The sequence below is a fragment of the Rhipicephalus sanguineus genome, chromosome 4, assembly GCF_013339695.2.
Source record: "Rhipicephalus sanguineus isolate Rsan-2018 chromosome 4, BIME_Rsan_1.4, whole genome shotgun sequence".
In the NCBI taxonomy this organism is placed as follows: Eukaryota; Metazoa; Arthropoda; class Arachnida; order Ixodida; family Ixodidae; genus Rhipicephalus; species Rhipicephalus sanguineus.
Genome location: NC_051179.1, coordinates 77,353,096 through 77,622,208, shown reverse-complemented (window position 1 = coordinate 77,622,208; position 269,113 = coordinate 77,353,096). Strand labels below are relative to the sequence as shown.

At 48.0% G+C, this 269,113-nt stretch overlaps 1 protein-coding gene and 1 long non-coding RNA gene across 2 annotated transcripts; both read left to right on the top strand.

Moving 5' to 3' along the window:
• The first annotated feature begins 40,179 nt into the window (after window positions 1-40,179).
• Window positions 40,180-41,355, top strand: LOC119388819 (uncharacterized). The gene is made up of 3 exons (XR_005182851.2): window positions 40,180-40,253; window positions 40,761-40,925; window positions 41,108-41,355. It is a non-coding gene; the product is annotated as an uncharacterized LOC119388819 (long non-coding RNA).
• Window positions 41,356-107,602: 66,247 nt separating this feature from the next.
• On the top strand, window positions 107,603-268,880 carry LOC119390267 (optomotor-blind protein). The gene is made up of 7 exons (XM_037657845.2): window positions 107,603-108,946; window positions 188,098-188,365; window positions 206,868-207,014; window positions 243,425-243,501; window positions 244,629-244,789; window positions 253,136-254,269; window positions 266,056-268,880. Exons 1-6 carry the CDS (start codon window positions 108,402-108,404, stop codon window positions 253,954-253,956), a joined length of 2,019 nt encoding a protein of 672 aa, XP_037513773.1. The 5' UTR covers window positions 107,603-108,401; the 3' UTR covers window positions 253,957-254,269; window positions 266,056-268,880.
• The last annotated feature ends 233 nt before the right edge of the window (window positions 268,881-269,113 follow it).

Here is a 269,113-nt window from a genome sequence, read left to right as displayed (position 1 = left end):
GTGTGCGATGAAAGCCACAAGCATCAGCAGCAGCAACAGCAGGAGCTGCGGGCCGTCTCGCGTGCGTGCGCGACTCACGAGGAAGGCCTGCAGGATAAGAACAACAATACTATAACAACACGCCCGGCGGGCCCGTACATGCGCGCGCGCGACTATAATCGATTAGGCGAGCCACGTATATAACTGCTCCGGACTCGGCAGGCGTAGGTCCTGCATGCTGCGAAGCACTCCGGTGCTGTGGTGGTGGGAGGGCTAGACGCTGCTGCAGACAAGGAGGGACCATTGAGCAGAACGGACGCTTCTCCCGGCGCGGCTCCGGCCGGCAGGGGTGGAGCCACGCGAGAGGCTCCGGCGCCGAGTAGAGATACCGGGAACTGGTTTGACCGGATAACTAATGACGGGCTCTCGCGGTGGGGGCAACCGGAGCCCCCGTGTAATGCCGCCAGGAGCGGACAGGGGTCACGCCGACGAGGCCAGCGCCGTGATCCATTCTTGGCGCCGTGGACAGGTCCATTCATCCTGCTTGCTGCTGCTCCCGGGCTGCGAGGACGGAAACGGCGGCGGCGCTGGTCTTCAGCCCTCTCCTCCTCCTCATCCACGGCTTCTTCTTGTACCTTTCCTCCGGAGGAGTTGCTGTTTAAACCTGCGTGCCTGTCTGCTTCGCCCCCTCCTCGCCTCCGGGCGTCGACGTCGTCGTTGCTGCGTACACACGGTGATGATGCCGAGCAGCGAAACGAGGCGCCGATTAGCATCGACGAGTGGCGGTGGTGGTGGCGCCCTTTCTGGTTCTCGTCGTCGCCCGTATATGTAATCGGGGGGCCCCCGTTCATTCACCAAAAGCGTGGTACCGCGTTTGCTCGCGCGTTGTCGATCGTCCCACGGCTTCGTCGGGAGAACGAGCGGATGACGTGACGCCGGAACTCTAATCGGAGCCGATTAGAGCCTTGACGTAATCCCGCGACTTCGTCGAGGGGCCTGGTCAGTGAATGCGTGAGGTCATTAGTGAGACTACCACATATATTCAGGGACGATACCCACTTCTGTAACAAACTTTATTCGTTGCGTCCTGCTGTGATGAGGGAGCCTATACTTAAGCTCGCAATTACTGCATTGCCTTACTATAGAGAAGTTGCAGCCACATGGACACGCTGTTTTTTTAGCGACAACTACTTGAAATCCAGCATCTGCTGTTTCAGTAATTATTATGTTACTCTATTCCCGTTGCTCAGTTGATGAGGTCCTTAGAGTTAATTACGTATAGTATCAATATGTGATAGTCTACTATAGACCCAATAAGGTTACCGAACTGAAATGCCTTCATGTGTTCTTGCTAAGCGACTCTGTTCTGCTTACTGTGTTTCCAGTGTGGGTATTGCATCGCCATTCCCTTCTCAGGAGTCGGGGCTCAGGTAACTGAAGTTTTGGAGTACCTCCAGGGTTTACTATTATAATATCCTTGTCGAGGGCGTCACTTTGTCGCCTACATGTTGCCAATGCTCATTCCTATCTATCTATCTATCTATCTATCTATCTATCTATCTATCTATCTATCTATCTATCTATCTATCTATCTATCTATCTATCTATCTATCTATCTATCTATCTATCTATCTATCTATCTATCTATCTATCTATCTATCTATCTATCTATCTATCTATCTATCTATCTATCTATCTATCTATCTATCTATCTATCTATCTATCTATCTATCTATCTATCTATCTATCTATCTAATCCTCTCGCCACCTACTGTCTTTGTATGCTGTAGTTTCGCAATGCTCCATTAAAATGTCCGCGAAAACCGTCAAAGTTCCGTATTTCACCACGTCGAGTGCGTTGAAGTGTTTCTTAATCTGTGTCATGAACTGTACTCGGCAAATTAAGTGTCACCAACCTCCGTTTCTGCAGTCAACAGGACCATTGCAGCGGAACATGGTTCCTTCTATATTAATTATGTTCCTTTGCTGCGATCGTAAATCGCTGTCATTGCTTGAGTGGATGCTTGGGTAGAGTATTGGGCATGTTTGTAACACATGCCAAAACACAGCGAAATAGAGGACACAGCACGCAAGTGTAGAGAAATCCAAAAAACGGCAGGAAGGAGAATATGGAAGCTTGCGATGAAAAAAATCCGTAAACAGGGGGTGGATGCTCGAGCAGACGTTTCGGCAAGTGGACTTGTCTTCTTCAAGGCTGCAACTGATTTGAGTTCCAGCCTTGACGAAGACAAGTCCACTTGTCGAAACGTCTGCTCGAGCGCCCAAATCAGTTGCAGTCTTGAAGAAGACAAGTCCACTCGTCAGAACGCCGGCTCGAGCACCCACCCTCTGTTTACGAATTTTTTTCAAGTGTGTTTTTTCAATGTGGCGCAGTGCGCCACATTGAAAAAACACACTTGCGTGTCGTTCTTTGTACGCGTCTTTCGCGCTGTGCTCATTTTGTGAGGTCATTTGATGCACCTTTCCACGTGTGTCTCTCTACCTCTTTCAATAAAAATCTTTCTCTCACTCTCTTTTCTCTCTCCCTTTCTACACCGCCATGTGCCCTTTCCTCTCCAAGAATTTCTGTGAGCTTACATCGCCTTTTTTATCTATCAACCTGCACCCCGGTCTTTCGTGTAAGTGCAGGGTATAGAAAACCGAACATTTCTTTTTCTTTCTTCTCTCTCTCTCTCTCTCTCTCTCTACTGTTTCAATACAAATCTGGGCACGTGTCGTCGCAGTCTTGCTCCTTTCGCCACTCTTCATGGAAAGTGAATTTTTTGATGTGAGGACGTAGTGCATAGAGGCACCTTATTTTTTTTTTTTTTCAGTACGATATGTGCGCTGCAAACGAAGTTTTGGAGAACACGAACAACAAAAGAAGCGCCGCTATTGGCCAGCTCTGTTCACCGTCATAATCAAAAGCGAAAGTCTTTTCACACTGAGATATTATATGGCGAACCGTCGTCCTCTATGTTGCCACGGGGTCGTGACGATATTGCACGTTTAATAGGCCGGTAACATGAAGATAAAGAAAGGAGCGCGTGAGGCAATATGCGAGCAAGCACCAGCAAGTGCTGACTGCATGTTCTCACTGGAATGATAACACACGTCCCAGCAAACTTCAATTCCTTATCGCTAGAGCGCAGGAAGTGCGGAGCAAAAAAAGGCTGAGGAGTAGCTTTTTCCTTTATGAAAATATACGTAAAAAGCCAATCAGACTTTCCTGACGCACTTGTCCTTATTACTCCACGGGGTCTCATTTGCAGTGTAAGTTTGAAGAACAGCTTACGCTTCGTTGTATAGGCTTACGTATACTCCCTTAATCACACAGGCATTGCCTCACCTTGTATAAGCGTGGCGACACTCTGACGGGTTATAACGTGCACGTGCTGTAAGTGTTCGTGACCTCCAGGTTCAGTCTGCTATCCCGTACACTGCAGCCCTTGTCAGCCCAGCTGTCTTGCATTTTGCTCCTCGTTGCGCTAGCTGTCCGGCGATACTCCTCAAAACTACGTGCGCTTTGCGAAGGATCCATCTTTGCGTACACATACACGTCTACGCGCATTTATAGCGAGCGCTCATTACACGTATCAGCAAGATGCGAAGCGGAAACGACGTCAGGTTTGGGCTCAGAGATAAGGTGCGTACCATGCAAGCTCGGAACCGGCGGGCCCCACGCGTGCATTATGAATGAACAACACGAAAGACTTTCCTACACACCGTTGATGCATGCGGACGCGAAGGAGTCCACAGCCGAGGCATGTTGTTGTGGAGGCGTCCATTGAGAATCTTCACTCACGTCTCCCCGCCCCAGTTACGATGTGCACTGCTATTAGTCGCAGATACGGGGAGCCTCGTCACTACTCCTTAGAATGAGCCAGAACAGAGGGTTGGTAGTGGGGGGTTGGGAGGGGGGGGGGGGCAGGCAGTGGGGGTGAAGGGGGGAGACAGAGTAGCGTCGTAAATTTTCGGACTCTGTATGCGCTTCTCAGGCGATGAAATATACGCTATAGATAGGAATGCATGTCCGGGGCGCTGCGCCACGGTCAGATAGGCTAGGCGTGAGTATACGGCTTGCACTATACACACACACGCAGGAACGATAACACGTATACGCAGGCGAGGTGGCGTTGCCGTCGCCAGGGCATCGTGTAGGCGCCACGCTCGTATACACTTAATACGAGCGTGGCGGGCACGGCATTTACGGGAGCAACAGGTCCCTCTTCCACGGTCCTGCCCCTGCAATTTGCTCGGGCTGCTTTATTAGTGTCATTACGAGGGGGGCACGCATAGACGCATTACACGCGGGAAACTGGCAGCGCGCCCTTCCCGTCCTGATATCTTATCCGCGTACGTCGCTGTTATTGGTCGATTTATTTTGTTTTCGTATTCGTCATTCGCTTCTAATGCGTTTTATATACCCTACTTTCATTTTATACGTTCACATTTTCTTCGGCCTCGCGCGATGCATAAAACACGTTCTTGCAATCTCGCCCGTAAGGGGATAAATTGCAGCCCCGTGGCCAAAGCACTATGCTGAAAGTGTTTGCCCGTAGTAAATATCACACTATACAATAATTATTGTGGTATGAAGCCGCTAAACTTCGACGCATGCATTCCATGCAAGTTGCGTGTAGTCGCGGACGAACGTGATAAGAACGAGAAAGCTCATCTCAGAACGACGAAAATCCTCTTGTTGTGTACCTGGGCGAGAATTTTACATCGCTCGTAAGGTGCAGTAATATTTTGCCTGAATGGGGCTGATGGTATAAGGTGGGAATGAACAATCACAGTAGAGACGATTTTACATTAAACACATGGGCGCCGCCATCTTGAGTTGTTAAACGAATGTTTTCGTATGTTTGTATATCGCGACGTTATTTAATAAAGTCATGAAACGTCGAATGCAAAAACCCGACCGCTTTCATACGTATGCGTCTACCGTAGCACTGTCCGTTAAGTTTTTTAAATATACAAAACGGCGAGACTACAGCCCAATATGGCGGCACCGAAACCCCTCCGTGAAATAGTCCATAGCGTCCGGACTGTCCTTATCGCATGCTTGCCACCAGCGTTCGCTCGTCATTCGTGTGCTGTGCTGCGCTGGCGAGCGATAACTGGGGTCGAGAGTGTGTGTGCTTGTTCAAGACTCGGTCGACTCGGTTGCGAGAGTAACGCAATCTGTCATATACTTGTTCGTGGCGGAGGCGAGTGTTGGGTCTTTGATTATATTTTCATGGTGCGGTATGTCGTTGTCACGCAGGGGAACATGACATCGCGCCTCGCTAAATCGACCAACGAAAGTGTCACTACGTAAGTCGAGCGCTATAGTTTTCTTTGTGCATGCGTGCGTATACGTGTGTGTGAACGATGGCCAAAGCATCAAAGTCGCAACCAGTAAATGTAGGATTTACAACGGACTGCATCATGCTTTAGCTTCATGGATGCTGCCTGAAACCCGCATTTGGCGTGCTCGGGAACAAGGTGCCACGTCTCGCGATTTTCACGCTTCGGTCACTTTTGCCATTCTTTGTCCCCTGAAGCTGTACTATCGCTACGTTTCACTGAGATTGGTCATTCCGTGCCAAACGTACCAGCCATTGTGGCGGCCATATCAAGTGTTCTCGAAAAAAAAAATCGTGCTGATTTTTTGCAGTGAAAACAGCGAATTGCTATATATAGAATATTTCGGAGTTAAAAAAAATTTTCGGTCACGTGGGAGCCTTCCGAATATCGCAGAATGTCGTCTGAGTGTTGTTTGTCAGAAAAATTATTCTGAGAGTATCGTGTTTTGTTTAAATATCAAATTTAGTTTGAATACTAAGCATAGACGTTTGTGTGAGGCGTTCGAAGCTCAACAATATTACTGCAACGCGATAGCGTTAAAGAGCTCGTTTCGCAGAAATTTCTGTGTAAGCGTCGTTGGTTGTTAGCCGAAAATTGGTGTTGTCCGTGAGCGAAAATTCGAGATAGATGCAAATAAATAAATAATAATAAAATATCTTCGGTCCGAGGGAGAATCGAACCCAGGCCTTCTACGTGGCAAGCAGGTGGTCCACCACGGAGCCACACCAGTTTCTTACTTTCTTTACTGCAGGGATCGGAGCCATGCCAGTGCTTGAAACTGCTTCGTAAAAAAAAAAAGAAAGGAACGCTATAAGAATATCGTGTAGTGGGAGGAGTCTCCTTGACGCACGTAATATTGCGCGGAATTATCGTGGAATCGAACCTGGCGTCAAACAAAGCACGTGAATTGCGCAACGAGTGGGTGTTTTTAAAGCTGCCCACCCATTACAAAATCTGCAGCTGTGCAGGTGCGAGTGGCACCTTACGGGCAAGTGTTGGGCACTTCGCCAATTTGCAAAAGGAAGGATTATGGCGTATATAGTGGGCACTTCGCTATACCGCACTTGCATTCTAGGATAGAGTAAATTCCCAACCTTCTCCCCACTCCCTCTTGATTCCAGAGCAGAGCTCTCTCAGCTGCGTAGCCGCTGTCAGTTGCAGATGGGAGTGGAAGGTTGGCCGTAGCTGCCTTGCCTCATATCGTGGTTGTTCACTCTTCTCAAGGATGGAGACGACTCCTTTTCTTAAAGCAAAACAACTCGATATTTATATACAGGGTATATATACAAGGTTACATGGCAGCTATGTACGTTGGAACTTTCGCAATATAACTCGGCAGAGCCGACCAGTGCATAGCACCGCTCCTGCGACAAGAACCTTCGTGAGGAGCCCGGAGCCAGGTTTTAACCCCCTGATTGCTCCTCCCAATTCTCCCCACGGCAAATCAAAATTACTCAGCCCGCTTATTGGACCAACTGTAAATTGGTCTGCCGGAGGCCTCCACCCCCTCTCTCTCTCTCTGAAGCCTTTTGAGCCACCATCCTGAGAGAGAGACGTGGAATTCGTCCGGCAACCGACATTCTCAGAAGTGCACTCAAACAAACATACACGATGGTGGCGTCGTTCAAGTATACCCTGACCGTGTTCATACACTGTGCGGCCGGTTAACTAGCCGAGCCATGCCGTCCCTCCTCGGAAACATCTCGCATCCGTTGACAGGCTTTTAACAGACACTTTGCGAGATTTATCTGTGCCACGTGCACCGTCCTCGGCGACATCTCGTCTCCGTCGACAGGCGTCCACGGATCCTATGCGAGATTTACGGTGTCACAGTCTTAGCTTCCTTCGCACCGCTTCGCGGACCCCCCGCGGGGCTGCGGGCCGCTGCGTTGGTCGTTAAACCGATGGTCAATAGGGCGCGTCTTTTTGTTCGAACGGTTATGGGCAGCTGGCAAGTGTTCTTTTGTCCCCGCGCTTCCTACACTCGAACCGAGCGCCGCTGCGCTTCGACCCTTGACTCCGAGGCTGGCTTCTTGGAAGCCGCCTTCTGGGGAAAGACACAACTACCCCCCCGTTCTCGACACGCCGGACCTTACACGCCCTTCCTAAGATTCACGTACGCGCTCCAATGTAGCTACGTTAATAACAACAACAACAAAAAAAGGGACGGCGCTAAAACGTCACCCGAGCCCGCGGCCGCACCTCGCGGTTCTCTGAACGCCAGAGGCGTTTCCGCGACACGCACAGTATTTCCTCGGCTGCTGCCGCTAAGCTGTGCTGAACGGACGCCATCACAACTAAACCAACAAACCAAAAATGACCCGAGGTCACTGAATACACAAGTAAAATCAATAACAAGCGAATCACACAACAAGAAAACTTTCGAATGCTTGGAAAGTCACAGAACAAAAAAAAAATACACTTCACTGAAACACACACTTCAACACATAGTGCTGATCAAATGTCTCAGAGTTCTCGCACGTCATTCTTAATTACACGAGTGTCCACTACGTGCCTAGTCCTCTCGCGTCTTATCAGCCCCCGAAGCACCGCTGCCATATCCCCAGCGCCCCTTAGGTGCCCTTGACAGTGTGTTCGCGTCAGGGATGATAGTGGGTGGTGGCCAGAGGCCGCGGTCATCTATGCGTCGAAGAGCCAGAGACCGAACTCCCGGATCCCAGCTGACTGCAAAGGTCTCGCGGGCTTGCGTTGGAGAAAACCCGTGACGCTCAAACGCGACCGACGTCTCAGCACCGTTCTCCGCGCGTTGCGACAGGCAGGCCTCAGTGGCGGCTGTGAACACGTTTCTGAGGAGCCAATACGGCTTTTCGAGATCTGACCTTATCAATGGCGCTGTCTCACACAGTGCGGTTCCGTGCCGTCGAGACACCCCCTCAGCCCCTGCGGTACCCGGAATTCGGTTCGGAACTCGCCCTCCCGTTAGTTCAGTGGGCGGCCTAGCTACTTCCGCGCAATTTTGCTCGTAGCTTAGGTAGTGTCCACACAAACCTAGTACGTCCCGGGGCTCCGTTTCTGTGGCCGGCGAACTCAACCCCTTGCTCACCGCACGTTTCTCAGGGTCAGGTGCATGACAACTGGAACCTATAACGCGCCCCAAGTCGCGTACCGACGGACGCGTCACACTGCACTCCCCCAACTTGAGAAGCTGGTCTGCTTGTCCTGTCGTCTCCCCTTTGAAGTACCTGCTTTTTCGGGTAAAACCCGCCCGCACAACATCTTCGCGCTGTCTCCCTGAGATCACGTTGGGTTCATCGCCGAGCGGGCCCCCGTTCCTCCCAAAAACCTCGCTGGCTCGGCTGCGCTTCCGTTTTCCGACCTGAACGGACATATTATAAGATGGGGATGACGCCGTGGAATGCGCTGTTGCCGGCATCGGCGCGCATGCTACCTCGCCAGCCGCACCTCCCTCCTCGGAGAATACGCCTTTTAATTCACTTCTCGGGCAACGCGGGCGCAACTTACTCACTTGCACTAGATTTCGGGGCCCTGTTGGCACCCGCACAAAACACGAGCGCTCGCGGTGTCGCTCAACAATGCCGTCCTGTCCCGCCCCGGTTATCTGCAGCGTCGAGCCGGCCTGCTCTTTTTCGCGGCATCCCTCCGACGCGCTTGTCTCCTGCTTGCTCGCCGCTTGTGTTTCACCGGGCGACGCGCGGCTACCCTGAGGGCCCTCGTCGTCCCCGCTCCTCACGACTGCCTGGGTGATTACCCCCTCCATTGTCGCGATTTCCCCCTGAGCTTCAAAGACAGGGCTCTCGATCTCTAGCTTCTGTACTTTCGCTGTGGGCAACGGGCCACTAACGGGCGTAAGCTTTGTGTCGTCTATCTGCTCTGCGCTTTTCGATGTCCTCTCTGAAGCGCACTCCTCCTTCAGCGATTTCCACGCTTTTTCTGACAGCAGGCAATCGGCTCGTGCTGTCAGCCGGTCAGTTAGCGCGCAAAGCACGGGGACCGTTCCCTTCGCGTCAGCGCAAACGCCGCATCCGCCGGACATCGCTAACGGAACCACCGCTAGCTTTGCCTGCACGGTTTCGCCAAAAGCAGATGTTAAGCTAATTGTTCCGTGTGAGTGCACCATCTCAGGTGGGATCGCGCTCTCCCGCAACACAGTAATCTCCGCTCCCGTGTCCAGGACTGCTCCGATACGCGTATCCTTGCAGTCGAGTGACACGGGAATAAGCTCACTGTGTGCGGCCACCGGCTCTCCCACCAACACCCGTGCGGCTAAGCTTTCGCTCTTGGCACCCGAAACACCTGGCGTTTGTTGCTGTCGCATCGGGCAGTTCCACTTCTGATGCCCCGTGGCACCGCACGCGTAACAGCCCCTAAGCTTAGGCTTCGTCTCCGCGCCTGGACTTCTCGCACCGCCACGCGAACTTCGCTGTGTGTCCAGTTTGGAAATGCTCGCGCTCTGCGACTCCGACACCTTCCGCCTCGCCGCGCTGTTCATCCCCTGCGCTTCTTCGAACGTGCGCAGCGACGCGGCTAGCTCCGGCGCATTAACCCACTGCCTACCTTCTTAGAGTGTCACGTACCTCAGTGCCTCCTCTGACAGATTTCTCTTTAATTGGTCAGCGACCAATAACTCTACTAATCGTTCAAACGTCGAGACACCCCTCGCGTCAAGGTAAAAGTGCAGGTAGCTCTCAAGGCGCGTTGCAAATGGTCTCCAGCCTTCGTTTGCCCGCTTTCCTGACCCCAAGAACCTTTTGAGGTATTCACCTGCCGACAGTTTAAGTTCGTCAAGAACTGTCTCCTTGACTTTCTGATAGTTTCTGTGCTCTGCCGGGCTAAGTCGTGTGGACAAAAACTGAACTTTTTCCGCCACTAACGGGAAAACAAGTTGTCCCCAAAACTCCCTCGGCACCTCGTAAGCTTCTAGGGCGCTCTCGACCGACTCAAACCACACCGGTGCTTCAGCCTCGGTTGGAAATTTAGGAAGCACTCCAGTGAGCACTTTTGAATAGCGTCTCAGCTCACCACATCGATCCTGCCTGCCGGACGCGAGCTCGCTGTCTCGAGCGCTACCGCTGATGACTTGCGATAGTTTCTCCATCTCAGCCCGCAACTCCTCCAGCCTGCGCTCTGGCGTGAGGTCTCCGAAACGCTCATTTCCCTGGCTCTCCGGCGCGACAACCCCTTGTGGGTTTCCCTGGACACTTTCGTCCTCCGACCCCGACCCACGCCTCATCGCTGGCGAACGCCTGTCGGGGTTCAAGTGAGCGAACCTCGTGTCCATAACCCACAAAAAACCAGGCAGCGGTACCACTGAGGTGAAAAAACGCCAGAGGACTCACCACTTGTGAAGGCGCCGCTCGCTGTTGTCACGCCTTGCCCGTCGCCAGACCCTCGCCGTCGCCTGAGGTGTCGCCGGACCGCCTACTTGGGTCGATGGTTACCGGACCGCCGCCTCCTTTGGATCGGTGGCTTGCTTCCTCGTTGCTTCAGCCTGACGCTTAACGTCTTGGCCTTCTCCCTGCGTCTCCTCCGCAGCACGACGATCTCCTTGGTACGCAGAGCGTCCCTTGTCGTCGTTGTCTCGATCCTGTCTCGACTGCGCCAGTAAATTGCCACACCTTCTCCCCACTCCCTCTTGATTCCAGAGCAGAGCTCTCTCAGCTGCGTAGCCGCTGTCAGTTGCAGAAGGGAGTGGAAGGTTGGCCGTAGCTGCCTTGCCTCATATCGGGGTTGTTCACTCTTCTCAAGGATGGAGACGACTCCTTTCTTTGCAAAACAACTCGATATTTATATACAGGGTATATATACAAGGTTACATGGCAGCTATGTACATTGGAACTTTCGCAATATAACTCGGCAGAGCCGACAAGTGCATAGCACCGCTCCTGCGACAAGAACCCCCGTGCGGAGCCGGGAGCCAGGTTTTAACCCCCTGATTGCTCCTCCCAATTCTCCCCGCGGCAAATCAAAACAACTCAGCCCGCTTATTGGGCCAACCGTAATTTGGTCTGCCGGAGGCCTCCACCCCCTCTCTCTCTCTCTGAAGCCTTTTGAGCCACCATCCTGAGAGAGAGACGTGGAATTCGTCCGGCAACCGACATTCTCAGAAGTGCACTCAAACAAACATACACGATGGTGGCGTCGTTCAAGTATACCCTGACCGTGTTCATACACTGTGCGGCCGGTTAACTAGCCGAGCCATGCCATCTCTCCTCGGAAACATCTCGCATCCGTTGACAGGCTTTTAACAGACACTTTGCGAGATTTATCTGTGCCACGTGCACCGTCCTCGGCGACATCTCGTCTCCGTCGACAGGCGTCCACGGATCCTATGCGAGATTTACGGTGTCACAGTCTTAGCTTCCTTCGCACCGCTTCGCGGACCCCCCGCGGGGCTGCGGGCCGCTGCGTTGGTCGTTAAACCGATGGTCAATAGGGCGCGTCTTTTTGTTCGAACGGTTATGGGCAGCTGGCAAGTGTTCTTTTGTCCCCGCGCTTCCTACACTCGAACCGAGCGCCGCTGCGCTTCGACCCTTGACTCCGAGGCTGGCTTCTTGGAAGCCGCCTTCTGGGGAAAGACACAACTACCCCCCCGTTCTCGACACGCCGGACCTTACAGATAGCTTGAAGCGCCCAATGTTGCGCGCACAAACGTTCCTTTCGTTGCGGCACGGTTGAAGGCGATGCGCACGGGGCCCGATTACGCCAATCGCGTTCTACTCGTGAAGGCAAAGCTCAAGCGTCCTCCAAGTTTTTTTTACGTGCGTTGGAATAGATCTTGTCGTGTGTTTGCAGGCGTACGTGCGTGCGCGTAACGCAGAAAATGTAGTGGTCGCAAGGCTATCTAATGAGTTGTACTGGCGTAGCCAGTGGAGGGCGTTTGGGGGACCTCCCCTCCCCGAAAAAAATTTCTGGCTAGGCTACTGATGAGTTCAGTGATGTTTCCAACAACAACAACAACAACAACAACGAGGAGGACTACGACTCAATAACAAAAGAACGCAGTGTATAAAACTTGCCGGGCTCGTTAGGTCATTCGTAATTGACATCAAGGCGTAAGCCTTTTCACCTTCCTTGCCCCTTCATTGACCCCTTGCTTGATTGTTTTCCTTGCTTAAACCCTTCCTTCGATATTTTTTTTTTCAGAGCAGCGCAACTCACAACCCCCTGTACGACTCTCTCAGAGAGTCGTGCAGTCGTACCGCTCAACAGTGAGCGTCCGTCAAAGCTGTCTTCTCCACAGTAAGACGATCCCTTAGGAGAAGCCCACTTCGGTGATCGCTTATACATTTTTCGTGTGACGACTTTGATGATCGGAGTATGCACATGAGTGCGTGTATTCGTGCCTGTGCTTGTCTTTGATACGCCGCCCACACTCAAGCTGCGCAACTCACAAGCGAGCTTCGCATGGGAGTTTTATTTACTTAACTATATGCAAGAGATAGCACGGATCGGGCATGCAGTTTACACATGCTGGAAGCTGGAGCATACGCGATGACGGATGCGGCGAGATAGTTTGGCGATGCTTCATATTTGCAGCAGAAAGAGAGACCGACGGTTAGGACTCTTCAAGTGAGCAAGAAAGGAACGGGGTTAATTTTCTCGTCTTCCAGAGGACGTCGGCGCCTTGATCTGTCAACGTGCGCACACGCATCGGGTTCACTGGCGCAAATAAGGAAGGATAACCGCGTTCAAGGCTGCGCTGCGCCAGAATGGTTACGCTATTTAGATGAGGATGGGAAAGAAAACAACCAACGCCTTCGCCATGTCTTCCTTGACCATATTCGCTACACCTAACTATTATTGTACAGGAAGGAAGGAACGCCTATCACCGCGTACGTCCACATATATGCACACCTCTGGCAGCTCTTCAACTAGAGAGAGTCGTCGATGGTGGCGGCTTGATTGCTCACCCCCGTAGCGCGCAACGCCTTTTTTTCCTCTGCATGCACGAGTGACTGCTGAAGGGGCCGCACTTCTGGCTAACAAAAAAAGTAACAATCTTGAGGCGAGAACCAGCGGGCTGTATATGTATTCCCATTTTTCTTCCATCACCGTACACGTTTCGTGCTGACTGCTAGACAGGAGATGTCAAACATCGACGCGAAGAGGGCGTATGCGTTACTGCAGCTGCCCGCCCGTCAATGTCTTTGCGTGGATTGGCGCGTCGACCAGATATGCCTCCGTTGCTTGTAGCGTGCCGTGACCGCACGCTTGGACGAGGAAAGCTGGTCAAATGATCCCGCCGGCCGCTAACACCATGGTTTCTTTTGCATATCTGTTCGGTTTGACGCGAAATTACTCCCAGAGGTGCCCGTGCCGGTGTGAGCGTGTTCATGCGCCATGTCCAAGAGTGGAAACGGCAGACCTCAACTACTGCACGCACGTCTTGCAGCGTTCAGCCGCTGTTTTCCTTGTGCCTGCTCGTATATTGTTCGTCGGTGCCACCACTGTGCAAGACACATTATTATCTTAGACCATAACATCTATCTACACAACTTCAGCATTACTATCACCCTTATGTCGGCTCACGTTTATACTCCCGTCGACTCACACATCCTTCAAAGCACTAGCGTTCATACGCCAGCTCAATATTTATTAATAAGGGCACGAGTTACGGAGAGGTGACGTTCTTGATAAAAATATCTCGTGCGAGGCACCTCTTCCAATAAAAATGTCCTTACTGGATTGTCACCCCTGATAACCCATATTTGAAGGTACGAGATTAAAAGGCGCCAAGTAGAACACCAATTATGCGAGATATTGGTGTTAAAGAGCACTGACACCATGGTCGAAAAAGCCAATTATACGCTAACGGACTCGTGAATCGACTAACTCAGACTCACGCAGACTCAGATAGAGCTGTGAGTCTGAGTGAGTCCGAGTGAGTATTACTTTGGTGAGCTTGAGTCCGAGTGAGTCCGGTTGAGCAAAATTTTGTTGAGTCCGAGTCCAAGTCAGCTGAACGACAAAATATATTTCATGAGTGAGTCTAAGTGAGCTCCACATTTTTCGCCGACCTATGGACCAGAGTTCCTGTTTTAACCTTTAGTGAGAGAGTGATCAACCTCCGGCGCCTGGATGTTTTTAGTCTCCCCCGTCATATATGTCTTTAGTACACGGGAGCGCGAAGTGTGAAAAGAAAGATCGGCGTATTTTAATGTACTGCACATGAGTGGTAATGTACTGTGATGTACTGTAATGAGTGGCATTATTGGGCACCTTGGTATTCCACAGGGGTGGCTGAAGCAGCTCGCGCACTCACTCACTCACTCACTCACTCACTCACTCACTCACTCACTCACTCACTCACTCACTCACTCACTCACTCACTCACTCACTCACTCACTCACTCACTCACTCACTCACTCACTCACTCACCCACTCACTCACTCACTCACTCACTCACTCACTCACTCACTCACTCACTCACTCACTCACTCACTCACTCACTCACTCACTCACTCACTCTCTTTCACGCAAACACACGCACACACACACAGACACACACACACACACACACAGACTCTCTCACGCACTCACTTCCTCACACACACACGCACTCACTCTCTCTCTCTCACGCTCTCACTCACGCACGCACACCGGCACACTCACACACACGCACGCACTCACTCACTCACTCTCTCGCACACACATACACAATTTCTCTCACGCACGCACACACTCACTTTATCTCTCTTTCTCATACACACACACTTTCATACACACACACACACACACACACACACACACACACATATGTGCACGTACTCACTCACCTTACCCACTCTCTCTTTCACACACACATATTCACACACACACACACACACACACACACACACACACACACACACACACACACACACACACACACACACACACACACACACACACACACACACACACGCACACACACTCACTCACTCACCGCACTCTCTCTTTTTCACAAACACACACACACTCTCTTTCTCCCACGCACTCACTCACACACACACACACACACACATACACGCACGCACACACACACGCATGCACTCACTCACGCACAAACACAAAACACACACATACACGCACACACGCACTCGCACACACACATATACACGCACACGCACGCACTCTCTCTCACGCACTCAGTCACTCGCGCACACACACGCACTCACTCACACCCACACACGCGCGCGCAAGGGCGTTGTGTTTCCGGTAGGGTCATTTTTTTATGTCCCTCTTCAACTTTGCCTGCTTTAGTCGCCTTTTAGATAGATACGTTGCAGCCCTCGTCGACGCAGCGAGTGCGTAGAGCGCCGTGGTATTCAACTGTCTATTCTGTAATACATTTTCTCATGCCCCCAACGACGTGATAGCGCCCATGCATTCGGACACAGTCTACGTATAGAGCGTTATACGATATACGTATCCAAATCGTTTACTTGGCTAGCCAAACAGCTCTGAAAATACGTCACGGGTCCTTCACGAGACTAGTTATGTTTAGGTGCAGCAGCGTTTCCAGGCTCATAGCTTCAAGTGTTTGCGATTCAGCGCTGGAGGTCCACCTAGGAGTGGTCACGTGATACTATCCCCATCCTTTGTTTGACGGTGTCGTTAGCGCTTGCGTCCTGAGTATTCAGCGACTGGATGCCCAACAGGGGGCATTCAGTCTCGTCAAACATTTAGTCTCAGTGGGCCTTCTGTGTCGCCGGAACGTGACATTATATAAGGCTAGCCCCATTACCAGGCGAGGCTTGGATTTTTCACAAATATACTGCACCAGGAAAGCACGCGCAGACGGCAAGCGGTGGCCTCTGGAAAGAAGCTGAGATTATAACAAAGGGGGCGGTGTAAGTTATCCGGGGTAACTGGGGAGCAGTGTGGGGATCAAATGTATAAGCATGCCTGTGTTCCAGCTCTGATGTCCTTTCTGTGGTGTCCTGAAGGCCCCTCCTAGTAGGCTAAATAATCATATCTGTTTTCACTTCTTGCTAGCAGAAATCCTTGCCTCTATTCTCTGTAGGACATTCAGGCTCTGAGTCGTCATCCAAGAGGCACTAATATGAAACGACGAATCGGTTTAGATTGAGAGACTGTACTCTGAGAACTCTAATGACGTTAATTTCACCATCATAAGTTTATTAATAGAGAAGAAAATCAAGGTCAAATTTTCATTTTTAAATCTCGCGCCGAAATCTGCGCGCGTGACGTCACGGATTTCAAAGTCTATTTTTTGTGTTCGGGCGACCATGGCTCATCAAATTTTTCTTAAAATTCGCACATTAAGTCTGAGGCCCCCTAAGGAAACAATCTGTTTCATTTTTACCGATTAGGAACTACGCAGGCCCCAAGGTACACCGTCAAAGTCTATGAGGTCACGGCTTTTAGTGCGGGCATTTCAAGGTACGTTGCCACCCGCATTTTCTTTTCGCGCGTTTTCTCGCTTACCACGCATCTTCTCACGGCAAGCGTGGTGATTTTGGCATTGTGCCAGAGTAATTTACTAATTCGAGAGAGAGGGAGAGAGAGAAAGACTTTATTTTAAAATAATCAGTCAATCATGTGCAGGCATTGCCCGTCGGCCGGAATCCCTTGAGACACGGCAGCAGCAAGGGCTTGACTGATGATGTCCCGCTGGACGTTGGGGTCTGGGCTACGGAACAGGGCCTCCCAGGATTCTAGAGTGTGGGAATCATCGTTCTGACTCGGACATGTCCACACCATGTGAACCAAATTCGCTGCCTCATCACAAAATTTGCACAGGGACCGGAAAACTTCTGATACGAGAAAAATCGTTTCTCTCTTTAGTGCCCCTTTAAGTGACTCGTGGAGATAGTATACTAGTAAATATGAAAGAGTAAGAATACATGCGTGTTGTGCTGGCCTCCATGCACTCCACCAGTAAAATCACTGGGTTTCCTTGGTACAATGTTATTGTACTCGATGAGTAGCCGTGTGTATCATCGAGGTCTACATTTCATAATTTCCTGTTTCGCCCTGTATAGGTGATCTCTGTGGATGGTTCTCTTCCAGTATAGAATGTCTAGGACTCGTTCTCACGTTATTTGCATTCGTTCTTTTTTATTATTCTTAAATACTGTATCAATGAGAACTCAGCGAGATCATTAGAAATGTGCTGGACCAAGCCATTTCCTGTTCCAGCCATATTACATGGCAATCACCGCATCTCTTTCGCCATGAGTCTCTTTGGCAGGCGAGCGATCCGTCATCTCTTGCCAATCACCGACTTGAATCCAAATATGGCTTTATTGCGCGGCCCAAGTACCCCGATACGAAGTGTGGAATTTTTTATAGCAATTGCGTTTTTGCTTTCTTTTGAGTTGTACGCATTGTTTTACGCCTTGTTAACTTAGAATTCGCGTCGATTTGTCTTAATGTGTATTATTGTATTGCTTTCTGTACTATTGTTGCATTCCATGCTTTTGAATTATCTTTCCTGTTCTTTTTCTTTTGTTTTCTCTTGTTTTTTGTTTTTATTCTTGTTTTTTTTCGATTTCATGTTTCCAATATGCTTTTCTTTTGCTCGCCACTTGCCTGCCCTGTACTTAATCAATACAATATCGCTATAGGACGTCGCCCTGACAGTGTTTACTTCGGGACATCCTTCTGTAATAATTATGAAGCATGTCACTTGTATTTTCATGATGTTACAATAAACTTCAAACTTCAAACTTCAAACTTCAAACCTTGTACCGAGTATCGTAGCCATGACCAGAGCCTACTACGTGCTAGTTGAATGCAAGATATTCTTTCTTTACGACCACGGAAGGAACATCTTTTAATTTTAAGCAGAAAGAAAGCAGCATCACAGGGTTGTTCATTCTAAAAAGATAGGGCGTGCAAAGACAGACACAAGAAAGAAGTCAGGCACCACAAACGCCAGGGTTGTTCGGTCGCACGCTTGGGAAGTATATTTTCTTCGGTGAAGGGCCAGAGCAGGATCTGCAGAGGCAAAATATCTTTAGTTAAACAATCAAAACATGGGCGGGAGCTCTCTGTGGACGACTGTCAGTAGCGCGATGGCTTCCTCTTTATAGGCTTGCTGATGTATACATGCAGCTGAAAGGTGCTTGTTTTGCGGGCAAGTACTTATGCACTGCTTCCTGCACTGGACCGACTTACAAACCACATTAAATCTCTTGCGAGGACGCATATCGTGCGCCAAGACCAGCCACGAAGTCGTCGTTTTGACTGCACAATCTCCGGGATGGACTATGCTTCACTAGCCCAGACAATCGTCCATGGGAAACGGTAGGAGGTCAGGAACCTAAAAAAAAAAAAAATTCTTCACCTGTGATAATATTGGGCTTGTGTTGTATACACTCGGGGCAAATAGTGAAGCACATCTACAACGCTTGATGCGAAAGGCGCCGCATTTCGACTCATTTGGCTTGCATTTCTCTCAGCTTATTAAAAGAGACACGGCGACCTCAACGGAAGAGGTGGCGCTGCGGTTCAACGAAGCGGCGCGCCACCTACCGGCGTTCCCCTGCCTCTCACGCGGGAGTCCATCTCGACGCGCAGCTGAAGTGAATGACAGATTGCGAGAAAACGGATAGGAAGGAAGGAACAAGAATACGAAGAAGAATAAAGGAGTCACGTATATATAAACGGACGAAGAACTGCGCACGGCTTTTGCGGCCGCGAAATGTCTGTCTGGCCCCTCACCCTCACACGCACCCAACGGCGCGTACACAAAACTCGCGATACGAAAAAAGGAAAGACAAACGCCGAGATGTCAGGAGAGAAGAGCGAAGCCGAGGGATATGTAAGAAAGAGCGTGTGTCTTTGATGGAAAGAAGTCATCCGTCAGGCTTCAATTTCCTCACAACAGATCGTCTCACGGGGCCGTGAAAGATGACCCTGTCAGCGGGACAGGCGCCGAATGCGACGCCGATCGCACCTGCTTCGGCGGCGCTCGCTGCAGTTGCGATTGAAGGAAGGCACTCACGCATGCGTGGCATACATACACACATAGATAGAAAGGTGCGCGCGCGCGCGTGTTATCACCCGGCCGCCCACCTCCTGCCAGCAGGCGACCCCTCGTTTCCCACCTTGCGGTTATACACGCCGAGGGCGCCGAGCACGCGCGAAGAGATGAAGGCGTCGAGGCGTCGGTGCGGCTTTTCACAGCTGCGCAGACAGCGACGAGCGTGAGTTGGAAGTGGGGAAAAAAATATAGTGGCATCGGACGGATGGAAGCGAAGCTGCAGCATCGAAGTCGGTGGTGCGAAGAAGGAAGACATGGCTGAGAAGAGACGCCTCACCTTTTCGCGTTTGTTCTATCCGGGTCTTTATAATCTCTGTTTATTTTGTTCGTCCGTCTGGGGCATCGCGCATCATTTGTACTTGGGGCCGTAGAGTAGGACAGTGACGAGCTTCTGCAACATGCTGCACGTTGCGTCTCTGAGAGGAGCATCGGCACGCCGCCGTACTGTCTTCATCGGGATCAAACCGTTGGCTTTCGCGGCAGCGTGCGCTAACAAAGAATAATTTACTGCCTGTGTAAATTGGGGGTGAGGGGGGACGTCATGGAGGATGTCATTCTGTTGCACAGTCAGCACGGTGAAACGCTGCACATTATCCGGATCTGCTGTATCCAAAACCGCCGTGGAAGCTGCGAATCGTAGAGAACAAATAAAATTCTGGCAGATTCCACGCATTGTGGGAATCGATTTCATGCAGAGCAGTCGGCGAGTATCTGCGTACGCCGCTTTTTTTTTTTTTTACCTCGAGGCAAGTCTTACAAGGTGGATCGACATCTTTGGGTAAATTGGGTAGTTGTGTGCAGATCGTGGGCTTACTGGGGAAGCCGAATACACTGGCGCGTAAAGGGTAGTTTATGGTGCTACGTAACGAAACGAAGTGTATGCAGCGTTCTTCAGGCTATTTTTGCTGGGATGAGCAACGCTACTATAACTTGCTGAGTCATGGAAGTTGCTGATAGATAGATAGATAGATAGATAGATAGATAGATAGATAGATAGATAGATAGATAGATAGATAGATAGATAGATAGATAGATAGATAGATAGATAGATAGATAGATAGATAGATAGATAGATAGATAGATAGATAGATAGATAGATAGATAGATAGATATGGTCAAAGTGCCTTTGGTTTGCTAAGAAACGCTTCGCATTTAATATGGCGTACGATGACATCACGCGCACACCTCCTCTTCTCCCATTGCTGGAAACATGGCGCTGCAGTAGATTTCACAATGGACGCCGTCTGAGGCCTGTTGTGTGCCCTGTTTATATGCGCAGAGCAGCCAGTCACGTTGGAACTTTCTCTGGTGGCTGTTTCCTCCACTGCACGGATGGCTGTCTGACCGATTAAAGTGAGTCCATCATGGAGACACTGGAACCACAGCAGACGTTGGTCCAAAACCATGCATATATATAATCAAAGACGCTCAATGTTGGTGGTCATTCCTATACAGCGCCTTATAGTGAACGACCTGTGACGCCGCAATGGTAATACTGTTGTTTGTAACGCGAGCCTGTCCTGGTGGAATCGTAACATCGTCTAAGCGGCCCATCGGATTATCTTTATATTCTGGAGTTATAGGTTATAAAACCACGATATAATTACGATGCACGCCGTAGCGTGAGACTTCGGATCAGTTTCGAACATCTGGGGCTCCTTAACGTGCACCTAAATCTAAGTGCACTGCTCTGCCTCTGGAGCCAAGGTTTCCAGAAAAGGAGACCCGGACTGAGGCAAGTCCACTGATCTAAACGTCGACTCCAGAGGCATTCCTTGTTTGTCCACTGTTGATATGAAGCTACAGAACCATACATACACTATACGACTCGCATTCCTCTGCATGTGCCCTTTCAACGAGCAGCGATCATTTGGCGAGTGCATGTAGCCCCCCTGTCGCGAGGTCAGAACAGACGGAAAGCAGCCAATTTTTCTCTCTTTCTCAATACATTTCGTTCACTAAGAGAAAAGAGATAGATAAAACAAGAAGCGAAGAAAAATTGTGTGCACATGTATCAGGATGTATGACCGTGTGTGCGCGTATTACCACTCACACGGCGCTCTCGATTCTCGCTCCACACGCCGGGGTAATAAACATCTCTGTCTTTCTCCGTGCTTCCGCTTCCCGCCCAGTGGGAGGCGGTGGAGAGGGTGGTTAAATCGCTCGACAGGCGTGCGCGAGTTACGGGCCACCAAAGAGTCACGGAGCATTAGTGCCCGCAGAGTGAGCGCATGCGCAGTGTATGCGTGGGGCGGCACACGGCGTCTTTCTTCGATGGAAGTGGGCAATGGTGCGCGAATTCCGTAACGGCCGCCTTTACGCGCTACATCCGACTATCCGGGTGGTCCCCCTTTTCGACCCGCGTAGACAGTGGCGCCACCGTGCGAGTGTTCCAGCGCTCGGCCGGCATGCCTGCCTGCAAGTAGTGCGATGGCGAGAAAACAGGGCCCGGTGTAACAGTGAGAACACCGTCATCACAGCACTTGACATCACTTATCCATCCCAACTCAGCATTCCACCCACCTCTAAACCCTCGAGCCCTTTTCCACGAGATGTTTTCAGCACTCACCGAAGGTTACAGGTGTGATTGTGCCTGAGTGTGCCTGAGTCATCGAGACAGAGATAGACAAAGATCACGTTGCTTGAAGCTGGCTAAGCCTGTTGTGCATAGTTGAAGTTCCGTGGCTGGATTTGTTGAGAGAAGAAGACATGTTGATGGCGATGAAGAACAAGATCGCTTATGAGGCTTGTATGGCGGAGTATATATCATCAATCCACGAAGGTTTGTCGGCGAGTCTAAAATTTCGGCATATCGCATGAACTGTGTCGAACTATATAGAGATTCCCGGGAATATTGTGGCTTGAAGTGCACGAAGACAAGATGAATGTAGTTAAGGAAACTCTCATACTAGAACATCCAGCGCTTCTACAAGCACAGTTGTTTGGGTTTTATAAACAGAAGCTGGGAAAATGTAGTACAAGGCCCAGCCTTGGTGCTTTTCCCTTTACTGTCAAATGCCGTAATGCAGTCACTGGAGTGGCGTGTACTACTCTGGCGACCATCGTCGAATGCCCTATTTGACTTCCAATCCCTATCACTTGTGCGACGATTTACAGTAACTGAAGGAAATCTAACGTAGCGCAATTTAGGACTTCATTTTGTCATGCACGAGGAAGTATAATCATTAAGACGCATAATCAACAGGGCTTACAAGTGAAGCCCGATTTCTCGATTAGCGCAGTCTTAATTCCTTCTCTTGAGCTAAGCCCCTGCAGCATCAATGACGACAACATGACATCTCATGCAGTTGTTTACGATGAACAAGCGAACGACGTCGAGTCACAGCGTTGAGTCATATCGACTTCTCAGAAGCACTCACACAGTGAACTGTTAGACTGCTCCTGAGGGACAGTTTCATATTGAATGTTGTACTTATGTGTCACCTTACTGTTATGCTTTTTTTTTAATTTAATGAGTTCGATGTCACTGATACCATATTAGGGTTACACAAAATTATCCTGGTGTGAGATTGTGGCTGCCCGAAGTAGCTGGACCCATGCATCCGCTGCATGATACCCGTAATTCACTAATCGTGTGTGCATGACTTGAGTTAAGCTTTGTTTGTTGTTTGTGTTTTTGTTTTATTTCCTTGGTAATATAGGCAGCATTCAGAAAAAACGTCTCTAAAGACGCCTAGTTCCCATTGTTCGTTCCTTAGTAGCAATTAAAGAGAAACATGAATACATATAGTTGTACAAGAAGCCTTATTCTAGTATCCCTTATAGACTGGCCGACAATATTTTCCATAAGATGAACTAATGCAGACTTATTATATCTAAGAACTCACACGGGCACTTTCGTACCAGTGCATATAGTTTCCTGCTGTCGGGTGCCGCTACATGTTCTCTGCCAAATCGCTGATCAGTTAGAAACACAGCGTCGCACATTTGGCAAGCGTGAAACTTTTCCCAGATGGATGAACCCCACTTGGTTCCAGGTATAGCCGCGGGGCGGCGTTCTCCTTTAAACATACGCGGTGCCCTTTGGACCCCTCGCTAATTGGCTCTGCACCAAGACCGCGGAAGAGCTTAGGTCGGGGTCATTTGCGGCGACTCCCGTTGCAAGCGACACTGCCTTCGCAAGGGTGACAGATCATACGACCCCGGCGTTGTGACAGAGGACACGAGGCGCGGAAGAAGCGCCGTCAGGCAGGAAGTAGACTTCCGCAACCATATATACTTACGCAGCCGGCAAGCGTTCGTGTTACATCGTAAAGGTTAACAAGACCGACACAAATTTTCACAGACCGCGCCGCAGGCGCGGTATATCGTTGTGGCAGTTTCTCCGAACCCTCCGACGACTTCACGGTGGTCTTCTCGTTCAGGTTGACTATAGGGCTGCAAGCGTTTGTGAGAAATGTGAACGTTGAAGAAGTGTCCCTACAGCATGCGTAGTACATCCGTTTTAACTAACGACACTGGAGGGTACGCGTATGGACACGGTGAAGCAGATATGTTGGGCCGGGAGTTGTTAATTGTAATACCTGTGCAAACTAACGAAGGAAGATGGTTAATTGGACGAGTTGGTTGAAGTTCATTTTGATCAAACGGTGCATTACTAAGCGAAGGACGAGGAAAGCGCTTGTCCTGTGTATTCCTTCTCCCGTCCTTCGTTTAGTAACACCCTGCTTGATAAAAAAAAAAAAAAAACCTAACGAGCACGCACGAGATCAGCGCTGTCGCGTACATCGGAATGACATTTGTTCGGAAAAATGTTCGAATATACGCTACTCACTCTTGGAGGAAACAAAACAAAGCACTTGATCTCTCGGAAGTCATCTATTTAGGACGCCATGACCTCTTGGAGGTCATGTGGGCAGATACATAATATCATGGGTCAGCAGTTAATGCAATTCTTTCTGCCAAGTTTAAGTTCGAGTTCAAGTTTATTCAGTTACCGATGACAGAGGGAGCAGAGTATATCAAAACACTATTTGAAGTCCCATTGTCAAAGAACACTTGGGGAAGCCTCCTTATACTCAGCGTAAGCGGTGATAAAGATGAAGGCACAGTGAAAGGTAGGAATCTTATGTTTGACATGCTATGCGTAAGTCATGCAATCTCTACAGAAACAAGGTAAGCTGAAGCTCATAAACTAACTACAAAAGTCGTACTTGAAACACATACGGCACTAGGTTAATTGACTCTTCATGTTCTCAGGTTCATATATTGTTTGCCCAAATACACGAAGTTGAAAATGAGAGTAGTGGCACGCAACTGCCACGTCCACCACAAAAATGTTTCACGTATGCTTGTAAAGACGCAGGCAAAGTCAAACGGACGCTGACCACAGTAATGGCGGTCAAGAAAATTGTGTGCAGCCCACACACTTCATGGTCCGTTATATTTAGCCGAAAGCATAGCCGACTCTTGTGCACATGTTCCTACCGCGTGGACATTCCACATCCTTGTGCCAGCGTGTCCTCATAATCAGCCTGACTGTAACAGCGCCTTTTCTACCAAATTGGCATCACGATGTTATCATATCGCATGCGATGAAGTCGTCAGGGACAAGCGAGGAGGCAGGAGGCTGAGCTACGTGGACACACGTTTGTTCCAGATGCGTTCTAGCCTAGGTAGAGTGTACTAGAGCCTAGGAGCCCAGCCACGAGCCACGCGCACGCCGATTACATACTGTCACGAACTTCGCCTGACTTGGCCTAGATGGCAGCACTTACAACAGCACGTACCATAAATTGTACCTAAAGCACACTTATGTCCGCCGCTGTGGTACAGTGGTTACGGTGCTCGGCTATTGGCCCGAAGGTCACGGGTTCGATCCCTGCCAAGGTGGTCGCATTTCGATGGAGGCGAACTACTAAAGACCCGTGTACTGTGCGATGTCAGCGCACGTTAAAGAACACATGATGGTGGAAATTTCCGGAGCCCTCCACTACGGCGTGCCTCATAATCATATCGTGGTTTTGGCACGTAAAACCCCAGACATTAATATTGAAGCACGCTTATCGCTGCCAAAAGATCCCTTGGGAGTCGGTAGCCCGAGTGCTCTCATAACATCTTTCCCCAACTCGGCTCGGCTCCCCTCTCCTCTTCCCCTTCATCCAATGCAGTAGACAAGTGGTTTTCCCTCCAATTTCGTTTCCCATTTTATATTCCTCCTTTCAGCTTAAAAGTTTATTGTAATCTACCTCATACTGTCCCGTTCTTCGTCCATCCCCCTTACTGGGTAAATGTCATAAGTGTAGGTCATCATCATCATGCTTATCACCATCATTGTCATGATCATCATCAGTACACTTGCTGCCGTCACTCTCAAACGAGGCTGTGAATTTGCACACATCATCGAACATTCGTTCACTGCATGGTTGAAAGCATTAATTTCGTTCCGCACAAGTGTCTATAGTCACGTTGTACAGATTCAAATCTCACACGACTTTCGGACGACAAAAATATATCACGCAGAAGGGGGATTCGTAACATTTTAAATGAAAATGTCTTGTTTAAAGCAACGCATTATAAGTTTGTAAATTATTTACCCACTGTAAATAAAGGTCTCAGCTCAGAGTAAAAAATTTATCCAGTTACTGAAGAGGTCAGTGAACAATAATAAATTGGTAGAATCCTCATAGCGCCATATGTGGGTCTTACAAAAAAAGCTTCTTGGCAGGAGTTAACCATTCTATATAGGCTACATGCCTTGGCTATATATTCATTCTTTTTTTCTGGACTTATATAATTTCTTCTTAAGAAGGAAAGTTCCGGAAAACGTATGTCCTCCACCTTACCCAAAACCGAATAAAAAAGAAAGCGTCATCTTCAGACCATAGGCCGGCAAACTCACTCATGAGTCGACTCACTCGGACTCACTCAGACTCGCATCGAGCCGTGAGTCTGAGTCTGAGTGAGTCCGGGTGAGTAATATTTTGGCGAATTTGAGCCTGCGTGACTTCTCTTGAGAAAAACTTTGGTGAGACCGAGTCCGAGTGAGCCCTAAATGCAAAATATATTTCTGTAGTGAGTCTGACTGAGCTCCACATTTCTTGCTGACCTATGGTCCTATATACTCAACTTTAGCATTACTATCACGCTTATGTCGGCTCGCGTTTATACTCACGTGTACTGACGCATACTTCAATGCACTAGCGTGCATACGCCAGCTCAGTATTTATTGATTAGAGGTGTGAGTCACAGAGGGAAGGGGGGGGGGGATATGTCTTGACCTATCCGCCACAAGCTCTTTCTCGGGAAGTCCTTGATAAAAATGTTTCGTGTGAGACATTTATTTCAATAAGAAAATATCCTTACTGCATTTCAACAAGTGATAACTCGTATTTGAAGGTACTAGATCAAATGGCGCCAAGTAGAACACCGTTTATGCGAAATATTAGTGTTAAAGACCACTCACATCATGGCCGAAAAAAGCTAATTATACGCTGACGGACTCATGAGTCTACTCATTCCGACTCACTCAGAGAGAGAGAGAAATGTTTTAATGCAAAGCTGGAGATGTTAGCCAGGCTATTCGCCTGACACGCTACTCCAGGTGCTGGTGATGATTATGATATATACCCTGATAACCACATAACACATACAAAACACACACACGCACACACGTAGACTACACTGTTTACAATGTTTCGTTCAGGCTCGTAGCCCGCGTGAGACTCATGGCCTTTAGATCGAGCCGTGAGTCTGAGTCTGAGTGAGTCCGAGTGAGTAATATTTTGGTGAGTTTGAGTCCGAGTGAGCCCTAAGGGCCAAATATATTTCATGAGTGAGTCTGAATGAGCTCCACATTTTTTGCCGGCCTGCTTCAGACACCTCCAAAGTAACACAAACAACCATGGAGCGCTAATACACTGATTCTACCCGACGCTCCCCGGCTACATGTGCCCAGGGTGTCGGAACGGAACGAAAACCGAAAACGAAAAACGAAAAAACGATATTTTTGACCGGAACGAAAACGTAACCGAAACTTTATATATTATTTCGTTTCGGAGTGAAACCGAAATTTTTTCAATCGTTTTTCGGTTCGCGAGAAAACTTCGCAAACCGGAGCAGCTCAGCTCGTCCAGTGTGAGCATATCTCAGGGTACAGTATTAGCGCGTACCTCAGGCAGGAATTCCAAAGCAAAGATATGTTGAAATTGTGCGAGAAATGAAAACAGTGGCAACCGGAGATGTTTATATTAACGCATGTGGACTTTTGCGCGCCTGTCACGCAGGCCAAAGTGGAGAGGGCATTGTCGGCGCTGAAATTTGTTACAGCGAAAGCTGTTATGAGATCACAACAGCTGATTTTGGCGCCATAGTTGTCCGCCGCTTCCGGTGTCCGTGACCGCTATCGCGTGAAAAAAGAAAAAAAAATTGATGAGATACGAATTTCTAGGATCGGATGGGATTTTAACACGCGCCTTCTGCGTGGCAGTCGGGTCTTCCACCACAATGCCACGCTGGTGCTTGTAACTCTTTCGCAAAAATACTCGATACAGGCGTCATGTCGGGCAAGGAATCGTGTTAACATACGCAATATAGCGTGACAGAAGAGTAAAATAACAACCAGTCATCACACAATGGTAATAGCGCGAAGTGTGGTTTAATGCTTCCCACCAGTCTTGCGGAGTTGCCACTCCAGAATTGGAATGATTCCGAAATCATTCCACATTTTCGCGACCCCGGAATGGAATGGGGACAACGCTTGGAGAAATGGAATGAGAATGGAATTAAGCGCCTTTAGCACGGAATGGAATGGGAATGGAATTACGTCCATTTCCGAAAATTGAGCACGTTTTCGTCTACCTGCTGTTTTTCAAACTTCAAACATAAGTCAGAGCCTCGAATTTAACAATAAAGCAGTATTTTTTAAATGGCTTGGCTGATTACAAGCACGGTACATTTATAAGCAACCCGCCTACTACAAACCGAGGCATAAGTTAGTGTACAAACAAGTGCATTATCGCAGCAGATACTGAAGGGAGAAACAAACTACCCCGGCGCGTTGGTTTGCATTGATACCCCCCCCCCCCCCCCACGAAGGTGGCGAATACTCTATGCATAGCCTGATATCTTTCTAATTTTTCTCACGAGCAGTTTAGTGCCTGCCACATGTAAATAATCTTTGCGACAAGGAAGACACTGCACACCTGCGCATAGGCGAACACAGAAAGTTCTCCTCACCCCATTCATGCTTGCGAGGCGCGCTTGACAAGCGTCAGTGCTGACGAGCAGTGCGGCCCAGTGTTCCGTATTCGATGAAAAGGCACAAGGTGGCCTAGCGGTGCATTGTTCCAACTTGTACCAGCAGATCTAGAGGGTTTTAGATCTAGAAGTGCTCAGCCATAATTCTTCATCATCATCAGCCACAGCACAAAGTGCGCATGCCTTATGTATGTGTAGCGGGTACCACGATTTTCCGAAAAATGACGAAAATTTTCATAGTGGGAACTTCGCTACTTCAGAAAAATTACGATGATTTATCGCGTAATGGGTATCTTGCATGTTTACTTGTATTAGTTTCCCCAAAAGACTTTACAACGGGCTCTACGAAGGCCGCTCTTCCAGTTTTCTCTGTGACTGTGCTGCGTATTCCGCGCAGGCCTGGTGATCCTTCTATCAGAACAGCGGTCTCGGACATCAGAGAATACACTCAATGACGTGCTGCTTCTGAGATCGCGCTCACTCCTTTGACACAAAGCATTGAGCACACTAAAAGAAAGTCGTATTTGTCTTTTGCGAAAACAAATACTATGACTGAAAATAATGCTGGTTTGTGCTAGTTGGTAAGAATTCGTGGTACAGTTGCTTCCGCTCTTCAGCAGAACGTGTTTTACCCTTGTCCCGCTTTCCTAAGAGGAGGGCAAGTAACTACATCACAAATCCAATGTTTTTTATGATTACCTGAACTTCAAAATTTTGCATTAAAAAAACCGTTACGAACCGTTACGGAACATTTTTTTTTCGTTCCGGAGCAGAAACGAAACGGACCTTTTTGCGGTGGAACGAAACTAAAACCGAAACGAAAAACATTTCGTTCCGACACCCTGCATGTGCCCGCTGTGTAATCTACCAGACACTATGGCACACTTGCTCTTGGAATGCCCGTGTCAGGCAAACTGCGGTATTTCGACCGGAGATAGACGTACATCAATCACGTCAAACAGAAGAAGACACCCTAATCGAAACATGCTTGCACTCGACGACCTACAAGACCAGCGGCAGCTCGTCGCCAGGTAGGCCAAGAAGGTAGTCGAAGCCAGAGAGTTCCTGCAGAAGCCCTCTCACCTCAGAGCGATACACACATCGCTCGGAACATTGTTTCGGAAAATGAATGTTCATTTGTCTCTTTTTCCGGCGAATCGTCGAGACCGAACCATACGACCGTCATGGCCTTGGCTTATATTTTCATCTCTAAAGATTCCCATTTGTACACTCCACCACTGTTTCAGTCTTGTCAAATTCTTCGCTGCAAGAGGGCGTACACATAACTACAGTTGTGTGATCACCATCAGCGTGCCGGAACCATCACGCACGATCCTCATCAAGTCGCGGAAGCTCGCGAGCGCACGCTCCAAGCAAGATCTTCGTATAACGCTTACATATATAATTTCGGCGACAACACCAGTGATTCCCGCCTAGCGCATCACGCACATCCGAACGCACGCATGCCCAAACATCTTCGACCACGCATCATCAGTTCGTGAGCATTCCGTGCGTTGGAGGGCTTTCTCCATATTATACATCCATAGTGAGCAGATGTCCAAAGCCGCTCCAGTAGCACAAGGAACATGCTCGTTGAATATATCTTAAAGTAAAAGGGAGTGAGGGAGGAGACACGGGCGAGGTTGGAGCGAGTCGTCACGTGAGCACATTTTCTCAAAGCGCTCGTATACGCGAAGTCAGGGGCAGGCATGACCGTATAACCTCTGCAAAACGCAATTAGGAACCGCGCCTAGCCGGTACTTTTCCCAACTGCCCATGCCGGACAGTAGCCCTTATGCTTCTGCGGTGACAAGGTGTGTCGCTGCAGACAGCTGCTTGCTGTCGATGTGTGCAACACGAAGTGTGGGGGCAGTGCGATGATTAGGCGCGATCCGTGCTGCAAAGCGTCTTCTCCTTCGCTTCGTTTATCTCTTTTATTTTATTTTTTTTTTTACGAGTGCGCACAAGAGCTGTCGGGGAAGAAGGCGAAGAAGCGTGTCACGCGCGTTCGCCGGGAGGCCCCGCGTTGTGATGGGCAGTCGTGGCTTTTCCACAGGGAGCTCTCCGACTAGCGGCGTAACCACAGGCTAGACGTCGGCGTCCCGGAAGCCCCACCACGTAAATCGTAACAGATACGGCGTCGCATGCCTCATGCGCATGCGCGAACACGCACGTAGTACACGTCCGCACATACAGGATTATACAGGATTGTATAGCATAGACGGCGGACGCAGAAAACAGAAAAAAAATAATAATAAACAGGGCTGGCGCATTATAGGAAAGGTGGGGAGGAGCTTGGAAACTGAGGGGGGCCACTTTCTTACTATAATCGTATACACTTACGCACACGCGCGTTTTGTTGCGGAACATATAGACCAAAACGGGACCGACGGACGAAACGGTGGCGCCCTCCGTGTATTACGGCAGGCCGCTGCAAGCACACCTATCATCACCGTGCGCGTAATGACGGCTGCCGGTTGCCTTCGCCTACTCCGATATCTGCTGCTCAACGAGCGTGTGTGTACGCGCGCGCGCCACGCAGAACGCCTCACCGACTCGCCCGTTCACGCGACGAGCGCAGTGTCTCCTTTGTTTCTTTTCTTTCTGCTTTGTTCGAGGAAATTACGCGAGCCTATACCACCATTGACGCTGTACTGGAATCGTTAGTCTCAACCCGAACGCGCAGCGTATACCGCTGTGATGGTCTCTGCCTCGTAGCAAATACGTTCAGAAGCGAGCCTCGATAATTTTGGTGGGAAAGGAAGAACGAGTTATACAGCATTTGCAGGGCACTACCATCCAGATAAGCGTGTGCCTGCAGTAGAAAAGAGCAGGTGCCGTAAAGGTGCATTAGGGTTTATATTCTGACACTGTACGGTTTACAGCACGTAAACGCAGTGGTGGTTACGATGATGCCCGGTGCATGTGGTCATTGCTTCTGAATAGGTTGGCTAACGGCGCGCCGTCGCCGTGTACAAGTAAAGAAAAGCAGCTCAAAGAAACAAAAGAGGTATCGCTTTGCGCATCATTTACTACTAATAACCTGGATGTATAAAAGTGCTTCTGTAAGTGGCTCTTATAGTAACCGCAAAGTATACCGTCTTCCGCAGCAGCGTTGGGACGCACGTTCTGGTTGGTTAGCTGCATGGTTGGCCGGTTCTTTTACTTAGCGAATAGTCAGTCTAGAGCGGTGGTTCTCAAATGGGGGTTCCACGGAGACCCATTTAAATAAAAGCCACGTACTTCATGCTGCATGCTGTGTTGTGACCCCCCTCTCTTCTTTTTTGCTTCTCTCTCTGCAAGGGGTCCCCCGTCTATTCCACCGGTCCACAAGGGTGCCGAAAATTCATGGCTGAGGAACACTGGTCTAGATGATCGACATAAACTCCGACGCATTAGAGCAGACGTTTCTTCAGTGCTGGTTTCAAGGGTGACTTCCCTGTCTAAATGCATGTGCACCAGCATTAATTAGACGGACTAATATTCTGCAAAATGGTAACAACGCAACAAAGGGCGAAAAAACCTAGACGGGAATAACCTCAAGATTTTGGGCCCAGCGAAGCCGAGCTAATGCTGTACAGCTGTGTTACAGAGCTTGTATTGTGTATACGATGTCCTCTTACAAGCTGCAGGGCCCGTTGTGAATTCAGGTTCAATATCGTTAATCGGGGGTTCATAATACTGGCCCTTTTGCTCCAAGTAGTCATGGATCGCGCAGACGATATATATGTTTAGACGATCCAACACTGATATCTAACTGCCTGCACCTCTCGTACTAGCGCCATGGGTCACACTGTTCGATCGTGGTGTTCAGCCTGAAGCCTGTGATTTTCACCGAATACTTGCTATATGTTGATAATTTCAACGAACGCATTCATGCTAAAGAAGGTTCTGTCGCTGCTGGCCAGTGCAGAAGTGATGACTATCTTCCAGTTGATACGCTTCAAGAGGAAAAATAAAGATCATCTGTATAATGCAAGAGCATATTTAATAAACGCGAACTTTGAGCATATGGTTGGCCATTTTATCTAAATACCTTCACAGGAGTCTCGATGTTTCCATGTGACTGGTATTCTTCGGGAACAATGCGTACGTATCGGTATAATGTCCGTATTTAATCTCATTTACGCTATGGACCACTGGGCATGTTTGTGCCAGCGGATGTCATCATGGGTATGTCACCCACCGCTTGGAATGCTGCACAGTTTATTTTTCATTTGTCATATGGCCGCCTACGTATGTTAAGGGATCTTAAATGCACTCATGAGGCTGAAACGATACAGTAGCAGCGGGATTATTGAAAACCATGCAGCATTTTTGCTTTACAAGTGATGTTGACACGAACCGAGTTAAAGTGTAACGGGTGTTGCCGACGTATGCGTATCGCAACAAATGTAAGCGTTTTTTTTTTCCACGCTCTTAACATCCTCACCTCCTTGCGGACCAAAGAAATTAACACATTTGAAACGAAGCGCTTTGCCGATACATCGCATTCCGATATGCTTAAAATGATAGCGTACTATGCCCTATTCATACCACCTCTCGTTCTACAGCTTTCATCCACATTGTGCCTTTTATTTGCGTTTTTTTTTCTTCGTTTCTTAGTTGCTGGATCTTACTTTTGACAAATGGGTAGTTTGGGTAGTTCGCGGTTCATTAACTTATTTTCTCATTCATCACGCAAGGAACAGCAAACTGATAGTATTACAGCTGCAGACGAGAACGAGAAGATTAATAAAGGAACAGAAACGAAGTCCGTCGAAGCGCCTCCCAAGAAATCTGCGCGCTCTACACCGAACAGGCTTTTCCTCTCCTTGTTCTGGTCAAGGAAACAAAACACCTTCTCCGTCACTACACATACTTCCTGTTTACATCTGCCGCTGCGCGTATGCGTGCCGCAGGCAGCGCCGGCCGGGTGCCCGTCTCACGGCGGAAATGACGGCACACCTGGTTAAGAAGACAGACAGCCACGCGGGAGCGGCTAAGCAGGGGCCCACAGGGAGGGAAGACGACGCCATGTCAGCGTATACGTACTCGCGCAGGGCGTACACCCGCACGATACCTCGTACACACACAGAGGTTTCTTTCCCTTGAGCAAACACACGCCCGCCTCTGCCATTAGGGGCGAACAAAAAGACCTCTCTACACTCGGGCAGACCGAAATTTCATCAGAGCCAACACGCCCCGCAGGTATACTTGATGGAGGGGGCCCTGCTCCGAGGAAGCAAAATGGGCGCTTGCCCCTAACGACTCGCCGCTACGCCAGATGGCACTCCGTCTCTCTCTCTTCTCAGTGATGCGTTTTTCTGCGGCGCCTCGCCTCTCGCATATAGAAGTTGGCCGTACTCTTCTCTGTTCTGCCAAGTTCCCCGAATGGGGCGAATCTTGTCGCCACAGGTGTCAGAGCGGCGGCGCCTGGCGCCTCAAGTGCGAACCTTGCGCCTCGGGCGCGTCGTTGCTTTTTGCGTCTTCTCAGATAGGCGAGTGTTGAAAACGATCTTGGGTTCACTGACTAAAGAATGGCCTGGCTGGCATTGGGCGCGAGCGTTGTGTATGTTGCGTGATTCCTCGATGGGCCGACTTCCTCCAGCCTTCCTGTGTATTGTAATTGAGAAATATACGCAGGCTGACCTCAGTGTGTGCGTACGCGTAGCAGAAGAAAGATTTATGTGGTGTGGTTAAGCTAATTGCTGTTGGCACACATTAACCCAACTGCTGCATACAGCGCGCACGCTAGGCGTTTTAGGCGCCGTGCAGCAAGGCCATTGTAGAGGAGCGATTACTGCAATTGCGCGTGCGTCATGACGGGAAAGAATCGGAAGGTGATGAACACCGGACTTCGTATGAGTGAACGTTTCCCGACAGCTGGTAAAGAATAGAACAGCTGTATGGTAGCTCCACCAACCGACCCCGCATCATGCTACTGTGCACTCTTCGCATTCAGTTGGTCTATTTTACGGCTTAGCTGCAACAAGGCGATAACTCGAACCTTATCAAACTCAACCAGCTGCCTATAGGAGCGTTGAGGCAAACCTATCCATTTTCTCTAATATTGTTCAGAGCATGAACGGTCCTTCAAGACAGCATTCTCCTTTGACGGTAGGAAATTGGGTTTACGCTGTATGACGTTAAGCGTACGGTTTCGTACTTTTTTGAGGCGTCGCATCCCTTTCCCTTTGTCCCCCTGAGTATAGCGCGTCTGGGTTCACACCGTCTGATGGTGTCAGCTCTTACATATACAACCCTATACTGAAGTGGAATGCAGCCATTGCTCAACAGTTCTGCAACCATCGCGACATGACCCACCGTGGTGGCGTAGTGGTTACGGTGCTTGACTGCTGATCCAAAGGTCGCGGGATCGAATCCCAGCCTCGGCGGCCGCATTTCAGCGGAGGCAAACTGCTAGAGGCCGGTGTGCTTAGATGTAGGTGCATGCTAAAGAACCCAAAGTGGTCGAAATTTTCGGAGCCCTCCACTACGGGGTCTCTCATAATCATTTCGTGGTTTCGGGGCATAAAAGCCCAATGATTATTAATTACCGTCACCACATGGATGTTGCTCACCGCTACTACATGAGGAACTACAGTGCTAGTCGGTCTCCCTGAGATTAACAACAACGAGAGGAGCAAATCATAACGCACATCAAGTCAATTAGCGATCAGAAATGCTTCAAAAGAATATACCCGTTCATTTTTTTTCTTATTAGACCTTTGCATTAAAAAAAAATATTGCATGCGGCTGCATAGTTAGCCCTATTCTAGTACTTAAAAAGCCGGATTATTTGAAGAGCTGGACGTTTTTCCCGGAGAAATAGGATGACATATTGCACTAATGAAGAAGTTTATCATCATATTTCAACTAATTGCTTTACGGCACAGGTTTCAAATTACGAGTAGTGGTCGGCGAGTTAACTGAGCAAGGGTACATATGCATGGAAGGAATTCTCAGGCTGACACCAGTCTCTACAGAAATCGTTCCCGCATTCACTGAAATACTGATATTTAAAGCGTCAAATATCAAAGTTCATGCTCCAGTGCACAAAGGACATCTTTGTTCGCAAAGAAGTGGAGCGAAGAACAGTGCATTTTGTCCGAGGTTTGAAAGCGCGAATCTCGAAAACGGCTCCGCGATTACTCCGCAACTGACACAAGTTGCATTCTCGCCGGCTCAAATATCTAAGTTAAAAACTTGGAGGACGCTTGATCTTCGCTTTCAAGATAATCGGGATCCGTGGGCATTGCCTTCTTACTTGCTAGCCTGTGCGCGTAACATTGGCCCGTATCGAGCTACCCCAAAAAACCTACTTCAACTACACTTGCGCTGTGGCCACTACGCCATAATTCATCATCTTGCGAATCATCGAAGGGCCCACTATACGCGTCCTTAAGGACGCGTATAGTGGGCCCTTCGCGAACTACGCAGCTGCTCACTTTGTTGATGCTTTTGCTGCTGATGATGATGATTAAATATGTCTGGACGCTTTCTAGTGAACGGGCCTTTAAAACACCCACTCGTCACGCAATTCACATGTTTTGACGCCTGGCGCGATTCTACGCTTCTGCCACGCAATATTACGTGCGTTAAGGGCACTCCTCCAACTACACTCTTAACCGCGTATCCTCTATGTATACCTTTACCAAAATTTATCCTTTATCCTATAGGTTACATGGGTCGACGTTTTTGTGTTTTTTGTCTTCCCAAGGTTTAAAGGTTTACATGATGATTCACAAAGGTTACAATCTAAATTTAAAGGTATATGGCTCGTGTATACCTTTAACGGTGACCTTTAGAGCTGACAGAGTCTTCGCCGTATACGTTTAGGCGTTTACATTCAAGGGGCAAGGGTTACAGATTCGAAGAGGGCGATCGGGAAAGGAAAGTCTATTGCTCCAATCGCGCGCAAGCAGCCCTGAAATGGTTTGGTGCTTGCGTGTGCTAGAATACTGGCAAGTGCGCCGTCCACGGCGCGCGGCAATGTGGGCGAGGTGGTTGTTAGAGCGACGAAATACTTAGAGGGCCGTGGCATTCTGAGGTGTTCTACCGCAACGTTCGCGGTAAGAAGAAAAAAAGTATGGTACCTGCTTCTGTACCTCGTCTCCTGCGTCGTTTTCTGCCTAATCCCGCTACTCGGCAGTCGTGATTTGGAGCAATGTTTGCCGAAGAGAACTGCGAAAACACGACGGGTCCAGGGAGACGAGGCGTTATTTCTAACGCGCGTCAATAACGATGGTCCCTTGTGCGGATATCTGTATCCTTGTTCGCAAATCCGGTGGCAGACCATCGACAAGTCTCTCTCTCTCTCTCTCTCTCTCTCTCTCTCTCTCTCTATATATATATATATATATATATATATATATATATATATATATATATATATATATATATATATATATATACGCACACACCGAACAGAAGCACACGTTAGCGACCAACAGCCAGAGCTGCAGGAAACTACGCCCATAAAGCGCTAACAGGAACACTCTTGTGCTCTAAATTCAGCTTATAGTGGCTGAAACAAGCAATTTACTAATTTTGCCTTCTACAATCACAACGAAATTGCGCGATATGAAGTCTCACAGAAATAACTGCTACAGAGGCTGTTCACAAAGCTGTCGGCTCCGCGATTATAGCACCTCTCTTGCGCTCAGCGCCCTCTCGCGTCATCATGAGTCTCTAAGGGAGCCCATATACAGCAACTATGTTACACCATAGTCTCATCCCACTACCTGAACGTGACGCGCTTGTTGTAGACGTGTGGCGGCGTGCTCGGTATGATTTTAAAATGCCCGTCAAGCACAAAGACGTTTGTGGCGTGTTACGTGGCCGGTGCAATGAGCGCCAATGCGATTGCAAGCAATATATGGTGGTGTGCGCCTTCGACGATGCCGAGGTTCGCATTCGATGCGACTATTGTGACCACAGTCCCAGCGCCCACAACAGGATTGCTTATCTCGGTAAGCAAAGTTTTGTTTTGCAGCCGTTGTGCGTTTTCCCTTTTGTATGCCCTGACAAATGTTGTTGCCTCTCGTATACAAGAATTAGGTAATCTAGTATTAAGATATAAATTTTGTGGCAATATTTTTTTAAAATTCGTGCTCACTTGCAATTGACGGACTTATCACGCGAGCACGTATTACTTGCTTTGTCTGCACGTGTGAGCTTGGCATCTTTTCGCAACGTTGTTAGGTAAGGAGTATTACGTACCATGTTCTGGCTGATGTGGCGTTTTGCGGTATAGTGTTTGTGCTGAAAGCGTTGTCCGCCCCAGAACTTATTCAAACCTCACTCAGGCGCACGCGAATGAAAAGGCGGCTCTGTGTTCTCTCGGTGGCGCACTTGTGTGGCCCCTCGCGCTCTCCACGACCACCTTGTTCTTCTCATGTCACCGCGAGCGCAGTCGGAGAACGATGCTGAAATGAGTGGATAAGCATTTACCAGTGCGTTCCTTCATCTAACAACCTAGTCTACGGCTGCCAAGCGCAATAATCGCTTCCAATGCGGTGCACCGAAGCATATATATGGTAGGAGAATCTGCGTGCATGTGTGAGCTCCTTGTTGCCGGTGTTATATGAGCACACGTATGCCAGGCGGCATATGGGCATGAGGCCAGTCGTGGGCTCTTAATCTGCGCTGTGGTTTTTGTGCGTACCTCGCCTAGGGAACACGGCTAGGCGTGGCTACGCACCTGCGGAGTGTCATTGCATCTAATCTGCTCATGAATCAATGCTGAGTGGTGCGAGAAGAGGGATATCGATGAGGTGCTTCGTGTCCTTTTCACGAAATAAAACGGGCTCGTCCGCATTTGCGGAGCCATGTTCAACCTTGGTGTGATTTGATTGACCGTGTGCTCCGTTTGTACCGTCCTCCATGCTCATATACTGGTTGGCGTGAGCAGTGAATCCCTCCGTATTTATTATTAAAAAGGCACTGAAAAAAAAAAGAATTTTGCACCTTGTGTTTTCTGTTGCTAACGGCTCATTTATCACGGCCGGAAAGCTCGTTTACTTGAGCGTGTGATGGTTAATAATTGGAAGACTGTTCTGGTGCCCAGTGAAGTTTCGGTTTAAAAGAGCATTGAGTGAGGCGGGACCGCTTTTCGTGTAAACATGGCTGGTTACATCAGCTCTCAAAACCGCGTTCACATGAGCACCGAATTGAAAACTCTTTTCAACCAAGGCTCTCAGGGTGCTGCTATAATCCCCTCTGGTATGTTGTAAATATATGCGTCACCCCTCTCCCTTACATTTGCATTGCCGGGGCAAGGATGTCAGCATTTGTACACCCGTGCAAGTCCACTAAGGAGGCGCCCCTTCTTTCCGTTACAGAGGTGTGATAGCAAAGAGCGCTGGCTAGGATGATGACAGCTAACACGAACTCGTGAATCAGGTGGCCGTTGGTTGTTTACCGTTAGACCAAGGTGGCGTTGATGTTGTGAAGTCGGGCGTTTCTCGTGCAGTTGCGCGACATGCAGATCACAGTTCAGCTTATTCATGTCCTAGCCTATACTCACCGTCGATATTTTGTAGATGATGCATGTGTCCATAAATATCTATCCCAGAAGTTATCTAGGCTTCAAAGTTATGTGTCAGGACTCTAAAATGACATACAACTTTCAAAATGTACTCTAGATGATCAAGTAGCTCATCGTTATGCGAAAAATAAAAAAAAACGTATTGATGGTAGGTAATATAGGATGCAGGGGTATTTTTTTTGTTTCGCTACATAACTAAAAAAAAATTTTTACGCATGACAAGAACCGTCGCCTTCCTCTGAGTACGTACAGCCTGTACTTCAAGGGACAGATCTTCCCGAAAGGTTGTATAAGAGCCAGTGTCGCCAGCTTCGCTCAGAAGTCGCTATATTTCTTGAGGGAGTTATATATTTTTATATTTACCGTAGACATAATGTGGTGTGTATTTGCTTCTTAGATTTTGCTTTAGGCATGTTGTGTACCAAATACACATGCAGCTTTAGCCGTTGCTCTTGTGCTTCATATGGGCGAATGAACTCGCTATTTTCTTTTCTGAAGTGAAACGGGCCAAATAGACTGTGGGAATAAAGCGGAGAGAAGGTGGAAATACAAAGCCCTAGGGGATGCCCTTGTCAAAAAGTACCCTCACTGCAAGTGGGAGACGCCTAAGCCAGGCACCCGGATTCAGCACACGAGAAGTGCTGTTCACGTGAGCATGTCATGACGTGTTTATTCAAGCTTTTGAAAAATACGGGCATGGACTAAGCTTAAAGCAAATATTCAGAGGTCTTTAGATTAACGCAGTGTCCTTGAAGCGGCATATAAATAAAGAGATAATAGGAAATTAGAGTGGTCAGGTGAGAGAATGTGGTATAAAATGGGTTAAAATCGCAAAGCAATGCTTCAGTTAAAACTATTGTTCCGTGAGATTAGTGGCCTTGCTGAAACTGATAGATATAGCCGTTTAACATAATGAGATCTATGAATGGTGCAGTCTCTGACGAAATTTTTCAACTCTGAGTGCGATGTACTGAGCTTTATTTCCCTTTGTGCAGATTACTCTATCCTGAATAGGCTCCACCATATTTTTATGTTTTCATGCTCATTCTATTCTACTGTTTTCCACAGAGTGTTTTCATACGGGGGCTTTCCCTGCAAAGAAAAATGCAGCGGCACCGGCAGAAAAGAAGTAATACTGCTCTCTTGGAGGAATCCAGGCCAGAACTAACAAAAGAGGTGGCATTGGCAGAGTTGCAGGTAGGCTGCAATTTTTATTCAATTTTCATACGAGACAAAATGCTCCCAAAGGACGTTTATGTTCTTTATCCTTCCATTTCAATGGGGGCCTTAATTGTTTTGTCATATTTGTATTTTTGTGTATTCCAGTTATTGGCTTCGAACAGCTTAAAAGGGGCCACAATCAACTACGAAAGGGTTTTGTGCCTCTTGAGAGCCACATACCAAGACCGCTGCCAACACCATGTAGACCCCTTGCCAAATTGTTTTTGGTGGAAGAAACTGTAAGTTTATACTTCATATCAGCGTTGATTTAAAACATCGTAAAGCATCTGTTTCTGAGCAGTGGCACACAGTAGAGTTGTAAACTCACACAGGAAAATTAATCTTGTGGCGTTGTATTCAAGGCCCGATTGTTTTTTCTTTACTCTCAAGGTTTAATATAACATAGGTCTGGCCGAATGACTTGTTTCAAATTCACTTTTTTAAGGGACGTGGAGGGAAATAAGTTTGTTGCTTCTTCCATAGCTTTGTGCTGAGCTCCAACTGCGCTTTGGCTTCACTGTGGATGAAGCGGAACAACGGCTAAAAAAGGCGGCACAAGTTTTCTCAGAGAAGGAAGGAAGGGAAACTTCATTTTTAGAGCTCTCGAAGCACTTGCAAGGTTCGTCAGAGCACTCACTGATCATTGAGGTAAGTTATTTTCTTTTTTCTCTGCCTAACTGTATTCGAAAAGCGTGAAAGACGCACTGATAAGTGCTCATGTGTCAAATGACGTGCGAAAAATAGACTTGGACTAATGCTGAAATGTCTAGCAAATGGCTGCATTTAGTATATAACACTCTTTTTCGGGTCTTTGATGATTCTAATTACAGGCTGCTCTACCGACAGAAATAAAAATTGCTGTACCACATGTATACGTATACAAGGACCAAGCTTGGGTATATGGAGGCAGCAAGGAAGAAATAATTCACCTGAAGGAACTGAACATTGAGCGTGCCGTCGTCATATGCTTTCTCATATACTATCTGAAAAACCTCATGTACCCGTCTGCTTTTTCGCAGACCCTGAATATGGTTCAAAAACTTTTAAGACCTCAAGAACCTATCCCACGTGGGGTTATTTCAAACCGATTGAAGTGTTTCTTGGCGCTTTTGAAGAAAAAGAAGGTCTGATCACTATATATGCAATTGGTTGGTCAAACTTTATTGCCAAATATTATTTGGGCAGATGTTTGGAAGTCCTCATATAAATATTTTTCCAAGAAAAACTTTTCAGTTACGTATAGCTGAATCACTGTATATTTTTGAATTTTAAATAAAGTGCTTCATGCTTTTTATTCCTCTGACTAATTTGTTTAATTTGCTTTGCATCCGGACGAATGTCTGAGAGCCTATGCTCCTGCATGAACTGTTCGGCTTTGTGTATGCGAAGCAATTTCACATATTTCTCACAGAAATTACCATGCACACGCAGGCTTTATAAACATTTATTGATTAGAAAGTTTGCGTACCACTAAGCTAAAAAATGCCCCCACCTCCCCGAAGGGAATCGTGAGGAAATGCGAATGCATTTCTTGCGCCGAGAGTACACGGCGCAGTAATTTTAATGGCGTAAATTAATGACGAGACGAGGATTTGTACCGTAACCATTTATTTACACATTCATCAGCACCTGTTTGTGTTGTCATTGTACCTGACGGCCATAATCTCAGCCTTGTGGTCGCCGTTGGCGTTTCACAGCGGCGTCTCGAGTACACATTTCGAGAGGCGCCCAGCCAGCGGACGGGAGAGTGGGGCGCAGGGAGGAGAGAGAGCGAACGGCGAGAGAAGGAGCGGTGAAGCACTGCACCCAATGCCACCTAGAAGAGCGGTGCGGGGCCGGCGCGCGCCCGCGCAAACCGCGGTGAGGAGGCGGAGCGCGAGCAGTCACGTGGGGTGTGACGTCGCTGTGCCGTTGCTACAGACGCTCCTCTCCTTTCCTCGCGCCGTTGCTATGGGACGGCGGATTCAGGGTCGCTTATCAAGTGCATTCGCACTTAAAAAGCATGGTAAGCCGATACGCCTGTCTTTCTTTCAGGGTACTTTTATTTTCCAGGTGAATGAAAGGAAAATGCAGTTTGCTGAATGGAAGGAATATGAACCCACAACTTCTGCATGTCCCGTGTAATGTTCTTTCTCTAATGGAAGAGTTTTGCACGAGGCATGCAGAGGTTGTATAAGGTTAATTCCATTCAGTGGTCTGCTGCATTTGTCATAAAAGTTACATTGAAGGTTTACTGTATAACCTTTCAGTTTAGAAGTTTTTCAAATACCTATACGGACACAAACACGCTATACCTCTAATAAAAGTTACAATTTTAGAGGTTGCTAGTTACCTTTTGCTTTAAAGGTTTCTCTGTGACTTATAAAACTACCGTGACCTATATAGTAGAAGTTACCATATTAAAAGGTAATGCATAACCTTTAAATTAGACAGATACGAATCTTAAAAATGTATGCCTCTACTAAAGGTTACGCGGTTAAGAGTGTACATCACATTCATATAGTGTTATTTTCCGGAGCAGTTTCAAACAGTGGCGTGGCTCTGTGGTAGAACGCCTGCTTACCACGTGGAAGGCATGTGTTCGATTCTCACTCGAATCTCACATCTTTATTATTTTTTTATTTACGCCTTTGTCAATTTTTCGGTCACGGACAACGCTGATTTTTCGCTCAACAAACGACACCGACGCCGACACTGGAGTTTCTGCGAAACGAGCTCTTTGACGCTATCGCGTTAACATTGACCATGCGATAGCGTGTATACAGTTTAGCGCCCGTCCTAAAATTTGTGGCACGTGCAATTTCGCGAGGAGTAGGAGGTAAAACTTTATTTGACCAAGGGATTTGAGCACGTACGTCCCAGAGTCCCCACACGACCCCACTGCGCTTCGCGAGTGCATTTGCCTCATCACAACTATATCGAGGAGCAAGGTGAACATGGTGAAGGTAAAGAAATACTCATAAGAGCGCAGGATGATGACGACGATGATTAGATGGTGCAGCATAACAGTGGGAATAAGATGACAATTATGATGATTCGAAGGAACGTTTCTTGCCGAAGATGTGAGTAACGTGTGCGTCACTGTGATGATGAACTAAGATCCTGGCATTCTGAAAGCACAGTCGGTGTAGGTCAGGGCCTTGGTTCTCGATGTACCTTGAGTGGAAGCAGGTATATGACCAAAGCACGAACGGGCTCGCGGACAAGAAGACAGTGCTACGGAATACTATATAACACTTCAAAAGGCTTCCACGAGCGCATGCCCATTCCATCATGCATCATTAATCATGTTGTTCCATTTCATCAGGCAAGTATACCAACTAGCCCAACTTTTCATCCCTATGCGTATGCCCTCATCGTCCTCATGCTGCTCATATTTGCAAGAGTGTGCAATCGCACAGTGCAAGGAACAAAAACCAAGACATACGATAATATAACAAGCCGCCAATGCTATGCGTTTCAACAAGTTTCACTTGTTTTTTTTTAAGCTGTTTAAACTGCCATAATAGGTGTGCCGTATCACGATTCATAGACGGGTATGTGCCACAGAAATTGGGTAAGCCTGTCTACTCCCACAGTTGGCCCAGGAAACGGGAAAGGCAGCGGCGGCTGCTAGAAACTATGATCAGCACAAACGGCTATGTGCCACAGAAATTGGGTAAATCGCACTACTCACCACTGGTCCACTAAAAAGGAAGAAGGCAACAGCTGCAAATTAGTGGAACATGTGCATCCTATAGCAAGCGCAACGGAACAAACACAGAAGAGAGAGACGTGAACAGGACGGGCGCTAGTCCTGTTTACGTCTCTTTCTTCTGTGTTTGTTCTGTTGCGCTTGCTAAGATGCGCATGCTCTACACCCCCGAACTAGCTCAAATTTTTGCCTTGCACATTAGTGCCTTTCGAAGGGCCGGTGCGAGGTTTTCCTCCGCTTTCATTTCGTTTTGATTGTTTTGACTTTACAGGCCATAAAATTTGCTGGTGCGGCAATCGGAAAACAACTTTCGCACTTCTTTCGCACCATCGTGCATTGCGGACGTGTTACGCAAAATTGTGCAAGAAAGTACACGAAATGCCTAGATACCAAAAGAGAGAGCGAGAGAAGACCGAACAGTGCTCCTTGTTTTTGACGTTGCATGCTGCCAGGTTGCGCGCGGACGTGCGAAAGCGTCGACAGCTCCCAGCCGCGGATGTTGGGGCAAATTTTCTCGCAGAAGCTGCTGCGTACTTGTGCACCTCGAGTCCCGCCGCGGCAAAGGCGACGTTGAACGATCACGTTTACGCGTGTGTGTACCAGCTCTTCAGAAGTCAAGAAGAAGAAGAAGAAGTGTACGCGAGGAAGCCTAACCTTCATTTCCCTTGGTGAAGAGAGAACTGCGGCAGTCACACACACACACAAAAAAATATTAATGAGCACTAACTTTCCTTGGCATTATTGTCTGTTAGTGCTCATTAATATTGTGTATAACAAAGAAAACGAGCCCTTAGAATTAACACTTCTTTCCTACACACAAAAAAAGTAACATAACGAGGTGGTAGACACCACGCAGGCACGTCAGCTTCGTCGTTCCACTCTCACGTGTACCTCTACCCCCTCCTCGACGATTATCTGTCTAATTGACGGGGAGGCTTGGAAGTGGCGACGGCAGCAGCTTGGCTTGCCTCGGCTTGGCTTGGCTCCGCAGCTGTCGTCGTCGTCGTGCATGCAATCCAAGGGGCTAGTAAAATAGGCAGGGCGTGAGCGTATGTGAGTGTGTGTTTGTGTGTGCTCGCTCGTTGGCTGCTTGCGAGTCAAAACGAGGAAGTGGGGGCTGCAGGGCAGAGTTGTTTGCCCCATCGCTGAATTCGCAATTATTCTTTCAGCGACGATTATACGCTCCAGGAGCGAAGAAGAAGAACAAGCCCGCGCGCTCCGCGAGAGGGAGGGGCTCTTTTCGGAAAGCGTCACATTTGACGCCGCCAGTCGCTGCCTCGCTGCAGTGTCTTTGTTTAACGGCGCGCTGATGAGCGTCACCGCCACAGAACGCGCGTTCACTCCTCCCTGGCTGGACGACCTGCAGCCTTGAGTCACTGCCGTCGACTCGCGCGCATGCGTCACTCGCCTTCGGTGTGAGTTATATTGGCATGCGATATGTCTCTACATGGTGCCGCTTCTGAACTGTTCCAGTTGTTCTCTCATTGCAGAATATCTTATTGAAGAAACTGTATTGGTTATGTTGCGGAAGGATTGCCCTTCCTTTGTGTATCTTCAGTTAAGAACAAAACAGCGCTACTTAATACACGGACGAGCAAACAAAGCAGTAGAACTGGGCGCTGACTGCCAACAAGGCTTTTATTATGCGTGCACAGACATATAAACACTTAATTATATTTCGTTTTGTAACTATTAACAATGTTTTCGTATTATTCTATAATTCTGAGCCGCCTATGCATGTTACATTTTCTTATACTCCCCTTACGCAATGGCCTTTGTGGGACTCTAAGCCCCATAAGCCTAGCTGTAGTTTGAATAGATAAATAAATAAAAAAATAAATAAAAAATAAATAAAAAATAAATAAATAAATAAATAAATAAATAAATAAATAAATAAATAAATAAATAAATAAAAAATTCGGCAGATACAACGAACTCGCATTCAGACCCTCTTAAGTTCCTGTGTGGTTACGTCCGCGGTCCAGGGCTCGGTCGATCACACGAGAGGGTAACTCACGTCCCATGGATGGACAGCGCAAGCTCCCAGTAGTCCGGAGATACAGTGATTTGTTGGAGCTATACTGCAGCTATCGCGATTTGTTGGCAACTCGATGCAGTACGGAGAGTGCGTGCTTCACTCATCACCACAGCCATGTAGCACCTATAGAAAGGGATTTTCCGACGGAATTATAACCATACAATGCGTACGCATGCATTGAAACAATTCCGTTACAATGCGTGTTTAGGGTTATAGGAGCCCTCAAACAAAAGCGTCCTCTTCCGAATCTCCCGCGTACAAGGGTCTCTGTGCCGCGGCCACGTGAGCATCGTGAAACGTTTGGAGCGTTTCCACAATACTGACGTGCATATGCATGGTTTCCCGTCGGTCTCATCTCTGCCTCTGCGCTACGCTTGCATATGCGATGCGTGCACTATCACTGGTGGTTTCACATCAGCGTTTACACAGGAGCTGCATTGAAGGCTGCGCCTCAACCAACATGAGACATTTGGATCTACACTAACACCATACCACCCCCCCCCCCATAGAAAAAAAAACAGGAACCATTCCGCTATCGGGAAAATACGGGCAACCGATAATAATTGTTGGGGTTTATCTCCCAAAACCACAATATGATTACGAGAGACGCCGGAAGGCTCCGGAAATTTTGACCACCTGCCATGGGGCGTTCTTTAACGTACACCTAAATCTAAGTACACGGGCCTCTACCATTTTCGCCTCCATCGAAAATTCGGCCGACGCGGCCGGGAGTCGATCCCACGACCTGCGGGTCAGCAGTCGAGCACCTTAACCACTAGACCACTGTGGCGGGCAATGCGGGCAACCGAAGCTTGGCGTGTGCGTGCGTGTCGTACCACTTTCTATCTATCTATCTATCTATCTATCTATCTATCTATCTATCTATCTATCTATCTATCTATCTATCTATCTATCTATCTATCTATCTATCTATCTATCTCATTGCGCAATGCTCCCTCCTAGCTTTTTCTTTCCTCCATGCCTGGAATCGAACCTTCACCCACAAGCTTAGCAGCGCAACACTTATGTTGCTGCAGGCAACAACGACGGTCATGCGTGATACAATGAAATAGAACCATAAAATGACAAGAGAGCTCGATGAAAGGTCATATTGCCATATCATAAACGGCTGATCTTCGACAAGCCCACTGTGCATAAAAACATGTATGTGAGGAATGGTTGTATTTTACGCCGTCATTTCTGCGCACTCGCCGGCGTCCGGTTTTTCGCGAACTGTGCCGCTGTCGCCACCGAAATCTGTATTCACAGAATATTTGCTTAATAACAGTTTAAGCGCAGCGCTAAGCTTTTATATATGTATATATATATATATATATATATATATATATATATATATATTATATATATATATATATATATATATGTGTGTGTGTGTGTGTGTGTGTGTGTGTGTGTGTGTGTGTAAGCAAGCCGTGAAGGTATATTCGCTTCGTGCAAAAACCGCAGCTTTCCACGACCGTACTTCTAACGCTTTCACTTCGTATAATTTAGGCCTCGTCCAAGTAAGGAGAGCCTGTGTTTAGAAAATGTGTTTAACGATTTAGAGTACTTCGCACTCTACCACAGGAGAGCGGTAAGCCGCCTCATACGCTTGAAGCCCAAGTATTGCATATATGCAAGAAATTAGATTTACGTTTACGTGCCATGGAGCGGTCGTTACCGGACCATATCCTCTATTAATTCGCCCACCCAAGAAGCGCGAGCACTATTTCTTGCGTTGGATGGCTACACTGTGCGTAAACCTGCATTTCTATTTCTGATGTCATACCGCACGGAAGACTAATGTCGGACACGTCAAACTTTCATGCGAGTTTAGACTTGTGAGCAGAGTTACGAAAACGAAGATGATTTTTAGTTTTATTATAGCTCTCTCTCTATAAGAAGTATATATTTTGCTTAACACCCGCCAGTTAACCCTGATTGCTGATCGAGGTTCTGACTTGAAATAGCAAGCAGATCTTAGTGGCCCTCTCCTTGGTGGCCCTGCTACATTTTAGATGCGAAGCATCTTATAGCGGAGTTCAAACCGGTGGTGGTGGTGGTGGTGGTGGTGGTGCGCGGCGTGCCCACCCTTGCTGCGCATGCGCATATCCTCTCCACACACCTCCTCTCCACTCCCCCTCACCACTCCTACTGTCCACCTCCCCTCTCCCCTTTCCCCTCTCCACTCACCCTCTCCCCCATCTCTCCACATCCCCTCTCCCCTTCCCCCTCTCCACTTCCCCTGTCCCCTAGCCTTTCCACTCTTCCTCTGAAACGCGGGCTAGACACTCCGAAATTCTCTCCTGCGCAACGCCGCGATGAGCGCCAGCGCATGCGCGTCCCCTCCCCCTCTCTCTCCTACGCTGCCCCCCTCTCGCACGCCTGTCGACCGCGTTCCCCGCTCGCCCTGTGAGAATTAACGGCCAGGCTAGAGGGAAGACAAGACGCGCGTAGCGTTCCTCTTCGCGTTCCACGACGCGAGGTTGGTAGCATGCCCAACGAACGCCAACGGAACGCGATCGTGCAAGTGCTCCAGCTTCGCATCGCCTCATGGTCTCCTTTAGCGAGAAATGGTGTAATTTTTTTTCACGTCTTTATTGCCCTCTCTCCATTCCCCTACGGGCGCTGAGCCGTGCTCCCAACTAGGGCTGCAGAAGTTGCGTCTTTTCGACTCCTCACCCTCTCCTCCTCCTCCTGAGCATGGTCAGAAAACGCTGCCGATCGGTAGTCGAGGCTTCTGAGAACATGCGTACCAAGAATTATAGCGCAGCACGCGGCCGGGAATTTACAATTAATTCTCAAAGTTAGCTAGAAATCGTTCGCTCTTCTCTAGGGAAATGACGCCATGAACCCAAATGACCGTGACATAAACCCAAAGTCCACGGCCATTGGCTGATTTGAGCATTGTGAGCTGCATAATTACCGCGGCCGCCGCGGGATGCCGCCACGTGCCCGCGAGCGCGGTCGCGCTCACACCGAAAGTAAGCCGCACGTTCGAAGAAAAAAAAAAGTGCTCAAGTTCATGAAGCACACGGACGAACGGACGTAGTTTCTTGCCCCCTTGTCATCCACCCCCCCCCCCCCTCGCTGCGTATCTTTGAGCGTGCTCGCTGGTACGAAAGGAGAGAGAAAGCGCTTAAAGCGTGCAACATATCCCTCTAACTACGCTCGTACTTGACGGATTCTAAAATTTTTTGCCGCAGTCCATTCGTTAGGCAATAAACTCCGTTAATGAAACCATTCGATGATTACATGGAAGAATGTTTAAATCCTCCTCGGTTTTGTGATACATCCTGCAGAATACCTGGTTGGTATTCGTTGGGAAAATTGTATTTTCAGGAACTTGCAATCCGATGCGCGTGGTTTCTAGTAGCTTTTTTTTTTTTTTTTTTGAAGCCGTAGCTAGCGACTGAAATGCGAGAGATAAAAGTTAAAGTTATAAAACAGCTAGCTTCTTCTGGATCGTATATTTTTGTGCGCTGCAGTAGTGTAGGGGTTACGGTGCTCGGCTGCGACCCGAAGGTCATGGGTTCGATCCCGGCCGCGCGGCGGTCGCATTTCGACGAAGGCGAAATGCTAGAGGCCTGTCTACTGTGCGATGTGAGTGCGCGTTGAAGAACACCAGGTGGTCAAAATATCCGGAGCCCTCCACTACGGCGTGCCTCATAATCATATCGTGGTTTTGGCACGTAAAAACCCAGATGTTAATATTATATTGGATGGTCTGTTTTAGTGGCATAAAAAGAAGAAGAAAAAAGAAAAACAGGCGAGGAAACGAAGGGTTCGAATTTACCCAATAAAATTACCCAATTTTTTACCCAATAGAACATATAAAAATATGTTGGCGTATAAATTCGCGCGTAATAAATAAAATATAGCCGGCATATACTACATCCTGCTTACGTAGTACTTCTCTTTCTTCCATCTCTATTGTTATTTTATAACTGGGAGATGTTCGACTCTCGGTGAACACGTCAGTTATCGAGGCAAGCGCATGGACCTTTTACGGAAATAAAAATAAAGGACACAACAGATGTGGAAGAGTTGTAAAAAAGTTCTGAACAGCCTCTGTCCAACGTATGCGTAGCATTATTCGGCGGTCTACGTTGCGTTTGCATTGTTGCTGCAATAATATAATCAAAGCTCATCATCATCATCATAATTTTCAGCCTATTTTATCTCCACCGCAGGACGAAGGCCTCTCCAAACGATATCCAAGTTACCCTGTACTGCGAGAGTTGGCACCATTTTTTAATGCGAAAGCCTTAGATGCCTCATCAAACGCGAAAATTGATCGTCGGCGGCGTCAACACGAATGACGCAAAAAAATCATCACGCGATGACGTCACCATATGACGTCATCATGACGTCACAGGTACCCAAATCCGTGAAGTCACTATGACGTAATCACGATGTCGTCCTCACAGGACATCATCGCTTGGTGAAAGGTTAGGCCGACCACAAAGGCAGGGCAAAGTTAGCTGAGGTGCAGAAAGTTCGCAATGCCTCCGATCCCGGAGGCAGTGCGAAACCACGTTAGGTGCAGAAAGCTTTCAAAGGGGGGCGGGGGAGGATCAATACATCGACTGAGAAGAAGAAGAAGAAGATGGCTTTCCCCTTTGAATCGTCTTAGGCGAATGCAAGACTGACCTTGTGAGCTCTTCATGCTTGCGAACTTCCTCATTTTGGCACTCCATCTAACCCCCTCTGCCTTCCTCGGTTACGTCTCCCATCCCGTGGTGTCCATTCCGTCGATCTATGACTGACCATCGGTTACTTGTCCTTCGCATTACGTGACTTGCCCGGGTCCAACTTTTCCTTCCTAATGTCAGCTATAGAATGTCTACTGCCCTGTTTGTTCTCTATAATCCACTTTGCTCTCTTCCTGTCTATTAATGTTATGCCTGTCATTTTTCGTTCCATCGCACGTCGCGTGGTTCCTGACTTCTCGAGTTTCTTCGTCATCCTCCAGGTTTCCGTCCCATATGTTAGTACAGGTGCCCATAGAGTGGTTGTACACTTTCCGCTTTAGGGACAGCGGTAATTGCCTGTGGTCATTTGGGAACGTCTGCCGTATAAGCACTCCAGCCAATGCTTATTCTTCCGTACATTTCCTTTTTACGAGTGGGCTCCCCTGTCGGTAATTGGCCTATAGGTATACACATCCTGTACAGACTCCACAGGTCGGTTAGCAGTCATGAACTCTTTCTCCTATGCCCTGATATTCGTCATTTTGATTGATTTTTTAGATGCGAAAGCATCTTATGCTCGGGGCAATGTCCGTTCTGCGGCGTCCGCACCCATACTGCGCATGCGCCAATTCTCACCCCTCTCCTCGCGTGAGCGCGAGGAGGTGGGAGGAAGTGGAGTGAGCGCTACCTCCGCTTCGTTTCTCCTCTCCCATTTCTCTCTCTCCGCCACGGCTGTGCGCTCGTATATAATGCGGCGCGCGCTCGCTCCCGTTGCACTCTCCTTCGCAACGGCGCTATGGACGCTCGCTAAGCTGAACGTAAACGGCAACGCCGGCAAGCTAATCTCGAAGCTGCGAGGCTGCGAAAGCGCGAGTTCGATGTGCTTCCGTCATTCTCTCTCTGTGCAACGGTGTGCGAAAGGCCATGAACAACGTCAACGTCGGCGCTAGTTGCAGCGGCAGCGCCACCGTCGCGGAGCAGAGGAAGGCTCGGGAAGCCGAACATAAACGTCAGCGTCGGCAAACGGTAATTCAAACGCCTCGACGACCACCGTCTCATAAGCCACATAAGAGAAACGGAAACTCGATGCTCACCTCCCGCGATGCTTTCGCATCCCACCATGGTTACCCGTAGGGGGAGATTATGTCTATTTTTTTTTCTATCATCCGCCCACGACAGTGGACTGTCCGCGAGGCCTCCGCGATCAGCTCCGGCAGCGCGCCGTTGCAACGGCGAGCTGTCGGAGCTGATCGCGGAGGCTACGATGTCGGACACACTGCATGCTGAACGCTCATTCACTGAACTCTCCACCTCGGCAAGGTTCGGACAGTCAGAGTAATTCTCTAAAAGGTCCATACCTTCGTATATCAAGTCCTACGTGGCTTATTTGGCCTTCGAGAATGCGCCGACATGCGATCTCGGAGGCTTCGTTGACACGACAAGTTCACGCGAATGGCGACATATATGCAGCGTTGGATGCAGTAAAAGGGCGTATATACGCTGGTAAACGCTCCGAAGCATTATTCGCGCAACTTCTCCCTTCTTTTGCGAAACGTCGTATAAGTATGCGGACCACGTCGCGCCAGCCTTTCCGCTCGTTTCTTCTAAGCGTCACGTATACATGAGAAGTCTTTCGACGCCGCAGATAACAAAGGCCGAACGGTCACTCCGGTGGCGACGACGGCTGCTTGTTCGCATTCGCGAGACCACCGCGCGATGAGCTTTCTGGCGGCGTCTTAATGGCCTCCTCCACTTAAGAAACAAGCGAGAAAAACAAAGAAAGTACGAAGGAAACGAAGGCGTCCATCCGAGGTGCTGCCCCACGCTATCAGCCGTTCCGAGCGGCGCCGCGCGACGTTTTATACGCACAACGTTGCTTGTGTTGGCGCCTCCGCGGCATTTCTAATGACGGCAAGCGCGACCGTGGTCGCCGCTTTCCCGCCACGTTTCACTTCTTGCTTCGCACCTTGATTCGTTCGTTTGTTTGTGTTGTTTGTCTGAGCTTGCGAGCGTTACACCCTTACCCTCTCTTTCTCACTCTGTCGTCGCCTTCTCTGCGCATGCCTGCTTTGAAAAATTGCGCAAGGCTCACGGGTTCGTCTGTATTAGAGGACTATCTAGATAAGTGAGTTGCATGTTACGTATATGTATATACTATATATACAGAGATATAGGGGGGGATAGGCAACGGAAACAAGGCGCCGTTGCGATGGCGTCGCCGCGTCTGCGAACGATAGCCGAATCGAGAGGGCGTATAGAGCGCGGAGGAAGACAGGTGCGGGAATGAAGTCTCGATAATAGCGCGAGTTCACGAGTTGATTGTTCCCATTTGCAGCCAGACCCCCACGTGTACGGAATATCGAGCTGTTTGTCCGGTCAGTGGTACATACGAAGAGCCAAGGATGGTATCGCTGCGATAATATTCAAGTTCGTGCGTTATATATTCTAAGCTTAGAAGGAAGCGTCGACATCCATGTCATGTGTGAATATATAATATGTAGACCGGATGCTGTAGCAGGGACTGTCTCTCAGTTTATTAGAAACGCATTATTTGGTGCGCTGAAATGCTGATTTGAATTTATCAAGAAAGATACGCCGTAAAGCTTGACAAAACTCCTTGCCCAACCATCGAGCAGCGTAACTGGCTTTCTAATGATCAATATTAGATCAGCAAGGCCAATTGGAAGTTTGCAGCTGATGTCTGATGGCGAGGTAATATCAAAGAGGATTTTTTTAGTGAATCAATACCCCCTTGTTAAAATCACACTTGCACAAAGACTTCCCATTAATTTTCTACCGTTAAACGGAAACCACATGGCCCAGGGCCGTGGGTGACCTAGCCTTTGCCACGCTACTTTGCGTATGAAAAAAGACGTGAAGAAGGACAAGTAGAACAACAAAAAAGCATTTGTCAACTGTATACACAATGCATGTGGAGACAGCACCAAATACAGGGTGGCACGGAGCCAAGATTGCACATTTCAAATGTGGTTATTGCGCCGCCGCGACATAGCTGGTTGTGACTGCAGGCGGAGGGGGTGCCATTTCATATGTTTCATATGTGTAGCAGGGCTAGTTGACGAGTTTAATCTATCATTTCCTTTGTTTTGCGGTGCGTCATACATAGGCCAAACAGGAAGATGCCTAAATGATAGATTAAAAGAGCACAAATACAACGCAACGAAAGTCGTATCAGGACATCCAGGTATCTATTGTAGAGACTGCAGTTGCGCACCTCGATTTGAAAACACTGGCGTCATGTACAAATCTGCTGACAAGTTAACAAGGGAGGTTGTTGAAGCCCTAGAGATAAAAATGCTCGGGGAATCTTGTGTCAGCATGCCTTCTGTTTTGCTTTCGGAGAAGGATGTCAGATTTCTTGCAGGAACCGTTTTGCACGCTCAGTACGAGTGACCACGTGATGCACTGTCATATCTCTTGTAACCTTCTTTCTTCTGTTTATTCACGTGAAGACAGTATTTATTCTGTGGAGGTACTTAATAAGCTTTCAGTTGTTAGTGCGTCTTGTGTTCCGTGTCTTTCTCCTCGTCTGGACTGTTGTTTTCGCCGGCGCTGTTTTACTGCGTCTCTTGTGAACCTTTTTTTTTTTTGTAGCGTTAGATACACTGGCCTAGCCGGAGCGGTTTCGCGTGCGCGTACAAGAGCCGTGTTGCGCATGCGCGAGGATCAGTGATGTCACACAGCTGGCGCACCGGAGCATCGCGTCCCTGTCGCGTGTGCGGCGTCGACTGACCGAGTGCGTCCACCGCTGCCACTGCATGAAAGCGCAAACTGCGCCACGGGCGATAGCGTCCCTCTCTGTCGGGCAAGGTCTGTGACGTCACGAAGGGAGTGCGCAGGCCTCCCTGCATAGTGACTCTAGCTGGAGCCGCTTGATAGCGCCTCTGGCTGGCGTTTGGTGCGTTTGCCAGTGTGGTATAGCCATGTAGAAGGAGAGCGCAAATGCTGTTCACCGGCGCAGAAGAGCGGAGAAGCTTAAAGGGGTCATGAACCACTTTTCCAAGTAATGATCTAATGGCCTCAGTATCGGAGTGTACTGCCTCCCGAATCGATTGCCGCAAAAATTTCTCGAATCCGTCAAGAATCAGCGGAGTTACGGGGGTTTGGCGCACGCTCCCAGCGCTTTCTCTCTTTTCTCGTGCCGGCGAGCGCACTGGAAGCTAGACAGGGAGGGATGGCATGGGGGAAAGAAGTTACGCCAGCGCGCGTCATGAAACGCGATCGCTCTCCCGCTGTGATTCGCTTGCGCGAGTGCGGCGCCGGCAAGTGGCGGCATTCCGCGGCAAGAAGCGCATCTGATCCGAACGCCGCTCTCGATTTACGTCGGCTATCGGCCAATAAGCATGCTATGTCTTTGCGACGTACAGCGGACAGACGCCCCGCCCACCGACGAGAGTGAGAACCGGCCTCTGTTTGAAAAGAGGGTGCCTGGGGAAACGGCAACTTCGCGCTCCGCTTGTGGCCATTACGCAGCGCGCACGACTGTAATATTTGGCAGAGCAGTTCATAGCCGTGTCAGCTTTCCGCAGGATGTGTTTTTTCAATCAGCCCAAGGGGTGCTTCATGACCCCTTTAACTCATCGGATCCTGAAGTAGTTGCCTGGCAATTAGCGGTTGAACGTAGGAACAACGAACGGCACAAGGCTAAACGTGCTGAGGAGACACTGGAGCAAAGGGAGGAACGTCTAGCAAAGCGGCGTCGCCAGGAGGCTGAGCGACGTGCCCGACCATCTCTGCAGCAGCAACAACAAGACGCTGTCGATGACGCCAAGGCTCGCCGATCGACTGACTATACGGTGAAACGTAGCGAAAACGCCAGTGCGACTCGGACCTTCGAGACGGACTTCGTAAACAATCCGTTTGGATATGTGTGCGACGTGTGTGAAAGACTGTGGCACATGAAAGACTTGACACTGCTAAGTAGTGCCATGCGTGAAACGTTGAGTTTAGCGACGGCGCCTGAGTAGGGTGAAACCGTGGCGCGGGTTATAAAATAATCAGCTGCAACTTAGCTCACGCTACGTATATCCTGGCATAGCCGAGCTAAGCCACTACAATTTTTTTACTCACATACACACATGTTTCGAGTATAAAGCAACTATTTTCTAACCACCATGACAGCGGACAGTGAGCGTCGACGACAAAGCTAGGTCCTATAAGGTCCATAATGTCTACGTTGAAATCGCCGACTGTACAAAGGGTTTGTGCTTCTAGGTGCTTTATATTGTTCCAATTATGATTGATATTAGTTTACTGTTAAACCTTTTCTAGGGGATTTTACACGGGGCTGTGCCGTGAGCACGGACACCACGTAACGGACAAGCCTAGACCCTAAGGTGCTTCGCCCCTAAAATAGGTCTGACCTTTTAGTCACCTGTGACTGTGAGTCACCCACCAGTAACCCCAGTCACTTCCCTGTATAGACTCAACCTTCCTGTAGACAATATGTATACAGATTGTCTGCAGGCATTGTGCAGGCGGCAAGTAGACTTGTCACAGTTAAACATGCTTGACCTTTCAGTCACCCACCAGCGGCACTCGTCTGTAGATTGTCTTCAGACATTCCGCAGCCATGCTGCATCATGTGGCTACCCAGGCTCTGCAGACCTTCTGCAGAAACGTTGTACCAATTGACTCTACTGGGAGGTGACAGGGGTGACAGAAAATCTGTCACTTGTCTTCACATATGCTGTATCCCTGGTGACTCATGGTCTGTAGAATATCTGCAGCGAGACTGCAATCTTTTTCTTTCTTTTTTTTTTGTAAAGGAGGACCTAATGAGCACCCCATCGATACCAGTAGTGGCCCCATTCCTTCTCACGTTTTGGGCCCAGCGGTTCGGCCCTTCCTGCTAACAGCTGGAGCGTACACTTCTCGACTCATTTAGAGTCGCAACAGATGCGACTTGGGGCCGCGTCCAATCAGTGGTAGTATCGCCGACCGATTTCGGCTATGCTGTTTTACAGCGAAAGCTGTTATTAGATCATTTCAACGGCCGTTTTTGGCGCCGTAGTTGTCCGCCGCCGCCGCCGCCGGTGTCCGTAACCAGTATCGCACGAAATAAGAAAAAAAAGGAAATAAGAAAAAATTTCCAGGATGGAACGAGGTTCGAACCTGGGCCCTCTGCGTGGGAGCCCAGTGTCCTTCCTCAGAGCTATGCCGGTGCTTGAAACTGCGGTGCAAAAAGACTATACAGGCTTCATGTCGGGAAGGAACCACATTAACATATGTTATGTAGTGTGGTAGAAGAGTAAAATAACAACCAGGCGTCGCACAACGTGAATTCTGTAACCGGGCGTCACACAATGCGAATTGCGCGACGAGTGGGTTGTTGAATGCTTCCAACCCATTACAAAGGCCTCTGCGATAATTCTTCATCGTCATCAGCCACAGCATCAACAAAGTGCCCATAATGCCTTACAGGTGTTTAGCGAGTACCATGGTTGAGGCGTCACACAAACACGAATTCTGTAACAGGGCGTCACACAATGCAAATTGCGCAACGAGTGGGTTGTTGAATGCTTCCAACCCATTACAAAGGCCTTTGCGTTAATTCTTCATCGTCATCAGCCACAGCATCAACAAAGTGCCCATAATGCCTTACAGGTGTTTAGCGAGTACCATGGTTGAGGCGTCACACAAACACGAATTCTGTAACCGGGCGTCACACAATGCGAATTGCGCAACGAGTGGGTTGTTGAATGCTTCCAACCCATTACAAAGGCCTTTGCGTTAATTCTTCATTGTCATCAGCCCCAGCATCAACAAAGTGCACATAATGCCTTACAGGTGTTTAGTGAGTAGCACTGACAATTGGGCGAGTTGGTACAGATGCATGGCTTCAGAACGGCGCAACAAGGAAGACGAAAAGACGAAAGATCACACGAACACAAGCGCTTGTGTTCGTGTGATCTTTTGTCTTTTCGTCTTCCTTGTTGCGCCGTTCTAAAGCCATGTTTAGTGAGTACCACAGTTCTCCGCAGAATGACGAAAAATTGCATATAGGGTGCTTCCCTTCTTCACAAAAATTATGATGATTTATAGCGTTGTGGGTTCCTCGCAAGTGCACTTCTGTTGGTTGCCAAGAAAGCCCATAAGGCTCCCATGATCCATTTCCTCAGGGTCTCAATAAAGTTAATTTCCTCTCCCTCTCTCTCTCTCGCTCTACGTTTCTCCGGTTAACGTATGTTATAAAGCGTGGTGGAACAGTTAAATAACGACCGGGCGTCACACAATATGAATTACCGAACTAGTGGGTCCTTTAAAGCTTCCAATCTATTACAAATGGCTCAGTCATAATTCTTCATCGTCATCAGCCGTCGCATCAAGAAACTGCTCATAATGCCTTACAGATGGTACCTCGCTTCTCCGCAGAATGACGAATGATGTCGTAGTGGGTGCTTACAACTTCCCAAAAATTATGATTTGTGGCGTAGTGGGTACGTTGCTAATTTACCTGTATTATTAGCCACAAGAGAGTTTATAACGGGCTCTAGAAATGCCGCTCTTCCAGCTTTCGCTGTGACTGTGCTGCGCTTGCTGCGCAGGCCTGGCGTTTTTTTGTACGAGCCTGGGCCCCATCGAGAAACCAATGTGAGCTCCTTCTTCGCTTTGTCCGACACTTGTGCGCACGCGTACTGCGCTTTCCTCGCACGGGCCGATTCTGTAGCGACATCTCGTGAAAGTGGTATATACCATCGCCGAAAGTGATGTCACCAAATATAACTTCACCTCTTGCACCTCGTCGGTGGCTCACACCACGAAGCGGCCGATTGGCCAAGCAACAGGTATACTTCTAAGAAAGTTTTCCGTAAGCTCTTAATCAGGATTGAACTTATACAGAAGGGTTCCGAGAAAAAAAAAGGAATGTAGAAACTATACATTAAACGAGCAATGACATTTGATGTGTAATCTAATAGTAATAAAAGAAGGTGTGCGCAGCTTGTGCTTATCACTGGTTTAATTCCGACGGATCAGTAATATCTTTCTAAATTATTGGTTAAGTCTGTCCAGAAATCTTAACTGGTAGTTGCCGCCGGTTTGCCCCCTTCTACGTTTTTGGTGGCCCAGAGGCGAGGGGTTTGGTCAATTTCTGTGCCACATACGTTTCTTGCCCGCGGGAGACATTTTCATTTTTCGAGAAGTGGTGCTTGCCGAATGTCTGTGGCACGTATACGCGCTAAGGATTTTTTGGCACATAGGAGGGACTAACTTTGGTATCGCCTAGGGAAATACATGGTTCGCTGCAATAATCAGCGAAGTAAGGAATCAGCGTGGAATTTCAGAAGGTTAGCAGGGAAACATTCTTGTGTCTCTAATGGAATCGCCAATTCCAACTAAAGCACCCCTGTTTAAAAAATCCATTGCAGATTCCCCAAGGGAGGGGAACGCTGTTAAGCAAAACAGTATACACCAAATTAACGAAACTAATGCTCAAAAATCTAGCTTGCCTTAAAAATTGGCGGCATAACTTGGACGATCATTGTAGACGGTTTATATCTGCATTTTTCGGCGCAGTGTACATGACCGTGTTAATCTCGATGCATAACGTGCGGACACCGTGCACATTGCCCGCTGTGTCTGCTTTGTTTTATTATTATTATTATTTACGTACTGCGCGAGACAACTACTTAGCACGTTTCGGGGCCGCTAATTATGATCACGTTGCTAAACTCGCCACGCAAGCACAAGACGCAGCGGCCTCTTATAGGAGGCGGTGCCATATGATCCTTCTCTCGCTTTTCTACGCCGTTCACAGCCAATGGGAGCACGACAACGGTGACCAGTATACTGCAGTAGCGCGTTATACGAAGCGTACAGCGCATGCAGTGCATAAGCAGAGCGAATACAATGCAGGTCCGGTAAAACCATGGCGCCGTGCTTCCATTGTAAGCCAGTACCTCGCTATAAGCTCGCCCAAGACCTCCCTTCAGCGACGGTGCGTGATAAATCACAGCGGCTTCCGAGCCTTGAGGGGGGCTTCCGGAAGACGACGTATTGTGGGAAGCTTCGTGGCGACTGCCACGAACCCACAAAGCTCGATTCACGACCATACACAGTGCAGCGCTATGCGAGGGCTGTTTCACAGGATCAGCGATAGAAATCTGCGCAGCCGGACGGCCGTTTGGCGACGCGCTCAACACCAACCCTTTCGCACGTGCGGTGCATGGGCGATGATATTTTGCATATACGCGCACTCTGTCGTCTCGCGTTGTCGTGCACGTACACCGCATCGATACGGTTGTGCGGCCGCTACTATATACGTCGCTATATATATACACACACACACGCTGCAGCGCGTTAACAAACCCTTCCCCTGCCCCATCGTGCATGTTCGTAACCAGATCTGGACAAAAGCGCGTCCGCGACGCTGCCGCTGGAAGCAAAACAAAAGGATCCAGCGACTTGCTAACTAGGTGCATAGATATATGACGCGCGAGACCGTATAAAGACCCACCACGCTTCGGGGGGTGGCTTTCGTGCGTGCATGCATGCAACCGCCGAACAGGCAACGTTCATACAGCAGCATACTGAGCGCTGTGCTTGCGCCAGGGTATGTATACAGTGTCCGATGCTGTAATTATAGACGAGGAAACCGGAGACGACTACGATGTTCTTCGAGCAACCCCCCCCCCCTCTCCCCCCGCCTCTTACCCTTCATTCTTTTACACGTCGCGTCTTGAACGCGCGCTTTGAGTGCGGTGCAACGTGGTCCCGTGCACGCTGTCAGCTGCAGCATCGAATAACGAGCTCGCGCTGGTCTGGCATGCCAATGAGTGGGGTATGCAAATCGCTGCGCGCGCGCGTGTGTGGGATGGTTGTCGTCGCGTTGTTGTTGTTTTGAACGCGCTCCGAGCGATTCGCGTTCAACGTATCGCGTGCTACAATCAGGCATAGAGAACGCTACTATAATGCGCGATCGTGGGGAGTGGATCGTCGCTAGTGCTTCCGAGGAGCCCGCGCGGCGCTTTTGTTTTCTTTATATTGTGCTTTATTGCTCGAGGGTTATGTAAATAGTTTCTCCGGCGCGCCTTTCTGCTTGAGTGGCCTCACGTGTTGAAGCTTGAGGGGACTTGTACTCACAGCCGTAGTGCCGGGGGGCGTTGTTGTTTGTTTACGGGAGAAACAAAAAAGGGGTTTTGTTTGAATAGGAAGTGTGTGTCGCAGGTGAAATGCTTCATTGTTTCTGGCCCGGATGCTGAGAACGGTGGCTGTATACATTATAGAGGAGTAAACGGACGATCGCATAACACCTTGCGGGCCCTCCTGGGCCATTAAATTTGCTTTGTACCTGTGTCTTCTATACGTCTTTTTGTTTTGTATGTATGTTCTTTGAAGACAGTGTTTTCCTATAATCCGCTTTCACGCACGTTCTGTCACTCGGTACCATGAGGGGAGATGTCCGATTTGTATGGTATGATGAACTTTATTCGGGTCCTGAAGATCAACCCTAAGTTGACGCAGGTGGCTCCCACGTTGGAACAGTAAGGTTTAACCTTACCGCCGTATCGTGGGCCTTCTGGACGGCCTGTACTTGATCTGAAAGAGCTCCACTGTGAAGGACTCTTTGCCACCAGTCTCTTTCATTGTCACAGTCTGTGAAAGCCACAGGACACTGTCAAAGCATATGATCCAGAGCGCTGTCCAGAGTAATGATGCCATTGCACTTCTCGCAATTGATTTGTAACTCTCTTTCAGGATATATCTTGCTAATAAAGTTTGAATTCGGGTAAGTGCCTGTCTGTAACAATCTCAGAGTCACCGCTTGAGCTCTATTGAGCTTAGCGTGTGGCAGAAGAGAATTGCCAATGTCATATTTATGACTGAAATAGTTATCAAGAAAAACTCAAGAGCTAAACAAACCAAGCAGTAATAGATGAAACAGTACAAAAATAATGAAAAGTAATAAACTTTCAGGCTATTCGTGACGAAAAAAAATATAGTGGTTTTAATTATTCTTCTCCGTAGTGTACGCAAGCCGACACGGATTAAGCCCGTGGAATAAGATCCAATACCGGCATAGAGCAAGCGAAAAGTTAGGAGGGAACATTGCGCATTGTGAAAGAAAGAAAGAAAGAAAGAAAGAAAGAACGAAAGAAAGAAAGAAAGAAAGAAAGGAAGAAAGAAAGAAAGAAAGAAAGAAAGAAAGAAAGAAAGAAAGAAAGAAAGAAAGAAAGAAAGAAAGAAAGAAAGAAAGAAAGAAAGAAAGAAAGAAAGAAAGAAAGAAAGAAAGAAAGAAAGAAAGAAAGAAAGAAAAGTAGTAGGTCAGGCAAGCACACTCCAAGCTTATCTTGCTCCCATTTTCCCGATCAAACAAAAAGGGCTGCCGAATTTTTCTTTCTGTATATAAGTCAACATCTGTAAGGACACAGCGGTATTCTTCTATACTTATGTTTCATTGAGGATGTCACGGCAACAAAGTGACACAGTGCCAACTCTGTTTTGCTATCTGCGTCTCTAATGTCTGTCTCTGGGGGCTGACGCTGTTTGTGTGTTCGTTTCCATAATTAAAGAGGTGGCACATTCTTGGTAGGCGCATCGAAGACTCTCAAGTAACGTGGCTGTAATATATGGTCATCATCGTGATCGTCCTCTTCGTCACCACCATTTCCAGTCATTTTATTCCCACTGCATTGTAATTCCCCCAATGATTTCCAGTTTACCGTATATCCTGCGCGTGGTGGTTTCATTTTATGCCTGCGAACTCAGCCTAACCCTCAATCACTCTATCTAACCCTCCGCCGTACTCAGCTACGTTTCACAAACCATGGTATCCATTCAGTACGTCACTCTAACACTGACCAACGGTTATCTGTCTTTGGCATTACGTGATCTGCCTAAGTCCACTTTCTTTTTTCTCGGCGTCAGCTCGAATGTCGGCTACCCCTCTTGTGGTAACGGGCAGTTGCTCCACGAAAATAGAATCACCCGTAGAGGTTCCTGCAGTATTTACCAGAGGGAACTCTGGCGCTAGTGTCTATGGGAGCTACAACGCATGGCGCTTCAGCCGGCATGGGAATGATGGGTAGTACACGGATTTGTCAAAGCTTCGTTCTTTCGGCTCCGTTTGGATCCGTGTAGCCTAAACCGCTTTGTCGCAAGACGAATTCAAGTTCAGCGGACGTTCAGCAGTTCCAGTTCACCACTTTGAGCTTCTAGGCTCACCAATTCAAATCGGGTCACGAAGTTCACAACGATCCATCCTTTTAAATGCGAAGCATTTCTTAGCGAAATTCTGCGACTTTGAGCGTATCTATCTATCTATCTATCTATCTATCTATCTATCTATCTATCTATCTATCTATCTATCTATCTATCTATCTATCTATCTATCTATCTATCTATCTATCTATCTATCTATCTATCTATCTATCTATCTATCTATCTATCTATCTACCTATCTATCTATCTATCTATCTATCTATCTATCTATCTATCTATCTATCTATCTATCTATCTATCTAGCCGCCTACGACTTTGTGCTCTCCTGGTCGCTTGGTTAATCGAATGTACACCAAAATTGGTATGGCGTAACATGACTGTATGACGAACATCAATGACAAGTCATAACATGAAAATCATGACACGGATGTCGTGTACAGCATGATTTATATGTCACGCTCATGGTGCGCTGGCGGCCGTTTCGATAGCTTGATCTACCCCGAAATTGGTATTGCGTGACGTGACTGTGTGACGAACATAAATAACACACGAGTTAACATGAAAATCATGACACGCATGTCATGTACAGCATGACTTACGTGTCACGCTCATGGTGCGCTGGCGGCCGTTTCGCTAGCTTGATCTACCCCGAAATTGGTGTTGCGTGACGTGACTGTGGGACGAACATAAATAACACACGCGTTAACATGAAAATCATGACACGCATGTCATGTACAGCATGACTTACGTGCCACGCTCATGGTGCGCTGGCAGCCCTTCGCTAGCTTTATATGCACCAAAATTGGTATCTTGCGATGTGACTGTGTAACGAACATAAATAACACACGAGTTAACATGAAAATCATGACACGCATGTCATGTACAGCATGACTTACGTGCCACGCTCATGGTGCGCTGGCGCCCGTTTGGCTAGCTTTATATGCACCGAAATTGGTATCTTGCGACGTGACTGTGTAACGAACACAAATAACACGAGTTAACATGAAAATCATCACACGCATTTAATGTACAGTATGATTTACATGCCACGCTCATGGTGCGCTGGCGGCCGTTTCGCGAGCTTGATCTACCCCGAAATTAGTATTGCGTGACGTGACTGTGTGACAAACATAAATAACACACGAGTTAACATGAAAATCATGACACCCATGCCATGTACAGCATGACTTACGTGACACGCTCATGGTGCGCTGGCGCCCGTTTCGCTAGCTTTATATGCACCGAAATTGGTATCTTGCGACGTGACTCTGTAACGAACATAAATAACACGAGTTAACATGCAAATCATGATACGCATGTAATGTACAGCATGACTTACGTGCCACGCTCATGGTGCGCTGGCAGCCCTTTCGCTAGCTTTATATACACCAAAATTGGTATCTTGCGACGTGACTGTGTGACGAACATAAATATCTCGAGTTAACACGAAAGTCATGACACATGTCATGTACAGCATGACTTACGTGCCACGCTCATGATGCGCTGGCGGCCGTTTCGCTAGCTTGATATACACCGAAATTGGTATCTTGCGATGTGAGTGTGTGACAAACATGAAAGTCATGACACACATGTCATGTACACATGACTTACGTGCCACGCTTATGGTGCGCTGGCGGCCGTTTTGCTAGCTCGATCTACCCCGAAGTTGGTATTGCGCGACGTTACTGTGTGACGAACATAAATAATAGGAGTTAACATGAAAACCATGACGCGCATTTTCCTCAATGACATACAAGACGATGTATGCAGCTCTTTGCTGGCTGCTTCGGATTACATCGATTCCCACAATGCGTGGGATCTGCCGGCTTTTTTCCGAAAGAAACGCCGAAACACAACAATAAGCAAAGCCACAAGTGCGTTCGAAGCCGCAAGCACGAAGATTAGGCAAATTCGTGTCATCATCATCATCATAATCATCATCATCATCATCATCATCAGCCTGTCTACGCCCACTGCAGGGCAAAGGCCTCTCCCATGTTCCTCCGATCAACCCAGTCCTGTGTTTGCTGCTGCCACGTTATACCCGCAAACTTCCTAATCTCATCTGCCTATCTGATTTTCTACCTCCCTCTCGCACGTTTGTCTTCTCTTGGAATCCAGTCAGTTACTCTTAATGACCAACGGTTATACTGCCTACGCGCTACATGCCCGGCCCATGTCCATTTCTTCTTCTTCATTTCGACTAAGATGTCCTTAACACCCGTTTGGCCCCTGACCCACTCTGTTCTCTTCTTGTCCCTTGAGGTTACACCTATCATTTTCCTTTCCATTGCTCGCTGCGTCGTCCTCAGTTTAGGTGGAACCCTCTTTGTAAGCCTCCTGATTTCTGCTCCGTAGGTGAGTACCGTTAAGATGCAGCAAATCTGTATACACCAATTTCACAAGGAGGCTGCCATTTTTAAAGCTCGCCACCGCCGCAGCGCCGTCTAGCGTCTGTGATGTTTCGCCGCCCTTCCGGTGTGTGGGGTTCGGCGGCGGTTTATGCAGCGTGTATACGCTCAGTTCACAAGGTATTGCTGTTCTTCGCGGTACACGGGCAAAACAGAGCAACGCTTCGCGAGTTTAAAGGCGCTGGTAAATAATCGCTTAGCCGTCAGCTTCAAAATGGCTGAAACAGCAAGCAGCGGCGGCCCACGAGACGTTCCCGCAGCAGCGCCGACGATGAGAAGAATGCCAATACAGTTCTTAAGCAGCATCTGTAAATTGGCAAATGCTTTGTATGTTTTGTTACAGCTGACCTCGGTGTGGTTCTTGAAATATGCGCTATAAGAGAGCGTTAACATTTAGGTCAACTTTCGAAGTAATCGGAGAAACGTAAATGGAGACGAGCGAACACATTGTCCGGCTGCGCGCTAGGTGCGCGCATTAGTGTTTAAGATAACTCTCGGGTTTCCGTGCCGTGATTGTGCAAGTTAAACGTAACTCTAATCCCTAACAGGTCATTTGGTTCCGCTTAGCACGTCGCAATACAATGTTCATGGAACGACAGGAGCACAAACACCGATGCCTGTGTTCATTCGTGTCGCCGTCGTAGTTAAAAGCTTGTGGCCTGTGATCGTTGCACAGGATAAGAAAGAGATGTACGACGGGTGAGCTCAAAATTCGGCGTAGAAACAACACGATGATAAAATGAAAATAAGCCTGTTGCACATCTGGAAGCATGACATGGCGTAAGTTCGCTTCGGCGCGAGCCGCCGCCACTAGCGATACGCCGAAAGGGCGCCCGCTTTTGGTAACATTATTGTCAGTTTGTTTTCTGGCGAGTATTTGAGAAGCATTACGACGAGCGCACGTGTACAAGTAACGACCTGGCTTTAACGAACGTGGGCCGATTATTCACGACACCCAGGTTGTCGCGAGAAAAAAAAAATGTGCGGTTGTCATAAACGCTACCTTAGTTATCGTCACAAAATTGTCAATTCGAGAGAGAACGTGCTCTCGACGAAACGTTCAAGACGCGTACCTGCGCCAAAGCACACATGTCATGCAGGCCTTTCTGTCATGCAGATTGGAAAGTGCTAATTCGATAACCTCGAAATTGCACGCACAAAGATGGAGCATTTTCTAGCCGCAGGCATTGTAAATCATGTGCTGTAGCATAGAAATCAGAGAGGATGTTATGAGCAAACAACTCTTGGGCAAACATTTTGTGTATTAATCGTCAGCGTTGACATTGGTTTTCCTTGGTGCAGATGATAAAGTGTAGCAGCACGGAAGCACAATCACAAGCTGGTGTGATGACTTGAAAATGTGGCCATAAGTGAAGACACCACATATAATATACTATTTGCGGGAGAAGAAGGCGTGCGACCTGAGAGAAGCGAGGTCATTTAAAAGCATTGTGCACTTCGCATGCCTTGGCTGCCAGTCTTTCAGGCTTCCGTTGTTGTTGCCGCAGCCAAACACAGCGCAGTGGTAGCTTGTCGACTTGTTCTCGTCCGACATTTCGATTTGCGGCAGCACAATTGCTTCAGCGCGTCGATAAATGGAAACACGCTGACATCTCACGCACCACGCAGTGCAAAACTCGGGAATCCGCACACACCAGCGGCAGCGGTCGGCCGAGGTGGAGAGAGAGAAAGCGGTGAAAATACACCGGTTCGAGGCTACGCTCCTCCTCTCCGTGAAAACGGTCTATACTACCCATCATTTCCATGGTGCCTGAACGATCTCAGCGCCGGAGTTCCCTCTAGTAAATATTGTAGGATACTCTATGGAATCGCCAGCACTCGTTTGTCTCCCCGCAGAGTGTAGCTTTGTTCCTCTGTATATATCTGTCGGTAGAAGAATTTTCATTCAAATAATACATCGAAAACTTAAGAAAATTAAAGAATATGTTAGTAGAAGTAAACGACCTTAACGGTTGATCGCATCCCAGACACTTAAGTTCATTTCGTGTTATTGTTTTTCGTCGCTGCTTGTGCAGCTTGCCGACAAAACTTTTGACCAGCGTGAGTCCGAGCCTCACGTACACGCGGGAGGATGTGCAGAAAGTGCGCGCCAACTCTACACCCGTAGCAGAACGTGTCCCCATCGTTGTGATCGTCACCCCGGGGCGGCGAAAAACATCGTGCGCCGCTCGTAGTTGCGCGCGGGGATCCATCATTTCCGCTCGGCTTCTTTCTCTGTATGAACCGAGCGAGGAGGAGAGGAGAGGAAAGTTTCGGGCCGTGGGGTGGTAAGGAGCGCCACCACTCTCGACGTCCATCCATCCATCCATACGCGCCACCCATCCTATAACACGATACTGCTTTGTAAGGGCCGAGACAACAAGCGAAAGCCACGTCCTTAATCTCTTATCTTTTTTTTATGCTTTTGTTTCGTTTTAGTGTTGCCCCGTTGAACGAGTGCCGCAGCTATATGAGCGGCCGGTCAAGGGGGAGAGGGGGAAGGAATGCCAGAGATGTAAGTGGTATGTTGGGGGGCGAGGGGGGTAGATCTGGCTGGGCAATGCGCCGGCCCATTAGTGTTATTAGATGGGCGGACAGAACCCGTAAAAATGCATCGAATCTGACGTGTTTCTGCCGGTTGCCCCTTCCGCTACTTCCCCGATATGTAAGAATCACGCTTATAAGCCAACCCCTCCCGTCCACTCTCCTTTCGTATTTTTATGGCATCGCGCCTTTCAACCTCCCCCCTTTTCAATCTTGTATAGTCGTCCAACAGGCTTCGCTTCCTGCACAGGCAGTGGCGTAAGTTTTCGCGCACGTGTCAGTTCGCCTCTTACGCGATTTTTTTTCTTCTCGCTTGTTTCGTTCGTTTCGGAGACTTAGCAGACGATTCTGTCGTTCACTCTTGCGCCGTCTTCTTTTCGGCATGTTCGCAAGTTGGGCAAAATAGAAGGGCTATACGCACCGTTTTAACGAAGGCTCTCGGTGCCGCCATAATTACCTCTGGGCAGTTGTAAATATGCGTGACCATCCAAAAAATGCACTGCCGAGGCAGTGACGTCAGCGTTTGTAGGCCCGTGCAACAGTCCAGACTGGAGGTGCTCCCTCTCTCCGGGGAAGCGTATCGCCGTTGATAGCAGGTCCTGAAATGCGCGGAATTTTCTCGAGGTATTTGTGACGCCTTCCGTCGTCGCCGTCCGCTCTGTTGTTTCGAAACATCCGCATCTTTCTTGTCGAGTATAGAACGCCGGAAGGCTCATTCTTCTCCGTGCAAAGAACGCGAACCTGACGAGAACGGCACACAGGCTTAATCAGCAGTTAACAAAAGTTAAAGGAAAGAAAGGCATAAGGAAGCATACGCCTATGGGCGGCGTGCTAACGATGTTATGCAGCCTTGCTTAGAGAGAGGGAGAGAGCGTAGATACATCGTTGGTTAACTTGTTTTGAGCCCGTGTGCAAGATCTTCAAAACGGAATAAGCAGGGCACGCATGAAGAAGGGGAAAAAGTTTCGGAACGATACACCCACATGTATAGTTAACTATACACCAATTTTCTTTCCTGCTTTCGGTATACAGATGTAAGCGTCTAGTTGGGTGTATAGTCAGCTTGTGCCTGACTGGTCTGTCAGAGTGCCGGGACAACTGCTTTCCTTCAAAGCCCCTTATTAGTGTCAAAACGCGCGCGCATAGCTGAAGGCGCCGAGTTCTTTTTGGGGCGGGGGCGAAAAACAACTGAACTGTCATGGTGCAGACGCGCAACGTCAACGTGATGAAAAAGAGCATATGTTATACAGGGAACGTAATAAACGCCGTTTGACAGGGGCTCGCCCGCCGCCGTTCGCGTGAAAAAAAAAAAATAGAAACTGAAGAGACACCCGTGGTTTAGCCGCGGCGGGCGCATTGCCAAATGTTGAGGCGTGCAGAGTATGCACATGCGTGTATTCTCAGTGTAATGGTCTGTGCCTTCGACACCGAGGGTCTGCATAGCCCTAATTTGCTTCTGCAGAACTTATCGCTGTATGCATACCAGCTCTTGAGTTGAGTTCGGCTTCTCTGAACCTTTCGTAAAGCAGTTGCGTAATTCAGCTGTAGTTCAGTAATAATTAGCGTGTATACAGAGCAGTGGCGCAACCAGAAATATTTTCCGGGGGTTGTTATACGCCGCTGGTAAAAAAAGAAAAACGGAAACAGAGCCTGCACCAAAACAAAACCTCTGTCTTCTTTTTTCTTTCTTTTCTTTGCTTTAATAAAGCAGAAGGACTTGTTTTGTTCGCAGTGACATCTACATAAAAATACCAGCGGAAAGGAGGGGGAGGGTGGATACGCAGCGCTAAGAAAATTTTCGAGGCGAGGGGAGGGTTGTTTTGTCACCGAAACGTCCTCTTTCTCGCTTTGTCGTATACCCTCGTGCGAATGCGCTCTAAACTCGCGTTGATTCTCGCGGACTGAGTCACTGGAAAGCAGGGGCGTAGGCAGAAATTTTTTTCGGGGGGGGGGGGCACCTCCTTGATCTGTAGTGGGGACGAGCAGGCAGATGTGGTCGAGTGTCATTTTCTGCTCTGTATGCTATGGCAAAAAAAAATTTCGGGGGGGGCACGGGCCCGGTGTGCCCTAACGTGGCTACGCCCCTGCTGGAAAGTGACCGACCATTCGCCGAAGGTTTTCAGGTATAGTCTACGTTTCATTATTGTCTGTACTCCTAACCAGACAGTGCTGATCAATGAGCTAGGACGAACACAACGGCCTGCGGCTTGCTTTATGTGTTCGAAATCTAGAAAGGATGAATCAGTCACAGCAATGCTAGAATACCGGGGTTTAGCGACGCCGCGAAAAATACGTGATTTAAAAGTAGAGCTAAGTCTCTTCTTCAATTGATGGAAGGCGATTATAACATTAACAAAAACGACTGCTTTACAGTTACACCTGTAGGAGACGAAGCGAGGGTTTGGGGAAGGGAGTCATATAGACGATCCTGCCTTCCAATGCGCGAACAAATATTTATCGGTATTCATTTTTCCTGATGTAATTGAGACATGGAATAGTTTTCCGAATGATGTAGTAAATAATGATAACGTTAATAAATTTATGCGCTTACTGGATGTACATTTATGTCTCTTGTTGTAATGAACCCGAAGATTTGGTTATTCTTAATGGGATTCAAATAAGTCTTGTTATTTGGTTGTAATAAAGTGTTTATACATTTGTAAAAGAATGCGTATAACTTACGGTTGGAGGATGTTGTATAAGTGTGGACACAAGATGTCGTCCCTCCCGGCAATGATCTTCTGTGCGATGTTACCTTCCTGTAACGTCTCACAGATCGTAATTATTGTTATAGAGGTCGAAGATTTTTGCAATCATCCAGGACCGCCATCTCAAGGTCAGAACACCCCTTATCCTCTGGAAAAAAAATATATCTAAGTCCGTGCCTGAATATGTATTATATGAATATCACTGAGTGTTCTGGAGCGTGCTAGCTGTTGTGAAATTATCTTTAATTTTTTTTTCATTGTTTCCTAGTCCTTAGTGATCTCTTTTATCTTCTGTTTTCTGATAGCGTGATCTTTAGTATTCAAGCTCATAAATTTGTCGCAGTTAGTAAATAATTACAGATTTTGAAGTTGGCTTTGTTCTAGTTCGCTGTATTTTTACGAAGCAAAATAAAAAAAAGAAAGACCATCCCTGTATAATGATTATCAGAACGCTCAATATATTGTGGACTGAGCAAGTCGGAATGTGTTCTTTATCTTCATGTTGTAGGGAAACGCGAACTGTAGGCAATGTTAATGAAAAAAAGAAAAGTAGGGGGGCGCGAATAGTGAAATTTCATCTCGAATCGAATTCGAATCGAATAGTGCCGAATAGTAGCCAAAAATATCTAATATCGAATCGAATATCGAATACCATATTTACACGAAACGTATACCGCCAGTTACGGCAAGAGAAAGGAAAAATCAGGGACGCTACTGCGTATGACAGCTTTATTACGCGCTTGTTCGGGAGGGATTCTCTTTTTTTTTTCAGTTTTTATGGGCACGCAGGCATGTTGATACAAGAGTCACCATTCCTGTCAGCAGCGGCACCTCCTATCCTCTTAACGGCTAACAGAGGGGGGTACAGTAGCTATTTTTTTCCCTCATCGTTGCGCAATACGGCTCATCTGACAACGGTTATGTTGTGCTTCATCCTCATGAGTGCCCCGGGCCCAAAAATCTTCGGGCGCGAGTCCACAGCAGCGTTTTAACTGCGCGCCGGAACGATGGGAGTTTCTGAATGACTGGTGCGGTGCGCCAGTGGCGATTGCACAGCGTCAACAAATTTTCACCTGTAAAGCCAATCACAGAGGGTTTAGAGGGCCAAAGTCGGGGCGTTTTACGGCGCTTGCGGCGTACGCGACCGAACTATATGCAAGAAGTCCGTGCCTTCGTTTCGGAAGCGAAGTTGGGAAGGGCTTGACAGTTTTCTCTTGTGTATTTTTTTGCGTGCGGAAATGACATAATCTCCTTTAAAAGAAACATACGATCGCTTTTGAACCAGGATATCGGTGGAAGTTTTAACGATGGCCTACTGTACCGACGTTAGCGTTAGTTTTAGCCACCCCACCCTAACCAAATTGCACCATTGGCCTTTGTCGGTTTTAGATATTCGTCCTGTCGAATTATTCGAAACTTCGAATACTAGCTATTCGAAAGCCGAATCGAAATATTCGATTAGGTATTATTCGATTCGAATTCGAAACTCGAATATCCGCACACCCCTAAAGAAAAGCAAAACGCAAGGAGGGGTAAATATTTTGGTTTTATTAGCCTGCCAGTGGCGGTACACTGATCAATCACGCCGGAGTATTCCACGCCGCATTGCTACAATATATATCGCGCTTGCGTACTCTCTTTCACAGCCGTATCACCATACCGGCAGTTTCATTCTGCAGCTTTCACGGAGTCACAGACATAGAAACCACACGTTTGAGATGCGACACACACACACACACACACACACACACACACACACACACACACACACACACACGCACGCACACTGGAAGACACAAACAGAATCGTAGACCCCGGGAACGACAAATCCCAATGCACAAAGGACCGAGAGAAGGATCCACGTAATATTGAAAAATGGAGAGACGGGAGAGGGAAATATCTCACGCGGGAAGCGCCAGTAATGTTCTTTTCGCACCGGTATATTATTCTCGATAAAAGCATCGGGGGGATGCCACGGCATATCATCGTTGGCAGTTGGGCCAACTGTTTCTCACGTCTCCGCAGTGCCTGCGAAACGCAGCAGGCCGAATAACTGCCGCGCTGTCACGTATAATATGGGATCACGCACAGCTCTTCGCAGGGGCGCCCCTCGTCGGTGACCGGAGGCAATGTATCATGATTTTTTCCGTCGCGACGCATCCGCACGCAGAACACTTGGCCTTTTGTACCTTTCGGAGGCTCGCGTGGAAAATGTTCACATTGTGCAAGTGTCCAAAATATAACGTCTGCAGCACTCAGCAGGAGGGAGGTATATACAAAAAGAAATAAGTAAAAAATAAAGGCTTCAAACTTGCCGTCAAAGAATGGCTTCCTCGCGTGATTGTCGCCAGTATCGGGTGTCCGGGTTCGCAGCAACACGCACAATCACTTAACGGGGGCACCTTAACGGAACAAGTTGTCACTGGATATATATAATTACACACATCCGCGCTGGTGGTGGTTTTGTGCGGTGGCTTGAAGGAGATTGTCCCTCATATAATAACGAGAAATGTGTGCGCAGTTCCTTTTTACGTCTCAACTTCAGCTGAATCGAGCTTTACGTACAGCTTCAGCTGCCGGCGTCATCTGACGGTGCGTGTCGAGAACTGCTCTTAAAGCCAAGATGTGCGGTAGGGGTTGGAGATCGTGAGTTGATTGGTCCAGGCGTGCACGCTGTAAACAATGTAAGATGAATACGGGGAAGTAGATGGGCTGGTTTATTCCGTAGCACCCGTTGAGAGAGAGAGAGAGAGAATGTAAGAATAGGAAAGGCAGCGTGGTTAACCACACGAGAGTCCGGTTTGCTACTCTGCACGGGGGGTAAGGGAATGGGGACTAGAAAAGGAAGAAAGAGGGAGTAGGCGAACCCTGCACGTACACATGTAGGAATACAAGCGGTCCCCGAACGGAGTTTCTCGGACATTTACACCACCTCAGTGCTCCGGCGTTCAATAGGGAAATCGCGGCCCTTGTGACTTCAGTACGAAAAGAGGGCCATGGCGAGCCGTGGCGACTATACTTAAGAGCTGAAAACACTGGATTAAGAGCATCCCCGCAGTTGCAGAGCAGCTTGAGCTGCTCTGCTTATTGAAGAGCATGCGTATCGTGTCCATATGAGACCAAACACAACAATTTTCTGGTCTTTCGTACACATGTAGGAATACAAGCGGTCCCCGAACGGAGTTTCTCGGACATTTACACCACCTCGGTGCTCCGGCGTTCAATAGGGAAATCGCGGCCCTTGTGACTTCAGTACGAAAAGAGGGCCATGGCGAGCCGTGGCGACTATACTTAAGAGCTGAAAACACTGGATTAAGAGCATCCCCGCAGTTGCAGAGCAGCTTGAGCTGCTCTGCTTATTGAAAGGGCCAGTAAACAACCCCGATGTCCAAAAATTGTAATGAAAAGAAATATGCGCACTTTTTCTATGTGAACATGCTGCCGCAAGAATTTTGCGAGTACGTGCTATAATAAGGAAGTTACAGGGGTTAGAACATCCGTTTCAGCTGGTTTCAAATTTTCGCGCGGCCTCGCCACCCTTCTCCGCCACATGGAGGAAAAGGCGTAGCCCGTCGTCGTGACTCCGCCCACTTCGGCAACGTGACACGACGTCAACAGTTGACGTCATGGGCGAGCTCGATCAGTCGCAATGCACTTCCGCTTGCTGTGGCTCCTGGTTGTTTATTGTTTATATTGTCGCACGTGCTCCGTAACTTGACGGGCAGTTTTCGGCTCTTCACTATTTTTAAACCTTTGTGACAGTTCACAATGCAGCAGGAATGCGTGCTTGCTTTCCGAGACGTCGAAGGGGCGCGAGAGAAAAGCCTGGAGAACCCCGCTTGCCGCGCGAGCAAGCGCGACCCGTCCGAGCTACCGGAGATTCCCCTCTCCCCGCTCGATTTGCAGCCGGCAACTGAACAACGCTTCGCCGAAGTGCGTGCAGGTGCTATGCAGTGCGAGGAATATACGCGCGACAACTGCGTGGCCGAAACCGCATCACCGCAGGGTCAAAAAACAAGGAACAGGAACTGACGTTAACTTGACAATTGTTTGTTGAGACCTGGTTTAGACCAATCGACGAGCTCAGTGCTACGTCAACTCGGCGATCGCCGAGTTGACGTCACTGCGCGTACGAGGAGGACTGGTCAGGCGTAGGAAAGAAGCGCGGGAATTGTTTTTCGAAATGAAGGGTCTGCGCGGCGCGCAGCGCTGTAATATTCGGAAAACGTGATCGCCGCGGTCTACTGTACGGATTAGCGAGCTTGTTTGGCGGGTGTAAAAAAAAAGTCGCAGCCTGTTTACGGGCCCTTGAAGAGCATGCGTATCGTGTCCATATGAGACCAAACACAACAATTTTCTGGTCTTTCTCGAGCAAGACGTGGTAAACTCGTGCTATGGTTGACCGCGGCCACTGTCTCCTGCGTCCCTTGTAGCATAGCCGTGGTTTTGTCTGGCTCTGGTTGTGGCTCCGGCTGCAGCTTTGGCAACGCGGGCCAGGCTTCAGTATCCAGCTTCCCCACAATGAGAGCCCGCCGTTATCAACCATCGATCTGCTTGCTGCGTGGGTGTGCGGGCTGCGTTTGCCACGATGGTACGCAAGGCGCACATATAGCTTAACGAATGCAGAAGAACGCTGCTGCAATCGCTCTTAGAAACAGTATGGCCATTCTGGGCTCCTCAGAAGGATATGGCAGTGGCGCTCCTTGGGCGCTTCGATTTCGGTTTCGTCCGTGAAACAGATCGGATCTCATCACTCAGTAAAAATGACCAGCGGCCGCTTTTTCCAACTCTCAAAGTGGCAACGAGCTCTTCGTGGGAACTACTTCGATCCTCATGTCTGACCGGACCGTCTATGCCATCTAATTAATTACTTTTAGGGGCGAAGCACCTTAGGGTCTCGGCGTGTCGGCGGGCATCGTCGTGTCCTGTCCATTTGCTTGAGCGCAAGAGAGGGCGCCACTGCCTCAGCGCTCGCCGTGTGGCCAGAGAGAGCGAACGGCGCGCGTTGACTATGAAACGCTCTTTCTGCGATGAACGCTGAACTACCAGCTCGCAAGGAACGAGAACGCGCCCTCGCCCGCGAGAGACAACGCCGATGCAGGCAGCGTCTGCTAGCGAGTTTCTTGATTGAAAAAAACGACTGCTCGCGCTGCACAACCGTTCACCGGCCACCTCGTATATATAGGCACTGGATCTTGACCTGCAATGTAGTGCCGGTGGGAGAGAGAGAGGAATTACTTCATTGACGGCACAGCGAGGTCGTTGAACTTGGCTTGCTGGTGGTTCAAATGGTGGTGGCAAGGAGCTCTCCACGACCTTTTCGGCCCAGTTAATAGCTTCTGTCTGAATGCGTTGGTCGTTCGATGGGAGATTTCTCTTGTGCGTAGTTGTACAACAAAGATTCGCAGCGTGCACGTTAACTAAAAGCGGACGGCGGGTCTCTGTGTCTAATATTTCTGTCTCTCATTGCCTATTAGCACTGATTTTGCTGTGGGAAGCACCGGCGCCCAATGCATGCTTCGCCCATGCACAGGTTTCTCGTTAGTGGAGCTGTTTCATTATAGCGCCAGCAGTCCGGAATGATTTCTTATCATTTTAATTACTACCGTAATTACTTTATCTCTGTTGTATTAATATGTCTGCCGCCATATTAAAAAAAAAAGAAAAGTCAAGGCAGCTTTGCACTAGGGGTGCCAAGCCTGAAGGAAGAGCCGAGCTGGGCGGCCTTCTTTGTTTCTCTTTGTTTTTCTTGCTTCCTCTGTTTCTTTGTTTTTCTCTCATGTCCGTGTTATTTCGGTGTCTTTTTTTGTCTCTGTTTATTTCTAATTTCTTTCTTTGTCTCTTTTATATCTTTCTCTTTATTTCTCTTTCTATCTTTATTTCTTACCTGCATTTGTCTCACCCTCTCTCGCTCTGTTTCTTTCTCTTTTTCTGATTATCTCTCTTTCTCTTTCTGCATTTCTTTCTCTCTATTTTTCTCTTTCTTTATGTGCTATGCTTTACTCTCTCCCCTCCTCCTTTCCCTCCTTCTAACCCTCACTTCCCTTTTCTACCCCCTTGCTCTACAATACTATACAAGGCTGTGCTGTGTTCTGTCAGTGTGTCTGGATAGCCGAGGAGTTAAGACGCTCGCCTATAGGATCTTGGGTACGTGAGTTCGAATACCTCCGCCTCATGAGGAATGTTATTGCGATAGCAATTATACGGACACTCTCGGCGGAGTTTTGCCGTCGCCGTCATGTCCCGTATATGTATACGTAAATACATAAAAGCCAAAAATACAAAATAATTCAGGAGAACAAATTCCCAAGCACACGACCGGGGATTGAAACATGCTACCCATCGCTCCGCAGCGCGTAGCCTTAGACAATTACGGCATGCGTCATTCGTTCTCCAGGATGCTAACAGCAGAATACAAACGCACGCGGCGTTGGGTGAAACGCACTGGGCGCCACACGTGGCGAAATTAAAATTATGCGAGACGCGGGCATTGCTGCATCGTTGGCCTCGCTGCGTTTGCGTCGTATCGCTGACGACCCACGCTAGTTTTCCATTTTAGGGTTGTAGCGCCATGCTACTCGTGGCCAGTCACCGGGCCAGGGAAAAAGGAGAGCGTCCCGTGGCTCGTGGTGGCGCGAGCTAGTGGGAACGCTTTGGCTCTTGTAGACTTATGCGACAGGAGGGAAGAAACGAGACGGCTGAAATAGAATCACAGTATATATGTTACACCGCGACTAGAATGCTGAGGCGAAAATTACAGCGCAAACGCACAAGGCACCTACGAAGAAAAGAAACGTGCCACACAAGCGCTGACTAACAAATGCTTTATTCTTTCATACGCCAATGCATATATAAGCCCAAGGCAGCTTTACCGCACATGCGCACACAACAATAGCTCGAAACCACAATGTGTCACAAGGATGATAGTGTATTAAATACGTGAAGACAACAAGATCATATTCAGATGGGTGCAGGGACAAATAAGTAAACAACAAGTAAGAAGGACAAAGAAGTGCGTTTGCGCTGTAATTTTAGCCTCAGGAATATATACCAACTAGACCCAAACGAAGTTTTATTTTAGTGACCAGAATCGACGCCAGCAGAGAACGCGAGCCGTGGCTTCACGTACCACTGCCAAGCGCCGTCTTTATTTCCTTCCCTTGAGGTCGCGCTCTCTCCTGCTATGTTCGCCGCCCAAAGGAGGATACCGGGTCTTGGGACAACGCGAGCGCAAGAGTCCCAGAGTGGCTTGCGTTCTGCGCATACGCCCTGGCGGCTCGCAAATTTCTTGGGTCCCCAAATGTAAAACTCTATAGTGCTTCGCCGGAGTAGGGAGATGTGCGTCCGACTTGTACTTTGACACACAGGACGTGGACGACCGTGCTCGCGCGCTTTCTTGAGGGGGTTTTTTACGTCTTGTGCTTTCACCGCAGAGTTTGCGTTGAAGCTATAGATACCTGAAGGCATAGGCGTGCGCACAGGGGGGGCAGGGGGGGCGGCCGCCCCCCCTAATCACCTAAGAGGGGGGCGCAGAATCTGCCCCGTACCTTGACCCTTCTAGTCCCCTAAAATACAGGCGGGGTGCAAGATCTGCCCCGTACATTGACTTAGTAGGGTGGGGGGGGGGGCGCTGCAATGAACCTTCGCCCCCCCCCCCCTTATAGGGAAGCCTGCGCACGCCTATGCCTGAAGGTCACTTTGCTCGCTGCGGCGGCCGCGTTTGCGCAAGGAGTGAGCGACTAGCTAGAAGAGCCAAAGTAGAGGCTAGTTGAAGTAACAACTGTGGTAGTTCGCGTTCGACTTGTGTACACCTGTGCGTTCTTTTCGCGCGTCCTTCTTCGTGCTTGAGCAGCTCGCTGCAAGTGTCGTGCTGTGACTGTTGTTAGTTTGCACTCGGCTCGTGTGTTTTTGAAGAAGAAAGGCTATTTGGGCTAGTTGGTTAATATGCATATTGAAAGGGTTTGCAGCGCAAGCACGGTAGTGCTGAAGGAAAGGTTTAAAAGCGAGGAATGGAAAGCAAAGAGGGACGACACGAGCGCTGTGTCGTCTGTTTGTGGGTCGTGCTCGTGTGTTTTTGCTTCCTGCACCCTTCGTGCTTGAGCAGCGCGCAACGTGTTTCTATAGCGGTATGCCGTTCTTCCTATGACATTCCAATTTCTTGCTATCGCATTCGTTGCTCTACCTGGAGGCGAAACTCTGACTTTTTTTCAACAAGATTTTCTCTTTCTTTATATCTTTCTTACATTCTGTCTCTCTGTTCGTATCTCTCTTTCTTTCATCCTCTTTGTACTCGTTCTGTCCTCTCCCCCATCAGGGTTATTACAGGCCACGCCAGAGATATCGGCGCGCGTGTTTTGGGAGCGAAGGAGAAGATGAAGCTCAGAATAATAAGCTGAACCTTTGCTAACGCTACGTATATCCTGGCATAGCCGAGCTAAGCCACGGCAAATTTTTTTTAAATACTGCCGTGTAATTCAAACATTCTTCCGGGACTTCTCTTGCAACAAAAGAAACTTTGCTGAAAGCGTCAGGTTTCAATTTCACGAAGTTTCAATGTAACGAAGTAAGTTGCCGATTTTGCCGACTTCGTTATATCGAGGTATAGCTGTATTCATACGCGCGCAAGTTAATGCAAATCTAAGTCGCCCGCCTAACAAACAAACAAACAAACAAACAAACAAACAAACGAACGAACGAACGAACGAACAAGCGAACAAACAAACACCAACACACTTTCTCTCTCGTTACTTAGCCCCTCATCTCATTCTGATACACAATTCGCAGAATCGTCGAGAAAGGAAACCGTAATGGAGCAGTTTAGAAGGAGCGCTCGGAATGCTACGAACTAGCCCTGCCTGCCTGCCTGCCTGCCTGCTGCTTTGCTTTCCGGAGTCCGCTGTGGCTCAGCGGGAGTCCGGCGAACCTCGGCGTATACGTTGTTTAAAGGGAGGAGGAGGGAGGGGGGGGGTGCGACAGGCGCCATATCACTGCTGCTGCTGCTGCTGCTGTGTTCTCGGGGAGGCCATTGTTTCCTTATTCATGAGATGTGCTTGCGCGCGCACGGCGGGAGCTTTCTCTCCGCGTGTCGCCATCGGCGCCGGTCCTCCCCGCCCAGCTAGCTAGTGCAGCGCGCCGTTCCTCGCGAGAAGGTCGATGTGTATGCGTGTGAGTTTTGTGAGCTTGCGTATGCGTGGCCGCCGTGTGTCACTGTATGCGTACGAACGTTTAACACTCTACATATGCGGACCGTGTTCTGAGACTTGACGAATATTTATGCGGGTGATTAACTGTAACTCATGGTTCTGTTCTGTGTGAAAGCTGGTAGAGAAAGGTGGGAGGGATAAAATGCGGGAAGTTTGCATAAGATGCTCAAAGCTTGGCACAGCGAAGCTGGTTGATCATCAATCGGCTGCGACGTACACGGAGATCATGTCGACGAGCGTACGATTAAAGCGTTCGGGGAGGCCATTCGTCTGCGGGTGGTCAGTAGTTTTGCGGTGAACAACGTTGCACTCTTTGAGAATGGCTTCGACGACTTCCGAGAAGCAGACACTGCCTTGATCGCTGCTCCTGGGGTGGACCGTGACGCAGCATGAATCGGCGGAGCAGGAAGGAGGCAACATCGCGCTCTGTAGTCGCTGGGAGGGCGGCAGTCTCGGCGTATCGTGTGAGGTGGTCTACAGCGACAATGGCGAAGCGGTTAGCAGCCGACGATGAGGAAGTGGCATATACAAATTACTGCCAACGGGCCCAAACGGCCGGTCAGGGCAAGGTAAAGTTTGCATACCTGCTGGCGACAGGTGCGGTGAAGGTTTGCGGCGCTGACAATCGATGCAGGAGCGAACGAACTTCTGCGCGTATCGATACATCGCTTACCAAAAGTACCGTTGGCGAATGCTGTGGTAAGTTTTCTATACCCCAGAGTGCGCACACTGCGGATCAGAATGGAACGACTCCCATACGCCAGAACGCAGACTGTTTTAGTCACTGGCGGCCGTCGGCGTTGTAATTGCGTCGGCCAAGGAGGTCGTCGCGAATCGCGAAATTGTGGGTTTGACGACGCAACGTGCGAGCGGATGGTGTTGCCGATGGATCAGTCAGCAAGCCTATCAGCGGGGCCATCCATTTGTTGCGTGAATGACGACTCGGTAGACTAGACCGTAGACTATTTACACGATATATTTTCAGTAGCCGTTGCAGCGCTGACCGGTTCAGCTCAGAGCCCGAGCGGAGAGAGATCTTCCTTCTCCTCGTCCAGCACACACGCGCAATGGTTCAAGGGGCTGGCAATATGCATGTAGCATAATCCCCGGCGGCAGAAGCGCCGTCTCGGCGCATCAGATGTCAACGTCACTTGGAGAGTGGTAGGGCTTCAAGCGTGCGACATGTACGATATCGCTGGCCTGTATTGAAGATGAAGGCGACGAGGCGACAGGAGCGATTTCATAGGTTACAGGGGTAACCGCACGAAGGACTCTGTATGGACCTGTGTATCGAGACATTAGTTTTTCCGACATCCCAACGTGCCGGGTGGGAGACCACAGCAGGACCAAAGAACCGGGCGAGAAGTGAACGTCTCGGTGCTTGCGATCGTACAACCGCCGTTGGTTTTCTTGAGAAGTCAAGAGGCGAGTGCGGGCGGTTTCACGTGCATGAGCAGCCCTGGTGATAGCGTCAAGGGCATATTCGCTGGTCGGTTCGGCGGGAAATGGGATGATGGTGTCTAGGGGCAACGTTGGTTGTCGGCCGAACAACAGAAAGAATGGAGAGCAACCGGCAGTGTCGTGGCGCGAAGAATTGTACGCAAATGTCACGTACGGCAAAGCAAGGTCCCAGTCAGAGTGGTCGGAGGAAACATACTTCGCAAGCATGTCTGTAAGTGTTCGATTGAGACGCTCGGTTAGGCCACTTGTCTGCGGATGGTAGGACGTAGTGAGCTTGTGCCTCGTTTCACATGACTGCAGAATGTCGGCTATGACCTTCGACAGAAATGTGCGGCCACGGTCCGTAAGCAGCTGGCGTGGAGCTCCATGTTGCAAAATCACGTCGTGTAGGAGGAAGTCGGCGACATCTGTGGCGCAGCTTGTTGGAAGAGCTCTTGTGATGGCGTAGCGCGTGGCGTAGTCTGTGGCCACAGCTATCCACCTGTTGCCGGAGGAAGACAGGGGAAACGGGCCAAGTAGGTCTAAGCCAACGCGAAAGAACGGTTCTGACGAAATGTCAAGGGGTTGAAGGCACCCGGCGGGAAGCGTCGATGGTGTCTTGCGGCGCTGACATTTCTCACACGCCGCAACGTATCTTCTCACGGAGCGTGCAAGCCCTGGCCAAAAGAAGCGTCGGCGGATCCGGTCGTAAGTGCGCGATACACCAAGGTGACCGGCCGTTGGAAGGTCATGAAGTTCGTGAAGGACAGCCGAGCGGAGGTGTTTCGGAATAACAAGCAGCAGGGCTGGTCCATCTGGGTGAAAATTGTGGCGGTAGAGTGCACCATCTTGGAGGACGAACGAGCGATGGGACCGGTCGGTAGACGATGATTCTAGGCGTTCGATGATAGTACGCAAGGACGCATCTCTGCGTTGTTCGTCGCCGATGTTTGTCAGTAAAGAAACGGAAAAGACGCAAGCGTCGGCGTCGGTGTCAGGGACGCTGCTCGATTCATCGACCGGGTAGCGGGACAGGCAGTCTGCGTCCTGGTGTAGGCGGCCCGACTTGTACGTCACTGTGTAGGTATATTCTTGGAGTCGCAGAGCCCAGCGACCAAGCCGGCCCGTAGGATCCTTTAGTGAGGAAAGCCAACAGGGCGCATGATGGTCCGTTATTACAGAGAAATGCGTGCCATATAAATATGGGCGGAACTTCAAGACTGCCCAGACAAGAGCAAGGCATTCACGCTCTGTAATGGAATAGTTGCGCTCGGCAGCTGTAAGTAGGCGGCTGGCGTAGGCGATAACGCGGTTGCGTCCCTGTTGTCGTTGGGCTAGGACGGCTCCGATCCCGTGACCACTAGCATCGGTTCGGACCTCAGTCGGAGCGGATGGGTCAAAGTGGGCCAATATAGGCGGCGTTGTCAAAAGTGTGACGAGGCGAGAAAAAGCGGCGGTTTGAGCGGGACCCCACGTAAAAGGCACGTCTTTCTTCAGAAGTTCAGTGAGTGGTCGAGCGATTGTTGCAAAATCTTCCACGAACCTTCAGAAGTAGGAACAGAGTCCCACAAAACTCCGGACGTCCTTCGCTGATTGGGGTACAGGAAAACTCGTGACTGCACGAATTTTCTCTGGGTCCGGCTGCACACCTGAAGCATCGACGAGGTGGCCCAAGACGGTAATCTGCCGGCGGCCGAAGTGGCACTTCGAGGAGTTCAATTGGAGGCCAGCTCTGCGGAAGACGTCAAGAATAGCTGCCAAACGCCGAAGGTGGGTCTCAAATGTAGGCGAATATACAAGGACATCGTCGAGGTAACAAAGGCAGGTTGTCCATTTGAATCCTTGTAGCAGAGAGTCCATCATACGCTCGAACGTGGCTGGGGCGTTGCACAGACCGAACGGCATAACCTTGAAGTGGTATAGGCCATCCGGAGTTACAAACGCAGTCTTTTCTTGGTCTTTCTCATCCATAGCAATCTGCCAGTAGCCAGAGCGTAGGTCTATTGAAGAAAAGTAGCGCGCGCCGTGTAGGCAGTCAAGAGCGTCGTCAATTCGAGGTAAAGGGTAAACGTCCTTTTTCGTAATTCGATTCAGATGGCGGTAATCAACGCAGAAGCGCCACGTGTCGTCTTTCTTTTTAACGAGCACGACGGGTGACGCCCAAGGGCTCGATGAGGGTTCAATAATGCCTCTGGCTAGCATCTTGTTCACTTCTTGTTGAATGACCGTGCGTTCGGCGGCAGACACCCGATATGGTCGGCGGTGAATGGGAAGAGAATCACCGGTGTTGATGCGGTGCTTTACAAGAGAAGTCTGGCCTAGTGGTCGATTATCGCCGTCGAAGATGTCGCGGTAAGAAGCTAAAAGGCGGGTTAGAGCGGCTGACTGCTCAGGTTCGAGGTCCGGGGCGATCATGTGACGCAATGCCATGTCGAGGTCTGTGTTATCCGGCGGCCGACAAGGAACATCTGAGCACACGTCGGCAGCGAAAATGGTGACGTGGTCATCTGATAAGGATCGGAGCGTGGCGACTGAGATGCCTTGGGGTAGCACTTGCTTCGTGAAGCCGAAATTTACAACAGGGAGATGTATCCGGTTAGCGGCTAAGGTGACAACGCAGTGTGGTACAGTGATGTCGCGCGCCAAAAGGACATCAGCAATAGGCGTGACGACGTAGTCCCCGTCAAGCACCGGTGAAGACGTTGCCAATTCGACGAATGTTAGGGCTTTAGGCGGCATGCGGATAAATTCTGTGGTACAGAGGCTGTTCTGGAGTTTGGGGCTAGTATCTGGCAGAAGAGGAAGCTCCAAGCAAAGAGTACCGGCAGAACAGTCGATCAGGGCAGAATGTGTCGAGAGGAAGTCCATCCCCAAGATGAGGTCGTGAGGGCAACTGCTGAGCACGGTAAAGAGGACGGGAACGTGGCGGCCGGCAATGCTTATTCGAGCGGTACACATGCCCGTGACGGCAACAGTTCCGCCATCGGCGACGCGTACGGCTTTAGTTGTAGCAGGTGTCAGTACTTTCCTAAGTCGACGGCAGAGATGCGCGCTGATGATGGACACCTGAGCTCCAGTATCAATTAACGCCGTCATAGAAATACCGTCCACTTGAAGATCAATTAAGTTCGTGTTCGTAGTGAGCGTCAACGGAGGATTTGGTTCAGAGGACAATGATGCAGCACTACCTCCAGGAGCTGCACGACCTAGTTTTCCGTCCGGGACGAGACGTAGTTGGGCGGCGAGGTATAGCGGCGTGGTTGAGGCGACGGGGAACGACGGCGTTGGGGCGACGGGGACCGAGCAGTAGGGCGGCCGTTGGGTGCGTCAGAGGCAGCGTACGTACGGCTGGGAGAATACTGGCGAGGTGTAGCGTATGGGCGAGTAGGCGACGAAAATTGGCCCCAATAAGGCGGCGTCCAGGTGGTGCGGCAGTGACGGGAGACATGACCCACCCGGTGGCAGCGGAAGCAGATGGGTTTGTCGTCGGGAGTTCTCCATTCCGATGGGTTGCGGGATCTCGGAGGAAAATAGGAGTCACTGCGTGGTGCACTCGTGGGCGTCGGTCGGTATTCGGGTCGAGAGACGGAGCAGGCGGCAGGAAAACCGAGATTGGCAATTTCTTGCCGCACGACGGCCTGAATAACAGAGACCGTGGGGGGTGCTTGGACAGCGGCTTGGTCGAAGGGAGGTGTGTGGAAGGGCGCTGGACTTGCCGCTTCAAGCTCCCGTCGAACGATGCGGGTCACATTCTCCTCAAAGGGTGGGGTGGCGCCGAGATCGGAGCACGTTGACGTGACAGCCGTGTTCGGTAGCCGAGCGAATTGAGGCACTACGCGGCGGCTTTTGGCCCTTTCGAAGCGGCGGCATTCCTTAATGATGAGGTCGATGGTCGACACATTTGTGTAGACGAGCAAATTGAAAGCGTCGTCCGCGATGCCTTTGAGTACGTGGCCCACCTTGTCAACCTCGGACATTTGCTCGTCCACTTTTCGGCACAGCGCGAGTACATCCTGAATATACGAAACGTACGACTCGGTCGATGACTGGACACGGGTTGCAAGTTCTTTTCGTGCTGCCACTTGGCGACCGGACGGGTCTCCAAAGATGTCGCGCAGTCGCTCCTTGAAAATGTCCCAGCTGGTGAGCTCGGTCTCATGAGTCTCGAACCAGACACGCGGGGTGCCTCCCAAGTAGAAGATTACGTTGGCAAGCATCATGGTGGGGTCCCATCGGTGAGTTTGGCTAACACGCTCGTACATGCTGAGCCAGTAGTCAACGTCAAGGCCAGCTTGGGCGGAAAATGTACCGGGGTCGCGGGGGTGGGACACCGTAAGGTACGTTGTGGTTGACGCCGCAGCTGTAGACGGAGACGGGCTGTTGGTAGTGGTAGCCATGGCCGGATACTGGACGGTGAGGCCGCTGCGAAGCTTCGTGGTGAGGACGGGGTACCCAGCACCTCCACCAAATATGTTGCGTGAATGACGACTCGGTAGACTAGACCGTAGACTATTTACACGATATATTTTCAGTAGCCGTTGCAGCGCTGACCGGTTCAGCTCAGAGCCCGAGCGGAGAGAGATCTTCCTTCTCCTCGTCCAGCACACACGCGCAATGGTTCAAGGGGCTGGCAATATGCATGTAGCACATTGATCCTTGTGATGTTCGGTAGCGATGGTGTGAATGTCGATGGAAGAAACTGCTAGGTGTGACACTGAGCAGTGGCCATTGACGTCAGGCAAGGGGGAAAGGGAAAGGGCGTCGGCGTCAGCATGCTGGCGTCCGTTGCGGCAGCACGCGGATATCGTATCCTGCAGGCGAAGTGCCCTGGGCGAGACGGCCTGAGGGATCCTTCATTGACGACAACCAGCATAGTATACATGATGGTCGGTGACGACATCAAATGGGCGACCATACAAATAAGGTCGGAACTTCGTAAGGGCCCACATGATTGCCAGGCATTCTTTCTCCGTGACGGTGCAATTGGTCTCAGCCAGTGCTGGGCAGTATCAAAGATACATGTATCTTCGATACTATCTTAGATACTCTTTGGGTATCTTGTATCTGTATCGCGATACGTCTCGCAAAACAAGTATCTGTATCTGTATCTCCGATACTTTGAAGAATGTATCGTGTATCTTAAGATACAAGATACTGCGATCGCCTCACCACCGTGCGAAGTAATAAACGTTGGCTGAGCTTCGCTTCTCAAGCTGATACTGCTGCTGCTAAGTCACCAGAATAAAACTAAAGGCAGTGACATTATTTGATATTTCCGCAAGAGTTTTACAGCGAGGATAGGCGATAAGCTCTGCGCGTCCCTGTATATTGGTTGAGCCGAGTTACGAGGTGGCACTCGTGACGTCTCGACAGACGAGCGCGTGAACAGCTGCGCCCAGCCGAATTTTTGTTTAATAGTCTTTTTTTTAGTTTTGTCAGTGCCATGACCACTTGGCACTTAGCCACTCTCCTGTACCGCGTACTACAATGCGTGCGGCGCCTTTCGCACACATGCTGATGACGCTGTAAAGTCATTATCGAAGTTCCTCTTGTGTGGTGCTTCGTTACGAAGTCTGAAGAATGCAAGAATGGCGGGTTGCTTTGCGTCTCGTGGCTTTCACACATCGGCGATTTGAAGGATCTCGTGGACGGTGAGTTTGCATTACATGCGGTGAGATTGACTAATATGCAAATAGGATTCCAACAGCTATAGTACCAATGGTACCAATGCTGGATTTAACAAAACAAGCATTCACCTAACAGACGTTATCTTGGCGTACGTCTTTTTTTCTTTTATTGAAAGAGTTTTTAAAATCATAATTTGATTGTTAGCAGACGTTCTTTCTTAGCTGTCCATTCCATACATTACCTATGACTATTTTTTTTTCTGCCGGCCTGCTTACTGCAATATGGCGTGCTGCCCCAAGGTAAGCTCTCTGCTTTATTCCCAGTTTTAACTGTCTGCGTCATTTCTGCTACTGTTTACATATTTATATTACACTTGAATTTACTGCCATGTAATGGTGATGTTGAGAACAAATATATAATAATCTGGGCGCACCTTGAGTATACAGTAACGATAATTCAGCTTAATGCTAAGTAAAATAGCAAAATTGAGTTGGCGTCATAAGAACGTAAATTATTAGGCGCCATCTAAAATAGGTTCGCAAAGGTATTCGAGAAACACTGTTATACCAAATGCTTCGTTTTTCTCATGAGCGTCCCAAACAGTCGTTTTACGCCATTTTCCATAGGCACTGAATTTAATTGTCGTAGCTGTGAGCGGTTACCCGCTACGGTTGTCTAGTGGTTAGGGTGCTTGACTGCTGGCCCGAAGGTCGCTGTAGCCGGATTTCGATGGAGGGAAAATGGTAAAGGCCCGTGTGTTTATATGTAGGTTTTAGAACCCCAGGTTGTCAAAATTTGCGGAGCCCTCCATACAGCGTCTTTCATAATCATATCGCGGTTTTTCGACGTAAAACGCAACATTTATTATTAGCTCTTGGGGGTGCTTCGTGTATCGTGTTTCTGTACTTATTCGCTGTGTTTGATACGGAACCACTTTTCTATTTTACTTAGATATATTTGTTTTCGTTGTTTAGGCTTCCCTGAATTCTTTTACTGTTGCTAATCACAAGGTAATCGGATCTAGTATAATTGGCAATAGTGGGAATAGCGGGGGTGTCCTGCAGTGCTTTGCGCAACTGTACAATACGTCTGAAACGTTTCTGGGCTGCACATGTTCTTGATGACGTACACCTGTCCGGTGATCCGTTACTGCGAAAACCGTAATATGTTAACCGGCATGGTAGAACTCCACAGCGGTATTTGCGCCATCGTGCGGAGGCTTCTTGTTGAAGTTCATATGGTTAGTTGACAACCCGCTTACTGGTCAACAAGCAGAGCAGCGACTCCCATGAATTACAAAAGCTACAAGCAGGAAGCCCTATCAGCGAAATGCATAAAGAGCAGTCACGTTAAGCAGCTAACACAACGCCAGTAAGTTGTTTCGGAATGAAACAGATATACCTTGAGCAAGTACAAAACTTTTGAGATACTAACAGAGTTTCCATTCAAGTGAAATAGAATTGGTCGCAGTTAATCAATTTACGAGCGAACATTGATGTGCATAGGCGTTTAATGCTGCGTTATATAGATATATAATAACAAATCTGATAATGTATCGAAGTATCTTAAGATACAATTGGAATGTATCGTATCGGATACAATAAGTGTTGCAGTATCTTGTATCTGTATCTCAAATACTTCTTGCCTGCGTATCTTGTATCGTATCGCGATACAATTTAAAAGTATCTTTGCCCAGCCCTGGTCTCAGCTTTAGTAAACAACTTCCATATGCCACGACATATTCAGGGAACCCTAATTTGCACTGCGCAGGCACAGTGCCGAAGCCAACACCAGCTCGTCGTGCTGCAGCACGGTGTTGGGTATCGGGTGTCTCAGCTTGCGGCTGCTTCTGCGCAGAGCTGACAGACGGAGCGGACAAGGCGACGGTGAGTTAAGGCAAATTTATATACATATAAACAGAGGCATCACATATTCGGCACTGGGGCCGACAGCTTATGGGGCTCGCACTGAGGTGCGACGACGACCCGGGATTTCTTCGTTCGCTGTCCCCCTCTCCGCGCAGCTTGGTTCTTTTATAGCCCCGGCCGATTCCTTGCATCAGCCAGTAGTTCGAAGCCTCCAATCAGTCGCTGGCTGGAATCGGATCCGTGGATGAGAGGGCTTGCCGCACGTTGCGTGAGAAATTGCCGCTGGTTGCGTCAGACGCATCGCAGTAGTTGCCGGGTGTTGCATGGCACCTCGCTGGTCTTGACGTTAGTTGCATGTTGCGTTAGTCGATGTTGACACCACTTGCGTCAGACGTTCTACCAGCTTGAATGCCTTGCCGAAGCAAGGAAGTTTGGGTTGGGAGCCCTGGCATAACAACGGGAATCACAGTGCCGGTGGCGATTGAATCCAGCGTGCTTGGCCGAAGAAACGGCAGCCAAGAGACGGCGACGGGCGGATCCGGAATGCGCGCAAAGCTTGAATATGTTGGAAGCTCTGTCACTGAGCCACGGTGTTAGAAACTGTGGCGGTTGCTATGACGACGGCTGTTCCTCGGCGCGGCGGCAGCTTGGCTATTTTTAGCACAGGCGCACAGTTGAATTTGTTAACAGACGCCTTACTGCCAGCTTTGACAGCTTCGCTTTTCAAAGACTGGGAAGGTTAGTCCAACAGATAATATGGCCTGTCGGAATGTAGATAGATAGATAGATAGATAGATAGATAGATAGATAGATAGATAGATAGATAGATAGATAGATAGATAGATAGATAGATAGATAGATAGATAGATAGATAGATAGATAGATAGATAGATAGATAGATAGATAGATAGATAGATAGATAGATAGATAGATAGATAGATAGATAGATAGATAAAATTTTCACGGGCTGCAACTTTCCCATACTAACAAATGCCCTAAAATAGGTAAATAATAAGTTTAATGATTAGATTTTGTTAATTACTCACTCCGATGTCGCTTCATCTGCGGCACAATACTTCCGCCTCGACGTGGACTTCGTGTGGCAAAACGACAGGAGCCTGAGTGCCATAGCATTTTAGAGCGCAGCTCTTAGGCGCCGTTCCTGCGTTGAATGACGTCGCCGTTGGCGTCGCCGTAACCGATAGAGCGAACGAGAACGAAAGAGAGCGAACCCGGAGTCTGTCCATATCACGGGCCACTGGCCTCTAACCTCGCTTTCTTCGTCCGTCCCGCGCGCTGGCCCCTTGGTCGGAGCTCGTGCGCATGCAGGGCTGGCACGTTCACTGTTGCTGGCTTCGCTTGTCGTAACGGGGCTGTCGGCGTTTCGCTTGGTTCGCGACACCTGCAATGCACAGAGCGGTGGGCGTAGCACTCGAGCGCTGGCAGTTTCTGTGGCAATATGTAACGAACTTTACATTGCTACAACTGCGGATAGCCAAAACTTCAAGCACAGTTGATGTTGCCCCAACTAGAGCACTGCACGGGCTCGGGCCTACCCGAAAACCCGGGCCCGACCGGGCCCGGTAAAGAAGGTTTCACGGCGGGCCCGGGCTCGGCTCGGGTCTGAAGCTCTGGGCTTAGGGTCGTGTCCGGGTTTGAGGTGGCGGGCTCGGGTCAGGCCGGGCTTGTCCTTTCCGGAGTTTTCAAGTTGTTCCACATATTTTGAGCGTACATACATGTTACACATATATTTGATATGGAAAAAACGCTTTTTAAAGGCGAAGCTCTTAAAGCTGGCAGTAATACGTCCGTTAACAAGCAAACCCTGCTGCACCGTGCCTGTACTAAAAATAGCCAAGCCGCCGACGCGGGGAGGAGCAGCCACCACCGAGCGGTCACCGTAGCAACTGCCAGTTTCTTATACCTTGGCTCAGGGACAGCTATTTCAACACATTCAGAGTGGCAAGCTTTGCGCGTATTCCGGATCCGCCCATCGCCGTCTCTTGGCTGCCGCTTCTTCGGCCAAGCACGCTGGATCCAATCGCCGCCGGCGTTGTGATTCCCGTGCTGCAGCACGACGAGCTGAGGATCAACCAGATTCGCTGTGCCAAGCTTTGCGCAACTTAGTACAAACTTCCCGCATTTTAACAGGAAAGTCTTTTATGCCGGGGTCCACCCCGGCTCCACTGACGTATTTCCGTCACGGACATGACGTTGTAAATTATACACTAACAGACGGAAAATAAAAAAAGAATAGAAGAAAAAATTCCGTTGCTGGGAGTCTATACGACCCCTCGCACCGCAGCGCGAAACCACTCGGCCACAGAGCGTACGTTCTTCAGCTTACTAACGGCGACCTATTTATATACACCATTTACCGTTGGCGGTACTCAGATCTGGGTGGCTTCAGCGTGTTCTTGTTATTACTAGCGAGACGGCGCGCATAGCGCGAAAGGCGCGCGCCTTATAAGTCGTCGACCCGCGCGTTGCGATGCGAGCGCGCCCGCTTATCTGGGGATGGTGGTGGTTTGTACGTCTTGTGCTTTGACCGCAAGCGTCCGTTGAACTTACAGAGAGCACGAAGGTCACTTCGCTCGCTGCAGCGGCCGCGTTTCCGAAAGGAGCGCGCTGCTCACACACAAAGAAGTAACAATTGTGACAGTTAGTTCGCGCTCGTCCTCTGTATGTTCTTTTCGTGCGTAATTTCTGCTTTAGAGCGCACCGCAAGTTTCTAGCTGCTTGCCGTTCTTCGCGTGACATTACAATTTGTTTCTATAGCATTCATTCCTTCGCCTTTGTGGAAAAAAAAATCCCCAATAAACGCTCATCTACCCCTGTGAAGGCATGTTTCACTTCCGTGTCACACCGATTGCTATGAAAGGGGGATCAGCCATGGTTTTTATATGCGGGGCAAGCTATTTTGAGAAGTTTTATGAGGGACAAGTACTGAACTTCTTTTGCTTCTTATATATGGAGCTACTTAATTTATCTTAAAAGGGCGTGCTAAAAGTAAATAGACCACGCGCTTATGGAGTTAACATCTCGATATTCTGTGCTTTATTTGTATTCGATATTATTTTATATCGAAAATATTATTTTGTAATCGCTGTAATAAAATAAATTGTAAATTTAAATGCAATATAATAAATTTATACCAATAACTTGTCATTGCAAGCGCGATCGCACAGCTCCAAGAAACGCTCCAAGAATGTTCCAGCCGTGAACTAAAACGAAATCTGCACGAATATTCGTTACAAAAAATCCCTGTAAAGACACATTCTTTTTCCGTGACTCCGCCACTGCTCCCAGTGGTCATGTGACACGGGATGGACATGCACAGCCTGCTTCTAACGTCTGAACTTTCGTCTTGTTCCGCTATATGGTGCGAGAGGTACAAGATATATCCTTCCGCAACAGCGTTGGAATGTGCAGGAAAAGCACAAGGGCATTAAACAAGGCGTGGGGCAAAGTATATTCCCTTGACGAAATAACCGGCCTGAAAAAAAAAACAGTTACGAATTCGGTGTCTGGTGATGTCCCCTTACCTCGAATTATATGCATTCAATGAGTAACCGTCGAGAAGCTTATTCGCGCCTTTTTCGCCAAACTGGAACGAACCACGAAAATGGGTCGAAATATCTTCGTTCACCTCCTGGCAGTCCCACCTGCGCAGTCCAATGGCCACCTTCTACCGGTACAATATCGTTAGGAATGTATACGCCATTATAATATGGCAAAAAAGACCACGGTACAAACCGTGCATTACACACACTGCTGGATCCTGCAAGGAGAAGCCCTCAAAGAGAAAATTTCAAGATGATATGGAAGAGTGGCACGCCGTTATGAAACGAGAGAAATGAAGAGATGAGCTGGACAGCTGTACTCATTCTGCGGAGGTCCACGAAGACATCCGAAAACCACGACTGCTGACGCCTTCACGTTTTGCAAGGCAGCTGTTGCGCGCCCTTGCGGCAAGCGCAAGCAGCGCAAGTAACTTTAGCGTGGCAGGACGTGTGATGTAACAGTGCATGCATGGCGTGCTTAGAGCGGGATCATTATAATTTGAATTTTTTTGCACAATAATACTTGAAGAAATAAACTGTAAACTACGCCACAAAAAGCTTATATAGAATGAGTGTATATACTATAGCAGTGGTGTCATATGTGAAAATAATGCTGTTAGAAATAGTTTCTTCCTTCCTTTCGGCTGTTTACACGTTTTTCGAAAAGTACACGTGGTGCACGCGGTTCGGTATAATTTTTATCTGGGTTAGTGTACTTACAACAAAGGTAATAAATTTGGCTTTTTCCTCTATCTCCCTTGCTGTGGCAAGGTGCTATACTCTACTGAAGACAGGTGGTATACATAACCAGAAGGGGGCACGATCGGCCTTCTTCGTAGAGCAGGTATTAAATTTTAATAGAGAGCGCAACAAAAACAGAGAGTGAAGCGAGCGTTCTTTTCTCTGTCTCCTCTGTTTTTATTGCGCTCCATATTGAAACTGAACTCATGCTGCAAATCACTTTCCTTGGTATACAATTTCTGCTAGAAAACGCTCGAAAACGCTAGAAGGAATTGCTAGAAAACGCTAGAAGGAAATGCTAGAAAACGCTAGAAGGAATTACCGTAGATTAAAGTACAATTCTTAGCGAATAATGCGCCGACAAAGCGTAGATATTTGCTACTTAAAACGTCTTGCTGTCGATTCCATGTTCTGGCAAGACCACCTAAATTACTGGCTCGGGCCCCTGTCGGGAAGGTATATAGGTGCAATTTTTTCTCGAGTTCGGGTCGGGCCCGGGTCTCGCTTTTAGTCACTGGGCTGAGTTCGGGCGGGTAAACTTGAACGAGCGCCGGGCCCGGGCCGGGTTCGGGCCGAGAATCACGGTCCGTTAAGTGTTCTAGCCCCATGCAAAACGAAGCGGCGCTCAGAATTCGCGTTAGTCAATATCGTAATCGTCGGTGAATTTTTTATTTAAAAATCTGTATTGGTCTAAAAGAAGCCCTCTGCATGCTTCTCCTTTTCTCACTCGCTCTATAGTCTTGCCTATTGTCGATTTACGTATTTTGTTTTCGTTAGTGACCTGTTCTCTAAAAGAAGTTAAACACTTTTGCTTTTTAAATGAATACATACCTTCCTTCTTCCCTTTCTGTCTCTTTCTCTCTATTCCTTCTTTTTTCCTTTCTTCTTTCATATTCTCTTTCTTTCTTTCTGTTTTTCACGACGAGTAGCTGGAGCTCTGCATGCTATAGACAAGGGCGGTTTCCGTTTTGGGACTTAGTCCCGCGCGGAATTGGCCGATTAGAGAGACAGATAACGTCTCGCTGAGGAAGCAGTTAAAGCAGTTATAGCCCTCCGGTAAACCTCGGAATCGGCTTTTATCGTCGGTGCGCGACTGCGTGAACAGAATTGAATTCTCATTGCCGATGCACCCTCGAAAAAAAAAAAGAGGCAGTTATGCGCCTTCAATGCCGCCTGAAGAGGTCGCGTTCGCATTATATATAGCCGCCCGTAATTATACGTGCTACGAATCGAAATCCTATAGGTGCATGTGTATAGTTGCCGTTTTGCGCGCGCAGCAACGAAGACTCAACCGTGACATCATTCTGTCTATCGAATTCGCTTGCTGGTCAAGCCAGAAGGAGGATAGCGGGGGAGGTGGGTTCAATCCGTGCACCCCCCCCTCCCTCTCAAAGTCTGCATTTTGCATGTATATACACAGGCAAATATACAAACACACGCAGGAACATACACAACGGGGGTCCAACCTTCTCCGCTTCTACACTTTCCAAAGCATGTTTCTGGCTACGCCCCTGCTATACGATATAATCTAATTTCGCTTTAGCATGTATCCTCGTTCCTCGTTAAATCCACTGTGATCTCTCAGCAGCTTAAATGCCGCGCTCGATACTAAGCACGATTACAACTTAGCCAAATTTCTTTTGGAGGTCACCGAAATTCAAGAACGCTTCTGTTCTTACATTTATATATATGCACGTTAGCGATCCCCATTTCATGTGAAGGGCGCCACCGAATATCACGAAAACACGGAACGATGCATGCGAACGCGAACGCCGAATATCAGTTTTCCTGTCGTCGCGCGCTGTCGGAAATAAAATCGCGTACTTCATTGAATTTTTTTTCTTGTTATTGTAATCACGCGTAGGTGTGTACACGTCTTGCTCGTGCGAATAAACATGGTGCGTTTGAGAGTCAGAAAAAAAGGTACGGCGTTGAGTTGAGTTGAATAAACTTTATTTGCCCAACGGTTGATATTGTGCCCGGGGCTAGGCTGCCAGGGATCCGCCATTCGAGGAACATCTTTCGAGGTCCTCAGCGACGGCCCTGGCCCGCTGGACGGCCCACTCCTGGTCTTCGGGGGCCTCGCTGAGAAGGGCGGTTCGCCATCGCTCAGCAAGGCGCCCCGCTTCAGAGGGTCCTTCAGGTGTCCTCATCCTTCCTCGTAGTGTATCTTCATTTCTTCCGCATTCCCAAAGTACATGGGCCATATCGGCCCGTCCGTGCTCGCACCACGGGCAGCCAGGCGATGGGTGCAGCGCGGGCCACAGGAGGTGCAGGTGGTAGGGGTTGGTGAAAGTACCCGTCTGCAGCCGCCTCAGGTCAACCGCCTGCGACCTGTCCAGACGCACGTGGGGTTCCGGATATATCTTGCGGTCTTTCCTATAGTGCCCAAGCACCTCGTGGTACGTGGCCGGGAACTCTTCGTCATAGCAGTCGGCGTACATCTGGTCCCTTGCTCCTTGCGGCACGACTTCGGTTGCCGCAACAACGGAGGTGGTGGTGGTGTCAATAGCGGCGGCGCCGGAGCCGGTGGCCTCCACCGCCGTTCCTCCATCGGAGTCCCTCACAACAATGGCGGTGCCTGCTCCCTGGGTAACCGCGTCGCGGCGGGTAAGTTGCCTCGCGACGAGGTGGGCGCGCTCATTGTGGTTGGGCAGGGTGCCGGTGGGTCTTTGGCCGTTGGCATTGCTGCTGTTGCTTTTACGGCTGCTGGTGTAGATAGCTGCAATGTCCCCCATGTGCGCGGGGAACCACTTGAGGGCTTTGTCCGTAATCTTGCCTGACCTGAAGTCCCCAGCCCTGGCGTTTAGCATGCGAGCCACCTCCTCGGACACCCAGCCTTTGGTGTAGTTGCGAATCGCTGATTTTGAGTCGCTGATAATCAACGTGTCTTCCGCACCTCCATGGAGTACCGCGAGGGCTATGGCCATCTCTTCCGCAGCTTCGGCCGACCGCAGCCTCGCAGATGCCGTGACCCGGACCTTTTCCTTCGTATCCACGACCGCCATGGAGAAAGCAGGTACCGCCGCTGTTGGCTGGCCTTGTCGTTGATGTTGCCGCTGGCGCTGTTGCCGTTGTTGTCGTAGCAGTAGTAACGGTGATGGTAGTGGCGCCCCCAGTTCGTCTCGCACGTTCTGTTGGAGCGGCGGTGGTTGTGGTTGCTCCCCGTTGCCGTCGCCGGAGTGCCGTGGATACCTGGCCGCATCGACGAAGAGGACGCCCTCTCGTCTTCCGTGTTGCTTCAGGATCGCTACCGCTCTGCGTTTTCGGCGTTGCAAGTCGTGCACGGGGTGCATGTTCCTGGGGATGTTTTCTGTCAGTATGGCGTCCCTGACTTCTGGTAGCAATGCTTCCTTCAGTCCCCGCGCCTCGTGATATCGAATCCCGAGCTGGTCCAGAATGCGTCTTCCCGTTCTGGTGCCCGACAGCCTCTCGAGCTGTGCGATTCTCTGCGCCTCGGCGATCTCGTCGAGCGTGTTGTGCACGCCCAGCTCGAGGAGCCTATGCGTTTCCGTGTACTGGGGCACACCCAGGGCTGTCTTGAAGGCCTTGCGAATCGCCACGTTCAGCTTGTCGGTTTCGCTCCTGTTCCAGTCGGCGTACGCGGCGACGTATGCTATGTGGCTCAGCGCGTACGCTTGTAGCAGCTTTGTCACGTTGTGTTCCTTCAGCCCTTTCCTCTTTTTCGCTACCCGTCGCACAAGGTGCGTGGCGGCGGCCACTTTCTTCTGCAGTCGCGCAACCAGCTCGCGGTTGGCACCGTTCTCTTCCAGCCACAGGCCGAGCACTCGTATTTTGGACACCATCGGTATTCGGGTCCCCTCCTGCGTCGTGACGTGGATGCCCAAACGACGGGCGTCCACTACAGCCTGCGGGTGAGGTCCTTTCTTGCGCGGTCTATGCAGCAGGATTTCCGATTTATCTGGAGAGCAGACGAGACCCGTGTCTTCGAGGTGCCGCTCCACCTCCCGGACGGCCCGCTGTAGTCTGTCTTGCATTTCGCCGACGCTCGTATTCTCCGTCGTCCACACGGTCACGTCGTCTGCATAGATCGTGTGATTGATACCCTCTATCGCGTCAAGACGCTCCGGTAGCCTGATCATGACAAGGTTGAAAAGCATGGGGGAAAGCACAGAGCCCTGCGGCGTACCCGCACCCCCCATGCCAACCGTTCGCGGCAGAGCCCCGTCGATCTTGACCGTCGCCTTGCGCCCGTTCAGGAAGCTGCTCACGTAACGGTGGAACCTCGCACCGAGATCAAGTCGGCTTATCTTGTCTAATATAGCCGTGTGTTTCACGGTGTCGAAGGCGCTCTTCAGGTCTAATCCGAGCAGGGCGCGCACATGCGTGCTTGGTGCATTAACGACCTGTTCTTTGATCTGCAGCATAGCATCCTGCGTGGAAAGCCCCCTCCGGAAACCGATTATGTGGGTGCCGAAGGCGTCCCGCTTTTCGAGGACCGTCGTCACCCTGTTGAGACAGGCGTGCTCCATGACTTTCCCGACGCAGGACGTCAGGGAGATTGGCCGCATGTTTCGAACCTCTAGCGATTTACCTGGCTTGGGTATCAGAATCACGTCCGCAGTCTTCCATTCGTGCGGAATGCGACCTTCTTTCCAGCATGCGTTGATGTACTGGCATAGCTTCTCGATGGCGTCATCGTTCAGGTTCCTCAGAATTTGGTTGGTGATCTTGTCAGGACCGGGCGCCGACTTGGTCTTCAGTAGCTGGAGGACCGCTCTGATTTCCTGCACGGAAAAGTCCGCGTCTAGTTCCTCGTTGGGAGCCCCGCGGTATTCGAAATGACTCTGGCCTGCCGGGCGAGCGAGGTGCGTCTGCACGATCTCCTCCGCGAAGGCCTCCGGGTCGTCTTTGTACTTGTGTCGCAGCTTCGCCATCTGCACACGGGTCGCCGTTCTGGTGCTGGTCGGGTCCAGCAGGTGCCTGAGGATCTTCCAGGTCCGTCCTGCGCTCATGTTCCCGTCCATCGTATCGCACAGCTCCTGCCATTCCTGTTCGCACAGCCGAGCGCAGTGTGCCTCAATCTCTCGGTTAATCTCGGCGATCTTCTTGCGTAGCTTTCGGTTGAGCTTCTGCTTACTCGATCTCCGTTGCATGGATTTCTTGGCCGCTACGAGATGTGCCAGCCGGCTGTCCACTCTGGTTGGTTCGGGAACTCCATCGTCGACGCCTCCGCGGGACCTGTCTCCGCCTTCTCTGGAAGGTCGTTGTCGCCAGTCTGTCAATTCGATTTCTTCTGTAGCTCTCTCTACGTCCGCAAGTAGTCTTCAGCACCATTCTCCGATATCCTCGATCGGACCATCCTGCTTCTCTCGTTCTCTGGTCTCTCGGAACTTGTCCCAGTCCACGACTCTGGCCTTTCGGCAGACGTCCACCTCGCTTTCGTCCTCTCCCACAGTCACGCACAGTACCCTGTGGTCGCTCCCCAGGTCCTCGAAGGAGTTCGACCAGGCGATCGTGCCCGCGTCCGACCAGATGGAGAGGTCGGAGGACGTGTCGCGACACGCGCCCTGTCCGATCCTTGTGTGCGACGCCGGTTCATTGAATAAAATCAGGCCGAGCTCGTCCATCAATCCGGCTAGCCTCTTCCCTTTCGGCGAGTCGGCTCCATATCCCCATTGCGTGTGCGGCGCGTTGAAGTCTCCGCAGATTAGGAGGGGTCTGGAGGCGGCCTTGGCCATCGCTTCGCGAAAGAGGGCGCCGAAGTTGTGCGTGAGGCCTCTTTTTGAGGGGGTGCTGTATACGTTAAGCACGAATAGGCCGGTCTTCATTGCTCCTCTGCAGGGCACGACTTCGATAAGGACGTGGTCTATGTCGGACTCTTCGCTGATATCAAGTGCATGTTCGATGAAGGCCGTCCCTCTCTTAACCAGGGTACACACCCTAATGTCCTTCCCCGTGCATTGGCAAGGGGGACCGCACGTGACATAGCCCGGTAGCTGAGCCCGGTCGAAAGGTTCTTGCAAAGCAATCACATCGGGAAGTTTGTTTTTCGAGAGCGTTTTCATGTATTGCATCATCGTTGCTTTTTTGTTTTTGAAGCCCCTACAGTTCCACTGCCAGACTATGCGTCTGCCGTCGGACTTGCGGGACGCAGCCATGGTGGTTATTCAAAGGTGTTAGGGGGGTACGGCGTTTGCGTTCCTCTTCTTTGTGGTGTAGTCCGTGGCCTCTTTTAAGGAAAAATAATCCTTGCCCACTGAAGAGACCAACGGTCAGCTTTACGTAGATAATCACAAGTGGTCAAAATTAACCAGCAGTCCTCCAGTACGGTAAGTCTCATAATTATAGAATTTAATTCAAATTGTTTACACATGTATACATATCAGCCATTTGAATACATACACACATACATACATACATACATACATACATACATACATACATACATACATACATACATACATACATACATACATACATACATACGTACGTACATACATACATACATACATACATACATACATACATACATACATACATACATACATACATACATACATACATACATACATACATACATACATACATACATACATACATACATACATACATACATACATACCTTCGAAAGATACGCAACCATATACTGGCATCCTAAACAGCGGATGAATTGCACTACCACATTTTACGGCGGAATCAACATCGAATGAGACCTTTACGCGCTTGCCGATTTCGGGGAGGGGTTCGCTGCACGGCACTTAATAATGTTCCATCGCACCGCGCCGAAACGAGTGCGGGCCGGACGCGGCAGATAGTTTTGCGTTCATTACGCGCAAAAAGCGATCCGCGGCTCGATTCGCGAGAAATCCGGCTTTAAAAAAAAGAAGAAGAAGAAGAAGAAGAAGGAAGGGCATGAAAGAGGAGTTCAAATTTGGAAAAGGATCGGGCAATATACTATAGTTTACCCAAGCCGCGTGAGAGACCGGATTTCGAAAAAACCGGCGCCGCGGCCATATAATTTAATATACGTTTCACGCATGCGAGTCACGTTTCGGCATCTTCCCCGCGCGCGCATACATACTGCAGTCGCGGCGTGTTTGTACAGTGTCCATACCGACGTCACATACTTTGTCTCAGCGGCACGCCGTGCGGCTTGTCGAGAGCGTTAAAGTTTGGCTCCTTCGCGAATGCCGCCAATATATGTGCGCATGCACGCAGTGTAAGTTACACCCAACGCCAGCGGCAACAAGGCGGCTTTCGAGCTGGTGCAGCCGCATTTTCCGAACTGAAACGGCCCGATAAATGAGTGGCGGCAAAAAGCAAATGGGGATCTCCGACAAGTAAAATGGGAAGGAGAGAGGGAAGGGGTCAGTGAGTTGAAAGAGCCAAAAGGACGCCGCCTTCCGTCGCGGAGCGAGAGTAGCGAGAGAGGAGAGCGACCGTCAATGACGTTTCGGTATGTTCCGCGCAACGCGACCGCTCGCTTCGCAAAGATGGTACAACCGATAATTTCGCTCAAAGACCGTCCGCTTTGGTGCGCGCTTCCATCAGAAACCAGCGCGCGTGTTCATTCACTCAAGTCGCTGGTAGCGAGTCCGAAAAGTCACAGGGTCCCTTCTAAGCCGACTCGAAGGCGAAAGCCATCCTCTGAAAATTGCCGGGGTTTAATGTCCCAAGGCCACGAAATGATTATGATGGTCGCCATAGTGGAGGGCTCCGGATATCTTGACCACCTGGGGTTCTTTAACGTGCAGCTATGTCTTACGGGCCTAGCATTTTCGCCTTCATCGAAAATGCGGCCGCTGCGTCCGGGATTCGAACCCGCTACCTTCGTCGAGCACCATAACCACTGGATAACCGTGGCGGGTGGCGAAAGTCATCCTCTTCGTCTTATTGCTTCTCAGTAGATTGTATTGATTGTATTGGCCTGTATAAGATATTTAGTTCGGCCCAAAGTGAACTTATGCTACTAATTTCCGCAGTATACTGCGGAAATTGGCCGCAGTTAGCTGCGAATTCCGCAAATTCCGCCGCAAATTAGCTGCACTCTCGGCGGTATGCTTCGGGAATGGCATACACGCAGTTCTGTTTATCTGTAACAATGCGCGGAAGCAGAAAATAACGCGTAGTGCCAGCGCATATCGGCAGTATCGAGTATTTGCTGTTCTTGCCACCATTGTAAAGAACTCAGGGAGATAACACCGCTTAGGTTTGAGCAGTCTTATAGAGATTAAGAGACCAAGGAAAGGAAGGTATCTAATAAATGGACGTCTCATTCGACGGCGGGCTTTAATTTCATCATAAATGCAAGAGTGTTCTCAAATGAATTACCCAGATATTGATGACATACTGCAATGAATTGATCAAGTCATACGTCATATACTAACTCACTGATCCTTCGCATGAAGCAAAAATCAAAGAATACGAATTTGATATACGCCACCCTTTACTTCTATATGTAATACTAATTTGCCCAACAGGTTATCTCCCCTTTACTGTCTAACATTTTGGCGCTTTCTGTGTGAAACGGTCGGTATCTATAGATTCCGCAGAAGTTTCGTTCACGGTACGGACAAACGTACGCGTATTAGAGCTTTAATTTACACCTGCATAGACGCATTTTCTCAAAGACCTAGGACCTCAGGTCTATCGCATCGTGATTGGCTAAACTGCTCGCTTACGAGCAATTTTTTGACGTAAGACGTTTCTCTCATTGTGGGTCCAGTTGTCCCATCGCACGCGATGCCGTCCCCTATAGGCACGTACGTAACTCGAGCTTCCGAAACCGTTGGCTACCACCGACACACACGTAAACTCACGCACGCACTCAGAGGAGAAGCGCTGGCACGCGGGGCAGCTGTTGCATCCCTGCGGAGTGCATACCTATTTGGTATGGTCGCCCCTCCGGGGCGGAAGTGATGCGGCGGCTGTCACCCGGTCCGCTATATGTTCGGACGTCGCGACACACTGCAGCACTCACACGCGCCCACCATCTGCGCACATCACGCGTCCGTCTCTTGATGTGGCGCGGCAGCGATACGAAACCTGTCGTTATTTGTGCCTCTGGGAAAAAGAAAAAAGAGAAAGCTGTGGTGACACACGAACCCCCCGCAATGAACTATAAGTGCGATGACGATCGGCGCTTCCTCGCACGACGTGTAAGTGTTGCAGAGAAGGACGCCTTTATGCGTACTGTGCCATTCGTTTTATATTTTTAAGCCCCTGCCCGTGTTCGTCAAACTAGAAGGTTCATAGTTTGCATGGGGCCAGCGGTTTCGTGTTACGGGCCTGCATGGCGGGTGGGCCGGCTAGTCAGTTGGGTGTCTTGCGATCTGTCGAACCGTGACAGCGTGGTTCCCGTGCGTACCTATATGTGGCCGCGATAGTGGAGGCCACACGATTTGGTTCTCACGTATACATGGCCTCTCTTCTGTATACGGCATGTACGTATGTATAAACTAAACGTATGCTTTTTTTGTATTGTATCATTTTGACGCTTATTAAGCTGATACGCGGCGTGGCAGGTTTCAGGCAAAGAGGAAAGTAAGTGTATTTAGTGTACGCACGCACACTTCTTTTCCGTGGCTGAACATCGAGGTCGCTGGGTATGCATGTCGCGTTGTCGCAAATCGGGAGACTGGCGACCTCCAAGAAGGCGACCCTACTTGGTGACCGTTACTAATAGAAGCATTTGAACAGCATACCCTATATAGACCTTCCAATTTTTCATTTTCATCATTATCATTCCTCTTGTACTTGCCTCCCTAAATTAAGCGATGTTATATTTAATGCATTTTATAGGGGCAATCAGAATTACTATTAAATTAAGTAAATTGTGTTTCTGCAACCAAAGGTGTGCGGACAGGGGAGAAGGGGGGGGGGGCTACTGCCCCCCCCCAATGCTCCCCCTGTACGTACGCCTTTGGTACGCCTTTAGTTGCATTAGGAAGGGGGGGGGAATCTACCGCCCCCCCCTCCTAATCGCTGAAAGGGGCGCAAAGCCTTTCCCATAGCTCTACTCAACCGTACCTGTACCGTCATTGTTTATAGTGCAGGGTTATTATTGCCACGCGGGTTTGTGACGGTAATGGCGGCCGAGGACCCCTGACGTTGCATTCCAAGAACAGTTTAGGTACTTGCCGTTCTTACTCCTGGAAAGCAGAGGACCAAAGGCAGGCTGTTGCGAGAAGCGCGTCATTGCTTCATTTTCATGAACACTTCTTTACAGACTAGTTGGTCCGTGTTGAAATCTAGACTTGCTGCGCAAGCAGAAAGAAGGGAGACAGGATAGAGCGCAGTCTTGTCCAATGAAGGACTCTGCGCATGCCTATGACAGCGACACATCGACTATTAGCCTGATATGGGACCTGGGACCACACAACTTATCGTCGGTTTGTCTAAAGAAAAAAAAAAAAGCCTCTCTCGGGGGCACACGGTTGCGAGTTTCGAAGCATTATCTGTTCCTGAGCTGTCCGTCAGTCAGTAAAGCGTGGAGCTGTCGTCGACCCTTCTTGGCTGCATGGAGAGTCGAGGGTCGTGACCTGCCAGCAATAACGTCATTGAAGGCTTCGGGTTCGCATGCTACGCGGCTTTTCTGTTGGCCTGCCTTGCTCCCGCGCTTGACGTTTTGACATTCAGATTAGCTTGTCGTTACCTTTCTATCATTTTTCAATCAATATTTTATGCCGGGAAGCGGACGCGCTATACTTTTAGCTAAAAGTAACTAGGAAAGTAACGAGTAATTTCCTTGAGATTGCTCAGTTGAAGTGATTCTAAAAGGAAAACACTTTGTGCGCAGAACGTTTGAGAAAAGAAGTCAGATAGGACAGAGCACCGCCAGCCCAAGTAGCCACCCTGTTGAAGTGATTCATTACATCACTAAATACCAGTTGATAAATGCAATTAAGTATGTTCCTAATTACAGAAAAAGTAATTGACTTAGCGTCACTAGGTTACTGCCAAATCTGAGGCACATCGGAAGTGAAAGCAACCAAAGCAAAGAGGAGATACACGATGCCTTTGCCTGCAGAGTACCACCAGGGGCAGTACATTGTTTTTGGTGCTCTCGCATGTTTTTTTTACTGAACTGCCACCGGCATGCATGCCAGGCACTGAACAATTCCGGTTGTTATCAAATAAGGATGCTCTATACTATAGGACACGGAGAAAGAGGTACGGTGCATAGGTTATGTGCCTAGACAGTCCGCGAGAAAACACTCGGGTATGTGAAGAACTGGCCGTAGAGAACCGACTAATTAGCCAAAAGTTTTTTCTTGCATGATGATATTGTTTTTTCATTTTCTAGTTTTGTTTACCTTTAGTATATTCATTACAGTTTCTGTTACGTATATTTCTAAGTGGAACCCGCGCTAGCCTTTGGCTATGGGACCATACAGTTTGTGCATAATTTGTATAAGATAATATGTGCAATAAAGAACATTCATTCATTCAATCCAATACGGGATAAGAAAGTGTCCTCATTTCATATAGGTTGGCGCACGTTTCTGTATCTGCACCGAAAGGGGCTTGTTAAGATGGCATATTCACGCAGTACGCAGCGTGGCCATTTTAGCGTCAAAAATAAGAAGTCATGCACTTGGTTTATTTGCAGCATGTACACATTTCTTATAATTCACCATTCGGCCGAAGCGATTAAATAAAATAACTTGCCGATATTGCCGTGCCGTAGCAACGATCTACATACTGTGCGATAGTAAAAACAAACAAAAAATTAAATGAGCTCCGCTTCGTGGACACCGATGAAGCAGTGAAGCTGATGGCGTTCCTTTCGTGAGGCTAAAACATTTCTATGTTTTGCAAGTATTTCAGGTATGTTGTGTCACTGCTCTTTATTAAACACTCTTTGTTAAGCTTTGAGGTAGTAGTACAGCCACCACCTTTTATAACCACGAAGTATCACGTGACAGTGGTGTGACTGTGGTAACGCACACGCCATTTGTTGGGCTAACTGTTGCCTTCTTCCTCTTTAGTGGAAGTTGTGTGCAGTGGGATTCACCCAATTTCTGTGGCACGTATAGGCATTTATGACGATGGTAGTTTTCTGATAGACCGCACAGATTTCTGTGGCACATACCCGTTTGTTGGACTAACTGTTGCCTTCATTTTTAGTGCACCAGTGGCGAGTAGTGGGATTTACCCAATATGTGTGGCGCATACCCGTTTATGATGCCCACAAGCGTTACAACGAATCCCGGACATGAAAGGCTCGACCAAGAATAGCTTCGCTGTTAAAATAAATTCATAGTCCGGGCTAAACGGCATAGACCCGTATACTCAAAAAGGCCTCTTACGCTAAAACTGTTCGTACGATGAAGTTCCAGCTAATCATGATATTGTCTGTTTCATTAGCAAAGGTAGACTGTAAACAACTCTTATGAACGATAACCTTTGTCAATACTGCCTATGTGAATACTGCCCGTGAAAAAGAGAGAGAGAGAGATGAACAGGAAGCTCAGGAAGGCCGCGAGATTAACCAGATCATCTGGTTTGCTGCCCTGTACTGAGGGGGGGATTGTTGGAAAGAGGACTTGTAAATGGTTAACTGGCAAAGCGAGTGTTTTCCAGTGCCTGTTTAATTGAAAGCAGACTTGGCAGCAATGACATTACAGTAATTAAACTACTTTGCGCTGTGATGAGTGATGTAATGAATTACTTTTGTGGGCTGGTAATTTAACAAATTAATAAATTACTTCGAGCGAGTAATTTCAAGAAACTTGCTCATTACTTTTGCGATCGCTTTTGACTAAAATGTAGCATGCGCTCTTTACTTCCGGAGAAAAAAATTTACGAAGAAAGGAACGATAACAAAGGCAAGCTAATCTGAGTGTCACGCCTCAAGCACGGGAAGGGCGCAACAAAAGTCTCTCAGATTTCAATGTACGTGGCCTGTCAATAAAGAGTGCATGAGATAGTAGATGAGTGATGCACTTTTGGTCAGCTGTAATTTGTAGTGTAATTTAATTACATTTTGAAAGAATTCCAGCGTTTATTTATTTATTTGATTTGCATACATATATACTATAGATGCACAAGGATACACAGAAAAGAGGGAGAGAGCAAGCTGGCAACTGCCACCCAGAGGGGCACAAATACTTTGGGGAGGAGGGAGCACTTGACCAGAATATAACGCGCGCACAAGCACGGACACAGGAAAAGAAGGAACAACACAGGCGCTGACTCACAATTATGATTTATTGGAAGGAAAGGCTACATGCATATAGGTCACATGTGTCGCGTGATCCAGCTCCTCTCGCCCAGGGCAAAAAGTAAAAAAACCAAAATGTTTCAAAAGATAAACACGGGTTGGAAACACGTGCCGTAAGTCACGCCCTCAGAGTGCTGATGAGACAGGAAAATGCTGCTTCTGTTATTGTGATGGAAGCGGCGCTTACGCATTTTCCCCCGCACCTCCTAATATGAAAAGCCTTTGTCAGTTCCGCGGTGGTCTGAGAAAATAATGTTATAAGAAAAAAATGTGTGCAACAGCACGAACTACACTGTTGTGACATGTGTGAACGATCTTTTCATTCTAACGCTTTCTGTACTCCTGCAACCGTATGTTAACACATCTTCCTGTTTGACTTATGTATATATAACCACAAGACAGCGGTATTAAGCCCACGAAACCAGTTACACATTGAACGCAAGGCGGCATGTGACTTACGTGGCATCCTCGTATTTTTGCAGCTTTTATGTTTAACATAACTTGTGTGATTTGTTTGGGGCCGACAATGTTACCCCGATGTCATACCTATTGACAACGTTTTTTAAGGTATGGAACAGCTTGTGTTTGTAGGGGATAACAGCGGGCTTTTCAACGTGTTCCTTTGGTATATCATTTGCTTCGTTGTCACAGTTTACTGCTTTCAGTAGCTTCTGCGCAACTTTGGTTAGGACAGGCTGTGTGAAATCAGCTCCGCTCAACCTTCGGAGCTGGCATGAAGTAATTAGTAATGTAGCTTAATTACTTTTAAGGAGTAATCTTGTCTTCTCTGTTGGGTATTGCTATATTTTTGCTCAGTCTTTGAAACTCAAACGCTGAGTGCTGCAATTTGCCGGCGAAAGCGAACTTCCAGCTAGAAGCGTAGAGTGAACAGTCGACGCCGGGCGGGAAGAAGCAGCGAGTTGCCAGACCCAGCGACAGATGGCGCCAGGCGCTCCAGTCCGATGCTTTCTTTGCGGAGTTCGAGCGGAGGGGTGCAGCGAAGTGGGGGTCCCGTTCCTCGTCGGCCGTAGGCCACACACACCATTCATGCCGGCGGCGCGAGCGAGCCTGTGTGTGGGGCCGGCGACGACGGCTTGTGGCGGCTCTCCCGCAGGGCGGATCACGAGAGGAGGGCTGGTGCGGACAGCGTAGGCCTCCCGCCAATGAACGGGGTCTTCACGGCGGTGGCCCCCTCGTCTGGGCCTCCTCCCCCGCCCGGTCCCTCCCGCACGAAGCCGCGCCGCTACGGAGCACAGCCAGCCACCGCCGCCCAAACCGTGACAACTTGTTTACCGAACTCTCGTCACCTCCGCGAGGCGCGATAAGATACCACGGCCAGCGACCTCCCTCCCTCCCCCCTCCCACTATCCGCCTTGCTTACTTGCCCCCCCCCCCTCCCACCCGTCAACCCTCCTCCTATTCCCCACACCCGTTAACCCAAACTGCCAATTCCGTCGCTTCTATTGCAAGTGGTGCGCACAACAATCGCTGGACTACTACCACTACCATCGTGTTCGATTGTTCTATCGGCTAGCTTGTCAGAAAGAAACGACCTGAACCGGAGGAGGGTTAGCCGACAGGCCCGGGTAGCATCAACCACCGTCTTCGAGAATGGTCGTTCTTGCCCCGGTGAAAAACAACTCGGCGTGCCGTCAACGATGACGACAAGCTCGGAGACGGGACCACCGGCGTGTCATCCTACAGCTGTCCGCGCCCGCGCGCCCTCTGCGACACGACTTGTCATTCCTCCGAAAGTGTGCTTCGTGGCGGTGGTGTCTTGCGAAACTGGGCGATCGAACGTAACCTGTGCTTGAGATTTGCGCCAGCTGCTTGCCCCGGTGCAGCGTACAGTGTGGCCTATACGCTCGGCGGTGTGCACCGCCGGGCTCCGCCATCACGGCAAGGGGAAAGGCGAGGCGAGCGGCAGCACCGCCTCCAGCCGGAGACGACGGCGGCGGCTCGCCGCCGGCCGCCGGACGGGCGACCTCCTACCCTCCTCGTGCTGCTAGTATATCGAGGTGCTTGTACGGCGTGGTTGTCTCGCCGCAAGACGACGTCCCGGCGTCGCGCCCAAGAAGCGGAGACGCCGCGGCGTCCGCAGTGAAGCATCACCGTCGTGAAGAGCGGGGCCGGGTACGGCGAAGTGCGTGTACCTACATCACCTAGCCGAGGGGCCACCTAGCCCTGGGGCCGCCGTGGCCTCGCAGCAGCGCCGAGGATATGCGCTTCGAGCACTCGGACCTATCGTGCCAGAGCGCCATGGCGTTCCATCCCTTCTTCCTGCCCGGCGGTCCCCCGGGTGCGCCGGCCGCGGCTCCGGGCTCATCGGCGGCGCCCGCGCCCAGAACCACGGACTTCAGCATGCACTCCATCCTGAGCCAGCCGGCGACGGCACCGGCGACTACGGGTCCCTTCCTGCCGTTGGAGTGTTTCTCGGCCGGACCCCCTCCGCCCCCCGTGCCGCCTCCGCATCACCTGTTCCCGGGACTCGGTCCTGGTCTGGGCCACGGGCTGAGTCCCGCCGCCGCGGCACTCGCGGCCTCTGGTCTGGCGCCTTCTCCGGGACTTGCGATGCCCAGGGTGCCGGGAGCCGCGATGACGCGCGAGGAGATGCTCACGGTGCAGTTCAGGCCCCCGCTATTGAGGCCCGTCGAACCCGAAGACGACGGTGTCCGAGACGACCCCAAGGTGACCCTTGAGGGTATGGAACTATGGGAGAAGTTCTACGCCTGCGGAACTGAGATGGTCGTTACCAAGTCCGGAAGGTGCGTATATTGCTCTCTTGGTGCATGTGTATTTGACTCTTGGGGGGAATCGACGGGTTGCGACGTGATATATACATGCGATTGCGCGCCGTTGGAATCACATTCGTAGTATCTTATATATGTCGAACTCAAGTTGCACTAGTTGGTACGGGCTAAACGGGACGTCAGTCGGACAAGTCGTCACGAAAGAGCACACACTGCAAATGCCTTGAGCCAACTGTCGGCGATACTGTCCGGCTGGAGAGTGTGTATCGGACTGATATGTATATGTATACGGATGGAGACCACGTGTTCTCTGAATTACGGTTATTAAGGACGCGAGATTTCAAAGTACTTGCTGCCATGACATCGTAAAAGCCATTGGCGGCACGATGTCGTTCTGGTGAAGTTTACTAAAGAGCTTTCGCTATGTCCTTGCATTGCAAACGCGGCTTTAATCGTGAAAGCTGCGGGAGATCATTATAAAAACATTTGATGACGCAGTCAGCAGCAACTGAAGTTGAAGTCCACGCAGTGGAGCGATCCATATCAGTACGACAGGTCCCAACCGTTCGTCTCGATGTATACGTCATAATCGTCTCGGCCTTGGCACACATTCACGATGTACATCTGCATGTATTTGTCGAAGCAACATCTTTGATGACTACGTTGTATGCACATTGATTATAAATTCAGGCTTATGTCCTCTCGTTTAGTAAGATACAAACGTCCTTTTTTGTGACGCCTTCATAAAGATCGTAGGCAATGCTGAGACACAACTAGATGGGTGTGTTGTCTCTCTTCATATGTATGTATATATATATATATATATATATATATATATATATATATATATATATATATATATATATATATATATATATATATATATATATATATATATATATATATATATATATATATATAGCGTCAAAATACAAAACAACTTACGGCATGTATGATGCACTGGCATCTTCGTGGTCGCCATGGTTGGGTACTAACACGACGAGAAGTTGCATGTGTGACTTCGCGTGAAAAGTGCCTATATACGATATATCCGCTATATACGGATATATATATATCCACTATAATGTCTTCAACCTAAGTTCACTCAACGTTTCTCAATTGAGCACATAGCTTGTCATAGCGACGACTGATCACGTGCCTCCTCCACGAAACTGCGCATGTCCAGTGTCATCTCGAGATTGATTACTGTTCGATCGCTTCGATTCTCTATCTTTCTGTAATCATTTCCCTTGTGCGCCACTCGTCACACCATTCGTTTCCATGTCGCACATTGTATCATGCTCAGGCCCACGAAAATATTGTAAATGGCATATTTTAAGAGTCGGTTCATACTGTCCGCACGCTCTGTTGCGATACTATAGAAAAAAAAAAAGTACTCGCTTGATCAGATTGCAAGGTCACTTTCTCGCATCAGCGTTCCGTGCAGAATATGGGTGGATTGAGTCCATTTGGGCTGTTCATTCAAATATAAAAGTATATTAGCTTTCCCTCAGCACACACGTTAAGCTATAATATTACACTGTAGCTCTTAAGCTTCAATGTTGAATTTTGATGAAAAGCGCCACCCGGTAGCACTTAAAAATTACAAACCATTCATTTATAATTGGCAGTGATGATACAGCAGTGCGTCTGACTGAAAGTATCAGTTTTCTCGTAAATCAGTAGCAACGAAATTACTATCACACACTTGAAATAAGGTATCATGTGCGCCTATAGCTTCATTTTATATCCGATAATTTTATAGCTTCTCATTGCCTGTTTTATAACGAAAAATATCAAAAGTGTTATCCGCAAGGGTATAGACAGAGGCTTTTAAACTATTGTTTATTCTACATGTGCAGACAAGTCGTTGGTTTCCAATTTTTGCCGGTTGAAGGCCGCTTTCACGTGGCGTAGGTAAATCGACAATGTGCAATACTTTGGTGGGTGTTTGGTAGGTGCAGATGTATATATGTGCATATACCGCACGTCTAAAAAGCTATCGCAGATACGTCCTATACGCCTCGATGTCCTTTCATGTAGTCAGTGACTGATTTCACTATATACATTTTAATACGATAGCAAATCTGCTTCGCAATTGTGTACATTATCTGTCTGCAACACGAGCCGATATAAAGAGACAGCATAAACGTAGAAAACATTCAAAACAAGATCGATGACGAGCATTTCGTCGCTGAATGCATGGCACAAGTTCTAGCTGACGCGTTCATTCTTGTTGCACCAAAAAGCAGGCGCGCATAACTTATGTGCCTTCTCGAGTCTATCAGGATTTCTATGTTATTTATTTATTTATTTATTTATTTATTTATTCATTTATTTATTTATTTGTCATACTCCTGGAAACCCTAGGAGGGTATTACACAGGCGAGCGGTGAGGATGAACGTTGAAGCTAACAAACCAAAGAAATATTAGTACCAGATATAAGTATCTACAGCAAGACAAAGCGAATACACATTGTAAAAGAGACAGTAATACAGTAGCTATTATTGGTGCGAGTAATAACATAAATAAAAACAGAAGTGCATACAACAAATGTAGACATGAAAAATTTTGGAGGACGCTTGAGCTTCGCCTTCAAGAGTAGAACGCGATAGCGTAAGCGGGCCCCGTGCGCATCGCCATCTCAATCGCTATAGCCTGTCTTCGTTTGTCGGTTGGCACCTCAACCTTTCCGTAAGGAAAAGACCATCTGTGCGCGTAAAATAGGCCGTTTAAAGAATCCTAGAATGCCTACTGCAAGTACTGTTGCGAAGTGCACACTACGCCATATAATTCTTCCTTTTCCGAATCGGCAACGTACCCATTAGGCGTCCGTAAGGCAACATGCGCACCAGCGCAGCTACACGCTTTCTCAATTTATTTATTTTTATTTATTTACAAATACCTCACAGGCTCCAAGTAGGAGCATTATGTGAGGGGGACTATACAGTAGTCAAGAACACAAAACAAACGAAAAGAATTCAAAAGCCAGGTATGATACAATTGTTAAAATGTGAGATAACATACACTGTAATAATATGACACTAATATATGTTATACATAATATGCGTTATACATACATAATGCTGCTTCTGCTGACGATGTTGATTAATTATGGCTGAGCGCTTTGTAATCGATGGGCCTTTAGACCACCGACTCGTTGCGCGATTCACATGTTTTGACGCCTGGTCCGTTTCTACGCTTCTGCCACGCGATAGCGCAATCGGACCGTGTTCGTATCGCCTTCCCAATCGCTAGCCTGCCGTCGCTTCTCGGAGGAGGCCCAAACCGTGCCGCAAGGAAAGCCATAGTGTGGACGCCATCAGGCTCTCCCATCTTTATTTGCATCTTTACCTCGAATTTTCGCTCACGGACAACGCTGATTTTTCGCTCCCAACCAAAGACGACGCCGCCGACCAAAACCGAAATTTCTGCGAAAAGAGCTCTTTAAAGCTATCGCGTTAATAAATAACATTGGTTACACCAGATTGTGACGTCGGTTATGTATATAAATAACACGTGCTGTACGACACGGCTGTGCAAGAGTTAATAATATATGGTTCAGTTGCAAAGTGCGATGGTATAGATTACTCTATACAACAGTGGTTATGAATGAACGAGCAAAAGGCGATGTGCTACAAACGATTCGCATTAAGCACGTTATGCTAACGAGTTTGTTTTTCCGCGGCAGCAATTAAAGAACAAAGAAGTGGCAAGCTGTTAAAGTGAACATCGGGGATTCCATTGTTCACGAGTTCGAACTTTGTTGAGCTGCAGGGACGGGAGTAAACACCTCGTTCCTTACGTAATACATACACTGGCAGATAATACAGTACGCCGTAAACAAGCGGCGTGACGAGCACATGTATGCCCCATTGTAAACACGCGTGCTTTTGTCCTGTCGCTCATTGTTATGGATGGATCGAAGCAACTCGAACAAGTGTACAGTGTCAGTTCTTATCGCGCGGCATGGCATTGGGAAAGCTTATCACGTAACATACAGCGCAAAATAAGAGCCTCCGTTATGCAGCCCAGCGTCTAGTCAATCGCGTTTTTTTTTTCCTTCTCCTTGGTCATCGCTGAAAATTTCACTGAGGAATGATGTGGCAAGGCTACACTCTAAAAACTGGTAAGCGTATCGCAAGAGTAAGAAAGCCCAGTTACTCTTCAGAGCGTTCTCTTACTCTCGCAAAGCATCGCATAGAGTGAAATGCACGTTCACTCTGTACGAAAGGAGAGAGTGAAATGTGCTTATACTCCACCTCCATCTGAGAGAGTGGAAGGCCCGTATACTCTTCTGGCATGACAGAGTAGAACGCAGCTATACTCCTGCTCCTCATATATACATGTCGATGTGCCGGCATACCGCGATCGATGACCACTCATTATTAAGCACACGCATATACAGTACAGAGCACACTGCATTCGTCGCGGGGATGGAGACAATAAATAAAAAAAGCAGCGTTTCCAGCGCCTCCCAGTGCTTTTCAGTGTACTGGAATGCACTGGAATCCAGCGCCTCCCAGTGCTTTTCAGTGTACAGGAAGGCACTGGAATAAAGCCTAATATCCGCGTTTTTAGCCTTGGATTTGTGCAGTTAAATAAGCGAATATAACCTCATCGAGTCGGTCGACGATCGAAACTACATTAGAAAGGTTTTTAAATTCTTCGTATTTCAGTATCCACGTTTTTCGCTCGAACGTCGCGCACGGAGTACACTGCCCTAAGCTAAAGGGTCCGTACGGCTGGAGTGCGCTATTACGGCTGTAGTCGCGGAACGTGAACAATAATGACCGAAAATATGTCCGAGGGCGTGACGAAAACTGAAGTGTTCAATGTGCAGTTCAGAAGTACAGCGTTTTCTACACAGAAATGACTAACCGCTTAGCTGGTCAATGCGAATGCCGCACATATCCTCGGTTACGCTATTCTTGTTTGCTGAGAAACGGGCCGGTTTGACGTTCTGATACCGGGAAGCACAAAACAAACAAATGAACTAACTTGTGTTTGGTTGTCGCATGTACGGAGATACTCAAACCTGCGTTTCTAAACAAGAAAACGAAGTCAGATCACCGATATGGTCAGTGCAATCAGTGACAACATGAAAGAAAAAGGACGTGTTCGCCGTCTCCAAATGTGGCGTTGTGGTAGCGCGTCGGACTCACAATCTGAGGGTCGCTGGTTCGAACCTCACTTGCGCGTGTTTTTTTTTTTCTCACGTCTTTTTTTTTGTCGCAGTGCTCGTTATTATATCACCATTACGATCTACGCTTGAATAAATTCTCAAATGCAATTTTAAGGCCCTATTCGGCCCGAGTTCTGCTATTTCTTTCTTGAGGTGTACTACTACTCCTTTCGGAGGGGTCCCGCTACTCTGCTTCGGCAAGAGTTACGTTACTCTGTTGAGGTGGAGTACTATAATCCTTTCGGGGGGCATTACTATACTCTGCCTCAAGAAGAGGTGATTTACTCTGGAAAAGAGAGTTAAATATGGGACAAGAATATACTCTCCCAAAGAGAGTGCCCAGCACTCTCTTAGTTCTTAGAGTGATCAGAAACCCTAACGCGCGTTTCTTTTATCTTACCTTGAAAAGTCAGGCTTACAGGCATGCGGACAGGGGAGAAACTCTGACTATTTCCGCTCTTTTGTATCCTTTTTTTTTTATGCCTAGCCTTTCCTATGATGAATTTTTATGAACTACATATAACATAACTTTCTGTTCTAAACACGGTACCTACAACCAAGGAGGTTTAAAATTAACCTCCTTGCCTACAACTTGTCGTCCACAAACCCTTTCCCCATCCCTCGCGTTTCCTGTATCGTTCTTCTCATAAATTGGTTGGGGTTTGTATAGTTCTGTCGCATCTCTTCGGGAACGCCAATCAACTAATTAGGAAAACGGTTGCAGGTGTTCTCCATTCAGGAATTTCTTTCGCTTTTCCTATATGCACAATTAAGCATGAAAACTGGCGGGGATATTTTCTAGATTTCTTTTTTCAATGCTATTTCGTTTTCCCGCTTTTCCGCTTCGTAAGTGGTCAGAGAGACGCTATTGCGTGTCATCAAGCAGATAAGGCAACCGTGAACGGTGGCTGGTAAGGCCAGTGTACACACATAATCGAGCGGAAGGCATTGCTACGCAAAATGGCTTCCGTGGACACCCATCCCGTATGAAAATGGTGATGTCCGGGAAATGTCCTTTCTGTTTCCCATTGACGTCCTACATGACCTTTATGGTTCCTCTTCCTTTTTGTGACCTGCAGGACGCTACTTTATGTTTACGAAACCCTTCCTCGTCCTATCGAAGGATTCCTTCTTGTATCCTGTAGGATGTGTCCTTTATGTTTACGGCAGGATGTTACCTGGCAGCGAACTATATGTTACCTGCAGGAGCACCCGAGCTCATAAGTGGGTAACATGTGGTAGTACAAAAACATTTTTTGTCAGTGCCGTAGCCAGAGAGGGATTTGGGGGTGCCGAAGCCCACCCCCAAAATTTTGCATTATAACACACACACACATAAATATATATATATATTTTTTTTTGGGGGGGGGGGGCAGCCCCCCCTGAAATTTTGATGGTTTTGATGATTTCGGGGGTATATATAATAAACACCCCCTCCATCAAAATTTCGGGGGGGGGCGGCCTAGCCCCCCCCCCCCCGAAAAAAGTCCTGCTGTGGAAAAAACATATATATATATATATATATATATATATATATATATATATATATATATATATATATATATATATATATATATATATATCAGGCCCGTAGCCAGGAATTTTTTCGCGGGGGGGGGGGGGGGGGGCCCACTTGATGAAAACCTTGACGTTTTCAGAAAAACACCTACTTCACCAAAATTTCGGGGAGGAGGGGGGGCCTGGGACCCACGGGCCCCACCACCCCCCTGGCTATGGACCTGATTATATATATATATATATATATATATATATATATATATTTCTTTTTGTCGTTGCACTGGATAAAAGTTGTATTTGATACTTTTTTAGTTTGACATAAGCGCAATCATTGCATAACAATCTCGCGTGTAGACATCTGCACTAATTGTATAACATTCATTCACGACACACGAACGTTTTGTGGCGATTAATAGCATCGTTGTTCATGTGTTCAAAATTTTTTCAAATTTCGCGCGCTTAGATTTCGACTTTTTTTTTTTTCCGAGGTCAAGACATTGTACGCCTCAACTATTTATGTACATTATATTTACCTAATTTTTTTTAATATTTGAAAGCGTAAATTCAGGTTTTTAGTTAGAAAGCGCGATGCGCAAATGCGGTATACGTCTGCGGGGCTGATACCACGTGGTATCACTTTTTCTTGTTTTGCGGTTGCTGCACGTCGCCTCGCCGCGTCGCGAAGGGCCGAGCAGGCCGAGTTTGAGTGAATTTTTCCCTTGTTTGAAGTGTGCTTGCGCCTTGTGCTCGTCCTGTGTGTTCTGCCGGTGCTGCTTATTACGAGGATGCGCTATACTCAAGCGAAGACCGGCTGCTTCATATCGTGGAGCACTCACCAGGTATGTACCACGTTGCTGCTGTCAGCGCTTGGTTAACACCGAGAGCGCGATAATAACGCCGTGAACCAAGTTTTTCTTAACCAGTAGACGATAAATGAGCTTTTATTAACGTAGCGAGCTTGTTTGTGTCTATCATTTCACCAGGATCAAGGCACGTTTGTGTGATTTTAAGCGCGGGCGAGCTTTTTCTTTTGTTTGACGCGTAAAGGAGAGTGCGCATGCGCGGCTGTGATTCGGCGGGGATTTGAACAGAGTTGTGGCGGTGCCCTCCTCTGTCGGCAGTGGTGTTGGAGGGTGGCCCCGCTCGCGGTAAACTACTATTTTGGCTTAATAGATGGGCGAAGACGGCGTTTGTTAGCTGTAAGCGTCGATCGTGCCTAAGGCGCGTATGCTTGGGCCTGTTGGTAATTCATGCTCACTTTTTTAGCGCACTGAACTCTTCTACGGCAGTTCCATATGCTGCGCGTACTCTTTTCAATAGCTACAGGATCGTTATAATAGCAATGTTTTGACTACTATCAGAGAGATGTGTTTTCCTCCTTGTGGGTGGTCAAACGTGTGCATGTGTATGCATCCGCGCTGGCACGTATCTTTAAACTGCCGTGATACTCGGGTTGATGCGTGTCCGCGATCTTGAAATAGTATGTTGCTTCGTCTTAGGTACGGCTCGCGAAGCTTGAACTTACGCTTAGGTGTTCATACAGCCTGTTTCGTCAAATTCGGCCGATGTTTTCACCCGCAACATAGGTTGCCTGATGCGGCCGGCACCCGTGCGTGTTAAGCCGTACGTTAAACTTGAACTGTACTCCAGCGAATCCTTCATGTCTATTTGGGGCAAAATTGTCGCACCTAAATAGTGCAAGCGCTAATTCGAGCATCAGTCCACGCGTTCGAGCACAACTTTTTTATTCTGCTTGTTTCTGTCGTGTTTGGCTTTTGTTATTTTGTTCTGGTTATTAAGAATTGTATGCGCCTCGCCCCACCTTGGCGTTAAAACTTCGCTAAACACTTACTTGTACGGACACGAACATTATAAACAGCTTGTACCACCACCTCCAGTGACATTTTCTGATAGATGAAAAGCTTAACGGTCTATCGGATAAAGTAAATTCTCTAGGCATGCGCTACAGATGTTAAAAAGTATCCGTGGTATGTGCAACATATGAACATCTTATTTATTGCTCATAACTCGCAATAATGTTATACATACTTCACGGTATGCATACATAAGTCATGCATGTGTTGCTGTTCAAATGTAAAATTAGGCAATGTATTGTATCTGAGAACACAACAAATCTAGACTGTGTTTTTTCACGCTGTTGGCATTGAAACAATTATACAACTTCAGAAATAAGGTTCATTGAATGTTTATTGTGTATTTGCTAAATTGTGGTCAATAGCTTCCAGGATTCTGGTTGCCAGAGATTGTTGCAGAAGCCTGCATGCTTTATTGGGATGGCATGTGGTTCAAGATTGGTGCCTTGTAAGTCTTAGCATTTCCACCTTTTTCTCCACATGGCCATTAGACAGCCTGTGATGCATTAGTGAGGAGTATTGCTTTTTTAGCCAACCAGAATCATTGAAACTAATGACCGCAATTTAGCAGCACACAATAGTAGAGTGAAACCAATTTCTGACATTATATAATCATCCCAATGTGTGCAGCCTGAAGAAAGCTACGTTAGCTGTGTTTGCAAGTAGACATAATTTAATTTTACATGTTACATGCAATGGATACATGATGAATGTGCATAATGTCATGTATGTGCAGTGCTATTGTGCTTTTGTGCAATAAATAAAATATTCATATGGTGCATATTGCATTGCATTCCCTTTAAGGAACACATCGTATAAGTATCATAATATAGCTACAGGAATACAAATGTGCCTGTGTGAATGCATACTCACACATAGGTTTGGCTAGCTGCAAGAACAGAATTTACCGATAGCAGCCAATGATATTACTCACGCACAGAACTTTCAATTACACGTGGTTGACACATACAGCAAACAGGGGGCATATTTTCCTAAGAGCTGTAACGTTGCGTTAGTACGTGAGCAAGCTAAAATGGTAAGGTTAGATCCTCGACATCAAAAGCATAAAAAGTTCTTCCACAACACGCATTTTATAGCATTTATTTCGGAGCATTCCTTTTATGTATATCTCACTGAGTGGAGTCAGGTGCCACTGAATATGGTGGCCGTGCACTGCATCTATACCCACACAGAACTAAGAACACAATTCCAGCATGATGGGAACATACTGTACGTTAAGCTCTTGTGAAACATTTCGTGACTACTCCTTCTGTATTTTAGGCTTCAGGGTACAAATGTACTGTAGAGAAAGCACACCCTAGCGCACCCTGCATTATGCAGGAGCAATATTCAAGCATATTTTTTACACATCTGCGATGTGGAAATTCCATATACTTTCATAAGGTTGCGACTGTGTTCACCAAGAATGCATCAAACATGTTTTTCTTGTAACTTCTCTAGTTTCTGTACGTCCTGCTTGTTTTAAACTTATCTAAAACAATGTTCCAGATCAATTAAAAAAGAACGTGTGAGGAATTCAGCTTTGCTAACAGACACTAGTGTCACTAAATTGTTATTTTGTTTCCATTGCAGCCTATACGTGCTCCTTGTACAAAGTGAGTGTGAAAGAAATCCGGACAAGCCTGTCATCAATGGTGGCTCATGGACAAGTTCGTTGCTGATGTACAGCAGCTGCGCATGGCTTCTGTTTCCTGTACAAGGGGAACTGCACTGAGAACAGCGGAGTGGGCACTTCAACCACCTGTTTGCTGTATTCAAGTAGCTCACATGTAGAGGGTGTTCAAAATTAAGCTTTTGTTTTTCTTATAAAAAAGTCCGCACTGTAAGTCACGTCAAAGCCATCTTTGCAGATAAGTTATTATCCGGGGGGACACAAAGTGGGACAATAATTATCGCTGTCAGCCGTGCAATTAACTGAGATTTAATAATGAACTTTTTTAGTGACTGCAGCAAGCGGGCATGTATGTATGAGCCAGCTGCATTCTACACGATTCCACTTCAAAGAATTCTTCTAGCATGTCTGGGCTCAGATATCCTGCTGCAAAGTTTAATTCCGGCTTGCATCATTACACATGCAGGACCTTGAGCACTGGCACAAAGCTCTTCCCTGATGTGCCAGGTTTAATGTTACAGCGGGTAGAAGGCATAGGCAAACATGATAACGGTTACCCTTTCCCTGCGGGCTGGTGATAGCAAGCAGTGACTGCTCGTCACACCAGGAGTAATATTTTGCTGATCCTCACCGCCTTGTATCATGCAAACCACAATTAAACTTTGCAGCGGGATATCTCGCAGCACAGACATGCTAGAAGAATTCTTCCAAGTGGAACTGTGTAGAAACATGACTGCCTCCAACTTTTCAATACAAAGATGCCCGCTTGCTGTAGTCACAAAAAATTTCATTATTTAATCTTAGTTAATTGGGCGGCTGACAGCGGTAATGTCTTACTTTGTGTCCCCATGGACACATAACTTACCTGCAAAGTTGGTTTTCATATTTTTCCCAGGGCTGAATTTTAATGCAACCATAAAGCACAATCCTGAATGTGTCAATGCTGCTTCCTTAGCTTTGTATTTTCTATTGAGTGAGCGGCTTTCTCGACTCGTGTGTCATGTTTTAATTCATATCTTATGTGCAGTTATCAGTTTTAAAATTGAACTTTCAATTTTATGATAAGGCAGTAGTGCATCAATTCACTATTTTATTTTCACCTTAATATTCACCGTACATTTTGTAATATTTTTTTTCATCAGAATCAATTTTTTTATTTTATTTGTACAAGTACCTGCAGCGCCACGAGGGCATTATTGCAGGGGGAACTGCAATAATGCTTTTCTAATCATACGTATTCCATTGTCTTTCGGAAATTCATTTCCTAAGTGCAATCATGTGATGTCCTGCTATGATGCCTAATCATATTTAACTTTGTTATTGATAACTTCCAGAAGGCATTCTGAAATATTGAAATGTAAGTCTCGACATTGGGAGATGAATGGTGGCGACATCTTTTAAACTACACTATTTTGTCTGCTTGCTTTAGTTGTGTGAAGTATAGTAATAATAAGTGTTTGGATTTAACCACAATATGATTATGAGGGATGTCGTAGTGGAGGGCTCCTGAAATTTCGACCACCTGCGTTCTATAAGGTGCACCTAAATCTAAGTAGATGGGCCTCAAACATTTCTTCCTCGATCGAAAATGTGGCCACCACGGCCGGGATTTGATCGCGTGACCTTCGGTTCAGCAGTCAAGGGTGACTTACAGTGTACTACTTTTGTGTGGGCTGTAGTTTGCTTTAAATTATGCATGCTAAGTATGGCATTTTGGTGCCAACCACGCATCTCTGGTAGTGCACTGATGTTGTGTTTGCCACATTCCTAATTTATTGCAGTATTTAATTTTAGCATGCAATTATTGTGAGCAGCTCTGGGTAGCGCACTGACGTTTGTCACATTCCTCATTTATTGCAGTATTTTTTATTTGTGTATTTATTCTGAGTTTGTTGTGAAGTTATGATTGTTCCACTTCTTCCACTCTAGAAGGTTGCATACATTTGTAATTAACCCATGAAGCCCAACAAGTCACTCTGATACACTTAGGTGTGCAAAGCTTATCTAAGAAGCCCATAGTGTTTATAATGCCTTGGGGAGTGCCTCTTGGTCATAAATTGCTGTCATGATGAGTTTCTTAAAACATTTGTTTTTGCGTTTTTCAGAAATGAATGTACTCTTCATTACCAAAAAAGATGCAGAACAAGTTAAACCTTTTAAAATGTTAATGATGTGTTGAGGCGTTATGGGGTTAAGGCTGATCTGTTAATCTTATTTTTCTTCAACCGCCGACATATGTACGTTGCCAGTTTGAATATTGTCTATGAAGTGCTCTAATCTGTACAGTGTAAATGATAATAAATGAGTAATATTGCAGAGTTTTCTATGCGTGTACATCCAAATCATAGCAGCCGTAATATGCTGCATCATACAGGCAATGCAATGGCCTAATTTCTGGTCTGCGTAAAAGGTGGCTACTTATAGGACACATACAGGATGGACACTTTGAGGAGACAGAAAGTCAGCGGCCAAATCGCGACATCTGGGAGACATAAAGGACGGTTACATATCGGATACATACAGGACGGTCACAAATGGGACACATACAGGACGGACACTTGGAGGACACAGAAAGTAAGCGGCCAAATCGCGACATCTGGGAGACATACAGGTTGTGTCCTCATGCTGCCTCGGGGAACCATACAGTACACTTTCAGGACATCACCATTTTCATAAGGGATGCTATTCGGAAACTAGCAATATAGAACGCTTTTTGCGGAGCAATGTACAAGTATCGTTAATTACACTGTTTTCTTTACGTATATCCAAAGAAAATATGGCGTTCCAATCGCGCGAGCTTCGGCGCGCTGTGCAAGCATGCGCAGATGACAATTTCCAACGGGAAGTTATTTCAAGCATGGCTTAAGTGGATCGCTATAAACCGTCAAAATAACATGTTATTTTTCATTTGCGCGAGGTTCCTTCCTCAAGCTCTGTCATATATACCAGGGCCTCTATTTTTTAAAAAAAGTACGCGTTTCCGGAATTATATCCTGAGGCCAAATCTAAATTACGTAACGATAAAAGCGCCAGCCTAGATCCATAAAAAACGCCAGGCCTGCGCGGAAAGCGCAGCACAGTCACAGCGAAAGCTGGAAGAGCGGCTTTTCTAGAGCGCGTTATAAACTCTCCTGTGGCTACTAATACAGGTATATTAGAAACGTACCCACTACGCCACAAAGCGTAATTTTTGGGAAGTTTGGAAGCACCCAGCGCGACATTATTCGTTGTTCTGCGAAGAAGCGAGGTACCATATGTAAGCGATTATGTGCAGTTTGTTGATGCGGCGGTTGATGACGATGAATAATTAAGGTTGCGCCCTTTGTAATGGGTTGGAAGCTTTAAACGACCCACTAGTTACGTAATGCATGTTGTGTGACGCCCGGTCGTTATTTAACTGTCCCACCACGCTTTATAACACACTTTAACCGGAGAAACGTAGAGCGAGAGAGAGAGAGAGAATTGACTTTATTGAGACCCTGAGGAAATGGATCATGGGAGCCTTATGGGCTTCCTTGGCAACCAACAAAAGTGCACTTGCGAGGAACCCACTACGCTATAAATCATTGTAATTTTTGAGAAGTAGGGCAGTAGGCACTGTGCCATTTTTCGTCATTTTACAGACAGCCGTGGTACCTGCTAAACGCATGTAAGGCATTATGCGTACTTCGTTGATGATGTGCGTGATGACGATGAAGAATTATGGCAGAGCTCTTTGTAATGGGTTGGAAGCATTCAACAACCTACTCGTTGCGCAATTCGCATTGTATGACGCCTGGTTACATAATTCGCGTTGTGCGACACTTGGTGCTTATTTTACTCTTCTACCACGCTATATTGCATATGCTAATGTGGTTCCTTCCCGACATGAAGCCTGTATAGGACCTTTTTGCAAAGCAGTTTCAAGCACCGGAATGGCTCAGAGGTTGAATACTGGGCTCCCACGCAGAGGGCCCAGGTTCGAACCTCGTTCCATCCTGGAATTTTTTTCTTATTTAGTTTTGTTTCTTATTTCGAAGGAGACTGGTTACGGACACCGGCGGCGGCGGCAGCGGCGTCGGCGGCGGCGGCGGACAACTACGGCACCAAAAACGGCCGGTGAAATGATCTCATAAAAGCTTTCGCAGTAATACTCTGAGATTGCGAAATACTACAGAAGAGAACTGCAGTCACCATGGGTGAACTAGGTGCGCGGTGGAGAGCCGCACTGACAGGTCAGATCTCCAGGACCAACTTTGGGCTATCCAGCAAGCCAGGGAAGCTACCGAGAGACATTGTCTCTCCACTGCCCCCGGTGCGGCCTGGGCCCAGGCCATTTATATGCAGAATATTTTGATAAGGTTGTCTCATTCAAGAACTTCTTATACAGTAGAATTTCTTCGTAAGACAAAATACCCGATATTCTAGATTCCTGGCACTCACAATTAGCGAGAACGACTGGCCATCAATGTCAAAGAATAAGACTTGTTAACAAGACTATTTGCGAATTTGGTCCTGCAATCTCTCACGCGCATGTTTCTCGTATCTGTGGTCACGATATCACCGCGCGTATAGACCTGTCAGCGTGCCTCGCGCAAGGGTTACGGATTTCACGGTGAGATATATATCGGACGAGCCAGAAGAGGGGGGGGGGGCACCTCCTTGATCTGAAGCGGGGGTCGGGCAAGCAAATGTTATCGAGTGTCATTTTGAGCTCTGTATGCCAGGGCAAAAAAAAATTGTGGGGGGGGGGGGGGGGGGCACGGGCCCGGTGTGCCCCCCCCCCACAAGCGAGCACGAGATACAAACTGGCTGAGCCGTTATGGCGCTCGTTCTTTCCGCCGGATCCTGCAGTACTCGGCGAAACACAGCTGCCATACATGTATACGTATACAAGCGGGGCAGGTTCAGGTCTATAAAGGCTGCAGCGTCGGTCGATGTACCAACTCCTGTCATGCCTTCTATAAATGACAGCTGGCAATGTCTGACAAAAGAACAAACGAGCAAGCAAACGAACAAACAAGATCCGCCGTTTTCTTTCATGCTCAGTGTCCACTGCAGGTGTCGTTTAGAACAGTTTATACCTTCTTTTTTTCATTCATTCTCCACAAACAAACAGATACGCATGCATGACTCGGCAGTCGCCTTTATAGTGCAATCCCTTTGAACTCTGTTAATGAAAGATGTCACTTACGAAGCCCTCCAGGCATCGGAGCGAGTGAGACAATCGAAACCGCGTCTTTTTATACATAGGGCGTCATAACGCATACACTGAACGCGGTCACCTGCAGAGAACCGGGTTTTTTTAGAGGCCAAAGAGAATCGATACGATTTTAATTTCTCATATGCTTCCATCCGTCATCGCGTGTATACTGACGTGCGTGTGTGATAGGCGAAAGGCCAGAATCGTGAACTTCCATTACACAATTGAAACTGGGGATGTGTACGTGCGCGCTTTTGATATGAGGCTGCACCGACAGGAACGAGGGCTCGTAGCGGCTATTTGAAGAATTGTATGCACAGCCGTCAAATATATCTGGGGGCTTTGTTTATTTTCAAGCACGCGCACGTGCGCATGTGGACGTGCGCAAAGCATTGGGCGGGCATCCGCGACTTGATGACGCGCGTGAAGCTAAAGATGCTCAAATAATACAAAGTTTATCTGAAATAATGTAAGCATGTCTATTAAACGATCTCTTTATCGAATGATAAGCTTAAAGTAAACTGTGCTTCGGAACTTTACCCTGAAGAGGCGGGCGCCATGCGTTCAGATAACCGCGCTGCGAAACTGAATTTAGACACGAAGCATGGAGTTTCCAGACATTGACAAGTGAGCGTGTTTTGCAGTGTGTTGTCCTTCTTTTTTTCTGTCCTTGCTTCGGAGACAAACTTCGAAGTACACGCATATTTTGTTGCTGTGTTCTTTTAGCCTCTTTCTGGACATGACATTTAACTGCCAATTTTATTTGTCGTCAAGAAGCTGCACGCACGCACGCGCGCACGCACGCACGCACGCACGCACGCACACACACACACACACACACACACACACACACACACACACACACACACACACACAGATAGATAGATAGATAGATAGATAGATAGATAGATAGATAGATAGATAGATAGATAGATAGATAGATAGATAGATAGATAGATAGATAGATAGATAGATAGAATGATAGATAGATAGATAGATAGATAGATAGATAGATAGATAGATAGATAGATAGATAGATAGATAGATAGATAGATAGATAGATAGATAGATAGATAGATAGATAGATAGATAGATAGATAGATAGATAGATAGATAGTGTGTGCGCGTGTGTTTGCGGAATAGTGTTCTTGTCTTTTCTCCCCAACTTTTCTGATGGTGATGATGAGGAGGAGGAGGAGGAGCATTCTGTGCTGATACGTGGTACTTTATGGGGCAAGTGCCAGGGATAGCCAGTCTTTTATGCGTTGCCCCGTCCTCCAGTGCTGTCACTGAATTAACAATTAACTTGCAGGATTAGTATAAGCTCTCTGTTAGTCATCTCCTGTTTCCTTCTCTCTCTCTATCTTTTTCTCTGTTATCGTCGGGGTTGTGTTAGGGACGCACTAATTGACATATCTTCCTCGAGACCCCCTGGCAGGGCATCGTTCCTGACAAGGCTGCAACGGGGGCTATACAGTTGGCATGACTTCACCTTGTATCGCGCTGCCACGTATTGAAGAGGACCTCAGGAACGTCATTCTTATGGAGGCACGACCGGAGCTAATTTAGCTTGCATGCAACGACGCATTAATTTCATCGTTGACAATGTATGCATAATCTTCCGAAATGTAGCTCACAAAAAAATCTTGCGAAGGCCTCAGTGCACTTTTAAACTCCTATATGCACATTCAATCCCCTATCCTTTCGTCGCCTTGCAGCACTCGCAGCTGTCCAGACTGCCCGAAGATACGCAACGCAATTGCTTAGAGCACCGATTCACGCAGTACTGGACTCTGTGGGGACGTATAATCGAAGAGACCCAGTGTTGTGCTCCAGCACTGTCTTGAGATGATGCATCCGCCTCGGACGCCTGAGTTTATGCACAGAGAGCGGTGCTATCTCCTCTATACACACTGTATGTTGTGTAATATGTTCGCCTTGCCGAGATAAATCACACTTAGCAGTTCGCAGGGAACAGCACGCGGTCTTTCTTACCACTCTGACGAGCGCCAGTAATTAGCGCCTTTCGACGCACACTGCGGAGCAGCTGGGGCTTTGATGCGGTTCGAGGAAGCGCATTGCGGCGAGCCCTGTGGGTCGTATACGTTTGACGCGAAACAACGGAGTCGGGTTGCGTCTCAATTCTCCGTAACAGGGTTACTAACCGCGGCGCGTGCACTGCGTCCCACAGTGGTCGCGGCGTCGTGTACATGGAGCAGAACGACGACCGAGTGTCAAGTCAGGAAATATGCCGCGGTTGAATGGGCACTCGGATAATATACGTGCATTGTGTTCAGCTGCTGTCATCTGTATTGAATGAATGAATAAACTTTAATTAAGGTCAGTCCGGCAGTTTCTTTCGGGTGGGGTGGAGGGAGAGGCGATAACAATATATATAGCGCGAAGGAAACACAGACAACCAAGGAAAACACGGACACAAGCGCCTATATATATTCGTTCTTTCGCGCTGTTATTGTAATTATTCTTAATATGGATGCGCGCCATCTTGTTCTGCTCTCGTTTTGGATAGTATCTATACAGAGGCTAAGTATGTTGGGGAGAGAATGCACGGTTGACTCGAACTCGACGTCGTGTACGTGCAAATCAGGCTCGAAACCCTGTTGTTAGGACAAAAAAAAAATGAATTTGTAGGTATAGCACATCTCGATGCAGCAAAGTGCGGTATGAGGTATAACCAGTGTTTTGAGGCTATAGATTCAGAATATAGTACGTTTCCTTAGACCTCTATATATATAGTCACTAGAAAACAGGCAGCCATTGCGTGGACAGCCAAGTTTGTTCAGACGACATATAACTTAGATATATATTGAAACATATTTCAAAGAGCACCGACACGACCCTTGTTCTGTACTTTTCGTTCGTTTAAAATTACGGCTCTATATACATACACCTCGATACCCTGCAGAATGTCCTGTGTAAAAAGACTCGGAGCGGCGTCCTAAATAATTTACCATATGATAGCTATTGATGCGACCGTTTCGGTTTCGTTTCGATGGAGGTCTTGTGCGTCATGGCGCTGATAGTCGTCATTTTGGAGCAATGTTCAGAGACTTTTGAGACTCACTTCAACGTTGCCGGATCGGTCGACAAAGCGAATAGCTATAGCTACACAGCAGGTGAATTAGCAATTCGAGAATGTATGTTCGAGAAAGCAAGCAGGATGTCATGTTGCCGTTACAATATTCTGCCTTTGGGACTTCACGACTCGGATATCTCCCAGAATATTATATCCAAACGGGTTTGTAGGAAATCGATTGTATATATTGTAAATTACATAAACAATGCTCTAAAAGTCATGCGAGTATTTTAACTTGAAGAATCCTAAAGTTTGTATGTCCCTTATTTAACGCAAGGAATTACAAATCCGAAACGTCATTTTAAAGCTGCTCGAAGTTGAGATGTTGGCCAGAGGACAGGTGGTAACAATTCTCTTGAAAAGTAATTAAATTACATTAGTAATCACCTTTCCCATTTTTAAAAGTATAATTAAATTACATTACAAACTGCAGCTAACTGGAAGTAATGACAAAAAATGCCATTACTTTTGAAAAGTAGTAAAATTACTTCCAAATTACTTTAACAAAAGTTATTCAAGAAACGCTATTCAAGGCTTTCAATTAGGTTGCTATACGCTGCTTTTCTGTGGGCTTGCCTCGTTTCCACGTTTAACATGCCTTTGTTATTTTGATGTCATTCCTTGGTGAATTTTTTACGAGATAAGCTAAGCGGACATGCTATATTACAGTCAAAATTTATTTAGAAAGTAATGGGTAATTTTCTAGAAATTACTCGCTCGCTTCAACTAATTCATTACAATAATAAATTACCAGCCCACAATATCAAATCATTACATTACTCATTACAGCAAAAAAAGTAATCCATAACTACCGTAGCGTCGTTACTGTAATTTCATTACAGCCAAGTTTGTATATGTATAACAAAACGGTCGACACTGTGTGTATTACGCTGGGAAGTCGCCTGAGGAAAAACCGCTTGATTCTATGGGTTTACTCAATTTGCTTTGATGGGAGCGCAGTGACTGAGTGCTCGTTGTGAGCGTGTGAAGCTAATCCAAGTACAGAGGCCGCGAAGACAACTTTGCTAAGGGCAGCTTACAGGAGCCGACTACACTGCGAGCACAATGTGGGGGCGATCCTTCAAGAACGAGACGCGCGCGAAGACAGCGGTTTCGATGGACTATGTATTGTGTCGGGAAATCTGTTGCGCGACTTCACAAGCTGTACGAAATGATCGTGGAAAAGAATTATCGCAGCCTAATTGAACCGTGGGACGGCCGTGTACCAGGGCCGATTTCTGACTGCGCCGAGGAGCCATATGCGGAACGCACTGTGCGCAACGAACGAGCGAGCGGGTATATATATATATATATATATATATATATATATATATATATATATATATATATATATATATATATATATATATATATATATATATATATATATATATATATATGTGTGTGTGTGTGTGTGTGTGTGTGTGTGTGTGTGTGTGTGTGTGTGTGTGTGTGTGTGTGTGTGTGTAGAAGCTCCCCAAGTCTTTAGTACATGCAGCGTCCACTTTTGTTTCGAAGAAAAATGGTAGCTCTCGAGAATAATTATATTATTCATCTTCTTCATCTTCTTATTATTATTATTGCGATAGCAATTAAATGGACAGTCTCGGCTGGAAAATGTCCGTCCCCGTCGCCGTCATTCACCGTATATGTATAAGTATGTATATATATATATATAGAAAAGCCATAAAGAAAAAATTCAGAAATTCTTTCCGACGCGCGGAATCGAACGGACGACCTCTCGATTTGCAGCCCGCCGCGCTATTTATATACACCATGTAATTCAGCATGCTTTCTTAGTGGCTACATAGATGGCGCGACGTGCGCGCGCCGCTCCTGCGATCGCCGTTGCTCTTCGCTCTACAGCGCGTGGTCGCTTTCGTGCGCTTATCTCGAGGAAAGAAGGGGCGGCCGGTGGGGTGCTTCGCTTCGCTCGCTGCAGCGGCCGCGTTTGCGAAAGGAGCGCGCTGTTCAAACAGAAATAAGTAACAAAAGTGACAATTAGTTCGCGCTCGTCTTGTGTGTACCTGTTCGTTCGTTTCGTCCGCCCTGCTTTATGTTTCAGCAGTGCGCTTCAAAGTGTCGAGCTGTGACGCATTAGTTCGCGCTCGTCCTATGTGCGTTCTTTTCGTGCGTCCTTTGGGCTCGAGCGACGCGCTGGCAATTTCGAGCTGCTTTCCATTCTTCGCGTTACATTACAATTTATTGCTATCGCATTCATTGCTTCGCCGTTGCGGCGAAACTGTGACTTTTTATTATTATTATTATTATTATTATCATTATTATTATTATTATTATTATTATTATTATTATTATTATTATTGTTGTTGTTGTTGTTGTTGTTGTTGTTGTTGTTGTTGTTGTTGTTGTTGTTGTTACCATTACGATGATTACTGTGATGATCTTTAGAGGCGGCCTGCATCTTCAACAGGGGATAGCCCGAGAATGAGGCGGCCGTATAAAGAATGAAAAAACCAACATACAATTGTACAGGAACATGCCGACGTATGTGTAACGCTGCAACGTGCTCCCGATAGTTTCTGTCTATGCGATTTCTATGTATATGACCTGTACTAAGTGTAAACTTGAGCGTTGTTATGTGATTAGACTTCGTAAGATTTTATTTTATGGCTTAAGTGATGGACTTATATGAGATCACTTAATTAGCGATATTATCTGACTTCTTTTCATGTAGCTGATTTTCGATATATTAAATTTTATGTAAAAGGAGTAGCCGGCGCTACTCATAAAGAGGCTCTACCATCTTCTAAACAGCATGTATTGTAAAAAATATATATATACAGGAATGAAGAGATGAACGCCTGAGGAGGTAAAAAACGCCAGGCCTGCGCTGAAACCGCAGCACAGTCACAGCGAAAGCTGGAAGAGCGGCGTTTCTAGAGCCCGTTCTAAGCTCTCTTGGGGCTACAATACATGTACACTAGAAAGATACCCACTACGCCATAAATAACAACTTTTGTGAAGTTGGGAAGCACCTACTAAGACATTATTCGTCATTCTGCGGAGAAGCGACGCACTAGCTACACGTCTGTAAGGCATTATGTGCACTTTGTTGACGCGACAACTGATGACGATGAAGAATTATGACCCAGCCCTTTGTAGTGGGTTGGAAGCTTTAAACGGCCCACCAGTTATGTAATTTGCATTGGGTGACGCCCGGTCGCTATTTCCCTCTCCCGTCATGCTGTCTAACATACGTTGACGTGGGAGAGAGACGGGGGGGGGGGGGCAATAACTTACTGAGACCCCGAGGAAATGGATCATGCGCTTATGGGCTTCCTTGGCAACCAATACAAGTGCACTTGCGAGCAACCCAGTACGCTATAAATCATTGTAATTTTACTGAAGCCCCGAGGAAATGGATCATGGGCTTATGGGCTTCCTTGCCAACCACTACAAGTGCACTTGCGAGGAACCCACTACGCTATAAATCATTGTAATTTTTGAGAAGTAGGGCAGCAGGCACTGTGCCATTTTCGTCATTCTAGGGAGAGCCGTGGTACCTGCTAAACGCATGTAAGGCAATATGCGCACTTTGTTGATGCTGTGCCTGATGACGATGAAGAATTATGGCAGAGCCCTTTGTAATGGGTTGGAAGCATTCAACAACCTATTCGTTGCGCAATTCGCATTGTGTGACGCCTTGTAACAGAATTCTCGTTGTGCGACGCTTGGCACTTATTTTACTCTTCTACCACGCTATATTGCATATGCTAATGTGGTTCCTTCCCGACATGAAGCCTGTATAGAACCTTTTTACAAAGTAGTTTCAAGCACCGGGATGGCTCAGAGGTTGAATACTGGGCTCCCACGCAGAGGGCCCAGGTTCGAACCTCGTTCCATCCTGGAATTTTTTTCTTATTTAGTTTTTTTTCTTATTTCGAGCGATACTGGTTACGGACACAGGCGGCGGCGGCGGCGGCGGCGGACAACTACGGCGCCAAAAACGGCCGATGAAATGATCTCATAACAGCTTTCGCTGTAAAATGGTAACTCGGTAGTGAGGTTTCTACCTAATACGTGGATGTCACGGTACTCAGAAAATGAATTGCGTCCTTCTTTCGCTCGGTTCTTTAGAATTAATATTTCTGCAGAAAACTTGAGGTGAGATGCCCTGTGGTTTCACCAGATATTGAATTCCTACTGCTTGGGGTATATCATTGATGACTAATTATTTTAGCATTATTTGTTATAATGTCCTGCACCTTTCCTAATTAATTGGGCATTTGAAACACGTGACATATCATACATTGCAAGAATTACCAAGATTATAAAGAGAGCAGCAGGAGCTAATTATAAATGTTTTAACTCATCTCCAGAGTTCGGCACTCCATTTGGTGTGGTCACTTAGATTTACTGTTGCGAATCTTCAGTACACCATTCACTCCAACAAAAATTTATTTCCTAACCTTGGAACATTTTGTGGTAGTCGTTTTTGTACGTGTACATATACATATCCAGAAATTAAGTTGACTTAAGATGAGTAGCTATTTGGGTAAAGGTATGCAGAACGCCAGGAATCACGAAACGTGATAGATATAAATATGCCCCTATACAGGGTGTTTGATGAAATGTGTCCGAAATTCTCAAAAATCAGGGCAATGAGATATTTGTTCAATGCCTTCACAATTACTTTTTATGTAACCGCAGGCATCTTACCATTGCTAAAGACATCATTTGGGACAGTAATTAAGAAAGATAAATTAACTTTTCAATTAGTACAGGTAGGTGGTAGTGTCAAACGGCACAATGGAAGTCCTTCCTGCGAAGAAGCCGTCACAGCTTTGAGATATCGAAAAAGCAGCCTCTAGTAAAAATTGCGAAGTAATGAAATCCAACCAAATTCAGCGGCAAAACCGAAACGCGGAAGAGCGCAACTGCCATATTCTTCTGAGACGTCCAGAATGAGTGAGCGTCGTTATGTCAACCATCAACCGACTTCGCTGTTTGGGTGTGCGGGCTTCGCTTGCAATTATAGCATGCATGGCGCATATACGTTAAAGAACGCGCAACAACTACACCTCTGTAATCATTGTCTTGAACAGTGACGTCATTCTGGTCGTCTGCTTGTAACGCTCATCGGTGCTTCGGTTTCGGTTTCGCCGTTGCAGTTGGTTGAGTTTCGTTACGCCACAATAATTGCTAGAGGCTGCTTTTTTCGATGTCTAAAAGCTGTGACGGCTTCTTCGCATGAAGGACTTCAATTCTCGCATTTGACATAATTGCCTAACTCCAATAATTGAAAAGTTAATTCATTTAGCTTTCTTAATTACAGTCCCAAATGATGTCGTTAACCTTCTTAAAATGCCTGCCGCTACAGAAAAAGAGACTGTGAAGGCAGCGAGCAAATATCGCATTTCCCTGATTTTTGAGGATTTTGGACACATTTCTTGAAACACACGGTATAGTCCTATATAGAGAATGTCCACGATTACTCTGCTAATAAAACTACACTACTTGGCTTCCTAAAAGCGATTCCTGGAAGCTCTGACTCAACAGAGACTTCAAAAAGTACGCACAAATCGAAAAATAAATTATCAAGGAGGGAAATGAGCACATTGCGTGCAGTTTCGACATCGCGAAGCCATTTTTAAAAAAATCTTCGCGTTACAAAAACAGTTGTATCTCTGACACGGAGCGATGGAAGGGAAAGAAACTTGTCCACACAGCCAGAGGAGACAGGCAGATGAGGCAGATGGCGCGAAATACAAAAGCTTTCACCCACATGCATGATGTGTTCTCTACGTAAAAACAGCAGTGTAGGTCTGCACAGTTGAATTAGTTAACTATAGAAATCCAACATGGATAGCAAAGGAAGCATGAAGTAGCATGGCGAACGTTTTCTGTGGCCTCAATGATATCACGTGGTCTATCAAATAGTCAATGGGTCATTCCACGCCAACTGTCCCAGTCGGGGCGCTCGAGAAAAATCAATTTCTCTCAAAAAGTCTGAGAAATTTACACACGTATAGACATCAGTTCTACAGTATTTTCCCAAAATAATTTGAGCGGCAAAAAATTTTTGGGCACGTGAGCGCCATTTGAACTTCACGAAATGTTGGAAAACCAGGTACGGAAAAAAAGTTCGCTATAAATCGACCGTTCCAGGCATTCTTTCAACACTTGCTTTTTTACGTTTTTCGAGCATCGTTATTTCATTATAGGGCAGTTCCTATAACAGCTCTATATTTTTTACTCCTTAGAGCGTAGGTGAATTTGAGTAAATTTTCATGTTTTCGGGATTTTTTTTTACAAAAGACAATTATCGATCAAATGCAGAAATTATTTTTATAAAACTTTCCATAAAACGTACTATCTTCTAAATTTTTTGTTTTGCCCGTGTACGGCGCATAGGCTCTAAAATAAAATTCTGAACTTGGCAAAAACGCTACATTGGCCTATGTTGAGACGTCTGTAGCACCCTGTAGACGTCTGTATTGGAGAGATCGTGTCTCCCTGCCGTACGCCCTTCTTTATTGGGATTCTGTCGCTTTCTTTATGGAGGACTATAGCGGCTGTGGATCCGCTGTAGATTTCTTCCATTATGTTTATATAGGCTTCGTCAATGCCCTGATTCCGCAGTGCCTGCATGACTGCTGATGTCTCGACCGAATCAAATGCCTTCTCACCTATGAAGGCTATGTATAGGGGTTGGTTGTATTCCGCGCATTTCTCTATCACCCGATTGATAGTATGAATATGGTCTATTGTTGAGAAGCCTGTACAAAATCCTGCCTGGTCCCTTGGTTGATTGAACTCTAATGTCGTATTAATTCTGTTAGCAATTACTTTGGTAAATAGGATAGAAGTAGGCAAAAGGAATCATGATGCTGCTGATGACGATCATGTCCTTAAAGGCAGCTACCAATTCAAGGGAATCGTTAAAGAGCATATGTTTCATACTCCGTGGTTGATCATATATTGAATCATCTCAAGAAATACATCGATCTCATTTCCCTAGTTTGGGAACTATTGTCATGTTAAGCATAGCGGCTGCAGTGTTTTATGGCATAGACCAGTACACCTGGCTACCTGTTCTATACGTACACACACAGAAAAAAAAAGCATTGCTCACAGGAGCACATATATGAGTGGGCATATATCAACCATGCACGACTATAAGTATAATAGAAGCCACGCTGCGAATATCCAACTTACAGCATTAAGAAGTCAAATAATAAGATATAAGTGCCATGGATTCTTGAAAATAAAGGCGCTGCGGGAGGCCGGGAGGTACTATATACACACGCACTGCCTGGCACATGTGGAATGCGCGTTCCAAGACAGCACGGCGCATTTGAACGCTGTGTATGGTATACACGATCCACACACGCACCCATTTACGATAGGCACCACGCATGCGCGAGAGGGAAGAAGCCGCGCGCGATGCGCCCTAATGGGTTCCAAGAACTCCATGAAATCGAGCGCCATTTGCTCGGCGCCATGCGAAGCGAGCGGCTATGTCCGCATGCCTCCACCTCTTGAAGGCAACCCCTTTCTGCACGCTCGCACGTCAAGAGACGGCCGGCGCGACTATTAGTTATGCGGATTATACGAGTGTGTGAATGGTATACACACATATATATATGGCGAACAGAGATATCCGTATGTGTGTCTGGACATGCACTGGCGCTCTAAATACGCGCGTCTCGACAGAGGTTATTAAACTCAGAACTATACATGCTTATATATAAGTCTGGCGTAGTGTGGCTTTGTGTGGCTTTGTGTGTACACGAGTACGTGCATGTATCGCACGCATATGGCGCCCGGTCGTTCTCGGTCCTGCATTCAAGATGACGTTCGAAGAGAGCCATGCGCGTTGTGGGCGCCCTATCGAGCCCTTCCAACTGTTCTATAAACACTGGGTCTATGCTGTCCGTATAGTTTCCCCAGCCCCTCACTTATCTTTTCTATTCAGTACATCCATCCATACGACGCGCACATTTCTTCCAATACGGGTTCATTCTCTAACCCGGTGGTTTATAATAATGCACGACTTGAGCGCACGTCCCCTTCCTTATAAGGACGTCGTCGCGGTCCGGAGCGCCGACGCACGCGATAATGAAAGAAGCTGAGATGTTTAAGTCTAATCCGGTTCTGAACTGTCTCACCCGTCCGGTGACGCTTAGCGCGAGAAACAACGACACAACAACAAAAAGAACGGTGACGGAGTGCGGTGTCTTGCAGTTTTTTCCTTATACCTTTCCTTAAGCGTCCACTGCAGTGAGATGTGCCGGGCTGCGGGTGTTGCCGCGAATAAATTAAAGGATTAGTCGCGATTGAATAAAAGACGCGACCGACTTATCCCTCGCGCGATTGCGAGAAAATGTGGTTCCTCTATAAAACACCGCGATGGAAATGGAGCATCTGCATGGAGACATCCGCCCAAGAGTGAAGGAGATACACCGGACCTGTGTATGGATGTGCATTACACACGCAACCAATTGTATGTGTCTTAGGATAAACGGTGCGTGTGTTATCACTGTACAGCACATCCGATCAGTGCACAATATAGACCTCCTGTGGAGGCGATTATATACTGAAGCTCCACTTTCGCAACTTAACCTGACTCGAGCAATTTGTTTTTGTTCTTTTAGTGCTCGGCTACTGCAGTGGAAGTACCACAATCGATGTGCTCTGTAAAGACATTCACGTTCGCATTTGCTAACAGTTCGCAAAGAACCCTAGGAAATCGCGTCTTCGCACTGCAGGGTATGCTGTGAGGATTATTCAATACGGGAGGATCTCCGAGGAAGCGGACATGGTGACTCGATATATATGCTCTTAACCGTTGTTCTATCCTTATACCTGGACTAAAAAGATCGCAGAATGGTTCGCTGTTTCTTCCATCTCGAAAAAGAGAGTAAAAAATCAGGACACTATTCACCGTTCTGGCTTCTGACAATTTGAAGTCGACACGGAGGATACTGGAGTCTCAGATTATGCCTGTCGTTCCTCCTGGCATGCTTCGAGCAGCGCAGTATGTTCCTGAAGTTCTCAGTCAAGTTCCATATATATGTACTCGTTATCATTGCGGTTATACGGGTGTTGAACAAGATGAATTATGGTCCCCCGCCTCTCTCCCCAGCCCACGAACACAGTGATGATCATGATTACATCTTTGTACATCTCAGCCTTTATTTTTTTCTTTAGAGTTCCCTTTTAAAAAATACAGAGAGAATAAATTAAACCAGGCCCGTAGCCAGGGGGGGGGGGGGCGAAGCCGCCCCCCCCCCCCGAAATTTTGGTGAAGTATGTGTTTTTACCAAAAATATATAATAAAAATAGGCGTTTTTCTCAAAAAGTCAAGGTTTTCAGCAAGGGCCCCCCCCCCCCCCCCCCCTTGAAAAAAATTCCTGGCTACGGGCCTGAATTAAACTATTACAAGCCTGCCATTTAAATGCTCGTATACGCAACCGCTGTTTGGTAATCTTGACTAACAGAAATTTGATTCCATACGCATTCACAGCTTATATAGGAACTCTGCAAGGAAAGAGTAAGAACAACCCTTTGCTAATTGAGTGCAGTTGTCGGAGTTCGAAAAGCACTTTACAACTTACGCAACGTCGTTATTATCACGTGACAAATCCCAAACACGTGCTATGGTACTTAAACGTTGCAGTACCAACTGCCATCGCTTCTGAACTCACTGGGTTCATAGAATATAAATCTGGCTTCTCTCCATTTCACCAGTTTTATTATGCGTTGTTTACATGTGTTATTATCTCATTCTGCTATATTATACGAAGTAGTTCTTGCTTCCGGCCTTCAATCGTTTATGTAAAGTTGTACTGTGATCTTCTTGCTTATTGGTGGACATTATATTATGTACCTCTGATTTGTAGGAGGAAACTGTGCGTCTATTTATATTCATTATCTTTGGGACCGGGAATACGTATCTTTTATCTTTGTTCGTTACCTTGGCTTCTGCAGGGGTCACAGGCCTTCGTCAAGACATTTTAAAGCTTTTAGCCTTGTGTCTCTGACACAACATCGTGCATACGTAGCTGTACGCGTGAGGTAAAATAAACATTTGCTTCTAAAAATGAAAAATCAAAGATATGTGGTGGTGCCCGAAGCGTTTAATTGCAAGATTTATTTCAAATAAAAATAAATAACGCAATGCAATGCGTGACGCATCTCAATACACTCCATGTGTTCTGATATAGAGAACAAAGTTGACACTATATATGGCCGCGTTTAACATTACATAGCTTCCGGATTTCACGTATCCATAATCCGAGAACACACACAAAAAAATAAATAAGTAAGAGAGAACCGGTGTTGCAGTTCGCGTGGCTAAATAAAAAGATATTATTTAAGGATCTCTCGAGTTCTTGGGCGCAGAAAATATATGTCTATTTGCCCGGTGCCCGCCGAGCCTCAGTGATGTCAATGACATCACTGCCCACGCTCATGTATGTTTGCCAAGTGACTGTCGGGCAACATTCATCCGTCACATTATTTTTGGTCCGCCCATAATAAAGAACAATGTGCTGTAGCGAAGCGTTGGAAGCCTCTAATGGGTCGCCCTCTCGAGCGCTTACTAGTGGGTCGTCCTCTTCCGCTCTTCTGGGACAGCACGCTCCTCGCGCTCAGAGTCGGCACCCCGCCTTGACTGTCGCAGTCGTTTATCGTCGCCGAGTGCCCGCTAATAAACGTCTTTATAATTTGGTGGAGGGTGCTGGGCTTTCACAACAACTTCGGCCCTCATTCGATGCCCCTGGCTCTTCGATCCCGTACCCTGCCGCCTACGATGCCTCAAGACGCCTCCCAGCAAACGGCCCCGCCTACACCGACCTCCTGCCCAGGTGTGCCTCGTATCCGCGACCCTCCGGTCTTCACTGGCGCAGATGGCACCGACGTGGAGGACTGGCTCGCGATTTACGAGCGCGTGAGTGTCCCCAATAAATGGGACGAGGCAGGAAAGCTGACTAACCTCGTTTTCTACGTCGCGGGTGTGGCGGGCTTGTGGTACAACAACCACGCATCAGATTTTACAACGTGGTCCGACTTCAAGACCGCCATTATCAATGTGTTTGGCCGCCCTGCCGTTCGTAAGCTGCAGGCCGAACAGCGCTTACGTGAACGCGCTCAGCAGGCCGGTGAATCATTCACCAGTTACATTGAAGACGTCCTCGATTTCTGTAAGAAAGCCGACGCCACCATGTCCGAATCAGACAAGATCCGGCACATCATGAAAGGCATCGACGACGACGCCTTCACCATGCTGCTCGCCAAGAACCCCAGCACAGTGGCTGAGGTCATAACGCTCTGCCAAAGCTATGAGGAGCTGCGCCGGCAGCGATCGATGACCCGTCGCTCTCCATCACGCGACGCCGAGCTCGCTGGCTTGTCGACCATATCCGACCACTCCGCGTTGCTCGCAGAGATGAAGACATTCGTGCGCGAGGAAATCGCGCGCCAATTCTCTCTGCTGGACTTTGCTCGCCCGCAGTACGTCCAACAGCCGTCGACCACCCTTCTGCCTCCGCTCCGTCGAGCAATTGAGCAAGAAATCGCAGAGGTCATGCCCGAGTACCACCAGCACCATACGGCTCCTGCACCCTTGAGTTACGCCCAAGTGGTCGCAAGAACGCCCCCAGCAATCCCTACGGCTGCCCCACACATTTACGCCGAAGCCTCCGCTCGACCTCATTCTTTCGAAGCGGATGTGCCGGTAACCTGCGCCGACGTCACGCACAGGCCACGACTGCAGCCCACCGTCCAGTCCTGTCAGTTGCCGCCCCGTCAATCCCGTACTGCACTATGGGCGGGCCCTGCCCCAGCGAACCGATGGCGCACACCTGACAACCGCCCCATATGCTTCGCATGCGGTTACGCCGGCCACGTGGCGCGGTATTGCAATCGCGTGCAGCCGCCTAGAGTCGCGTCGCCTGCCACCAGCCCGGCGAACCGCCCATATTACGACCCACCTACGCCACTGTCGCCGACGTCTCGCCCCGCTCCATCTACCCGCCGTTCCCCGTCACCACGACGCCGCTCGCTGTCACCGATGCGGCCACGTCTGGTCCCACGAGACCAGGAAAACTAGTCGTCGCAGTCCACGAGGCAAGGGCTGCGATGCTGTCGAACTGCGAAAGCCCTCAGCGAAGCCCATCGAACGTAATAGACGTGTTTGTGGACGGTGTTCGTGCATCTGCCCTTATCGACACTGGAGCCGCCGTATCCGTTATGGACGCAAAGCTCAGCCGAATACTGCGAAAAGTGACGACGCCACTTTCCGGGCTCTCCCTCCGTACAGCCAGCGCCCAAAGCATTCACCCTACAGCGGTATGCACAGCCCGCGTCATGATTAAGGACGCTATGTACGCCGTCGAATTGATCATAATTCCTGCATGCTCTCACGACGTCATCCTCGGATGGGATTTTCTCTCCCGCCACGACGCCGTAATTCATTGCGCACCCGCCGAAATAGAGCTCTCACCATTCTCTAATTTGACGCCGGCAGACAGTCCATCGGCTGCGAGCAAGATACTCGTCAAAGACGACATAAAAGTGCCTGCAAACTCGTCCACGGCGGTGTCAGTCTACTGCGCCAGCCTATCCGACACCGTTGCACTCCTCTCGCCATATGACCGTGTTTGCACGAGGAAAGGCTTGCTGGTGCCTTTCGCGACCGTTCAAGTCACCCAGGGCAGCACCTCTATTTATGTAATCAACCCCTCCCCGTACAGTGTTACGTTGGTGCGAGGGGAATGTCTGGGCAGCGTAGAACCCCTCGAAGACGCACAAGTTATGGACGAGCCCGATGATTCGCACGGCCGAAGTTCGAGCACGCTCAGTGCTGTTTCGACGTCTGGTTCATCACACGCTGACGTATTTGGTTCCTCCATAGCTGACAACCTTACGCAGGTCCAGCGTTCCCAGCTTTTGGACCTGTTGGAAGAATTTCGCCCTTCTTTCGATGTCGCTCAAACTTCTCTCGGCCGCACGTCGGCCGTTACGCATGGCATCGACACTGGCGACCACCTGCCACTGCGGCAGCGTCCATATCGCGTATCTCCTGCCGAACGCCGTGTAATCACCGAGCAAGTCGACGACATGCTTCGACGTGATGTCATTCGACCCTCTAACAGCCCCTGGGCGTCTCCTGTCGTTCTTGTTGCGAAGAAGGACGGTTCTGTGCGGTTCTGTGTGGACTACAGACGACTCAACAAGATCACTCGTAAGGACGTGTATCCACTGCCGCGAATAGACGACGCGATTGACAGCTTGCAAGGCGCCGAATTCTTTTCATCTCTCGATTTGCGCTCAGGGTACTGGCAAGTACCTATGGCTGATGACGCTCGACCGAAGACCGCCTTTGTCACGCCCGACGGCCTGTACGAATTTAACGTCATGCCGTTTGGGCTGTGTAATGCGCCCGCCACCTTTGAGCGCATGATGGATACCGTTCTGCGCAACCTGAAATGGCACACGTGCTTGTGCTACCTCGACGACGTCGTCGTGTTTGCTCCGGACTTCTCCACGCATCTTCAACGCCTACGGCATGTTTTGACGCGTTTGAGCGACGCCGGTCTGCAACTGAATCTAAAGAAGTGCCGGTTTGCAGCACGGCAGCTGACAATCCTCGGCTACGTCGTGTCCAAGGACGGAATTCTTCCTGATCCCGCCAAGCTTCGGGCCGTGACTGAGTTCCCCAAACCTACGTCCGTCAAAGAACTGCGCAGTTTCGTAGGACTGTGTTCCTACTTTCGGCGCTTCATTCGAAATTTCGCGACTATCATATCGCCACTGACGAAGCTTCTCGGAAGTAACGGGCCCCTCCATTCGTGGTCGTCGGAGTGCGACGACGCTTTCGCAAAGCTCCGTCGTTTGTTGACGTCGCCTCCCATACTACGCCACTACGACCCTGCGGCCCCTCCAGAGGTACACACAGACGCTAGCGGTGTTGGCCTTGGCGCTGTCCTTGCGCAGCGCAAACCAGGGTTCCCTGAATATGTCGTGGCATATGCAAGTCGTACGCTTACTAAAGCCGAGACCAATTACACCGTCACTGAAAAGGAATGCCTGGCGATCATCTGGGCCCTTACGAAATTCCGACCTTATTTGTATGGTCGCCCATTTGATGTCATCACCGACCATCATGCACTATGCTGGTTGTCGTCATTGAAGGATCCCTCAGGCCGCCTCGCCCGCTGGGCACTTCGCCTACAGGACTACGATATCCGCGTGCTGTACCGCAACGGACGCCAGCATGCTGACGCCGACGCACTCTCGCGCTCCCCCTTGCCTGACGACAATACTTCCAGCTCAGTGTCTCCCAATGCCGTTTCGTCTATCGACATTCAAACCATCGCCACTGAACAGCGCAAGGATCACTGGATTGCCTCACTGATAGCCTTGCTGAGTGATCCATCGGCGACACCATCCACTCGCGCATTGCGTCGTCAAGCGCACCATTTCGCCGTTCGCGACGACCTCCTCCACCGACGCAATTACGGCGACGGCCGCCAGTGGCTACTCGTAATACCCCGCAGTCTGCGTTCTGACATATGCGAGTCGTTCCACTCTGACCCGCAGTGTGCACACTCTGGGGTATCGAAAACCTACCACCGCATTCGCCAACGGTACTTTTGGCGAGGGATGTACCGCTACGTGCAGAAGTTCGTCCGCTCCTGCATCGATTGTCAGCGCCGCAAAACTTCAACGCACCTGTCGCCGGCAGGTCTGCAACCTCTACCTTGCCCTGACCGGCCGTTTGGGCGCGTTGGCATCGATTTGTATGGACCACTTCCTCTAACGTCGGCTGGTAACCGCTGGGCCATCGTCGCTGTTGACCACCTTACGCGATACGCCGAAACTGCCGCCCTCCCAGCGGCTACAGCGCGCGATGTTGCCTCCTTCCTGCTGCACCGATTCATGCTGCGCCACGGTCCACCCCAGGAGCTGCTCAGCGATCGAGGTCGTGTCTTCTTGTCCGAAGTCGTCGAAGCCATTCTCAAAGAGTGCAACGTTGTTCACCGGAAAACTACTGCTTACCACCCGCAGACGAATGGCCTCACCGAACGCTTTAACCGCACGCTCGGCGACATGCTCTCGATGTACGTCGCCGCCGATCACACAAATTGGGATGCCATTCTGCCTTTTGTCACCTACGCCTATAATACCGCCCCGCAGAGCACTACTGGTTTCTCGCCCTTTTTCTTATTGTACGGCAGGCACCCGTCGCACACGATCGACACAATCCTTCCCTACAAGCCGGACCCGTCTGAGTGTGCGCCTATTTCTGCCACAGCAAGACTCGCTGAGGAGTGTCGGGAGCTTGCCAAGACATTTACTACGAATGACCAAGAGCGGCAGAAGAGCATTCGCGGTGACACCACCACTTCTGCGCCCACGTTCCTCCCTGGAGCACTCGTATGGCTCTCGGTCCCTACCACTGCACCTGGCCTCTCTTCAAAACTACTGCCGAAATACGACGGCCCCTACCGTGTCGTCGAACGCACGTCCCCGGTCAACTACGTGATCGAACCCCTTGAACCATCTTCGGACATGCGCCGTCGAGGGCGCGACATTGTCAACGTGGAGCGCCTGAAACCCTACCATGACCCGCTCATAGTGACAAGCAGTTAGGTCGCCAGGCGGCTCCCTTTTCGTACCCGGGGTAATTGTAGCGAAGCGTTGGAAGCCTCTAATGGGTCGCCCTCTCGAGCGCTTACTAGTGGGTCGTCCTCTTCCGCTCTTCTGGGACAGCACGCTCCTCGCGCTCAGAGTCGGCACCCCGCCTTGACTGTCGCAGTCGTTTATCGTCGCCGAGTGCCCGCTAATAAACGTCTTTATAGTGCTATAAAAGGGTGCCGTTGCTATGGAGATGGACGAAGGCCTGTACAGGCCTGTATGTTCTCCTCCAAATGCGCACGTTACTCTCTATCTCTTCCTCCTATTTTATTTATTTCACGATGGTGATGGCTTATCAGCGGTTATGTACGAAACATCAGTTATGAGCACAATGGGTGCCTGCAAGACGCAACGATACATGCCACGACATCCCTGTCATTTTTTTTTCTTCTTTTTTTAAAGCTATATAGACTCTCTTAGGAGGTTCATTATAAGCGAACCATCCCGTATCTATACATATAGGGACGATAACGATCAGCCGACCAAGACTTCGTTCGCAACTTTTTCGCAGTGCACGAGCAACGACCATCATCATCCGTGCGTTGCCCTGTCTGACGATATCAGATGCGTTATATAGAGCATGCAACTTGTCTTGCACGGTTTCGCCGACCTGGCATATACAACCTTGGGCTGGAAGGGCTGAAAAGGTCGTTTGTAACGTATATTATACGCGTACTCTTTATGCTGTATTGAGGAGGGATTTGGGGGCGGGGGAGGGACGCTTGCCGATATTTAAAGGAACTTTGGTATGTCACTTAAACGTAATGAGTCAGGAAATGAAAAGGAAAATCAAAACAGAAACAAAAAAAAAATATGAACGAGAGCCTGTTCTTGTTTTTGAAAAATCGCGGATATTGGTGTTTCCGCGTCGTTGTTGCTGTTGTTGTTATTGTTTTAGGGCGCCCATTACGATGTTTCCACGTGCTCCTACATGTGTCTGCTTACGGGAGTGCTGCGCGGTCTGAATGATGTCGTATTCCAAGAGTATAGGTTACTGTATACTCATCGTCCCAGAAACATTTATGTTTCGCGAACTTTCAAGTATATACGTATTTGTTTTGTGAACGCGATATTTATAAGTATTATCACCCTATATGTCTTTATTTGTTGCCGTTCCTCCTATTACGATTATCGTCACGATCACAATTATTACGTCCGATAATAAGCGCGCATCTAGCCGGTGCACACGGGCGCCAACGTCTTAAATACCTTAAATACGGTTAATAACGATAATAAAGCAGGAACATCGCGGTGGGTCTCCGAAAACCCGATCGTACGCCCTCATGCTCGTATAGAGCGGTGGTGTAATTCTCGTATAATAAGTGAACGTCCGCGCTCGGCCTGCCGCATGAAGCAGCCGCGTGCGGAGGGTCCCGCGCGGCGAAGAGCGCGCGCGCAGTTTTCGGGTTTCGTGGCGCGACATCGTGGTCGTCGTGCGCATCGAACCCCCCTCCTCCTCACCCTCTTCCCCTCGACCCCCTCTTCTCTTTCTAGATTCTTGCTTTTAGGAAGAGAGAGAGAAAGAGAGCCAGAGGCCAATGCGTCACCGCAGTGGTCCCATCCGAATCGATTTTGTCATTACGCGCGTCCCCCGACGTTATTTATGGTCCCGTAATTTGGGCGAGGAGGAGAAAAGTGGAAAGAGGTTTTGTACTCGGGAAAGCGGAGCTTACTCTCTACCTCTCCCTTCGTGTAACCTCCGTTGAAAGAATAAGCGGAGGAAGCCACCACCAGCACGACTCTGCGCGGCACTCCCGCGGTCGTCGCCATGGATGCTCGTCGTGGCCTTTTGTGTTTGACGTGGTTCTCTTTTCATCGCCCGAACCAATCTGTCTCTCCTCCTCCCCCACTAACTCCTCACCACTCTCTTCAGTTTCCGTTTGCGTGCACCCCACAGTCGCGTTCTTCCTTTTCGTCCGTTTCTTCCTACGTTATATATACACGTGATGCGCGATCGGTTATATAGCGCTCTCGAGTTTTGTGCGCCAGTTCTTTTCGTTGGTATTCTCTATCTTTTCTTCTTTTTGTAGTTGTTGAATATCCTCCCTTTAAAAGTTTTCGATTACTCTGTAGCTCGCTCTTTAGAGTCGCTCGCGAAATCGCTCAGCGGTGGTCGTCCTGTCCCGTTGGCTTCTCGTCATCGGCAACGCGCTCGTTCGGGTCGTGATTATTGCCGAGTCGTTAGCGCGAAAAGGGCGGAGCCCATCGCCGCTTTTCTTTCTTTCTTTCTTTCTTTCTTTCTTTCTTTCTTTCTTTCTTTCTTTCTTTCTTTCTTTCTTTCTTTCTTTCTTTCTTTCTTTCTTTCTTTCTTTCTTTCTTTCTTTCTTTCTTTCTTTCTTTCTCATCTTCTCTTCCATTGGGGCACGTAGGAAAACTTAACAGAGCAATATCAAGCATAAACGAACAAACAAAATAATGGGGGCGCGCTGCCTGCGATCGTGTATGCTTGTGTCGTCCCTTTACAGAAGCTTAACCAGCGTGGCGAAACAAATTCTGTTTGTTACGAAAAGTAAAAGCAAAGGGCAAGTTCTACGAGCCCAAAGAGCCAGAATTCGCTTGCCGCGGTCTCTTCAGCCACATCTGTTGGTCTGCAGCCCTCGCCGCTGGTGCGTTATGTAATATTGCCGCGGGGATGAGGACGATAAAGATGATTTGGTGTGTTGTCAGAGGATGCGGAAGGAATGTATTTATAGAGAAGTGTGCGCTCGTGTATCAAGCGACGCCGTCTTAGATACGTGTTGCCGTTTCGCCGTTCTGTTTCTGAATTATATAACTCTTAAATAGTATGTACGTGCCGAAACTTTCCTCGTAACGTACTTGGTGGACGTGCGGCTAAAATAAGACAAGTTCACCAAATCTTCTATAACGGAAGTAGGCTAATAACTACTGACCAACCCAATTTACCATTTTCCTAAATTTGAGTCTTTCTTTAACTCCTTCTTTCTTTCTTCATTGGTTGCTATTTGAAAGAGAAAATAATGAGCGATAATTGGCGCAAGTTGAGAAAGAACACATCTTCAGGGGCCGCTTTGTAATATACACATGTTGGAACGCTTCATTGCTTGAAACACAATATGAAGAAAAAGAGATGCCCAACCAGGTATGAAAATAATTAAATCGATCAAGATACCTCGAAATATTGGATTTTGACGTAGTCGAATCAACAAGTAAATCACATATCTGACGCTTTATTTTGGATGTGTACCTGCTTATCTGTTCTTTCTTTGGATTCCTTTTTCTGTGTCTCTGTCTTTATATATATGGAAGATTTTTTTTCTGATGTACCGGTTGTTCTGGCAACATTATGCTTATCAATTTATCCATTCCTCATCACAGGGTACCCTAATTAAGCTATCACTACGTACATACCGCCTATGGCGTCGCGACCGCTGCAGCCCCTTTCAACCTTGGCATCGACAGCTCTCTTCGTTTCCAAACCCGTTAAAGCAAGCATCAGTCGGGGCGCGCGTGGCGGCCAGCAATTTTTGTAATTGACGACCCTCGGGGGTGTCAAGTGAATCGGGTGTAGGTATATATAATACACCTGCGGCGAACAAGTGTCAAACATCGCATATAGCCTAAAGGCGCGGCACGTCGGCTCATAAGCCATTCGGATCGCTGGCCAGAAGGGCGTGGCATCGGCACCCCGCTCCCTTGACCACCGCCGATCTGTGTGTATAGCATATGTATACAACTATGTAGACACACCGCCTCGCCAAGAATTATGTAGGCCGCCCTCGGCATTAAGCGTGAGAAGGAAGGCGTGAAGCAGCAATCGGGCGCGCATTTGTTGCGTCACCCGATGCATGCGCCAATGATCGGCAATCGGAACGCGTCAACCTCCCGTCAACAGCGCTCCTCGAACGACAGCGGCTGTATCCCGGTGTATGCGCGTGTGTGTGTACGTGCGCGTTCTACTCACTCACTCATGTTCGCCAGCCACGCAGACGCGGACACACCCCGCGTGGATATTCGTATAAAGTGCGTAAGGCGCGTGGACCACACATCAGTCAGCCGAATCAGACGTCCTGCGCGCTCCCCCTGCGGTAGCCGCCACCGTGCACTCTTGTGGTTGTTATCGAACGGGCCTTGCTGCAGTGGCACTTAGCAAACTTGTCGTTTCAGTTGCGTGCAGCGCGGCCAATGCGGCCTGCATGGTTCGTGCCGGAAGCTGTTTCACGCGTGCTGCGGTTGGAAATCCTCTAAGGCTGCATGATGCTGTAAGATACTGGATGCTGTATAATGTATATATAACATGACAACGGCTGCACCTCCTTCTCGTCATTGTTCATCCGCTATCCATTCCCCCACGACGAAGCGCCTTGCTCCCTTATGTGCTGCAGAAATACTTGTCTGTTATTATTATTATTATTATTTCATGTGTCCCTATAGAACCATGGCAATGTTAGCAAACGCCACTGACGGCCATTGGAGTTGACGTGAAGCACCAGCAAACAGCAGGCGCTCGAGCCAACGTTTCAACAATGGGACTTGTATATACTTGCATACTTCTTACTGACATTTGGGGTAAAAATACCCATGTACTGCGTAATACTCCGATATTTGATGTGCACCGTATTGGCGGGCTAATAGAAATATCTTAAATCAAGTTTAGTCTGTTGCGTGTGTGCCCTTTGAAAACCGCGGATAAGCTCCTTATACGTAGATGAAGCTATGCACGCTCTTTACTGAGTTTTTCAAAGCCACTTTGTATGTGGACCATGACTGTCTACGGAATACGTACGGGGTATAGCCTATCATCACTTTCGTTCCTCCGAATTACCATATCTACTACGTATATAGTAATTTTGCGAACGCTTTATAGAATGGTCGCCTGTAGCATTACCGGGTGCGCTGCAGTATAGGTTCGGTTGACTAGTACGTTTTGAACCGCGGAAGACTGGCAATTTTTTTGACAAATACTGCATATAAATACACCGGGCTGCCCATACATGGCTTTTACAGAAGAAGCGAACGGATCGCAACGCTGTGGTCAGAACGCGCACTCAATCCCGGGAATCACCGTTCATATATACGTGGTGACCTGCAGGTGTCTAACCGTGCCGGCTGTCGATCGGCGGGGAGCTCGTCGCTAGGTTGATTATGCTTATCATTCCGCATTACATTCAGGCACTGGTAGATGGCGGTCCATGTTTACTTTCCACCTTGCATCGACAGTGATACTGCAGGCACGAAATGGAAAATTTGGAAAGGGATAGATCTTAATGTCTTAATCGTCTGAAATCAAAGAGAGGTTGGCGACGACGCTTTCGTGGGGAGGAGAGAGCAGCTTTTCTTCAACAAGTAAAAAAACAGAGAGAACTATAAAAATTACAAGAACACCCAAGGAAGAGGCTGAACAGGAATATCTACCCTATTGAAAATTTGCCCAATGGTGGGCATGATGGGACCCACTACCCATCATCTTGGTGGATTATGGTACTGGGTAATGGTGGACGGACGGTGGACAGATGGTGGATGATGGACGGATGGTGGGTGGATACTGGGTGATGGACAGATGGTGGACGGATGGTGGGTGGATATTGGGTGATGGACAGATGATGGGTGGACGGTGGGTGATGGACATACTGGGTGTATGCTGGGTGATGGGCAGATAATGGGTAGATAACGATGGGTGTTGGACGCCTGAGTCAAAGTCGAGCTATGCAATTATTTACGAAAATAAGACATCGTGCTTCTTAACGTGATTATAGACATCCTTTTACCATTGAGGTTAACGAGTTTACTTGCTGTGTCTACACGTGGCCAAGCATGCAGCCACATGTTGATACAGCACGGAATCAATGAATGCATCTTGCACCAAATACTCATGTTTATTTGTTCTCCATGCTGCCATGCCTAACACGTACGCCCTGCTGGCTTGCTTCATAAAGTAACTTCTTAGGAACTTGCAGGTTGGAGAAGGGCAGTTTTCTTGAGGTAGTGCAGTCAGCCAGATGGGGTGTGCTTTGATGTACTTTTCCAGGCATGCTACAACAGAATTGAATAAAAACAAATAAACTGCTTTCGCTAAATTTGGAGCAATAACATCAATGAAACCAGTTGCAATCGCTTTGACCAAAAGCTTAAACCGTATCAAGTCAAATAAAAGGCAGCACGTAATCAGTCCACATGTCCGTAACGTTCTAGTACGTAGTTCATTGCGAAGGCTGGTGTGCAAACCCAATTAGCTACAAAGTACGTCAACGGATGTCCTTGCTGTGCGCTTTGAGACTCCATATTGCTATTTCTTATGCCAGCCATCTTTGACAAAAATATGCCAGCAACAACTTCAACTCTTTCCCTACCGAGTTTTTTGTTAAAAAACTATAAAAATACAATTTTTTTATTTGCCCATTTGATTTCACGTATCCCGAAACAACTAAAAATCTATTTAAAGGCACTTTGTTCGCAAGATAAAAGGAAAATATTTTTTTGAAAGTATGCGGAAGATTGGCTTCACTGCGCTGCAACACAGAAGGTGCCCTAATTTTTATTCAGTCTTTGGTGCAGAAAATGTCTGGAATGAAAAAAAAATAATGATGTGCGGGGACAAGGAGCCCGTAAAAAAAGCCGTGGACGCGTCGTGACGTTGGGGGTTTCTTTACAACTATTGCCGTGCACTGTCGATACGTTGAGATTCGGTGGTCATCCGAATCTGAGGATTCAGAAAAAAATATTCTCTGTATATAGTCGCTGCCACACTTGCAGGGGCACTGATATTCTTCGTTCCACAAAACTGAAGCGAACAAGCTGAACAAAGCTGTTGCCGCCACTCGCACACGTACACCCTTTTCTAATTCAAGTTGCCAGAATCCCGCCCGTCCTCAATAAAATGCATGCTTTGACCGTGTTTTTATATTTTTACTGCACTATCTGTGTAAGTCAAAGACAATGCAGCAAACTGAATCAGAGTATCTTAATTGCAGCGCACCCAAACGCTTCTTTTCAGCATGGACGAGCCCTGTTCTTCGGTAGGAGCAGTACAAACCGAGTACGAACTCAGATCGTCTGTGGTAGGAAACGGGTTAAAAGGATTTTAAAGGGAAAAACAATTTCTGTCATTTAGTGCAAACAACTTCAGAGTACCAAAGACACCACTCTTTACGCGAGAAGATGCTTGGTAGGCGATTCATGAAAGACGGTAGGGCATGCAAACATGAACACAAGAGAGAAGTCGGGACTATACACAAATGCTGACTAACCGACTAGCCGAATAAGGTTATCGGCGTTTCTGTTGTCCCAACTTCTCTCTTGTGTCCGTGTTGTATGCCTACCATCTTTTATCATGTATCCCTACCAACTAGCTCTGCTTTCTGGCATTGGTAAGCAAGACAATGCGCAAAAAGAAGATACACGAGGCGACGCTGCACAGACGTTCCCACACCAGCTCTCCGTGACATCAGATTTTGCCTGCGTTACGCCAAGCTACGACTGCATACGATGACAGCATACGACAGGCCGGGCCCCTAAAGTGCTCCGCACTTAGAAATGCTAGGCAGCTGCTCTGTGAACGCACGCTTCGCATGACATCGATTCCCACAATGCGTGGGATCTGCCAGAACCTTTATTGTAACATCGCTGTTGGACAAAGGCTAAAGCACTGCCAAGAAACGATACGAGGCGTCTGAAACTGTCTCACTGAGCCAAATAAATGAAGGAAATCTGAGAGGGCGCGCTATGTTGCGGAGGAGGAGGAGGTGGATAACAGCCCAAGCAAGCACCCTTTATGTATACAGTGCAATAAAAACTGCGGGAACGCATCGCAATGCACCGTGTTGTACCCCGCTCTTCTCTCTCTCCCACTGCCGAACGCCAACCGCAGGAGCTGCGCGCGGACCACTTGGGACGCGCCGTCCATGTAATACACGGAGCTTGCAAGGCGCGCCTTCCGTCCGTACTCGTCGAGCTCAATGGGGCTTCGTGCCGGGCCCGGTCGGTCCACGTAGTGTGTGTGTGTGTGTGTGTGTGTGTGTGGGTGTGTGTGTGTAATAGAAACGAGGCAAGAAACGAGAGACGGGCCAAGGAAAACGAAACAAAGAGAAGAAAGATAGAGAGATTCAAGAAGGGGGCGGCTGTAAATTACGCCGTATATGCGGACCGGTAATTACAGCTGGCGCGCCGCGAGAGGTTGCTGCTGCGTCGATCGCTGCTGCCGCTCGCTGCCTGCCTTGTGGCATGTAGTACTTCGAGGGCTGTTGCGATGTTGACCTTCTCCCGCGCTGTCTGTGCGTGTGCTGTACATGTAGACAAAAAGAAAACTCGTTGAATGCGCGTGTATCGGGAGAGGCGGAAGGGGGGGGGGGGGCAGCAGGTACGCACGCTAGCGAGTTCGACGAAAGAGCTGCTGGCTCGCTTGGTCGAGATCGGCGCGCGCGCGATTCTTGCGCGAGTTTGACGTGAGGAGGAGGGGAGGGGGGAGGGGACTGGGCTATAACTCACGGTCGATAAGCGAGATAGCCGGCCCCGGCTGGCAAAACGCTTAATCAATCGGTGTGTGGCGAAAAAAAAAAAAAAGAACGCGATCAGGCGCCCGCTGGGTGGTCTGCAGCGTGCGCTGCGCAGGTTGCTCGTTCGTTCGACGGCTCTGGCTTCGGCTTGGCTCGGCTGGCGCGCGCGCGCGCGCTGGCTAGCGAGAACGTGAGCTTGCCGCACCGGTGATGGCTCCGGAGCACGTCTCTATACATCCGCACGAGCTTGCGCTGATAGAGCGTGGACGGACCTCCGTGGCCTGTGGTTTGCACAGGTGTGTGTGTGTGTGTGTGTGTGTGTGTGTGTGTGTGTGTGTGTGTGTGTGTGTGTGTGTGTGTGTGTGTGTGTGTGTGTGTGTGTGTGGTGTGTGTGTGTGTGTGTGTGTGTGTGGTGTGTGTGTGTTTGTGCATGCGCAGGCACTGTGGACCATAACGATTGTTGGCTCTTTCCTCGCGGATTTTATGAACAAGTTCATGAGCTGCCGGTCGAGCTTGTCTGTACAGCGCGTTGCCCCATATAACTGGCAGGGAGTGCGATTCACCGTCAGTGTGGGTGCAAAGAATTCATTAACTGTACACGCATGGCAGCCCTGTCGATAAGCGAGCGATAGCGATGTGCAGCCAGGGCCATGAGAAAATCGCGCGATCCATGGTATCTAGACAGTGTGTTTTATAAGAGGCGCGGCTTATGTTGAGAGGAGCGGATCATTGGGCCACGTGGGCGTGTTTAATTGCATGTAAGCACAATCCAGCCTCGGAGTGTGTATACATATCAAGGGCTTTGAAGCGAAGCTTTGTGTACGCTGACTGCCAGGAAGCGCGCTGCGTGGCCGTATACTGAGCAATTGTTCTCGCTCAGACAAAGCCCTGGCTACTGAGGAAACTTGAAAACTGATGACTGCGGCAATCCAATGCTAAGCAATGTAATACGAACGCGTCACCAGCGATTGAGCACACAAATGCTGTGCACAGCAATAACTTATGTGTGAAAGATGTGTCATCGTGAGGTAATAGCTTGGTTGGTATGCTTATGGTGTGCGTTCCTGGATTATCATGTCCGCTCGCTATAATCTGTATTCTGAAGACATACTTTGCAGGTTCTTTTTGTCATGACACAGTTGGCCTACGGACGGAACGGATACCTATTCATACAAAATGACTTACAACCACAATCCGCTTAAACCACCTCTGTATAGCATTCAGTTCTGTAGGAATCTGACTGCATCAGAGACGAATATTATAAATACGAAGCATTTCTTAGCGAAAACAAGGGCACTTTGACTATCTATCTATCTATCTATCTATCTATCTATCTATCTATCTATCTATCTATCTATCTATCTATCTATCTATCTATCTATCTATCTATCTATCTATCTATCTATCTATCTATCTATCTATCTATCTATCTATCTATCTATCTATCTATCTATCTATCCGCGTACGTCAAAGCGCTCTCGTGGTCGTCTCCTTCACTATACCATAATCGGCATATATGGAGGGCATTAGTGTATGAAGAACATGATGGACGTCTTATGATACGTTATAACATGACATGCCTGCCGCGTACGTCATGAAACTCTCTCGTCCAGTGACATGTGGCGCATACCCGCATTGGCATATCCGCATGGGCATGGTATGGCGCATACCTGCATACCATGGCCCGTGGAAGGCGGGTATGCGCCACATGTGCTTCACTATGTCAACCCGGGAACGGCAGGAATGGAGTTCCGAAATTTCAACGCGGGAGCTTTAGGAGCCCTTGTCATGTAGTGCAGGGTCGGTGGCGTTGTCGGTTAGCGGGGGAAAAAAAAAACGATGGACGCAAAGAACAAAAATCGCGATTCGAGCCGTAATCAAACCAAGGAATTCTGCGTTGCGGTCAAGTATTAACACGACAGCGTTAAAGCGCTCATTTCGCCGAAATTCTGGTGTCGGTGTCGGTGTCGGCGTCATTGGCTGTGAGCGATAAATCGGCGTTATCCGTGAGCGAAAATTCGAGATATACGCAAATAAATAAATAATACAAAATCTTCGGACCGAGTGAGTGTCGAAACCAGGCCTTCTGCGTGGCAAGCAGGTGTTCTGCTACGCCAGTTCTTGAAACAGAGTTATGCCACTTCTTGAAACTAAGTCTTAATAAAAGGCTATAAGAATGTCATGGATTCGAAGGAGTCGCCTTAATGCATGTAATATTGCGTGGCAGAATCGTAGAATCGCACCAGACGTCAAAACATGTGAACTGCGCAACGAGTGAGTGGTTTAACCCTTTGAGGGTCGAATTTTTTCGCGAAATCCAGTCCAAAAATGTGTAATTTTTTTATTGCTGAAATAAATTCTTCAGACGATTCTATTTAAGAAAAAAATTGTCTAAAATTTTTTTTCGTGACCGTAAAGTGACAAAAAAATCAGTTTTGTTGTTACATACATATGGCTTATTCTTAGTAAAATCAAGCAGAATCCTCAAAAAAAAAGCTTCACAGTTTTTTATGAATAAAAATGATGCATTGTATTAAACATAGCTCACAAAAATACAAAAATAAGCGCGCCTGAGTACGTTTCCGGTTAAAAACGCTCGTGCTCTAACACTAAAAACTTTTCAGCGTGTGATAGTCTTTGAAGCATGGCTCCCCGCGCACGCGTTTTCAGATGTCGCTCCCTGATCGTCATCGGAGTCTGAACTCGTCAAAAATCCTCGTCTGACGAACTGAAATCCAATGAATCAGATTCTGATTCGGCACTTGGGGAATACTCCGCATCGGAAGAATCGCTGCTCGACTCACCGGCAGCAGCGCAACCGGCGCGCGCTTCCATAGCGTAAGCGAAGTGCGTCAGTGAGCGCACGGAAGAAAACTATGGTTGTGCGCCCGTACGGAAAGCAAAACGAGTGAAAAAGCTACAGTCATACTTCGTCTTATCGCCAACAAGACGTAGTTAGTTTTTCCGAGACCCCAAAACAGGAAACGCAATCACGGCGGCGTCGTTTGTGTAATTTAGCGCCGCACGGAAACAGATGTAATCGCGCGCCGGGGTGCAATAAACGAGAGAGTAACAAGCGGTCACTCTTTGAGAGATTAGAAACCAAACAGCCATCAGCTTTGCGGGCGCAAGAAGCGAAAACCACCCGAAGGACGAAACCGAAACCAGCCGGACCGCGTGCGCGCGTTTCTGATGGGAACTACAAGCCGCCGCGCTTCTTGGGAAAGAAAAAAAAGACGGAGAGACTTTGGCGCATTAAAAAAATTACGCGTATTCCCGAAGTGTGGCAGCACATTCCAAGCAAGATAAATGGGAGAAGGTGCGCGTTTGAAACCAAACCGCGCCGCGGGTGCTCTCGGTTGCGCAAGCGATAGCCGGCGCGCGGCGCGCCATTTTGCGAAGCATAAAAAAAGCAACAACGGAGAGACATCGGCGCATGAAAAAAATTCCACGTATTTCCGAAGCGTGGCAGCACATGCCAAGCAAGAGAATCATCGAAAAAGGCGCGCACTTTAAACCAGCTACACCGCGAACGCGCTCGGATGGGAGAGCGATAGGCGGCGCGCCGTTTTGGGAAGCGAAAAAAAGTACAACGGAGAGACATCGGCGCATGAAAAAAATTCCACGTATTCCCGAAGTGTGGCAGCACAGGCCAAACAAGAGAAATGATCGAAAAAGGCGCGCGTTTTAAAAATAAACGCTATGCCGTACATGTACGACGAAAACCCTTTGGTACCAGGAAGCTTCTGCCGTACATGTACGGCGAAAACCCTGAAGGGGTTAAAGCTGTCCAACCATTACATAGTGGGCAGCTGTGCAGGTGTGCGTGGCACGTTACGGACGCGTAGTGGGTAATTCGGCAATTTACAAAAGGAAGAATGATGGCGCAGTGAGCGATTCGCAACTGATTCGCAACTGTCCAGGATAGTTTGGCACGGCGAGTGTTACGTGCGCTAATGTTACTTTCCTTGCTGCACGGTTGAGGGCCTTGCGCACGGGGCGCGATTGCGCTATCGCGTTCTACTCTTGAAGGCGAAGCTGAAGCCGCCTCCAAGTATTTCCGTTACACAGTCACGCCAGTGCTTGAAACTGCTCTGAAAAAAAAAAAAAAAAAAGGTCCTATAAAGGCGTCTTATCGGGGTAACGTGAATTGTGGTTGCAGTGTTGGTTGTCCGCTTTGATAACAATGTAATAAACATTACTTATGTACTTTTATGACTGAGCAAACTGTACCACGGAGGCGTACACCAACGACTACATACTTATGACATGCACATCATTGTAACGTGCTTCGTTTCGATAAAACGGGCGTCTGTGGTCTGACGGGAGTACATACCATAGGCTACCGTTTATGCGCCAGGGTAGAATACGTGTCTGGTAAGGCCACAATCTGCACACTACTACTCAATCTACACAAGAAGCCAAGCCACCTAAAAACGTCTGACACAACATTTACCGACGAGGGTAACATATCGAGATGAGTATTGATGACTTGATCTCCAATAAAATTTCTCGACACGTTTTTAAGCAATCATCATTGACCTCACTATCGGAGTTTATTGCCTCACGAATCGACTGCCGAAAAAAAAAAATCAGAATTTGTCAAGTACGAGCGGACTTGTAGGGATTTGTCGCACGCTCTAAGCGTTTTCTTTCTCATTTCGTCCCAGCGAGCGCCCTGAAAGCTAAACAGCCAGGCGGATGACAAAGGGACAATAAAAATTAAGCTACGCGTTTGATAAGGCCTCTAAGGAGATACTCGCTCTCTGCTTCGCATCACTTCCGTTTTAAAGGGCCCCTAAACAGACTTTGAAAATACAAAAAAAAAACGAGCGCGTTATTCTCTCTTGGCGTTTCTCGTCTTTTTGGCACACTTCGTGACGCCAGAACGGCGATTCACGTGACGCCATTAGGGTACATACTCTCGATTGGTCAATATACGAGAAATATCAGTTGTGAATTGTCTCCTACCCTGCTTTGCCATGCAGTCGCCCACCCGTTCTTCCTTGCCTCGCATAACTGTCGAGCGCGATCAATTGATTTCACTTCGTCTTGTCTGTTTCCGACTGCGCAAGCGGTGATAACAGCGCGTGCAGCCGAAAAGCGCGAAATCCTGATAGGTTCAAGGCTTAGTGCTGACATTGTACGTCTGCTTTATAAATTAATAAGTGGTGAGGGGGAGATATCGCCTGTAGGAAGGGTATAGTGAAGGCGAGAAAAAAACCTGTCTCTTGTCTTTGAAGTCGGAGTGTATACTGAAGGCAATGTTCCATTAGAATGTACAAGGAGAACGTATATCGGGTGTTCAAAGTTAAACCTCATCGTTTTCTTTTAAATTCAACACTGGGAAGAAGGGGAAAACCACCTTTGCAGGTAAGTTATGTATCCAGGGGATACAAAGTGAGACAAGAATTATCGGTGAACTTTTTAGTGACTGCAGCAAGCGGGCATGGTTGTATTGAAAGGTTGGAATCAGTCGCGTTTCGACACAGTTCCACTCCGAGGAATTCTAGCATGTCGGTGGCCCCAGATATCCTGCTGCAAAGTTTAATTGCGGTTTGCATGATTACGCATGGAATACAGTGAACACTGCATGGCGCAAAGCTCCTCCCTGATGTGCAGCGGCAGTTGCGTGCGGCGTTTAATCTGACAACGGGCCGAAGGAACAGGCAAAGATGATATCGGTTACCCTTTTTTACTGGCTGGCGATAGCAAGCAATGACTGCTCGTCACATCAGGGAGGAACATTGCGCCTATCCTCACCGCCTTGCATGCGTAATGACGCAAACCGAAATTAAACTTTAAAGGACGTGCTGGAATTCTTTCAAGAGGAACTGTGTATAAACGCGACTGCCTCCAGCTTTTCAAAACAAACATGCCCGCTTGCTGCAGCCACGAAAAAAGTTCATTATTCAATCTTAGTTAATTGGGCGACTGACAGCGATAATTATTGTCTCACTTTGTGTCCCCCTGGATACATAACATTTCTATATCAAGCATATGCGTTACTAAACGTTAACCATCAGATATCTCCTCATACCGATTTCGATGGTTGGTAAATGCGGTGGTGGTCTGCGAAACCCTCGAAGGGGCGCGTCGGAGGAAAAAAAAAGCACGAATTAATTCTCCGTTGTTCAGCTAACGTGAGCACACGCGCAAGAATGTTCTCTAAGTGAGGCAATCACGCCATAAATTTTCCACGACAACGGCTCATATACATACGTATACAAGAGGAGCCCTTCAGGCCGAGAGGGTCTCCGGTGGAAAAGTTTCAGGACGAGCCCGATATTTCACTGGCGAAGCGAGGGTTTATTAAGACGTTAGGATGGCGCGCGCGTCGACAGGCGGTGGGCAAAACGTTCGCAGTAAGAGCGGTATTATTATGGTGATAGTTTTGCCCCGCTGGGGTATATAGATATCTAGTAGAAGACATGATTGAGGGCGTGTACTGCAAAGAAGAGGAGCTCCCTTCTTTTACGTGTTTCTCGACCTCGCCGCGCCATCTCGGAGGCGAGCCGGTATATATGCAGGAATCGTGACGAGATACACGATGGCGTTATCGGGTCTCGGAGGATCGCTGCTGCGCCCGGTTTATGCAGCCAGCGTACTGACTCTGCGCATACATTGCATGCAGGTGCACTTGAGGGGCGAGTTTTGGGTTTTATGGGAGGCCACGCTATACGGCTGTTGAAGTCTATACGTAAATCAAGCGTCACTGCGTTCTGAGCGCCACGCTTTCGCAGAAAGCGCCGTATAACTTGTATATTCTTTAAGCATGTTGTACAGTACTTAGTGCAGTACAGCCATTACACATGCCAACTAGGAACACATCAATTTAGAGGCACGCCAGTTTTGCTCGTCTCCCTCTATAAACCGTGGGAATGAATGAAGGAATTTCGAGTTTCTGATTCTGATAGATTCCTTTTAAAAAGAATCGTCCTTCTAACCCACAGCTTATGTTCAAACAAAGCATGGATGTCCATTGTTAGTGAACTACCGCTATATATGACGCCGTCTGTGTATCTTCGAAGAATTGTGTACAAAAAAGCGTTGGGTGATACTGCTGCAATTTGTGAAGTAAGAAGTAGAAGCGTTCTGGTTGCTGTGCTGTTAAATTTATCAACAAATAGAGCAAATACCTTGCCAGCATCTTGATCCTGCAATATATCATGTGCGCACGCACACACAAACACACACATACACACGCACACACACACACCATTACGAAAAAATATAAACAGATAAGAAGAAAGATATTTATGAATCTGGGGCTCAATTTCATGGAAACGTTTTTCTTTTTCGTACAGTACTAACCTGCTGTAACTTTGCTGGCATAAGAATGTCTTGTCACATTATGGAGGCATTGACTTAATTTGTATGGTTTGACGGAATTTTTCGGGAATCCCCGCATTCGTGGCTGCTGCTAGCTGCTGACGTCACGCTCGCCGCCTATACGCGTCAGAGGTGGCAACTGTGACGTCGTCTCTCCTGGCAAGGGGAATGCCTACAACGAGGGAAAGGGGCACGCTGCGGGATTTAGGATGTTCAGTTTCTTTCGTGTACGGACGCATGTACGTGACAGAAGGCAGACACAATTGGCATCGTGTATACCTGCGCATATGGGATCCTCTTTTTGCAAATAATAATCTTTTCTGTGTCCTGGCTTGCATGGGGAGAACCTGTCAGACATGTCTGTAGCCACATTAAATTCTTGCATTCCCGCTCCTCTAGAACATGGGCGCCAACGCCGGGAATCGAACTCGGGGCTTCGCTCTAAGGTGCATTTTACCTACCGAACGCCTTATATCCTCGGATCGATGCACGCCCTTGAGCGCTTTGAATGACTGCACGAGTGAGTGAGTGAGTGAGTGAGTGAGTGAGTGAGTGAGTGAGTGAGTGAGTGAGTGAGTGAGTGAGTGAGTGAGTGAGTGAGTGAGTGAGTGAGTGAGTGAGTGAGTGAGTGAGTGAGTGAGTGAGTGAGTGAGTGAGTGAGTGAGTGAGTGAGTGAGTGAGTGAGTGAGTGAGTGAGTGAGTGAGTGAGTGAGTGAGTGAGTGAGTGAGTGAGTGAGTGGCCTCGTTGAGTAGTAGAAAAAAGCGTTTAAAGTCGATGCTATATAACTAGCCCTGTTTCGCGTAAGAACCATGCGAAGAGCGCAGTGAATTGCGATGAAGACTTCATAACAGGAGCCATACATCATTCACGAGCGACTTACTACGTGCGCGCCCGCTTTCAGCGATTTGTTTTCTAAAGAGCCGCGCGCACAGTGGTCAAAAACAGAACAGGTTAACATGAAAATAAAGATAAAGATAGCTTATAAGAATGACGGCCTAGCTCTCCGAGCCTTCCTTCTCCACGCATGCACGCCCGACGAAGCACTTATGTAGCTATATAAATACACATAAAGCGGGATTCATACGCAGTCATTACGATCAGCGCAAAAGCGCTCATCACGCACACCGACGGGCGTACCTAAACCAACCTGCAGTGTCCGTCGGCGGCACCGCAAAATTTTTCACGGCACCGCGGCGCGTCACGGCCCGGCCTCCGTCACGGTCGCACGCACTCTTCGCGCGCCGCCTTTCGTTCGCAGAGAAAATACGTGCTCGCTTCGCGATTCGGCGAGAGAGTCGGCTTACGTTGGCGACGCGAGGTGGCCAAGCCTACATGGGCACTGGGACCGAATATAAACATACATAGAAAAAAAAATTGAGGCGAGCAACCGTTGACGCGCCGACGAGACCGTTGCCGACGATGCGCCGCGCGTCGCCCCGCGACATGCGCTCCTCCTTCTCTTTCCCTCACCGACGCCGAGGCGTCAGTCGACGCTCCATGTAGTTGGCTCCTGGTCACGCCGTCGCCTGCCGCACTGGTCGATGTGTACAGAATGTATACCCCCCCTCCCTCCACACGCCCTGTCCTCTCCCGTACTTTACTTACTATATACCATAATAATTTCTGTGCGCCAAGCAAGCCGACGTGCGCGGCGGCTTGCTTGTGCGAAGACAGCTAGAAGACACATAATCGTTGTTCTCCCGAGCGCTCTCGCCACCATTTCCGTCACCATTATGTATGGTCTCCACTGCACGCAGGGTCCAATGGCTCAGACGCCTTTCCCGCGGTGTGAAGGTGTTTGGAGAAGCGCTGAGTAGCCGCTTAAAAAAGAATAGAGTGAGAGAGAGAGCACACTTGAGGCGGCAACTTTTCATCCGCACGCGCCCTCTTTCCTTCCCTCGTACTGTCTCTTTGTTTAATGAGGTGACGGCAACTATATTACAGGACGAACACTATAACAGCTCTCTCTTTCCCCCTCTCTTTCTCTCTCGCCCAGGTATTGTGCGCACTTGCTGACGCGCAAAGTCCATTCCCCACGTAGACCTCTGTGTACTGTATACGAGCGTGCATGCGCAGCTAATTTTTGAGATGAACGTAGAGTGTTTTTCGCTCCAGAGAATGGTGACGGGAGAGAAGCCGTTTGTCTGCCTTTCTTTTTTTCCCAGTGGCTGTAGCCCTGCGCTTCGGTCTCTCTCTCTAAGCCGAAGCTCGCCGAGTTGAGAGGAAGAGGAGCGTAGTAAAGTGTGCTCGCATGCCTCGTAAAGCAGCGCTAAATGTCCGCACTTAATCACTCTCGCGCGGACGGCAGGGATAAATGTGGGAGGGGGAGTGCTGGCGCACTAAATAAGGCACACCGACTGCTACGGCGCTTACTGTTGGATAAAGCCAGAGCAGCCATGGTCGCTGCACCGATACGTGAAGCGTGGTACACATGCACACGTAAAGAGCTTCGCGTCCATTTTGGTTCTTTGAGGTCCTGCCGCTCGTGGTATGACGCAATGCGCTTAAGTTACATGACGGCGTTGATGGAGCACACAATGGCGCAGGCTGCAAGCCGTACACAGTACGTACACGCGTCGGCTGGTTCGCTGGCTAGGGTATGCGAATAACGAAACCCTTGCTCGCCTGTTTCCTGAATACCGAAACGCGCGCCCACTCGCGTGCTTGCTTAATATGTCGCGTGAAAAAGCGCTGTTTTGTGAAAAAAGCGCTTTTGTAGCGCCATGTTGAAGACACCTGAGTGTTCAGCTTTTACTCAAGTCAATCGAGAATATGGCTGTAAATTATTCTGCAGGGGCACGTACTTTCCTTTCTTCTTTATATCCACTCTATAGTACCCTCTTTTTCTCAGCATGCAGGACGTTATATTTGGTTAATTGAACTTGCTGTCTTGTTTGTGTGGAAACTAAACTTGTGCAGCACTAATATAGTCGGGATCATTATATAGGAACTCCAACGGCGCAAAAGGGCGCTGACTTCCTACCTTTTTATTTGCAGGTCAACGCCTGAGTACGTTGTCCTTCTAAATTCCGGCTATTAGCGCTGTAGACAATCGTCTTATCAAGACATCTGTATATGTAGGAACACGTGTATACATCGGAATTTGCTCTCGGACAGGAATACGAAGAAGATAAGGAACAGTAGAGAAAAATATTCCATCAGATTCTGCGTCTTGTAGGAATCGAGTTCATGCAATGTCGCCAACGAGGAGCTGCCTATGCGGCATTTGTGGGCTCTGAGCGAAATTATATACGATGTGGATGAACGCCTTTGAGTAAATTGTTTAGTTGGGCGCATATCGTGGGCTTACGATCTATACCGCGGCAGGTTGCTGGCTGAGGGTCGTTGCAGCACGTTTGTCAGCGTTCGTCCACTACATTAATCACGCCGACCATAACAAACGATAACCCACGCAAGGTGTGTCGCAATATTACCGAGGCAATATGGACCTCAACCTCTCCACAGCAAAACAGTTAGAACAGAACAGAACAGAATATTACCTACCCGCGGTGGTAGCTCAGCACGTAAGATGCCCCGCTGCTATGCTCGAGGGCGCGGATTCGATTCCCAGCCACGGCGGTTGCATTTCGATGGGGGCGAAATCGAAAGAGCACCTGTGTGCTTAAATTTAGGTGCACGTTAAGGAACGCCAGGTGGTAGACATTAACCCGTATACCCCCACTGCGGCGTGTCTCCTAATCATGTGGTATAGTTTTGGCGCGTAAAAACCCAGTGAACGTTATCATTGTGGTCTGATAAAATTTTGAATCTCTATTTTCGAACGTTTCCGAGCCCAGTGATCTTGAATCTCTGTTACCCAGAGCTTTATTCGGCAAACTGCAAGTTTTGCGAGGCGAGAGTGCCCTGTAACACATGCTATGGGAGTGTGACAGAGGTGGGGTTCCAGACGGAGACGCAACCTCGAGCCTAACGCGCTGGGAGAGTGCACTGCTCAGCTTCGCCCTCAAGGGCCAACTCTGGGCCGTCCAGTAGGCCGAGGCAGCCGCCAGAGCTGAAGGGCTCGTGGTCGACACCTAGGGGCGGATATTAGCCCAAATCCCCGAAGAACTCGCCAGACTTTTTCTTTAATAAAGTTGTTCTCTCTCTCTCTCTCTCTCTCTCTCTCTCTCTCTCTATTTTCGCTATACTTGTGTTTTTACCCTTTGGCGCATACCCGCATACCAAGGGCCGTGGTATGCGGGTATGCGCCACACGTCACTGGAGAACGTTGTTTCATGTCGTACGCGATAGGCATGCCACGCTATTCATGTCATGACCTGTGAATCGTGTTCGTCATGCACTCAAGTCCTCCTGCGCCAATTTTGGTGTGCATCAAATTAAGGAGACGATTTAAATTACCAATGTATGTTCACGCTGTTCCTGGGTATATGTAACTCAACGATCTGTGGCGCATACGCGCCTGTCGTATACGGGTATGTGCCACAAATGTCTGGAGGAAAGGGTTTAACGACGCACGCGCCAGGAGTTTCACCTTATTCGTGTCTTGACCAGGCAGCATAGGTTCGCAAATTCACTCATGAGTCGACTCACTCAGACTCACTCAGACTCAGATCGGGCCGTGAGTCTGAGTGAGTCCGGGTGAGTAATATTTTGGTGAGCTTGAGTCCGAGTGAGTCCAGCTGAGGAAAAGTTTAGTGAGCCTGAGCCAGAGTGAGTCCGCTTGAGGAAAATATCGGTCAGTCTAAGTCTGAATTAGCCCTCAGAGCAAAATATATTTCTTGAGTGAGTCTGAGTGAGCTTCATTTTTTTTGCCGACCTGTGCCAGGCAGTCATATTCGTCGAACCCTCTTACCCTCCCACGTGACAATCTTGTTCTACAGTAAGTTGGATGGATGGATGGATGGATGGATGGATGGATGGATGGATGGATGGATGGATGGATGGATGGATGGATGGATGGATGGATGGATGGATGGATGGATGGATGGATGGATGGATGGACGGACGGGCGGACGGACGGACGGACGGATGGATGGATGGATGGATGGATGGATGGATGGATGGATGGATGGATGGATGGATGGATGGATGGATGGATGGATGGAAACGGTCAAAGTGCCTTCGGTTCGCTAAGAAAATGTTTCGCATTTATAATTCTAGCGGAAGATATTTATGTGAATACTAACCCTGTTGATTATAAGATGGCGGTGTTTGCTGAGGGTACATTCGTCGCTGTATAGAGGTCTTTAAAGCTACGGCGCAATCTCTGATGCCTGCCGATTCCTTCTTTTTCCCATTGATGTCTGCTAGGAGCACTGCAACATGAAAAAAGAAATAAGCGACAGACGCATCGTTCAACGGGCGTGTCTATAATCTCAAAGCAGGCCTATATCCTCGTGTATGCGCAACCCATAAGCTGTCAAAGTCGCAATCCGAAGTGTCGACTCACCGGGCACCACACCTGATGCAGTCTGCGGTGTAGCGACAAGTGTTGGCACAGTGAATAGAGAGATTAAGGACCGAACGGAAGAGTGCCTAGCACGTGCGCTTTGAAGTGCGCACGCCCTCCCGCAGCAGTGAGCCGCCTAGCGCCCAATCGGTCTCGACGGGATACAACGGGCGCCGCGCCCTTAAGCCCATCTATAGTGAGACGGCGCCACCTATAAACGTGCTACATGTAATCTCCTTCCGTCGTCGGTGTTCGACAGGCCTTTCGCTTTCGCGCGAAAGGGTCGCGTGCGCACGTAACCACGCAGCTTATATGCGAGTCGATGACTTTTGGGTGTATGCAGACAGCGCTTCCTTGCCTTACAGCCAGCGCATGAGGAAGATGTGTCTATTTGACACGGTAGGGTGCGTGGGTATTCGGATGATGTGTTACGCGTACGAGGACAGAAACAGCTCGAGATTTGTGCTCGCTATGTAACTTGGGCGCCCTAAGAGGTTTAGCAGAAAAGTGGGAGAGGAGGGTGAGAAGTCTTTGTACGGCGACACAATTGCCCTATAGTGGAGTACCGTCCTTGACGAATGCATCTTATAGCGTCAATGGACAAGACAAAGGAGGACCAAATGACTCTATATTGCTTTCTTCAGAGAAGGCTGTACCCTTCTTCGGGAGGTTGACAGCCTTCTTGAGCAAATGACCGTATTAATGGCTCATAAGTAGACCACAGTTCGAAAATGCGCGCTTTGGCGGAAACAGTCAGGCGCAGCAGTCTCTCCTTGCGGTGGCGAGCCACCTTGCTGTATGTAACAGATGATGTCGAGTCCATGGGCAGAACGTTGGTGACAATGTCCGCTGCCTCGATTTTGCGCTTCTGCGCATGCCGAACATTCTTGAGATTGTCGCCGTGGTTCTGCCAATCATACATGCGACTGTATACCGTCGGCCCCCAGTGCGAGATTACCTCCGGTTAGGTGCTTGTCCGGTGCGTGAATGCACCGGCAGCATGAGTGTGAGCGGTGCATGAGTGCACCGCTCACACTTCTGGAAAAGTGAACGGTCCTCCTTGCCAAGAAGTTTCTGTGCTTGGAACCATCACCGACATAGAACCCGTTCAGCTGTGTGCCCTCCACATACTCCTCTCCGATCCTCGCATACATGCACTGACCGCGCAGGTCCAGCAAAAAGTCACTGCAGCACGTATGTGGCAACAGCTTCTGAACGAAGGGTTCGTATAGGGAAGTGGTGCAGGTTGCGACAGAGGCTGCGCCTTGACATGCCCCCCGCTACCGCCGGCATCCTGCTGGCGTTCCATCTGCTCACTGAGACTCCCGTCGGCCGGCTCGGACCTCCGCGTGCTAGCCTCGTTGGCAACTGTCGACACAGTAGTGGACAGTAGCCCATCTCGGCTGTTGCAATCAATAACTTCACTGGGGAAGTTGCCTCGGGTAGTTTCCGCCGAATCGATGAAGAGCCGCTGAGCAGAGGCCGCAAGATGGATTTTGGGCTGTTCCTCCTCTAGTTCCAGCCCTGCTTGTGATGGCGTTGGTGTCTGCTCAGTGGGCTCACCGACAGCGCAGCTCTTGACCAACGGCGCAGGCGCCGTCTCACAGACTCTCTCCCCATCGGCGCGCACTATCACACAGGCTCCGCTATTTGTCTTTCCTCGCTTACACAGATTAGTGCTTCCACCAGCAATCATCTGCTCCTCAACGTTGGTCTGTCCTTGATACCATTCGCGGCAGTGGCGAATGACTCGGAACGTTCTTTCAACCACAGGCGTTAATTTGGGCGCTAGACAAATAATTCTACTTACGCTATTTTTGAGTCATGCAAAGCTGCCGTCGAGATGTTTACCATGCAACAAAAGATTTGCATACCCCCCTTCCCCCTGCCTTATTTGGTAATGAGTTCTGCAGGATCCCGCAAGGTGTTGGAAAGGTTATGAAAGGAATAATTGACAACCACCCGTTTATAGAACCAAGCCACAAGGAAATCTGCGTGGATTTTTGGGTAAGCAAATCTTCATAGTTGAAGAAAAGTTCGTCCTTCTCCGGCAATCGAACCTAGGACCAATACCTTTCCGGAGTGGTCGCTCTACCAATTGAATTCACCCCCTTCATTTTATCAAAGCACCCCGCATAATTTTAAACATTTCTTGCGAACGGAAATTTTGTTGAATAGATCAAGATGTGCACGGTACCTGTGCTCGTATGTATTCGAGGGATTGTTGCTTGTAACAGCCGGAACTTCATTAATTACAAGTACATCATATATAGTATCATGCTCTTCGTCAATGTTACCGTGAAATCTGCTCTTATGCGGCCAATTAAGACGGGATGCGGCTAGATGCGTGTGTGACAAAGTTTGGCTTGGACACATGCGAGGTGTATCTTGTGCATCTCAGACTTCCAGACAAATCCTGCGAAGAAATTGTCGGAATCGCACTGGCATACATTGTTTCCTTCGTGCAGAATATAAATATGCTCACTGTTAACGTCGCGTGCTGAGACCACTGCCTCTTGCTACGCGCACCGGTTCCCGGACGCGTTATTGCACAGGCCGGGCTCTCCATTACACGCGTTCAAGCACTACGGCCACCTGCGACGCGCATCACGTGTGTGGCCGTGACGACGACAACGAGGAACGGAGCGACAATCTCGGGAATAGCGTGCTCTCACGCAACTCACGCGCTGAAAAAAAAAAGCACAAACAGAAAAACAAACTAACACCTCCCACGTTGATTCAAGCTGCACGCATGCGCTATGGTATATACCGCTCTTTATCACGCACGCAGATACACACGTATACCACGCACTTAAGCATCATACAGGCGGGCATTACGCAACTACCACAGGCGCAAGGCATTAACGACGACTGAGGACAATTGCTCCCGACATCGCGGGATGGCGACATGAGCGACAACGAGTGCGCGCAGCGCCACGCGCGGTAGGGTTGGCCGAATCCTGTCAGCTGCGCCAGGGTGTGCGCATACCCCTTTATGCGCTCTGTCCACGCCATCATATACTGTGCATACGTTGTACGATACGCGCGATTCGCGCAAACAACAACCGTTCGCACGTTATCGCCTGTCGTCGATGGTGCACTCCACCCCACCTCCTCCTCCCCGGCGTTAACTGAAAAGGGCTTTCTTGGCGAAGCGTACACATGCATGCCCGCTTGGGCGCGACAATGGAGTACGTGCGTGCTTCTCTTCTTCACACAGATAGAGAGAGAGAGAGACGTCGCGGGGTGAGAGCCGGTCGCGACGTCGGTGGAGATGCCTTGTCTGGCGAATGGAGGCTCGCGTAATCGTCGAGGCTCGACGGACAACTCTCTCCGGTGAAAAGAAAAAAAAAAAACCTAACGCAATGAAAGCCCCTTTCCGGTGAACCGGCGAGCGTTGCCGCTGCCCGCGACGCCGCGTTGTGTCATCGCGCTCTGCCAGCCGGCAAGCAAGCAAGCTCGCGGGCAAGGCAGGCAGGTGAGTTGCGTGGACAGCCCTGTCTTTCACGCGCGTGCTCAGAAACCATTGTGCGTGGCGCTGCTGGGGTGAAACTGATGGCTCTTGAATGGTGGGGGCGGAGCGGCTTCAATAGGCGCCGCGGACAGGCAGCGATTACACGTCCTCCCGCGCCAAGTTGCGGTTTGCACGGCGCGTTTTTGAAAGGGCCGTGCTTCGACCGGTTGGCTGGCGTGGCGCAGGGCAGTAAAGTACGTACCCTATAACACTGGCACGGGGCTTATGGAGGCTTCGGACATTCAATGTAGATCACTTTCGCCACGATCCTCTCGGGTTTCATACGTGGTAACCGGCACGGACACGTTACGCAACACAGCATATACACGCAGAGCTTCTATAGCCATTGTGTTTCGAAATGCGGTTTTTGAGACGCGGCATGGGCGTGAGGTTCCACGTGTGTATGGCGTCGATATAGATTGCGTCAAGAACGCCAAGTGGACAAAGATAACGGCGCGACGACCCCACGCAACAGTGTGCGCTATTGGTCTGGCTTGTGCTCGGGCCAATCAATGTTTCGGCACTCTTGATTCGTGACAAAGGCTCTTGCAGGTTTCATGATCAGCCACGAAACCCTCTGCTCCTCTACACTCACAGAGTTGATCGTCTGCATGCACCTGGGCATGATGGGAAAGCTTGTAGACTTTCCCAGAACGCTGCACCTGAATGAACTGGACCGAAATACTGTACAGGATCACTATATTTTGGTCGTGTTCATTTAGACAGCGTTCGCTCAGCTCGACGAGCCAGATTTTTTAGGCTTATTTCGGAAAACTATAAACTTCTTCCCGACGATTGAACGTGGTCATATCTTATAGGCTTCGTTTTCGAATGTATTTATTTTAATAAGGTACCTTGCAAAGGATGTACTACCTTGTCGAAGCTAAGTCCCCTGCCGTCGTTTCCGGTGCCATACATGCGCACCTCAGCTTCTGAATGCGACCTGAAGTCGTGTTGGTCGCATCGATTAGATTGACCTCTAAAAAAGCAATTAAAGAATTCATTTATTTGTGGATTTTAATGCGCGTTAAAGAAACTCCCGGGGCAAAAAAAAAATTTACCGCGTGACGCAAACACCAAACGCCAGACGCAAACACGAATTCGCTTTTGAACCTTCACGCACACAGAGGACTGTAGCTTTTCGATTTAATTACACTAAATTTAAGTTAAAGGAGCTCAGTTAGCGGAAAGAGCGTTACGGGATGGAATGTTAATATAGTGGTTTGGCGTTAGGGAAACACTTTTTTTTGCAAGCGATAAGTGAGTAACGCACAGCGCGTCGATGGTGGGGGGTAGTGGGGGATTTGTTGAGATAGAAGTGAGCAGAAGGGAAATTTGAGGCCGCCGTCTAAAGATTTAAGTACCCACACCACCGTACACGCAGGTCGAGTGCAGCACCAGGTCGGGGTATACCACTCTCCCCATTAAGAGAACTGGTGGGTACGCGGAGACACTGGTGACCGAACTAAGCTCCTTCCACATAGGAGGCGGATGCTCCACCGCATGACCACCGTTGTGGTGCAATGGAACTGTTATTGGAATAACCTTCTAAACACATTTTCGGGATTATTATTTGGCTCTTAAACGTTGACGTGGGCTTAGCGCGTGCTTGAAATCAATGACTGAAACTGGATTCATGCGCGATTATTAAGTAGAAATGATCCTCGTCGAAATTCCAAGAAATGTAAAGATAGGGAAGGCTAATTCATACACGAAACCTTGAAATTCAAACAGGACAGACGTTCAGAGGAAGATGGGTTTCGGAATCGGCGAACGAGGAATGTGACTGGAGCGAACGTTTCGATACGGAGACTTACGGAGATACCTTACCTCCTTGTTAGAACATCGGCTACAGCCACATTTCCTGATCGTCGATTTCTCATCGCAAAACGTTGAGGGATAATGCAGATGCGCAATGGCATCTTCGCTTATAACGCGCCCTCCGGTATATGCTCCTGCTCGAAGGCAGAGCGCATGCTTCTTTGATATAGGGGCCTAATAGAGAAGCGCTTGCGCACACGTGCGCTCATCGCTTCATATGTATCCATGTTTGTAACACAATACGACCGTCACCGACTCGCGCTCCCCGCGCTACCAGCACGTATTGCTAGTTCCCGTACACACATTCGCTTAAGGTAGCTTAACACAGGCGTACCATATGCCTTGTGCGCCGGTGTCTCTAACGGGCGGAATTTTGTGCGGTCAGAACGGTGACACTGTGCAGATTTCGCCAACTATGAGGAGGGATAGGACGACAGGAAGAGAAGAAGAAAGAGTTTGTCCGGACTGGGAAGTAGTGCGGATCGAATGATCTAACCACGGTTTGGAACATACAAAGCATGGCGGAGCCGTTTATTGAACAAAGGACTGAGCGAGAGAGTTGACAAGAGGCCAAGTACGCGGGGAAGCTTATGTGCACGGGCCAAGCGCGTTTCACTCATATATAATACGACGACTCAGGTGAAGCAATACATGGGCCTGAATGCAGGGGAAGGGCAGGGGTGGGCGAGGTTTGTTTGAGAAGTGCATCCTTGCTGCTAGCTTGCTTCCAGAGCGTTGGCGTGCCCCTCCCTCTATCTCTAAAGTTTTCAGTGTTGAATGCGCATATATACACGCACATATACAAACATACGCACTAACATACATAAAGGGTGGCTAACTCCCCCCCCCCCTCCTTGTAAAGAACCTTCTGGCTACGCCCCTGATCTGCTCCGGAGCGTCAACGGTTAGGAGGATCTGCATGAGTGTGGTGGAACACACAAATCGTGTGTCGAAGTCCCGATATGTGATAGAACACAAATATTTGTGCGAGGGGTGAATTGTTCTAAAAGAACGTGCACGATCAGAAAATAGTAATGGCAACTCACGCAAAAAGCTCTTTGCTCGGATTCTCTAAAAAAAAAATAATGGATAAAGAAACAGCCGCGGCGGTGTCAGAGGACAGCATCGGTGGTTTCAGGGACGTCGGTTACATTAAACCATTACACAACAATGATAGAACGATGATTGAAACGCACGTGGAATAATAGTTTAAGCATGCCAACACATCTACACGTATTTAATGTGATCCGCGCCCACTGCACTTGCACTTGAACTTTTAAAGATATATTTCGCGCTCACCTCTGCTTCGAGTTTGCTTAAACTTTGGGCATTCGCACAAGCTCGAATTCTATAGGCTGCAGAAAATTATGGCAGTCAGCAGTTAATATTTTATTAGGCTTTTAGAGAAAAAAAACGCCCATGTGTACGCAACAGATTCGCCCAAACCTAAGCTCTAAACTCGGTATATATATATAGCCGTCCGAGCACTCACGTGTAGACTTGGGGCCGGGTAATCAAGCTTCAACTGGTACAGCGCATCTTGGGAAGAAACGGCCGAGCAGGCCAACACAAAGGGACGCAGCGCTTACTTCCAAGTGATTTTCATTGGAAAATTGCATCAAATATATAGTCTTTTGCAAGCATACAAAAACACCCGAAACCAAGTCACCCAACCGTCAACACTTGTGAATCAAGTGCGTCACATCCCGCTTATAAGCGGGACAGCAAAGAAAGATAATACTGTACAGCAGAGGAGGGGAACAGGGCTGGCAACAATGTGCGTGATGCCAGATGGCTCAAGAGAGAGAGGTAAATAGAAGAGCGAACGCCTCCTCCTCCTCTCAGCGAGTGTTGTCGATGCATCGCTGCCGACCACGGGTGCGGAAGCCCCACCGCCCCGCCGTGTCCAACCTCCCGTTGCGGCGCTTGTTTCCACAAGGCGATGACGAGGTCTGCCGTGCCTTCCTTCATCCTGCGTTGCGTGCTCGCGCTGCCGCCCGTTTAGTACACGCAGAGAGGAGGGGGAGAAGTGTCAACACATGCCAGCCAATGGAAAGCGAGCTTTTTCGCGCCTGTTGACTCGCGCAGTGAAACAAGTCTTGTTCGCGTGTATATACGCGGAAGCGCTTCCTGCATATCGTCTATAATTTGCTGCCAAACCTTTGTCCGCCGCGTCTTTCGTTTGTTTCCCCTTGCATGCTTACCGGCTTCACTGTTGCTGTTGGTAGCGTTTTTAGAAAAGCTTTCAGACGCGGCCTCACCGCGCAGTCTGCTTTCCAGCTTTTGTATATTATGCGCCGGACCAATGCTAAATCGAAATAGTCAGCTGAACCCCCCCCCCCCCCTTTCCCTGAGCCCTTTGGTAAGAAGAAACAGAAACAAGGAAAGCGATCGTCTTGAGAGGCTCTTTGATAAAGAGGCAGCGATAAGCGCCATTATATTCTCTTAACACTACCAAGTACATTGTCAGGCAATGTCGCCTTTAGCCGTGGGAACCCATTCACGAAGTTAAAGCGCAGCACAGAGCGAGAGAAAGACAGACATGAGAGATGTATAAGTTGAGTTTCCTGGGATCCGCTTATCAATAAGTAACCATAAGTGCAGGCGCGCACACACACGCACACACACACACACACACACACACACACACACACACACACACACACACACACACACACACACACACACACACACACACACACACACACACACACACTCTCTCTCTCTCTCTCTCATTCGACGTCTCGACCGGGGAATTGTTCCTGAGAAAGACCGATCCCCGGTCTGAGTATACTTATGAATATCTTGGCTGGAGAACTTGAAAGTGCTCCATAGATCGTAAGTTTCTCGAGGCTGCAGCTTCTCACAATCCGGCCGATTGCCCAAATACTTCGGAACTCATCTATCTATCTATCTATCTATCTATCTATCTATCTATCTATCTATCTATCTATCTATCTATCTATCTATCTATCTATCTATCTATCTATCTATCTATCTATCTATCTATCTATCTATCTATCTATCTATCTATCTGTCTGTCTGTCTGTCTGTCTGTCTGTCTGTCTGTCTGTCTGTCTGTCTGTCTGTCTGTCTGTCTGTCTGTCTGTCTGTCTGTCTGTCTGTCTGTCTGTCTGTCTGTCTGTCTGTCTGTCTGTCTGTCTGTCTGTCTGTCTGTCTGTCTGTCTGTCTGTCTGTCTGTCTGTCTATCTATCTATCTATCTATCTATCTATCTATCTATCTATCTATCTATCTATCTATCTATCTATCTATCTATCTATCTATCTATCTATCTATCTATCTATCTATCTATCTATATATATATATATATATCTATCTATCTATCTATCTATGTGTATATAAGCATATATCACGGTCGCAAAAATGGCTCCGGCTTTGACGAAACTGTTGTGAGAAGCACGGAGGTTATAAAAAGACCAGCTGCTGAAAGCGGACAGCGCATATGTAAGCGCATAAAATGCACGCATAATGACTGTACACGCTCAGCACCTCATAGGTTCTCTCACGGGGACGCGCCACCAACAAAAAACCCTCGTAAAAAGGTGCAAATACACCTACAAAAAAAAAAGTTTGAGAAAACCAGCTTCATGTCGCGTCATGCAATGTTGTTTTTTTTTTTTTTTTGAAACCCTCCAACGCACTCTCTTTTGTTGGAACTGAATAATGCGCGGGACCGACGCAATACAGGGAAATGAAACGAAACCAGCGCGCCGTCGGGGTTTCATATTTTACGGTATTAATAATGATAACGTGTCGTATTCTTCAGTTGTGAGCCTCCCTGGGGAGGAGGAGCGTTCGTGCCATGCAAGCACGGTCGACGGCAGTGCCACCCCTGGCCCCTTTTGCCTGCACGCACGGGACGCTTGCCAGGGAATGGCGTTATTCGATTTGGTCCCCATTGTAGCGCGAAACCCGATCCATCTCCCCTGTGCTCGCCGTACGGCCGGTTTCTCCCCATCGTCTCCATGTTGCGCACACAAAGGAACGGTTTCCGATTCCTCCCCGGCGCTGCTGGATTTCCAACCCCGCGTTAGGTTCGTCTACGCCCGACCGTCCACTATAGCAGCAGCTTAGCAGCGTCTTCTTTCAATCTGAACAAGAAGGGGAACCAATCGAGGGCTCGCCATTTTCGTTGGTTACTACAACGTGAAGGCCAAGGCGTGTTTCCATATCGCAGTAGTCGAACTTCCGGTAACCATCACGTGCGGTATAATCACGTGACCTGAGCGGAAACGTCACGTGTGACGTCACTGTAGAGTGGCAAGTCACTGTCGACTCTGGCTCTGGCAGCAGTGATGCTGGAAAAATTGAACAGCGAAGCGCAACGGCGTGGATGATAATTGAAATCGTGATGCATTGAAATGCAATTCTAATAGGGCGGCAACAGGGGCTAGTTGGTACATATTCATCATGCTTGTGGTGCGCTACCGGTAGACACGGACACAAAAGTTTTGGCACGATCTTTCGACCAGACAGAGAGGGAAATCACCGAAGCATTTTACATGCACATCAGCGAAGGGTGCGTTAGTACACCCTCGATCGCCCTTTCTCATACAGAAATTAACTTTTTGAAGGAAACCGTATTGCCGCACGCGTAATCTCTTGACACGTTTTCGGTGACACTGTTTAAAGCCATGATATGTATATTTTTTCTTGTTTTTTGTGTTATACTGCCTCATCACTGAATCCCCCCCCCCCCCTCTTCATTTAGTGTGCCTTCTTTCTTGTACGTACATAAGGCTGTACGTTATCGAAATAAAGTAGTTGTGAGTTTGCGCATCATCTTGTGTTGTTTTTCCTTGTTTCTTGGTCCGTGTCTACCTGTAGCGCACCACAAGCAGGTTGAAATGCAACATGTGGTAGAAAAAAAGAAACGATGGGAGCTTAGTGGCAACGACTGCTCAAGCTCCAAGACTATTCGTGTTCATCTGTTCATTCGTCAACGCATGCGTCCATCCATTAAATCATCCACCCGTCTGCATAGACATCCGCCAGAATAAAAATAAATTACATACATACATACATACATACATACATACATACATACATACATACATACATACATACATACATACATACATACATACATACATACATACATACATACATACATACATACATACATACATACATACAGACGTTACTTGGGTTACGACCCACCATAACCGGTCAAACTGCAGGTGATGCCATTGTCACGTTATTTACGTAGCGGTTGGTTAGCTAACGCTATAGCGTTAGCTAACCAACCGACACGGCAGCAGAAGGTGTGCTGATTGAAAGAGTGTATATATATATATATATATATATATATATATATATATATATATATATATATATATATATATATATATATATGTGTGTGTGTGTGTGTGTGTGTGTGTGTGTGTGTGTGTGTGTGTGTGTGTGTGTGTGTGTGTGTGTGTGTGTAAACAAGCGGGTACACGTACACGTGCGAGAAAGCAATACCATATGTCTAACGTTTCGGCCGTGCCGCGGCCTTCGTCAGAGAATGAAAAATATAAAAGGCATATGCCGCTTATAAGAGCCATTGAAATCACGGTATCAGTCAGAATGGTGATTACAAGAAAAACGCCAGAAGTCTCAAAACAAACCGTAGTGACAATATATTTTGATATGCCACCTCGAGCGACAAGATAAGTGCTCTAACTCACTAGTACGAACAAGAAGCCGTCGCACGGCAAATGTTAAAAGTAAAGCAACGCTGATTAAGCTGTGACAGAGAAACACGAGAGGTTAGGGCAACATGCGTGGCCAAACAAATATCTTGCGCACATGTTAGGCTCACATTAAGATACTAAAAGATCAGTAAACAACATTTAAACAGTCCGTTTGGTCGCTATACTACCAATGGAGCAGACGATTTCATTGCAGTATGTGAAACAAAACCACTGCAAATACAAATATACAAAAAGGTGTTTGCATGTATGGGCTGGGGGGAGGGGAGGTTAGCGCATCAGTATGATTAATTTTGTTACACAGAAAGAAAGGCAACGCGTCCGATGCTTTCGTGAATGCCGGAGTGATGACTGTTGAATTTGTTAATGAGGTAAGATTCCCGAACTTCTCGGTCATGATAAGTTTTAAGTCCAGACTAGCACTGTGGCCTTGATTTTTTCTAAGGAGTGACCTAGCATCTGGACATGCTTTGACAGTGGAAGACGAGGTAGGTTAGAAGCGTGGGCTCTGTGGTTGTTAAAACGTAATCACAATGACGTTTCAGTTTTGACCGATGTATTGCTTGCGGCACGTGGAGCACTCGAGCATCTAGATAACATAGGCGCTGTCGCAAGTGAAGTCTCCGTTGATTTTCAGAGAAAAACTTGAGGCGCTGCTAGTTAAAGAATGTGAAATCGTCATGCGTGGGCAGACCTTGCAGCGGGGTTTACTGCAAGGTTGGCAGCCACCATATTTGTATCGGTTGTTTATTTTCGGTGATGTATAGGGTATCACGTATGTTACGTGATCGGTGACAAACTACCCTGGGTGGTTCCGTAAAAATGCCTTTCAGGCGGTCACTTTGAATCAAGATATTGTGGTGTTTCTCGAGAATGCTGGCCACTTTAGGAGCCAATGCTGAGCGCGTTAGAGCGAGATTCACATTGTCGCGTGAGAGCTTGCTGATTGTTTGTTACTTGCAAGCAAATCCTTGCGGTCGATGTTGTCCGCCTTTTTGAGGGCGTCGCCAATTATTCGTGCGGAGTATCTTTGTCTGGTTAGTGCACCTCGAAGGTGTTCGCAGTTACGAATGAATTCTTTGCTGTCGGAAGAGACGCGTTTAAAGCGAATGGCCTGACTATGTGGAATACTGGTTTTGCATTGTTTTGTGTGACTACTTTGAAAATGAAGATACTGATGTCTATCGGTTGGTTTCCTGTACAGCTTGGTCGTCAGTTTCTGTTCCTGCAATATTACTGCGATGTCAAGAAAACTAACACTGATGGCTGAGTATGAATGCGAGAACGATATATTTGAATGGGCATTATTAAAATTTTCTATGAAAGAAAGAAGGTGGGATTCGCCATGACGCCAGATTAAAAAGATATCGTCAGTAAAGCGTTTGTAGTTTTTAAAGGCTTCAAATCGCTGCGCGCAAGAAACTCGTTTTCTAGGAGGCCCATAAAGATATGCGTAATTAGGGCCAATCCTGGTACCCATAGAAGTGCCGCTAACTTGAACATAGTGTTGGCCGTTGAACTCAAAGTTGTTTTGTTCCAGAATTAACTTGAGGAGCGTAGCCAGTGTGGAGGAGTCAATTGTTTTGTCGAGATCGGACTCGTTGTACGCGTGCACAACAACAGGGATACCATCAGAATAGGGAATATTAGTGTATAGGGAGCAAACATCAAGTATCACCGGAAAAGACCCATCAGGAATATCGAAATCAATGATACCGTTTAAAAAATTATTCGTGTCTTGAGGGAAACAAGGCCCAATAAGTCTTGCTCTTGCACGGCTATGAATCGGGCGTGCTCGCTGACCCCGCAGACGCCTGTCGCGCCCTCTCTGCGGCGTCCCCGAAATCGTTTCCAAAGGCCGCCGGCAGGCACCACCAGGGGACGGCCGAACGCTTTTCACACTCGACTGTCATCTTGGGCGGGCGCTGTGAGCGAGCAATGAAATGTCCGCGGTCGATACGTGAACAGCGGAAAGCGTGGCAAAGGAGAGACGGAAAGAAAGAGAAGGTAAACTTCAGGATCAAACAGAAGTGCAGAGCTTTAACGGGCGTCGTCGCTGAAACCCATATATATCGAACTCGGGTTTCTTTTTAAACCGGTTTAACCGGTAAAAGCAAAAGAACACCGGTGCCTTGCATATCGCGAAGCACATGGTTAAACAAGCAAGCTATGAGGTCGAAAAGGCTGTTGAGCGGTGTTCATTTTTCTGTTTGCGCGCATAGCGGTGACGCTATTAAAACAGCACTTTTTGTACACGCGTTTACGCGTCGTTACTTGCTTACTGGCGAAGTGTGTCGCGTAAGGATGTGGTGTGTATTGTACCCTGTTGGAAGCGAAAACAATTTTTAACTATAGAGTGGCGCCAGTGAAGGCCTCCAATTGAAGATGCTCGTACGCGTCCACGTGACAGTGCAGCTCTCCTTTACGTGCAGCAAGCTTGTATAAAAAGGTCGAGTTCAGATCAGTTCAAATCAGTGGTATTTTCTATACCGCTACATGATTTACCACTCCGTTATATCTCTCAACGAAAACTTGTTCCAGTGTATGCGTCTAACAGTCCTGTTCCTTCATGCAGATAAGTGCGAATGCTATAGCAGGAGTGTCTGCTTCATGTTTTACAACGTCGCGCCTTCTAAGTGTACATATATGTGTTGTGCTGTTCATCCGCTACCCCAAAATCAAAACTAAACTGCATCCCAACGCGCATCATCGGCTCAAAACACTGGGTATCTACGTCACCAGGGTGTGATAGAGGTAGATGCCTACTTGGGTGGAGTTGAGTGCAGCGGCTTGTCGCACGCCACTGCCTTTTACGGTGCTCACTATTCAACCAAGCTATGTATCTGACGGTGAAGTGAAATCTAACTGTTGTAACTGCTTTACTAAATTAATTAAGTTTGAGTGCAAATGTTCAGTGGTTATCCGCCAGGGGACGCTCTTTGATGAGTACCTGACTGCCATGCACAAGGTCTGGGCTCGATTCCCATTCGAACCTAAGATATTTATTATTTATTTATTTGCATCTATCTCGATTTTTGCTCTCACGGAAAACGCCGATTTTTCTCTGACAACCAAGGACGCCGACATCGACACCAACGCCGGAATTTCTGCGACACGGGCTCTCTAATGACATCGCGCTGATGCGCTGTACTACAGTTGCCCGCAATAAAGCGCCAATGTGACGCTGATTGAAACGCGTCTTTGCGATCTCCATAGATACATTCGATCTCAACATTCCTGCGCCAGTGTGCCATTGTCCCTTCTGTACATATAGCATACGTGTTGTTCCCAGTCAAGATCGTCGCGGGAGCCCCCAGGTTGAATAATAATCACGCCCCAGACACCCTGTATACATATACAAGCTCCCGCGGGAAAGTCGTATTTGCAAGGATAAGTGAGAGATTGTGGCCGCGTCGCAAACACGCAGCCCGCGATGTCGTCGTAAATCTTAATCTAGCTTCCTTTAATCCCACGACGTGTAAGAAAGTCCGAGTATACAAACAAGTTGGTGGATTTTACACGCTCGTTGCCACTTTTACGCGCCTTGCGGAGCGTATGTACGTGACAGGTGTTTGTACACTTTACGGCGACACCTCAGCAGGGGGCGCCACCTCTGCGTTGAGACGACATAATCCGCGCCTGTATAGTCGCCTCGTTGCGCCGATAAGGAGGGTCGAAAGCACGTGGACACTACAGGCGTTTGTTTAGTGTACCGCGGCATGCAGGTCGAGTCAAGCGGGTTCGCGTATCATCCGGGCTTAGCGGCGCCATCTCATACAACGCCTGGACAACAAGCCAAATGCGCATGCGCGCGAATTGGTCAGCGAAATGTCCCATGGAGAGACGCATCCGCGCAGTCACTTGTCGAGTGGCACGTCACGCTGTGAATAGAGAGATACGTATGTACTGCATTCCTTCGTTCGATAGGGCGCGCCATCCGTCGGGAAGAAGCGATCTGATTTACGAGAAGCGCAAACACGGGTGTCGTGGCGGGAGCCCGTAAATGTCATCTTGTCTCGTGTGTTGTAAAAAGAACAAAATGGGATGCGTTAATGTCGTTGCACTTGAGTAAACGTCGTTCCTTCATTTGTTCTTAATTTGGCAAATGTTTTATTGGAGACCAAATCACGAATACTCACCTCCATGTGTTACTTTCGTTGGGAACAACGATCTTTTATTTTATAGTTAACCTAGCATTTACATGAACAGGGCAAGACCACTCGGTCTCTAAGCGGGTACCACCCGAATGAAGCATCTTTCCGAGATTACTGGCGGGGGGCAAACGCTGGCTTCACTCTTGCAGGCAAGGCGTTGCGAAAGCTTCCACTGCAGAACTTTTCATGGATCTCCTTGGTGTCGATATACCCTAAACGTGCTTCCATTTCGTCACAATGCTCGTAGGCCCCGCCAGGTAGAAGAGTACCGGCGTCTTGTGCATGCAACGATTCACGTGGAATTCTTCGAGGCATACTCTCATTAAGACCATGTACGAGCGTTTACATCATTGGTCGCAACCAAGGATGTTTAAAATTGCTGAAGTGGAAGCTCTCGAAAAACCTCACCGGCTAAAGGGAAGCCAATATCTCGGAAACGTGCACTTTTCGGGTGGTGCCCGTTTAGAGATCAGGTGGTATTGCTCTGTTAATGTAAACTGTATAGGTTAATTATGAAATAGCAGGTAGTTGTTCCCGACGAAAATAACACATCGAAAGCAGTATTGATGACTTGATCTCCAATAGAATTTGCCAAGACCATTTTGCCAAACTGCCATGAAAGCACGGCTTCACTCTTCAGGCATGATTTCCAGGCCAACAATCGTTTTTAAAGCACCTTGGTTCAATCCGAAATGGCATATATAAACAGCTCCCAAAATTGGTCCGGCAACTCCACGTGTAGCCGGAATCTCTTCCTGAATTTTAGGTGCACTAAAGATACACCGAAGTTCTCCGCAACACATATGTATAGTTTGACCCGTATATAACCTTTTATGTCGATTTTGATGTTTTTGTCTATATAAGGCACACGCGTCATGTGCCGCGCAGCTTAACGTAAAAACGTTTATCAAGTACCGTTTCAGTTCGTTATCTAAGTTAGTGCTACGTTGACGACCGTATAGCACCACATCGACGGCCATAAGACAGCAGTGTGTGTGCCTAACTATATATTACACCACATCTATCTATCTATCTATCTATCTATCTATCTATCTATCTATCTATCTATCTATCTATCTATCTATCTATCTATCTATCTATCTATCTATCTATCTATCTATCTATCTATCTATCTATCTATCTATCTATCTATCTATCTATCTATCTATCTATCTATCTATCTATCTATCTATCTATCTATCGCAATCTCAAGAACGGTTCCGGTTACTATGAATGCATGGGAGCTATGAGCGTGCCCTCTATAACGGAGAGGTGCCCTGTGAGGCACCAAGCTCGAAAAAAAAAAAACTTCTTTTTTTTCATAGCATAGCCCATACATGGCTATGCTATGCTGCCACTTCGCTTTGCATAGCTGCGCCGTTTTGAGCGGTCGCCGGCCACGGCTGGAACTCAAGCTTAAACAGCTGCGCTGTTACAAACAAAAAAAAAAGACCCCATAAATTCGCAGCTCAACTCTCTGCCCGCTTACGACAAAATGACCTTATTTGTCCTATTATTTATCTTTGTCCTTTGTCCCTGTTTTTCCGCCACAGATTCTCTAACTGTATCTCACTTATTTCTATCGCCGACGTGGTTACCCTTTCGTTGTTGTTGCTAAAACCCAATTCTTCATGTGGGCTATAGTGCCCAAACATACACCGGAGTGGATATCTCCACATTCAATTAAACTATGCTCCGTTGTTCCCTTAGCTTCCCCACAGCATGCACATTTTTTCTTCTTTCGTTTACCAGACTATCGTTTTACGACTGCCCGTTCTGAGGCAACCCGACTGTTGAGAGCGGCATCACTCGCACGCGGCACGAACAACGCGGTCGTTTCGCGAGCCAGCAATCGGCATTTGACTCACGCACGCCGCCGCCGCCACACTTTCATATACGCCGGGCACACGCTTGGACTCGCACGGGTGGACAGTCCCGTCAGCCTGTTTGTCTTGGGAACTCTGCAGCTAGAGCCCATACATAACGCTTGCGCGCAGCGAAACCCAAGCGCCGCGCAATCGCGGAGTCGTTTCTTTCTCGCCGCGCTAATCCGGTGAACGGATGACCATATCTCTTCTCTCCGCCCGGTCTTCCCGCAGCACACTGGAGTGTCCGATTGCGGATCTGCATTTGTGCGGACAACCGCGCGTATATACGGAGTGAACGTCGCGGGATTTTATGTGCAATGAAATGTGCGCTCCGTATGGTTTCGCGTGCATTGTGTCTTAAATAAACCGCCAGGGAACATTTCGGCCTGTTGTATAAACACACAAAAAAAAGAAAAAAAGAAACACGAAATGCCTGGGGGTGACCACCTTCATTTGTTCTTGATTTATGAGAGAGAAAGCCTTAGGTGCTTCAACGAATAGCCATAATTTGCCACGTAATCACATGACGTCGTCACCTGTTGAAAGGTGGGCCGTTCACGGAGCCATTGCAAAAGCAGGTGAGGTGCAGATAGCTTGCAATGTCACCCGTCCTAGAGGCAGTGCAAAGCCACGTTAGGTGCAGAAGGCTTTCGGACGGCGGCGGGGGAGGATCAGCACGTCGACTTCGAGTCGTCTTAGGAAAATGCATAAGGGACCCTGTCAGCTTTTGTTTACTCTTCCTTCAAGCAGTGTCTCAGGGCAGCGCGTGCGTGTCGCTACTGATTCAATTTGCCGATGTGCTATGTGGTCAACAGGGCTGTCAGTAAATTAATAACTCAATCTATGAATCGATCGATGAGTGAATCGATGATGCAGTCTATCAAAGAAAATCATTTTATTTTTTAAATATACAGCAAACAAAATACATAAATATCTCGACCGTACGCTATATATTTTCCGCTTGAGGATACTTTATATGCTGTCTTTCTGTTAGTCTGTTGAGGAAGTTCTGTCGATATGTTATAGGCCAATCATCAGGAGAACCATTGAAGACAAGTTATGGAGTTAGGCATTGTTTACATCCCTAATTACCGGTGTTCCAGCATAGACCTGACGATAACGTATGGTGCCCATTTTTATAGGTCGCAACCAGTTATGGTTTTGGTCGCAATAGCAAAGTTAACATGTACAGTTAACACTATTTAGGTAAAGCCTTCTGTTTTGAGAAGTTTATGTGTCTTGTCTTTGAGATGCGTAATCATGCAAAACTTGCTCGTTATAGCATGTTCTATGCCATAGCATTGGTCTTATTCAAGTCAATGTGTAAGACCTCGTAAGTGTTACATGACGCAAAAAAAAAGAACAACAAAAAAACGACGATTTTCGGTTAATGAAAATGTGGTTATAAAGACAGACTTGTGCACCTAAAAATTCCACAAGAAACGGACGTCACTCAACGAGATCATGCTAGATGGCGCCGCAATATCTCGCAGCAACAAACAGGTGCTCGACTACATGGAAGAATGAAAAAAGTTAGGAGGGAGCATTACTCAATGTGATTGAAGCCTACTGTGTCGGCGCAACACGTGATCAGAACGTCAGATTTTTAGTACTCCCTGTTAAGTTCTGTTTCTCAACCTCCTCCGTGAGCCGGTCGGTATGCATCGACCAAGAGCGCTTCGACTACAACCTACCGGGCACCAAACCACAAGGTCTCAGCAAATCTCATTGCCTGCGTGATCTTGGCGCGAAAAGTCACGTGTTGGACTGCTGGCTTCTCGGCGCGTTCGCCTACCAAGGCTGTGTGCGTGACGTAATGCTCCATCGTAAGTGTTTCTTCCTGCATGCTCGACTAAGACCCTCTGTATATGCATCGTGATATATGACAGCAATAGTTCGTCACAGTGCGCCTAAAGCAGCGATTTGTGAGTACAGGCACACCTGCGGCGTGCGCGTAATATGGATGATGAAAATTTGCCTTTCTGGTTCCTCTAAACGCAGTATCATATACAAACCTTTTCATGTATTTTCCTTTTATTTATAATGACGCAATTGTTGCAAGGCGAAAGCACAGTACGAAACAGAGAGAGACACGTGCGCACATATACATGGCGCGGCATGTACATGTTCTCCACCATGTCTTGTGTCTTTAGAAGGAGGCGCGACAATCTTGATTTCTCGTTGATGGTAAACTATACACACAGCCTTCGACAAGCACCACCATATATGTATAGGTGCAGTATAGCCGCTTCATGAATGAATGAATGAATGAATGAATGAATGAATGAATGAATGAATGAATGAATGAATGAATGAATGCGCGTCTTCCGGCAACCTTTATTTTATACGGGAAGCTGTATACAGAGCGTCCAAACTATCAAGCAGCATGATTATAAAAAAAGAACAGAGATACACAAAGAAAACCTAGTACATATTGTTCCCAGTAGACTGGAGTAGCCACCACTCATTTTTCCTTAATGAGGTTTGATTAATTAGTAATAATTGTATTGATAACTCGACAAGCACTCATGTAATTATCAAAATATGTCAATAAGGCTTACATAGGCATGTTCAAGTGACATCTAACTGCGTTATTTAAACAACGTATTAATAGCATGCTGGTAAAGAAATTTCCGGCTGGTAAAGAAAGCCCTCAAAATATGAAAACGAACACGTGACTGCGCTCCCACCCGCAAAAGAAAGCAGCGCCATCAAATAAGCTTACTGCAAGCAACCGATTTGCCTGTTGTCCGTTGCCAGAGACAGCTTTTCGCACTTTGGCAAGGTTACTGGTCGGGCGACAACACACGTCGCAATCTTGAAGGGATTCATTCCACTCGATTGTACGCCAGTATCGTTATCCATATATCTCACGGTCAACTGTTCTCATTGATAACGCGGCAGGAGCGCTGTTCTGATTACGGTCTGACTCTGTAAGACCAAAGCCGCGCGTTTCTTCGGCCGGCAAATGGCAGATAGGGTGATCCATATTTTTTTCCCTTTATACTGCTTAACTCCCGGTAATCCCGTTTGAGGGCGCATCTTTCTGATGCCCGCAACAGTCTAGTGACGTGTCACTTTTCAGATTTCGCGGGCTTTCATTATCAACCGGAAAAAAATGGGCGTGCAATTATTACGTTGTTGAAAATAGCGCAGTTAGATGTAATTTGAACATGCCTACATATGCCTCATTGACATTTTCAATCAATCAATCAATCAATCAATCAATCAATCAATCAATCAGTCAATTAATTATTAATCAACGAAATAATTAAGCGGCGAAACCAGGCAGTTGTATTATTCTCCATCTACCAAGGTAAAGCAACTCACTCATATGCGGTTATGCTTTATATGTACTATAACAAGCTTTATCTTACCCTTATCACCAGTGATTTGTGTCCCATCAAAAGTAGAAGCGATTCTCCGAAGGTTCTCACAAAGAATTGCACGGGCACGATTTTCCTGCATTCCATCATTTCAAAGTCACACCTCTCTCTGCCGTATAGTGCTCCAGAAAACGGCTTCGCGGAGGACCTTTACATATGTGGAACGCGATTCGAGCGCCAGCTGGCGCCGCTCGATTGTGCGCACGCGCGCACTTCCGCTCCGCCGCCGGCTGGCGCCACCGAACCACCGAACCACGCCGTCCTCCGCGCAGAGCTTCCATTGGCCGCCGCAAAAGCGCGCGCGGCAGCGTGCACCACCGCAGGAGGTCTCCCGGCGACGCAAAAAGAGAACGCCGCTCGCTCACTCGCGCTGCCGCCGCCGCTTGTGTGTCGCTTTCGCTCGACTTGAGCTAATGTGGCCTGAAAGCACGCCGCGCCGCTGCTGCTTCGTTTTTCGTTGTTGTTATTCCGGGGAGCCGTCTCATAAAGGATTCGCCACTAGTTTTATTTTGCCCCGTTTCCTTCGATCTTTGATGTTTCTCGCTTTCATTTCCGCCACGTCCTTGATAGAGGACGCCAGGAATGGTGTATACCGTGGCGCACGCACGCGCACGCACTCACGAACGCACACGTAAAGGGCGAGAAAGCAGGTATCCTCCGTTTCTCTCAGGTCAAATATCTATCGTGTGCGCGGACGTAAAACCCAACAAATGGAGGATACTGCGGAGCCTCGCGAGCATTCGTTATTTGTCCAGCCTTTCTTTTTCTTCTTCTTCTTCTTCTTGCACTATCTGCTTTCGCTGCAAGTGCTGGAAGGCAAACGGAACAGCAGTGAAGAAATAAGAAGAGGAGGAGCGTCGTGATTGAGCGAAGCTGGGCCACAGAGCCATCGCTCGGCTGCTAACCACGCGTGTACAGATATGCGCCTCGTATAAGGACGCACACACGCTCGGATACGCCGGGCCGGAGGATTAAACGTGCGTGCGCGTTGCGGAGGAGTGGACGTGGAAGCGGAGAGAAAGACAAGCCTGTGGGCGATCAAGCTGCGATCACGGAGCGCGCGCGAGAACGATTTACTTCGTGCTCAGTGGAACTGCATGCGTCTCTGATATATCCGCTCCTGATGCTCCTCGACGATCCTCTTTCTTTCTTTCTTTCTTTCTTTCTTTCTTTCTTTCTTTCTTTCTTTCTTTCTTTCTTTCTTTCTTTCTTTCTTTCTTTCTTTCTTTCTTTCTTTCTTTCTTTCTTTCTTTCTTTCTTTCTTTCTTTCAGACGAACCCACGCCGCATTTTCTAATGCGAAGGAGTGCGCGCTTTCTGTAAATGTTTTGTTGTGCTTGCGTTGCATAGTGAGAACTGGCTTGCAATTGGCTGGCCGTCTGCGGCGGTGTAGATCATACGTGAAATGTTGCAATCGGCATTTTTCGTGAAACACTCGCGGAAAAAAAACTGGGGAACGAGCAAAGTGGGCCACCGCGATGCGGGTATTATAACGCTTTTCAAGGTGAGGCGGACGGGTGCACGAGATGAGTCACACCATATAGCCGTGCGGAATAGCTTGCACTCTTATGTTCTCGCGGCTTTTGCAGTGTGCATTTTGTTAATCATGATCTCTTATAGTAATGGTTTGAAATAGAGAGAGAGAGGGACTGATAGAGAGAGAGAGAGAGAAATAGAGCAGCAGTAAAAGGGAAAAAAGATTCGGCAGATCCCACGCACTGTGGGTATCAGTTTTATGCGAAGCAGTCAGTGAGTAGCTGTCTATTTGTATTTTTTAGCTTTGAGCCGAGCGTTACGGGGTGGATCGACGTGTTTTCCTAAGTGCAGTAGTTGTGTGCACATCTTGGGATACGAGGCACGCCAACCACATTGGCGTTTAAAGGGTAACTTATGGTCTGACGTAACGTCAGCAGTCACGTTAGACAAGAGACGTCAGTGTTATCGAGACGAAGTGCAGGCTACGGCGCGATGATCTAAATACATCATACATATAGCATTCGTTAGCGTATTCCTCCTGGGTCGAGCAACGCTTGAATATAGCTTGCTGAGTCACAGGAGTTAATACGTAATGTTTATTAGACTGTCATAAGAGCGGAGCCATCACTGCAACCACAATTGACGTTGCATCGACTTGACAGCTGCATAGCATATTTTTCCAAACCGGTTTCAAGTCCTGGCGTGGCTCTGTGGTAGAAAACGTTACTGACACGCAGAATGTCTGGGCTCGATTCCTGTTGGGATCTAGATTTTTATTCTTTGCATTCGTTGGGTCAACGCTGCCGATGCCAGATTTTCTTAACGCTCTTGCGCTTAAATGACTAATATCTGTTCTCGCCGTTGCTGGGTAGATATAAACTGTGAATAACTGTGAATAACGCGTACCCGTGTATCGCGGTCTGTGGCATACGGGTATGCGCAACACGTGACTGGAGGAAGGGGTTTCATGACATACGTGACAGGATTTCACGTGCTCGTGTCATGACCATACAGTCATGTTCGTCTTGCCGTCATGCCCTCCTCTGCCAATTTTGGTATATACCAAGTTAAGGAGGCGACCGAGAGCACCCAGACGTGCGGCTAGATAGACAGATAGAAAAATAGAGAGAAACGCTCAAAGTTCCTATGGTTCGCTAAGAAATGCCTCGCATTTAATACGAAGTGCTATTCTACACTTTACAAGCTGCCGCGTCTGCTGGCTGCGCTCTTGCAGGAAGAAGTGGTCTTACTCAAGATTCTGGCTTGCAAGAATAAATAAATAAATAAATAAATAAATAAATAAATAAATCACTCAATCAATCAATCAATCAATCAATCGAAGCCGTTTTATAGTACTTAAGTTACATGCTATGTATTGGTATAATGCCTACTGTATTACGATGCTTGAACTCTGTCAATTAATCAGTGGAGTAGCCAATCAATGAGCAGTAAGTGCAGCAAGGTGCTAAGTGACATAGCCCATAACCGGTATTTTTTTCATTTATTTCTTTTATTTGGCATATATACCTCAAACCTTTCACAGGTTTAGGAAGGAGTGAACCTAAAAGGGGTACTGTGCAATCGCTGCATTAGTTCGTTGAAAACTCCGCGACATGTTCATTGTTCTGCTGTCTTCACTTTTCTTTACAATCTTCGCAGCAATATCTTAGCATAAAGAACGGGGATATTTGGTAGCAAGGATATCTGAAGGCGTAGTGCTGCACGAGTTAGCGATTACTATCCGGCTATGTGTAAAAGCGGCGACAGCTGTCTTTGCCAGTCGTGTAAGCCACAATATCCTACGTCTTGTATGTATACAGTTTCGCGTAGCAATGTCTGTGTCACGCTTTGACCTCGCCCACTCTTGCTTTGTTCGTGCAGGAGAATGTTCCCCGCCTACAAGGTCCGAGTGTCCGGCTTGGACAAGAAGGCCAAGTACATCATGCTCATGGACATCGTTGCCGCCGACGACTGCCGGTACAAGTTCCAAAACCGGAGATGGGTCGTGGCCGGCAAGGCTGACCCCGAGATGCCCAAGCGGATGTACATACACCCGGACTCTCCAGCGACGGGTGAACAGTGGATGCAGAAAGTGGTCTCCTTCCACAAGCTCAAACTCACCAACAACATCTCCGACAAGCATGGATTTGTGAGTATAACGATAGGCACTTAGAGCGTGTTCGGCATGTCCGCAATGAAGTTTGCGTACTACCGGATTGCGCTCTGAACGATGCTAGACACGAAATTATGTCACTATTTGTGACCACTGTGGAGTTTATACACCTTTTCGTTCCTGTGGTTGTTGTTGAAAATAAAGAAGCGTGGCATGGATTTATCGGAGCCTGGAGAGACGTGTGGGACCAGAATGAAGTTAGGGGATTCGGAGCTAGCCCTTGTGTGGTAAAGACGCATTCTTCAGCTATACGACCATGGGTCCTCGTTTGTTATACTTTTTGGGGCCGAAACCGAGGATTGACATTTTCCTTTGTCTTCAAAACGGTGACTTGCTGCAGTATGTTAGCCAGCGTGGTGGATGAAACATGTAGAGAGCTCGTTGCCGCTTCGACACATGCAAATGATGCAACCACCGCAGAGGAACTGGGCATTGCGTTAACAATCAGTACAAGTTGTTCGTCAGGAACCATCGTAAATTATTCACAATAAGCGTGTCGAATATTCCTAAAAGGATGAATTAGCAGATCAGCCCTTCAAATTCTCCTCATGGACGACTTCGAAGACGCAGGTATCCTCTGGACACCGACGCATGAATCTCTAGCGGGGAACCGAGCGGTGCATGCCGCAGCCCGAGAGCATACACACCGGGCTATGCTACGCAACGATATTCGGACTCCGGAAACGCAGAGGAGCGAATACCGAGAAAATACTCAGAAATACTCGCGCACTGAAGGAATCAATGTCGCCACTATCCACCTGCTCACAAAAGGCTGACTAGAGAGCAAGCAGTGACTTGGAGAAGGCTCCAGGCAAGCACTTATCTGCACGGAACACCACTCCACGCAATGTACCCCAGCAACTTCAGTAGGAACTTCAAATACTGCTCGGAGACTGCTAACGCCCTGTACCACATTGTATGGGGTTCCCGAAACAACCCAAGTGTCCCGCGCATAGAAGAACAGAGAAGCCAAGAAAATCCGGAAGACCAGTGGGAGGCGTTGATGACGTCACTAAACCCTGAGAACCAGCTCCGGATGGTGGAAAAGGCTCGGACCTAGGCTGCATGCCATGGCTACCTGGATTAAAGAATTCACCCACCTCTGGGCGAAGAGAACGCGCGCCTGGTGTAGGAAAGTTTAATGCTGTCTGCCTGCTGACTTCGCGCGTCTCGGTGTCAGGGTTCCGCAGTAGTCCTTTCATGAGCATATTCTTTCGTGAGACGCTTGCCCTGACAGTTCCATGCACCTTCCGAAGTCACATTGCCGAAGTCACCACGGTCCAAGAACGTTCACTTCCGGGTTTCGGCACCAAGCAATATAAGACACCAGGACCCGTGGTCGTAGGTAGCTGTGGAACACGTCTTTACTAGACTAGGGCTATCTCAAAAACTCCACTTCGTTCTTCTCTATCTCGCTTTCCCTCAGCCCATGCCCCACTTCTTTCTTTTCAACAGGTGTTCTTGTCGGAAAAGAAAACACGTGGACGAGACGACGTGTTTACGATCACGCCGCGGCCGCAATTTTACTCCGGAAGCGAAGGATAACACACTGTTTTTTTTTTTATTTCGATAGTTTGCCCTCGGATGTAATAAGACGCATGCCCTTGGCATTGTAAAATACGGCTTCAAAGATACAGGAACAAATTTCATTCGTGCAGAAAGTGTCGCAGCGAGCGATGAAATGCTGCACGGATCCGGCGGTCAAGGTCGGCTGGTTTAAGGCCTGTTGCACACATAGTTCGCGCAAATGGCTTAATTGCAGACCTAGACATGTCCACAGCAATTGGGTCACTGTCACAGTGGAGAGACTGTCGCGTCATCATAGAATGGTTTGCTATAGTCCAATAACTAATATGTGCTTGTCAGGTTGAGCTATGCGCCACTAGGTGGCGCCACCATCCCGTCCGCTCACGTTTGCGAGCCCGGTAATCCGCAAACGGTTAGAAGTTTGCAAACTAACTGAAGCTCTATCTATTACCATGATCACGTTCTTTCACTTTTGTCCATGGCAAGTTGTCCATTTTACCCGCCACGGTGGTCTAGTGGCTACGGTGCTCGACTGCTGACCCGAAGGTCGCGGGATCGAATCCTGGCCGCGGCGGCCGCATTATCTATGGAGGCGAAAACTCTTGAGGCCCGTATCTTAGATTTAGGTGCACATTAAAGAACCCCGGGTGGTCGAAATTTCCGGAGCCCTCCACTATGGCGTCCCTCATAATCATATCGTGGTTCGGGACGTTAAATCCCGACAATTATTATAAGTTATCGCTTTCACCACAACGTCACTGCGGCCTTGATGCCGCTCTGGCATAAGACGCGACAACGCCGTACGCCGCAGCACATTTAGTCTAGAGTTGCAGGCACTTCGATAGCGACATGGCTCTATAAAAATGACAGTGCATGAACACTGTGAACGCCGCAGTGCGTGCATTCGGACACTGGCGCCAACTTACGATGACGCGTTTATGAACAGCTGGCTAAAGAGAGCATGATATTCTGCGACCGCCAGTCGACTGCACCCTCACGTAGGTCAAACTCCAACAGGTTGCAATATTTTAACGTGCATTCGTCGCTCTGTGCATGAACACGAACCTGTTCGGAACGAGTGATATCTGACAATCGTCTTCAAGCAGAACAGCACCTGCGGTTCGGGAAGCCGAGTGATATAGCCGACGAGCATAGAGTTTAGATTATTTCAATTACGTCACATTATTATCGCAGAGCTGGAAATTTTCTAAGATATTTCCAGATTCTTACACAAAGCTCAACTATGACTTCTCGATCGCACGTCACAGCGGCTCTTTCCACGAACTGCGCGTGCCACTGACCGCGCAGCTCCGTGGCGTCCATGGGAAAGCTTCCTCTCTCGCGTTCTCTTTCTCGTTAGCATGGGCGTTGGAAAGAGAGAGAGAACCTCCAACGAAGTGAAGATAGACGAAGTGAGACAGATGAAAGCGAAGTAAACCTGAGCAGCGAAACACCGAATCGTTTTTACCAACTGGCCTCGACCGACCATTCTTTCTCTCTCGCCCAGCAGTCTTATCCCCAGTGACGTGTATTACGCGTCCTAATGGGAGACGGACTTCGGGACCGGACGTCGTCCGCGAGTCCGAGGCTCGCGCTCGTGCGGTCATTAATAACGTCCCCACCGGCGTCGCCTGTCAAAAAATGGAATTCATTAGCGAAGGCCCCCTGCATGCGTGGCCACATTGTGAGCGTCCGGGAGCGTGTACGGGCGTGGGCCGACCGCATAAAAGTGTATGACCAGGAGGCGAGGCATTCTCAGCTGCTCTCTGCGGTTTGCCTTCGCGCCATGTTTGTTTTTCCTCTCTTCCTCTCTCTCTCTCTCTCTCTATTTGTAGCATACAGTATCTGTGTGCATGGCTGAGGCGAGGAACCATTTCCTTCGGCGAGCGTATACGAAATAATTTCGCGCGGACACCCCCCGCCACGCTCGCTGTCTCATTACAAAGCTCTTGCGCAAGTTCACCGTCTAGCTGTGCCGACGCTCTCTCTCTCTGTCTATATATATATATATATATATATATATATATATATATATATATATATATATATATATATATATATATATATATATATATATAGCGAGAGAAAGAGAGAACGGAGACCAAGAGGCAATGAAACCAAGGAAAGCACAGTGGACATTGCCTGTTTTTAACTATTGTGTAGTATGGTTTCATGTGAAATGAATTAAACGGCAACGAAAAAACACACCTTGTCTTCCGTCGGTGGGATCTGAACCCACAACCTTCGAAGAAAGAATCGAGCCCCACAAACAATTCCCCTTCCTTGGTTGTATACTTGTACATATATATACACCGGGTGTCCCAGCTATCTTTAGCCAAGGGTTAAAAAACACAATATTAGAGGCAGACGAGTGAAATTAGTTGCAAATTGATGACAGTCGCCTTGCGCACTACTGACAATTTTTTTGTTTTGTAATTAATTATTTTGTTCATTAGGATAATTTACCTAAATTTCTAAATATTGTCTTTGGGCAAGAAATGCGACTTGCAAAGTTCGAGCGCGTCTTCAGAAACCCCCATTGCATTATTTGCGACAAAGAGAGTCTCACGCATACCATCTTTTCCGTGCTGCAAAGAAAGCCCGCGAAATGCAAAAAGAACTACGTGACTAGCGCATTCGCGCGCAGCGAACGCGCTGCTCTCAGCCATGCTTTGAGCGAACGAAATCAGCTGCGGCCGCGACTCGCCGGTTCCGTTGCAGCAGTAGGCCGGATAAGTTAACGGTGGTTTCTGCTCAAGGTCATGAAGCGCACGTGACGCAACTTCTTTCGCCCGTGCCATCCCTCCCTGCTTAGCTTCCAGCGCGCTCGTCGTGGCGAGAGAAGAGAGAAAGCAATCGCAGCGTGCAACAAATCTCTGTATCTCCGCTCTCACATCAAGGATTCTAAAAAAATTCACTATCTCCACTGAAGGGAACCATGTGAGGTTGGAAAGGAGCACATAAGGTCGACTCAAAGTTCCGTTCATCACGGGCACCTTGCCCGATGTTAGCGCGTCCTTGCATGTGGAGCACACCATGAATTCACTGTAGTTGCTGTTGCTGTTACTCGTCCCAAACTCTTGTTGGAGCACTCCACGCGGGTACATCGCGTGTCTGCAGAATCTCGTTCCCCGACGCCATCACGCGATTGCTGAGAGAGTGTAAGGGGGAGAGGCCACAGCGTCTTACCCAGCCCCTTACACAGGCCCGAACGCGCTAGCGCGTGCCAGCACGCGTGGTTTTGTCTGCGTTATGCCAAGCTAGGACAGCATACGGCAGCCCGGGCCCCTAAAGTGCTCTGCACGTATCATCAAGGCGGTCGAAGAACAAGGCGATGAAGATCTCTTCTTGGCATGAGCGCGCGCTCTGCACTTATAATCATCAAGGTGGTCGAAGAACAAGATGAAGAAGACTTCTCCTTGGCGCGAGCGCGCGCTCATTATGTTACAGATGGCTATGGTAGGTTTTGAAATTGGACGGTCGCCAGTGGAACTACGGACAAAGCCCAGCGCAAAAGCTGCTTCGCATCTAAAAAATTTGCGGAAGTTGATTCGGGAGGCAATAAACTCCCTTAATAAAGCCATTCGATGGTTACCTGGAAAAGTGGTTCAGGGCCTTTTAGGGGCGAAGCTCCTTAAGCCAACTCCGGCGATTTTTGGAGGTCGATGGATCTCAATGAAATTCGCTGGGTACGTTCCTTTGCACGTTTCCGTCATTTATGCCAAATTACAGGCTTGATACATGCGCAGATTGTTTGCAAATGAATTTTAAACATTGTCTGCAAACGCCCTCCTGGCTTCCCACAATTATTGGCAACATTGCGTCTGTGACGTCAGTATTGGGAAGGCGGCGGAAGTGACGCAGCCGAGGGCACCGCTAACTTCGGCGCTTCGGCCGCTACAGCGAGCGTCTGCTGTGCACAAGGCGACAGACAGCGTTGGTTTGGCCGGCGCTTCGCTGGTCGTCCCGGCTGTCACAGTTTTCATACTCTGCGCTGGCGTGACCGGCATGCCTTGCACGACTTCCGGTTTGTTCGTAACAACGTCTACGTCATACGTAGACAGTACACTCGGTTGGGTTTCAGTTTCGGTGTTGCGCTTTTTTGCTTATTTAAAATTATTCTCCAATTTGCCGAGTATTTCTGCTATCGGGCCCGTAACAGGAGCGTCTCAGGAACATAAAAGCACCATTACTTTGACATGGCCAAAAAATCGCCGGAGTTGGCCTTTAAAGCGGCACAGGCTTCGTCCCCGTCGTAGTGCGTAACCAGTCTTAACGCTAGTACCAGATCTTGACCTCCAAGGTGGTGCCGGGCGGGAGGTTTCTCCTGTGCGTTGTTGAACAATAAAAAATTGGCAGCGTGCGCGTTAACTAAAAGCCGAATTCTTCTGTCTCTCATTCCCCATTAGCAGCCATTGTTTACCTCCAAGGTAGTGCCTGGTGAGATTTCTCCTGTGCGTGATTAAACAATAAAAATTTTGTTCAAAACGCCGTTGATTGATGAAATAAACCAACGAAAGACGCCAGATGTTTTCTAAAGCAATGGTTTTCTAAACAATGAAAATTCACAGCGTACATGTAAAATTAAAGTGAGCTGCAAGTCGTCATAACTCTCATCGAACATTTAGTATAAACGCGCCCGATCTCACGTCGGTGATGATGTACTGGGCAGAATTCACGGAAGATTCACGGTTTACCGATGAACCTCCGCAGCTTCGCCCACTCATCATCATTCACTCCGTGGATATGCTGTGATTTTTTTAAGAAGCCTGAAGGCCTTGGAAAATTTTATTGGCGATCGGGACATCAATACTCGTCTCGATATGTCACTTTCGTCGTGAACAACGATATCCTATTTCATAATTAGCCTAGCATTTACATTATTAGAGAAAAACTAATTGCTCTATAAGCGGGCACCACCCGAAACGAGCATCGTTTTGTAACGGCGCTGGCTTCACTTTTGCCGGTAAGGAGTGTCGTTTCGAACCTGTAAGCAAGCGGTGACGATCGGAGAAACTGCCCACTACCAATGATACTTGCTCTCTAAGTGGGCACCGCCCGGAAAAAGCGTGTTTTTTTTTTTTTTTAGATCACAGGTGGCGCTGTCGTCACTTTTGCCGGTAAGATGTTTGTTTCGAACTCGTAAACGGTGACGATGGGACGCCTTTCACGGAGCCAGCTTTCATTAGTCATTGCTAAAAAAACACTACAGAATATCCTCAGCGCCACCACCCAAATATAGCATGTCGTTGAGTTGTATAACTGGGGGTGCTGGCTTCACTTCTGCCGGTAAGAAGTTTCGTTCCGAACGTGCAAACGATGACGCCAGGGAGTGGTTTACAAGCTCCGCACTAGCAATGGAATGATTGATTGATATAAGTTTAATGTGATGGAAATTCCTTCTGTGCACGACCAATGGAGCCAGCTTTAATCAGTCGTTGCTGAAGAACACTATATTGAATATCCTCAGTGTCTTCTCAAGTTCAACTGCAACAATTATGGTTCGCGTCTAAATCAACATTTCGCGCAACCAGTACAGAACGATTTCGTTTCAGTATACTTTATGATTCCTTCGTTTCCTTTTAGCTAATATCGCTCGAACTCAAACTAACCTCACTATAACATCGTTCGCAAGGTAGCGAACGCGAAGTTGATGTATGGGTGCAAGTGTGGGGATTTTCAAATAATGTTCGCTACAACCGCCCGCCACCACTGCCGAACGAAAGGCTATCCCAACGATCTGACCATCTACTATTCATGTGCGAGCCGATTCCATTTTATACCAGCGTCCTTCTTACGCCACACCATCTAATTCGCCGCCGCTTTCGGCGGCGTTTGCTATCCCGTGGTGCTTATATATGTATAGGGAACCCAAGCTCAAGTTTGCGGCGCGACGACAGCGCCGCGCCAGCCGCGCTGCGGCTCTGTCGGAAAGCTCTGAACCTTAGGCGCGGCCGACTCAGCCTCTTTCACGGTAGCGGTAGCGCACGTGCGCACGCGTTCTTCTCTCGGTGTGGGTAACTGGGGGGCCGTCAGCTGGGTACGTTGAACCGAGAGGCTTGCTGTGCGAAGCTGTGCATTTCCGCGATGGCAGAAGCGACCCCGCGGAAGCGCAAGCGTGGTCCGAAGTATTGCGGTTTAGTGGCCAGCCACAACAGTGCAGACAAGGCACACGATTCACATGTTAAACTGTATCGGTTCCCGGGCGTGTCGCACGAGAAATAAAGGCGGCAAGCGTGGATAGCTGACAGCGCTGTCTCGCCTTCTATTTTGGCTGTCTGAGTTCATCGCTTTCGTTCGTTCCGACTACCTTAATCGGTAAGTAACGCGGCGCATGCACGCAGCGACTACGGTAATGATTACGCGCTGTCTTCTCGCATTGTTAAAGTCCAGTTACGGTTGTAGGTGAAGCAACTTTGTGTTTTGATTCCCCGTGCTCGTGAGACATACCCGCCGTTGTTGAACGTTCACATTCGCGTTATACCGTTAGCGTTGCGCGGTTGGTTGAATTCAACTGAACTCGGCACATTGTCAGAAGTTCGGCGCCTGCATTTCACGCGTCGGGAAGGCATGCTTTATCACGCCGGAACGGACGTCTGTGCATTTTCAGCAAGCTTTGACATCGTTCTGCAGGTTTGCTTTGTTTTTGTCACTTTATTAGGGTGATATATATTTAAGCCGTAAATATAACTGGCACTTAATACATGCTTTGCAATTGCAACCTTGAAGTGACCACCTTCTGACTTTGTGCGATTTTCTAGCCGCGTTCACGCAACAGGTTTTATACGCCTGTCAAGTCGGTATCATAAAAAGAGACTGCAAACATGACGCGAGAGCCGAAAAAACGAGGCGAGCAGTTCATCTTGCTTCACAGTGGTTAAAGCTCAGCTAGCTGCCTCGCGTCTTAATCGGTGGGTGATTCTCTAGCGGCACGGAGGACTTGACTCTAACCTTCTCAGGAAGCAGTGCCATGGCCGTATAATCTTTTTTTCGCACGCCGCAAACGTTTGTTCACGAAAGTACACGGCTGCTACTGTAAGCATGTCATATCAAAACAACAATCATATTATTCGTAGTCCACGCCACAGAACATCGATAACGTGTACGGCTTCATTTCGAAGTGCATGTGGACCATTATTCATCTTTAACATGACAGAATGAGACTTACCTCGAGGTATACGTCCTACACGGTGTAATCGCGACTTGGGAAATGCATTTCGCTTTGAGTCGGGCGTCGTTCTCGTCGATCGTCTGCTCTTCACCGTTAACGTGATTGACGAGCCTTTCTCATTTGATCAAGTTCGCTTTTCGGAAGTGCCAGTCAAGTTTGAAAATCCTTTTGAAGCCGCACTGCAAGCGGTACATTGTGAGGCGCCGCAAGTGCAGCGCGAGAGCTCTGCACGTGCACAGAAGCGAGCAGCAACGCTGCAACGCGGTGGAGAAGGGAAAACGCGCGGTGCTTACACCCCAGTTTCTCTTTTTCTGCCAGAGATGGCGCTGCCTGTCAAGAGCAGCAGCGCCACTAAGCGTTACTTGGGAAGCCTATAGTCGGTTACAACCTAAGAGAACATGCAAGGTAGATGTAACTGGTAGCGAAGCCTCTATAGAAGCCCATACGTTCAGAAAATGGCGGCTCATCAGGTGCTTATGGGGCTTAGCGCCATCTGTGTGAGGAGGGAACACTTCCGGCGGAACAAAAAAAAAATCACCGCCATATCCACGAAGTGAATGATGTTAGAGGAGCTTGCTCGGAGATGATCGGGTAACCCGCGAATCCTCCGTACGCATTACCCTACCATCATATACAGACGTGACAACGTTGTTATATATACATTAGCCCTCTTCGCTTCGGCCTTCCGGGCTCTCACCGCAGGGTCTTGGCGGCGAGCGCGAGCTGCAGCTGCTTTGCGAGCCCGTCACGCTGCTGCCTTGGCTGAGGTGTTCATGCTGCGGAGCGGAAACGAAGAGTGTTCGCTTAGTGAGCTCCCGGCGAAGAGAAAGGAAGCGCGCCCAACAAGAGGCGCGGCCCTCGAGCAGTCACCTAACTAGCGCATGCGCCGAGCGTGGTGCCTTGAGCGGCGGCGCGCCATCTAGTGAGCGTTCTTGAAATCACCGGAGAGAGTGCAGCTGCGCTCCTGGCGGGACCAATGAGAAGTAGTGTACACGCTGGCGGCTACGGACAAGGCGCGAGCATAAGGAGCAAGCTCCTAAAATAATGCGGATCTGACGCAACATCCGGTATTTGAATGACGTGGTTTTGTTGGCCCTAGCGCGAAATTTGATCTAAAAATTGTTTACGTAGGCCCCTGATCAGTAAGGAGTCGCATTAAGGCGAGCTGGCGAGTCCAGGACTAATGCGCTTCAAGACAACGTCAGCGAAACTAATATCGACTCATGACTAGACAGTGGTGTTTAAGTGTACAGCCGTTTAGCTAGCCTTGGTTTTACTAGGAAACTTATTCTTGGAACTTTTATTCGGCATTCTTGGCATCTTCCGCAGTCGGATTAAAGCAACCAGCAGCGTACCCCTCATATCTGCAGCGTGGCTTATTGGCTTCGCGCATGCGCAGGTTTCTTAAGTGCACATTGTTTGTGTGTTTCAGTTCTATCAAGAAGAAATGACGCCTAGTCCCGCCAAAATTATCACATTTCAGTATTATTCAATGGTCTCAATAACAAAATTTTTATTACACTGCACACAATGAGCACCAAGTGTGGTAATATGCAAAAGTGCCCGGACACTACGTGCACTATGTTTTGCCTTATGCTCCGATAAATTAGTGTTGCGCGTAACGTATACAGGCATGCGAATCAGCGCGATACGTAACTTGGCGACATGCCCACCGATCGCAGGAATAATAGTAGGCGTTGCGTGTTCACTAAGAAAGCTGGGCTGCAGGAATACTGATTCACGAAGCATAGTATTGCGAACCTTATCGGTTTGGCGGTTTCTTATCTAAAAGACATGGGTGTTGCTATTGCGTCCTTGCACAGCACGTGGTTCCCACCGAAGCAAGCACTCGGCGGTAATGTTATCCTCATCGTCCCGTTGCCCGTTGGGCACCGTCCTGAACACGTTCACCAACGATGAAACGCACTTCACGACTCCGCGCACAGCAAAAATTTAATTCTCACGACAATAGTTCAGAGAACGCGTAGAAGTGCGGAACACCAAAACACATGAGGGGCGGGTCGTCGCAGACGAACTTTACGAGCACGCCTTTTCAGACACGGCAAGGGCTGCACTGAACAATAATGGCGTGCACGTCTCTTCAGAGGGCGCTAAGAAAACGGTGTTTCGTAATAATTAAACACTGTCATTAATTCTTTGCACATTGCACATACATAGTATTGTCGAGGAAATAAATATGTTATTTCTAAAACATAAAAATTGCGTCGCCCTTGAACAAAACTTAGTTTTTCGCTATTAGTGTTTGTTCCCTCCCCACCTAGTCGTGCTTCAATCGCAGCACCCATAACCATGGAGGAAGGAAAACTCAGGCCCTATCGTATCCCAATGCATTGCGAAAAGTGTGGCGGAAGTGACGTCAAATTTATGGGGCAAACAAACCGGTATGGGGCAAACAAAACAGCAGACGACCCGCGGCGTGCTCTCCGCGCTGGTTCGCTTCTGCGCAGATTTGTAGTCTCGGCGTAAACTTCGAGCGTATTGTGCGGTTTGCATGCAGTAAAATGTTGCAAGAAGACGTTTACCAGGCTGTTCGTGCGTGGCAGGCCCGAACGCTGCGTGCTGAGATTCTTCGTGGAGAGTTTTTGTGCAAGAGTACAGAAAGTACCGGTACATGCCGTAATCAACAACATTCAGCCCCTGCAACATCGTACTCGAACTCACCTGGCAGTGACTTACGCGCTCTGCTGGGCGTTATTCCTTTCTTTTCCTTTCTCGTAGCCCGATTTCCCGATCTACTGGCCGATTAGCGGTTCTTTGCTCGTATATATGGAGTGAGCGTAGTAGCTATTCGGCGCAACGCCAACCTAATAGTTGATGTAACTACACGTCGAAAAGAGGACACCGCTGTATTGTATACGCGACCGTGCGCGTATAGTTTGTAATTACAGTGCGCACACAGCTGCTAGCACGCTGCTAACGCACACCGCGCAATACATACATCACGTAGTCCGATAACAACAAACGTTTATTGCTCTTCCGTATGAACAACACAGCTTCTAAAAAACGCGATGCGATGCCTTCGGCGCACGTTATGTACGGCGCGTCAGACACCAAAAACAAAAGTTCACATGTGTTTCGAGTTGACACAATGAGTAAGGAGGAACACAGCGCACATCCGAGAGCTTCGCATGCAAATATCATGCATTAGTGATCAGCAATGAAGCGAACGTATACGTACACATGAAAAGTGACACCCGGCACTTTCCGCAGTGCATGCGATCTGCACCGGGTATACGCAACAGCTGGACATTGCGTAGCTTTCATAAGGAAGACACAGAAGGAGCAGCACGTGCGAATCAATTGCGCCGCTTGCATGGCGAAAAAAAAAAACAAACAAAAACTGGCAAAGGTTCACGACCCGCTCGATGCGCGCATGCGCTTGCAAACGACGCGACGGCAATCGCGAAATGTTTAGCTGCTCCTTCGCTAGGAGGCGATGCGGAGGCTTCACGAATGTGGCGTCAGGGAGTCTCTTAGTAGAGCACTGCACGGGCCGCGATTCTCGGCCCGGCCCGGACCCGGGACTCGTTCAAATTTACCCGCCCGAGCCCGGCCCGGCGACTCAAAGTGAAACCCGGGCCCGGCCCGAACCCGAGAAAAAATTTCGCCTACCCGGCCCGGCCCGGCCCGACAACAGATCGGGCCCGACAGGGGCCCGAGCCAATAATCTAGGTGGTCACGGTTGCCCGAAGATCGAATCTACCGCAGGGGCGTTTTAAGTGGCAAATATCTACGCATGCTTGGCGCATACTTCGCTAGCAAGTATACTGTAATCTATGGTATTTTCTTGTAAAAAGGGGGCTGGCTCACCGTTGAAACAGTTGAGCGGACATACTGGGTACGATGAATGTTTGTTCGGCAGTGGTATACTGTACCTAATTTTCTAGGAATACAATCGGGATCATCAATAGCGTTTTGTAGCAGATATTGTAGGAAGAAAAGTGATTTGCAGCATGAGTCCGGTTTTGATAAGGAGCGCAATAAAAACAGAGGGGACAGAGAACAGAATGCTCTCTTCACTTAGTTTTTATTGCGCTCTCTATTGAAATTTAAATGAACACGAAAGTGAAACAATGAATTGGCTTAGACTGATAACTTGCAATCTGAGAAATCTAATGTCGTTAGTTTCACCAACACAGATACATTAATAAAGGAGAAAATCAAGGTCAGGGTTATATTTGTAAATTTCGCGCCAAATATCCACGCGTGACAACACGGATTTCAAAGCATATTTTTCGTAATTTGGCGACTTTGTCTTGTCGAAATTTCTTGTAGCTTCGTATGTCAAGTCTATGGCCCCCCCTCAGAATACAGTGCACTTCATTTTTACCGATTAGGAACTGCGTAGGACCTAGCAGACACCAACAAAATCTATGATGAGTTTGATGCGCAAATTTCAAGGAGGCATCACCAGCCGTAATTTCTTTTTGCGCGTTTTCGCGCTTCCCATGCGTCTTCTCTCGGCAGCGGTGGTGATCTTGGAATTATGAAAGAGTAATTTACTAACACGCCAAAAATCGTTTTTTTCTCCTTTAGTGTCCCTTGAAAGCATGCTGTAACGAGAAAGCCAACCGTGCACCCTTCTGGATATGTAGCACCTATCTATCATAGTAGCACCTTGCCACATGAAGAGAAATAGGAGGGAAAAAGTCAAATTTATTACATTTGTTGTAAATACACTAACCTAGATAAAAATTACAACGAACCGCGCGCACCACGTGCACTTTGAAAATACGTATAAGAAGTCGAATGGAAAAAAAAAGCCACTATTTGTCATAGCAGTGTTCTCATATATCACACCACTGCTATTATATACAGTCTATAAGCTTTTGTGGCATTGTTTATAGCTTATTTGTTCGCATGTTATTGTACAAAAAAATCAAATTATACACAGATTCCACTATAAGCACACCATGCGCCGTTCCATCACATGTCCCACCACGCTGAAGTTTCTTGCACTGCTTGCGCTAGCCGCAGAGGTGCATATCTGCCTTGAGGAATGTGAAGGCGTTGGCAGTCGTAGTTCTTAACTTCCACCACTGGAGCTAATTTAGGATGTCTTTTTGGACCTCTGCAGAATGAAAATAACTGTTTAGCTAATCCCTTAATTTCTCTCGTTCCCGAACGTTGTGCCACTCTTCAACATAATCTATAAATGCTTCTGAGGGCTTCTCCTTGCAATTTTCAGCAGTGTTTGTTATGCACGGCTTGCACAGGGCTCTTTTCTGTCCATGTTATAATGGTGTATGCCTTCCTAATGATGTTGTACCGGTAGAAGGTTGCCTACGCTGATAATTTGGTCTACGCTGGACTACATTGGTATAGGACTGGCAGTAGGCGGACGAAGTGATTGCGATCTATTTTCGGAATTCATTCCAGTTTGGTAATAAAGGTGCGAATAATAATATCTGCGGTTTAACGTCCAGAAACTACGATATGATTATGAGACGCCGTAGTGGAGGGCTCCGGAAATTTCGACCACCTGGGGTTCTTTAACGTGCACCTAAATCTATAGGTACACGGGCCTCAAACATTTTCGCCTCCATCGAAAATGCAGCCGCCGCGGTCGGGATTCGATCCCGTGACCTTCGGGTCAGCAGTCGAGCGCCATAACCACTAGACCACCGTGGCGGGGCAAAGGTGCAAATAAGCTTACCGACGCTTACTCATTGGATGCATATGATTCGAGATAAGGGGACATCCCCCGGCATGAAATTCGTGATTCTTATTGAAGCCAGATATTTTGTCAAGCTAATATGCCTTGCCTTTAAATATGAATATACATGTTTAATGGACTTATGCTATTCCTGCACATTCCAACGCTGTGGTGGCAGTATCATTTAGCTTTCGCACTATATAGTGCCGGGGTCTCAAACACACGGCCCGTGGACCTCTCACTAGCGACCTGCAGCCCGCACATGACTGTGTTTCTCCCATTTTTTTTTTATTTATAAGTACGTTCTTGAGCTACACAGGCATGACACGTCTAAAAAATTTTTTCCGTGAGGCACCGCCTGCAGTCACCACGTGTTGATACATAACCGTGAAACAAAACTGTATATTGTATAATTGGCGTCCAGATTTTAGTCATTTTGGAGATAGGTATCGCTATATTGGTGGAAACTTGCCGCCAAATACACTTAATAAATGACCCATATATGAAATCTTAAAGAGGTCTTTAATATAGCAACGTTAGCTGACATCAGGTAGAGCCTATATTCCCCCCCTCCCACCTCCCTTCACTCCTACCTTCGTCACTGTCCTGGCCCTTGCGGAAGTAAATTTTCGTGAATGCGGCCCGTTAGCTGAGGCGAGTTTGAGACCGCTGATATAGCAGAAGAAGATGAACGTTCAGACGTTAACAATGTGGGCAAACAAAGCAGGCTGTGCATGTCCATCTCGCCTCACATGACCACTGGGAGCCTAGACGGAGCCACGGAAAAAAAAGTCTTTATAGGGATTTTATGCAACGAGACTGCACGCAGTTTTTTCGTTTTAGTGGAGGGCTGGAACTTGAAAGAACGTTTCCCCGCCTTGGAGCTCCGTGATCGCACTTGCGATGATAAGTTATAGGTATAACTTTATGATGTTACATTTATTACTGCGATTACAGGCTAATATTTGGAATATGAAGTAATCATGAATGCAAATAAAGCACGGAATAGCGAGATGTTAGCTGTATAAGCGCCTGGTCTACTTACTTTCAGCTCGCCCGTTTCAGATAAATCAAATAGCTCCATATGCAAAAAGCGAAAGATCAGTACCTGTCGCTCAAAAAAACTTCTTCAAATAGCTTGCCCCACGTACAAAAAAAATCGTTTTATCCAGATAAAATGTGAAACGCATATGTACGCGCAACGTATGAGGAACACACTTGAAAGGGACAGATACTAAAAAAACAATTCTTCTATTATCAGTAAATTACTCTTAAAATTTCATAATCACCACGCCCCAAAATACGACAAATACATTTTGAAATCTGAGACGTCACGCGCGAAGATTTCGCCGCGAAATTTAAAAATGGAACTTTGCCCTTGATTTTCTCCTTATGATGGTGAAACTAATTACATTCGAATTCAGAGTACACTTTATCAGTCTGAACCGATTCATTGCATCCCTTTAGTGCCCCTTTAAGGACTGAGCAAAGTCCAAGCCCGGCCCGACCCAAGCCCGCCGCCTCAAACTCGGGCCCGGCCCTAAGCCCGGAGCTTCAGACCCGAGCCCGGCCCGGGCCCACCGTGAAAACTACTTTACCCGGCCCGGCCCGTGGGCCGGGCCGGGCCCGGGTTTTCGGGTAGGCCCGAGCCCGTGCAGTGCTCTATCTCTTAGTATTCCTTCATCCATGCCCATAAGTCCCATTGCTGATGTCGCTGGCAGTAGGTTCTGAACCGCTTTTCGTCCGAAGCTTCGCGACCTTATTCAGATCGACTATGGAACATGTAAGCTCCTCCCACAGCGATCGCTGTCCCACCCTGCGAGAATTTGCCTAAACGCTCAACGCAATGGAAATTCGCTATTTCGTGGCGGTGAGTTTTCCCATACAGGCACATGTTCGTGTCGCTAGCTTTCGGTCGAAAACATGAACTTCCTGGCAAATTTCAGCAATGATTCCTACTTCACTGCTAAGCCAAACGTAACATTCTGACAAGGTACGACGAACATTTAATTCACAATACGCGTGGTATTTACATTATCAGCAAAAAGTACTTATGGTTAGAACGGAAACCACCTAGCACCACTTTCTTGCACAGATGAATTATAGGCGCACCGCATGCAGTTTGGGGGGCGGAGCTTAGGTTGTAATCGGCCATGCTATGAACGACCACCGGTTGTCTCCTTATACGCATTATGTAACCAGCCCAACTCACTTATTAAGGTGAAAGCCTTATATGTCTCATGCGAGCGTGATCTTGAGCGAAAAGCCGGGGCGTGGTACAAGAATTCACGTGACCACCCGCGCACCTCGTGGCTCGAGGCGCGTCAATACCCGACTGAAAAGAAAAAGATGGCTTTCGCTTTCGAGTCGTCTTAGGTGAATGTACAAGGCACCCTGTGAGTTTTTTTTTTCTAAACACGATATAATATTCCTTTTTTTATTTCTAAACGTATACATTACGTTTTATCTGTTCCGACATCCTTTCATGGGGACAGCCTACTGCTCTCTTAACTCGGTACTCTAATTCGTTTCGATTTTTAAGGCAATAGACTTAGATGCCTCATCAAGCGCGAAAATTGACCATCGGCGTCGACCTTCGTCCCGCGTCGTCAGCGTCAACCGGAATGATGCGAAAAAATCATCACGTCATGGCGCCACTATTTGACGTCATCATGACTTCACAGTTAGCCAAAATTTGTAACGTCACTATGACGGTCATAAAGTGACGTCACATGATGCCGTAATCTCATGACGTCGTCGCTCGGTCAAATGTGGGTCGATCACGGAGGCAGTGTAAAGCCCCGTGAGGAGCAGAAAGCTTGCAACGCCTCCGATCTTGGAGGCAGTGCAAGCTTTCTGCACATGAATACTTGAAAGATGCAGAAAGCATTCGGAGAGATGCGGGGGAGGATCAGTACATCGAGTGAGAAGGAAAAGATGGTTCTCGTCTTCGAGTCGTGTTAGGCGAATACATGAGGGACCCTGTGAGTTTTTTTGCAAACACACATTCCTGACGTGCGTTTAATCGGGACGGCGTGCGACCCTCCCATACTGGAACACACAGTACAACAATCTAAAATCATTTCTGTGATTTTAGACTATTATACTGTTATATACACCGTTCAATACACCTCGGTTATCGTATAATAATAAAGTTATGATCCACGCTTGTTTCGGAAGGCTTGCATGCCTCGAGTATACTACGCATGAGGGGCAGATTACCGCTCACCCCTAGCAGAACACATGGTGCTTTCACATCGTTCCCTTTTATTTCTTCTGGGCGCGACCCGCCTAGCAAATGGTTTCATTTGTGTTGTGATAGCCACGCAGAGTTGGGACTCCCGAACAGCAGCGCGAACGCAGTGGTGCAGTGCTTTCAAGTGTGTTGCGCTACATAATTTCATGTGGCGCCTTGCTCAATCGTTCAACACTCTCCGTCACATTAGTGTGTCGGATCATGCGATATACCACAGTGGCCAACCAGCTCCTAAGCGTGGATAGAAGTCCGCTTTCTTTTTTAGTGACATGAGCAACGAGTGATAATCTTCTTTCTTTTCCGAACACTTCCGGTCGAGCACTTACCTCTGGTTTTCCGAATATTCAGAAAAAATGCGCTTTAGAAAATAACACTGGTACGAAATTAATGGTTCCGGTTCACGTGACAAGTTTTATGGGATACATGTGATATCGGAGTATAATGTTAGTTTAGATAATTGCTAATTAACTGTCGGGACAAGTAATGAAGATTAATTGAACGAGTTCGTTGACAGAGCCGACGCTTTTCTCGTGATCAGCTGCGATCGTTGCTGCACCTGGCGGAGCGGATCTCAACCACGAGCTTCTTTACACATGGCTTCCGAGATGCGCTTCGGCAGTGCGACGAAACACAGAGGGTTAACCGAAGGAATACACCGGGGTACACGAACGCCGAGGTGCGTGTGCTACTACCACACACCTATGAGTCGGTGGTTGGGGTCGCCTCCAATTTTTTGCTTTGTTTCGACAGCTCCATTTTGCACAGCTCACAACTCACTGCAAGTTTATACGTGCCTGTATGGATTGATGAATTTATTCGCCCTCTTTCCTCTCATCACTTCATGCAGACCATCCTGAACTCGATGCACAAGTACCAGCCGCGGTTCCACCTGGTGCGGGCCAACGACATCCTCAAGCTGCCGTACAGCACCTTCAGGACGTACGTGTTCAAGGAGACGGGATTCATCGCAGTCACCGCATACCAAAACGAAAAGGTCAGTAAACAGCTCCATACGTGTGATACAGTCGATCGAGCCGCGTTATTTCGAAGTAGCACCGGGACCGTAGTTTAGTTTGCTATACCCGATGTTCGATGTAACAGTAGAGATAAAGATCGGCTCTAACAAATCGGCATTATGACTCGCGCAAAAACCTAGGTACAGAAGCGCATTATTCTAGCTTTCAGACTCTCCTACAAACGAGGTAATCCTTACGTTCATCATTGCGGCGTTTCAAACTGAATGTGGCAGAACATCAGAAGGTGAACGGAACAAAGTTCGTTTGACAAAACATGTCTGCGTCGATACTTAGAATGAGGATGTGGTTGTGAATTTGATGTAAATATGGGCGCTTGAATTGTCTTTCAATGTTTATTTCCTTTTTAAGCTACGTTTCAAGCTCCGTGAGCGTTGCGCGAACCAAACATTTCTTTTTTACAGCCGGTATCGCGGCGGCTTTCGCGTTCTTGATTTCGTTATAAAAGGAATGAATAGCACTGAAATGAAGCGTGACCAATCAAAGTTCGCATTTGGTTATTTATAATTCTAGCGAAGGTATGGAACTGAGTAATTGGTTGCGCTGTCCAGCGCCTTCTAGTGGGTCGTCCTCTTCTGCTTCTCCTGAAAGAACGCCGCTCGCGCTGAGTCCGTGCTTCTGCCTTGACGGTCGCCATTGCGTATTGTCGCTGAATGCCCTCAAATAAACGCCTTAACAATAACCAATAATTCGCTACATCAGTTTTCGTTATAACGAGTTTAAACTGCAGTTGGAAAACCAGCGCGAAAACAACGGGGACACGCGGGAATAGATGACGCAGGAGGAGCGCAGTACTCGCCCACCTTTCCACCTCACTGCAACTGTATTAAACTGTGCTGTACGCCAATAATTATAGCCAAAGGATTGAATTGCCGTCAAGTATCGCATAGCCGGAAACCGATTGCAACGACCGACGCGGTGCTATCATGCGGGGCTATCGCGAAGCGACGACGCGAGACACCGCACGAATGTGATAACGGCGTGTCTTACCGATGAGATACGGACGAGATAGCGGCGGGATAGAGGTTACATTTTTTTTTTTTACTCATGGGAGCAGCGCAGAACGCGATAAACTTACAGTGCTCACATACAGGAGAGATTTATCTGCACACGCGAAGCACGTAACAGATGAAGAGATACAGAAAGAGAGAGAGGTGGTCTTAAGGAGCTGAAAACACAGGTAGACACGTATTAGGCGCACAACTTTAAGCTTGATTTAGTATAGACGCCACATGTACACGAGCATGCCAGAAAGGATCGACGCTCGAGTTGCAAGCACGTGATAGGCATCTGTACACGAGCACTTTACAGAATACATAAATGTAAACTTACAAGATAGGACGAGATGAACAAGGAGGAAAACGTCGATATTTTCGCCATTTTATTTCGTTACGTAACTTAAGAAAAAAAAATACAACAGAATCTATTGCTCACACGCGGGACCGGACAAACGACTTCATTTATCTGATGAAAAATAAGAAGCAGCAAATGTTGGAAATTACAACAAGCGATAATAGGCGCGTTTTTGAACGCGGGCCCTAAGGATATGTACCGGCCCGGTAGGCAGGAATGGCGGGCAGGCACGAAAAACACTCTGTACCGATCGTGCGGATAGCCGCGGAAAGATAAATTGGCTTGGACCGAAAACTTCGTACCTTCGTGATGGAAAAGATGGCAATTAACGTTTTACCGCGGAAAAGGGCCTGCTTCAGGGCGTTTACACGAAGATGTGAAGAAAGAAAGAAAGAAAGAAAGAAAGAAAGAAAGAAAGAAAGAAAGAAAGAAAGAAAGAAAGAAAGAAAGAAAGAAAGAAAGAAAGAAAGAAAGAAAGAAAGAAAGAAAGAAAGAAATCGGAGGATAAAGCGCGTCAACTATGGTATATCTACATGCAGGCACGAACAGCGGATTCGTGCAACCGGGACGCTGTGGACGCCACAACACGAACAATGCGCTTTTCACACGCCATTAATCGCCTTCTAAGACAAGCGGAGCGTGCTCGCCCTGAGGGTGGCAGTAGTGATGACTAAGTGCTGCTTCGAGATGGACGACACACTCCATCTTGCGTGGCCCGCTCTGCTTATCGCGGTCTTTAGTGGCTGCTGCACCTTGATTGCGCCTGACGACGAAGGCGACCGAGCCTGTATGTTGCTCGGCCCTGCACGAAGTATATATAGATGCGCATAGAAGTGTAGATGTGCTTCGTTCCGAGATTGAACATCACCGCGAACTGGTATGCACTGCGCATTTGCGACGATAATGTAATTGCGCAACGGGTGTTATTATGCGATGTGCGTTTTTTATTGTTTTATTTATTTATTTATTTATTTTTGAGACGAGGAAAATGTGGAGAGGGCGTTCGTCTTGTGTTTTCAGTTCCTACCGTTTCTTCTACGTTTTTTTTTTTCGAACAAAATACGTCAACGGAGGCCAAAGATAAAGGATAAGTCTATTTAAACTTCTAAAGCTTTCTTTCTCAACCTAATTTATTGTCATTAATTTTTCGGCAATGGATTGGCTAGTAATAGTTCAAATGCTTCCAATTGCTTCCACCGTGCTTCCAATTTCTCAATTTCGTACCGGAACACAATGCAGATAAGTAACTGTGACGTCACATAATGCAACAAAGAGGGGGAAAAGGAGGATATTAGAGAGGAGGAACTGGTGTTTTACGTTGCTGGGGCGGCGTTTATATAACCACAATCCCCTAACGATTACAACGATTGCATAGGTCTAAACGGAGCATTACCGAACGTGACCATCCAGTATTTACCACCGCATATGAATTATATACCACGCCCATTTCTGTTTGATTTTTTTTTCTGTATTTCGAATCCCGCTCCTTTGCATTAGTAATATTAATATCAATCGCGTACTTATTGTACGCCATATACATTAAAGGGGCCCTGCAAAACTTTTCGAGCATGGTCAGGAAACGCTGCCGATCGATAATCGAGGCTCCCGAGAACACGCGAGCCAAACGTTATAGCGCGGCAAGCGGCCTAGAACTTACAATTAATGCTCAAAATCAGCTAGAAATCGCTCCCTCTTCTCTCTACAGATGATGACATATACCCAAATTTCTAAGCCATATACCCACGTCCACGGCGGTTGGCTGATTTGAGCATCGCCAGCTGCGTAGTTTCCGTGGCCACCGCGGGATGCCGCCACTTGTCTGCGCTCGCGCTCGCGATCATACTGCAAGCACCTGCAAGTAAACCGCGCGTTCGAAGAAAAACGAGAAAAGAAAGTGTTCAGCGTCATGACGCGCGCTGAGGAAGGGACGCATCTTCTTGCCCCCTTGTCATCCCCCTCGCTGCGTAGCTTTCAGCGCGCTCGCTGGCACAAAGGGAGAGAGAAAGCGCTGGAAGCGTGCGACAAACATCTGTAAATCCGCTCGTAATCCATGCATTCTAAAAATCTTTGCAGCAAGTGACTCGTGGAGCGTCATGCGCTAATAGCGAGACTATTCCAGTGTAACTCAGAAAAGTGTTGCCGGGCCCCTTTAAGTACGAGAGCGCCGCGATGGGGGTCTCTTTATGTGCATGGACATGGACAAGCATTTGAGCGTACACTCTTGATCAGGTCTCGTGCAGTGTTCTAGATGTATCCCGGAATCTCGACTTTTTTTTCTCGACGATTTTATAAGAAAGGTGGTATAAAGAAACAGGACAAAAGAAGGCGACAAAGAGACACGCACAGCGCTACAATGTTGTCTGTTTCTTGCTTTCTTGTGTCCTGGATATTTTTTTTATTTGCGTTAGCCCTGTTATCCCAGTATACCATACCAACAATCCCGAGTCGCAATTTCATAGACTTCACTTTTCGTCTAGTTTTCCTGGTTATAGCCAGCATCTTTATCCGGGACCTGATTTAGCGCGTAGGCAGGACAGTAAGAAAGTTGTAGGGAAGGAACAAGGATTCTCGACGAAGCCCTCACATTCGATCTGACGCACTCTGCTATGCATACTGATCGACACTCTTTAACGTACGCATATGAGCAGAGCCAAAGCGCAGGTCACATAGAGCGGCGCCTTCCCTAATCGTGGAGGCGTGGTCAAAACGATGCGACGAGGATCTATATATACCACGCTATATTCACGCTTGGACACCGATCACGTTTCGTCGTGGAGGGGGGGGAGGGTGGTAAGAGGGCGCGTCGTGCACGCGCCAATAACTCGTCACGATAAATAGAGGAGAAGAGCGCCTGGTCGTCGTTGGGCACCCGGAAAACCACGACGCGGTCGCAACACGTCCGACCCGACGTCCCGGCGTTCAACACGTACAGGTGTGCCCGCGAGCATACACGGCATGCATGGCCCGCGCGCGACACTCTCGGACCCCCGCTCTACATAGCTGTGGGCGACGATTTGCGCACGCTTAAAATAACGGTGGCGACAACGGCGCACGCCCATATACGCCACGCCCGCATCTCTACTGCAGTGTACACCAGAGGTATCTGTGGTGTCGTGTATACTGCACGCTCGATACTTAAACGCGCGCGCACGCGCGGTCCATACAAGCACACGTTTACAGGCGCCTCGCTGCAGTGTCGCAAATCTCTCTTGCTCACGCTTCTTACTTTGCCATTCCCCTTGGCCACCTTGCTTTTTTTTCTTTTATTTTTCTTTGTTTGTAGAACTCGCGTTGGCGCTTTTGTGTACCCACTATTTCTTCGCGCTCGTTTCGTTTCACGCGTGCGCGCGTGTTTCAGTGCGCGCCGTGTCAACCCGCGTCCCGCTAGTGCTGACACGACTACGCGTTACCCTGATTACGCCCTTTCTTCCTTCTTTTTTGTCCACACTTCCGAAAATCGGGAGGAGGCCTACTGTGTTTTGTCGCCTCGTTGGTCCCTTCTCTCTCTCTTCAACCTCCTCGCTTTTATAGCATAGCGGCTCATCAACGCCGCGGAGTCTCTCATTTCAGTTAATCGAGTAAACGTGTAAGCGGCGCGCGCCAACAAACCGTCGAGTCGACGTGGTAAGCGACGACACGGTAGCGGTGTGGCCGTCCAAAGGGGGAGGGGAGGGAGAGCTCCTATGCTATAGCGTACGCCTGTGGTGCCCTCTATTTTGTTGCTTCCGAACACGCGCGAAGTGCGGAAGCGGCGTGACACTAAAACGGCAGCAGCAGTAAAGCGGCAAGAAGTGGCTTGCTTCGTTAGCCTGATTAACCGCCTCGTTCTGATTGTCGCGTTGGCGCTGTGCCGACTCCACTGCACACTACACTGTACGCAACGATGCTTCTCTATAAAAGGGCACTGCTGGAAGCACGTGTGTGTGTGTGTGTATGTGTGTGTGTGTGTTTGTCCTCGTGCAAAAAAAAAAAATGTCGAGGCGATGGTTGGCAGCACAGCAAGTCGTCGTGACTGTGAACCGTGATTACACTGAGAGCTTAGCATATGCGCGGAGGGATGTTACCTCCACGCACACATTTATACGCACCTGTCGTTCGCGCGGACAAGGCGGAGTGGAAGTCGTTGATTCTGAAGTTATCTTATCACTGTGTGAAGCATTTATTAAACTCGCGGACTCACTTTTTCAACTCATCGCTTTTGGCACTTCTCTATCTCTCGCTGTCTCGTTTATTTTATTATTCAAACTGCCTCTACTCTTGGCACTCGTCGACGGAAAAGCATGTTTTGAAACGATGGTGCACTTGGTGGCGCAGAGCCGATCTCTTTTTGGAAATCCTGAATGTCGATGTGTACATGCAGCATACACACGCGAATGTCAGAATCCATTCGACCATGTTAAATCTCTGTACGCAAGGTAGCCGCTTAGTTGTCCTTGAACTGGTGCAGAGCTTAAGGGAAGATAGGTCTCGTTTTTAAGTGGGCAGGTTTGTCGATATTTCACGTGAATACAGGAAATGAAATATTTATTTCTTCGAATCGAACGGGAACAGCTTGCGCAACTCGACTCATGCAAGATCTCAAAGCGAAAACATTCTGACGCGTCGGTGTGTTCCTGTCGTCTTCGTACAGAGTTCCTGCAGCTCATTGGTTGATTGGTTAACGTCATTATGCGATTCAGTCTACCAGAGACGCCGTAGTAGAGGGCCTCGGATAGTATCACCACCTCGGTTTCTTTAACGTGCATTGTCATCGCACTGTACAGGGACCTCTTAGCATTTCGATTTTATTGAAACGCTGACTGCGGCTGGCGGAATCGAACCCGAGACCTTCGGGTAACCGCTAGGCCCGCGGCGACTTCGCCGTTCATTCGATGATGACGCGCAGGCGCATGCTGTGCCACACGAACGACGTCGTGAGACTGATCTGCGGTGATTTTGAGAGTGCTTCCATGGAAACAGAAGCCGTGTAATTATAGCCAGGCGGAGTCCTATTACACAGAAGAGATAAGGTTTGGGCGTGTTGGTTGGTCATCGCTTAAGCAGAATACATAGAGCGCAGAACCTAACTCACGACAAGACGGTGACGGGAAGATGGGTTGAAAGTTAGCGCACGTCCCATCGTCTTCTCGTCCTGCGTTCGGTTCAGCGCTATGTATTCTGCTTAAGTCATTACACGGGCTCTTTCAAGTTAACACGAGACATCATTCGGAGCATCATTCTGAGCAGAAGAAACCGACTATACATACGTCGTTAGCAGCCCCCTATACTGGAGCCTACAGGGGCTTGCAATGCCTCCGGGATCGGAGGCACTGCAAGCTTCCTGCACCTCACGTGCCTCTGGTATCGACCCACCTTTGACCAAGAGACTATGTCGTGTGATGTCGTCACAAATATTGGCGATCTGTGACGTCATGATAACGTCATAGGGTGCCGTCATCACGTGATGAATATTTTGTGCGTCACTCGTGTTGACGCTGACGGTCAGTTTTCGCGTTTAATGAGGCATCTTGGGCTTTCTCCTTAATAAGTAAATAAAACATGGGACGCCGTTGCATACACTGGGTAATACGCGAAGTACAGCGTGCTTGTTTCCGGGGAAGCCTTCTCTCTGTTTTTATTTCCTTTCTTTTTTTTTTTTCGGTGACCCTGAAACGTTTAGCGCTCGCCACGCAGGCGCCGCCAGGACGTCTAGACACGTCTTAATCGTAAATCCTCTGTTCCCCACCACGGGTGGCGCTTTCGGCGGCACCGCACACAAACGCGGAAGCTGGGGGGCGCTGCGCTCACTCCAGTGCTTTAGGACATGCCCTCAAAGGGGAGCAACCATGTGTGTTTGGGGGTGGTTGCACAGATGCTTATCGCGCAAGCGATGCTTTCTCGAGAAAGGTGTGAAAAGACGACGAACTGTTCGATCCAGGGGGTCGGACTGAAGACCTTGTCGGTGCATACTTGTGCGTATATATGTTGTGTGGACGGACAGTAAAGTCGTTCTCTGTTGGAATCCAGTCTACGAGCCAAGGACTTTCTCCCAAGAAAAGGAACCCGGTGTGGCGTCTCACAGGGAAAGAGGAAGATGATATCCGTTTTAAGGAGAAGAAGGCGGAAAGCGTGTGGTGTTCGTGTCGGTGGCAGTCGGAACGAGATAATTGACCGTAGCCTCGGTGGCGCGACGCAGAAATCTGTTGCGCTGCTTGTTCTCAGTCTTGTATGCACTGCGCTCCCCTTTCCGCGAGCCTTCCCAACTACCTACCTTCGTCGCGGTTTTCAACTTGTAACTCGGCTCATTTCGCAGGCCCTGAGCAAACGGCGCCAAAGCGCTGCACATGCCTCTATTCTTCGTCTTCTTGGCACGAGTATTTCGCCAGTGTGAGCAAGACGGCGAATTGGTAGGGCAAAAAGCCGGGGCCCAGACGTTATCGGGCCTTGGCATCGGTAGTGTATATACACCCGGCGGAAACACCGGCCGTGCCTTGCAGCTTATACGGGAAAGCGTCGCTTGCTTCGTTGTAACGAGGAACGCGTTATTCCGAAAGAAGAAGACAGCGGGGCGGGCGCTGTTTGTTGTATATGTCCGGGGGAGCTCAGAGCCGTCTGCTAAGGACTCTCTGTCGTATACTCGTACATGCCTGCTCGGAACAATACGCTGACTATGTGTACGGATGAGGCGACGGCTTCGGCCCGTCTATCGAGATCCTTCGCGCATGGACCAAAAGTGCGAGCAAGCCAACTATGCTCTCCGGGAAGAAGTTTCCTTTCTTTATTCTTCCGGAAGGGAAGAATAGAGGACAACTATTCGAACCTTCTCTAGGCCTCGGAGTGACGATCGGATTCCATAATTGTTTCTGCGAAGTTCGTTGCGAGTTCGGGTTGCAAGGTGCCTCAGATCACATCTATAGCACGATCTCTCTAGCTCCTTTAATTGCGGAGCACTTTAAGGGACCGCCCTGCCGTCGTGTCATTTTTCGCGTTGTTGTCACGTATGCTCTCGCGTCTCGCGTTGGTGTCACGCAGAGGTTCCACCTTTGATGCACATAAGCCGAGCTGGCTGCTCGTTTGGAACGCGAGCGCGCCCTTGCCAGCGTCACCGAAGAGCTAATTCGTCTCTTCGAGCCAGCGAAACGCCAGTGTCGGAAGTTAAACACACATCTACGGAAGAGAGAAGCGGAGGCGAAACGCCAGCGCTGCACAGTAGTTAGACGCGCCGCGCTCGGAGCAGCGAACAGTAGAAAAACAATAGAAAGGAGACCATCGAGCATAAAATGGATAATCGCTAAACAAATAAGATAAGTACAAGAAGAGAACAGAAAACGATATAAAATATCGCATAATCACACGAAGGGAGAGTATAAACACAAGGAAAGTACTGCAAAGAGCACACAAACACAACATAAGCCCAAGGGAAACAAAGGCAAATCAAGACTCCGCAGTTTGTACAGCTTTCACTTCGAGTGAAATTTGCTTACATTTTTGGAAGGTGAACTTGCGGGCTAGTTGGTTGAACATATCGTAAGGCAGCAGCGCCTAAGATTACATAATAATTGTTTGGGTTTTACGTTCCAAAAACCACGATATGATTAATTAGGGACGCCGTAGTGGGGGGCTCCGCAGATTTCGGCCATCTGGTGTTCTTTAACGCGCACCTAAATCTAAGTACACGGGCCTCAAGCATTTAGCCTCCATCGAATTGTGGCCGCCACGGCCGGGATTCGATCCCGCGACCTTCGGGTCAGCAGTCGAGCACCATAACCACTAGTCCACCGTGGCGGGTCAGCAGCGCGAAAGACAGGGGCGGAAAAAGCACCCGTGTGCTTTTTCTGCCCTTATACCTCTTTTGGTCCTTGTCTGTCGCGCTGCTCCCCTAAGTTTTAGTTTTTTTTTTCCCTCTCTCCCATTCGCTGAAGCTCTTTACCGGCCTTCCGCGAGTCAAAAGAGAAAATTTGTTTCGGTGGGTGCACGTGCTTGATACAAATTGGGGACCGGGCAGGCAAGTAGGGTCCAGTGTCATTTTGTGCTCTGTGTCCCATGGCAGAACGAAATTTCGAGAGGGCACGTGCTCGGTGTGCCACCCCCTGGCTACACCACTGGCGTGTCACGCGCTCTTTCTCGTTGAACAAAGGGTCAAACGCTGCGTCGTGTTGTTGTTAACAATAAGATCACCGCAACTATACCTCTCTACGTGGACGCGAGTTTGCGCGGGCTTCGCTTCGAAGCCGACTCGCAAAGTACGTAATTGTTGGTCTCGGCGCCGTGTCGAATTGGACTCCACACTCTTTCCTGCGCCACCTGCAGCTGGATGACAATGACCGGCGCAGCCAGTGGAGCGAGTATATGCCAGGGCGGTACGCTAAAATAATACTAAAAAATCTACAGGGATGTAGAATAAAGGTGGCACGTACGAATTCTATATAGCAATATTTCACAGGTTGAAGATGACACAACCTGTTCTTACGGTAAGATGAGCTGAGCTTCCTAAGCCGCACTACATCTCGAAAAGATGTTACGTCTTCTCCTTCAGAGCAATGTGGAGGTTTAAAATTACATTTTAATTTTATTTGTATACGTTAGCTTAATTTATTACCTTTTTTCCAGTCTATATCATAGCCATTCATTCACGCCTCTGCACATACATCAACTTAGCTTTTTTATTATTTTTTATTTTTTATCCCTCCGTCCTGCTCTATGGGGTCTTTCTGTGCCATCTTTCTGGGGGAGTTGATTTTGTAACACAACGGCATGACATAGAGCAACTCAGTATATGCGTCCATCACTGCAAGGTAAATCCCATCGAAGAGAGAAGCCTGTCTTAGAAAGTGTCCTTTACCGCCTATATAAGTATATTATCACAAGTCAGTGAAGTCACGAACGTCGTTGTCCCTCCCGACTAATCGAAACTCTACAAACCTCTCACCTGCTTCAAGTGTTCTTTCAGACGTCATCACAAGCGATCTCGAAAAGGAAGATAAAGAGAGTTGACCAATGCCTTCACATCGTCGCCAATTCTTGTTCAAAAGATTCGCACAGATGCGCGTCAACATCATTGACTGGGAAGCAAGTATAACAGAACACCAGTCGCCTCGGCCAGCCGGTCCCTGGGAAAACTACACGAATACAACGTGTGTGGTCTGCATGGGATACATTCTTTTACTGGTCGCGTTTAAAGAGAAGACAAAAGGCACATTGCCGTCTCGCTATTTTTCGACTGTTCATCGGTTATGATCTATAGGAGGCCGGGACAGACACGCACTTAAAGAAAAAAAAAATGGCGAGAGGACAATGTCCAGCCGGGCTACACATGTATATACACGGTCTCCACGACGGCTCGCGGGCTCGCGACATCTGTTGCATTTGCGAGAAGATCGTCCAAGCGAAATGCGCCGCGATGGATGCTCTCTGTCGCGACCATCCGTAAAACGACCCGCGTGCAGATATATATATATAGTGCCGCGCTGTTCGGTGTCGCGAAGATGTCGCGGGCGATTGCCACGGCACGGAGCTACGGTCACCAATCAAAACGCGGGCTCATACTTGGAGGGATAACACCGGGGCATTGCAACAGTGGTTGTATACTATATATACACGAGGTAAGGGAAGCGAAAACGAATCGGGCTCAGCATCTGTGGCTGAGAGAAGAAGGCGGCTTGGAGCAGCTGTTTCCTTCGCCGTGGTGCGAAAGGACGCCAGAAATTTGCAAGCCACCACTTATCAAAAGAGCACCCTCGACCATCCGGCTAGCTTGTCCTTGTCAGGCTTGACGATCAAAAGTGATAAAGAAAGAAAGAAAGAAAGAAAGAAAGAAAGAAAGAAAGAAAGAAAGAAAGAAAGAAAGAAAGAAAGAAAGAAAGAAAGAAAGAAAGAAAGAAAGAAAGAAAGAAAACATTACGGAGGCAGGAACTGGAATACTAGTCGCGGAGCAGGCTTCCATGGAACGGGCGAAGGACTCTTTTCAAGGTTGTGTCTACAACCAGTACGTAACAAGTCGCTCTTGTATTTGCCATTGGCACGGTGAGAGGCTGTTTAAATCCTCCGGTGGTTTCAACGCGTCGTGTTCATTCCATAGGTGGCATAGTGGCACGTGGAGTTATGTTACAAGGGTGTTCACGCTGTCATCAAAGAAAAATGAGCCTATTACCTGACGTTGCTTATAAGGAAAGAAGGACTCTGAAGGCGGAATTAACAAAAGGTTGGGAGCTACAGCGTGCTGTTCCGTGTGTGGCAGCGACCTGCGCTTAATGACTATGAGAGTTATATTCTACTCGCGTTATCCGTTTCATTAATGCAACAATTTTAATGTTGTGGAGACCAAAGATTACGTGTGCAGCTCAATGGCTGTGGCGATATTTTATTCTGAAGAACATGAGGTCACATTTTCAATAACGGTCCAGGCGGCATTTGGAGGCAGGACTTAAGAAAGCCTGAGATTATTATTCTGATTTAATGCATTGCCTTACATGGTCAACCCCACCTTCATACCATCCTTACACACGTTCCAGCGACCTCCTGTGTTCTGTACGGAATTAAGGAGTGAGTACAAAAAAAAAAAAAACTTCATTCAATACTTCGTTCAACGAATATGAGCCTTCAAGCAAGAACATTCTTTACTAAAGGCACCATTAATTGCTTATCTATATACGTGGGGTAGGCGCATCTGCTCGATCGAGTTCTTGCGGAAAGTGTTCCGGTCCCGCCTCCACATACATACAGGCTCTATAACAAATAGCGCAGTGTGGTGATACCTAATATGGACGTGAAGAATAGGGGGCTATTCTTTTATGTAGTGTAATCGACCTGTCGCGTGGGTCACACAGGGGCCTCGTATTTGCACAGTATTAGATAGAACCGTTTCAAGGCATTTTCGCTCACCGGTGATCGAAACAAAACAAACACGTTAAAGGGACACTAAAGGGAAACAATGAATCGATTTAGATCGATAACTTGTGCTCTGAGAACTCTAATATCGTTAATTTCGCCATCATAGGTTTGTTAATAAAGGAGAAAATCAAGTTCAGCGTTTCATTTTTAAATTTCGCGCCGAAATCTCTCCGCTTGACGTCACGGATTTTAAAGTGTATTTATCGTATTTTGGCGCCATTGGCTCAACATAATTACCCCAAACTTGGTATGTTAAGTCTATATGGCCCCCTCTGAGGAGAATGTACTTCATTTTTACCGGTTAGGAACTACGTAGTCCCTAGTAGGCGCCGTCAAACATGTGACGTCACGGCGAATGGTGCGGAAACTTCAAGGTGGCGTCGCACCTACATTTTCTCGCTTACTAAGCGTCTTCTCGCAGCAAGCGTGGTGTTTTTGGTATCGTAAAAGAGTACTTTACTAATATGAGAAAAATCGTTTTGCTCTTTAGTGTCCCTTTAAATGTGCAGTGATACACTGTCTTTCATATCTTTATTTAACGTCCAAGATTCCACCCGAGTGCCAAAGTTCACGAAGTCATTTACAGAGCTAGTAACCTTAGATTTCTGTGGATTTAAGCATCTGGGAAGTTAAGAACGATACTCTGCACGACACGAACAGAGGCGGTGGCATAAAAAGAAAACAAACAAAAAAGACAGGTCGAGTGGAAGTTCCCTAGGTGGGCGACAGGTGCCGCCTGCTACTGTGGTCCTGTGGTGTTCGTCTCTGGCCTCGCAGTCGGGCGTGAGCGGCCACGCTGGACAGTCTTGACGCAGAGAGAAAGAAGACACACCAGAGAGCAGGGCGTCATGTACGGTATAAGAACAATCGCTACGGGCTGCTGAACAGTACCTGGGATCTGTTGACATATCTGAAATATGTTTGTGAACTGTAGATCTCTGTGGCATCATTAATTATAGCTGTAATATTATCTTCGCCTATATATATATATATATATATATATATATATATATATATAGCAGTCACCCACATATGGCACATATCCATATACGGTCATAATTGCCCAATTCCTTATATTATAGCCGTATATGACACTTTTTATATAGGTCCATGCATGGCATATGTATAAGAGACAGTACCCATATAGTATATGAATGACTTACCGCAGTTACTGCCCTGAGCGAAAGCAAGTCCCCATGTCGAAACATTGGCTCCAACGACTTTCTCTGTTTGATGATTTCTGAATATTTGTTTACAGGACACTTTAAAGGGAAATGTTGAGGTAAGCTGTATTAGTAAGATTACACCTCTCCACTTGCTGGCGTATTTTTCAGTGCTGAATGTGGGACATACTATAAAAGATGAATATAGGTAAGCCAGAAAACCCTGCAGAAATGAAAGACCGGCGGTGACGCCTCTCAGAAGTATACGCTTGCGCACTTGCTCACCTTGACGTCATAGATGTACTGTTGCAATAAATGAGAGAACAGAGCAAAGAAACAAGGTCTATAGCGACGAAGAACACAAACATACTGTGTGTGTGTTTCTTCTTCTTCGCTAGTCCTTGTTTTGCGCAGTTACATTTACTATGGCGCATACACAACATTCCCAACTTTCCACCCTATTCATAGACGTAACGGTAGCGTTTACACATCTTTCTGTGCAATGGCAGCTAAAGAAGTAAAGATAGAAACAAAGAAAGGAATGAAAAATGTAAGGAATAAATGAGGCTACTGAAGCAGCAATATGGAGCCAAGCAAGTTCCTAGAACATTAAGTGCGCCAAGAAAATTGCAAAATCATCCTTGATGTCGCACTCACGTACTGGCGCTTAAAAGTCTTTTGGGAAAAAAAAGATCGTGTAATTAGGCTTTGCCATTCAAGACCGCGTTGTATGCCCGGCAAATTGTTCCCCATGAGGGTCGGACGTGCACATGCAGCAGTTCGCGTGTTCAGAATTATTGCGCGACCACCGGCGACCACTCCGCGCATCAGACGACGCCCCCGCCACGAGCGACGTCGCCGGCGAAAACTGGCAGCTAGGAGGAGAGAAGGAGTGGCACGGGGGCTATCGGCGGGAATCCCTCCTGATAGATGGCGACGCGGTAGCCGCGACGGCCGCATGCCGAGGACTTATACGGAGGGGGGAGGCCAGGCAAGGGTCCACGATAACATCTCGCGCGCGCATGGAGCAGCATGATTTATGTGGCGCTCATGATGGCTATTAGAAGCGCCCCGCTGCGTCGTCTCGTCTCGTCGTCTGCTCGCCGCCGTCGTCTGCTTTTTACGCGTTGTCCCTTGCTGCCGCTGCAGCGTATACGTGGCGCATATATGTGCACTACGTGCTTACGCACGAACAAACGAACGCTTATACGTGGCGTGTGTGTGTGTTACCTTCTTCGCCATTCGCGGACTATGCGAACGCTGCTGCGGTTCCTGTGTAACATCGATCACGCTGCAGACGACGCGGCGTCATTATGCACGCCAGCGCCCTCGCCTGGACCCTCCTTGCACACTGATGCTTTGCGTGGGCCGCAGCGTGTATAGTGTACTGTACTGTATGTTCGAGCCGCTTCGGCGCGACGCATAAAACCGCTTTTATGGCTTTTCGAAGCTTGATGTGACCGATGGAGCGGTCGTTCTTGACTTGACGAGCGCGTTGCTGGCCCTTGCACGGATATATACGGCCTGCCCGGCCGGCACCGATGCGATGCAAGCGAAGTCGTTGAATTTTCCTTCGAGAGAGAGTGGAGTAAAAAAAAAAAAAAAAACGGTTGCCGGCCCGCCGCACTCCGTGGAGCTGCTCGCTTCCAGTGTGGTCGTTCGCGTGCGTTGGTAATCGTTGATAATCGTTTATTCGGTGCGGGTTGCGCGATCGCGCTCTGCCACCGTTTCCGTGCGCCACGCGCGCCGATATCGAAGCATATAGGTGTACATGTTTGATCCTTTCATCAGTTTGTCCTTGTTTTGTTGTTTGTTTGTTTGTTTTTTCTTGTGAGAGCGCATAAACGCGCGGCAATACACCATCGATTTGCGCGGTGAAAGCGAACTTCGAGACGGAAAGGTCCTCCGCGCGGCAAGAGCGTTTGGCAAGCACTGTGTTTGGTGGAAGTTCGATAGAACAAAGCGACCGCGGGTCTTGATGTAGTGGCCATGTCCCAGTTTTCTCAAATCGGTTGGTCATTCGGGAAGAGAAGAAAACAGGCAAGAAAGGGTAAAATGTAAAGCGCTTTGAGGTTTAGCGCGAGAACCTTGCTTTCTGCCATATCTATACGAGCGCATATATCTGTACAGCTTTGATTTACCTTCCAAGACGGTGCAACTCAGCAACTTGTTTCCTTGTACCCCTGTTACAATGTTTTAGCCCTGAAACTGTACAGGCGATCCCCATTTTACTCTGCTTCGACGGCGCTGTTTGTCGAGAAATTTGTGTTAGTGCCGTGCGGTGCTCCTGGTTGTTTGTGTAACGCCAAGGGCCTCTGAGCGACTGTGAAGCTGGTCCTTATAGGTCGCTTTTTCTTGTCTGAAGGCTAGCCCTAAGAAACAATGCAGCGGTCTGCCATTTGTCGACATATGCTTGAAAGTAATAAGTTCGTGCAGCCTGGTTGGTCGCACCGCACCACGAGGTGTCGCTAGTAGCGCGTCGCCACCTGAGTTAAGGATCATTCACACCTGCGACTATCACCGCTAGCGCGACCATTTGCCACTGGCGACGAAAAATCGACTCCATGCGACCGATGTTCACACCTGCATGCGACTTATACGCGTCGCCACACAGAATTCACGTCTGCTCGCATCGCTATTGCCCCCCAAAATAAGGTCCTGTTCCTGCGCATCTGATTGGTTGAGAGGTTTGCGACTGCAGTCGCGCGACTGGAAAATCGAGCAGCGAGTCCCGAGCCACAGCAGTCGCTTTGTTACCAATGCGGCTGTTTGCGACTAACTTGGTCGCTCGGCCGGGTCTAGTCGCCGGTGTGAACGAGCCTTCACTGTATATGTTACCTTTAGGTACCAGAGTTTCGCGCCCGTTTTCCAAACGACGCTATAGCAATCGTGCACTGTAGAGAAACTGATGATCGGGGCAAACTTTGTGTTTTTCTCGACGCCGCCGCTGCAGCGAATTGGATCGACATTATGGTAATCGACGGTATAGTTCATCGCCGGTCTTCGACACGCCTGCAGGCACGTTGATCGGTATAGCACGGTAGGCATGTCGCCTGGGAAAAAAATGGCGGGTGGCTTCGCCGCATAGTTGTGGTTGCTAGCCAAACCTACGCGCAAATCTATAGACTATCTGAAGCTAGCATATACAGTAACTCTAGTCGCTCTGATAGATGAAAGAGGTAACTGACAACCACCCATTTGTATCAGCAAGCCTTGAATTTCGGCGATTATTATCTCAAATTACGTGCGTTTTTAGTAATTTAAGAAAAAATGGGCGTGTTATAAATTGTTCTGTCCTAAGACTCTTCGTTGTAGGAAAGAACAATTTATATAAACAATGGCCCTAAAGTTAATATTTAAAACGTTGATTAAGGAAATTTTGTTAATCACTCATTTGAATGTAACTTCAGGTGCGACTCAGTTTTCGTTCCTCTGCGTACAGTTCGTTTGCGAAGACGACAAGGGCCTGACTGTCATAGCATTTTTATTTAAAAATTTAATTGTCTACAAAAAAAAAGGAATAAAACCCCGTATATTCTGGCCATTCCTGAGAAGTTCTAGGTGATAGTTATCCCCAAGTATTCGCAAGGTTGAACGGGCACGCCCTCTGGCGCGTTACTCGCAGTCGCTGCTTCCTCCATTCCGGAAGGAAGGCTGTAACGGCGCAGCGCGCTTCTTTTATGTAGGCCAGCCCCGCGCGAGCGCAAACACATTAGGCGGCAGCTGTCGCCGCCGAATGAATATGCGCAATGCGGCGCCCCACAGGACGACGCCGACGCGTCATTTGCACAGGTGGAGCTTATCGTCGGCGACAATCGGTCACGCCGTGGCGCTCGCGCGCGCTGGAAGTTCCACGCCTCGTGCGCCAGCAGCATCCACCAATCAGCGCCTTGCGCGCTCTCGTGAGGTCTTTTTTTTTCCTCCGCCGCTGTCGACTAGTTGCGTTCAGCGTTTGTGCATCCTGCACAGGCGGAATGTTACGATTCCATCGATTTTTTATCACCTTTCTTATCACTGATCGGTCGATACAGTGGGCCGCGCTACTTTGCGGCGATGCGTTTTGCTCGATTTCTATCATAGAGTTTCCTACAATACTTACTAGAGGGAACTCTGGCGCTAGTGTCTATGGGAGCTGCAACGCATGACGTTTCAGCCAGCATGGCAATGATGGGTAGTACACAAATTTGTCTAAACTTCGTATTTTCGGCTCCGTTTGGCTCTGCGTCGGCTGCATCCGCTTTGTCGCAAGACGAATTTCAGCAAAAGTCAGCAGTTTCACTTCGCCACTTTATCTTCTTTAGGCTCAGCGATTCAAATCTGGTCACGAAGTTCACAACGATCCATTCTTTTATCCGAAAGAAAACCAAAACATAGCGATAAACAAAGCCACAAGTACGTTTGAAGCCGTAAGCACGAAGACTAGGCAAATTTGTGTACTGCCCATCATTCCCATGGTAGGTGAACGATCGCAGCGCCAGAGTCCCATCTAGTTAATTTTAGGAAACTCTATGATTTCTATGTCATTCTTATCATCCACCGCGCTCGCGACAGACTGATCGCGTTGATAGATTGGACAAACCGTCGGCTCCAACCATTCATGAAGAGCGTAAAGCTCGAAGACGTTTTATCACCGGAGACTCGCTGCTTACATGTATAGCGGTCCGGTGACAGCGTGTCACCAATTCAGAAGTCCGCTCGGGAAATCGTTGCGTCGTCAAGGTCATGTGAATTTAATTTCTGTGTCTTTACGTGCAAAATCCACGATATCATTTGAGGCACGCCGTAGTGAAGGGCTCCGGAAAATTTGGCCACCTGGGATTCTTTAACGTGAATCTATAAATCTAAGTACACGAGGGCCGCTCTACAGTATTGCTCCTTCATCAAACGCGACTGCCGCGGCCGGGATCGAACCCGCGACTTTCGTGTCATCTGCCGAGCACCGTAACCACTCTACAACCACGGCGGCTATATAAGGTCGTGTGCTCTGACAGCGCGGTGGACACACTCGGCACCTAAGAGTGGAGTTTGTGAACCGGCGTTACCAAACAGCTAAAGCGATGTTTGCTTAAATATTTTATTTACTTAAAGGAATTGCACAGGCACCTTTTACACGATTTTGAGATTAGACACTCTGACTGGTAAACTTTCCGTTGCACTAAAGAAAGAGGTACCGTAAAATTGGTTGTCGCTCCCTTTAATGGGCATCTGGACATTGCAGTGTATCTTTCGCACCGTACAGACTGGTCGAATTGGGGCATCGCTTAGTGCGATTACTAAAAAAAAAAAAAAAACATGGCTGATCCCCCTTTCATAGGAATCGGTATAACACGAAAGTGAAATGTGTCTTCACAGGGGTAGTTGCGCGTTTATTGTGCATTGTTTCGCCACAAGAGCGAACGAATGAATGTTATAGCAACAAATTGTAATGTCACGCGAAGAACGGCAAGCAGCTCAAAACTTGCAGCGCGATCTAAAGCAGAAAGGACCCACGAAAAGAATATACACGGGACGAGTGCGAACTAACAACTGTCGCAATTGTTACTTCTTGGTGTGTGAGCAGCGTGCTCCTTTCGGAAACGCGGCCGCAGCAGCGAGCGAAGTGACCCTCGTGCTCTCTGTAACGTCAACGGAAACTTGCGGTGAAAGCAAAAGACGTACAAACCGCCCCCACACCCCCTGTAGAGGCGTGCTCGCATCGCAACGCGCGGGGCGACGACCTTTAAAGCGCGCCCTCCGCGCCCGTCGCGCCATCTCGCTAGTGATAACAAGAACACGCTGAAGCCACCGAGCTCGGAGTACCGCCAACGCTAAATGGAGTATACAAATAGCTCGCCGTTGGTAAGCTGAAGAACGTACGCTCTGTGGCCAAGTGGTTGTAGGTTAACTCCCGGCAACGGAACATTTAGGGGCGAAGCTCCTTTGGGTGTGGGTCTGTCCCTCCTCTGCAGTATGTAGTAGTAGTAGTAGTAATAGTAGTAGGTAGCCACCTCTAGTTCTTGGATTGTTCACTAGATGGCGCTGTCGTAGCCACCTCTAGTTCCCAGAAAGATCCCTAGATGGCGCGGAGGTGCTTGCTGCGTTGCAGATGCGTGCTCTAGTCCTCCCCCCCCCCCTTCTCTCGCATCGCGACGCCGACGGTCCGCGCTCGCTGCGTTGCAGATGCGTGCTCTAGTCCCCCCCCCCCCCCCTCTCTCTCTCGCCTCGCGAGGCCGACGCTGGCAGCGTCTGCTAGCGAGTTTCTTGATTGAAAAAACCGACTGCTCGCGCTGCACAACCGTTCACTGACCACCCCATATATATAGGCACTGGATTTTGACCTCCAAGTTAGTGCTTTGTGAGATTTCTCCTGTGCGTGATTAAAAAATAAAAGTTCAGTGTACATGTAAAATTAAAGTGAGCTGCAAGTCGCCATGGCTCTCATCGACCCTTTAGTATAAACGCGCCCGATCTCACGTCGCTGATGCCGTACTGGGCAGAATTCACGGAAGATTCACATATGGCGCGTGTCATTGGTGGAAGGCATTCGTTCGATTTAGTGCGGCGATGTACGCTAGGGGGACCGTTGTAATAAAATCCGCTCGCTGTTGGCACGCTTTCACTTTCGCTCGGAGTATTCACGATTTACCGATGATTTCCTCCGGAGCTTCGCCCCACTCATCATCATTCACCCCGTGGATATGCTGTGGATTTTTCTTTTCGTCTTTTTCTTTGCCATCCGTTGGTACATATTTTACAACGTCATATCCGTGACGGAAATACGTCAGTGAAACCGTGGTGGACCCCGGCGTAAAACACTTTCGTGTTACATTTAAAGCCCGTTCCAAGTCTGTGAAATGTGAGTAAACAGCGGAGCACGGCAAGCAAGCAAGCGCCACCACCTGGCAAACGGAGATTGAGTTCTTTCGTCGGCCTTCTTCGTATCCTTCTTCCTCTTTCCTTCTTTCTTTCTTTCTATGTTGCCCTCTCTCCTCCAAACCCTCACGTCACTCCTCCTCAACCCTCGCTATACTCTACTGTACACGGATATGCTATGGTTTACCCTCTCACCTCCTTTCCCTCCTTCTCAGCCTTGCTTCCCTTTGTTATCCGCTTGCTAAACTATACTAACTAAACTAAGATTTGGAAATTCTTCCAAATCTTAGTTTTGCAATATCTTCAGATAGAGCGATGGTCGCCGTGTGCGGTGAAACTTCCTCGTTCAAGACATCGCGTTGTATAAACATATTGCCTGTGTTTAAATGGTTTGCTGAAAGTTATTACTCGGTATACAAGATCTGCCTCGTGGAGAAGATGCCCCGAGTACAGAAATGCGCGATTCAGGAATACGTCTGCCGCGTTGCACTGAACTAAATAATCGAGCGTGCGATGGGCGCACGGCGTTCGTGACATTTTGTGGCATCAGCGGCAACGCCGCTGTTGGCAGCAGCAAAATGCGTCCTGGCGGGGTGTGCATCATAAGATAAGCTGCGCACGGGGACTCAGGAAGTCGGCTTGTTTTCAAAAGCGGCAGGTATATATAAAGGCGCCGTTGAAAGCGAAGGTGTGTCGTGTGTGTGCATGGCTTTTGCCTGATGGCTTCCGACAGCAGGGTGACGCCCATGATGGTTGCAACGAATAGGAGGGAGGAGATGCACCTCGGCATGCGGTGCATACAGAGTTAACGATGCCCCGCTCTGTGTCAGTATACCTTATGAAGGACCGAATCGTCTCAGAGTGAGGAAAGCTGTTCTCTGTTCTTAGATTCTGGGCTCATGGCTCGGTGTAAGACATATAAATCTTACACCGTGGCCCATAGTCACAAAATGATCGCGTGTTTGAATCGTCATTTAAAAGACTTTTCAGACAATCTTGTGGCACTGATCAGCTAAATAAATCAACAACGTGCCGTTCTTTCTTGATTTTCCTCCGACGATGACATTCACGAGACATAGAGATCTTTATGTATGGTTCAACTTTCTTTCCGATGAATTTTAGTTGCGCTGCATGTCACAAGATGTCGCTACGAGCTTTGCTACTATCGTCCATGGCTCAGATAAATGGGTAATCCGTGGACGGTGAGGAGTTTGCGGACAACCTAGAATTTTCTGTTAGCATTTTATGATTTGCCGGTTTATTGACGGTGGATGATGATTATGATGATGATGCTGATCGGCGTTCCGTTCGAAAATGGACGGTGACAAATTACCACCCGGCCTCACTGTTTTTTATTGGGCCACCAACATGGAGTTACTGTATATGGCTCGTTTATAAAGGTGACATATACAGTAACTCTAACCAACATAGTTTGCCGCGATGACCGCTCTACCCGTCAGGAGAGAGCGCGCACATCGAGGCACCCTGGCACCCTAAGCCAATATAGAGTCACTAGAAAAACTTCAGAGTATCGCATCTGTTTTCCGCGCGCTGCCGCCGCCGACGCGATTGGCTTACTCGCATCACGTGACCTCTCGCCGCCATATTCCTTCCAAGCACTTTGGGTGCAGGCGTGTTGAATGCACAGCGTGGCCGGACATTTAGCAGTACCACGGTCCCTAGAAATACTTCGTCGCTTTTTTAAACGTGTCATGAAGATGCCAGAGAGTAGCTTGCCAGTAACCGAACGTTGCTGGTGAGCTACTCCGGGAATTTCGTATATTTTTGCATTCCGTGTGGGAAACATTAACGTCAAAGAGCGTCGTTGTACGTGGCAGCATAGTTGGCCGCGGAATGAATTCGCCCCCCTCGAACAACACTCCTTTCTGTAGTGAACTACACAAACTGCTGGAAAAGCTCTCATGCAACAGGATACTTCACCTTTTCTGTTCGCTGTGTTCAGCGATGTTGAAAACTACATACTACATACCTTTCTATTTGCTCGGCTGTTTATATCTCGATCTGTTGAACAGATTGTGCATGCATTTCGAGTTATAAGCGTGACGCGCACGAGAGCGAAATCGAAGACTTATTAAAATAATAACTGTTTACTGTATACCAAGGCAATTGTGACATGATTACTTACCACTGCGCGAAACTGAAGCGTGGAACTCTGTTGATAAACTTGGTACAAGGCAATGTTATTAAGCGTATTTTATTTTTTAAAAATGTTGCGAATGCTGCAATGCGCCGAGCGTACCCTTAAAATACTGTTTAGTGGGTGAGAAATGGTCACAGCAAAAAAAAAAAAAAAAGTCGGCTTATTCTCCCACGCATTGAGGGAATCGATTTGCAATAAGGTACGAATTTGGGCTGGTTGGTTCATGATTAACTTTAGAAACAGCGCTAAAAGACGGGACAAAGAAAGGACACAAACCACGGCGCCGTGCACGGTTTGTGTCCTTTCTTTGTCCCGTCTTTTAGCGCTGTTTCTAAAGGGAATCGATTTCATGCGAGCCCCAGATCTATATACATACTGTGTTGCAGTAGCATGCGCGTTAAAAAGTTTCGGGATGTGCTATTTCTGATCAAAATAACATAAAGCACCGCGCCGAGGAAGTTTTAACAAGAGTGCATTACGAAAAAAAAAGTTGAAATTAAAAGCAGTGCAGAAACCGAACCCCAGCTGTTTACGCGCTGGCAACGAAAAAAAAAAAAAAGAAAACTTTGTCGGAACACAGCGAAATATTTGCAAATGCCCTGCAACGTTGGGAATATTAAGGAGACAAAAATAGCAAATGAAACTGAGTAGTGACGTCAATCATTTTCGATGGCCTATATTCTACCTATCTGTTAGGAAATGACAACGTATTCGCAAAATAAGATGCACCTTACCTACCGCACGCCGATTCGCCCGTGCGTTCGGCTGCTGGCGTTCCGAACCGAGACAAATACTTCACGCACAACTTCCACTTACCCTACCCACACCACTTCTATTACAGATAACACCCAGCTGAACAGCAAGCATGGTGCGCAAGTAAGGTATGCGTCAGCGATCAATCGAAGGACGCAATGCTGAATGTTCGCGATGTTCGATAATGTTCTCGAATGCGCTATGAAGTGAACCTGAACACCGTCTGCAAAGCTAGCACAAATAGTCAACATTCACCAAGTGTCGAAGTAAATGGCATCTCGCACGGTCATTACGCTAAAGCAACTATACAGCCCTGTGCCTTGCGAACACACCCGGCCGTCAAACGAAAACAGACCGATGAAGACACGAAGAGAGTTTGCGAACACATGGCAACATTCGCCGCGCGTTTCATTCGCTACACCGCTTACCGCGCAGTCGATTCATCACTGTCGATGACTCGAAATCACTTCTGATATCCTTTTGAAGAAACACACACACACATATTGAAGTTACGCCGAGCGTAACACGGCATCGAGGCGAAAAGATCGGTCACTACCTCGACGATCAGCTATGGGCCATCCAGCAAGCCCGCGAGGCGGCGAAGAGGCAAGACCTCGACGTCCCACGTGAGAGGCCTAGGCCAAGGAACTTAAATTGCTGGTTCATAATAAAGTTTATTCCTCCTCCTCCTTCTCAACACACGCTGCCAACGCGCCGGACGGTCCGGAAGGGAAATGGCCGCCGCCGCCCAATGTTCGTCGTCGTCGTTCTCAGTGTAGGCAACTTAAAAGAGAAATCTGTGTTGACGCTTAGCCTGCGTCGTTATGTTGGCGCTAACGCATGCGCAGATCGTATGCGCATTGTCAGGAACGTAATTTCTGTCATCGCATGCTGCTCGCAGTGCGAAAGGCACCCCCCTCAGGCCCCTCTGGGCGTTGGCCTTATAGGCACCCGGCAATGCAGTTTGCTTGTACACGTCGCGCCGCCTAGCAGCGGTGATTAGAACCCACGGGGCGGCCCTTCGCGCCATTCCACCGTTGTGCGCATTGCGAACAGGCGCAATGGATTTACCGCAGCCCGTTGACAACTCCGTCGTCAGAGGTGGAAAAAAAAGAACAAACGCAGATACTGCTGCGTTAAAGATTGCCACAATAAAGAAGGGGATGTCGGCGTCATGATGTATCGCTTCCCATCGAGACCGTGGGAAGCAACTCGGCGGCAGAAGTGGATCGCAGCTGTTCGGCGCGTCAAGTAAGTGTCGCCCTTGCGAATTTTCGTTAAACGACATCAGAGCAAAAACAATAACGGGAAGCATTCGTGCAACGCACGGCAACGTTACAACTGCTCACAAGCGTGTGTTAAAACACGCACAGTGGTTGTCACTCGTGAAACCTAACGTCGTAAAAGCTTGGACGCACGGCGCATTTTTCCATGCATTAATTTGTCAACGTACCTTGCCGCTCCTTTGTGCACCGACGATGACTAGACTGCTGGAACGGGCTCATTAATGCCGATGCTTTCTCGCGCTTAGTACGACAGAAATAAGGCTGGAGTGCACCGCGTAACACGTGGAGTATTCGGAAATTACCGCTTCTCTCGCGCACACGTTTTTTGTTTTCTTGTTCTTGTCAGCTGATTGCTTCAGCACTCGTCGCGTATTCGGATATTTGCGTTTCGCTCGCGCACACTTGCACACGTTTTGTTTTCGCGTTATTGAGTGTCAGCTGATTGCTCTCAATTCAATGTTTCAGTGCCGATGACCTGTCATCTTGGCAACCGAACGAGAATACCAGGATATGCTCTCGCAGTGGCACTTTGTCGTCGTGCTGGGGCTTCCTCGATGCCTTTCCCCACGTCTGCGGGCAGCTCGTACACGAAGAGTCCTCGTGTACGTGCCGTAACGGCACGTACAATTGCCGCTGAGAATTTCTCGGGGCGTGATCGACAACTTTCCATGAAAAAAAAATAAATAAAGAAACGACGCAAAAAGAGAAAAAGTGAGAGATGATCATCAGGCATGACACATGCTGGAACAACAACACTCGTATGCATCGCGAGCGGCTGTCAACATGAGCGTGGCAATGCCTGTCTTACACGAGGTGCAAGTTCACTTATAAGTAGAACAGTAGATATAAAGGGACGGACGGAGACACACGTCACTGGTTATACGTAGAAAAATAACCCCAAAGAGATTCAACGAAGGCACGTGTCGCTGCTTTATTCTGTTCTCGCTTATCTTTCCCAACCCAGCAAATATTAGGTAAGCTCTTAGTAATAAAACAAGTGACAGCTGACCGAGAAACGTATACGGTCGTATTTGTGCGCTTAAGTGGGATAAGATAATTATTTTTCAACTTAATTGTAGTTCAACGTCATAAGCATGCTTGCTTTGCTGTGACAAGCACTTCGCTGCGATGTCGGTGTTCACTTCTTTAACACCATACACATGGTCGTTGTCGTACAGTGCGCGTCCCTTTTCAAGCGTCGGTGGTCGAAAATGGGCATCGATGTTTTCAATCGCCTTAAAACCGCAATACAAAACCAGCGACATGCTTCAAACAGCACGACAAACACACGCCATGCACGGTAGAAATGGCTCGTTGGCCGCCTCGACGCTACGCGGAATCGACACCGTGGCGCTGATGGCTGGGCCGATCGCAGCGCCACCTGACCATTGTCGGTTGCCTATACGCTCGACGCAGTAGCAGCGCTGCGCGGTGATGGCCTCTATACGTGCACGCGTTAATTGAATATAGGGTACCGTGTGCCAAGATTAACGATCCACGAGAGCAATGAATGACAGGCCTTCTGTTTATACCACGCAGTTTATTGGCTCGGACCTGCCTGCCTTTTGATATTGCGGGTGTATATCGATAGCAGCAGGCAAATAATCGTGGTTACTGCAACCTTCACAGCTATAATAGTTACACGAACGCCAAGGTCTTTTCAGAGGCGTCCCTCGTGGAAGGTGTACAATGCATACAATGCATTCTTGCCGAAGGGCTTCGTGGTCGCGTAACCAGTGCTGGACTCGCAGCAAGGAATAAACGACGCTTGATAAGCTACGGGCTTCATCTGGCAGATAAGATTAAGAAAACGTTTTGTCGGTTGAGTTGGTTCATGAGTTTAGCGCCAGTCCTGCTCTCGTGTGGTCTGTGTTCGCTCTTCGTTACGGTGTTTTCGTCTAACGAGATTTGCGGGGATGATGTGGCCACAGCAATTGCACAGGACCGGATTAATTGGAGATACATGGGAGAGGCCTTTGTCCTGCAGTGGGCGTAGTCGGGCTGATGATGGTTTTTATTATTGTTATGATGTATAGATCACCATGGTATTTCTCTGCACATACACTGTAATAAATATAGCCGACGACTGTCACGAATGGAAAAATAACTTGCTACCTTATTGAAGAGCATAACACACACACACACGCAGACTCACACACGAGAACACGCACACACGCATACATACACACTGTTTCTCAGAAATAGAATTGAGAGAACTGGGGCAGAAGAAGATTATAGCGAAAATGGTGGTTTCCAGGAGTCTGCGCGTACGCCGCCGGTTTTTATTTCGCGGATAAATATACAACCTCGCTTCATTCATCCGGGCATTATACTCATCGCTTCTGATTTGTGGGAGCCCTCGTAAACAAGGGCGTTCAGCTGTGCCGAATTGGTGAATTCGGCACAGGGTGACTGTATACAAGGTCGAGAGTGCGTACGACGTACATATATTTAAAAATTATTATATGCCTCCACCTATAGAAATGGAAACACGCGAGGGACCGTGAATGGGTGCCGCGGCAATTAAGGAAGTGACTCCGCGTGTTATGTAGAAAGCCTTCACTCGCGTGACGCTTGCCTTTGTGGCACATACGAGGTACGTATGTACGACTGCGGAGAAAGGCGTCAGAGTGCAGTATAAACCTCTGCACCTCCCTCCTTTCTTAAAGGACACGGGCACACAAGGCGTCATATATGCATTAACAACACCCTTATCCATTAGGTGTCGTTTCTTAGGCTTATACTTCTTACACTCACCCAATGTGTATACGGCCCGTGGCCGACTTTCGTCTTTTTTTCCGGCTTCAACTGCGTAGAGGCAGGGTGCCGCCTTTGCCGCCTTTTGTCGCGTCGCCCTAATGCACCACGCGACTTCCATGTGGGCGTTGACGCCTTTGCTGCGCGAGCGTTGTTGTCGTAGAGTGTATACGTGCGGCCCGCGTATATAGAGGTGAAACGTGAAAGCTTCCATTCACCCGGGCGGCTCGTCAAGGCGCCTCTTCTGGCCGCAGTGTGCATGCGCTGGCGTTTTTTGTCACCGTCACTGCGCGCAGCTTTGCTGCCGCGCTCGGGGCGGGGTGCTGCTTAGCGATGTTGTGAATGCTGCCCCCTTCCCCCACTGTCGCATTAGGTGCGCACCGCGCTTTAAAGGGGCTCGAGAACTTCCTGGTGTGCTTGTGTGTCTGCACGTCTGTGTCCGGGAGGTGTATTGAAAACGATGCATTGCGCGGAAAGTTGAAAAAGTCGTTAAGGATTTTTTTTTTTTTTTTTTTTTTGCAAATGCTTCGAGGAGCCTTGTTCTTCTTCCTGTGTATGCGTGTCATGGCGCGGGACGCATACCAGCGTCGTCTTGCGGTCTATGGACTATATTACAGATTGGTTTCCGCGCCGTCATATTGGGCTGTGGCTTTGCCGTTTTGTGTATTTAACAAAGAAGCGAACAGTGAGACGCATGCGGTGAAAGCGGTTGGGTTGGTGCATTCGACGTTTCAGAACCTTATTAATTTGCTTCCCGACATACCAAAATATGAAAACATTCGTTTAACAGCCCAAGGTGGCGGCGCCCATGTGCCTTACGTAAAATCGTCTGTAGTTCGGCGCAGAGATGTGGGAAAGATGGTAAACTTACGAAAGTGACAGGTGAAGAGGGCGTGCAAAATTCCGCTCTCGTGATTTCGTGGCTAAACAAACTTGAAAAATGTATGCCCGCTGGCCACTTTGTATAGCAGATACGGCGTTGGACTGCTACAAACGCAAGGACGCGGGTTCCACTTCGGGCAACGACTGCCGGTAATTCGATGGGTGCTCTAAATACAAAAACATCCGTGTTTTCATATACAGTGAAACCTCGGTGATACGAATCTCACGGGACCACCAAAAATATTCGTATTATCCGAAATTCGTATCCCCAGAAAGCATGGAAAATTAGCATGCGACAAAAGAAAGCTGGCGGCCGCAGCAACGTCAGGAAGAACACTGAATGATTGTCAGTTAAGTTTTTAGATGTCCACAATCACACCAGCACTCGTAAATATACGGCCCGTACGCGCGTATTTAATTAATGAACCAGGTGCGTTGTGACCCGCGACGGCAGTAGCCCCGAACAAATTTTATTATGCACTATTGCATGACACCGGAGTACTGCAGCGAAAGTAGGGAAAGAAGCGCTTTGATGCGATGGATCAAGGCCACAAAATTACAGGACCACGGTCCTGTGTTATGATTTTGTTATCGCGGAGGTGTTGGGGATGTTTTTGGGAGATTTACGGCCGCACCCGCACAAGTGCTACCTGAACGGTCGCGCTTGTTGACGTTGTGAGGCCTGATTCCTTCGTCAAGACCGTCCTCGCCATCTTTCGGTCCTCGTCTACCTTTCATAGGATCTCTGATGCACGAGGCAGGCACGTGTAAACACAGTACAGCGACAGCAGCCCGCGTCGACGCGTTAGAAAAAAAAAGCATGGCGCTATGTCTCTGTAATCTAAACGCGAAGGCACAGGGAGGCACATAAGAGCCTCAAAGATTCGCGCACACAATCTCGGAGGTCGGGACGCGTCTCTGAAGGTTTATTCTGACCGTGAGTAAAGTCTTTCTTTACACCGTGATTCTGACTATTTGGCGCGCGGCGCGCGTGCCCACGCTTGCGTTCCCGCGCTCGCACGTGCTTAGCGCGTCTTTCGCGATAGCGCGGACAGCTCCTCTTCGTACCTGGGCGGTAGCGAACGTTCGTATCAAACGTCGCCGGGTGAAAATCGGTTCGCAACAACCGTACTCCATTACAGTGCAGGCGAATGGGCCTTGGCCGGGACCAACGAAAAATTCGTATCACCCCGAAATTCGTATGAGCTGTGATCGTATCACCGAGGTTTCACTGTATATTTAGGTGCACGTTAAAGAACCCCGCGGGCAGTCTGCGTTAATTTGTATTCTTCCACTACGGCGTAGCTCATATCGTTATCTAGGTAAAACCTCTTCAATGTATAGTGCTTTTTTAGCACAAAACACGATACGACAACAAAGAAGACAGAACACAGCGCTGTGTTCTGTCTTCTTTCTTGTGGTGTCGTTTTTTGCGCCAAAAATGTACTATGGATTCTCACCAACTAGCCCGCCAACGCATTCTGTTGAACTGTATCTCCTCAATTTAAGTGAACACTCGAAAAGCAGCAGCGTTACATATTTTCGTTGTTTACCACGACCCTGAATAATAATATTTACTTGTACAAGAAGTATCCTGTCACTCTTGTGTCCTGTGGACAGAAAAAGTTATTTAAATACTGTTCATACTTCTGAGGACAACCAGGAAGTACTGCCTTATATCTTAGCTACGGAAACGATGCCTCGCAACGGTATCGATCGAAAACTTATGATATCGGTTCAGAGACGCCAAACGCGTCGTTGAGATATATAGTAGCAGGAAGTGAGGATGGAAATTGGGCGCGACTCCCATGGAGCTCACAAAACATTCTCTTTCGTAAGTGCATTCTCCCACTGGTCCGCCGCCTTCGCTAATTATATGTCCCGCATCGTGATTGGCCGAAATATTTTTCTTGCGAGAATTTTTAGCGTAAGACGTTTTTCGAATACGGGCCCTTGTCTTTCGTAAGAGCGCCTTTGTCCATTCGCTGGTCGACTTCGCTTTAATGATTCGTCCAACATAAGGATTGGTCGAAATATTCTCTCGCGAACAGTTTTAGCCAGGGTTGCCACTGACTTTAGAGTAAATGTCGCCAAACGAAGAGCAAAAAGTCGCCAAAAGTCGCCATTTTTTTACAGACTTCGCCAAAAAAGTCGCCATTCTAGATATGTGCGGCATAACTAGTAATAAAAATTTCCACTCACCTATAGCACCGTAGAATACAGTACCATCCAAGACCCTTAAATTATATTGACGTTTCTCAATACTACTCGTATCTCCCGCTTCACCATGGCAGTCTATGGTGCTGCTTCCCCGACTAGCCGCAAGATGTACGTGGTGGCGCAAGGGTGAATGATTGAAACGCTCATGATATCCCATTCCTGTCCGCTCGTTTCAAGGGTAAAAGTGTGCTAAACCTTAAGCGAAAACCGTGAAAGCGTTGTTTGTAGACAGCTTTACGTACCCTCATATGAAATAAAATGATTAAAAGGTTTATTGAAGGTAACTCGAGAGAATTCTTACAGGAACCGATCATTAGTGAGTCTTACACCTTTTCAGTGTGAACTAATATGATACCGGACGCCACCGACCTTTTCATATAGCCACTTATAATATCTACACGTGTCAATCCAATGCGTTAATAATGAACAGATAGACGATGTAAAATGTTATATACCAATTGTTTTCATTGCACACGCTCACCGAGAGCAGTGGAAAATGCCTCAATAAATATTTGTTTATTGCACAAATAGCCGCGTATCCGCCTCTCTTCGCTATTCCAAAACAGCCTTTACGAGCTGAATTGGGGGTACTGCAACGGTGAATAAGTCGCCAAGCTATTCAGAACAGTTGGAGCTTTGGCGGAACAAATGGTCGGAGCACGCGGCCAACCCGCCGTCTAGCTCCTTCAGAAGCGGGACTTTAGAGAAGCTTAAAGCACCTATAGCCATAAACTTATAGTCATACACTGCCCCCTCGCGGTTTGCAAGGCAGTCCGCTGACCTAAATTTTGCTGCAATGTCACTGGGGGACGTTCCAGTACCTCCTGCATCTAGATGAATTGAGGAGACACACACAAGTTACGGGACGAACATACCGAATGACGCTTAATGCGCACATTCTACTCAGGGGTCTAAAACCAAGAAAAATAGAGAGAATGTTGCCGCTCATTCGTTGGGAAGACACTGGGCTCAGGATGCATAACTCAGTGGAGACCTAAGCCGAAAATCGCCAAAAATTCGCCATGTCGTCATTCATAATTTTAGGTCGCCATGGGCCTCTCAAATTCGCCAATTTGGCGAAAAGTAGCCACCATTGGCAACCCTGGTTTTAGCTTAATACGGTTTTGTGAGCACGATTCTCGATTTATACACTGCATTTGACATACAATGACGGGGCAACTCACCATTACACTTCATACGATTTGTGCACGCCACTAATCAGTGTGATTTGTTCCAACTCCATTCCTTCACGCGCTTCGTCATTGGTCGTAGTGACGTCCCGGCCACGTTATCAGCGAGATAATCCGGTCGGGCGCGCAAGCTGATAAGAGTGGCCTAGAATCGAACGGTATGAACCGCTTCATCGTATTGGCCCCACCCGTGCCGAAAGGCGCGGAAGGCGACTGGCTCTGGTTTGCCAGCTTTCCTGCTTTGTCCAATCAGCTATGACGACGGGTGCTGGTTTGCCAACTCTCCAGCTCTGTCCAATAAGCGGGCCGTACAGCTGGTAAACCAGCGCTGATCGGCGTCGCCTACTATCGGGCTTTCCTGATGAATCGGACAGTCAATCAGCGGAAAAGCAAATAGCAGGAAGTGGAATGCTGAACTTGCCGTTACAGGAGAACAGCTTCCAGCTACAGGCTTTCCACTCATGAAAATGCCGTTTATTGTGCAATTAATGCTCGCGAAGCGATGACTGAACTCTCATCAGATCATGTTAAAGTTCCCCTCGCATGACACGGGCTGTCAGGATTCGCAGCCGCGATAGGAGCCTCGTATAAAAGCTGTTAGAATTGTACGCTACGCTGGGCATGTTGCGCATGACCACGTACTAATCTCCCGCTCCCCTTTTCTTCACATACAACGCAGCTGAATACCTCGTCACGCTGCAGGTATTCTCCACCCAATCTCCTCGCTAACAAGTCAAGACGGAGAGGCCTATTGTTAGAGATTAAGAGAACAAGGTGCGATGACGCCGAGCAGCGATAACAGCGACCGACGCTCGAAAGAAACAGAAGGAGTGAACGGGGGCTTAATTTCTTCGAGCAACGCATCGCCGACACGTCATCGCGCCGTCTTCGAGTGACGGCACAGAGCTCCCGGAAGTTACAAGAAGCACACAGACACAGCGCTCGTAACTTTCTGTCCTGTCTAAGCGCGCTGTTTCATGTTCAAGATGTACCAACTGGCCCGCGAACAATCATTGTTACTCCCGGAAGTAGGTGAGTTAGAAGCGAGCTTCGGAAGCCATGCCCATTATCCACTTCAACGTATGAAACTGCCCACAGAAAAGCGACCGAAAATTAAAAAAAATAAAACGAATTGACTGCACAGCAGTCATCAGGATGCACCTGCAAAATGGGTGACAATAATTTTTTGTGCCTCTGACTCTTGGTTGACGTCCGTGTCTGCACCTGCGAGCCCTTCGTGTCTCTGAACTCGTGGTACTTCCTCAGTTTACTGAGGAAGCACCACGAGTTCAGAGACACGCGAGTGTCTGAGGAAGCACTTTACTGAGGAAGCACCACGAGTTCACAGAGGATTATCCCTCGTGAGTCCTAATCCGCTGTGCATTCATTCCTGTTCGCTGCTATGTAGCGTCCGAGCACAACACCGCGAGGAAGGGGAGACCAACGACGCGATTTTCTTCAAAAATTGCGACTCCACAGTTCAACCCCAGCCCACGCGTCTTGGAATATTGTTGCCACAGCAGACTGACACCGGCATACAACTAGTCTAGTCATCGGTATCCACGTTGGCACGAGGATAACGCGTATTTTGCGGATGCTTACGAGCTTACAGGAAGCAGTCACGACGAACAACAGACCCGAGTCGTCGTTGTTGTTGTTATTGTTGCTTATCCATTTCGTTGTCCTTGCCTTCACTCCGCCCATAAGGTGCACGCCGGTTATTACTGCCTTGCGGCAGCCTTGCGAAAGGGTTAAACGACACCGCCTGCAGGTGCGTATGCCTTTACTGTATAGCCAGAGACGACCTATTGTCGTTCTGTTTGTCCATCTATCCATTATTTTCATCGGCGCCAGGTTGACGGATGTAACGTGTGGCTGACGGAAGCCAGGAATAAGCACTGGGGATAAAGCTAAGAATGAAGACGCTCTCGAGGAACACGAAAAAAAAAAGATAAAAAGAAACTGACACCCCTCAAAGGCTCGTGTTTCCGAACTCCGGGAAGGGAAATACAAGGAGACGAGTCGTGCCGAGCGCGTGACGGATGAGGTAAGTCGGGGAGACGGCGGACCGTTTCGAGAGGTGACAAGCGTTGTGTACTGTACTCCAAGAAGGCGACCTATGCACACCGTCCGGTAGGCTTCTCGGTATGCCTTTAACTTCTTTATATACACTTGTACTATAGACCGTCGTGTGTTCTCAGCCCGTCCTCAGGGGTATATTCCTGAACAAAAAGGAAGTAGTTACTATGAGTCATCGCTTGTCCCGGAGACCGGTGCCCTGTGTATCGCACCTTCTCGGCTCTCCAACTCGGACATAAGACGCGGCGGCGTGACTCACTGCAGGGATCCCACAAGAACAAAGAGGACGGAACGCCGGTGCGCGTGTGACGCTCTTTGTCTTTGAGTGACGGCCCCATTCTTAAACGGCTTTCGTACTGTTTGCATGTGTGTGTGTGTGTGTCTTTCTCTCGCTGTTCTTCACTTCGCTCATTCTTGCGCATCCGCTAATGACGGGTGCGACGGCGTGCGCCGCATTGGCGAAGGGGACGAGCCAATGGAACAGACACGCGGTCGTTCTTTAAGGACCGTGCCGTGTGAAGAAGTCACGTGGTCGCGACGCCGCGTACGACACTGCACCCTCGGCTCCACGCGCGTGCCACCTTATGCGCACTGTTCTGGCTAGTCTTATGAACAACAGATTACATTAACGGTTCATTTGGAGTTCCCTCCCTCAACATGCAGGAACAGTGTTTTTTAGTGACAGGGTGCGTGGTCCATCCTATTATAAACTTAGCGGCGCACTGTATATCATGCCCTCCCTAATACATAGTCTTTGCATTGCATTCTTATCGTAAATACCTTAGTGGAAGGGGGTTGGGAAGAGGGGAGGGCCGCTGCTGTGAAACTTCACCCCCTTGACAACTGTATAAGCCCATTTTCCAAAGTGGTTTCAAGCACTGGCGTGGCTTTGTGGTAGAACACTTCAGCACCACTCAGAATACCTATGTTCTATCCCGACAGGAACCCTGATTTTTATTATCCGGTTATTATAAGGTTACGTGGGTTATTGTAAAGCACGGCGCATTTTTCAAGGAGAATGTCTGATGTGGCATTCAAGGCTTTCGCCTAATAAATACGTCAGTAGCTACTCTATACACCCAAACCTGTTTATAATGAAGCGGTCGCGACCTTCAATATAGTAATTCGTAGTATCGGTTACTTCGTTGTAAAGGTCGCGCACCGAAACACTCGCAATATACCCTCGTACGGAATCTTTCTCTATAGCGCAGTGGTGCAGCCAGGCGGTGGCACATCGGGCCCGTGCCTCCCCCCCCCCCCCTCCCAGAAAAATTTCTGCCTACGCCCTTGCAATAGTGGCCACTCGTTTGTGGAGGATTACGTTCTGGAAAGTTTCGACTGTTACCATGTGACCCGGCGTTCCCGCTAAATAAATAAATAAAAAAAACAGTACTGCGCTTAATGTTTCCCTTAAAAGTGCGCGTGCGAATCTTCGTTTTAGACCGGGCACGGGCGGTGTCTCAGGACTTACAGAAGTGCGCGTTTAACCATTTTCTTTCTCTTTTTTAAATAATTTTTTGAGGCGGCACTCGCGGCCTCGTCACACGGCAGTCGGTGCGAAGAGGATAATATGTATGTCGACTTCTTGAAGAGCGAGCAAAAAAAGAGAAAATGAAAAGAAAGAAACAAAGAGAAAAACCCGAGCGAACCTCCGCGTGATCATTAGCAGTCATCCTTAGCAAGGTGAGAAGCTCGCGAAAGACAATGGCTGCAGCCGTCACCCCTGTTTTTCTCGAGTGAGCGGTGGCGCCGGTGTGACTCTTTAGAGCCGCCGAGACACTGCGTGCGTCTTTTTTCTCTCCGCGTCCGCCCGTGTAGGAGACGGGTGTGACGGGTGTCACCTCGTTCACGGGTCGCGACGCCGGCGCTTGGTGTCACGCGTGCGACAGCTTTGCTTTGTGTACGGCGTCTTCGAGCACTCTCGGCAGGTGTATACGTACTCATTCGCATACAGTTTTCTCGACGTCTGAACGAGAAAGGAGAAAGATAGAAAGACAGCCGGCGAACTTCTTGGGAGTACAGCTGCATCTTGCTATTCCGCAGTGTCTCATTAATAGTACATACTATAGATGTGAAGTTATTGTTTCAGCAGAGTTGCATCGACCAAAACAACCAAGTGGGTCACAAGTTGAATGATGACATATTTGTAATAAGAGAGACAGGTTCACGAGAAGTGTTGGGTTCGTTTCTGTATAGTTTTATATTTAAACTCCTTATAAGTCATTGTAACCATACAATATTCTATATAAGTATAGAATACTAGATATATTTTATTGCTATTTTTTACTTTATATTTTATGTATTGACCTCTGCCTATGTGGCACATATAGCGCGTACACTTGTTCTTCTTGAATCCCTCCTATGTTCCCTTCGGCATATGTAGCTAGGTTAAATTCGTCCCTATGGCCCCTATGAAGTACTCTGATAAAAATTACAAATATTAAACAGATCTATCTATCTATCTATCTATCTATCTATCTATCTATCTATCTATCTATCTATCTATCTATCTATCTATCTATCTATCTATCTATCTATCTATCTATCTATCTATCTATCTATCTATCTATCTATCTATCTATCTATCTATCTATCTATCTATCTATCTATCTATCTATCTATCTATCTATCTATCTATCTATCTATCTATCTATCTATCTATCTATCTATCTATCTATCTATCTATCTATCTATCTATCTATCTATCTATCTATCTATCTATCTATCTATCTATTCTTATATAGAGAGCTAGACCAGTGACATCGATCCTTAGTTCTTTACGTTCTCTGTTCGTTTACTCCGCAGATTACGCAACTGAAGATCGACAACAACCCGTTCGCCAAGGGCTTCAGAGACACCGGGGCTGGCAGGAGGGAGAAAAAGTGAGTCTTCGCTTCTATCTCGTCCTTGTCGCAGTGTGGTTCATCGATCGTGCGTGTATACTATAACGAGATCAGCAATGAAGGTGTGCGGACTTCACACGTGAAAGAAAGAAAGAAAGAAAGAAAGAAAGAAAGAAAGAAAGAAAGAAAGAAAGAAAGAAAGAAAGAAAGAAAGAAAGAAAGAAAGAAAGAAAGAAAGAAAGAAAGAAAGAAAGAAAGAAAGAAAGAAAGAAAGAAAGAAAGAAAGAAAGAAAGAAAGAAAGAAAGAAGCTTTTGATACAACATGCAAGATGATGATTCAGCATCATCGATGATGATTCAGCATACACACTTATACATAGACAAGTGTTCATGATAGGGCGAGTTGGTTTGTCGTACCTGAAGTGGTATAGCGCATCATGGAAAACGTTTAAACGGCCAATTCGACCGTTTCTTCATTTTCCGTTATGCGGCGTAAAAGTTCAACTGCCAAAGACGCTTCTGCGCCAACACTGCGATCTTGCGTGCAGTGATTTCCTTTTACTTTTGGACAACTGTAAGCAGTTATACCAGCGGTCTCTCAATTCTGTCGCCTTCAAGTACTGCAGCAGGGCTCGTGTGGCTTCACGGGTGATGTGATGTGAGGCCAGGCTCCCAAGATTTGTCTTTCAGTATAAAAACCGATCGTCAAGTTTCCTCAAGGCACACTGGAAGCATACTGTCTGTGTGTTGTGGAGTGTGTCTCTCCTTCTATCTCTATATTTCATTCCCCTCCCCAGGTGTAGGGTAGGAAACTGGACGGGGCCTAGTTAACCGCCCAACTTTTTCTATATCCTTTTCTCTCTCAACAGTTATACGGCTACAGATGTATACTATGCATGCAGTGTATAGTATGTAGTATGCATCCGCAGCCGTATAACTGTCTCATATTGAAGCTCATGAGCTTCAAGATGAAGCCATATGATGCAAGTTCTGTTAGACGTTCTAATTTGAATAGAACCCTTGCACGTAATCGTTTGCATCTTTTAGCGCAGACAGGAAGTCGAGCAGGTGGCCTGTGGTTGCTATGAATACGTGCACTATATATACTACGTATTCCTGACAGCGGCGAGTTGACGTGTGCCTCTAACGTGGCTCCATCTATGCAGGAGGCTGGGCGAGTCGTCGTCGCACCCGCTGGGCGGCGACCCCCTGGGACGGTCGCTGCAGGACGGCGACTCGAGCGACGACGACGAGCAGCTGGACGTCGGGGGCGCCGACGACCTCAGGGGCCTCAACGGCTCCTGTCCGCCGACGCACGACCACGACGGTATGTGTATGCTCCAACTTCCGTTATGCCACGCCAGAAACTATACTTACATACTTTATAACGTACGTACACAGGCATATATATCGGTAACACAGATCATATAAGGCTTTGGACGCGTTACTCAGCTACACTTGAGGAAATTCGGGCTGTATGACAATTGTGCGACAAACTCCAAGAATTGTGGCTCGTTGCATCGAGCTATGAAGTGTACGTGCGCACATCTCACTCTCTTCTTCTTTGCTTCTATTAGATTTTATGAACAACACAATCTCCCTCCGGAAAGGAAGTTCAAGAACAGAACGTAAAATAGTTGAGGCGTACTTCATTAAGAAATCCGACGATAAGTGCGTCAGTTGTCCGTCTTTGGCATTACAAGAAAAAGAAGTTGAATTTCTTTCGAGAAATTGGACACGTGCATCGTTCGACTGCACCACCTCACGTTTCAGCAAATTACTTTTACAGTCTTCTGTACCATGATGTGTGCACATATACCTGACGCGCGGATCATATATGATTGTTCGTTTCAAACAAAACGCTAGTGGGAAGTTCAGCGCCACTCCTGTGGTAGGCGTTTCTTTCGTCCTTTTCGTTTGCGCTGTTTACGCGCCCTATACCTTTTATTCTCTTTATTTCTTTTTTCGAGTCAATATAGCATATACGAACAACGGCTATTTACATCTGAAGACCTCCCTGCGTTTTCTTCCCTTTCATCTTATCCTACTCCTCTTCTTCTCATCCAGCATCCTCGGTGAATAGCTCGACTCTATGCACACGTACCTTCTCTATACCGCACTGTAAACATTTTACCACTAATCTATTTCTTTTTCTCTCTCGCTATCCCTCTCTTGCGCACCTCACTTCCTGCGCGTTGGCGTAGCGGACCTGAACCGAGTATCACTTTATATAGCTATAAAGTCAACCATCATGAAACCACGGGATGGAGAGTTAAGTAAAAGTTAAGAAACCAAGGGTGTTCTAATTAGCCACGCGTATTCCTCGCTACGGGGTTCCTCACAACCCAGGTGTCCGGCGTATGAGTTCCCTCGGTTATTGTTATTAGCGACGTGTCGTGTCGTTGAATGCGATCGTTAAATGCGCAGCAGGACTTCACCACGCACGAGTGACGTTTCCTGCGTCTTATCGTTATTAACGCGAAGTTTAATAACCTGCAGAGGTATAATAATAACCTGGAAAAGCGTGTATGCATACTGACCGGGAGAACATATAACAAAGGTTTCCTTTAAATATGGGCAGCTTTAGTGTCTCGATAGATAGATAGATAGATAGATAGATAGATAGATAGATAGATAGATAGATAGATAGATAGATAGATAGATAGATAGATAGATAGATAGATAGATAGATAGATAGATAGATAGATAGATAGATAGATAGATAGATAGATAGATAGATAGATAGATAGATAGATAGATAGATATACCCTACACGGGGGGAGTGGAACGAGGGGGTAAGAGCGGCGAAGCATGAGAGCACACATGTCACAACACACATGTACACCGCAGTGTATCTTCAAGCGATCGCTGATTACGTCAGTTACATTAAAAACTACAGGAGGGCTCGTGTGGCTTTCTGGGCTGTTATTAACTGCGCAGGCAGTCTCCCTATAAGATCTCTTCTTCAGTAAATGGCCGATCATCAACTATGCTCAAGACACAGTGCATAGTGTATCGGGAGATTAAACGCTAAAGCGATCACGTCTGCCATTTGTGAACGCTCTCTAACACGCTTAAGTCTATACATGAAAGTCAGTGCGGCCCTGCAGCACAAGCCGTGTTTCGAGAATTACATGTGAACATTTTTAACGGGGGCGTTACGGGGGCATTCACTGCGCCACACCATTCCCGTGGCCTGAAAGAAGAGACCGCCGTAAATCATTCATTCGCGCTCTGGATATATATATACGACCTGCGTATACATATACGACCGCATAGGTTAATGCGCCCCACTCGCAGCAAACATGGCGCCGGTCGCAACAATTGCCAGCTCTCGACCGTCGCGCCACCCTCTCCCTATACCCACCGCAGTGTGGCGCTGCCGGTGCATACTAATAACGAGAGTGGTGCAAACGTTGCGCCGCGGCATGAAGCGCACTGATGTGATGCGGGTTGAAAGCGCAAGGCACACACATACGACAAAACAAAAGCTATTTACTGGCCCACTCACTCGAAAGGAGTCGCATATATATATATATATATATATATATATATATATATATATATATATATATATATATATATATATATATATATATATATATATATATATATATATACGCACGATACAGAGGCGAGAGGGCGTGTCCGAGGAGTAATGGGAGCGGTGTGAATTTGCTATCGCGACGCATTCATGAATGCGCGCGCCTATTTATGTATATGCGCTGCGTTTTGTATATGCCGGGAGCGTCGCTGAGGCGTGTATATTAATCCTATTGCACGCGCGGGCATACACGCAGTAACGCGCGAGTGCTTTCTGAGCATATACATACAACATGGACGCGCGGGTCGTATAATTTACCAGCGGGTCGCCCACGCAGTCGGCAGCACATTTGCACGCAGCGCGAGCCTTTTTAATGGGCTCATGAGGGGCAGTGCCATTTCGTGTCGTTCCAGAGGAACAGGGTTGTTTGTCTTGGTAATGGGCGCTGGACAGGGGAACGCGTACGTGTATGTATATATCGAATATATACCGCCCCACACAAACGACTTTCTCCTCGTGTTTTACCTCTTTATTTTCGTCTCGGTTACTTTAGTACTTATGGATGGAGAGGAGAGGGAGTTATTTATTCCACAAAATTCGAGTGTGAAAGAACGATATATTGACACCGAATGAGCTGCCGACTGGTGTTCGATTTCATGCCTAATATACGCGTTCATCAACTTTAGATATTTGCCGAAATATGTGTAAACCACTACGCCCTCGTCTACAATTTTTTTTTTCTTGCCTTATATGCCTCTTTCATCACTTTACTTGTCTCTTCCCTATTTTTTTATTATTTGCGTCCCTCTTCTACCGCTTCTTTCTGGGCTTCCGTGCTTTCGGCTTCAGGTTTGACGACTCACGTGTAGTTGCAAACATTTAGTTCAACGGTCTCGTCTTGCCTTAAACTTGTCTGTTGGAGTGTGTATACAGCTGGTCAGGGCCAAAGTCTGCGGACAAGAAAAGTCGCGTGTCTGCGATATATAGTCTGAACACTGTGTATACGGTGACAAGACTATAAACGACTGCGTGTTTGAGTGGTCACTTTTCGTCCGCCGCTGTGGTATAGCGGTTACGGTGCTCGGCTGCTGACCCGAAGGTCGCGGGTTCGATCCCGGCCGCGGCGGTCGCATTTTGATGGAGGCGAAATGGTAGAGGCCCGTGTACTTAGATTTAGGTGCATGTTAAAGAACACCACATGGTCGAAATTTCGAGAGCCCTCCACTCTCATAATCATATCGTGGTTTTGGGACGTAAAACCCCAGATGTTATTATTATTGAGTGGTTACTTTAAGAAGAACGTATCTACTTCTTAGTAGCACGGTGTACGTTTAATGTACACACCTGCCCAGTGCACGGCATACGCTATATACACTATTCTAATCATGCGTTTGAGTAGCGTCATTTTTGGCTGTTGACATTGGCGTTTTGCATCTATTGCAACTAAAATGAACGATGCATATTATAAAGTGGACGCATACGCGTAAAAATGGCTTCATGGCTTTGCGATCACGGACGCATACAGTGTTTCATGATCCTCTTAATTTGAGGTCACGAATTGCCAGGCTGAGGTAATCATATTCGTGTGAAAGAAATAGTATCGTCAACACACATTTCCCGCTACGCGTGCTAAAGAGATTTGGAAGTACGAGGAAAGCGTCTGCGTTCGTTCTAGTGCCTCTTTCCTCTATTTTCCCTAAAAGAACAGCGATAATTAATTCCCCCTTATGGGCACACGACAGAACTGCTTCCGATTCTTCGTCACCGTGTGCCGCAGTTTGAGCACTGGGTGCTTCGCAGTGCCCCCTACAGTGCGCGGAAAGAAACAAACGCTAGCAACTTTCGACGAAAACCATGTCTGTACCGCGCGAACGTTATGATTCATAGTAATTTCAGCTAAAAAAACAGGCGTTCACGCAGCACATGAAAACAAAAAGAACTGCATCTTTTTTGAACGGACGCTTATCTTAAACATGCGCGCCTGTGTACACCGACTCCCAGCAGGCGCTATGCTCCTTCGTTAAAACGAAAGAAAGGTTGAATGCAATGAAGAAAAAAAAAGGACACACACACACCAGGGCGATCCATCAACTTGCAAAGAGTAACCAGGCAGCAGAAGCCGCATCACTTTGCTTGCTCTACTGTTTACCAGACATTTTTTTTTTACCCCGGGAGTTCTCTGTTTCACACTCGGGGCCCTCTTTATCTTTACTGCATCGCATTGTTTGTTTATTATTATTTTTTTCGTTCTGTCGCCGCTGAGTTCTCGTTATCCGTGTCCTTCGGGAGTGAGATGCATTCCCAGAAGTCCTGAGAACCGAGGAAAGAAACTGCGCACATCTTCTGACCGCGGCAGCCACCTCCGGGGAGTGAGAGGAGCACAGGCTATATATATATACGTATATACTGGGAAGAACTCGGTTAAGATAAGACGCGTTAGGGCATATGGCCAAAAGGAGAATGGCGAGTTGCTGAAGTCGTGAAGACGCGCACTTCCGAGAAAGTTTAGTGTATAATGGACGTGTCAAAAGATAGTGTCTCAGTTAAAGACGTGCGCGCACCACACCACACAGTATGCACTTGTGTCGTGTTTTCTCTTTGTTTTTTTACTAACGAAGGCTTCTTTGCCTTAACTAACCCTCCTTGATTGGTCTGCCATAAAAATGTTTTTCTTCTTCTTTTTCCTCGCACGCCATAAACACATTGAGAAGATTAGAACATCTCTCTTGTCGCACCCGCACCTCTCGAGAGAAGGCACGGTGTAAGTCTCAGAAAATCGCACCGACAAACGCTTTACCTGCCTGACACCGAGTATCATCTCATTTGTCTTCATGGGCCCTCACTGTATACATATTCAGCGCTGCTGCGAAGACACGGTCAAAATATTAGAGCATACATAACAACAAAAGGGAGAGCTCTAACAAATGGATTATTCAGAAGATTTACCTATTCATATACCATACATGCATCGCCAATATCCACATGACGTGTCCTACCACGACCGCTACATCCTACTGTGCTGTTGAAATCGAGAAAGCGGGCACGCTTCGGCAGCTCCAGCATTTCGACCTCACTCCGCGATCTCCTAGCTTTCCTTGCTTGCTCAGAATGTAGAGAGCGTTCTCCCTACTTCCATGCCAGGACTGGCTGTGGGTTCTGGGTTCTAGTACCTATATACACGAGAGGGCGAGGGTTCAATAACCTACCCTACATGCCTGGAAAGTTCGGGGTTCGAGTTCGTACGTACTTTGAAGATCAAGGATTCGGTAGACTGCACACTTGGAAGGTTCGGAGTTCGAGTCTTTATGTATACTGCCAACTACGAAGCTTTCTGACAAATCTGCATACAAGGTTCCTTTTCGTTCATTCGCGCCATTTCCTGACGAACGATAATTATTCAATTTCACCAGTAACTCGGTCATATTGTCTCACAGCAAAAGCGTCACTCCAACGAATAGTTACACGAAGACCCTTCCTGCATACGTTCAATACTCGCACGGCGTGCCAGCACACACCAGCTGTTATGAAGCCTATTGCTCATGGTCAACACCTACCGCGCGGTTTCTTTTCTTTCGTTTTATCGCCGTCGTCCTCGTATACAGCACTGCACTGTAATCAAGTGTAATGAACCAACTTGCCCAAATCAAGGTTCGACATAATCTTGCCTCTCGAAAGGTCATACGAGCACCGCTAAAAGCTAGAAAGAAGCGTTGGGGCAGTCGGTCGCAATGGTGTATCAGCTTTCACTGGCCGCGAACGAAGCAAAAAAAGAAATGAAGAAAAGAAAAAGGAGAAGCAGGGGTGAGGGTGTCGTCGAGCAGTCGGTCGTTGTCCCGTCACCTCCAAGTGGTCGCACGGTGGCAGAGCCAGGCAGGCAGCTCGTGTTTCTGACGCCTGCACAGCCGCTATCGACACCGTCATCATCGGACACCCCAGAGTTCTGAGTCTTTCTTTCTTTCTTTCTTTCTTTCTTTCTTTCTTTCTTTCTTTCTTTCTTTCTTTCTTTCTTTCTTTCTTTCTTTCTTTCTTTCTTTCTTTCTTTCTTTCCAAGGGTTCATCTTCCCGAAGGAAGTGAACTGCTGCTTCCTGGAGGAACTCGAGGCTGGCTTTTTGGCGGGCGTCCGAGCATGAAACGTTCTCAGGAGCGGAGCGCGGCTGCTTCCCGTCCTTCTTCTCGTATCTGCCTGTCTTCTCCGGAGTGTCGCGGTGTGTGGCGTACACGCGCATATCGCTCTTCGAAATCTCTCCAAAACCAGGCATGGAGTCGCGTGTTGTTCGAGCCGTTTACTTTTCTCCGCGTAAGTGCAGGCATACGTGGCGAGTGTCAAAGGCGTGATCGATGGGTTACGGGCCTGTACAGTTCAGCTTCTCGTACACAGACGCATGCGGATAATGAAGAGGCCGCGCTGTGGCAGACGCGTGCTTTTTTGAGAAAGGTGCGTTCCAGAGAAGCTACGTGTCCGTATCAATCTTTTCAACGCTGAAACGGTCTGGCGAAACTTGAACGCGGAAATAAAATTACGGTGATAAACCGGGTATATATACAATGGAGAAACTATGGGCCGATGATGCCCCAAGCTTGTCAACCCGCGCTGGTGAATATTTCGTCGCCAATGACGATGACTCCATCTGTCATGCAGATTCATACGATGGGACAATCCCTGTGCTAAGATGAAGTTCCACAGCAGGCGAACTCGTATAGTTCGCAGCTCCTCGTTCCAATTCAGCCGTGCGACTCTCCTCAGCGGACTCTATCTTCGAGTCCGATTAAATTGTCACACATCCTCATTTTTGTACTCTGCTATTGGCGACAGCATCTAAGTAATGTTCCTATGGATGTATTGACAGCATCGATACTTGTTATGCGCACAGGCGAATGGTAAGCCTTGCATAATTCCAGAAACGATATGTAGTTTAGACCTCAACACCTTTGTGTATAAAACGCTGGAGCTGCGGGTTCCGGACTGAGCATGCCTCATTGGTGACTGCGCACACTCAAGTGCGGGCTATCTCAAACCACGTCCTCGCCTCCCTAGCACTCACACACGCATACGCCGAAGCTTTCATTATTAAAACCGTCACAAGCGGTGATGCAGACTGGTGCTTCACAATAGCGAAGTGTGCAATTTTGTGGCTTTCATACACGTATACGCATGAAGCCACAGATACAGGATCTTCTGTTATGTCCCTGAAGAGTTCCGAAGGGCAAGCCTCTGATATTCTCGAAATGGGCAGTCGTATACCAAAGTGATTCGTATTTTATTCTGCGCCACATATGCTACCAATCCAAGCGAGACAGAAGGTCAGGCGAAGGTGGAGGCTGAAGAGTTTATCCGCACCTCCAGGCAAACCTAAGGAGAGCTCAAGCCATAACGCTAAGACAACTACAAACAAAATCGAACTTCTCACGGGTTCAAATTAGGGAATGCTACGAAGCAGAAGAAATAGAAATTATACGCAAAGCTTGCAAAGAAAGTATATGCATGTTAGAGCACATTCTCTGATACTGCATGCGGCTCTCTGGGGGCTGGCATTACGCGGGACTGCTTTGAAAGACTAATCGAATCACCAACTTATCAGAATAAAGTCCTGGCCCTCCAGTACGCCCATAGGGCCGGGCGGCTTGACCTCCCGGTCCCGTCGTGGGAGTAGCTATGCTTGTGCGTTCGCGTCGAGTACAGGATACACAATCAAGTTTTGAAGACGAAGGTGTAGGCTTGAAGAGACGAAAAAAATCCTTGAACAAGGAATGTCTCTGGAGCCGGCGTTACGACAGATGGGCTTGTCTTCTAGAGGTGGCAACGACAATTCTTTGACAAATGTCTGTCCTCGCCATTGTTATTATGAATGTGCAAGCGTTCGTAAACGAAACGCCTGAACAGTTATGTGGTGGTTATGCGTCAGTGGATGCCATTTTTTTTTTTTAATATGGCCATGAAAGTTCACTAGCAAAGATTGTGGAAGGTGGTGTACATCAGGTGCACGCATGAGATGAAACTGTTTTCAGTAACTACAGCTCTCCAATCCTCTTCGTCTCAGACGCTCAGTGATGTCATGTTTTTACCATTACTGCTAGCGGCTGTATATAGTGCAGATTGACTGACAATTTCTCGCCATTCTTCTCCGCAGCGGTGCACGAGCGGAGCGGTGACAGGCACGACGACGGCGCCAACGGGGACCGGAGGTGCTCTCCGAGCCCCAACAACCTTGCCGCCGCGGCTGCCGCAGCGGCTGCCGAAATGTCCCTACACAGCCTTCAGGGCCTCAGCCTGGCCGCCGCCGCCGCCGCGCATCCCCAGGCCGCCGCCCTGTTTCCCTACTTCTATCCCGCGGCGTCCTTCTACCACCCGTCTATGGGCCTCCCTCCGTCTACCATGTTCCTGCCGCGGGGCGGTCCACCGACGTCTACTCTGGTCGGCGGCCCACACCCGGCCAGCTTTCCGCTCCTGATGGCCGCCAGCCAGCACTTCTTCAACGGCCAGAATCACCACATGGGACAACCGCAGCAGCAGCCGCACGCCGGCAGCGGTGCTCTCATAGCGGGCGACTCCGTAGGGTCCAGGTTCCTGAAGCAGGCCGCTGGTCCCCAGCAGGGCCGCTTTGCCCCGTATCCCGTTCCCGTATCGTCTTCGCCGTCCTCGGCTTCTTCGTCGGGGCCCCAGCAGCACATCGTGGCGCCCACTCCGACGTACCCGGACTCTGTGCTCCAGGAGACCTCAGCATCAGCGGCGACAAGGACTTTGTACGGCCCTCCTCCCGCGGGTGTTGTGCTGGAAAAGTGCCTCAGTTCGCCGTCTTCCGAGACGGGCGGCAATAGTTCGGACAACTCTCTCGCCTCGTCGTCGATGGTGTCTAGCGAACTCAAGAACATGGAGAACATGGTGAACGGACTCGAGAGGCGCCAGGAACAGTTGGCCATGCTCTCGCTTTCCAGGCTGAGCGACAAGTAGTGCACGTAGAGCGCGCGCAGGCGTTAGTGCTGTGCTTTCTTTCTCTCTCTCGCCTTTTCGTATTGTATGTGTACAGGGGTGGTGTGCTGCGCGCCTGTTCCGACTTTGGTGGACGAAATAACATGGGCCGCCTTAGGCGGAGTGTGGTGTGACGCCCGGTCACCGTTCTGTGTCCTATGGCGATGATAGAGAGGGAGAGAAAAGAACTCTGTGCAATCTGTGTGTGCCATCGTAGTGAGCGGGAAGCAGTCAGTGGAGCAGCGGTGCAGCCTTGGATAACACGAACAGGACAACGAAGTGGAGTCGTTGAAAGGTGCGTGAACATTTAGTAAAGCTATTTCAGTAGTGTGCTATACTTTTTTTGCTTGTTTGTTTCTTGTTCATTTGTCACGTGCAATCGATTGCTAAAGCTTACAAGATGTAATTTATAAGTAGGCACAGAATCTGACAGGTTATTTATGCACTCTGCAAGAGGTTCGATCTTCACGTAGGAACGAATCTGCCGCAACTTGCTGCAACATTGTATTGAGAGAGCTTAACCAACTTTACGAATAATTGTGTTTAACATGGTTCCCAAGTTAGTAAACTGATGTTCCTAAATTAGTTCCCAAGCAGGGCTGGGCAAAGATACTTTGAAATTGTATCGCGATACGATACAAGATGCGCAGGTATTTGAGATACAGATACAAGATACTTCCGGAATAATTGTATCCGATACGATACTTCCCAATTGTATCTTAAGATACTTCGATACACTTGCAAATTTTCTATTATAGATCTATATTATGAAGCAGCAAAGGCCTATGAAAGGCCTATGTAGAAATGTGTTTACTTGAAAATTTCTTAACTGCAACCAACTTTGCTTAATTTTAATAAAATACCTTATTTTATCACAAGATACTAACTGTCTCAAGGTATATTAGTTTCATTCCTAAACAACTTATTGGGCTTTGTTATTGGGCTGCTTAACATGACAGCTCTTTAACCGCTGCGCTATCATTTGTTTTCTTCACACTTTTGTAACTTATGGTTGTCGGGGCTCTACTTGTCGACCAGCTAGCAGGTTGCCATCTACTTGCAAGAACTTTATTAAGATGCCTCCGCACGATGGCGCAAATACCGCTGTGCAGTATTACCTTGTCCGCAAGCGTATTTTTGCTTTTGTAATACCGCATCCACCAACAGGTGTAGAGCAGCAACAACGCTGGTAGCGATATTGTTTGTGATGCATCGTGTGAAGACGATGAACTCCGCACAATTGATCGAGGACATAAAACTGCAGTGATTTTTCATATTTTACTTATCTGCTGGGTTCGCTGACACATATTCACAAACGTGCAATCTTTTACCACTTCTTCGAGAGAACCTGAGCCGCCAGGAAACGTCTCAGACGTGTTCTAGAGGCACAAAGCGCCACAGGTTATCACAGCTATTCACACTACTGCCACTACTCGCTCTGCTTACCTGCAGATCTGTAACAATAAGATTATTTTAAGGTGACATAAACAAAAGAAAATCAATACATTTAAGACAAATAGCAAGGTGGTTCCCTACTAAACAATCAAAGTGAATAAGCATACAGGGTGTTTCACGTAAGTTCAACCTAATATGAAAAAAAACAAGTGGTTAACTGCCGCTGAATGAAACCAAAGGTATTTGGTGTACCGTCATGTGGTGCTCTTTATGGCATGTTTTGTCATAAGCTTAACTGGTTAATTAAATAAGGTCAATTATGCGACATTTTTAATATCTACTTTTGGGCCAACTGTGCTTCGACACATCGTAGAGCGCATTTGAAAACGACCGATCCATTTTTTTTTACAGCGTACATGCTGCGTGGTGAATATTTTCGGACTTTTAAAGAAATCCTGCGAAATATGAAAAAAACTACGTTGGCAGACAATTGAAAAATAAGAATAAAGCAAAGAACAGTTTTTACAAAAGACATATAACAATAAACAGACGGGAGAAAAAGATGGCGCAAAGCGTGCACTATGCGGCGCAAAGCTCGATACACAGCGAAGCTGATCGGTCTCATGCATATTTATTCTGCATCTATAGGCAGAACATGGCAGTAGCGAGGTTGAACTTAGCTGTAGCGAGGCTTGAACTTGACTTGAACTTGGCTCTGGCGAGGCTGAACTTGGCTTGAACTTGGCTGTAACGTTGCTGAACTTTTGCTTTAACTTGGCTTGAACTATTACTTGAACTTGGCTGTAGCGGGGATGAACTTTGCAATTACGGCGCATGAGACCGATCAGCTTATGGCTAGGACCAGTCTTCGTCTTTCGAGTATATAGACGAGCCAGAGGGCATCGGGCGCCTTCCATCGTCGTTGGCGTAGGCCTTCCATCGCTTCGGGGTCTTCTAGAAGCTGCCGTTGCCGTTTCCCGTTACTTAGTATTCTCTCTTTGTACGTGCTCGGGGTCTCCGGATCGCCGCCGTCGCTTCGCAGCCATTTGTTGGGCTAACTGTTGCCTTCTTCCTTTTTAGGGGACCAGTGGTGAGTCGGGGAATGTACTCTATTTCTGTGGCACATACCCGTTTATGATGATGATAGTCTTTTGGTTCGTCGGAGAAGGAACGATTTGCTAAACAGCTTCGCTGTTCAAACTGTGCAGAGGACTAGGTAATGTATGGGATGCAAACGGAGGACAGTAAAGAAAGCACTTGTGCTAACAATCAAATTATCATTCAAAGAAGTTCTCTAACAATTTAACAGGAAGAACAAAGACACAGTACGTCAAAATATTCCCTGTTACGTAAATGCTCGTTCTATTGCATCTAACGTCGGCACCGATAGAGGGACGGTCGTTAGAATATCCTTTGCATGTATGTCAATCTCATCGTACTTATGCAAGTCAAGCTTACCTCCTCGAGATCTTTAATATCACTGATGTGTGAAAGCCACGAGACGCAAAGCAGCCCCATTCTTGCATTCTTGAGACTTTGCAACGAAGCACCACGCAAGACAAACTTTGATAGCGACAGTATAGCGGCATCAGAATTTGTGCGAAAGACGCCGCACGCATTGGAGTACGCAGCAGAGTGCAGTGGCTATGAACAAGTGTCATGACATCAACACAACTAAACAGAAAGAAAACATCTAGGAAAAAAAAGGGTAGGCTGCGCGTAGACGTTCGCACACTTGTTTTTGTCGAGATGGCTCGAGCGCCATCACGTGACTTTGTTGCTCCACTAATAGGGACGCCTGCATCTCATCACCTGTGCTCGCTGGAGCGCTCTGGCGGAAATATACAAGAATGTAACTGTCGTTAGTTTTATTCAGGTGACGTAGTGGCAGCAATATCAGCTGGAGAACCGGAATTCCGGTCGACGTTTATTGTTTAGCGGGGTGGTGCTTTTATAGCAGTATCTTGTATCATATGATACACGATACATTGCTAAATGGATCGGAAATACAGATACAGATACTCGTTTTGCGAGGCGTATCGCGATACAGATACAAGATACCCTAAGAGTATCTAAGATATACATGTATCTTCGATACTGCCCAGCACTGTTCCCAAGTTAGTAAACTGACAATGCTGTGGACAGCTTGCAAAATACGTAATGCATCGTGTTTTTTCCTTGATACACCTTTCAAATTGCTTGCTTTAGATATATTTATTATGCTTCCGTTGCTCTTTAATGGTTATCAGCTAAAGCAAGCTTTGCCACATGAGAGGGTGCAAGGGGACAAGCCAACTTCAGCGATTCCATTTACTGAACATGTGATCATGTGAATTGCTTATCAGACGCGGGAATGTGTGAATCTGTGTAAGCGGGAAAGTTAACATAATAGTGTCGAGCGTTGTTGCAGATATGAAGTTTGGCAATAAGAACAGATCAGTCGGCGTTCAAAAGACTGCGCTTTGGACGTCGAGGGGTGTTTCAAAAGGGGAACTTCTGCCGAGCAGGATGGGCGGAGCTACTCATAACGTCATTTCATAAAGTCGTTATCCTCACAAGCGCCACAGTGGCCTGCCGCCGCGGTGCAGCCGTGCTGACGAATGCTGCAGCCGCTATCCCATCCCGGCCAGGGGGATCTTTTGTGATGCAATCGCGTACTAACACTCCCCGCGAGTCCGAGGGAGAAAACTCAGATGGGCGGCACTTCCTGACGACGGCGATGTGTATGTAGTATTCACGTGGTGCGGCCTCCTTAAAGCGGGCAGGCGCAGCTCACCCACCTGTACACAGTGGGATATTTACACCTGGTTCCCGTATGAATACATAATTAGCATGCTGTAGTAGCTAAGAAGAGCTGGCGTTTCGCGACACGGTCATTGGTTTGCGCAACATCACGGTTGCTGTTCGGGCGAGTTGGTGTTTCATAACTGCAGCATGTATTAGCGCGACACATATAAGAACCGCGACGCACACGAAGAGGCAGATATGCGTTAAACATCCAACTGTATGATCCCTTCAAACTGCTTCTTAAAAATGCATGAAAAGCACAAGTCATCTCGCACGTGCTCGTAATCCAAGCTACATCACCTCCTTTCCTGACGAAGAAATTGAAGGCATGCTTGCACACATGCACCCGAATTCATCTATAGGCCATTTTACGGGCGGGTTTCGGTGCCACCGTACTCGGCTGTTAACCTCGCTGTTTTGTATCTTGAACAACTAAACAATGCTGCGGTGGGCGTATGCACGTAAGAACAGTTGGGCTGGTGCATTCGACGTTTCCTTACCTTATCAATTCACGTCACCAGATACAAAACTAAGGCAACGTTAGACAGCCCAAGGTGGCGGAGCCCATATCTCTAACGTAATATCGTCTATAACTTCAGCTTCTTTTATTTCGCGTATGAGCTGATGCAAAAACGGCCTATTAGAATGCAACTATGGAAGTTTAGGGCCTGCCAGTATCTTCATGTGGGTCTGTGTGTCGTGGCTCTTTTAGGGGCGAAGCTCCTAAAGCCGTGGGTCTGTACATGCACGTCTTTAGTGGTACGTGACCGCCTAGTTCTACGAAGTGCACTTGCGAGCAACCCACTACGCTATAAATCATCATAATTTTAGGCGCGAAGTGCACTTGCGAGGAACCCACTACGCTATAAATCATCATAATTTTAAGTGCACTTGCGAGGAACCCACTACGCTATACATCCTAAAGCCGTGGGTCTGTACATGCATGTCTTTCGTCGTACGTGACGGCCTAGTTCTATGAAGTGCACTTGCGAGTCTTACGAGTTTAGAGTTCTATGAAGTGAACTTGCGAGTCTTACGTCTTTCTTAATGATGTAATGGGCGAACTTACACGGGAGAGTTACGGTTTTACCGATGATCTCCCCTCTCGAGCTTCGCCCCACTCATCATCATTCATTCCGTGAATATGGCGTGATTTTTTTTTTATATGTGACGCGCTAATACATGCTGCAGCTGCCCAGCAGGCATGTGCTGAAGCATGCATGCTTGATTGCGCTGTCCTGGCGTAGTGATGGCACCGTAGCAAACTAGATACACAGTTTTCGTGAGCTGAAACGAAGCAATATGCGTTGTATTGCCGACTCTTGCCTGCTTCGTGCACCCCAATTATTTGGCGCTTCAAAGACACGCATGTTCTGCAGGTTGCCTCCTTCTCCGCTGCTTCTGTCAGTGCAGCTGCTGACAGGGCGATGTGCACTGATAATTAGCGTTTGCTATGCGGTCGTGCTAACAGTGGCTTCGCTTGTATAGACGCAACATGTATACATGTACGCAAGGCGGCAGAGTACATTATTTAAAGGCTGAAGATACAATATTCTCAATACAATATTCTCAAATACGAGTAATCGTTCGGTCTTAGAGCTCCACAAATGGTGTTTAGCGCGTTCTAACAAGTCCTCAGTTGTGCTTGATTCCATCATATCTATAGCATGTAGTCGGTCAGTGATTAAGTATTTAAATCACATTGTTATGCAGAAGATACAGCGGGGAACCTGTATACAAATATATATAGGTGTTGGTATGCCGCACTAGTCTGGAACTAATGCTGTCGTTGGCTTAAAGATTGCTGTCGTCTTCTCAGACCCGTATGGTTTCTTCTTTCTCAGTGGCACATGTCGGTAGATGTCGGCCTTCATGCGGGAGAAGTCGCATTGCTCCGAAAAATGATACACGCACCAAGAGATGGAATGCAAACAAAAGAACCTTTAGGGATTAAAGGGGGTCGGGAAACGTTTTCCGAAAATTTTCAACTACGTGTGTATTCGGAATCCTGGCCGCCCATTCAATACTATACCTCGACTCGTTTGATCGTCCGGGTTCATTTAATAACTGTAAAATCACAATTACGATTTCCCAGCTCACGTTCTTCTAAACTGTACAGCTGACGTCACTTTAGGTCAACCAATGAAAAGTCTCTGTCGTCGACAAAACACGGCGACGCAGCGATGTTTGCTGAGCCATAGTTGGCTGAGATTCGCGTCATACCGTCTCGATTGTGACGCCGGCAGCCTGTGAAAGCGAACGTTGTTTTCACTTTGATCAGTTGTACGGCACTGTGTGACGACGCACACAGTTGGCATAGCGAGGACTAAGCCACCCAAAACACTCCGTAAAACACAACATAACGCAACCTCAAAGAAAAAAAACTGGGACTCTGCACCGTGCGAGCGAAGGCAAGAATACACGTATGACGGAGCCCGGATGTACTCGAAAGCGGGAGCAAGCAGATCAAGTGCTGTACTCGCACAGTATACAACTCGGAGAGCAAAAGTTGCGGTGTTATTTGTTTCTTTTCTAAGTTCCTATAAATATATTCTTTTAGAGCAAAAGAAAGCTATCGCTCTGTTTATAACTTCCCTTAGCATGACGTCACACGTTGGTGCCTGTGGCGGCCGGTAGTGCCGCATAGTCGTTTAGGAGCCCAAGAAAACTGCGATTTGAAACGGAAGTCATTAATCACAGACTGATTATAGCGCCGAAATATCTCGGAATCGGCATGTCTAATCCTTGCTCAAGCAAGGAAAATTACAACCGGGCATGCTTCATTTTCTTTTCACGACCCCTTTAAGCTTTAGATCTAAACTTCCTTCTGACCAGAATACGTCATTCGCTAAATCGCATTTGCGCTGCGATGTCTTTTCTTTTAAAGACGATAGTCTTTCTTGGGGAACTTAAACGCAGAAATTTTGGTCTGTCTGTCTTTCTGTTTGTCTGTCTATCACCCGATTCAGCCACCCGACCAAAGTTTAACCACTTGCTCAACGCCCAGCCATCTTCAACACGTACGGCCGTTCATACTTGTGAACATTGTCGATCAAAAAGCAAATATTACGCATATCTGAGGCGTAGCATCAACGGCAAGTATTAGGTGGTGTGTTCATTTACTAGAAAATAGATAGATAAGTAATTCTAACGACCCTAATGTTTATTAGGCTGTGCTGAAAATGCTAGTGTTTCTTAGGCTGCGCTGAAAATGCGACGCTATGAGCCAGATGCGGCTGTTCAACATAGAGGACGAGGACTCGTGTAGTACGGCCGGCAGTGGACTATCGTCTTTCGATGACATTTGCAGCGAAGCACGCAGACATGCGGCCAGTTTTTTTATGAAATAGCAATAATCTCTTCGCAACATAAGTTGTTGCTGGTCGTGTTGGTGAATAGCTCATATAACATTTTCATTTTAGCTAAAATGAAGATGGCGGCAAATCTCTTCACAAGTTGAAAGCCTGAGTATGGCACCTTCTTGCACCCCGAATTCTTTGTAAATGGCGGCCTGAAGAGCTGAGCATCCACGTTGTCACAAACTTCCCGGGTGGGCGTTAGGGAAGTTAGACAATATAGATAGATGTATATACGTACTTCCAGTGCCGCATTTTTTCTGTCGTGCTCGAATTCCCCTGTACGCTGTCTCTGCCACATTATATACATGTCGTGGTGACAACGCGATCGCGCCGACTTGTACAATAGTATAGATTCCCGGGCTGCACATGCACACACGGGGAGTCACGGGTCATTCGAGCGCACGCATCGAAGCGGGCATCAGGCGGGATTTATAAGCGCACTCTCTCACAACGCGAAACAGAGGGAAGAGCTCTCGAATCTCATTAAAAGGCATTTCCGCGTCGTGATGACCAGCGGGGCGTGTGCGCACCGCCTAGTGCAAATGACGCGTGCGTGCGGGGCACAGATGGCAGCGTATACGCAGATATAGTTCGCGCGGGCGGATCCCCCATTTGTTCCTCACACGCAACCCGTTTCTCCCTTTTGCAGTGGGAAAAGAAATAGGGAAAAACGAGGGAAGCGTGTAAGGGAGTACGCAGCAGTATAAAAAAAAGAAGCAGCGGCATGCAGGCTTTTCATCCAGCCACTCCCCGCACATGACGACGTCATCAGATTCGATTCGATGCTTTCTTTATTTCTAGCTCCGCTGGCGTCTTGCCCCGACGTGCCGCACAATAGTTCCTTTTGTGTAGGCGCGGTTCGCCAGCAGCGCCGAGATTTGTTCGCGGGAAGTCTCGGGGATCGCTTTTCTTTCCCGCTTTTCGGGAGCGAGGGGATAATTTCGAAAACGCTCGCCCTGTGGCTCGGGGGCGATTATACATTCGCGAGAGCGGCCGCGTGTGCACATGCACGCAGCGTTTTGCAACCCAGCGAGGCGGGCGCGATGGAGTTTTATTCGCGCGAACGACTGCGTGTACACAGCCTTTCTTTTGGGCGCGCTCCGATATAATAATACGGCGCTGAAAGAAAGAACGTGCGCGCCGCACATTGTTTCGTTTTGCGCGGGAGGCGCGTAGCGAAGAGTGGGGAAGGAAGTTTTCCCTCAATTTCGCCGTGGGGAAGGAGAGAGCAGCTTGAAGAGGCACACGGGGAACAATAGGGAAGCGGTTGGTTGAAGAAATGTGGGAGAGGAGGAAGAATGGGGAATGGGAGCGGATGGAATGAACCACTATACAAACGCACAAGCGTGTATGCCTGTATACACTACAAGTTCGCGGTTTTGCACTGGATGGATGATGACGCTGTTTCGCGGACTGTTTTTTGTCTCGTGTTCCTGAGAGTGCGGGGGCGAACTTGGGGAGGCAGTGGCGGATGACGAGGAAGGATTTAAGCGTGCCGCGAGGGCAAAATCTCGAGGCACTCTTGGCACGCTAGCTGCCGAGAAGGGCAGCATCAACAAGAAACGCGCTTCAGCTGCCTCCCTATTGGCCACGCGACGAAAAGGCGATATAGCGGGTGGGGGGCAGAACGAGCGATTTTCTTTTTTTTTTTTCGAAATGTTGCTGAGTCTTCAATCTGAGGGGCTTGTGAAAGCGATTGCGTGTGTCTGATAGAAAAGAGCGCGAGCGGTTGGAACAAATGGCACTTCAGAAAGACTACGAAGAATGACGCGTTTGTGTTGAGGCGGGTGCGTTGTGAGGAAGGAAATTGCGTTGCGCCTTTAATAGGTCGTGCAGAGAGAAAAGCGAAATGGTGGAGCGGTATTGTGCGTACACGCAGTTCTCGAAGTAAGGAAGGACGTCATCACATGATGATTTTTTTTTTTTTGGCATCATTGGTGCTGACGCCGCTGATGACGCCTACGGTCACTTTTCGTGTTTCATGAGGCATCTCATGCTTTCGCCTTAATAACAAAATAAAAAAAATAACGATTGCATGTATATGTTATGGACAGAGGCTGGTCAATAAGGAAACTGAGAGACACGATGAGATGGCGACCGCAGCAGGGTGTGGTAATAGGAAGAGATGCGGCACCGGAAAGAACATGAATGAATAGCGAGAAGAGGGATGGGGAACATAAGGAGCGGTTGGGAAAATTTCCTCGCGTGCTGAAATAATGAGAGGAGGCAGAAGGGGGAGTGCGACGCGGGAGTGCAAGCTATTTCATCCAATGGCGAGGCGAGAGTAGTGTATTAGAGACGCTTTTGGGTGGGCGATGGGACGCGAAATGGAGGTGCACGTCGTGGTGGAGGAGGTGGGAATGATGGAGCAGCAACTTTTTTTTTGTCTTCAAGAAACGCCGGTATTGGAGAGCATACGCAACGGCTGCGTGTGGGGGAATGAGGGAGCGAGTGAAAGAGAAAAGGAAACAGAGAGAGGGGAAGGCTAAAATAAGAAAGGGAGGGCTCATAGCGAAACTTTGCAAGTTTCCCGCTTTTCCACATCCGCGTTCGCCACCTACCATCACTATGTGTACGCACGCAGAAAAAAAAAATCCTGAGCACAATTTTTCTGGGAGGGGATGGAGGGAGTGGGCGGGAATACTGGGGAATAAAAAGGGAGGCGCTCAGCGCGAATGGCCACTTCGCGTGTGAAGAGGCACTTGGTGCCACGCGAGCACATATTTGGGAAAGATAGCGAATAACCAGAAGAAGAAGAAAGCTTTAGCGCTGAGGGAGTTCAGGGAAGACTAACATCGTCCTCTTCTTCCCGCAACCCCCCCTCCCACACCCTCCTCTTATTTCCAGCCAACCTATCCCTTATTCTCATCCCTTCATCCTCTATCTTCCCCCTTTTTCGTTCCCGTCTTGCGAAAAGAAAATGCGTTCTTTTCTCGTCGCTCGGGAAAAGGGGAAGATGGGGAAAAAGCGGAACCAGGAATGGGCGTATCTGCGGCGGCTTTTCCGTGAGACCGCACACACCATGGAGGGCTTGCTGCTGGTGCCTCGATAGCGCGGGTGCCGCGCGCTCTCTTATGGTGGTGCCGGATGAGAAATGAGTTGATGAGGGACGGACCGTGCTCAGCTCCGTTAGAGGCCCGTGAGCGCTAGATATCGCACTGGACGTATTTTTACGCGTGTTTTTTTTTGTTTTGTTTTTAGTTGCTGACTCTGCCTCGTCATTTCCTCCCGCCGCTCTCTTCCGTTTCGAAATCTCTTCCGTTCGAAACTCTGATGCCCTTTGGTGCACCGAAGGTGTGCGGTGGTGGCTCGCTTGCGTGTTGCAAGTGGCAGGACTGTAGATAGAGTCGAATTAAAGAGGCCTCCAATTTTTCCTTTGTTTTCCCAACGCATTCGTTCCTTTCTTTCTTTGCTTGTTTCTTGTAATGATCTCTGTTTTCTTCGGAATACTGGCGCTAAAGCAGCTAATATGTGGAGAGGTGGCGGGGGGGGGGGGGGAGAGAAAAGTTTAGCTGTGGCCATATAGGTGAAACCGCATATGCGTTGCGACACGACGAAATCTTGCCTTTCGGATGCTACGAAAGGAGTGTTTTCGTTTGTTTGTGCGTGATTACTCGCCTGTGTTTCAAGCTGATTTCCTGTTCTAAACCGTGTTACTCACTGACAGGCATTGCGACATATTATTTCCCACTAGCAAGTGGTTTCCGTAGTTTGAAATCTAGCTGGACACTCGAAGTTGTGTTCTGCTTTTGTTAATCAATACGGATCTATAAGAGATGGCTGCATCGTGAGTAATGCCTGCTAATTCTTCTCTTTTGCGCAAAACAGCGCGCAGCAAAGGTGTCCGGGCATTAAACAAACAAAACGAGCTAAAATAGGGCAAGAAACTTGTACGCAGCAAATATTCGCCTGCTCAAACAAAACACACGAACAATAGGCAATAGCCTGGAACGCACTAACCCATAGTTCACATAAAGTTCGAGTTGTTTTTTTGTATATGTGACTACACACATATAATTTGCAATAGAGCAGTACGTAACATTTCACCTGTACTTCGACGAAGTAACCTCTGCATTACAATGTATTCAAGGTTGTACCCAATTATATGTGGTGTTTCATAGTTGACAAACTATTTAAATCTGTGATTTAATCAACTTTGCCGACCTCTCCTCTTTTCTGACACAATAAACCTCTCTTGTAAGCATTTGCTCTATACCTTTAATATTAACAGTAGTGTCACATTAACCGGTGTAGACGTCCTCAATATTGACTGTAGTAGCACAGAGAACTTTAGAATCGTGTAACAAGCCTTGGATATCTTACGCACGCGGTATATTTTCGAAAAATATGGCTGTCAGAACGCTAAACTAAATTGTGGCCCGCGTTTGACGCATGCGTAGTGGCGATGACCCAATACACGCAAAGCTCTGGGTGCACAATTCTAAAACTCTCTGTGTTGTCTCGCTTATTTATATACTTGTATATCGCAATGTGCTAACACTTTACTCAATGTCTGTTCCTTTGGTTCTTCTCGTTTCAGACTGGCTCTCAACGCTATGCAGCCGGGTGACGCCTCTGTCCAAGTCTTTGTATATCTAATCTGTGTACGCCGTACGCAGACTTTGCCTGCAGGCCATGCGCAAAACCTTATGCAGCAAGCTGAGATCTGCGTTAGTGGTGTAGCAATGTATAAAAACAGAAGTCTGTGGCTGCCAGATCATGTGTAGTCTCTTTTTTTTTTTATGCGGTCCTGGTTACTTTACGCTGCTTTGATGTTGTACATATGTAGAGTTTGGGTTTTTAAATGTCGTCGTCATTGAACGCATATAATGTGTATGTGGGTGTGTGCGCGTTCCTCTATTTATGTAAGAAAGAAGACGAAAGTGTGTTTGATAACGATGCTTCGCTGTAGCTATGCGTGCACTAGCGTAGAATATGCGTTCAGAAGAATGAATACCCGTCCTTGAGGAAAATAGCAAAGCGTTGGGATATGAAGAAAGAATGCCATAAGTTATGAGATATTAGTTGTAGAAGTGATGAGTCGTCTGGCTATTATGCACTCCTTGTACTGATTTTTTTTTCTCGCGTAGTAAGCAGCCGCCATCTTGGGGTGTTATACTTCTCAGCTATTTCCAGAATGACAATGTCGTATTAAGTTGCTCGTGAAACGCCTCGAATGTGGCCCCGTACAACCATCTCTATGCGCACCAATCAACGGCTATTGGTCATATATTTTTTCGACGCGAGGTGACTCAAGTTTTACGCTTTTATGAAAGAGCACTGCGCAGATGTTTTTTTTTTCTTTTCTTCTTACATCGCTCGCGCGTAACTGCATGCGTTGACGGCGTGCTTCAGATGATTTGGGTCGAAAATGTTACGCAGCGGAAAATTCTGACACCACCTTTCGTGCTCAATTCTCTGCCAAACGCTTAAAGTGAATGCAGCTGTCAACATATAGTTCTAAGTCGCACATACTTTGGAAAAAAAGTAACTTTAAAACTTTGTAACTTTGTAAAAGAATAACCGAGCTATGTGAGGGACGAGTACATTTTAAAGGCGTATAACAAATTTGCATTTTTTAAAGCGTTAATATTCATGGCTGCATTTATCTTTCCTTTGGTGAATCAAATGGCTGAAGGCTGTGCGGTCGCCCGGAAAAAAATAAAGAGACGAGAAAAAGAAAACTACTTAAGATTTTAAAGATACTCTTTGCTGTATCTGTCTAATCAAGTGCTCTTTTACGCAAGACTCCTGGTCACAAGACACGCATTTGAGTTACAATTCTGCTGGTCACGACGTCTGCAGATGATTTAGAATGATTCTGTCACAAATCTAAAAATGCACTGCAAGGGTCGAACAGACACGTTTTATTTGAGCCTGCTTGGCAGGTCTATACGAAGGTAAAAAAAGTGTGGCTTCTGTAGTCTTTATAAACATTTTGCTCGCAATTGTATCCCAACGCTGCTCTTAGAATTCTGGAGTGAGTCTGAGCCATTCTGGAGTGAGTCTCTGCTGAGATGAGTTGGCAATGTAAGACTGTTTGGGTGAACCAGCAATAAATAAAGCATGAACATACGATAATCTGCGCGAATTCATCTTTATGCACACTGCTCTCGGCCACGTTTGCGGCCCCTGAACATTCCTGTCGTGTCATGGTACACCTAAACCAAGCAATTAGGTTGAACACAGATAACGCACAGTATTACTGGTTTTACGGCGTATATCCTGCACCGCGGTGAGAAGTAATGCTGCGTATCCTTGTAATTTAGTAGTGTGCTGTACGCTCGCTTAGCTTTCTTGATGCATTCACAGGTGGGGCTTGATACGAACGGCAGACATGCGTGCTACAATTGGCACTGTGTTGTGAACACTAACAGCAGCTCACAGACAATGTTTCTAGGTATAGCTTGATTAGCGCACACTTCGTTTTGTAATGGCGCACAGGATAGTTTTAAAGGGAAGTGATTTACGCGCCTCTGTGCATTGTTCACAAGCGATCACTTGTGTTTGACGAGGGTCATTTGGACTTGCGTAGCGTCGTACGCAAGAGTCATATACAGTTATGACAGTTACTATTAGTACATTTCCAAATTATTTTCCACAGCTGCAGTGTTCATGTATGTTACTTTTCTACTTTGGTCTCCTGCTACTGCGACCGCAAAACACGATAACTGTAGTTAAACAAGGCTCATAACAATCCAGTTATGACAACAACGGACGAATATGACAGTCAAAGCGGAGCGTACACGCTAATAAGGGTTCTGTCGCCACTGGACTGCTACCGCAATAAATGCGACCGCACGACCGCCTATGCATATACGACATGTAACGCCTATCCACACGACAAAACAAGCAAACAAATAGAACTACTGAATTCACACGCCTATATTTGTGCCGCAGTGGACCGTGTGAATGGCGCAGATATAATAGGCATGCAGGACGACTCTGGCCACGCATCGTCTGCTTGAATGGAGCAGACGGCGAGAAAATTATACCGGGCAGACGACGCACGAACTTGTTCCTTTTTCTTGCCCACTCAGTGGGCTTCGCGAAGTCCTGTCGTAATTGGCAATTGCAAAGCCAGCAAGAAAGCACCCCCCCCCCCTCTCCACCCCAAATTTCCTAAGGGGGTTATATAGAGTGTAGCACCAGTTACCACGATTACCCCACGCCGAAGATTGCGTGTTAACTGCGACGCCGTCACAGCCTGGCGAGCAGGTTGGAAATTTTGTTACACGTATATATATACCAGCGCGCCAGCGGAATCTGCCCAGCTTTCGCACGAACCGCAGTCGATGTTTTCCCTCTAAACGCACACCGTTATCGTCTTATGTAGGACCCGGATGACGCGTCATCGTGAAGACGTTCGCAGAGAGAGAGAGAGAGAAATAGATGAAAAGGAAACGCAGGGAGGTTAACCTGGCGCGAGTGAAGGACGTTCGCAGAAATAGCGCAGTATACCAATGCAGCTCCCTCGGGTGGTGTCACATTTTGTCTTACGCAGTACGTATTATCGCTGTCGTGACTGTCCCATAAAGCTTAACTTTATCAAGAGATCTAGCCGCGCAGGTAATTCCGCAACCCCTTTTCTGAATCGC

Bases quoted from the DNA above. Each gene is read 5' to 3' on its own strand.
- LOC119390267 (XM_037657845.2), top strand. From the start codon at position 108,402: ATGCGCTTCGAGCACTCGGACCTATCGTGCCAGAGCGCCATGGCGTTC. The intron at 207,015-243,424 runs GTCAGTAAACAG...TTTACTCCGCAG, and splicing joins CCGCATACCAAAACGAAAAG to ATTACGCAACTGAAGATCGA. The intron at 244,790-253,135 runs GTATGTGTATGC...TCTTCTCCGCAG, and splicing joins GCCGACGCACGACCACGACG to CGGTGCACGAGCGGAGCGGT.